Here is a 288,358-nt window from a genome sequence, read left to right as displayed (position 1 = left end):
TAGTGATTGTTGTAAGTATATAATAAACCTATTGTGCTCATATTTGTGAACAATTACTAAAATTTCTCATTTGTTATAAGTTTTTTCAGTTGCCTTTTTCATTTAATTAATTTAATAAATTAATTTAGCAAGAAAATAGTTTTTCTTTTTATATAAATAAATCATACCATTTGAAGATTATTAAAAATTGTGCCTCTCAGCAAATGCAGAGACCCACAGCCAAACATTAGGTGGAGCTTGGGGAACCTTGCTGAAGATGGGGAGGAAGGATTGTAGGAACTGGAGGGGTCCAGGACACCAAGAGAACATGGCCCACAGAATCTAAGCAGGGCTGGTAGGGCCTCATAGGGACAGAAGCGGCCATCATGGAACCTGCGTGGTTCTGCTCTAGGTTCTCTGCCTATATGTTGTGGTTGTTCAGCTTGGGGTTCTTGTGGGACTCCTAACTGGCCTGTCTTGGAAACTTTTTCCTCCTACTGGGTTGCTTCATCCAGCCTTGACATGAGGGTTTGTGCCTAGTCTTTGTAACTTGTTATGGTATGTTCAGTTGACATCCCTGGGAGATCTGCTCTTTTCTGAAGAGAAACAGGAGTGGATCTGGGGAAGAGGAATTGGGGGATGGGAACTAGAAGAAATGGAGGGAGGGAAGGCTATCGTCAGGATGTATTGTATGAGAGAATTAAAAAAAAAACCACATTGTTCCTCTTCTCTTAACATAAGCATGTATTTCAGGAGCTGGAGAGATGGCTCAGTTGATTAAAGAACATAGGATTTTGCAGAGGGCCCAGGTTTGATTCTCAGATGACCCACCTTGGAGAGCTCACAATGCTCTGTAGCTTCAGCTCTTGGGTTATCTGACACCTTTGACCCCCAGGCACTGGTACTAATGTGTACATACCCACATACATATACATAAATAAAATAAAGTAGATGTTAAAAACACAAAAAACCAAGAACACACTTCATTTTACTCAAATTAGATTGTTTGGCACTTCCCAAAATAAGTTAAATAAATAACAATGAATTTCATACTTGTATTATTTATAAATCTAAAACTGTGTTACAGTCTTACACGAAATATGATGACAGCTATTCAAATGGAATGTTTATACTAAAAAACTATTCATCATTGTTTGAATTTGCTTTTCATATGAATGGATACTAATGTTACCAATTACCTTTCAATTGTGTACCAAAATTGTCTATGATTTTATTCCTATGACCTCCAAGGAGAATTAATTCATCTCTAACACTATCATATTCAAGTTCTCCTTTTCAGAGAATGCTCAGATTGTTTGCTATTGCTTTGTTTGGGGATTTGCATCTATCTTCTGAAGATTAATGGTTATTCTTTTTGTCATTATGCTTTTGGTCAGTTTTATTTAGTAGAATATTTTTACTCTTTTATTATTTTTATTAACTGGAAACTATAATTTTGTCTTTCTACAGGATAATTTTAAAGACTGGAATTTATGTTTTCTTGGGTTTCAATTAACTTAACTGTTAAACAGTGGATTATGTGACTTTGGAGAAAAAAATCTTTCATGGGATCTTAAGATTAATGTTTATTTATTTATTCAGTCTTTCTCCTCTTAATTAAATTTCAGTTCTCTAAATTGTGCATGGAAACTATTTTTCTAAATTATTGATATGTAATTTTATATATTATATTCTCCTATAGTTAAAAAGATCTCTTTCTCATAATGCGGGACTGTTCTGTCTCATGTATGTACATGACTATGTGTGAACAGTGTGTGTACATGTATGTATGTGCATGTGTGTGTGAATGTATATGTGTGAATGTTATGTATGTACATGTGAATGTGCACTTCTGTAAATGTGTGTGTGTTTCATCTGATAGCCCCTGTAAGATGTTTTGTGGTTTTGCTTACAACAGATGTGTTTTGTATTCATTTGTTAACTGTGCTCCATATAGTTTCTTTAACTGATTATACATTTTTAGTTCACTTTACTTCTTGTATTTGCACGACAACATTCCCTACAGATATGCTTCTTTGTAGACTAGGACTTGCAGTTGAGATTGCTAGTTGCTTACCCAATACTTAGGCTAAACGTTGTGTCTATAGTAGAATCCTGATATTCAGTTGGGCAGAAACATGCTTTGTTTGGACACTACATTTCTCTGCTATCTTTAAGAATGTCATGATCATGTAAGTGGCACTTTTAAGTGCGTTTTAAGGACATTTATGTAGCAAGCTTTCCTGTTGGACTATCTTTGGGCCACCAGTCCACAAATAATGACCCGGAGACTTATTGCTAATTATGAAAGCTTGCTCTTAGCTTAGGCTTTTTTCCAACTAGCTTTTCTAACTTAATCAACCCTTATTTTTTACATTCTGCCATGTGGTTCAGTTACCTGTTCATAGTACAGCACACCTGTCTTGGTCTGAGTCTACTTGCAAAATCGTGCTCCTAGATTCCTACTCCCAGTTTCTCTCCCTCTGCCTGGAAATCTTGCCTATTCTCTCCTGCCTAGCTATTGGCCATTTAATTCTTTTTTAAACCAATCAGAAGATGCCTTGGGAAAAGATACATCTTTATAGTATAAACAAATATTCTGTAACACTTTTATTTTCTCTAATTCCTTATTTTGGAATATTGATATGATGACCAGAGATCCAGTAGCCACCTAGTGACTTGGAAAATGGAGTTGATGTTAAAAGAATTGTATAGCAAAAGAAACTTGGGCTTCTTATGCCTTATGAGATCTGCACCACAGCCTTTATCTACTTACCTCTAGGCTTCTTTTGATATAAGAGAAAACAAAACAAAACAAAAAAACTTGCCATCATCTCCCTGTTTTCACCTATTCTGTTATAGGCTACAATTATTCTTTCAAAAGGAACATCAAACTAGGAATCTCCTTTGTCTCAGTTATTATTTCTCTTGAATCCAGTGTTATGATCATTGACAGTAACTTTTTTAAAATGTGTTTTATGCCTTTCCAACAATATTTGTCACTTAGTGTTTAGGTCTTTTGGTCATTTTGTTTTAGGTATGGATAACGTATAAACTCGTTAATATGAAATGCAACTTTCAATGTACTATTTAATAATGGCCACTTTCATTTTATACTTATGTTGTGCATTGTGCCAATTATTGACTTTGATTAAGCAGCCACAGCTTTTGTGGCCTGCCATGTGTACTCTCATTCTCATTTTACAGATATAAGAACTGAGGCTAAAAGAGGCAAAGAGCTTTGACCAATATGAAATTTCTGATACACATCAGAGAAAGTTTGATTCTAACTGTCTCCAATCTCCACAAATTGCTCTGTCACCTGAGAGCCACTGGGATGGGCATGGCTGTGTTGTAGAGTGCATCTCCACTAGCATTTGGGATTCTCATAGCAGATGTTAGTGGTGTTCAATCATTGTTTGTTTTTACTTGTCCCATGATGCCTGTAACTTACCCACTGGATGAGCAGGACTTTTGCATTCTAGAACAGAGAGTCTAGTAAAATCACATCATTGCTAAGATATATCCAACTTCATTAGACAAAAGAAAGCTTCGGTAAAATGTGAGCAAAATATGAATGATATTTCTAATTATTGTCTTATTTGTGAACTAGTAATTTAAAGTCAATTTTCACTAGCCGTTTTATTCAAGTCCATGTGCCATAGGTAATGACAGTAATATAACTTCTTGAATTTAGAACTTCAGGAAATGAAGTAGTCCCATACGGACTATGAGTCCTTAACTCAAATACTAAAATGTACATTATAGAAAGTCTTCACTAGCATGCAACATCATGAAAATGTAAGAGGATACAAAAAGAGAAAGAACAGAGCAGACTCTTGGACATGGGATCAAATACTTACTTACTCAGTAGATAAAGCTGATTTTGATTTCTTGCCATGGATGTTATAACAAAAACTGCCTGCTTCATTTGTCTGTGATGTGCTTTAGAGACATGTTCACTTGGAAGGAAATAAACACAGACTATCCTCCTGCATGAATCTACTCATGAATTAACCAAAGGAAAAAAGTTTCAGCAGAACTCAAATACAAATGTGATGCTTCTCAATCTTTGATATCAACCATGCAATTTGCAAAGTATTGCTTACAACTCTGCTTTAAAGATGTTAAACAGGCATTTCCTGCTGTAGACAATTTTGTTAGTGAGGAGGAATCAGATAATAAGGATAAGAAACAGACAGGACAGCATTTTGCAAAGCACTTTGTGTTGAAAACTGTGGCTGGAGAAGATGAGCCAGCAGAATATTTTTAAAAGACTTTACTCACATCTTTCAGTTCAGCTTAGCATGGACGTAATGTTTCAGAAAGGTAAGATCTACATGCAAACACAGCTCACTGGTAATTGTACAAGCTGATCAAGTTAAGCTCAAAACCAATTTGCTATTAAGATTGATGGCACCATTAACTTTCAGCATTCTTTTGGGATTAAATTGACATAGACTCAAATTCGTGACTTCTGGGAAAATAACCTTTCTAGATTTTCTTTATGCTTTCAGTTAAGACAGTTTCAAATTTTGGCAAAAGTAACATTAGGAAGTCATAAGAAAACAGAAGAAAGCCTTTTGTTCATGGATAATGACAAAAACACACTATGAGCTGACTGTATCTTTATTCTCTTATGAGTAGGAAGTAAAGCAAAACTTTTCTTTTGGAAACAACTATCCAAGACCTTAACCGAATAACTTTTGTATTGTTTAATATTAAACAAGCACAAACGTTCCAGATTTGACAGGTAATTTATTTTATACAGGAAGAAAATAATGACTGGTGAAGAGTCACCAATATTGAAGTGAAACATCAGAACATAAGTAACTTTATCCTGGCACTTGGAGCCTAAAAATGTAAATAAGACATGATATTGGTGACCAACTATTCAAGTATATGAGCCTGTAGGGGGCATTCTCATTCAAGCCCTGGCGTTCCACTCCTTGGCCCCCATAAGCTTGCTGCCATACCATAATGCAAAATGCATTAAATCCAGCTTCCAAAGTCCCCATAGTCTTTCAGTCTCAATACTGTTTAAAAGTCCAAAGTCTCTTCTGAGATTCAGGCAATCTCTTCACTATAAGCCCCTGTAAGATTAAAATGCAAATTATATACTTCCAACACACAGTAGCATATAATACATAGTACTATTCAAAAAGGGAGGAATTGACGCCTAGTGAGTAAATACTGGACCAAAGAAAGATTAAAACCCAGCAGTGTAGACTCCAAATCTTTTACCCTGTGTCAGATCTCTAAGGGCTTCCAAAGTTCTTCTCTTTCTCTTTCAGCATTTCTTTTAAATGCCTTTAACTTTTATTGATTCTTTGTGGATTTCATATGATGCATCCCAGTCCCACTTATCTCCTGGTGAGAGAGAGAGAGAGAGAGAGAGAGAGAGAGAGAGAGAGAGAGAGAGAGAGAGAGAGAGAGAGAGAGAGAGAGAGAGAGAGAAGAAGAAGGAGGAGGAGGAGGAGGAGGAGGAGGAGGAGGAGGAAGAGGAGGAGGAGGAGGAGGAGGAGGAAGTATCTCATTGTGGAAGCTGTAGTGTAGCCCAGTAAGTCGCACAGTTCACTCCTTAGTCCAGTCATCTTTATTTGTAAGTGTTCATTGCTATGAGTCATTGGTTTGGTTCGAGGCCTCTGGAGTTCCTTTCAGCTTTGATGCCTGCAGCACACTTCTCTGGCTGGTTACACTTCCTGTATGCATCTCTTCTTGGCAAGTGTCCCACAGTTTAGGCACCTCTAATATCTTTCAATCTTCCACACTATTCAGGTTTCACTGTTAATATTCTGATCCTGCCCCTTGGGACCACCTTGTGTCCTTATGTAAAAGCCTCTTCTTAAGGAAAATCTCTGCCCCTCTTTCTCTCTTCTCCCTCCACTCTCATGAGGTGTGCACCCCTAGACCCCCCTCTCTCCCTTTCTCTCTCTCTTCTTTTCTATCTTTGCTTTGTCCCTCTATTATAATAAACCATTTCTGCATGGATGTAGTATCTGGATTGTGAATGTACACCTGCCACCCTGCTGCCATGCCAGGTTGCCTGCCAGCCTGTGCTGCATCTGCCCAGCATGTCAGCATGTTTCCCTGCATGCGCAGGATACCCTCGTGCCCCCCCCCCATAATAAATCATAACATTCACTTTCACAGCTCCACTCAGTGGCTTCTCTGGGCCTCTACCCAGGATGTTCTATGACATACATTGCCTGGTCTCAGTGGCTCCTGTTAGCTGCAGAGGAAGGAAAGTTCCATTACCCTTTCATGTGTTCTCCAGAACTCAAAAACCAGAACCAACTGGACAACATTGCCAAGTTTTGCTGCCGACTTGGGATGGAGCTTGGCTCCCTTGAGTCACATTTGCAGTAGCTTTTGTATGTTGTTGCCTTTTAGGAGCAGAGAATTCCTCAGCATTTCATTTTCATAAGTTGGAAGCCTCGTTGGTTGGGGGTCTGTCCCAGAGGGTACCCCTCCCTGTATTTCATTGCAGATCAGGCCTCTCCTTAATCTCTTAATCTCTTTCAGGACAAGCCTTGGCTCCCAATTCAATTTCCTGGTGCTCCTTTTCTCTTCCGAGTGCAAAGTTTGCCTTTCTTTGTGCCCCACTTGCTTTTCTCATTGTAGAGTTGTAAAAGAGTGACGACAAACAATTGCGCCACGAGTCAATATGGCTGTCTTGACATCTCTTCCACCAAAGAAACGACTTCACCACTTTTCAATTTAACCTCATGAAAATTCTTAGGATGAGTGCAGAAAGCATCTGCTTTTTTTCCAAACTATCACAAGAATGGTTTCTGCCCCAGTTGCTAATATTGTTCCCCCTAAAACCTCTTTAGGTGAACATCTATAGTCCACATTGCTCTCAGCACTATTATCTTCTAAGTTTCTAATAGAAGGCTCAATAATTTTGCATATAGTGTCCTACTACTATTCTAGTCCAAAGGCCCAAAGTCTTCTCCACATTCCTCTAACGTCCCAGTTGGTCGGATCTGTCACAGTAATGCCCACTGCCTAGTAATGACTTCTGTCTCAGTTACTTTTCTATTATAATGATAAAACACCACAACCAAGAAATTATAAAAGAAAGCATTTCCTTGGGCTTACAGTTTCAGAGGGTTGGAGCCTGGGATGGTAGAGTAAAGGCATGGTGGCGGGAAGAGCTGAGAGCTCACATCATGATCCACAACCAGGAGGAAGAGCTCACTAGGAATAGCACAAGTCTTTGGAAGCCTCAAGCCTGCCTCCTGTTGCACTCCTCCCACAAGACCACACCCCCTGATCCCTCCCAAACAGTTCCAAGTATTCAAATACGTGAACCTATGGGGCCCATTGTCATTCAAATCTCCACAACAATTAAAGGAGAAAAAATTATTCAGATCACGATTTCACCGATTTCAGTCTCTGGTAAGCCAGCTCCATTGCTGTGGCCTCAGGTAAGTTCCAGCATCACAGCAGCGAGAACATGACGGAAAAAAGCAGCTCTCCTAGTGGCAGACAAGAAGAGACTAAGAGATCTAGGGAAAATACGTCCTTTAAAAGCACTGCTTCCCCAACACTGATGACCCACTTCCTACAATGACAACTACAGCCACCAGCATCAGCTCTGAACAAATCCTTCAACAAAGGAGGTTGCGAGCACACTATATATCCCAGCCATGACATCCACTTTCTAGATTGATAGAGAGTCATAAAGTTTTCAGAATAGCAGCACTGAGTATATTTTATTTGACAGTTTGTTGTCTTCATTTATGTTTTAAAATCTGTAGAAAGATGGCCTGCCACCATCTCTTAGTACACTTGGAACGAGCTCTGTTAAGGCTGAGAGAAGGCCTATTTAAATCTTCTATACGGGGCATCTCAAGTGGGGGCAGCTGGAGATGTTGCTCAGGGGCAAGGTATTTTCTTAGCATATGCAAAGCCCTAGGTCAAGACTTCACACAAGGCCTGAGAATAATCAGTGTGGAAGTGATCTGTAGCTATAGTGCCATGGCAGTTACAGAGGTGGTTGGCTGTAGACCAAGTCCAGGTCTGTAAAAAATGGTTTAGGCTTGGAGGAGACAAATGATTCTTAGATGGAGCAATCTGAAATGCAGGGCTGCTGCTTATATGAGCAGTCAGAACAGTAGAACATTGTTTAGGAAGTCAGATGAGAGAGATTCAAATACAAAAGGAATAGAGGAATAATTAATAGCAACATTTTATGGAGAGGTCAAGCTGGCTGAGGATTGAGAAGTGACCAAAACAGTGTAAATGATCTGTTAAACGGCTTTTGCTGTGATATTTTAGGGGAAGTGACAACATCTTAAAGAGAACTTTTGAAGAAATGAGATATAAGAAGTTGGAGTTTTCAAGAAAAGAGCATTCTTCTGAAAAAACATAATTAAGCAAGCAAAAGAAATGGAAGGAAACATTTTTATTACCATAGGAAACAAACAGGTTTGTAGCAGATGCTGTCAAAGCTATAGAAGATTCAAAAAAATGTGCATAACCGACAATAACTGATTAGAGTGTAGGGGAAGCAGCATTGTCCTTACAGTTCAAAATGGGTTCAGAGTCATCCTAGAAAAAAAGAGGCTGATATCATGACAATGTTTGAAAGAGAGTTATAAACTGAGGAAGTCTAAGCTTGGGCGATTTCCATGTACCATGTGGCATCTATGATAGGGTAAGGTTTTAGAAAGATATGGATAGCTTATAAAAAGAATAAAAGTCTCTGGAAGGATAGCTCAGCAGCTAAATGGGCATATTGTGCTTCCAAAGGACCCAAGTTCAATTCCCAGCATCCATATCCCGTAGATTATAACTGCCTATAACTCCAGCTATAGAGAGCTGACATTCTCTTTTGCCAACTCTGGTCACTGCACTAATGTATACACATCTACACACACACACACACACACACACACACACACACACACACACACACACATACACACACACACACACACACACATCAGAAAACAAATCTTTTAAAAAAACATAAAAATTTTGAAAAAAAAGTCACTACAGAACAAAATAGTGAGTGACTCTATTGACTTAATCATAAGAAAACTAAATAAAGGTAAAAAGAAAAGAAAAGAAAAAGAAAAAGAAAAGGCACATACATGTTATTTCTTAGTCATCAAATAAACTAGGTTTGGGCACATCATTCTTCTCTGATTGCCTCATTTAGAAAGGCAAGGCTTCCAAAGGTAAGTAGATTCTAAGGTTTGCCTATGTTTTACATATTCAATCCCCTAATGATTACTTGACCTCATTAGACAAATATAAAAACTATGTTTTGGGGAAATCTCAACCAAGTCAGGCACTGTGTGAACAAATTATTGAAACTTTTCCACTGTTGGGGGTTGAACTGCATATAGAGAGGAATGAAAACCGACTGTTAACTTGGAGATATCAGGAGTAACTGGAACATTCTCTATAAACTCTACATCTCCTAATAGCAGTAGCTAGCTCAGGGGAGCCTTTAAATAGCATGCTCATGCGCTTAATGGAGTTAACCTGACATAGGCAGATGGTGAGTCTTGAGAAAACTCTGTAGTAAAGGGGACACAGTGACAGTGCAGGAATAATTTTTTAAAACGTTTACCAGGCATGGTAAGAAAGTAAGTGTTTAGGGTTTAGTACTCAGAGGAAATAATTCCAGATAACATAACTGCCCAAGTATTGCTCCACTAAAGGGAGAAGAGAGTAGATTGTTCCTTGTGATCCAGGAAATGTGATAATTGAGCATTAGGTGTAGCCTAAGCAATGCTAGATGTAACCTGGTGCACTTTCAACATCATAATTGTGAAGAGAAATTAAAATATCAAATTAAACAAAATGCAAATAATAACAATGGGTTCGGATAAATAAAGGGACAGAAAAAAACCTGATTAAGTTGGGTTCTGCTTCTTAAACATTGTACATCTGGGAAACTAGTTGAATTACTGGAAGGCTGGATCTTCTGCAGAGAGGCAGGTTTTCACTGTGGTAAAGGAAGAGACACTGTAGGCAATATAATGCCCTTTCTCCTAATATTCCATGCTTTAAACCTCATACTTACGAAAATATTACCTTACAAGGCAAAAGAGACATTGCAGATGGGATGAAGTTTAAAGGGCTTAAAGTTGTGAAAATATCCCGGATTATCTCTGTGGGCCCAGTCTAATTCCTCAAGGCCTTAAAAACTGAGACCCTTTTCCAGCTGTGATCAAGAGAGATGGCAGTATGAGACAGAGCTGATACCCTCAAGCTAGGCTTTTAGGATGTAGCCACCAGGTGCAAAGATCAGAGAGAAGCTTCTAGAAGTTAAAGGATCCAGCTGACAGCCTACAAGGAAACAAAGATCTCAGTTCTATTACTCTGTGGTGCTGGATTCTGGTTAGAGCTGTGTGGAGAGGACACACACTCTCCCCAGTGTTGATAGGAGTCCCGGCTGGCAATCCTTGAAAACCTGCAGTGAACTTTTGACCCACAGAACTATGAGAAAGATTTATGTGGCATTAGACCACAGTGTTTACAGTGATTTGTTGCAGCAGCAAGGAAACTCTAATACAGGCACCCTGGAGAGATAATTTGAGCCATTCAAGCAATGTACTAAAAGGGAATTTTAGGGAAAATATTGTAAATATTTAGGGATCGGAGAGTACTGAAAAAAATGCTTTTTTTGCTTTTCAAAAATGCCCAGTGATCTATTTTTAAGAAAACTGTATTTCCATAAGATTACTTGAAAGTGCAAGGTTTTAAATCATGTGTATTGAAATAGAAGCTGTGTGGTGTGTGAAATGTAAGATAACCATTTGACAATTAGTGCAAACCTTATTTCCATAAATTAGTAACCTTGTATAAAGAAAAAAAGCATCACACAAAACCAACATTTTAATAAATAAACACATAGGTTTAGTTGTAACAAAACTGAAGTCCTTTTCCACGGCATGGGAATTCACAAAATGAAAATTGACTAACCTCAATTTAAAAAAAAAAATTAAATAGCAGATTCCAGTCTGCTATGTAAATTTAGAAATCTTCCTAAATCACATAGTCTTAGTCCCAGGTTAGAGTCTTGAAAACTGTTCAAAGCAATGGGGCTGGAGATGATTGAATTTTTAAAAAGGAAAAGAAAACCAACTAAACAAGCAACAGAGGAGAGGCCAGCACAAGTCATCAGAGGCCATCCCTCTGATTTCACAGCAGAGACGCACTGAATCCATCTCATTCCCATTCTTGTCCTACATGCCCACTGGTCTGGGAAAATTGTTCCTGACAGAGAGATGAAAGCAGGGGGACCTTGCCTGCACTTGGCTGATGTTCAGGGGAGATCTTTCCCAGAATTTCCTTTTGGGCAAAAGCAAATATTTCAATTTACATAAAAGTGATTGTGTTTTTCCTTTTACATGCACCCTTTTGATTTACATTCTTCTTTGTTGACTCATTTCTTCCTGGCCTGTTAAAAACCACTCCTTAAATTTGAGGATAGCTGAGTCCTTCTTGGCCCTTCTTAAGTCTGGCTTCTTCATGATAGACTGATCACACTCCTTAAGGGAGCCTGGCTCAAAGGAAGGTGCTGATGATAAATGGTTTCTGCATATGTAGGAGCTCAAAGTTTAGTACTAATATGAGCTCTTGGATGCTATCTTAGTATCAAAAATATCCTAAGATGGTATTTTCCAATGGCAATAAAATATATTTAAAGTGGAAAATTCTAGATAGGAAAGTGTAAATGTTAAGTATGATAAAGACTTCAAAAACTTGTGTGACATAATCTCTGTGTACCAGGCTGTCTTAGCTCCTAGAGTAAGCACCTATGTATACCAGGCTGACTTCAAATGTGCGAACCCCCCTGCCTCAGCCCCTAAAGTGAGCACCACAACATGTGGTTATAAAAATCCTGAAAATACTCTTCTTCAGAGTAAGCTAATGAAGGATATGTTTCATGAGAAGATATCTATGTGTTTGACTCCTTGAATAGTAGCAGTTTTGGTGAAAATATTAGGCTAATAAAAACCTATCAGAAACATCAGCAACATCTATTTGGAACATATATATTGGTTGGAACAACATATATTTGGAAGTGAATATCTCGTACCAGAATTTATTTTTTAAACTTAAAAGAGATAAAGCTACAAAAAGGTTTGGGTTATGGATTTCTTCACATTTGGAAGCCTAGTAACAGAATTTATTATTTGAATTTTGGAATTTAAGAAATGAAATTAACAATAGTGATTTCATTACAATGGGACAATTTTGAGATTATTTATGGTGATGACCTAGGGACTGTTTTATGGAATTATTTGTGGATCTGTTTAAATGAAGAAATTTATTATTTCTACATAGGCTCAAGATGCACATTTTATATGAATATATCCTGGTTGTCCATGAATTGTTTTATGTTAGAAATGGAATTGTTTTATGGAACTGTTTATGTAAAAATGGAACTACTTATGGAATTGGTTTTGTGTTACAAATGGAAGTGTTTAAATGGAAAAGATTGGGTTTTCTAATGAGGCTTGAGATTTTGTTTAAATAAATTATAAAGAAAAGGGAAAAACACATTGAAAAAAATTAAGTTTAGTAAACTTCAGATATTTAAATGACTAGGGAGTAGAGAAGAAAATAAGAACACTGTAGTTTTGGAACTAGATAGAACTATCTTTGATATAAATAGAAAGTCTGAAACTTAATCAGCTCTTTAACTTTGGACTTAAACTCTGTAGGTGTTGAGCTTATTATAATGATTGTCTCATCTACAAAGTGGGAATTGGTGACATTCACATTACACAATAGTTATTATGAGGATCAAAATACATAATACTGAAAATGTATGCTAATACACGCATATACTGTTTGCCATTCATTAGGCTTATTGATGGTGCAAATGATGTCTTTTCACTTTGCTTTTCTCATTCTAAACCCAGAAACCATCTGCTATATATATATATATATATATATATATATATATATATTTTTTTTTTTTTTTTAAGTGCATAAGAGCAGTAGTGTGAACAATCTAGAATAGCAGAAAATTGGGATGAATACATCCCTAGTGGGAGAAATCCACATGTGGCTTTCCATGGAACGAGAGTTAAATGATTCATGGTTAACCAATACTTGCAATTAGGTTACATTCCATTAGAACACCTAGGTTGAGCTGATAGCCACTCAAGACCTTGCTGAACAATTAAGAGGCAATTGGCTATGGACTAACAACCCTTATAAAACTTAATTTTTCTCTCTATTCAGAACACTCTCAAACAAAATGAATGTATCTATGAGGGTGGCTTGGCACATTTTGGGATTTTGATTATGTTCCCATCAAATCCCTGATCTCAAATTCTTGGAGGGAAAATATTTTCAAGTCAAAATAGAGAAAAGGTTAATTAAATTGATGGCTCCAATTTACGCTGTCCAGTTCCAATAATTCAACAATAGGCTATTAACTTATAGTAGTAGGAATATGTTTTCGCAAACATTTATATTTAATTAAATAAAAGTGATGCAAAGAGTGAGAATTAACATTGTTATTAATCAAGATAAGAATTGATATGAAACAGTAGTTGGGGTTATTAGTAATATTATTTTAGTATACTTTTAAAAACCAATATGGCCAGGCGATGGTGGCACATGCCTTTAATCCCAGCACTTGGGAGGCAGAGGCAGGCAGATCTCTGTGAGTTCGAGGCCAGCCTGGTCTACAGAGCGAGATCCAGGACAGGCTCCAAAGCTACACAGAGAGACCCTGTCTTGAAAAACAAAAACAAAACAAACAAACCAACAAAAACCAATATGGCTTTGCTATGAGCTGCGTTCAACTGAAAATGACTCATATATATATTTAAGGCCACATACATTAGGACAGCCAATCCATTTAAATGGCAGGCTTCTTTTTGAAAGGGCATATATAAACTTTCTGCTACAGGGGCTTCTTTTGCCTTAGTATGGCATCATGCATTAGCAAGTCAGTTGTACTGGAGAATGAGTATGGATCGTTCTCTACTTTCTTCATCTATTTATACTGCTACACGTTATCTAAGTCATCAAAATGTTCAGTTTCAAGGGGCCTGCTGTTTTATTGCTCTTTTTTTGGCAATAGTTTTAGAAATTTAGATCATGTATCACTTATGAGTGCCTTCTAAGGGTGAGAAAGAGATTTAAAATTATAATGGCAAATGTTTGCTCCTGACAGCATAGAGTCAATGGTTTTAAACAATTAACAAAAGATTTAGCTTATGTCTTTTGCAGCAATAAATATGGTAAAAAAAAAAAATTAGATTTACCATTTAAAAGAAAATGTAATTAAGTAGCTATAATGAATAGGCCACTAAAGAAAGTGGATAAAGCTTATACGCCCACAAAATTATTCTACTGCATGGCTTTAATCAGAATATGAACCCCAGTACTGTAGATGACAGTATGTTCAGGATCTGGGGCAAAAGAAGCCAAAGAAATGTAGCGGATAGAGAAGATGGGAAAATGTGGAAGTAGATAAGGCCTAAAGGAGACTTAGAACTTAAGGTTGAGCTAGGGTCCACCAACCAACTCCAAAAGCTTGTCAAAACAGGGAAAAGAGATGACAAGAGATTAATAGGTAATATTGAGAGGAACGTTGGATCCACATATATTGGTTCAAATGCCAGCTCCTCTGCTTCCTTGAGTAATATTACAGAGCTGTTTGAGCTTGCTTTCTTACTTGAAAAATGGTGATAATAATGTCTGCCTCTTATGGTTAATGGAACTATTAATTTAGATAACATGCATAAGTCACTTAATATGATATTTAATAAACGGCTGTTTGTCAGATTGATGTAACAACCCACACTTACTTGGTGTGCACACAGGATTAGCCATTTTCCTTTTTCTCCAGGTACTTTCATAGTTCCTGTGTGACTTGATATGTTTACTTATAATGACAGCTGAGTGTGTGATATACACAGGGAAAGGTGAGAGATGAAGCCAGCTATGATAAGTAAGAAGAAATTTCACAGGGGAAACATTTAATATCTACATGTAATTATAATATTACAGATAAGTATCAATCTTAGCCCAGTCAGGGTACTGTAACAATGCACCTTAGACTGGTGTCATAAATAACATGATATAGTCCTTACAGTTCGAATGGCTGGAAGTCCACGAAATATTACAGCCCTTGCTTGGCTGGGCTCTAGTAAAGTTTCTTCCTGGCATACAGATAGCCTTTTTCTCATGTGTTCTCACATGACCTTTTGTCCACAGGTGACAAAAGGGCTTGTAAACAGAAAGAAAGACCCCTTCGTATAAAGCCACCAATGCTACAAAATGAAGATTATACCCTCAAAAGCCCATTTAACCTTAATTATTTTAAAAGCATATTTCTCTAAATGAAGTCATGTTGGAGATTTGGGTTTTACCTTATGAAGTAGAAAGGACTCAGTTCAGTTCACACAGCAGAACCTAGACTCTAGAAGCGAAAGACTTGTAAAGACCTACATACAGATAATGGGTTCAGAAGGCTGCATTAGTTTATTTATTATTATTATTTTTTAATCACTGTGACAAAATACCTAAGGGGGAGATACTCAAAAGGAAGAAAGATGTACACTAGTCCACTGTTTAGAAGGCCTTTGTTGCACAGTCACATGGGACTGTTAGGCTGGGTCAGTTGTGAGACAGGGCAAAGTTTGTCCCAAGTGACTTAGTTCCTCCACCTGGACCCTATCTTTTAGTTTCTATCACCTCGAAATCATACTGTCAAGCTGTGACCGGGCCAGTGAATTCATCCATTGATTAGATCAGAACCTTCATGATCCAATTACCTCTTAATGATTGGATCTGCCAGCTGGAGATTATATGTTCAACCCATAAATTATTTTATGGGACACTTAATATTCAACTCCGAGTGGAGACTGAACAAAACAAAACAGACATTCCTAGTGGTAATCTAGGTCACCTGGAATTATAAACAAGGATTGAAATTGTTCAAAAGAAGGCTTTTTATTTCCAGAAGGGAAAAATTTCCGAATTTCTGATATTTTCATAAGAGGACAGTTTTAAAATATGGTCACCTAGTCTTTCAGTAGACCTCATTGGGGGTATAGAGCTTAAAAGTTACTGATAAGCAAGATGGATATGGAAGGGAAACAGAAGATGACCATTCCATGCATCCTTGAGTGTGTAAAAGGCCTTACCACTATAGATGTTCAAAACATGTCAACTGAACTGATTTCCTAAGAAAACCTAAACATGTAAAAATAAACTTGGGTAATTACCTCCATGTTAATAGAACACATGTTGTTTTCCAAAAAACAAAAATGTTACACTTTCTATCACTAGAATGGTGAAGTATCTGTGAAATGGTCTAAATTATCTATCCAACAGGATCACAGAAACATTCAATACAGTTGAAGAATGGGCATAAGTCTTAGGAAACAGACACAATGTATTTCCATTTTCTCTTTTATATAGACAAGAAGATAGCCTGCCTTACAGTTAGATTGGGCCCACACAACCACACAGTGACCCATGTGATACGGGCAGATGTGATTCAAACTGTCGCTAGGCCTTGACTTAATACAGGTCCTGTACCACACTCATTTTCTCTTTTCTGCTTGGTTGGCTCCTGACATGAATACTGCCATTTCCAGATGGCAAGTGTGTAAGGCAAAGGCTCATCTAACCTACATTGTCCTCTGACAAGTATAAAGGCCATTGTTTTTACATTGATACTGTTAAGCGATCAAGTTGCATGTTTGGTTACCTGTACAACACATCTTCCTTCATCTTTTGCCTCATTGTATCTTTACTTTATCTTTCAAAACCAGTGGTCCAACCTTCTTAAGTGAATTAATTAACCCTAGTGGACTCTGATTGATAGTTTGAAAAACATCCTTATAAAGAATACCAGAGTTCAGATAAGGTAATATGATGCTTATCATTAAAAACAGATGAATTGAATTAGGTTTGCAAAGATCTTGGAGATATGGTTCAGCATAACCAGAATTTGACTATTCTGTTGTCTTCTTAGGTAGCTAAAATATGGCTCAGTGACCTCATTGATTGGCAACAAAAACAACTAATGTCAGAGAATTGTCTTTTCAAGAAGAGACAAATACTACTAACAAAGAATAAATATTAAGTATCTTTCTATACAAAGGATAGATAAAGGAAAAGAAATTGTATGATGATCGTGTTTCTTTTCTCCTTGGTCTGGGATGTCACCAAGTAAAGGCTTGATTCCACTTCAGTTTCACACAGTGTCCTCTTCAGGTTTCCAACTTTTACCCTCATACCACACCTTTCTATAGTTTCTGCCTATGAATCCTGCCTTGTCTACCTATCCAACTACCATTCCTACTGAAAATGAATCTCCTAAGAAAAACCCAGAAAAACTGACCTGTCAACTATCTCAAATACTTAAGCTCTTTCTAAAAGAAGGCTCTGATTAGTTGCTTGTTTTTAAGTAATACCTCACTCAAGCAAGAAGGTCTGGAGACTTGGTGGAACCACAGATCTCTATCACGTCTAGAAAATGTAGGAAATCTGGGTATTATGGTGTATCTTAGTTTTAGATCTATCTTAGCATAGCCTTCCATCTGTGAGTTTCAGATTATTTTAAAGCATTAGGAGACTTTTTGTTTCCTCTGTCTCTACTTGAACTGTCAAGAAGGCTTGATGACATGCAACTAAGAATGCTTTCTGCTGATAAGAACTTTTATTTAATTTTTTTCATCAAAACATTATGATACTTCAACATAACATAGCAGGAGTAAATTTAAAACAGATTCAGGCTCAGCTACTTCACAAGTTACACACCCATGATGTTACTTATATAGGGGAAAAATGATCAGTAACTGTTTCAGTCAATATAGTTTAAAGTGTGTGATGTGATCATGTTCTAATGCGAAGAATCCATATTGTGTGCACTTGCAGAACAGGCACAGGAGAGTTATACCAGCAAGAAAGCACAGAAAGTTTACGAGGTGCTAGATAACATGGAAAGAACACAAAAACACACCTATGCTACTGCCATTTACAAGGTAGAGTCTACCACGAGTTGGATTTATGCTTGTGTCACACAGATAAGGATGGGAAAACAAAGACTATTACAAAATTTCATGCTTGGCATGGTGGCATATGCCTGAAATCTCAGTATTTGACAGGCTAGGACAGGAAAATCATGAGTTCAAGGGTTGCCTGGGCTAGATGCAGTACCATGTATCTACCTACCTATCTGTCTGTCTGTCTATCTATCTTTCTACAAAGCATATCATAATATATTCACAATATATATTTAAATATATACGTGCATATATACAATATTTAGGGGATTTAGTTCTAAATCATCCTAGACTACTACTTTCTGTCTATAGTATGAAGAGTGATTATATATACTGATAATTGACATGAACTAGAAGCAAAGACGTTTAGTTCCCATAGCCATGATCCGTCACACTTATGAAGAGTAGGAAGAATCAGAGTTATAAAGAAGTGAGATGATCTGATAAAGAAAGCCCTGGAAGTCTTGATGTTCTACCATGGAAAGCAAGTAAGGAAATAATCAAAAAGGCTCCTGAAAGGATGCCAAACTCATTGGAGGTTTTTCCGTGAACTAAGTTGGAGACTCTCAAACACACTCAAAGTAGTATAGATAAAGTGTAAATAAAAGATTAATCTAGAGTAGAACAATGAAGACTAGGCCAGAGGAGTGGAAACGGAGAGTAGTGGGATAAATGCTCAGCAAAACTCTGCAGATGGAGAATTAACAAGGGTGGGAGGCTAAATGAAGTAAATGTAAGAGTAAGAGGAGAAGAGAAGCCAGAAATAATTGCAGATTCCTGTTCTCGGACCTTAGATATAATTAAAAGAATGTAGCAAAAACATGGATTTGAGGACAGTATAAATCAGTTATATTTTAATCTGTTGGGTTACACTTTCAAGTAAGAACTAATCTGTAAGGGTCTTTGAAAAACAGGTTAAGTGTTCATCATTGCTAAAGTAAATGAGCAAAAGTTTTGAAGCATAAAATCACCCAGGCAGTGGTGGCACATGCCTTTAATCCCAGCACTCTGGAGGCAGAGCCAGGTGGATCTCTAAGAGTTTGAGGCCAGCCTGGGCTACAGAGTGAGATCCAGGACAAGCACCAAAACAGAGAAATCCTGTCTCGAAAAACCAAAAAAAAAAAAAAAGTTTTGAAGCATAAAATCACAGAATGATAAAAATGGTGATAAAACACAATCTATTGCTTATTAATATATCACTTTTATGAAAAACTAGTTTCAGTGCAATGAGTCTTAAATCACCTAGTGATGGTGACATGGTGATAAAAATACAAAATTTTACAGGTCTCCTAACTTATATGTTGCCATAGTCTCAACAAGAAGGAGTCTTTTGAGATAAGGTGAATGAAAAGGCAATTGGTAGAAAGCATGGCAGGTGGAAGTGATAGAATTTTCTGAAATTATAAAGATAGCCGTAGAGTCCCATCTGGGGCACATTTCTATGTGCAACATTTAATGCGTAGAGCTTGCCCACTCAACCCAGTGACTCAGTTTCCTTTTGCAGTATGAGGCTGTGAGCATCGGTGCTAGGAGGGTGGAAGACCACAGCAAGGATGACAAGACACCAAGTTCAGGAAGACAACCACGTTTTGTAAAAGATTCTCTAGCAGAAAGAAGCTAAGACCTCTCTTTTTCCCCTTGTCTTTATTGTTCTCTTGTATATTACATCCTAACCACAGTTCTCGTCACCCCCCACGCTTCTCTCTTCCCAGCCCCCCTCTCCACACCTCACCTCTACTCCAGATACACTCCTCTACCTTTCCCCCCAGAAAAGGGCAGGCCTCCCAGGGATATCAACCGAATATGGCATATCAAGTTATAGTAAGACTAGGCACAAGTCTTATAGGTTGCAATAAGCCTCATACTAAGGCTGGAGGAGGCAACCCAGTGGGAGTAAAAAGGTCCCCAAAGCAGGCAAAGGAATCAGAGACACCCCCACTTCCACTGTTAGGAGTCCAACAGGAACACCAAGTTACAAAACTGTAACATATATGCAGAGGACCTGGATCAGACCCATACAGGCTCCCTTAATGTCAATTCAGTCTCGGTGGGCCCCTCTTAGCCCTGGTTAGTTGATTCTGTGGGCAGTTTTGTTGTGGTGTCCTTGACACCTCTGGTTCCTACAATCCTTCCTCTCCCTCTCCTGTAGGATTTCCTGAGCTCTGCTTTCTGTTTGGCTGTGGGTCAGGAGCTGAGACTTTCCTAGTGACTTTATGGGGCAGAATTCTGATGACTAGGCAACTATTTTAAAAATACAAGTAAATATTTTAGCTAAATAAAATTGTTTGAAGGTATACTGTTTTTCTGTAGTAAAATAGTGAATCTTCTCATTGCAACCTATAAAATGGATTTTGAGTACCTAATTGGTAAAGACTACACACTCATTCTTCAAAAATATCTTTCAAGGACCAGAGAGATGGTTCAGCAGTTAAGAGCACTGGCTGCTCTTGAAAAGGACTGGGGATTTGATTCTCATCAACCACATGGCAGTTCACAACTGTCTGTAATTCTAGTCCCAGGATGTCTGACATCCTTTTCTGACCTCTTCAGGCCCATGCTACATAGACGTACATGGAGTCAACACACACACACACACACACACACACACACACACACACACACACACACACACACACACAAACACACACACACACACACACACACACACACACACACACACACACACACACACACATATATATATATATAAAAGAAAAGGGAACATTTAAAAATTCCTTTTCAAGCCTGTCATTTTATGCGGAATTGACAAGTAAGTGTTTATGTTCAGAGCCAACTGTGGAATGGAAGAGGCAGGACATGCTCATTTCTGTAAAAAGAATATTGTCTTAAAAATACTTAAGAAAGTAACAGCTTCTTAAAACTTACGACTTCTCATATTTGTGAACCTGTCTAACATTTGTTAAGTTGGTTATTTTTATTATAGGCAAAAAAAGAATAGCTTTAGCTTAAAAATCTTCTTTGAAAATGAAGCATCATAGATAAAATCCTGATAGAACTTTGGCAAGATAATAAGTATGCTTTTCTCAGATTTCTTCATTCAGATGACTTCATAGGTAACATTGCTTTTCTATTTGTAAATTTAATTGCCTTGATTTCATAGCCTTTACATTTAGGACATCATTTTTACTTCACAGCAGATATCTTGAATATGATCTAACTTTTAAAGCAAAATCTGACTTTTAAAGCAAAGGTATAAAGTATGTTTAAACTAAATTTCAATAAATATAACTATTATCAAATTCCTATTTTCATTTACTCTTAAACTGGCAACAAATTTAAGAAAACTAGATTCTGGTTTTGCAAACAATGTAAGTTGATAGAAACCAACTATTGGTTAAATACTTCATTTGTAGTGAATATGAACAGGAAATGGCTAAAAGCAAGGGCCAGGGGAAGGGAAGCTCGGTGTGCAGGTCAGCAGCACACTATGCCCTTTGTCTTTTCAAAGGGAAAGTGGAAGATCTTGAAGATAGAGAGCTTCTTTCATGGTCAGGATGTTGCTGGGGCATCTTGGCACACTTTCTACTTTCCAGCTCAACCCTGATAGGAGATCCCAAACAGGTTCCAACTTATCAGTGCCTAGGAGTTAATGGCTTTAGCAAAATAGAACATTGGGTTGAGCAACTGTGTACAAAAAATACCTACATGATAGCAATTTAATCAGGCTTGGGAGAAACAGAAGAAATTCAACACTGGAAAGATGAGTGATAACACAAACAAATACAGTGAAACTGAAATAACTTATTATTGGAGAATGATCCTGATTTAATTAATGAGATTCCCCCAAATTCACATGTAAAATGCCTAGCATGTGACAGGGAGCTAAGACAAAAAGAAAAAAATACCGTCAAACCAAAACAGTGGTGGTGAGAACAGCAGCAGCAGCCTTGGCTCTCTCTCCCATTACGCCATTATTGTTGGCTTCCTCTAACACTCTAACTACTGAAACAATATTTCAAATCAGATAGTACATACTAAAGACTAGGAATACACATCTTCATGGTACACTAAGTTCATTGAATTTAAGCATCTTTGTTAGTTAATTCAAAGTATTAATTTCACATACAGAATAAAAAAAAATCAAAGTATATTCATGGTTAGGTGCCAGTCTTTCATCGTTTATTGTCCTTTGACCGGAGTGCAATCAGTAATCAGCTGTAACATTCGAAGGGATTACTGTAACATTTATCTATTTCTGTGCAATAAACTGCCACTTTTGAATGAATCTTGCGTGTCAGACTGGAGGGTTATAGACGTTTAGGTATAAGGTAAGCACTCAGTGTGTCAGACTTTTGCATTGTCTGCTAAGAAGTGTTGAAGAAAGCCTCTTCCTCCCCTCTGGCCAGCTTTTACTCCTGAGGTCACCTCATGTCATCATGGTATTACCCAGCAGGAACTTCTGAGAAGACCTCCATCTTCTAATGTTTGTCCCTCCATCACAAACTTCCATGGCAACTTAGCTGGGCTACTAAATGACTACATATTTGCACAGTATTTCCCAAGGCATTTCTGTTTGGGTGTTTTGGATGAAATAAGTGTTTGAATGTCTCAAATAATCTTTAAATAAATCATATTGCCCTTCAGAAAGTAGGTAGCTGATTTCTTCTATTCAGTTGAAGGCCTGAATAGAACAAGAGTGGCCTCCCCCCAGAAAAAGAATTTTTTCCTATCCCTATGTGTGTGTGTGTATGTATGGATGTGTGTGTGTGTGTGTGTGTGTGTGTATGCATACATATCTAGGTCAACAGCTATGAATTCTTTAATTCAGAATGTCATATTGCTTTTCTCATTTGAGTAATCATTGGTTCCATAAAAATGCATGTTCATAAATTACATTATTATTATAATTCACATATCTATGATTTCTAACCAAGTGGAACATATTTTTTTAGTAAACCTATAAAATCCACATTTATTTCCCTTATCTCCATTTTTGTGTAAACAAAACCAATCATGATGGAAACTTTTCCTGTCAAGTCTCTAAGTATCTCAGGGATACATTATTTCTCTTCTAATTATCAATCCTAGCATAGTAATGTAGTATACACACTGGAGGTGTAATCTATAATATCCCATTGGTTCTTTCTCTAGAGAAGTAGGGAGATACAGGCTGGGCAGGTCAGCCAGCACCACACCATTGCACTGTGTCTTTCTCTTTGTATCTTTGTCTTAGTCCCAAAGTGTAGATCCTTTCCCTTCACCTTTGGCCTCAGTCAAAACACCTCAAGGGCTAAATACATTCATTCCTTAAGATTTATGGAATCAATTACGCAGGCACATACCTATAGGAATCCTAGAGTAAATACGCTTATTTTACATAAATCATTGTCCTCATTTCTGATAGCTTTCCTAGGACATATTTTGAGAAGTAATATATTAGACAAAAAGTTACAAGCTACTCAAAGCTTCCTATTCTGGATGCCATTACTGCTTTTCTCAGCTGTATCTATCCCTAGTATTCATATCCAGAGATTCTTGCTGTTCTAATTCACATTTTTTCAAATGCTACCCCTGTAGAACATAGTGCATAAATTTACCATCGACATGTATTTTGTTTAATAGCAAGCATCTTTTCACGTATTTTTCTTATTTTCTTTTAGGAAAAGGATGGAGAGCATCCCTTTATCATTCATGTAATTGGAATTTTTTTTCACATAATGTATTAAAATATTTTTTTTTATGTACCCCAGGCTGTCCTCTAATGTACTATGTAGCCTTGAACATCTGATACTGCTACCTCTACCTCCAGAGGGCTGAGATTATAGGTTATAGGTGTGCATGACCACACTGAGTTGTATGTGTTGCTGATGAGCAAGTCTAAGGCTCTGTGTACTCTTTGAGAACACCTCACCAACTGAGCTACATCCACAGCCCCTCATTTTCATTCCTATGAGGTGTATGTTTTCTGAGATGTATGTATTATAGAAAATTGGGAAAATACAATCACATGGAAAAAAATCTAAATTACGAAAATCTCTAAGGCAGTTATTGCCAATATTTACAATAAATCACTCTAGTCTTTTGTTACTGGCTTACACACACACACACACACACACACACACACACACACACACATGTTTGTGTGTTGTTCTTTTCTAAATGATTCTTTTAACATATCCTATTAGAGTTTTTTATTGTTAACAATTTTTAATATAGTCTATAGATAACATCTTAAATAAATTTATATTAGCAGTATTAAACTATAGAATAACAATTTCTTTTTTAAAAGTAAACTTATGTATTTACTTATTTTATATCACAGCCACAGTTTCCCCTCCTTCCTCTCCTCTTAGTCCCTACCCCCCATCCCCCTCTGTTTTCACCCCCCAATCCAATCCTCCTCTGTTTCTGTTTAGGAAAGGGCAGGTCTCCCATGAGTACCAACAAAAGAAATGAATATTTATTTTTTTAATATTTGTTTGCTTGTTTGTTTTTTCAAAACAGGGTTTCTCCATGTAGTTTTGGTGCCTGTCCTGAATCTCGCTCTGTAGACCAGGCTGGCCTCAAGCTCACAGAGATCTGCCTGGCTCTGCTTTTCGAGTGCTGGGATTAAAGGTGTGTGCCACCGCTACCCGGCTCCAAATGAGTATTTCTTATGGATAGAAATATATTTTAAAATTTCTGATGCACAGATTAATCTTTTCTTAAAAAATTGGTTTATAATACTATGGTAACATAGACTCTAATTTCTCTATAAGTTAAATTTGTTGTTATTAAATAAAAACAGGAGTACAAAAATAATGGCCAATGTTAAAATGAACATTCATTGGTATTTTATTTTCCTTTCTCATTCATTCTTCTGTTTATTCAACAAATGATCACTGAGTACTGCTATGGACCAGGTGCCATGATAAACTCCAAGAAAAGCAGTAGCTATCCTTTCTTCCCCCACCAAGATCATTACCTCCACCCTCCGATCCAAAAGAACTCTTGATAGAAGTGCTTCTTCTTATGCCTCTAGAGTCATTTACAGTGCTTAGCCATTTCAAGCATAATGGAGCACATCTTGCCTATTTGTGAAGCCATACTTACCGAGGATATCCTAGCCCTTTTCTGTTCTAACATTGCCTCTCCTCCAAAGGGCAGTTTTACCTGAGAATTTTTGACTTTCCTTCCTTCCTTTTGATATATTTCTGATTTCTGTTAACATCAGTAAAAGCAGAGGGTATGGGCAAGCCACTTGAACATACGGAATGGAATTGTGCTGTGGTCTGGAATATAAAACACAAGTGAGAAATACCTTAGTTCTCACAATTGCTAGGTGTTATACAAAACATCCAGTGGTCTCTTTTGTGAAGTGTGGCTTTGTAAGACCTCACAGAACAAAAGTTCTAGAAGAGGGTTAGCTTCTGAGTACTGCTAAGGATTTTTGCTTTTTTTTTTTTCTACCCAAAAATGTCTGTTTCTAAAAGATTTTTATGTTTTAAGTATGTGTATATGTGTGAGGATGTGCCAATGCGAGTGCGGGAGCCTACAGAATATAAAACACATGGAATTCTCTGGAGCTGTAGTAGAGGAGGTTGTAAGCTGCCCGAAGTATGTATGTGTGCTGGGAAGCAAACTTGGTTCCTCTGTAAAAGCAGTGCTTGCGCCTAAATGCTGAACCATCTCTCCAGTTCCAAAGGCGTCTGGCAGAAATATGGTTTGCTAGTTCCATTTTGATAGCCTTACATTGTTCCTGCCCCTAGACTTATGAGGATGATCTCAATTGGGATCACTAGCCCAGCTATGTTTTGTCTTGTCCCATGACACTTTGTGCTCATCATGTACTCACAGAAAACCCATTTCTGACCAAACCCTGTTTGCCATGTTGATGATTAGTTTTTTTTTTTTTTTTTTTTTTTTTTTGGTTTTTTTTTTTAAAAAAAAACTGAGTTCCTTCAGGACAGAAAATATACACTGTCCTGTGTCTGTCATTGAATCCTTTCTGCTCACATTGGTGCCACATTATAGAGTCTTAGTTATCTGGTAAATGGCCATTCGTCTGAACTTGGTTATTAAAGGTTCATGCATTAAGTCTTAAGAGGACTTTCCCCCACCTTTTAACCTGAAGGGTCCTACAAGAAAGATTGATTCAAACAACACTGTCTCTGAGTGCGAGCTGCAGGTCCTTCGTGGAATGTCACTGACCTTGATGATCTCTAAGCACCCTGTTCACTCTGACCCCCGTTCTCACCTGTTGCTTCTGGTCTTCCCTTTCCCGCCCCCCTCACCTTCCCCCCAGCTGACCCCCCATTCCCACCTCCTCCAGGGCAAAACCTCCCCCGCGGACTGAGATCAACCTGGTAGACTCAGTCCAGGTAGGATCAGTCCCCTCCTCCCAGGCCGAGCCAAGGTAGAAACCTCATCCAACTACTGAGGGATCTGGATGCAGAGATCCATGGCTGGGCCCCGGGTGGATCTCTGGGAGTCCAATTAGCGAGAAAGAGGAGGGTTTATATGAGCGAGAATTGTTGAGACCAAGGTTGTACAAAGCACAGGGACAAATAGCCAAACGAATGGAAACACATGAACTATGAACCAATGGCTGAGGGGCCCCCAACTGGATCAGGCCCTCTGAATGGGTGAGACAGTTGATTGGCTTGATCTGTTTGGGAGGCATCCAGGCAGTGGGACTGGGTCCTGTGCTCATTGCATGAGTTGGCTGTTTGAAACCTGGGGCCTATGCAGGATCCCTTCAGGTTCTTAATGCCCCATACAATAAGGAGAGCGTACAAAGATGTTTTTGTCTGAATTGAATGGGGAGAGGGGGGAGGCTTAATTGTTGGCATGACTTTAAATTTCAGTTTATTTAAAGGAGAAACCACATTAAAACGAATTCACAGGGCAGTAAGTGAAAAGGGACGTAGGCTATTTTTCGCGCAAAACATAGTTCTCACCTCAAAGGGAACAGGAGGTAAGTTTGTTCTGGAACCAACTTTAGAGACTATGGCCCAGAAACATGGAATTAGGCTACCCTGAATATCATGTTTCAATGTGGAAACAATTTCAAGAAGTTTTTATAGTTACAGAAGATGGAAGTTAAAATCAAGGCACTTTCTACGTATATTGGTGGGAGCACCAGAGAGGCAATTTATAACAAAGTGAGGGAATCTCTGTGTAGCTTTTGAATGCTATATGATGACATTATTAGCTTTAGGGTTGGTGATCGTGTTTATTAGTTATTATATTCTAAAACATTGCACCTGATAATCGTTGGGATTATTAAGCCAGCCTTGAGGTGGGCAATAGTTTTTAAGGAGACTAAAGATAGTTTATGCTAATTCTGCACAGGATCTGTATGTGTCCAACTCTCCACAATAATAATTGTGAAATCTTTAACACAGGTGTGTGCTTTTTCTTCCAGATAGCCAAGTTCACTGTGTAGTGATTGGCAAATAAGGAGCATGAAAAAGTTATTATCTTTTTTTTTAACTCATAATGTTTAAATGGGTGCACAGGACCTACTTTTGCCATCCTTGGATGCTTCTAATTCTTGCCAGGTGCCTGCAAATGGCCCCATCATTAATTATGTTTTGCCTTTATATTCCTTTCCATTGACAACAACAACAAGAAATCTAAGCACCTAGCCAGACTAATGTACGGATGGATATTTCTGCTTGGAAACCTCTGCCTGAGAACTGTGCAGATGAGGCAAGTTTCTGAGCATTGCTCATATAATTTATTTATTTATTTTTCATTTTTCTTTATTAAGAAATTTTCTACTCACTCCACATACCATCCACAGATTCCCCCCTCCTCCCTCCTCCCACTCCCCAGCCCTCTTTCCTAAGCCACCCCGCATCCCCACATCCCCACATGCCACAAATCTGCTGACTCCAAGGGGAGTCAGCAGAGCCCAGCACACTGAGCCTAGGCAGGTTCAAGCCCCTTCCCATTGCACCAAGACTGTGCAAGGCGTCACACCATAGGCACTGGATTCCCAGAAGCCTGCCCATAGACCAGGGACAGATCCTGATCCTCCTGCCCTGGGTGCTTCCCAAACAGTTCAAGTCAAACAACCCTCTTCCGTATCCAGAGGGCCTAGTCCAGTCCACAGCCACCAGTCCACAGTTCATGGGCTTCCTCTAATGTGGCCGATTATCTCTGCATGTCCTCCCATCATGATCTCGAAGTCCCTAGCCTGCAGAATCCCTCCTCTCTCTCATCAATTGGATTCCTGGAGCTCAGCCTGGTCCACTCTGGTGACTGGCCTAGCAAATAACCTAACTGTCATCATAGAGCCTTCGTCCAGTGACTGATGGAGGCAAATGCAGAGATCCACGGCCTGGCTCATATAATTTATTAAAGAAAATGTATGTGGAAGAGTCACGTGGAAGGCAGAGGAATTACAAAACTCCAATTTAGTATTCACGATCTCAAAAATCTACCAGTCCACCCTTGCAAGATCTCATAACTGGTATTTTGAGTAAACTTAATTATCACACCTTGATTCAAAACCTGAGGCCCAGGATTGAGGATCTCTTTTTAAAAGACTGACTTTAATTTCCTTTTGCTTTCAGGAGACAGTCTTTCCCTTTTCAGCACTTTGGAGAAGTGCTCATGTAGCACATACAGATTTGAGTAGATCATCAGTGAGACTCGAGGCTTCTCTCCTCTTCTAATCTCTATGGTTTTTTTTTTTTAAATTCTATTTTGCATTCCTCAGCATTGAAAAAGTGGACAAACTAACTCAAGTTATCTGTAGAAGTCAGGTATCCAGGGCTAATTCCCAGGAATCCATTGTTCACTGGAAGATGGAGATTTATTGAGTTTTCACCAGTCCCATCCCCCAACCACTCTGGAGTTGGAAAGGGTAAAGAAAAATATTATGTAGGAAAAAAAAAGACAGATTTAGAATTGGAAAATTTGTTTCTCTTGGTATTTATGCTAAGATCTAAGCAAAAGGAGCAATTGTGTTTTCAGACATCCAGGAATCTGTTGGTTTTGAATTTTTCAACCATTTTCCACCCATGTGTGGAGTAAACACATGGAAAGAAAGGAAGAATAAGAAACCAATTTCTTGGTCTTTTTCTATTTCATTTATTTATTTATTTATTTATTTATTTATTTATTTATTTATTTATTTATGAAACTACAACCGATGAGATAGCAAGTAATATTCAATCCTATTAAAAAGCCCACACACAGGCCTTCAGCAAACTCCTTACATTCCTTGCATTGGTTTTGAATGATACAGTTCTCTAGCTCAGGGAGCCTGGAAATTACAGAACATCTACAATGAAATTGTTTTCTGTTTTTGTTTTTTTTTTTCTTTTTTGGTGGAAAACTGATGAATCACTTACTGCCAATGACTGGAAGAAAAGGCACTTGTTTATGCCCTTATGTAATGAATTTTTATGAGGCGAAGCTTGCTATTTATAAAAAAATACACTTTAAGCTGTAGTAGATGTAAAATAATAGAATTCAGAATTCAGAGCAATGCATTACTGCAAAGACAGTCACCAGTAGAATATTATCTGCTTACAAAACACCCAAACAGGGCTATTACTTTTATAATGGAATTTAAAAAACAACAAAAAAAAAAACCCTAAATCTCATCTACCCAGTTGTATTCTAGTAGAAAAAGTATTTAAAGAGACATCGCTGAAATTGACAGCTCCAAAGTTACATGTATTTTCAAAGAAAAGTTATTAATTCTCTTATTTAGCCCCTGCCTTCCAGCTGCATTTTCCCTCAAAGCAAGGATGCCAGAGAACATTGCAAATTTAAAAAAATGGCACTCCTCAAACACACAACAGAAACACCACTGGGCTCTCTGCATCCCTCCAGGCATGCCTATGGAAGGCTTCTTGCACCGAAACCATCATCTGTATCACGTTGTAAGGGATCTCACAATGAAACCCCAAACTCTCAACTTCTTCTGACTTTCAGAGAGCATCTTCTACATTGTGCCAGGTGTTGGTGGTATTGTTCTAAAAATGGAATTTCTGTTCCCCCTGACACCGGAGACTGTCTTGTTATTTGACAGACTGACCCAGCAGAAAGTGGGAAGAATTCTACCAGATCTGAGAATGGGCAATAACTGGAACACAGACAATGGTGGGTAGAAGTCTTTGTTCTCAATAACTTATCTACCCTGCACATTTGATATGGAAATGAATGTTTTAAACACAATGTGTCATATTTTTTAGTGTAATATTTTCCATTTTTGTTATTTTGTATTTTTGCTGACTAGAAGGGCACTTTCTCAAGTAGATGCCTGCTGAAGAGTGGAGGCTGGCAATAACGGGTGGCATTTATGAATGCCATGGGTCCCAGGGTACCATTCTGAATCACTCAGAAGCACAGGGGAGACTCCGGATCCATTAGTTCAGGATTGGGATGACAGACATCAAGTCTCAGCTGAACTTCAAGGCTGCATCATCTCTTACTGGCAGCCTAACCATCACATGTAGAAATGTCAGTGTCAATATGTCCACATCTGGAAAGAGTAGAAAATCCCAGATTATACTCCTGATCTTGACTCTTAGTAGAGGATGAACAGGAATTTTGTAGGTCTGGGCAACTGATAACATAAAATGGTTACTTGAAGTGTTCTAACCCAGTGTATTCATTCTAGATATTTTAAAGTAAACAAAACTTTATTTTAAAGTAAAAAAAGAGCACTATTTTATTTTACAATACTTGTATTTATGTGCATACTATACAAGTGCTTTTGGAAAAGGGAATGGGAAATTTTACATTTTGACAATTTATATGTAATTAAGGAGGCACAAAATAGTTCAGATAGTTTTAAAGTTGTAGTTACTATAAAGGCAGACTCAATCTTTATGCAGAAAAATCAGGATTCTAGTAACTTAGAATCTTGTGTCTCTGTGCTGGCTAGTCTTATGTCAACTTGACACACAAACTAGAGGTATCTGAAAGGAGGGAAACTTAATTAAGAAAATGCCTCCATAAGATCCCCTGTAAGGCATTTTCTTAATTAGTTATTAATGAGGTAGGGCCTAGCCCATTGTGGTGCCATCCCTGGGGTGGTGGTCCTGGGTTCTATAAAAAAGCAGGCTGAGCAAGCCAGGGGAAGCAAGCCAGTAAGCAGCACCCCTTCATGGCCTCTGCATCAGCTCCTGCCTCCAGGTTCCTGCCCTGTTTGAGTTCCTGTTCTGACTTTCTTCAATGAACAGCAAGATAAAAGTATAAGTCAAGTAAACCCTTTCCTCCCCAACTTGGTTTTGGGTCCTTGTGTTTTGTCACAGCAATAGAAACCCTAAGACAATCTCCAAAATGCTTACTTCTATAAAAGATGTGCTTACTAGCTGTGAAGATGTTTTGTCTTTAGATCCAACTGACTGCAACAAAGTGACCATAAAATATTTTCAAATGTGTTTATTCCTTTGCAATTACACACACACACACACACACACACACACACACACACACACACACTGAGTACTTTGATTGTGCTCCTATGTCCCATTAGTCTTCTCTTATCCCAGGGAACCATTCTGAATCCCCAAAGCACAGGAGAGGTTCTCTTATCTGTTTCAACTGAAACATTCCTTCTTCCCATCAAGTCCTTTCCACTTTCACATCCTTTTAATTTTTTTCAGTTTGTTGGATGAGACTGGGCCCCATCAACATTCCATCATGGCCAGGGAGGGATTCATAAGGTCCCATCCTTCTCTGAGGAGCTACAGGCAGTTAATGGTTGCTGGGGAAGGACAGTCATATTTCCCAGTGGTATACCCACTAGTAGCTTGCCCTTGGTAAAATGAAAGTGTCCCCTCCCCACTCCTCGTCATACTCAGGAGGGCAACTACAGTGAAATGTAACGGACAGAGAGATCTTTAAGAAATAGATTTCTTGGTATTAATTAAAAAATACCACATGCTAATTGTAGAAACCCTGAGAAATAGAAAAAAATGCAAAGAAAATCAAAACTGAGTCACACTGAGAGGTGTTTAATGTTAATGTTCATTCTTCTCTAGTTGAGACCATATTACACTTAATTGAGTATCTTACCTCTGAAACCTTAACATTACACGGTAAACAGTTTAAAGTGATTCATCCTTATTTTCATAGCGCATTCTTTCCCATGGTATTGATGCAACGTTGTTTTATTTAGTTAAACAGCTTTACTCTTTCATTTAGTTGAGGTTTTGCGTCTTTGTTGTGAACAGTGCTGCACTGAACATATTTTCAATAAATCTATTCCCATTTTCTTCTGATCAATGTTGATTTTGATGGAAAGAAATATGTCCACATCAGCTGGATTTTGAAAGTCAGTATTACTTAACTCAAAAGATTTATGTTTTTTGGCTCTGTGGTTTAGAAAAGGCCTGTTAAACATGTTAAGAAGAACATATTATTCTATGATTAACAAAAAAGAAAGTTAATGAGGAGAAGAATAGAGAATCCTTTCTGGATCTCCTGGCTTTAGGAGTAAGTGGCTCTAACCTTGTTTGACTCATTACAGTTGCCAAAACTATAATAACTCAAGAGAGTCAATGAGGGACATTGTGCAAAATGGTGCTTGCATTTTATTTTATTTTTTAAGTTTAAAACTGTAAGCTTTTGCTTGAAGAAAACAGAAAGTTACCTGGAAACAAGAAGAAAAAAAATCTGTTATTTCACATTTTATATACTCTTCGAAGCATGTGCGCGTGCACACACACACACACAAGACACTTGTTTACTTACTGGTGTTCATGAAGGTAAATGCGCAGTTCATACTGGTTTATATAAACAGAAAGAACTAGGCATGGCTTCAGATAACCAAAGACCATCAGTCTATAGAGAATTTGGCCAACTTGTTTGGTTGAAAAGAACATTTAGAATTGTTCTGTTGCTGAAAATATCCTTTTAAGACATGTCTCTTATTGAGTACTATTAAGAAAAGCAGCTTTTGGTTAAAAAGAGAATGTTTCAAATAAATCAAGTTTTTGCCTTTCAGTGCCAAGTTTGAAGGCTTCTTCAAATATAGCAATACTAATTTCCCTGTCTTCTTAACCAAATTATACAGAACAAAAAGTAGCTGTTATTGATGATCCGAGGCCATTTTTAAACCACAATTGCTATTCACTGTTAGGCCTCAGAGCCGACTCTTCCTACGCTGCTGCTAGATTATAGGCTTTTTTTTTTATAAAGAAAGAATTTTTTCCTTTGATATAAGGCTGCCCACTATTACATGTTTCTGTAAGACCAGTTTTCCTTCTTCCCTTTTCTGTTATTCTCAGTCTGCTGGTGAAAGTTCATTAGAACTCTATTCAAATGACAGTAGACTTTGAATGGGGTCCTGAGGAGCTGTCCCAGGAGTAGACCTTTCTGAATGGATTCTGACAACCTACTGAGCTTTCCCAAGGCTGTGGTATGGGTGATGCCTTTCACAAACGCAAATGAAACAACACACATAGCTCACAATGATTATTGTATGGAATTTCTTGCTGTTAGTCTTACTTCCCCACAAATTATCCAGAGTAATCCCTTAAAAATGCAGACTTGTTCATCTCATTTCTTTGCTTCAAAGCTTCCTATGACTTTCTCGTGCTTCAAATATATCCAGATTTTCACCCATGGCTTCTTTTTTTTATGTTAATTTTATAAAAGGCAGTGGTTGATTTTCTTTTCTTTTTTTTTTTTTTTTTTTTGGTTTTTCAAGACAGGATTTCTCTGTGTAGCTTTGCGCCTTTCCTGGAACTCACTTGGTAGTCCAGGATGGCCTCGAACTCACAGAGATCCGCCTGGCTCTGCCTCCCGAGTGCTGGGATTAAAGGCGTGCGCCACCACCGCCCGGCTTTCTTTTCTTTTTTTAATAAATATTTTTATTTTATAATTAATTCAATTTTACATATCATCCATGGATTCCCCTGTCCTCCCTCCTCCCACCCCCTGGCCTTCCCCCTCAATCCACCTCCATTCCCACCTCCTCCATGGGGATTCAAGGGTCTCCCTGGGGATTCAGCCCAGCCTGGTAGATTCAGTTGAGGCAGGCCCAGTCCCCTCCTCCCTGCACATGATTGGAAAAAGCACAGGGACAAATAGCCACACTAGTGGAAACACATGAACTGTGAACCAATAGCTGAGGAGCCCCCATGGAACTGGACCGGGGCCCTCTGGATAAGTGAGACAGTTGATTAGCTTGAACTGTTTGGGAGGCCCCCAGGCAGTGGGACCAGGACCTGTCCTTGGTGCATCAGCTGGCTTTTTGGAGCCTGGGGCCTATGCTGAGACACTTTACCCATGGCTTCTATAGGTGGCCACAGCCAGGCCTGGCCCAGTACCTCCCCCACCTCATTTCCTACACCCTTTGCTCCTTGGAAGCAGAGCCAATGTAGCAAGCACCCTTGCTGCTTTCTTCAGCAGGTTATTTTCTGCAGTGGACTTCTCACAGCAGGGCCCTCTTCTGCAAGCATCTTCTGCCTAGCACACCTCCAAGAATGTAAAGGCCAGGAGAGCAGGCTTTTGTTTTCTGAGTACTGAAGAATGACTGCAGGGGCTTGTAACCAGTTTTTGAGAAAGTGATTAATTTATTTCCCATTACAAAGAGGTGGATATCAAATGCTTATTTTGCAGGGGAACACATTAAGTGTGAAAGAGGTTAAACACATTTGCTCAAACACACTCACTCACAGTTTCATGCAGAGGAGTTTGGCAAAGTGTAGGGCATACACAGGGCTAGCTCTGACACATCAGTGACTAAGATGCATCATTGGACCCTCACAGGTAACACACAGGAGAGACCCTGACTTGACAACAAGTTGCATGGTAGAGAGAAGAAAATCTGTGTAAAATGTTTTTGACAAAGGGAAATCATTAATAACTGGTAGCTGAGTTCTTAAGGCTAAAGTAGAGATGTATCACATAACAAATATGATCCAGTTTTCCTGAATGTTGAGCTCTGGAGCCACTGGGGAGTAAAAACTGTTGCTTCACATTAAAACAAATCTGGCAGTGCCCAGGGAGACAGGGCCTAATAGAAACCTCTGAGACTGCCATAGAACTTGGCCAGGAGGCCTAGCCATCTACAGCAAGCAGAGCTCCTGGAGCAAGCATTTGAGTGTGTCAGTCACTCATAAATCCATTGATTACCTGCCATGCCATTGGCTTGTTGTAGGTCAAGTATCCCATAAGTGAGAAAAAAACAACTATATTTAAAATGTTAAGATAACACTATATGTTATCTCTATGAAGAAATGCTACCGAGCTACTCTCTCAAGGTCAGTCTTGATGGTGGGACAGACTGCCTCAAGCATCAGCTTCCGCTGGAGGGAACAGCTGTGCTTCCCGCGCCTTCCTCCTCAGAGAAGCGCACATCTAGGACTAGGAAGTTGCAGTACTGCCCTTGGAGTTGGAGTTGCCACTTCTGTCTGTTCCTGCTTTATTGCCCGTACCTTCCACAAGTGTGGACGTTTAATACGTGTACACAGCAGCCTGCAGTGAGTGCCACGGGCTCTGAATCTGGGGATTCAACAGCCTTCGAAAAAGTCACCTCTGTACTGAGCGTGTACAGCTCCGTCCTTGTCATTATTAACAAAGCAATAGTGATTATTTATACAGCACGCCTGCTGTTCCTGGTATTATAAAGAATCTATGCCAATTTCATGTATAGCAGGATGCACGTGGTTACATGTAAATACTAGCCTACCCTCTGTAAGACATACATCTGAACATCAGCAGATTTCAGTATACCCACAGAGAGGCTGCCACCAAACTCTCCAGAATATCAAGAGATGACTGTATGTATTTCTTAGACTTCATCCGCCTTTAACATCTGATGCTAAACAATCTAATCTGTGACACTGTGTTGAGCTAACGGCATTTCCTTGAAGACAGAATAGAAATAAAAGGCTTTTATTGTCTGGTAAAGAACAAACATCAGGATCTCTAACCACTGGGATTGCCATCTAGTAGGTGATAGATGGTAAAACAAACAAAATCTGCAACACACACACACACAAACACACACACACAGACACATATTCACACACAGACACAGACACACACACACACACACACACACACACACACACACACACAAACAGCCAGAACTACTGGATTGGTTAAGGCAAGCAGGAGGATTAGCTGAGTGTCCAGGAGTAATGGACAACAGAGCAAACCTCACAAATAAAAAAATTATGTATTTTACAGTGCTATTATGGTCTACAGAAAAATTACCATGTCCACAGTACTGGCAGCTGTATTTGCTAACATATGTATAAAGTGCTGTTTTCATTATGACAATAAGAGTTGTTTCTTGAAGTTTATACCCAGCATATCAAAACAACAATATAACAAGATGTTAGTGTATGACTCATACTGACTTCTATCTTTTCTATCTTCTATCTTGTATTCTAAGACATCCAGTCACTTTGAATGTTGTCATACCAGAAAGCTGAAAAAATGCTGTTTCTTCCCGCCCAAGGCTCGTCCTCCTCCTAAGAGCATTTTAGTTTCTGGAGTGGCCAGCCTGCTCACTGCACTTCTTTATGTTCACGTGGTACACACGAGGGCCTGTCACCCACATAACTGGGAGTCTACCCCCATCATGACTGGCTTAGGAATGTGCATATACTCCAAAGCTGGACATAACAATGAGCATAACTGTATTTGGCGAGAAGGTGTCAATCCAGTGGGATCAGAAAGCTGACAGAATGTAAACTTCGAACTTCTATAGTGGTCAAGAGTCTCCCTGAGAGAGTCAATTCAGAATACTAACTACAACAGCAATGGACAGAATTCTGACTATCATATCTGCTGGGGTTTGAATCTGCACTGTTTTCTAAAGGCTCATGCGTTAAAGTATGGCTGCCAGCTGGTAGGAAGCAGTTAAAGTATGGATGCCAGCTGGTAGGAAGCAGTTGGATCAGGAGGGCTCTGACCTCATCACTGGATTAATAATTTGATTTCATTATTGGGAGGTGGAAGAAACTGGGTTTGGCCTACTTAGGGTCCTTGGAAGTGCACCCTAGAATAGTTTCTCTTATCTGCCTGTCTGCCATGAGGTGGATATCCTTGTTCCACCATAGGCTTCCATCATGGCGTTCTGCCTTTCCATATACCTAGAAGCAATGGAGCAAATTGATTATGGGACTGAAACCATGCACCCCAGGAATTCCTTTCTCCTTTGTTTTCTAGAACATTTTTTTCGGTGACCAAAAGCTAACTAAGTGGTGTCTTAACCATGTATTTATAACATATCATATAAAGAAGTCTAGTATATATTGCCCTGGGTGTACACACATGATTGGCACAGGCTGGGTTTGAAGCCAAGTTTATGTCCCTTATCCCTCGGCCTATACACACTGCTGATCAGAAAAATGAGAACTCATGGAGTGAGGCTGTTAAACCAAGATTTTTTTTAATATACTTATAGTTCCATGTGTGTGTACACATGTACTGTGGCATGTGTGATGGTAAAAGACAACTCATGAGAGTTTTCTCCTTCAGTCATGTGGATTTTGAAGATGGAATTCAGATCTTCAGGCTTTTTAGTAAGCAAAGAGAGCAACTTTACCCCACCGGGCCATCTCACCGGCCTTCTTTATTTTCATTTTACCAAAATGGATTTGAGTTGGAGATCACACACACACACACACACACACACACACACATACACACACACACACGCGCGCGCATGCACTGCACAGTGCATTCATGGTGCTCAGAGGACATGGTTCTTTCTTTCCATCTTTTAGATTCTGGGGATCAAATTTAGGTTGTCAGAACCAGCAGCAGATGCTTTTACTCATTGGGTCATCTCGGCCAGCTCTGTGGCTTTATCTAGTGGGAACTCAGAGTCCTAAATAACAATTTGTGTCATTTACTTATGTAAGAAAGACAGAACTAGCTGCCTTACAAGGCCGAGGAATGTTGAATAAAAAATGCACATGTAATACAATGAATGAAATATATGTGAATATTGTCATCTATATTTAAAAATTGTGTACTATCCTGAATTTTCAGGTTTTCACAATAAAGTTTTAAAATAAGAAAAATTTAGATACATCCTTCTCAAGCTGTGAAACACCTCACCTAGCTTCCACTCAGTTGAAGCTGCCCTGGCTCAACATTAGGGGAATGGACGTCCTGAGGATACTGCTGTTCCTTGTGCACCGCTGTATCTCCAGCTGCATCAGCATCTTAAGTGTTGAGTGAAATATGAACACAGATGGACAATGGTCTACCACATCATATACTCATGTTTCTAGGTTTGTTCTTTAAAAACCATCTATCAGTATATTCTAATGAAGACCTGAGACTGATCAACACAAGTTAATTTGTTATATTTCCTGAATATAAAAAAAGTGCAGATACTATTTAACGTGTGAACTAATTAGATTGACATATTATGAAGGCACAAAAATTGATACTGTTTAAAAATCAGTGCTATTATTTTGGTGAAGTGATTAAAAACAGTCCCAATATTTTCATATTATTTAACAAAGGGTTCATTTAGTGAAATCTGCAGAGAAAAGAGACTTGATATGAACTGCTCTAGTATTACTATATAGAAGACTTCCAGTATTTCATAAAATTAGCAATATGCTTGGTGAGAACATGGGCTCTGATCCAGGACATAGACTTAGGAAACAGTTTTCTTCAGACTAGCTGTACCATAGTCCCCAGATCTCACTTCTGGCTGCCTGAAGCACTTTTTACATTCTGAATATAAGAATTCAACTCTGAAGGAGTCTGACAGCTATGGACTGAACCTCTTGAAAACTGGCTTCAGGGGAAAGCTTAGTTATGAGCAAGACTATAGAACTTGAGGTTTAACACAACAAGGTCTTATGATGTTCGCTTATGATGTTCTGTCATTTCTGAAAATAAATGCACACTCATCCCAGAGTCTCAAAAATCTTTTATTTTTAGAGTCCGACCTTTTTCTATGAAGAAGCACTCTTAGTCATTCTTAGTATTCATCTGACAAAAATTTTCCATTATTCTTGACATTAAAAATGTAATAGATGATTTAAAAAAAATAACATGAGCATTTATAAGATTCTCTTGTATCATTCAGTTTCCAGTGATTAGAATTTAGTTGTGCTTAGAAAAGAAGAGAACAGTGGCTGAGCAGCACATGCCTTTTCAAAGACACCTACCTATGATATTGAGGATGACTAATACCAAGGACTTGGACACAATACATTTTCCCTCAGAGGAAACAATTTGGTTTCTAAAGAGCATTCACTTCTGACATTTCAATTCCTGATTTCAGTGGCTGCACACTGTGCACTTCTATGCCACACTTAGGACAGGTAAAGTACATGTCAAATAGGAAGCTACTTTTAACACAGTAATAACAGAACACGTGTTCACATCCAATGGTGTGAGGCATTGTGGGCCACTCTCCACAGAGAGCACATTCTCTGCCACTGCGAACCAGGGCACTGTCACTACTGGCACTGCCAGTAAGGGGTATGCACCAGGAAGACAACTTGGCTTTCAACTTCTGGATATTGATGAGTGGTAAAAGAAAAATCAGAAACTCGGCAAAGCCGTGCCAGAGAAGTTCCCTATTCATGTACTCAAAGCCAACCTCACGCATGTTCTGGGGCTTGCAAAATACAGAGTGGATGCCAAGGAGGCGCTCTATCAAAGTGGCAAACTTTCCCTTTTGCAGGAAAATCAGGAAGTTTATCAACTCACCTAATTTTAAAAGTCCAACCACAAAATTCATGCATTGTTTGACTTTCCCGAAAGATGCTAAATGACGATTTCGAAACAAATCATAACATCGTTCTTCTAACCATCTCCCCCCAATGGTGCACACAGCATACCATAGTTTCTGATTTTTACTTGGGGGCTCGTATCTTGGGTTGGAAGAAAAATCATTTTTGTACTGAATATTCAAAACTGACTGCCCCACAGTGGCATTTTTGGAGTAGATGGTGAACCTCCACAGGAAAAGCCACAGGCATGCTTTCACTTCTGGTTCAAATCGAGCCAACAGCCCTGGCTTAAATCCATGAAAGCACTGAGTAAACTGAGACCACACTAGCTGCTCCAGAGCCTTGTTCAGTTCAAGTGCATCCAGCTGACTTATCCTCAGCACTCTGCTTGCACTCTCCGTCTTCCCCTCTCTGCCAGCCATGTCTTCTCCGACGGTGTCTAGGAGAAACACAATTAGGGACCATCAAGCAGCGGCAATCTTCTATTACTGCCTCAGCTGCCTGGACACACAGAAGATGAGCTATTTACAGTGTAAAGACAGCCAACAATCGCTTCTTAATTGGAACCTCTCTTTCTTTTCTTCTTCCTTTCTTTATATCGTGCTTCTTGCCCCCCCCCCCTTATCCAGACCCCTTACCCCCTCTCAGCAAAGGAATCATGGGTAGGAGGTGAAGAGAGAGGGGAGGGCAGCTATTTACTGATTCCAGAAACATACCTCTACAAAATGTTCCCTGGCTGGATATTCTGTCAGACAGACACAAATTTTGAAACTACCAATGAGGCACAATAACACAGCAAATGGAGAAGGATGGATTGCACAGAACACGGTAATAGATGGTTAAATCAAGACCTCACTGTGATTTCCAGTGCTTCCGTGGGATTCAAGGGTATGTTTTTCAAGTAGTCACTTAATCTTTCTCAAATATACTTTACTTACATTTCATTACCGAAATACTAATGTGTATTTTGGATACACATACGATAAAGTATTCAAGAAAAAGCATGAGTAAAGATACATACTATAATAATTTCATAAATACACAAGAAAAGAAATAGATGCTAAAGGAGACTAAAAACAATAAGTAAATCTAAAAAGTTAGTTAATGTTAGCTCAGTACGCATGTCTCATTTAAGATTTCAAAGTACAGCAATGCAATCCCGTCACTGCAGCCGTTGATAGACAGATCAGTGGAGATCGGTTACATTTTACAAATGAACCATCAAACTCAAACCATGACCCACATTCTCTTTAGTTCTAAGTGGGTCCTTTGCTTGATCTACTTTCATAGAGAATCTAAACATGTGCAACTCCAGGAAGCTGAGGGCAAACTTGTGATTACAACGTAATAGATGTAATAGCAAAAATGGGGAGACCTTGTCCGCAAATGCAAATTCTACGTTAGAAGATGAGTAAATTCTGGAGACTATTTGTATACCATGGCTACTATAGTTAGTAAGTCAGCATGCCTGTTTGAAGCTGGCTAACACACATACACACACACACACACACTTGATGAGTTGTAATGGCTGTTTGTTTAATAGGGGTACTTATCTCACAATGTGTATATGTATGTATGTATACACACACATATATGCATATATATGAGGTCATCATGTTATTTATTTCATATATCTAATCCTTTTCAATTACATAACAATAAGACTAAGGGAAAAATAAAAATAGTAAATGAATTTTCAGCACATTAAACTTAAACATGATCTCAAGCCTTTGAGAGGCCCCCAACAGTACCATCCAGAACCCAGGTTCCCACTAAAGGTATGGATCCTGTGGACAACAGCTCCTGCCAGTAGATCATGGGATCGTAAAGGAGGGTTTTCATTTGATCCTCCTTCTGCCTTGGGTATTTCACCATGCAAAACACAAGGCTAGAGACAAAAATGACCCTTCAATTCCTTTCAAATTCTATTATCTTATGAAATTGATTTAAAGGTAGATGTTAAATGTTATCTATTCAATAGTAACAGAACTGAAAACATCCTAAAATGAATTTGTACTTCGTGACATTAGGACTATCTCTGGCAACACAAGACATTTTCAAGAAGTGAATTTTAATGCTGCTTATGTGTCCTAGATTGAATTAGTGGCAGAGACCTTCTGCTTAACAAGTTCAAACACAGGAAACAAAAATGACCCTTGAATAATACAGGTTGCTTGGTGACGTCTTCCACTAAACCAGACATGAGGAATGATTCTCCCATACAAATGCCAATCCCCTTCTGAGGGAGCACTCACCTTTTCCGTGTTCCTGTGATCCCTTCAGGACTCAGCAGCCTATCCACAAGGTGGTGGAGAGCGCTGCTGCAATTTTGCTTCAAGAAATCCTTGCCTCATACTTGCCAGGAGCTGCAGTAAAGAAAAAGGGATTAAAAAGAGAGAAGAGATCCCTTCCCTCAGTCTACTAATCTAATCTAATCTAATCTATGGCCAACTGTCAGCTCTTTTGTCCAAACTACACTGTCCTCATGTGCCCCTCACTCTCTAACTACTAAAAACCATTTCCTAGAGAAGTCTGGCTGCTCTCCCCTCTGCTGGGATTCCTTCTAGTTGCTTTATCTCCCTTCTGGCCCATCAAAAATTGTCCACCCGGTAACCATTCTAGAACACAAGTCTCTCTAATCTGGTGCCTGGTGCCCCCAGTTCCTTCTTAAAGTACCCCTGCCACTTTATAAAGTCTATTTTTTTCTTCATTTGCATGGTGCATGTGTCCCCATTCTTCAACTGAAAAATTAAGTACTGGCTGACGTATCACTTCCTCCTGGCTCTAAAATGTGGCTTGGCTGCCTTTCTGGGGTTCCCTTAGCATCCCATCTTCCTTTTTTGGCCTCTATACTTCGGACATAATGTACTTTTCAATCATTTATTTTCTGTACTACATGATAAGCACCAATGCTAAGTCTACCTGGGTATTATCAGAGTTGAATCAGGGTACCTCTCGTAATTCCTGGTACACAAAGGTATTTTATAATTACTTGATAAATGGATAAATGAGCAGAATGATAGTTTAGGGTAGCAAACACAAATTTGATCCAGTAACCTTTAAAATTATTTCCAAGTACCATACAAATATTGGTTCTTATTTACTTAACCATGTTTGTGGTCTATCTACTACTTACCAGCTGTGCTGGAGACACTGCTATAAAGAATGAAAGACCGTTGTGAGCATGGTAGAGCCTATAGTTTACCTAGGCTAAAAGAGGGGGACTGTAAGAGCATGCTATATAAAACAAACAGGCAAATACAGTGAGATGGAGAAATTTTCAAGGGGAAATTCAGGGCACTATGCCTTCAACCCCATTTAGAGACAGGTACCTGGTGAGGAGCTATCTAAGCAGGCCCTGGGAAGGAGCAGCAGGGTCAATATGATTATGAAACTAAAAACAATTAAGCAGAGGCGATATGAAGAGCCAGAACATAAGGACAAGTAGAAGGAAGACAAGACAAAGGAAAGCAAGAGACAGATCCTACGGGCTCCAGGTTAGAAGCTCAGATGAGGAGGTGGGTTTTCACCAGGAAGGTAACAGGATTCAGTGAACACTCCTAAGAAAAACGCTAATCAGATCCGCTCTGTAGACACTTGCTCTGGCCACTCTTCACAACAGCTTTCTGCTAGCTGTGAGAAGGCTGGACGCACACTGACCATTTAACAGGCTGTTAGGTTGATTTAGTGAGAAGCTAGTGGTGGTGTAAATTATAAACCTATCAATGAGGACAAAGAAAAAAAGAATGTTGAAATCTTAAGTGAGGTGGGAAAGCTAACATTATTTGACAAGAATTAAATAAAAATAACTGACTGGAGTAAATGACTGGATGGAGACCCAGTGTGCCAACATGGGAAAAACATGAATATATGCATACAATTTTCAAAGTCAAGGTTTCTATGAGATGCCTTGGTGGCCAGCCTGTAAACATGGGACTGGGAATTTGGGTACAGATTTTTATAAGTCCAGTCATTTCTGATAAAATTTATATTATCTAGTTAAATATTAAATGAGGAAGACAGTGATCCAAACTTCTGGTGGTCTATATCTCCTCACAATGAATTCAGCTTTCTCTATAACAATAATCTCATTATCATACTTTTCAGTTGATAAACAGTTATAACTAGGTAGAAGAACGATACATATATCTTTGTGTACTCTACACATTCTACCCCTTCACTGTCCCCCTAGTCTAGTGATTTTCAAATCTGAGAGCTTATCAGAATCCCTCCCAGGATGTGTTAGATTGCTGAGCTCCACTCTTAAGAATTCTGATTGATTAGAAACGTGATGGGACCTCAAGTGTTCACGTTTCTCACAAGTGCTCTATGATTTGGAGAACTTTTGGTTTAGTCAGATTCAAAGCAAAATTCATCTTTTTTCCCCCATCCTATCACCCGTACGCCTCAATACCACATGCTCTTCCCGTCACTCATTTCTAGCTGGTTTTCATCACTTCATCTATAAAAGCTGGTATACACCTCACTGACTCAGCATGGCTCTTTCCATTAATTAGTCCTTGTGAAATTCAAGGTCATTGTTGATTCCACAAAAATCCTGATCATTCCTGGATCTTGGATTTCAGAGAAAAAGACGTGTCCTGGCTCTCACATAAGGATATCATATAAGGCCGAAATAGGGAGGCAAGCAAATAAATAGAACCGGATGATATTTTTCCTAATGTAGTAACATTATGTATTAACAGAAGGAAAAACAAACAAATAGAACTAGGTGACATTTTCCTAATGTAGTAACATTATGTATTAACAGAAGGGGGAAAAACACTAAAACATTATTTGATTAGCTAACACATCCTACATGATTACTTGTCCAATTCAAGTCATCAATGTGAGCCCCACATACCTGGTCCCCAGTGCTGAACTAGACAGATAGCATTCCTAGCCAAGGAGCAGATGAGATGTCAGGCTTGCTTTATGCGGTCAATGGTGCTCATTTACGTATCTCTAAATCCTGGGATTATGAAAGTTCCAGATTGGAGTACATAAATATCTTAATCTACAGCTCTAGAATTCACCACAAAGACTGGCTGCTTACAGGAGCTGCTCAGGAATGAACAATTGTGAAGTTGTATGAGATGGGGGTCGGCGGGAGGTGGTAGCCAGTCAATGCACTAGGAGAACACACCTAGCTGGAGAGTTAGGCAAGCTACCTCTGCCTTCAGTTCTTAACTGGGATTTAGTGAGCAGTCAGTGAATAGTTTTTCAGACACATAATCTTTTTCAAAATCCTTCTTTCTAGAGGAATCATACTTGAGACCATGCAGTAAAGAGGAATTTTTAATGACTGCCAGGAAAGGAGACTTAAGACTTAACACAGTCTAACAGATCCAATATTTAACAATACTATAAAAAATTCTTTCTTATTCCTTCTGTTATAGTTTAACATTTTTTTTTTTCTTTGCTTTTTTTCCTCCCTAGGCCTGGCCCAGTGTAGATTAGGAACAGCTGGGCTCCCTCTCCTCCCTCAGTAAGGCTCTTTAGTAGACCAAAAGACTTATTATTAAACCACTCTTCAGCCTTCGCTTCCCCAGATGAATAATTTGTTTCTCTGGGTTTTGTTTTAGGGTGTATTTCCAGACTTTAACAGTTTTGTGACTTGTTTTAGCCGTAAACCTAGAACAAACACTGTCCATTACACACCACAGGTTGTCAGCATGGAGTGCCTCACCTATATTCTACACCACCTTTCAGACAACTGTGACAGACTGAGAAAAGCAAAGTTAAAGTCAACCCTGCCTGGGCTCGAGTTCTAGCTCTGTCTCCTACTTGCTATGTCATCAAAAAATTCATTAGCCTCAGGTTCCTCTTCTAAAAAGAACTAAGAGCTACTTGAATGGGTTGTTGAGATTAAACTAGATAATGCTACAAAAGTGGCTTGGAAACTATAAAGAAGCCTTATTACCACATCGTTATTACCTTGGCTAAGGATGGGCATAAAAGAAAAAAACTACAAGTTGATTTCGGCAAATCTCCTTTGAAAGTCTGCAATCTTCATTATTACCCACAATAATGCCTTAACCTGTGTCAAAAGACTTTGTTTCCAGGAAATATTGACCATGTCATTAAAATGTAATTGTGGCAAAGAAATTGCAAACATGATATCACCATTATATGTGCTTATTTGAGAGCCAGGCAAGAAGGCCTGACATAAGGCTTATCCACATATAGTTTGTATCTTGTCTGAAAGATCACATAAGAGGATTCCTGGAGAACGGGGTTGGCTTCCATCATCACTAATACATTCAGCAATTTAACCCGATCAACATGGTTGGGCCTGTGACTAGGAAATGAAGAAACCCCAGGAACACATGGATACTATCTCCTTCTGGGTTACTTTGTCCCTCAGGGCAGGGCACAGGCAGTCCAAGTATTCAACCCTCGGTTTATCAACCAAATATAATATTCAGTTCTTCCTCTCGCCCAACTCCACTCCACCCCCTATTCTGGCAGGCACAGATCTTTCAGAATACTAGCTCTAGAGAAGGGCAGTGCCCAGGAGAGGAAACCGATGAAATAAATATAATTGGATGTTCAATTAATCTGATTATAGAATCCTCTTCCTTCCACTGAAGCATAATAAGATTTGTCCCGTAATAGGCGTGAAGTACAGAAAAATGCCATAAATGCCTTTAAATCACATAAAATCATTCTCAACATAATGGAAGTAGTCTGTGTTTTAGTGACTTCTAATTCTCTGACAAATACTTACTCAATTTAACTAATATTCATTGGGCATATAAATGCCAAGCAATCTCCTAGGTATCAGGGATTTGATCTAAATATTTTTTATCAGTGAACTTCCTCCCCCGCGCCCCCTACACACACACGTTTAACCCAACAGAGTTTTAGTAAAATCAGAACTGGCCATGGATCTTTGCATCAACAAATGGATCTCAAAATGTGAAAATACTGAAAAGGGCCACAAAACTCCTCAGATGAAAACATAAGTATCTTTCTTACTTAGGACAAAGAGACAGGCTGTGCAAAAGGCCTGTGATGTGAACTGGCTACAGTCTCGCTGGGACTCCTGGAGATCGATTTCAGCAGGAGCTGCTGGAATGTAGCCTTGGTTAGTTAATCAGTGTGTTTTCATATGTCACCTGGCTGCAAAGAGGTAAGTCATCTGCTATGATGAAAGCAGAGAGGCCTTTCAAGAGAGATGGACCGAAGGCCATGCCACACTGGACAAATTAAAACACCTAGCTGTTAGGGATGCTGCACTCATGCTGTAGGCATAATAATCACCAAGAAGAGCCATAACACGGTATATGTTTTAGAAGGTCAGCCTGATAGCAGAATTCACTGAGTGAGTAAGTGCTTTGCAAGAGAACAGTTACAGGACTTCTGCAATCCAAGGGTTGACCAAGATGGGAGCAAAGTTTTGGTGAATATAATTTATTTTCAATAAGAATTTGTAAATAAGAAAGGAGATTTTAGTTATCATATTTTTGGATAAAAAAATTCAACTACTTTTGGTAAGCTAGCACTTTCCTGGCTCTTTTTACAGTGATTGCTAATACCAGTGCTCAACCACCCATCAGTGCATAGGTACTTCACTTTCAAGAACTGAAGTAAGCTTTACAATTTCCATATTTTTTGGTTTTTTTTTTTTTACACTGGTACTTAGTTTCATAAACGTTGGCTCAAACTTGAAGACTTCAGAAAAATACACGTCAACCTGTTAATCTTTTTGCTTTTGTAAACTGAAGTTATTCTGAATTAAAACAATACTACATTAATACTTTTTCAAAGTGCCCAGACAAGTTTCATCCTATTCCACCTTTTAATACCTAACCCTGACACACTTCTCCCTCACTCTCTAAATCATGCTAATCTTAACAAATATTTATTATTCAGGCAAACAGTCACATAAAGTGATTAAAATTATAATCTGTGATATAAGTATTAACATTAAAGACTGATTTTAGTACTTTAAGGATACATGAAAAAGATGCTGAAGGCAAAGTTAAGAGCAGATAAAAAGTATAATACCTACTAGGGTTAAGGTAATTAAACTAAGTTGTCACATAAATATGTTTAAGACCAAATGACCCAGCACTAAGAACTGTTAAAAAGGTCCCCTGCTGACATTTTATCAGGGGATATGCCACACTGCTTTTCTTTCAGATAAAAAAAAAATCCTGAAAATAGGTTTTTGAAGAACAGCAACATATAACCTTATGCCTTAGATGACTCCTGTTTTCTTCCTGATTTTTATTTTCTAAAAAAAAAAAACCTTCATTATCAACATCACATTAAAAAACTATAGCAAGTGATTTTATCTCATTGAGGAAGAAGGAAATTTTCAGGATGTACTTTAGAGCTTTTATTGAGTGTGGTGCAAATTATGAATGAATATATTTTATTTAAAAACACGTTATTGACAGAAATCTATCAATAATAATGTGGGTATTGTCAAGGGCCTGTCAATATTAATGTAATTATGATTAAGAGGATACCATGGATTTTAGCCATAATACCAAGTAACATCTCCTACATTGCTGCTATCAATATACACATTATTATTGACCTGTTCTGGGATTCTCAGGACTAGATGTATTACCATTAAACATATTTGTCAATGCATACTGCCTACAGAAATTCTACATTTAAATTTACAGTCCTGTGAACTTTGTCAGCAGAAACCTCTGAGTTCCGATTAATCTCTACCTTATCTATCACACATGCCCACTCCCTCTGCCAGCTCCTTTTGGAGCTTTACAACAGGGAACTCAGCCTTCGGAGGACTGCTGTACTGTCTGAGGAATTCTACTCTTCCAAATGGATGCAACTGGAACTCGGTTTTCTTTCTTTCTAGGTTTTTATAAGTTTAAGGCTAAAATTTCATTCCTGGAGGTTATGTGAATAATCTGTAAGTACAGATCTTAAGTTTTGAATCTTATGTTCTACTATTTTACCTTCTTTGTGCAGTCAGATTTACTGTCCATTGTACTGAAATCAATACTAGCAAATGGGACATGCATCAGAGAGGGACTTAACTGGATTCCCAGAGCACACACAGGTAAAACATTAAAGCTATGCTGAGATTCATTGTAATACCCTGACCTCTAGCACCCTGAACAGGTCTAAAAACCAACAATTTGTAAGTTCAAATCCCACTTCCCCCAAACTTGTTATATGAATTGCCACTATTCTGTTGTTCCTCCTTCCATCAAAGATAGATTCAGTTTTAATATTTCATAGAGAGACAGTGTGATAAATCACAATAATGCTCATTTGGATAGATCCAAGACACATGAAGTTTTCAAACTGTGGACATTAGGTCTCCAAATTCTTTTTAACTTGAACACAGTTCTTATCAAAATTATAGTAAATATTTTCTTAACTTTTCTAAAATCATATGAAAAATAAAAACAGTACAGAGTTCTCAAAAAGGAATGCAGGGATAAGCTCCTTACCAGAGAGAAAAATGTATTTTATTCCCATTTGGAAATAGGAAGAAACCAAAAGCAAATGGTAGAATTTTCAAGACTAGAATTCATCTTACACACACACACACACACACACACACACACACACACACACACACACACGCACGCGCACACGCGCGCGCGCGCACACACCTGAAGGCCTTGCTTATTTTAGCTACTGGGTATATGTTTCACTATCTAAAGTTAACCAAAACACACTATTTTAAGACCTTAAAACAAAGTTTCCAACACCTTAACCTAGCCTCACCCTTTTTTGTTTTAAAAAGAAAGCATCAAGGTTTGCATATTCTTTTCTTCCAGAAACCTACTAATTTCTGCATCATACAGAGAGCATACTGCAACATTAAAGAGGTGTTTGAGTGCAAACAGGAAAAGACATGCCAAAGAGACTCTGGACAAGTCATTTTACTACACCATATTCTTCATCAACTGGGTAAAGAAACAATTGTAAACAAAAATGGCAATTTGCAGTAAGTGTTTTAGCAAAGCTTGGAAGGAGGAGGAAATCAGGACATGGTAAGAGCAAATACTGACATTGGGAAACACTGAAAAAAGAACAGGATACATGATAAAGAGAGTAATAGAAAAAATGAAAAGTGGGACACAGAAAGATTAGTAACTACCATTAAGTCACAGAGCCATGCTCGGTACTTGTGCCTTCTATGGACAAGGTGATGATGGCCTAGAGGTATAAACACTTTAAGGTGGCACTTTCAGAGGCTAAGCATTAAGTGCAGGGATGCCAACTACAGGAAAATTATAATCCAACCATGGACTAACAGCCAGATGAAATACAGCTTCAAATCAGTCTATAAATTCAGGGATTTGAAGAATTAAACTGCTTAAGAGAAGAATTTCAAATTACTTAAAAATTATTAGAACATAGATTTAATTGCAATTTTTAGGGCAAAATAGAATGGAAAAATACCCCCAAACAAAGACGTATCAATCATGGAACAGCAGAAATTATGTGATACATAATTGTACCATAAACTATTTCCTTTATATTGTGTCCTGGAACGCTTATAATACAGTAGCCGTTATAATCTCTACTTTAAGACAAAAATAATTTAAGGTCAAGGTAACAGTAAATTTCCAGAAATCACTACAAAATTGTAGAACACATAAACTTAGAATGGATGGGGAGCTGGTAAGCTTGAATCAAATGTAATTCCACAAAATGAAAAGCAAGTTTTTGCTCTTCGGGATCATTCAAAAGACCAAATTCATAACCAAGCTCTCAGAACTACAGATGGAGAAAAAAATTAAAGGAATGTGGTAAATCACCCATGCTCTCATCCACATTCCCTTCCCTATACATGCGGTCGGAGAATCAGTCAAAGGGATTGAATGTCAAATCTAAACAAAGAGACTTATATGGGTGAAAACTGCGGCATGATTATTTATTATGAATACAGATTTATATGTATGGTAGATGCTATGCCAACTCATCCACAGAACACAGGGGTTAACCATGATAGAGACAGAATTCCTTTTGAGCTCCTGGCTTTTGTGTTTTAATAAGAAAGAAAAGACAACTTGAATGGCATTTTATCTTACTCAGGAAAGAAATCTGAGCTCTGATAAAAAGGAATACATATTAAATAGAGCAAAAAAAAAAAAAAAATGTAGAAAGGGACTTTTTGACTGTATTGAAGGAAAAAGGCTGGGAAGACAAAAGGGCCATACTGGTAAGGCCAGAGGATGCATAATCCTTGTCCCTATCTCCACTACCACGTATAAAAACCATAGCATTGTGCTTAAAAGGACGGTGCCAGGCTCGCAGTCATGGGGAAAATGGAACAGTGGAGGCTTTTCTTCCAAGGTTTCTCTCATATTCTGAAGGAATGAAAGCGGGACAGCATCCTTAGAAGCTACTTTTACTTCACAGCAAAGAGAGGGACATGTAACCTACATTCTGGTTGTCTGACTGGGGTGAAGGGGGGATCTCAAGTGAATTTTGGTTCAGACATAAAATCTGACATGGCTCACACTATCCCTGTACTGTAGGAACATGAAAATTACTTGATGCCCTGAGGAACACACGGTGCTAGACTCCTAATTTTATTAGAGAAGTGATGACCAGCAAGAGTGCACGTAACTTTAAGGCTCAGCGATAGAATTAGTCAAACAGAAAATTATGGTAAGGACTTTTATGATCATCAATTTAAGGCAAAACTTTAATTACAGTTAAAAAACAAGAATATCCGAAAGGAAGAGAAACTAGGAATTATGACCAATCATAAAGACAGAATTAATCTTGAAACAAGTATTTTATAAAAATTAAAGAGCATAACCATGTTTGTAGCTTTTAGAAACTATGAATACATAATTTTAGAAAGCCAGAATAACCAAATGAATGCATACTGAATACAAATGTTCAATTGTCCTAAGAAAGAGAATTTTCATGCTAAAAAGAAAGGCAGATCATCTGGTCCAAGATATGAATTAAATCTTACCAGGAACACTGTTATGAAAGAACACATAAATAGCTGTGCTTGTTAAAGTACAGCTGACAGTCGGCCTGCTTTGTCTCTCCTCTGCATGGCTCCAGGAAATTTCTACAAAAGTTCTTTTATGGAACAATTTTAAAACCACAGATTGAGTGCTACCTCTAATTACTGAAAAAGAGAATTAGGCCAAAAGGTAAAGTTGGGCAGGGGCAAACTATAATCAGGACTAGAACCTAATTCTTTTCATTTTAGTGGTCTATTATGTTCTGTTGTTTTACTTTTTAAAGAAAAAAAAATGAAGTTCTTTTTTCTAAGTAATTCTACTGACTCCTTTTTCAAATCCCCTGGCTCGTGGTCTTTCAACTGTAATCGTTCTGGATACAAGTAATTGGTAATACAAAAGAGATCAAATCAGTAAAAAGAAAGAAGAAAGAAAAGTCAGCCACTCCAAATTCCTTCTGTTCAGGTTTAACTAAAGGCCACACATTCCTGGAAGGTGTTTTGACTACAAACTGGTGAGGGGGGTTGGAGGTGGGGCTTTTAGTCATCCTATAATTACAAAAAATTGTCAACATGAAAATTTGGTAAAGGGTGCCATAACATATTTGAAGGTGATAGACTGGAAAATTTTCAGTCCGTGACAAGTCTTTTTGCTAAGTATCTGCTGTGTGGAAAATGGTACGAAAATAACTTAGAGCCAACAACTTTTAAAGATCCCCAAAGAAAAGCAGAAATGATTATCACATTCCTTATAACAAACCAATGAATTTCAATGCACTTCACAAGCCATTTCCTAAGAAAACCTTCCGTACCTCTGCCCACAGAGACCAAAACTGAGTTTAAGTGAATGGGCTCTCAAAAAGGTTGCAACTCCAGCACGTTGAAAAACAAAATCTTTTCCACGAACATTCTGATTATGGACCCCGAGAGATTTTTAAATCTGAGTTTAAGAAGTCAATCTACTACGGCGAGGAGGCGATTTCGAGGCTGCCTGAAAAGTCGCATCGGGGACTGCGGTGGCTCGTTCCTGGCAGTGTCGCTCTGCTTGTGTGACAGCACTCTACTAGGGGAAAACTAGGGGTTCGGATTTCTTTTATCGCCTTTCCGGAAACCAAGAGACACACGGGCTCCTTCCAGAAAGACAGGAAGCGCCAGCGGCCCGCAGCCAGGGCGAGCGTCGCACGGCCGTCCTCCGAGACCGCCGGGCCCGCACAGCGGGCCGCGGGGCTCCGCTCCGGGCGGACACTGACCTGCCGGGTCTGCGGAACGCCCAGGCGCCGCGGAGCCTTGCCTCAAACATTCTCCGGAAAGCTGGGCTTTTCCTAGCCGAATCGCGGGGACCCGCGCTTCCGGGATTCGCGGGCTTCCGGGACGACGGAAGACCCGGAAGTGGCTGAAGAAGGGCCACTCGGGAAAGGACAGCCAGCCGAAGGAAGCTTCCCGGGTCTGAGGCAAGCCGGACGCGGCCCAGCCACGGAAAAGGCCGAGGAGCCGAGCAGCCGAAGGGCCGAGTCGCCGGAAAAGGCCGAGGAGCCGAGCAGCCGAAGAAGGGCCGAGCAGCCGAAGGGCCGAGTCGCCGAAGGGGACACTCCGGGCTCTGGGATTGGTCGGCAGAGCTGCCTCTGTTGGGCGGAAGAGTCACGGAGCGGTCAGCGCGGGGTCGGGCCCCGGCGTGAAGAGGCTTCCGAGTCAAGGCCCGGCGGGACGCCTGGGCTCTGCGGGCGGGCTCTGGGCCTGTGGACGCCACTGCGCGCCGCCGGACAAGCGCCGCCGGCCGGTGGCGGGGCGCCTGCGCACCGGCGAGCCGAGGGGTGACCTTGTAAGCAGGGTGCCCTCGCCTCCTGTGGGTGTCCGTGCGACCTCTCCCCAAATGTGAGGTCGTGCTTGGGTCCTCATCAGGTAGCTCCTCTCTACAGAGGCTGCAGGCCGCCGGGCGGGGGCAACCCGGGGACAACGAGTAGAACGGCCTTGACTGGTGGCTGGGTTGTAAGGTTCCTATGGAATCAACTGGCGCCCTACTCAAAAGTCTTAAGGTCCTTTTTAATGCTCACATCCCCGCACGCACCCTACACCAGCTCGACTCGGGCTCATGGGGGTAGTGATACAAGAATATGATCCTATCCTCTAGCCCCAAACCCTCTCCTTGTATTTTATTTCCGGAATTACACTGTACACCAGAGTTCTTTTTCAAAGTATGCAACGTGGACAAGGTAAAGGAGAAAGTACTAAGCAACCCTGGGTACCATCCACCCAGTTCAGTACTGGTTTATTGATAGATTAAAGACACAGTTTGCTATCACTTAACACCTGGTGTAACTACGGTTCATTAAAGGAGATCTTGGGAGCAAAATGGGCTGAAGAAGAAAGAAGGCAGATTTGAAACAAATTCTTGTCTACCAAGTGACCCGACAACATAGATGACACAGTCGGAGCTGCAGGTTGGTAGGGTGTGGAGTTCAGATAGGGACAGGAGGGAGGTATCTAGAGATGTAGCCTATGTACCCCTTGGTGGCCACTAACTTCTTGTGACTTGTTTGAAATACAGTCTGCTCTGTAAGGGATGGACATGATTCTAAGACACAACAGGAAGAGATACAAAAGACTCATCAATTCATTATATTGAAAATGTTCCAAAATTTTTAAACTACATAATATGGTTCCCGTTATATTTATGTTGGACAGTGTTCGAAAAATTAAATTAACTTTGAAGAAGAGCAGGAGGTTGACTTAGTTGTGTAGGAAGATGTCTGTGTTGCCCTTCTCAGGTAGCCTGGGATTCACTTAATTTTTGTTTTCTTTTGAGGCTGTTTTCTCCTGTGTAGCTAGGGTTGGTCTCAACAGCAGTTCTGTCTCAGCTACTATGTGCTGGGATGACAGCTCTATAGTATTTTGCCTGGTTTTGCTTGATTTTTATGAGAATGACAAAGGTGAAAAGAAAAAGGTACTAGGGAGAGGGTTCAGCAATTAAAGGTGCCTTCTGCCAAGCAGCAGGGTCGGACTGGATCCCAGAGACTCACATGGTGGAAAGAGTACCTCTTCTTGAAGCTTTGCACAGTGATGGTCCCATATAAACAGATGCACACACGTAGACACACATACAATAAACAATTACATATAAACATGCACACACATACACACACAATAAACAATTACATATAAACATATGAACACACACAAACAATGACAAAAATGTATAGAGAAGACATTTTCAGAAAGCGACTCCAGTTCAAGGAGTTTTAATAGGTCCATGAACATCACAGTATCTTAATAATAAAGATCCCAACTTCACAGGAAATTTGAATTATGTTAGATGACTCTTAAGAATGCAGGAAGCAAGCATACCATTTAAAATTTCTGCTAAAAATACTTAAAATAATTTCTAGATTTATTCTCAATATAGGTACTTCTTTATTTATTTATTTGTTTTTGAAGTGAGCTAGTAGTACCAGAAACTTTGTTTCCTGTATTTTAAAACTTGCCTTAAAAACATATTCACTCATTTATTGAACAAAAACCTGGGCCAGGAATATTGTTAGACAGTGTTAATGAGAATATACGCCAAAGAGAAGACAGACATGACCTTTGTTTCTAGGAGCTAATAAGGATCAAGTCAATGACTATCTAGATAATAAGCAAGGCATAGTAGTTTTTACTTTTGGAAATTAAACACATTAATATTTTAAGCCTAGAATTTATTCATACAGACGTTCCAAGAAAGAGTCTTGTGAAGACTTGACTGTGGTCTTTTAAAAAATACTGAAAAAAATTAATATAATTCATTTACCATGAAAGTTTAAAGAAGAAAAATTGATTATTCTTTTACCTTTAAGTACAAAGAAAATATTAAATTATAATGGCATCTTATATCCTCCTTTTGCCTTTTAGTGACTTTTAGGTTCTAAAGAATTTAACAATAAAAATGTTAAGAACACATTGATTTGTGCCTCTAACATATTTTAAAATTGCTGACTTTAAGAAGTTAAATTTATATTAGCATATTACATTATGCTTAAATCAATATAATTGGATCTTTTAAGAAAAAGTTGATCTTACAATCTTGTTATTTTACTATTGCTGCTGTAATGAATTACCACAAAGTTAGCACCTCAAAACAATCCTTATTTTCTTATTTTATATTTCAAGATGGGCCTCAATGGGCTCAATTCAAGGTGTACACAGGCCCTGCTTTTCTTCTGATGGCTCATTGGAGGAATCTGGGGCTTTTTGCTCATTAAAGTTTGTTTGATTGGTTGCCAAATTTAGCTTCTTGCTGGTGTCAGGCTCAGGTTTCTTTCCATTATTTTCTTTTTTTCTCCATGACTGTTGTTAGCAGATGACTGTTCACATTGTCTGGAAGCCACTCACAGTCTCCATGTTCTCATTGTCTTCCTCCATCTTCTAATTAGCAACAGGGATGAGACCCTCAACTCCTCTGTTCTTACCTCTATCTCTCTCTTAGCATTGTTTTATGAAAAATCCATTTGATTATGTTGAATCACCTCATGTCAAGTCTGTAACTAATCACATTAGCAAAGTCCCCTTTACCATGATATGGTAATGAGAGGGCCAGGCAAATATCATGACAGCCTACTCTAATAACTCAGTTAAGAACTAGGCCTTGGTCCCAGCTTCTTAGAATGGAGCAGGCAGTTTCTGAGTTAGAGCCATGAGCAAAGTACAATCGATTCCCAACATCCCCAACAGCAAGGACAAGGAGCAAGGACTACACATACCAGGCCTGAGCCAGCCTCCACAGTCAATAAGCTCAAGGTAATAACCAAATAAGGATAAAGCCTGGGACTTGTCCAGGCCTGCTCCCAAATGGAAAAACTGTAGCCTTAACTAGCATCTGAGTAGCCCTAGCCAGTTAGAATGTACTAATATGATTGCCACTTGCTTAAGCCAATCATATCTGAAATGACCTGACTTTTCTAGGAACTCCTCTAGCTGTGCTTAAAAGAAGCCTGCAAGCTTCTCTGGGGGTCATCGACATTTTGCCTTTGTGTAGGATGGATGGCCCCAGCATGCTGGAACAATAAACATTCTTGTTGATTGCATATGTGGATGGTGGTCTTTTGTGGGACTTCTCCAGGACCCTAACAGTAACATATTCCCAGGTTGTAGGGCTTGAGACATACTCTTCAGACTGTAGTTGCCCCTAAGCTAATGCTCAAATTCTTTAGAACAACAGATACCATTCTGATAGTCTCTTGCCTGATATTTAAACAACATTCACTGTAACTTCTCACATTTCTGGTTTGCTGTTAACATTCCTTGAAGGAGGCCTGTTTCTTAAGGGATGGTGAAGGGGTAATGGCACCGTGGGTTCCTGATCATAATGCCTTCTGATACCACTTCTAAAAACTTACTTTCTCATTGACTATTTGCTGTCTTTGCCTTTATTCTTGTCCCCATACTTTCAGATGTGTACTACCAAGTTGATGGCCTTTACCTTCACCACACTTGTTTGCCAGAGTAGTCTTTCCTAAAAAACCTAAAAAAAACCCCTCTTTCTTCAAACCATGTAGTGCTCTCTTTGTCAATTAAGCCTTTCTCTACCTTTTGGCACCAGTTACATACTGGTAGTATAGTGTGTATAATAATACTTGTTATTTTCCTCATAAATCATGAATTCATTTGAGTAGTTTTGCCTGAGTCTATTTTATTTATAATATATTAATGTTTATTCATATTATTTTGTCATACTATAAATTATTTACTCTTTTTGTCTCATCACTAATCTGTGAATCTGTGAACTCTATTTCTCTTTCCCTATGTGCCTATTGGCATGAGAAAAAGTAAGTAATTGGTGAATAAATAAATTGGGAAGAATAATACAGAATTCTTAGCACCATTCACTTGCTTAAGTCTGAAAAGTTTATGAAGTGATTTTTGGAGAAAAATATATAATTATTTTATTATCATAAGTTTTTAGATTGTTGAAGAAATATAACTGGTGGTTTGATGCATAAATTGTGGAACTAGAGTATTTGATTTGAATCCTTCTCCTGTCCCTTACAAATCTGTGTGATCTTAGGCAAGTTCCTTGACCCTGTCACCTTAAAAAAGAATGATAATAATAACTTCCTTTTATGGTTAAATAAGTAAATGAGAGATTTAATAAAATGTTTGAAACTGTATTCCACATAGTGAATGTTCTATTAATATTCATTAATAAAAAAAAGGTATTTTCTATTCCTACTGCTTTTGATGATAAGTAATGATTTTATAGTACAGTCTGTTTTTTTTCAAATGATCCATGATTTACAATTGGATTGTTGAAGTAGAATTTGTTTACGTTTAATGATCTCTAATACATATAATGACCCTCTATACTCTTTAAGTATGTGTGTGTATAATCTTTTTCACTAGGAGTTGACATACTCTCCCTTTGTACTATTTTTATGTTGCTGTTGTAATAAATTGACACAAACATAGTGACTTAAAACATTATCAATTTAATAGCATGTTCTTTAGGTCAGGAGTCCAACACTGATCCCATCAAGTTGTCAACAATCTGAGACTTTGGAGCCTCAAGGCTGCTTTCTACCTTCTAGAAGCTGTCTCAAGTTCATTGACTCACGGTCCCTTTCTTCCTTCTTCCAAGCTTGCAGTGTTGCATCTCTCTAATCATTCTCCTGCCCTTATGCTTCTTTCTCTGACTACAGGTAGGATATTCTTTTTGGTTTTAAGTACTCATTGGAACCTCCTGGATATTCCAGTCCTAGTTTTCTATTTCATGATCCTTAATTACATCTTCTGTGCTTCTTAAACTATGAAATTATTTTTGTTTGTTCTGTTTTTGTTGTTACAAAAATTGTCGCAAGTTCTAAAGGTTGGGATATGGACAACTTTGGGGACCATTATTTTTACATTTACACTGATGAATGGTGTATAATTTGAACTTTTGGAGAGTGGGTGTAATATATAGATTGTGAATAAATGTAATTAGTATCGTTTGAAACTTCAGTGTTTGGTGAGAGCCAAATCTGTTTACTAGAGGACTAACATTCCTGAGGGACCAATGGTCAGTGCGTTCATCTTATTGAACTTTTCGTAAAGTGGAATATGAATTTGTAGTTGTTGATAATAAGTTGCTAGGCAAGATACTCTTAAACTTTTTTTTTTGAGCTGAGGATCGAACCCAGGGCCTTGCACTTGCTAGGCAAGTGCTCTACCACTGAGCTAAATCCCCAACCCCACTCTTAAACTTTTGATACATTAATCCCATTTAATTACTAGAGTAAGCTTATGAGGTTTTGGAGGCATTTAAAGAGAACACTTGATGACCCTCTCACCACAACAGTCACACTCTTGTACAATCTCATTCCTTTAAATGTGCGGTTGACTCTGACTTTTTCAGTTAATGGAAGAAGAGTGATAGATGATCATCCCTGATTAGGTACTAAACACCTATGACTTCCATTTTTCTTTGGCAAAGGAAGCCGCCATGTGATAAACTGTCCTATAAAGAGATCAGCATATCACAATAATAGAAGGTGACCCATGGCAAGCAGCTAGAAAGGAACCAAAGTCCACAGATCAACAGCTTGTAAGAAATAGAAGCCAGCAAAACATGAGATTGAAAGCATATCCTTCCCTCTTTGATCCTTGTCTGTTCTTAGCCATGGGTATGTTAAATGCAGTCTCCCAAGTGATGGGGTGCCATGTGCCATACCCATATTGATAACCGGTTGGAATTATGAAATAAAGTTTTTCAAAGATACTACTTTTGGAGTTTATTTTATATACAACAATAAATAATACCAAGGAAAATACTATTTGTTTCTGACAAAAGGATAGTAACTTGAAAGATAAATCAACTTCCTGTGTCATCTTGCTGAATGGAAGCTCTTTTAACTATAGATAACAATGATGAAATTAGATATTGGCATTAACTTACATTTATTGAGGACTTGCTGGGTTTTCAAAGAAATAGACAAATAGATACATATATATGTAGATATACTGCATATATTAGATAATCTATAACTGCTGGTTAGTTTTGGATAGCTTAATATCATCTAGGATCATCGGGGAAGAGAAACTTCAGGTTGAAGAAGTGATTCCTTAAGATTGGCCTGCATGCAAGTCTTTGGGATCATTTTCTTGATTAATTTAGCTCTGAGCCCACTAGGAGCAGTGTAGCCTCTCTTCTGGGTTGTTAAAAAAAAAAAAAAAAAAAAAAAACCAAGTTCAGCAAGCCATGGAGAACAATCCAGTAGTTAGCATTTCTCTACTGTCTCAACCTCAGTTCCTGCCTCCAGGTTCTTCCTTTGAGCTCCTACTCTGACTCCTCTTCATCGTGAGTATAAACTGTAAGATGAAATAATGACTTTGCTCTTTCAGGTTGCCTTTGGACAATAACTTTAGGTTGTTATAGCAATTCTGGTAGGTATTAAAAACAATGAACTCAGCTAAGAAAGGATAAAAGACAGTGAATTATAGTCAATAGATGGCAGAGAGATTTTGAACTCAGGTTGTATGACTTGAACCCTTACTTAAGAGCATTGTACTGCATTGCTCCCAGAGTTCATATAGTATAAGGCAAAATGTGGTAGGTGTGGTAGAAGCTTAGTATTGGACACTTGGGAGGCATCTGGTCTATCTCTGGAATATGTTATGGAATTCAGTGTAGCCATTAAAAAACAGAGAGGGTTGGGGATGCAGTTTGGTGGTATAGTACTTGCCTAGCATGTGTAAGGCAAAATATGTGTCTATGTGTATAACAAATAGCAGAACCTGGGTGGAAATTGGGGGCCTAAGAAATATGGGAAAGCACTGCAGAGTCTATAGAGGGACAGGATGAAAACAAGTAAGAGATAGACTCAGAAGATAGTTTGGGCTTGGTTATACTTGTCTAAAAATGTATTTTCAGTTATAATTTTATTTAAAAAATTAGAATTCAAGTTATTGGGCTTCTCAACTGCTATTTGAAACAACTACATCTTAGTTTAACTGGTACAGTTGACACTTGTAAAGATAATATTCAGATGAGTTTGAAATACTCAGAGAATCTATTCATATCAATTATTTGAAAATAGGAAATTTAGTTTCTGTGTGGTGTAGAAGAAAAGTGTGAATGCACACAAGACATTTTGTGAGGCTAAACTTGTTAAAGATATAAGTGTGCTGGCTAGTTTTATGTCAACTTGACACAAGCTAAAGTCATGTGAAAGGAGGGAACCTAAGTTAAGAAAGTGCCTCCATAAGATGGGTCTGCCTGCAAGCCTGCTGAGCATTCTAATTAGTGATTTTCTTAGGGTTTTTATTGCTATGAAGAGATACCATGACCATGGTAACTCTTACAAAGAAAACTATTTAATTGGGGCTGACTTACAGTTTCAGAGGCTTAGCCCATTATCATCATGGTAGGAGGCAAGGCAGCATACATGGAGACATGGTGCCTGAAAGGTAGTTGAGAATTCTCCATCTTGATCTTCTGGCAACAGGAAGTGAATTGCTTCACTGGGCATAGCTTGAGGATACTTGCCTCCACAGTGACACACTTTCTCCAACAAGGCCACACAGACTCCAACAAGGCCACACCTTCTAATAGTGACAATTCCCTATGGCTGAGCATTCAAACACATGAGTCTATGGGGGCCATTCCTACGCAAACCACCACAGTGATTGATGGGAGAAATCCTAGCCCATTGTGGGTGGAGTCATCCCTGAGCTGATGGTCCTGGTTTTATAAGAAAGCAGACTGAGCAAGCCAGGAAGCAGCATTCCTCCATGTCCTCTGCTTCAGCTCCTGCCTCCAGATTCCTGCACTGCTTGAAGTTTCTGCCCCAATTTCCATTGATGTTGAGCTATGATGAGGAAACATTGACCAAATAAACTCTTTCTTCCTAAGTTGCTTTGATCATGGTGTTTTATCATCACATATAACCAATCACCTGTAACAACTCTAAGACATTCAGTTTGTGTTTAATTTCAGCAAAGTCTATATAATGCAGTAAATCCCAAACCTTAAGGTATTTTGTGTTTTATGAAAGAGGAGCACCAATATTTACACTCAAAACATTATATATTTCACTATGGTAAAACAATAAAGAAAAACAATTATGAGTGTGTTTTCTGATACCAGAGAGGGAGCTTTAAACATAGAACAAGAACTGCAGATCACAGAAACAGTGATTAAAATATTTGGCTCTTTTTTTTTTCTCCAAAGAATCATTTCAAATTTACTAGATGGAAATTTAGTTTTGTAAGATGTCTGTGCTTTTCAAATTTGTTTATGGTGTGAGCTTTCAATCTAGACAATTTATCATTACTTGGAGAAGAGTTGATTTTCTTTTAAGCTACATTGAGCTGCCTTCCCAGGGAATAGATGAATGCAGGGAAAAGTCTCCACAGCTTCATGTCTAGCCAAAAGAAGGGAGAGCTCACTGAACAAGGACAAAGGAAATGCAGTATTTTTCCTGTTGTCTCTAGTCTTGTTGTCTCTTTACTGTATCTCAAAATTCTGGTCTGTGTAGATGTAAGCCACTTTTGTAACCTTAAATGTAAGGATTGGACTTCTGCTTCACAACAGCACTAAACAGGCAATTGCAGATATGAAATCCATGAAGAGGCCTGACTGACTGTGATTTGACTTTGACAGTTCTGTGACCTTTGAAAGGTCTCTTAACTGTCAGGGGCCTTTGTTTCTTAATCTCTCATCTGTTTGACATGTCCTCTAAGATTCCTTTTTGTTTTAATGGATTAGGATTCTAAAGGCCATTTTTTTTTTTTTTTGTGGCTGCAGTTTCAACCCCAGTCTGTACTTAGACATGTAGGCCTCTTAGCTGTCTGCACTTATTATTTGAAGTCATGTTTTTCATGTCTGCAGGTTTTCCACAGTAACACAATTACAACTATAAGAGATGCTAATAAGTTCTTCATCCTTAGCTCAGCTCCAGTTTGGCTATTGTTGCTAGTTTGGGTCCAATAATTGAGAAGAGGATACTCCTTCCTCATCTCAGGCAGGTAGACTCTGTATTGCCCTAGAAGAATAAGTGTGAAGTAATTTCATCACAAAACATTCCTCTTTCTGCATGCGTCTATTTTTACTGTATATCTTAACTCCCATAACAAAAGAAGTCACTGAAGTAAAGTATATATACATACATATATGTGTGTATATTCATATACATATCTATGGCAATATTTCAACCTGACACCATTAACTTACAGCTTCAGCATCCAGTGCTTAGCTTTGTACCCACCCCTAGAGCCCCTAACTCAGGAAGACTAGAGACTCTCTTAATGGCAGGAAATTTTTTCAAAAGGAAGCCTCTGAAAGACAGCAAAAACCCTGGATGAGACATTCTCAGCAAGGCCTCGTCATCGTTATTTCAGAGCTTCAGGACTGCTGTTAAATCATTGTTCTCATATCCCTCCAAAACTGAGGTTCTGGTTTATTTTTTTGTATTTTGTTTCATTTTGAAAGAGAAAGAGCATAAAGTTGAACAGGTAGGAAGGTGGGGAGAATCTGGGAGGAGTGGGGGGAGGGGAGAAATATGATCAAAATACATTATATAAAAAATAAAAAAATGGGTGAGAAGAATAAAAAACTGTAAAGCTGAATTTCATCTTATTTCTGAAGTAGTCTAAAAGTATCCAGAAGTATGAACTAGACTTGAGTGTCTGGTAAATGTATGTTTCTCCTCATTTTGAAAAATGTAAGGACTAAGAATTGCCTCTCAGTATCTCCAGACGTTATGATTTGTATGTGAAATGCCTTGTGCATATGAAGAGTTGTTACCCAATTGTTGCTGTTTATGGAAGTTGAACCTTTGGATTATGGGGGTCCTGTTGGCAGAAGCAGGTCATTAAGGATGACCTTGAGGGCTGTATCTGTTTACCTCAGATACAGACTAGCTGCCTCTTTTTCCTGGCTGGCTGCCATGTGGTTTACCCCATAATCCTGCCAGTGCAGGCTAAGATGGGCCAATAGTGAGCTTTCTATTCCTGCCATGTTGACAGAAACTTCCCTGAAACTGTCAGGGGGGGGAAAAAAAAAGGGAAAGCTCCCTATCAAATTATTTGTGAGGTGTTTTGTTACAATGAGAAGAATAACACAATAGGTAACATAAATGGCCTAAAGGTCGAAGAAGATAATGCTGTAGATTTGTCAGAGCTGTGCTTCCGTGAAGGAGATGTGACCAATTTTACCCACCATGCAACTTGAAAGGAGAGCCCCTGGACAAAAGTTAGATAGTTTGGGGGTTTCAGTGTCTTCTATGAAAATGAAGAGTATGCGGTGAGTTATGGAGGCATCTCAGTAAGTAAATTCCCACACGTGCCTGGGGACCTGAGTTCAATCCCCAGAATTCGTGACAGACAGCTGTGTGCGCTGGTGTACGCCTCTCATCCCGGTGCCTAGGAGGCAGAGACAAGCAGATTCTTGGGGCTTACTGGGTAGCCAGTTTTGCTTGCTTAGCAAATTCCAGACCAGTGAGAGATGCAAGAAGGAAATCGAGGGAGGACACCCGAGGTTAGCCTCTGAGCTCCATAAATATGCATGCACAACTATGCACATGTATGAACCTTGTGGTGGTGTGGATGAGAGCGGCCTCCATAAGTTCATATGTTTGTATACTTGCTCACCACTTGGTGAAACTGTTTGCAAAGGATTAGGAGGTGGGCTCTTGTATGAGGAGATGTGTCCTGGAGGTGGGTTTTGAGGTTCGAAAGTCCAGACATTCCCAGTTACCTTTCTCTGCCTAGTGTCTCTGGATCAGATATGAACTTGTAGCTGTTGTGCCAGCCCCATGCCTGCCTGCTGCCATGCTCCTTGTCAAGATGGTCTTAGACTGTAACCTTGAACCCGTTGGAATCATGATCCCTCAAATTAAATGCTTTCTTTTGTAAGTTGCCTTGGTCAAGGGGTTTCGTTAGTATAATAAAGAAAGAGTAACTAAGACAAACAGGCACACTGTCTTAGTTAGGGTTTACTATTGCTGTGAAAAGACACTATGACCATGGTAACATTTAATTAATAAAGGAAACATTTAATTGAGGGTGGCTCTATCACAGCTTCAAAGGTTCAGTCCGTTATCATCATGGCCGGGAGCATGGCAGCGTGCAGGCAGGCGTGGTGCTGAAGCTGAGAGTGCTACATCTTGCAGGCAACAGGAAGACAACTGATTGTCACACTGAGGGAAGGTTGAGAAAAAGAGATCTTGAAGCATGCCCCCACAGTGACACCCTTCCTCCAACAAGGCCACACCTCCTAATAGTGCCACTCCCTTTGAGGACCATTTTCTGTCAAACTACCACACACACACACGTGCATTGACACAGAAAGTAGAAAATGAAACGTGGCTGGACATATTGGGAAGCTTTTCCTTCAAGCTTTAATGCTTTTTAGGAGTAAGCTATCAGATGTCTATTGAGGGTTTGGATTGATTAGACACTATGGTGTACGTCAAAGAATAATGCCGTTTTCTAGACTGACTTTATACAAAGTGCTAGAGGTATCTATAGGCTTATAATACTTAGAGTTCCATAACTTCTTAGTTGAAGATTAGTCTTATGTGAAGATTTAATCATTTCTAAGTTTTTGAGTAGAAAAATTATAAAAATCTATGGTTTATCTACTTATAAATCCTACTATATTAAAACCATCAATTTATTGAAAACACCGTAACTAAACTGCTTTAATTCGATGAAAATGAGAGGAGTTTTGAGTTTGTTTGTTTGTTCTGCCCCTAACTACACTGTACCATGTTAGTCACTTGGAGAGGATCCAAACAGAATGAGAAGGTGCTTGTCCTCAGCTCACACAATGAGCGAAAGAAAATGCGAAGAAGAAATAAATAAAGTAAAATAAATGAAAACAAGAGCAAAACAAACAAACAAACACAAGTGTCCAGCACATTTTGGAAAATCAGGGTTACTCTAGAAGAGACCCAATAGTGCAGTGATTTGGGGAATGCTTTCTTAAGACTGTCTTCCTTAAAAAAGGTAGAAATAGTTGTTTCCCACTCACAAAGCCCTCTTTAGAGATAAATTTTGCAGTGCTACTTTTCATTGTGGAAGCTGGACTGTTGCATCTTACATTCAAAACTCATAGGTGATTTGGTGTATAGGGTAGCTTCATAGCTATTCAGAGAAATAAGCAAGGGCTTTATTACTATAGACATTATTACTTCCCAGTTCTACTCAAGTTCAAGCTATATTCTCTGTTGCATTGAAATTTCTAATTATACCAATATAAAGTGTGATTTGTATTTGAATGTCCAAACATAATCTCTAAGATGCATCAGGGCAAGTCTGTTTCAGCTCGCTTTGTTATGAATTATTTTTTATATTATTTATAGATTAGCAAATAAAAAAGGGATTACACTTTTATAACTTTCTCTTGTTCCCCAAGTATTTGTAAGTCAAGCACAAAGCAGCAATAAGGCTTATCTACAGGTGGGCCAGTTACCAGAAGTACTGTCTGGAAATGTTTAGCTGTCGCAGCTAAAAATAATCAGAAAATTAACATTTTATCAAAATCATGATGAAGTCCTACTTATCAAAACCTTTACCTCTGTCTGGACCCGAGCTAGTGGGAGCTCATGGACTCTGGAGTAACAGCTGGGGAACCTGCAGGAGAACTAGGCCCTCTGAATGTGGGCGACAGTTATGTAGCTTGGTCTGTTTGTGGAGCCTCTGGCAGTGGGACCAGGATTTATCCCTGATGCATGAACTGACATTTTGGAGCCTGTTGCCTATGGAGGGATACTTTTACTCAGTCTTGAAGTGTGTGTGGGGGCTTGGGCCCCCTTCAACTTGATATGCCAGACTTTGTTGATTCTCATAGGAGGCCTTACCATCTCTGAGGAGTGGACAGGATGGGATAGGGGGAAAGGTGGGGAGGCGGAAGCAGGAGAAAGGGAGGGAGAACTGTGATTGGTATGTAAAATGAAAAAAAAAAAACCTTTACCCCATCAATCCCTACTTGAATAGTAATTGTTGAATGTAAATATTCCTATTATTATTTATAATTAAAAAATACTTATATATAATAGAATAGTACCAGTAACTCAGAGCTAATTAAAATTATACTATTTCTCTTGTGAAATCACAGTGTTGTATATATTTTATAGTACTAAATATGATATCAATATGCCAGGGACTATTATTGGTATTCTATATTCATCATTACATTGAATTTTAACAACACACCTATGGAAAAATAGTTATTACCTGAATTCTCTTTTCCACATGAAGAAACTCATGCACATATTGATTAAGTAAATTATCCCGATCATGAAGTTAAAAAGGTCACAAATTATTTCCAGCACCCTGAATTTGATATTTATCTTCTCCTTAACTAAGCTATGTGCCCTCTCAAAAAACAGCCTGTGCCATTGTTTCGCCATTTTTGGAGAGGTGGGTCCACAGTCTTAAAATTTTAGATCTGCTGCCTGTGTCTGTATCCCCTTTTAATATTCAGCATTAACGTAATGAGATATTTATGTTTATGTCCACCTATTTGTGTTTCTCTCATCTTTGGTCACAGAATTTTCTTTTGTGGTGAATAATGGTTAAAGCAGAGATTAACAGCTGGCCTCAGTTGTTAGTAATCATGAATGCCCAGTTGTGATTGATTTATGTAGATCAACTTTCTCAATTTAAGGTTTAGAGAACATCATGGAAGATGGATAGGAAGAATTAAGAGATGGAATAAGAGGCGCGCGCGCGTGTGTGTGTGTGTGTGTGTGTGTGTGTGTGTGTGTGTGTGTGTGTGATACTGCCTTCTGGACATGACATATCTGTCTCACTCATAAACCTTCAGCACCACAGCTTATGTTCCTGAAAGCTGCACAGTATCGAGCCAGTCAGAATTTCAACATGAATGAGGAAGAAGCTATTGGCTGTTGGTGGTTTACTGCCCTATTGCAGCATGTACCTGGGAGAGCAGGATCTAAAAATGAGTGAACTAAAGTCTCATACACTAGCCAACTTTATTCGGAGCATCAGGCGATTCATACAGAGTTGGTTAAGAAGAAGGAGTTCAATCACAAGGGCAAGTAAGCCACATGTGGCAAAACAAGTTTTTCCATAGAGGCACCTGAGTAACACCAGCTGAAGTCAACTCACTCCTATCCACTACACCTGGGAGGAACATGAAAACACATTCCAATAACAATTCTTAGTTTTTTGAAGAAACTGAAGTCACAAGAGTCTTGTTGTTTTCTTTGAATTTCTTGACTCTTGTCTTGTTTTCCTGAAGTTTTCTCACAAGCACTTAGAATTCCTCTCATAAGACTTCGCTCTTGGACTGTGCTCTGACAGTTGATGATCACTGAGAGTGAGAGAGTCATTCTCTTTTGAAGACATGGGCTGGTAGGTTGCACATGCCTTAGTGAATGGCCCTACATCTGTGCATATTGGAAATATGAATTGAATTTGAACTTATTAATTACAGAAAAGGTAGAGGACTTGAAGCTGCAAGGGAGGAGAGGTGGGATCACTGGCAGGAATGGAGGAAGGTAATGGTAGAAGGATATGACCTAAATATATATTATAAATTTTTAAAACTTTCCAAGAATAAAATACCCATTTTAAAAATGCAGGAATGAGATGAGATGTCAAGTAGTTAGGCCAATTTTGATATACATGGCATAGCCTGTTTGGATTACTAAGGTATGGACATAACATATTTGCCTTGTTCTTAATTTGAGGATCTGAACTCCTACACACAACATTCACGAGCATCATGAACACTGAATGGCAAATAGGGGACAGGAGAGGTTGGCATGCATTTTGTATGTCTGCCCATGATTATGTTGTGTGGTCCATTGTTTTTATTGGATTTCACTAATGTATCCAAATAGGAAAATATTGAAAATACAAGATGATTTTCACAATTTTTTTGAATATAAGATTGAATGCCTAGGTCCGGTGCCTCTGAATAAGACACTCTTTGGGATCATTAGATGATTTGGAAGTGAGGCACCCTGAAGTCACTCCTTTAGTCATCTTCAAACATTGTTCCAAAGTGCCAGGGATTGGTCATGAGGGTTTAGAAATAGTTGATGGTGACTAGAAATGGCCAAGATGCCTCGACTGTTCACAGAGACAAGCCAAGAGCCCAGGACCACCTTGTCTTTTGTGTGACAAACGACTTTAAAGTAGCTTTACCATCTTGGATGTGAGTTCTAGGCAACAACTTTGCTAAGAACCCATAGATACCATTGGTCTCATGAGGCCCTGGCCAGTCCACACCTTCCACAGTATTACAGTATTTCTTCAGGAAAGCCAGGATTTCTATGGAATTGTTTGTTTCTGCTGGATAAACTGCTGGTGCTGGTTTGGCAGTATTTGATAAACACATTTGCTCAGAAATTAATCAATGAATATACTATCTACCTTAGGAAGTATGCAATATTTTTTCAAGTCATATTTCACACTATGTTACCACATTTGAGTTCACAACTCCATGATACAGGGAAGAAATACTTTCATATTTTATACAACAGAAAGTTTAGGAAGGATACCACTTACTGTTATCTGGTAATTGATATCCTCTGCATGTGTGCTCCTTTATATTTTTACTAGCCATATGTAGCTTAAAGTGTGGCCAAGTGACTGAACAGCTGAAATTTTAAATGATTGACTTTTATTTTTCTTTATTTTTTATTTTATGGACTCTCTCTCTCTCTCTCTCTCTCTCTCTCTCTCTCTCTCTCTCTCTCTCTCTCTCTCTCTGTGTGTGTGTGTGTATGTGTGTAATATCTTTGAGACCACATGTATGTACCCATACATGTAGAGGCCAGAGAACAACTTTTAGGTGTTAGTATCTTTTAGAGTAAGATCTAGAAATTGAGCTCAGATCATCATCAGGGTGCTTTTACCTGTTCCAGATTACTTTTTGGCATAGAGTTCCTATGATTTGTGGCTCTCCCCATGGGCTGCTTGGATCCATCCACTTGTCTTCCCCTATATTGGGGTTAAAGGCACATGAGTGCCAGAAAAATGAGCTCGGGTCCTCTTGCTATCACATTAAGCACACTTACCTATTCTCTCCAGACCAGTGATTAACTTTCAAATTTAAGTAGCCATATATGGCTTCTTAGTTAGGGTTTCTATTACTTTGAATAGACACCATGAAGGAAAACATTTAATTGGGGCTGGCTTACAGTTTTAGAGGTTCAGTCCATTATCATCATGGCTGGAAACATGGTGGTGTACAGGCAGACATGGTGCTGGCAAAGGAGCTGTGAGTTCTACATCTTTTTTTTTTTTTTTTTTTGTTTTTTCGAGACAGGGTTTCTCTGTGTAGCTTTGCGCCTTTTCCTGGAACTCACTCGGTAGTCCAGGCTGGCCTTGAACTCACAGAGATCCGCCTGGCTCTGCCTCCCGAGTGCTGGGATTAAAGGCGTGCGCCACCACCGCCCGGCTGAGTTCTACATCTTAATCCACATGCAACAGGAAAAAAACTGTCCCTACACTGAACATAGCTTGAGCATAGGAGACCTCAAAGCCTACTCCCACAATGACATACTTCCTCCAACAAGGCCACACCTACTCCAAGAAAGCCATACCTCCTAATAGTGCCACTCTCTATGAGCTTATTACATTCAAGCTACCACACATGGTTAGTGGCAGTAGTACCAAACAATGTGTTTTGAGGGCACACATGTGATTGTACTTCTGAACATATTTCCTCACCAGCTTGCCTGAATGAGAGACTGATTTAGAACTCTGTGACCAAGCTCCTAGCTAGACACTTTTGCCATCTGCCTGCCTGCTGCCTCTAGGAAGATTGACAAAGCCAGGTTCTTAAGTAATCCCACAGTGATAACTTACTTCACTGGCTAATACCTTTGTTCTCTTGGATTTGTATTCCAATAACTCAAAAGATCATTTGGATACTTATTTTCTGTGACTCTATGTTATAGGAGTAGGTTAAAACCCATCTTGTGATCCTGGCTTTCTTTATTCTGTGAAGGCCTATTTAACCCTTTATCTGTTTGGAGACAATGCCTACTCTGAGAAATCCTGTCTAATATCATTGGTCACTCTATCACTACACAATGAAGATAAATAAATCTTGGGGATAATATGATCACTTCTGAATCCTGCTATGACTCATATGAATGTCATTATGTTCTTTCAGATGATCTCTTTATTTGTTCATATATTTTTGTGAGACATAAGAACAAGGGGCAGAAGCTTAGTTTCCAGACTGCCTTTACAAACTGTATTGTCTCCAATCAGACTTCTATAAGCTAGATTCAAAGCTTACCATGATCTTTGGTGTTCCTTGTAATGTTTACCATCTACCACTCAGATATTAATCAAATACTAGAAGGGTAGGTATTTACATTCTTATAAAAACCAAAACCACCTCATAGTCACTGTATAATTTACTCAAGATTCCATTTTTTTTCCATCCAAATCACTAGTATCAATTTAACTATCACTAGTTGCTCCAGTCTTCTCCTACTGCCAGTTACCAAGCAATCAGCTAAAATGATGTGTTAGGAGCAAGTCAGGCAAAGCTTGCAAACAGTATTATTATTATTATCATTATTATTTTACTTTCTTAAACCCTTGAGGCCTGTGTATCTCTAAGTCTTTCTTATCTCCTCTACTTCCTCTTATACCAAGCCTGCTTTATTCTCAAAAGCATCATAAGAACTTCTTGACGGGCCTTTCTATACCCATTCCTATTTACTGCAATCCACTGGACACAGCCACCTGACATAGTTTTAAAAAGTAATTATGACAATATCATTTCCCTGACAACCCTTTCTATGCTTTCTCATTCTTAGATTAAATACAAAAAATCCTGCAAGTATTGAAATATCTTTCTTATGCCTTTGCTTCCTTCAATATCAGATATATCCCCTTTCTTTCATCTTTTTTTCCCAAGCACAAAGCCTTTTTACATTCGTATATATAATATTTTAGTAGCACCCAGGGTTAGTAACAAAGAAAGCCATTACCTCAGACAAACAAGAAAAATGTGAGCACAATATTTTGAGTTGTTACAAAAGCCTAATGCTACGGTTAACATTGACTTGTGGAAGGCCTTACTACAGGGAAAATACCAAAAGGGCTTCTCTTTCTCACCAAGAATTGTCACTGTTCCTACTCTTTCTAACTAGGACTCGCCTTCCTTATCATTCTGGTGAATCCTGCTCCTTCCAAATAGAGGTCAAATTTCTTCATCCTTCAAGTGATTCATGTCTTCCTGTTACCTGGGGACAGGAATATATGGAATCCTGACTGACATCCAATTCACCATGAGTACACTTGTTCAAGAACACATCCGATGGCCAGTTAGTTAGTGTTTGATGTATAAATTAGAAATGTTCTACTCCTAGGGAACTTGTTAAATTTCCATCATGGGGTCTTGGAACAATGCTGTAACAGTGGGGGAGGACCAGTGGAATTCCCTGAAATTTACCCTCTTTAAGTCCCAGTACAGGTAGTAAATTGGAATAGTATTTCACTCCATGGAGATGACAGACTTCAGTGCCAATATTAAGGACATGATGTGGAAGGTGAGGTGTGTTGTGTGGGCCCACAGAGGTTTCCTAGTGAGATCTGAGCTTATTTTACCCAGCAGGGCTGCCTTAGGGGATAGTTTGACCACAGTGCATGGTGACCAGGTGTTTCAAAGGGTCTGCAATTGGCTCTGCTGGGGGGAGGTCTTTTGCTCCACCCCTTGGCATTCCTATAAAAAGCCCCTTTGAAGAGACAGAAGGGGCTGGTAGATATTGATCCAGGTCCTCCTGAAGCTATCCTGTGTTTCTGTCTGTCTTCTCCACATTATCTAAATATTTCTTATCCCTCTCTCCTCAAGAGTACTCTGGGAAAAAGTGGGAGTTGGCCTCCCACAGCACGTGCCAAACTAAAAAGCGTTTAAATTCTGATTGGCTTAATTTGACAGCAGCTCTGTCTTTAAATATTTTAAGACAGACTTCTGCCTGTAGACTTGATTGCTGCTAACTTAGATGGACAGTCTTCAATGAGAGAGCCACTCTACATGGTGAGATGTCTCTCACCAAGCCATTTTGATGACTGGGAAGTTTTTACATCACTTTGTTATAGAAAATACACTAACATGTTGATCCTTATTTGGTGTTCTTGTTTAATCAGCTTTGTGCTATAGAATTCTCTAGCCCCTGTGACTTTTTATCATCTTACTTTCAGGAGACCATTTTGTCTAGGTTCAAAATATCAGCGTCCTGTCAGGTGAACATTTGCACTTTTGAGATTGAAAGTCTATTTTTTGTCTCATACATTTTCAACATTACATAAATACAAGTGAAATCTAGGCCAGTGTCAAACTTCCATGTACTTGTTTTGCTAAACCCTGACAGGAACACATTCTCATTTTCCCACATTTGCTATGACATATAGAAAAGAAGAAAAGGATGGCAACTGGGAACTCCCCAGCATGTAAGTATCATCTCCATCATCACCACAAACAAAACTAAATGATGTCAGTAGCCAAGACACTACAGAATCATTCTTCCTTAAAAAGTGGGAGAGGTGGACTTTTTATACCTCTTTTAATACTGTGCACACATCTTACTCTTTAGTTTAGTCAAATTAAAGACCATTTAAAAGCTTGATTACCTTTCACCTCCCTCAGCATCAAGATGAACACCAAGTAGTTTTACCATCTTGTGTTATTATTTTAATTTGTAATATTTTTATTCCTATCAAATCAATTGCCAGCTCAAACTGGAAATTAGAAGCCAGAATTATAGGTCTCTTCCTCCTCCTGCTCCTCCTCCTCTTTCTTCTTCTTCTACCTCTTCCTCCTTCTCCTTCTCTTCTTCTTTTTTTTCTTTGATAGTTGTAAGAAGAATATAGTTAAAGGGTCTTTTGAGTGTTTTACCTATTCTAATGTAACTAGATGATTCAGTGAATGTTCTCAGCAGCAAATCACATATAAAGTATCATCTCTGCAATTCCAGAGCCTCTTGACTCCTAGGTTCTACAAAAGTCTGCCTTACCAAACATCAGCCATTCACATTTATATGTGTATATAATCACAATAGTAAATATATTACACACATACACACACACACACACACACACACACATACACACACACACACACACACACACACACACACACACACACACACACATACACAGTATTTCCCAGATGTCTGAAGCACTAGATAATTTCTTTTATGTTTTAGAGATTTAGGAGGGAAGTTACAGGTCACTTACTATGTTTTAAAGTTGAGGAAAAGAAGAGCAATTTAGAGTTTCAAATTATAGAGCCACAGGGCCAACATTTCATTCATTGCTCTGTGAAGGACTACTTGGACAATGACTTAAGTCCTGAGGTTCAGTATGTCTGATGGCAAAATGCTGACAAGTTCTACATTTGCTTTGTGGATTGTAGAAAGCATTGACTGTTGCTATCTAAATGAACTGCTTTAACTTTCTTTAGCATATACAAATATTTATTAAATAAGTGTTCACTGATGATTCAAAGCATTTACTCTCCCATTCTGTATTGGGGTTTACCACTCGCTTTTGAAATGTCTAGCCATTGCTTATTTGTTCCCTCAAGCCCTAATTTTATTTTGGAATTCCAGTAGTTTGTTTGATCTGATAAAATGTAACTGTTTTTAAATGATCAAATTACTACAGCAGTAGGAGACATTTTATTAGTTTCTATAAATTTCCAATATAAAAACTGGCTAAAAAAGGAAGCACAAATATGAAAATGTACATAGAGTAAGTACACTAAATGACTTCATTTATTTTCTCGTTCAAAATCTACACTTTAAAATAATAGACTAAAAAGAAATCCGTATGAATCTGGTAACCCTAGAACACTTCCTCTGACTGATTATACTTTCTCTTAGGAATTGAAGGAAAGGGGAAGAGGACAGGAAGTTTGATTGCATCAAAAATTTCACAGAATAAAATAACCAAGAGCTCACACATGTCTTCACAGAAGACAACTAATAAATTAAGGGAATGTCCTTAGTTATGTCACAAGTTTCTTCGAAAAACTTATGGCCCAATTCCAATGAACTCACCATTTAGCTACTAACAGACTGCCTTGTTGTTCTGAACTAATGAGGATTATAGCTGTATCTATGTATATAAGGCTGGTAAAACATTTGTAGTTTATTTTGTGCCCAGATCAGCTATTGCCGTCCTGAAAATCTAAAATCATAAATAAATAAAGAAACCCATTGACAGAAGAAAATACTAATTGTTGCAACACCCTACATTAAAAAATAGTCATAGTTGTTTGGGATAGATTTTTTTATGTAAAATTTGGCATTTTCTTTTAACCTATACTCTTAATATGGATTTAAATTTCTAGATTAATTGTAGAAATTAGATTGTAAAATGAATGATATAAGAATTTTAAATTATAAAATAACAAAACAAAACAAATTGCTCCTGAAAAGATACAAAGAGGAGATTCTATTAATTATTTAGGATATGAAATAGAACTACAAAAAATTAGACCCCAAAAGGTGCAAATTAGGAGAGATCGACTACAGACTCTTAATGACTTTCAAATATTATTTGGAGACATTTCTCATCTACGAATTATTGTTGGGGTAAAAAATGATGAACTGAATAATTTGTTCAAAACCTTAGAAGGTGACAAGAACTTAAATAGTCCAAGAGAATTATCACCTGAAGCTGAGAAAGAATAGGCCTTGGTAGAAAAGAAAAAAAAAAAAAAAGAATTTTAACCAAGTCCAAGCCTGCTGACATTATCATGTCTTAATAAAGGAAGAATTAAGATAATAACATTTAAAATGTTGTTGTACTGGTATCTTTATATACTGTATAAACAAGTACTGATATAATTGAAGAACACTATTTCATGAGGATTTTTTTTTTTACTTGAAATGCTAAAATGTCAGTGACTATGTGACGGTTGCTGTGGGTGGATAGAACTTTGTAAGTAATAGAAAACTTGTTAGTCTATAATTAATTGGCAATGTCAGAAAAAATGTTGCAGGGAATAATTATTGTCTCTACTTTAAAGAATCAAATTAATTGTCAATATATTGTAATGTCGCTGTTAGTCCGCCAAACCTGAAAACTCTTTTTTCCATCTCCATGTGTTCTTTGAACCAAAATAGTACTCATTCCTGTTTTCTGGTCACTAATGCCAGGTGACAAGATTTGAGTGCTGTGTTTACCTGGCCTGAAAGGGAATGACAGGACAACACGACTGAAAGGGGAGATTTGTTGTGGAAAAATGACAAGGAAGATACTAATATGATATATATATATATATATATATATATATATATATATATGTTTATGTGTATATATATATATGTTTATGTGTATATATATATATATACACATACCATTCTCCTTCTCTATCTCTACATGTGCACATTAACAGGTTATTCTTAATGAAAACCTGAGACCCTTACCTCCACTGACCACCTTGAGCAATGTTCGTGGAATACATGAGATGAGAAGGAGCAGTGAACTCTTTCCTTCCCAAGTATATACTCAGGGGTCTGAGAGGGCTAAGTGCTGCCTTGCCATGATTCTTCAAGTCAGCTTCTCCTGCTTCTTTCTTCCTATCATCAGGCCTGCCCATTATTGCCCAAGGCCACTAATTGTATACTTACTGTCTGTATCTAGTAATGCATCATAGCATGATGCTATAGTCAGTGACAAAAGCAACAATGGAAGTACCAATGTAAAGTAGTTCTCAATGGTCGAATTCTGGTGGGACAGGTTATATGTTGCTGAATGTATAGTGGGCATCCTATTTATATATATTTTCTTCATCTCTGGTCTCCAAACAATCTAATTGAGGAAAAGGACAGATGGACCAGTGATGTACTTTTTCTGTGGTAGGTACTTGGCTTATATCTGAATCATTTTTCAGTGATCAATGTCCAACATTCTGTGTTCCTGGTTGAGAAATAGAGTTCCAGGACAGTAACTTGTTGAATGAATACCAGACCATCCTTATGAATGAACAGCTTTCTATTCCTTGGCATCTGAGTACAATAAATGGTGGTGTTAATCCAAAGATATATATCATTCATATATATCCAAATATATATCATTCCTCTATATGAATGAGAGCTTTGGATCTATATTTTGTTACCTCTTCTCATTCGCTGCTCATTCTCTTGTTATTCTCTCTGATTTTTTTATCCTGATTTTATCCTGAATTTTATTTAGATTTACCTAATACCAGATTGCAGGATGGTTTGCATCTTTTTTCTGTCTGTTAGTTCCTGCAGACTTCTTGCAGCCATACTGCTTTCCACTGATAATTGCATTCCACCTTCATGAGCTCCCGCTCCACGCTGGGCTCTTCTTACCACTGATTGCCTGATTGCTTAAATTTCCCTATTTGCTCTAAGTCTCTAACATGTCACATGTGCTTTAAGAAACATTCCCTTTGGGATCCATCCCCAGCACTTCCACCTTTTCTATTTGGGGCAGCCTAGTTTTAGTGTAGAATCCTCACCGTGTGCACCAATCCCTTGATTACAAGAATGAGGAAGAACCATGCAGGCAAAGTGACAGGAAACATGAGGGCAACAGGAAGTCTGCACTTCAATTTTAGCTGCTTGGAGCTGTCATGGATAGATTCTTCATTTCGTATTCATTTCTAACTGTACAGCAAAGCAGGTTGGAAGCCTTGATTAACTTGAAACCACTGTGTATGTCAGCTCCCAGGTAGTGATTTTGGCAGCTATTCTGAATTTATCCACATGTCAGTAGCTGTAATTGCAAGCTTCTTTCCTGTTAATTCCTTGAGTTGTATCTCTTCCTCCCTGCTGTGAAATTTTGTCCCTCTCTAAAACAGAATACATTTTTTTCTCCTGATGCGAAAAGCACACTCATTAATTTCTCACTTAGTGATGATTCATTAATCATGGAAGGGCATGTGAGCTGCAGTAAAAGCAACTCCTTTAATTTAATTTAATTTAACAAACATTTATTGAGTGTTTAATGTGCAGAGGAAAGCGCTAAGCGTAAGACCCAAAGAGACCCAGTTTGGGTGATATGCAAATTATTCCTTCATCAGAGTAAGTGTTTAATAAACTTTTCTGAATCAAATCTAATTGGCAAAGAATTTATTATGCTTTCAAGTTCAGATAATAATTCTAACATAAAATATTTAGTAATAGGCATAAAGCAATAAAGCTGGATTATTTCCATAGAGAGTGGGTAACTTCTTTTGTGGGAGGGAGCAATTTATCTACAGTTCCTATTCTGAAAAGCAGTGACAGGTCAAGAATTAAACCCTGAAAAACTATTACCTGTGACCTCCTCTTGTATTCTTTACTTTTGTTCATCCCACTGTGCAGAACTCTGAAAGGTTTTATCGTCAGGGAAATGGATAGCAAAAGTAATGTTGAGTAAAACTTGGTTATAGTGTGAAATACTTATTTAAACTAAGTTACTCATCTCTTAGATCACGAATCCTGTAATGTTAGGGAACACAACGATCTGATGATCAGTCCTATCTTAGCCATTTTATAGATTAAATAGGAGAGCCTGTCCCCAGGGAAGAGCACACCAGTTGCCGTCTAGTCAGCACTGAAAACACACAGAGAAGTAACACGAATTGAGCAGGTAATACTTAGGAATATCTATGTATATACATGTATACATGTTATGACAGTTAGTGAAGGAGAGTGTGGAGGGGCATGTGGGAGGGGTTGGGGAAGGGAAAGGGAAAGAGGAATGTAATTATAATCTTAAAAATAAGCCGGGCGGTGGTGGCGCACGCCTTTAATCCCAGCACTCGGGAGGCAGAGCCAGGCGGATCTCTGTGAGTTCGAGGCCAGCCTGGGCTACCAAATGAGTCCCAGGAAAGGCGCAAAGCTACACAGAGAAACCCTGTCTCGAAAAAATAAATAAATAAAAAATAAAATTGTACAAGGCTCAGAACTAAGGAAAAGATGTGATTTCTGTGAGCTTGTGTGACTAGCTAGAATTATTAAATGGCTTGTGACTTAAATCTGAAGTACTAGCCATGCCTCTTTGAATGGTGAGAAAGAAAAACTCAAATCCAGCTAGCTTTTGGAAAATTGTTGGTCATACCGTTGAGAAGTCATGGCTTGTTCTAAGGGTACAAGTACTTTTAGTTTCATTTAATTTTTTTTCTATCTATCAAGAAGTAGCTTTTCTCTCATAGTCTCATTTCCTGCTAGTAGGAACAGGCTTTTCTCAAGCTGGTGATCAAAATATTCCTAAGAAGTCATGGAGTATTGTGCCTTCAGCTTACAAGCCCAATGTAAAACCTGAACTAAAATTTGTCCTACTTATTTATACATATGGAAGCAGCGTGAAGGCGCCTGTTGGTGTCAGTTGCTAATTCCAAAGTTTAGGAAATCAGATTGGCTGGTATGGATTACATGCTTACTTCGTGTGGCCATTAGAAACCAAAAGGTAAAAATACAAAAAGTAGAAAAGTATTTCGCATAGACAAGAGTGATGGCTCATATCTCACTTCATTAGAAAAAAAGCTAAAAACTTAAAATAAATTATGTCAATAAAATATAAAATTGAAACCTTCTGACATGTCACAAAGCAGGAGATGCTGATTAGGCTACCACTTGCTGTGCTTTACAAGCACTGAGTAATTATAATAAGCATAGTAGATTATTTCCCAATCCTCTCCCTATGACCCAAATATATTCACTAAAAATTGGCAAAACTAACTTTTACACTATGCCTCCATTAATCTCATTAACTATAAAACATGTTCAAGGACACATATTTGTTTGACCTTTTATGTTAATGCTTAATACACTATGCACATTAGTTAGTGAAATAAGTCATTTTCTTTAGAATATTGCTACATATAGAGTGATATGTTTAAAGGTTTTTGAAAGTATATTTTTGAATATAATTACTTCTGTGTCTTTGCATAGTCAATTCAATCATTTCAGTGCAATGTAATTAATACTCATTAATTCTTGAAACATTCCCTGGAATAAGTTAGCCAATAGATGCATACATGCAAAATACATGATGCATATATTTATAAGCCAGCAGACAACATTGAGACAAAATTAAGCAACATTATGTACCTTTACTACTTGTCTTAGTTTGGGAGATTATTGCTGTGATGAAAAACCATGACCAAGAGTAACTTGGAGAGGAAAGCATTTATTACAGCTTGTACTTCCTGGTAACAGTCCATTACAGAGAAGTTGGGGCAGGAAATCAAACAGAGTAGGAACTTAGGGGCAGGAGTTGATGCAGAGGCCATGGAGGGTTATGACTTACTGGCTTACTCATTATGGCTTGCTCAGCCTGCTTTCTTATAGACTCTAGGACCACCAGCTCAGGGATAGCACCACTCACAATGAACTGAGCTCTCCCACATCAATCACTTCTCAAGAAAAGGCCCTAAAGCTGGAACTTATGGAGGCATTTCCTAATGATGTCCCCTCCTTTCAGGTGACTTTAACTTTGTCAAGTTGGTGTAAAACTAGCAAGGACCCTATTAATCTTTAGTTCTTTCTTTTTGAGGTTTTATTCCTATGTAAATAGCTAGTTGGCCAGGCATAATGTCAAGAATAGAGCTTTTCCAAGCAGTATTGACTTCAGTTCTAACACTTTTTGTTTAACCTATGAAATCTCAGTTTCTCCATTAGAAAAGTAGAGATACTTCCAGAATCTAATTATGAGTCTGGCAAATAGTAATGAAGCCCATCTGTCTGACTGCAAACCTTAAGCAGATTTCTTTCATTCATATTTTTGTGTGGCTCAAGATGGAGCATGCTCTCTATTCTCTAACATCTCACATGCACATACACACACATGCAAACAGATGCATCAACACATATGAAAGGCTGTAGCAATTTCTTAAGTAAAAAATCTAAAGAGAAATAAAGCAAATAGCCTTCCCGCCCCCACCATCTTCATTCAAAAGCTTCTGGAGAAGAGTAAATAATTAAACAAGCACAGTTTACAATGTACCCACAGCAAACAGTACAGAGACAGACCCCAGTCCAGTGCCCATTTCACTTTTAAACTCCAGTTCTTGTGAAGAGTGTCCCTGTCAGCTTAAGTTTCCACTGCGGAGCCCCTCCCCTCCTCCCTCTCAGTTGTCTTCATCTGCATCTCCTCATGGACGTCACACTGCAGTGAGAGTCTTTGAATCTAGAAGAATGCTGCATTCCTCCACTTCTGTAAGATGAATTTGTATCACGTCATTGCCGCAACAGTCTCAGCTTCCTCACTCAGCATTAAGTCCATATCTGTCCTCTCCTGTCTTTACCACCTATCACTTCAGCTTTGTCCCCTTGGAGCAGAATCGTCAAGACCCCCTGTTCTCTCATTTTGTTATCTGTTACAGCCTGTGTGCTGTGATCTTTACTCTCAAACCCTATGCTGCAACGGAAATGAAAGCACCAGAAGTCCCCTGAATGTCCCCTGGTGTTCTGTGCGTTTGTTCCACTTCTTGTGCCGCCCTGTGTCTGAAGTACCTGTCATACAGGATAGTCTTCATTTTAAAGCCTTTCTGGAAAAAAAAAAATCTCTGTGAAAACTCTCATGATCGCGGCCTTAGATTAGACATATTTTTCATTCACTTGTGCCTCAGAGTGTCCCATACCCATCACCACCAACGCTTGCTGTGTCCTCTTCCATTTTGGTTTGTGTATCTCCTTTCAATAGCTGCTTAACTCAGCTTCATCGCAGTGCCTAACATATAGTGGTCAGTTTATAAATGCTGACTAGATGAGCTTATTGAATAAATTAAGCAAGGGGAAAACTGTTTCACTGGAAAAAAGTAAAGTTGATTGTTTTTTTAGTAGAAAGATATTAATGTTTGTCCTTTCCTCCCCCATTCTGGATAATATACAGGATAGCATGAAGTATCAGAAAAAAAGTTACTGAATATGTTAACCCACATTGTTGGCATATCTGATGTCTCTCCCTATTTCCCTTTGGCTAGAATTTTAAATTAACTTTAGAAGTACGTGGTTTAAAAGAATGAACAAATTATATTTGCATGCACTGTATAGCTACTTTCTGTCAATTGAAATACTGCTTCTTGAAGGGAGGTGGAAGGCTGATAAGACTCGTAAATCCAAGAAAACATAGAAATTTCAGGAAATTCATGAAATTTACAAGTTTCACAAGCCCCCTCTCCAAGATTATACAAGCAGTAACAATTGCTTTGGAAAGGAGATTCTCAGGCCAGCATAACTGAGTACAAGTTGTAGAGGGAGCTTTAAGGAATGAAGATTTCCTAAGTTATTACCCATGTTAGGATGGACTTTATGTGATATAGCTGCATTGGAATCAATCATGTGACAAGTATCCTCACACAGTCATCTGTAATTAACACTAACAACATAGGTACTGGTTCACTGACTCTGCTGGTTAGCTTTTGTAAACGTAATATAAACCTGGACATATTTTAGAACAGGACTCTCAGTTGGGTTATTGCCACTAGACTGGGGTTGTGAGTGAGTCTCTGGGGGAATTTTCTTGATTAATGAGTGACATTAGTGGTCCCAGAACACTGGACAATGCCATCCCTGGGCAAGTAGTCCTAGGATGTATAAGAAAGCAGACTGAGCAAGCCAAGAGGAACTAGCCAGTAAGCATTGTTCCTCCATGGCCTCTGTTTCAGCTCCATCCTCTAGGTCCTTGCCCTGATTTCCCTCTGTGATGGACTTGAATAAACCCTTTCTCCCAAAAGTTGCTTTTGGTCATGGTGTTCATTAGAGAAATTGAAAACAAACAATGACACCAACCAAGACTTGAATAGAATAATTTCTTTGGTTTATCCTATTTAGGATAAATAGGGTTTTGTTCATGTGTCCCCAGAAAAATGACACAACAGCTTGGGTATATATACATATGTATTTGTGCATAAAGAGGAGAATGACTAAACATTTCACAGGTACTATTTACAAAATAATCTTTTGAGAACTGTAGATGTATCAGATTATTAAAGCTTTCAAGTGTGATATAGAATAAGTGGTTAAGATTGCAATGTCATGTAAAATAAATTTAATTATGTAAGGATTAAATGGTTTTCTTGGCATAATTATTCTTGATGGCTCCTGCAAAGATTTAGTCATATACTTAGCAAATAATTTACAAATGGTGTTATGCTAGATACTGAACTCAAAGTAAATGATCTATATATTTTTGTAGATTTTAGAAGAAATTATTGACATGGACAAGTTTATTGTATTGTATCAAATATAACTGTCTGCAGTATACAGAAAGCACATGCCCAAATGTTGTTAATATAGGTCCCTAATTTAACATTTCATTTTCCTATCAGAGATGGCTAATTGTATAATACACGGGATAATGTTTTGAATTTTATATGTAGAATTAAATAAATCTGTTATAAAATCTTTAATAATTAAGACATAAATTATAATGGGAAACAGACTCTGTGAAAATGTATTTTATATACAATTCATTTAAGGTTTGGATTTTTTAAAACAAATTAATGTATGGTTCATTATTTAATTCCCATTTACTGCAAACATTGCCTCATTGATTATTGAAATTAATATTATTGGTGTGTTTTGGTTGGTTAACAGTAGAATATTGGAAAGTGTTTATTAACCAGATCTCTGAGGAAAAAGATACTGATTTACATCATTTGTTGATGTCCATCATGTAAATTGTCTCCATCACAGACAGCTTCCACTGACGAATGTGGAGTGATTAAACACAGACTTAGCAGAGAAGCATTAGTTGGCTCTTGCAAGTTCTACGGGTCATGTCTAGCAGTCCACTGTCAGATTCTTTTCCTATTGATGTTTGGCAGTATTTGCTGCTTTAATTGTGTTCCATTTTATTAGAGTGGTAAAACAAATCATCAAGTAGAAGACACATTACCTTGAAAGATGTTTTCATTCTCTCTCAATTTTCTCAAGCAATTACAGACAAGAAAGTTCAAGTTTGTTTACTTTGTATCCAGGCCTACAGTTGTTAACAACTTCCAACATGTATAGAGCTTTTCAGAAGAGGCTTCATCCATCCAATGGGTTGCTGCAGTGTAAATTTGGGGCCACTCAAAGGATTCAGAAATGAAGAAATTAGTGACTTCTAAGAGCGCTCTACTGGTGTGCCCGTCTGTCAGCACTATGTAGGTGCTGTTGACATCCACTTTTCTTTCTCTGGATATTTGAAACTTTTCCAGACACATTGTAGGTTTTGGTTTTGAAGATTTCTGAAGGATTTTCATGAAGATTTGCTTAGACAAAGGGTGAAAGCGGCCTTCCCTCCAGTCAACATCTCACCCATGCTTGGTCCAAAGACTAACTCAGACAAAACGAAGAACTGAAAGCAGGAGGGTCTTGTTGAGAAGAGTTCCAGTGGGGGATGAAGATGGGGTGAAGATGAGCAATGTTCATCAGATAAGTCTACAAAATCAGACAAAGAACCAACAAATAAAAGGATGAAAAATTTTAATTGTGAGTTACAATTATATTTTAAACAACAATGATTTTGATTTAATGAAAGTATAACTTAAAATGCTATATGATTAAATAAATAGTACTCTAAGAAGTACTCTTTAGGAAATATAAGAAGCAGTTGCACAAGGCCTATAGTTATTTTGGCTAAAATTCCATGCTTCCTGTTTTGTTTTTTTTTTTTTTTTTAATTTCCACTGATTCTGTCTTTTTACATAGTATCTAAGCTGTGTTTTTTTTTTTCTGTGCCATTCAAGCATAAGTATCAGCAAAAAGTGCTTGAATCAAACAAAGCCAAGAATCTTTTTGAATCTTAAAGTTATGTCCTTTCATTGCATTGTGATGGGCACTTCAGAAAGATTGTTGCTAAGAATATCCTAAAAATGTCCTTAAAAAATAACATTGTTCTTCAAATTTCTTTATATTCTCTGCTCCCCCACAGTGCCTACCAGAGAATATCAGGTTGGTGAAAAGCTCTCTAATAAAAGAAGAGGAGATGTTACATTGTCAAGTATAGAGTGGGCTGTATACACTGGTTCCCTTCACAGAGTTAAAATGCATCCTGGAAATATAAGACAGTTAAATTCTTAAATGTTTGTTTTAAATATTCATGAAATAAAGTTTTTAATATCTTTATATAATCTCCTTAAGTATTAAACGTTTACTTTCAGGATTACTGTTATACAAAGCACAACCACCTTAAAAATTCAGGAATATATTTGTTTATTTTCAAAGAAATTAAAAGTAATCAACATTTACTCAAAAGATTAGGATATCCTAAATAAAATAATGATCTTGGAAATAATTTCTTGTTATTACATTTGGGCCTAACTGTAGCTATTGGAATTTCATGGATGAATATTTTCCAACCTCCAGAGCAGGTAATTCCTTTGTAATTTAAATTGTGTCAAGCAGAGGAAATAGACTCTTTCTAATTATTTTAAGAACATATGACATTGAAACCAAAATCTGACAAAGGCACCACAAGAAAGGCAGTGATAAGCCCTCTTACATATGAATATTAATGCAGCATAGTAAATAAAATGCAGAAAATAAACCTAGCACTTCATTCAAAGAGTAATATTCCATGACCAAGTGGATTTTATTTCAGATTCACAACAATGTCTAACAATATGAGATCTAGCACAATTGAGTGCAGGTCAAAGAACAAAATCCTTTGTAAAGTATGAAAAAACTGACACTACTTTAAGTCAAATTATACGCATATTTCAGATCATTTGCAAACATCATTGTTGATAATGAAACATTCATGAATACTCAGTGTAGTCATATATAAAGCAGGTATTCTGAGTTCCCTATTATTAATATTTTCCTGGAAATATCATAGACATTGAAATTAGCAAAAGGAATACAGTAATGATTATAGCTTTTGGAAAAGAAGAAGAAATGTTACCATTATTTACACATTACATGATTATATGTTTGAAAAATCCAGAATATAATAGGAAAAATACTATGAATAAAATGATCTAATAATATAGCTAGCCACAAATCTATATAAAATGGTCTTGGTAAAACCATAAGAAAAAGTAAAGAGCAGAGCACTTAAACTTGTAGAAAGTATAATAAAATTAAACCTCCAAATATCTCAGATTAAAGCTAGCCAGAAATACAAAGTTTAAAAGTGGAGCACATGGTATAAATAATTGCACGCACACACTTCATTTTGGATAAACAAAATATGTTATTATTGATATTAAAATTTTTGATTGATATTATTCCAGTCTTAGTTAAGATCTGAACATAATAATTTTAAACTCTGTCTAAAATAAAAAAAATATGAGTATATGTGACAGGGTTTATTTTATTTTAAAGACTGATTTGCAATTATGTGTATGTGTGTAGGACGCAGTGTGAGTGTGAGTGCAGGTATGTGTGGAAGCAGAGATATCAGATCCTCCTGGAGTTTGAGTTGCAGGTGGTTGTGTGTGCAGCTCACCAAATGGGTGTTGGAACTAATCTTGGGCCTTGGCAAGAATGGTATATGCTCGTAACCACTTAGCCATCTCTCCAATGAAACATGGTTGAATATCATTTTAATCTCTTCCATGAATATCATAATAGAAAAGGTTAGCCAAGTTCATTAGTTATTTTTCTGTTACTGTGATAAAATATCATGATCAAGGTGACTTATAGAAGGAAGGGCTTATTTGGACTTACAGTTACAGAGCAACTGAATGCATCATGTCAAGGAATCCTGGCAGCAGGTTGCAAACCCTAAGCAGAGAGCAGAGTGAGCACCTGGAATACAGAGGCTTTGAAAACTCAGAGTTGGCCCCTGTTACCATACTTCCTCCAGCAAGGCAACATATCGTAAACATATCCAAACAGCTCCACCAGTTGGGGGCCAGATATTGAAACACCTGTGCCGATGGGGGACAAACTCATTCAAACCACCACACCAGTTTGTATCCGTTACCTGAGTTCATATAATGTACATAGTGTGCATCTCATATCTCATTCATGTAACAGTCAAAAGGCAGCAACTCCAGTTGAATGAATCACCATGACCAATCACAAGTCTAGGATCCTGTGTTTACCTATCTGTAAGCTCTCTGAGTTTTTCTTTTTAGAGTTTCCTCTTAGTCTTGTTTGCCCATTCACTGCCCTGAGACTAGATCTCCAATACAGTCTTACTTAACTGTCAAGCTAGAAAACAAATAGTTTTAAATAGATTGGTTAAAACAAAAATCTGGCAAAATTTGTATGATCAGGAACAGGAAGCAGATCATAAACTATATAATATAAATTATTTATCTGACCACAAATTTTAAAATTAGCAGTATGACTAATGAAATTGAAACAATGCTTTAAAAATATGAATAGATTTTCCTCCCCTAATAGACTGGATATTGCTATTTTGCAAAGAAAAACTGTTTTCAGCTTAATGATGCGTAGAAACTTGTTCTAGCATCCGTGCACAGTTGGGCTGAGTGGAGAAGCTAAGTGCGTGGACTTTCTAGTAGTTCTCAGTGCTTCGTGCTGTTTAATGAATCAAAGTATCATTGAAAGCGTATGGGATTTTGGTGTTTGTTCCTACATCTGGGACATAGAATGAACAAGGCAGATGGAACTTAATATGGCAAGTGTATGGTACTGAAGACATCCTGAGAACAAGGATGTCTTCTAATGATAATCATAGTCTGTGAAACCGATTTTATGTCGTATCAACTATGATATTTGAAAATGATGTTTTCCTCTGTGTGTGTGTGTGTGTGTGTGTGTGTGTGTGTGTGTGTGTGTGTGTAGTACTTGGCATTGAGTCCATTAACTCATTTGGGTTTAGTAAACAGTACATTGAAGTGAAAATCTCAGCCTCTGGACATATTTTCTAAATGTAGTCATTTTATAGAATTTTCCTGAAAATCAATTTTAATGATACATTCAAAATTGCTATTTACTATGTAATACAAAAATAAATATTTATTCTTTCTTCATTGTAAGCCAATCATCTACATCAACCAGACACTTCTTAATGCCCTGCGAATGTGGCATTGAGGACACACTTTCTGCTTTCAAAAAGATTACCTTCTGGTTGCAGACAGATAATGGGTAGGGGGCAGGAATGAACATATAAAGAAGTGAGTAAGGTAATTTGAGACACTGATACAGGCCAGTATGAAATATGATGGGGTAATGAGCTAGAAAGAGGTTGGAAGAAGCAGTTTCTGCCTAGATTATCTAAATAGTCGTCGTCTGAAAGGAAAACCATGAGCTCAGCACATATGTCATGCTGGCTGCGAGGTGAGAAGTATGAATAATATAGACGGACAGTACTCAGGAAATGTTTGTATAATGGATATGATTTTTTTTATTTTGTTTCACCTTTGAATTCATTTGATTCTATGATTCTATGATCTTAAAATTAAAATGATTTCACATAACTCAAAGTCCAAAGACAGAGGATTCCATGTCTTAAGTCACATTGTTTGTTTGGATATTAGGCTGAATAATATTTCAATCTGTCATTACTCCAAAATGCTTCAGATATTTAAATAGAATTGTGTCTTACACATTTTTAATGAAAGTGGTTTTCTCATGTATTTTGATCATGCTTTTTTCTCCTTCAACTATGCTCAAATACTCCCCCCCCCACACCTACCCAACTCTGTTTTTCCCTTCAACCTCCTCCCCCGCCCCCTGCAAAACACTAGAGCAAAATCAAAACAAAGAAGCAGAAGAACAATAAGACAAAAACAGCCCAATAAAAATGAAATAAAACCTCCACAAAAACACCATGGAGTCAATTTTTTTGGGCATTATAATACAGTTACATCATTTCCCCCTTCTCTTTCTTCCCTCCAAACCATCCCATATACCTCTCTATGTTCTCTTTAAAATTTATGACTTCTTTTTTTTCATGAATTGTTGTTCTATACATCTAGTATACGCACATACATATATATTCCTAAATACATGGATGTAACATGCTCTTTCTGTATAATATTATTTGTGTGTATGTTTTCAGGGATGACTATTTGGTATTGGCTATCCAATTGGTATGCTCTTCCCTAGAGAAGACTACTTCCTCTCTCAGCATCTGTTAGTTTTCTGTAGTTCTTTGTATAGTGTTGAGGTTCTTGGGCTTTCTCCTACCCACTTTAGCATGTCTATTGCTGTTGTCCTTGTGCATCTTATGTTAGGCAGTCATGTTGGTGAATCTGTATGGGTGTAGCTTCTTATATTCATAGAATATACAAATTCTCAACTCTTATAATCTTCCTACCCCTGTTCCTTTGTGTTCCCTGAGCCATATGTGAAGAGTTTGTTGTGAAGATGTATCCATTAGGATTGGACTCCTTAACTCTACATTCTGATTTGCTGTGTTTTCTTTGCAAAGGTCTCAGTCTGTTGTAAAGAGAAGTTTTCTTGATGAGGGGTGAGGACTTCACTTATCAGTGGGTATAATGACAAGTATTTAGCATGTAGTTATGAATTGTGCAGATTTATTAAAGCATATAGGTTATCCTCCAAGGTCTAAGCTCTAGGTAGTTGGCTACGTTTTCCAGTACCAGGAATAATTTCCTTCTTGATGAGCAGTTTTGTATTGTCAAATTACTCCTGGCATGGGGCCTGACCTGGAATGTGATTGACACAGCAAGTAATAATCCATTGGAAAAGACTGATTTTCACCTTATCAGCGGCTATCAATTCAAATAACTTCTTGGGTAGGGGTGAGGTCCTGTGTCCATTTCCTCTTCTCAGTGCTAGGACACGGTCTGACATTAACCTGTCTAGGTTTTGTGTGAACTGTCACAGTCTGTGTGAGTTCATATGTGTATTGGTCATGTGTGTGGGCCCATAGAGACTCCATATTGTGGACTTATTCCATCTTGACTCAGGGTCAGAGAGTCTGAGTTTGCTTTGCCCCTCAAAGCTGCATAAAAGGATGTTTTGGCCAAAGATGTGGCTACCAGGTGTTTTGAAAATTCAGGAAGGGTCTACACTTGTTTGTACTTTGTACCTTAACCTTGAAAGGGGGAGGACTTTTGCCTTTCCCCTTGCTGGTGTATAAAAAGCTCATTAGGAATAAACTCGAGGCGACTGTGATATTGACCCAGAGCCCTCCTGAAGCTATACTGCGTCTCTGTCTTTTTCTTTTGCTGTTACCTCTCTCTATTTCCTAGCTGTTACTTCTCAATCCTCACTCCTCCCTCTAAGGACTGTTTGATAGTCGGGTCACCAACAGTCAGGTTACGTCTTGAAGACCCTCTTTCCTTGGTGTCATCTATCATGTCTGGTAGTAACAATCATTCTGCCTTCTTTTCCACATAGATCCCAGCACCTTGCAGAGAGAGAGAGATTTGTTGGAAAGAAATCCCTTGTAGGACTGAGAGCTTCAAAGTCTTTCACTGTATTCACATTATTCAGTGTGGGTCTTTGTGTTAGTTTCCATCCACTGCAAAAAAAAAACCTTTTTCTTTTCCTTTTTGGATTTTTGAGACAGAGTTTCTCTGTGTAACAGCCCCGGCTGTCCTGGAACTCACTCTGTAGACCAGTCTGGCCTCAAACTCACAGAGATTACCTGCCTCTGTCTCCCAAGTGCTGGAATTAAAGGCATGTGCCACCACTGCTGGTGAAAAAAACTTTTTTGATGAGGGTTGAACAAGGTATTTATCTACAAGTGTAGTGGTATGCCACTAGTAGTCATTTTATTATTCTGTTCTTTTAGGAGAATAATAGTATTAGTTTTTCCCCTAGGTCTATGACCTGTCTTATGGAGTGAAGCTCAAATTCAACCAAAAAATGGCTAGTTGGTCCCCTAACATTTGTGCTAGCATTGTACCAGTATATATATATATATATTGCAGGCAAGTCACTGCTGTAGATAATACCTAGGAGTACCTTTCTCCTCTGGTAGTATTCACAGTATCTTCCAGGACTGTGAATGCTAGATAGCAGGAGTAAAGTGTCTACTTAGGCATCAGCTCTACATATTTGACATAAGTTAAGTGTGGCTTCAGTAACAGGGCCAGACTATCAGACTATGGAGAGCAACCAATAGCCTTGGCAACATCCTATGATGTTTGAAGGTTTTCATGAGACCTCTTTGGCAAATGACTCAATGAAATGTAACCCATTCCCGGCACTGGTGTTTTTACTTAGTGGTATAAGGCATAGCTCCCAGAGCTGGCAGAAAACGTACTACTGCCATGTTGGGAAGCTGAGGTGGGTGGAGCCAGCAGCCACAGCTGCTGCAGTTTAAAGCAATAGATTCACAATAAGACAGATTCAGATGTAATAGTTTACAATGTGTGTAAAATATACGTAGGCTTGAAAGAGACAAAAAAGGTGATATATACAGTTATAGAAACAAATACATAGTTTTAAAAAATAAAGTCTTTAAAGAGACAGTAAAATTAATATAAAAAATAAGCCACGTAAAAATGAATATTACACAGAGAATCTGGATTGTGTTGTCTTTGGGATTTTTAACTGCAGAAAAACATTTGATTGTAAAAGCTGTTGAGTTATGCCAAAATGTATATTTTAAAGGTAACTTGACTTCAAAATTTGGATGTAAGGATGTGTTGCTTTGGAAAAGAGTCTCTGCTTTTGTTCCCACAGAAAGCCAGAGGCTATGGATTTGTTCCAGATTAAGATACATCAGGTTTGACCAGCCAAGACCCCCTGAAAGGTCTCCCATGACACCATGGCCGAGATGATCCAACATCCAGAATGGTTTCAAGGCAATACACGTCAATTCAGACGATACACCCTCATGGACTATTCCATAATTCTAAAATTTTCTTTGTGTCCCCATAAGATACAGCGCCCCCCTCCAGCAGGAAGTAGTAAGAGAAGCTATGCCCAAATTCCCAAATTATATGTAATTTTACTTTGTTAAGGTTAAAACCTTCCTTTTTGAAAAAAAAAAAAAAGAAAAGAAAAGGGGAAGTGCTGTGGGATGGTCTGTATGGCAAATGTGTTGCTGATTGGTCAATAAATAAAGCACTGATTGGCCATTGGCTAGGTAGGAAGTATAGGCGGGACAAGGAGGAGAATAAAGCTGGGAAGTGGAAGGCTGAGTCAGAGAGACACTACCAACCGCCATGATGAGAAACAGCATGTGAAGATGCCGGTAAGCCACAAGCCATGTGGCAAGGTATAGATTAATGGAAATGGATTAATTTAAGCTGTAAGAACAGTTAGCAAGAAGCCTGCCATGGCCATATAGTTTGTAACCAATATAAGTCTCTGTGTTTACTTGGTTGGGTCTGAGCGGCTGTGGGACTGGCAGGTGAGAGAGATTTGTCCTGACTGTGGGCTAGGCAGGAAAACTCTAGCTACAAATAGCATTGTCTCCCTTATGATTTGGTGACTTTTTTAGATTCCATTCATATATATATATATATTTTAGCAAGCTTTTACAGTAGTAGTTTTCCATATGGTTTTTCAAATGGCCTTCACTGCTAGTTGTCCTAACGTATATTTCCTCCTTTATCCCTTCTCTCCCATACGTCTCAATATTTAATCATCTTATTCTAGTTTCCACTTTATCTCTCCTAACACTATATTCTATTTTCCCTTCCTTGGAAAATCTTTTCCTCCCTGCTAGTCCCTCACTGTACCTAAACTCTGTGGTTATTTGGATTGTAGCACACATACAGAAAACTTAAAAGCTTACATGCACATATAAAGAGAAAACATAATATTTGTCTGGTTGTGTGTGAATTACCTCACTCAGGATGATTTTTTCTAGCTCCAATAATTTACTTGCAAATTTTATAATTTCATTTTTTTCTTAATATCTAAGCAATATTCCATTGTATAATTGTACCACATATTCATTATTTATTCATCATTTATTCTTATTTCTGGATATGATGAATAGAGAAGAATATTTAAATAAAGATAACATTAAAATTAACCACAGATCTGTGTGTTATGGCTTGTACCTTCTGACTACTCTCCCAGCCTCTGATTGGGGCATGGCCACTCTGCTTTTTTCTTCTCCATTGTTAACTTGGCCATGATTAGTGGACTCCATCCATGCTGCTTACCCATCACTACTAATGATTGATCAACTATGCATGTTGTTTATTATAAATTGAGACCAGTAATTCTTTTCTGTGAGTAAGAAAACTGATAGAAGAATTAGCTGTCATGATTCATGGAAAAATATTATGGTACTATGAAGCAGTATTTGTTGACTATGATTATTTTTCTAGCTTTCTAAAACTATTAAATATAGAGATGCCATATTTTGAAATAAATATCATGTTGACACTCTTCTTTATTTTCTTCATGGGAGAAATTTATACTTCATGTTAATTAAGTATATGAATGTTAAAGAGCATTCCTTTAAAACATAGTTTGTGACAGAACACTGATGTGAATAGACATAAAATGACTGCCCTTCTCTGTGCTCAGAAGCACTCCAGCTACTGTGTCTGTTCTGAGAATACATTAGAAGTCTTAAGAGATTTTCATCTATTTGTGTGAACATAGGTCTTAAGGTTGGAAATAACAGCAGAGCAAATAAAGTGAAAAACAAAATTGTCTCTGACATGAAGCCCATCAAAATGCCCTGAAATATTGCCCTCTGGTCTTTGTGACTTGATTTCTAGAGATAGGGAGCAGAAGAAGCTGAATGGTCAGAATCTTGCTTCCGTCTACAATCCTCTAAGGTCCTGTTGGTCGGTGAGATTTGGTAAGGTAACATGACACTACTTTTGGTCAAGTGATCTGTCTGTAGCAGAGTGGAGGCCTACTTTCTTAGGCAAAACTAGCCAATGTCTCACTTCGTCTCCCTTGTAGAGCAGCACTTGCTGTTACTTCTGATTTCTACTGAAAGTTACTTGAAAAGTCACTTGTGAAAGAGTCTACTAGAGGAAACTCTAACTCAAGGAACCCCATGTCAGACATTTAGATGGACTTTCTTAAGTAGATTTCTCATTTCTTAGGAAGAGAGGCTGTTCTTATTTCCATTCTTTTTAAGTGGGAGTACATTTTGGACCTGTGAGTTTAAATTCAGGCCAATTCCTTGATGTGCTGTCACTAAAGTCCCTAAAATGTGTCAACAGCCCTCTAGAATAGTGGTTCAGTTTCCCCAGAAAAAGCATTCTTTTTAGGGAGAAAATTTATGTTGATGATTTTCAAATTATTGGAACTTCTCAGGCAGTTGTCCAGCTGGCCACCCCTATGCACTGACTCAAGATCAAGTGCCAAGTTCAGGCTTTTGGCAGTCACTAGAGTGACCTGGTCAACTTCAAGAGGCAGCTCAGGGGGAGATTTCAGCATTCACATTTTAACACAATTGCTAGTTTGCTTCTGGATGAAATCCAGCACTTTATTTTTAATATGTGAGGCTCAATATCTCTTTAGAATTACTTTCTCTGTATGGTCTACTTCTAAGAAACTGAAGAGGTTTTTAAATTAGGAAAAATTGAAGACAAAATGTTCTTTGCTATATGAATTCTCAAAACGGAGATCTTGGATTGTCTGGCATGTTTGTTTATCATTGAAAGTTCAAATATCCTTTATTTGGGTGATTGTTTATAGGTCCTGAATGCTAATATTCAATGTTTAGAACATAGAAGACAGCATTATTTTCTTAATGCTTATAAAAATTCGGAGTAAATGTTAAATATCTGATAAATTAAAGTGATACGTTTCTGTTTATTAGATAATCATATTCTATTTTTAGTGGAATAATTTCTGTATTCAAAAAGTGATAATCATGGTCATGTGTAAACACTTGGACTGGCTGTAGACTCTAGTATAAAGGAAGGAAACTATATGTTCCAAAACAAAGTCACTGTGTTTATTTTATATTTAAAGCCTTTGGGCAGCACAATACTTCATTATTAAGAATACAAACACACACCAAATTAATTAAACCTACAAAAATTTCACACTTCATACTAAACTGCAAGACATAGAGGGTGCTTACAGTAACAATAATAGAATGTAAGCTTTAAAAATTCAAAATTGTTGAGGGATAGCTTACTAGTGTCAAAGAAATGGGAGATCTGTCTGCTGCAAGTGTAACTGTGAACAAGTCACCAGACAATCTAAACTTTAGCTTTCTCCCACAAAACAAGCATTGCAAAACCTAAGCCACACGATTATGATTGCATTAGGTAAGCTGTACCTTGTACACAGTAAATGTTTATCAAAGAGTCCATATGAAATTTCTGGGCAAATTGTCCTGGGTTTGAATTCTGACTCTAGAATTTTCTAGTAGTATGTCTATTGGGTAGATTAATGAATTGGGCTTCATTTTCACTTAAGGCTGTTAGATAAGTAAATGAAGCAAAATATAGAAAGTATTTAGTCCAGATGTCTAAACGTTGCTATGATGATTAATAAAACATGACTACTTTGGGGATTCCTAAATGTTAGCATTGAGTGGCACCAGCTGGCTCAGTGACTTTCAATTTGCCTCCTATGGTGCTTGATTGTAGTACAGACATTTCAACTCTGTTTGTTTATGGGGAAGTAAAATATATTATTTTTCCACATGAATTTTCACTTGAAGAAAGAAGTTCATGTTGCTAAGCGAAGTTTGAAAAACATTCACTTGTTCCAACCTCATTAAAGATGCTGCAATTGAAACTCAGGAAAGTTAATAATGAAGCAACTAGGACTGGAATTCAGGTCAGCAGTGCTCTGACTCCAAGCGATCTGATATTTCCACTGTCTCATTGCCAGTTGCATTTCAAGTTTCATTTTAATTAAATGATTTCAGGAAATGAGATAGCATCTGCACATTCTTCTTGTTCTGTGTACCAATAAATGATAGATTTCCCCAAAATTTCCTTTTGAAAAATTACTAAGGAATTGCTAAAAATAAAAAAGGAGTAAAAGGAATCAGTATTACTAAGTAAAACATTTCGTCATGAGTTCCAAGGATCCATTTTAATACAGATTTGCTCATTCGAATAAGTCTGCATTTTTTCATAGTCAGAGAATGTTAACTTTTCACATTTTAAAACAAATTTCTTTCAGGGTGTAATAAGGGTTTCCCCCTAAATATGACAGTCAAAATGAATTTCTGATTTCATTTTCATTGCATCACAATTAATTCTTGAAATAACTTCAGTTTACTCGGGAATCGGCTATTATTAAGTTACACTTAGAATTCTCCTGGTATAGTAATTACTTAATGCTACTTAATCACAGTTCACCTTCTAATTTTAAATGTATTTGCTTAGAGTTTTGGTTATCATTACTTCTTAGGCCATTTCTCAGATGCTTGTTGAGGAGCTGTCCTTAAAATAAGACCAACAGAAAGAGAATCTTCTAGCTGTGTATAAACACTGTGGAGCAAAGGGACCAAATAACCAAAAATGAGATATTTTAGAGTCGACAGGGAAATCACATTACAACAGTTGCATGAAAGGAGACAATGAATAGACTTTTTCTGTGGCGACCCGTATATAGCAAACCTGAACTGAGAATTCATCAGATCATCCATCTACACTCTCCAACACTGTCACTTCATTATATTGTCCCTTGGTAGCGACAAGAGGAAAAAGCAATATTTTCTTTCCTGTATTCTACAATATGTGACACTTTATGTAATTATAAAAACAGTTAGGAAGCATGTCACTTCAATTTTATGTTAATTTTGATAGCAAATATCTATTCTGTGGTTGATAAGTTCTGACACCTATTTATTAAGACATACTGATTTTACAAAAAAAAAAACCTTGAACGTATTTTAGCATTTGTTTTTTCTTTTTAAATATTGGTTTTAGTAACTGTCTAAATATTGGAATTTTTACTCAATTAAAATTATACAGAAGTTATGTATTTCTTCTGTTTGAACAAGTTATCAGTAATTTCCATTCCATTAAATTAGAATTTTTGTTGTTTTGCTCTTGGCTCAAAGTGGAATTAGGTTCATAGAAGCTTTGTGAATATCATAAACTACATTGTGGCAGAAATACTAAGTTAGTTGACAGAACAAATGACATAATTTGGAGACTTTTCATATGGGGACATCAGTATAGGCTTCCACTCTCCATTTCTTTGATTCTTTAACATTGTTAAATGCACTTTCTTTATTGAATATTCTGGATTCTACAGCCTGACATTGTCATCTGGTAATATTGAAAATCTCTGCTATAAACTCTCATGTGAAATACACACAACCAAGGCTAGAGACCATTTCATGAATCTCCCTGCCTGACCAGCAGGGTTTCTCTAGCCATATGGTAGTTGATTCACTAGTTTGTCTGGCACACTCTGTATGAACTTCCCCAGATGTGTGCTTTCCAGCAGGCTCAGCCCTTCTCCTGTTATGTGTTTGCTTGTAGGGATCCAAAAGGAAAAAAAAAAAACCATGCATTTTCCTGGTTTAGCTTACATTATGTCTCTGCTCTCTCCACTGTCTCTTCCTGTTTTTTGAGTCTGGCTTATGCATTCCTTGTTACTATTTTCCCACTACTGTTATGACACTATGGCTCATAACTTCAGCTGTTTCCTTTCAGCCCAAGCCACATTTGCTTCTGTTTTCCTAAGCTTTGGCCCCAAACACGCTGTCAGACGTATTCTGAGCATTTTAGTCTTTCCTCAAATTTACCAGTTTTATTCAATTGTTATTTTGTACCATTGCCAAAGGCAACCATATTATCTATGTCTTTTTAAATGTTCTCTTTTTGGCTCTACATTCAGCTTATTACCAGATTGCTATTTTGATAGTTTTCCCAGAGAGAACATATCTTAAGAGCCATTATTTATTGTGTCTCATTTAGTGGCAGTTATTTTTAATTCACCAACCAATTTACCCATCCTTTCCATGTATTCCAGGTAGATTTGGGCTCCTACATAGGGCTTAATGTACTCTTGTCTGGATCAAAACCACCAGTGATGATCTCTATCCAGTGGCAGTGAGATTAAGGTAATTACTCATCACTTAAAACAACAGATACTCTGGTCCCACGCCATCTTTCTCTTTCTAGTGTATTTCACACCACTACTCTGTCTTGCCCTTTGCACACAGTATTCACAAGGCCTGGGATGCTAGTCTTCATCTCTTGTATTGATCTGAGTGTCACTCTTTCCTAAGTTCATAGATGTCTTCCCTTTTTGCTAAAGTTTTTCTAGCAGTGAGTTTATATTAAATACATAAAAACTTTTCATTCGTTAACACTGTCAGTGTAAAATGTTAGTATAAACTGTATTTTATGAATTTTTTTCTAAAATGTAATGTGTGTTCATTTTCTTTTTATTCAGTGAATCTGACTTTAAACCCCTAGTTGGCACTCTACCCATGAATAGCACATTCTATCCTTCAATTTATATGTCTTCTTTCAGATTCCCTGGAATTGCGGGCCTGCTTCACCACATGTACCAACTGTGGAAGTTTCTTGTATTTTTTTTTAATATCTGCATTGTCTACACTAAGTTACAGGATTGATGCAGAATTCATATTTTGATTTTTTATAATAATAGCTAAATCTATTAGTTTCAGTTAGATTTCAATTTCATCTCACTTCTGTTTCAGAATGTATGCTACATGCCAGTCAGTCCATATTTTTATTTCTCTTTCCTGTGGCATTACACAATATTGTTTGATTTGGTGTTGGTGTGTTATCATTGGAATAATTAAGTCACACTGGTGATATTTCCCAATTCTTTTGTCTTAAAATGTACCAGGCTGGGCAAACTCCCCAGAGGAGACCTTGCCTTGGAGGAGGTGGGAATGGAGGGTGGATTGGGGGGGAAGGCCGAGGGGTGGGAGGAGGAAGGACAGGGGAATCCGTGGCTGATATGTAAAACTACTAGAAAATCTCTTATATAAAATAAAAAAAATAACAACAAGAAAATAAACAAAAAAGTATCTTATTGTTACAGTTTCTAAGCCATGTTTTTCAATTTAAAAGCCCATGTCAAGGCATTTTACTTAACTAAAGACTCAAAAAAGTCAACTTGTATGTCTGTCATCCAAAAGTATAGTATAATTTTTATTGATGTGTTAGAAGCAAAGTATTTAGGTTAATTCTGTCAGGTGAATGTTTCTCTAGTTTCAGCAGCATTTGCTTTACGGACCTTTTGTGGAACACAGAACATGATGGATTGAGAGCTGAGCCCTCGATAGGTTGAAAGAATCAAAACAAGATCTTTGAGAAGTAACGGATATATTATAGCTGGTACTTAGCTCAAAAATGATAATCCACTAGATATGTGGAAGCCATCTTATAGTTCTAACAGGAACAGGGTTTCTTTGGTTTTCAAAAGAAGTAGAAGCAATGAGGATTTTAAAAAGACATTTTAGTCAAGTATTAAAATCATAGCCTATCTATTATACTTACAAAAATATACTCTATCAAAGGGTCTGAAATATGGAATGAGCTGCTTGCTACACTGTGTTTTATTTCTAGGCTATTGAAGTGATTAAAAGGAAATGGTTGATTTTTTAACTTTATTTTGCCACCTTTCCACTTAAGATATTCTTCACTTATGAGACTTATCACTATCCATCTTGCATAATAGTTCAACTAAATAATAAAAGCATGTGTGCATATTTGTGTGTGTGTGTGTTGCCTTGCAGTTATTTCATTGTCTTTTCTAGACAAGTCTCCATATTTTAAGGGATATTTAAACCTTACCAAATTCCCTCCTATTCACATCTATTTTGGGTAAGCTATTAACTTGCGAAAGGATTTCTTTTGGTATTAATAATCCACCAATTCTCATCCATTGCATTGATGTGGGAAGTTTGACAGAACAACTTTAGAAATAAATATTTTTCAGTAAGGGAAAAAGGTAGGATGCCTACCTTTTCCCAAAGACAGCGAAAAGAGGTTCAAATTTCACTTACTCCTCTGAAGGTTAGAGAATTTGTATCTGACTCATGATAGAATCTTGAAGTCAAGAGAATACCCATGGGCATCTGTTTCACTGCAAAGACAAAGGCATAGAAGTCTGATTGCAAGCAAACAATTTTTTCAGTTGGAGCAAGTATGAGAGAGAGCCCAGTATGTCTGTAGGGAAGAGAAAGGCAGGCAGGGAAATCCTTGAGATGGATTTCATTTACAAAGCCCGTCTAGAAAGGTGAAGTCACTGGGAACAGGAGATCAGCAGAGGCTGGAGGAGGAGATTATGGTTTGCATCATGGAAACTGCAATACATTGATCTCTGAAAATTCAACCCACTCAAGGTTCCAATGTGTAGAGTAGTCTTTGAGTGGATGTAATCTAAAGCACATACATGCTATATGAATTTGGTTCCCATCAGCCATACTAGTCTGTGGAGAGTGAGCTGTTTCCCTTCTCTTGGAGTGACTGGATACTGTAATTTAGAAATGGGGAATCTGGATCAGTCTCAATCTGTCATTCCGCAAATTTTCTATGATGAGATTGTACCAAGCCAAATTAGGGGGAAGCCAATAATTCAAACTTTTGAATTTTGAAGATTTCACTATACAGATAATTTTAATAAATAGAATAGCACTGTCACTATGAACAAAATGATGAGAGAACTATTAATTAATAATCCAAGATCAAAAGTTATAAGAATTGTTTGTGTCACATCAGCAGCAAGAACAAAGGACTGGTAGAGTTGTTGACTTATAATCCTGCAATCCATGGGTGGATGAGGCATCCACGAACTCTTTGGGATATGAAAAGATACAATTTCATAATTTAAATTCCCCCACTGAGTTTACAATCTCTTCTATTATTCTATGTCAGAAGTGGGTGTTTGATGTAGAAAAGGACATGGGGAGATACCCTCAGGGTATAGGTCTCACAGTGGCTTTCGCTGCTTAACTTCTTTAAATTGTTAAGTCTGTGACAGGGTAAGATCTATGATTTCATAGAGTTGAATATCACAATTAGCTTTTATGTGTTATTACAATAGTTATTCATTGATTAGATGAAATTAACTTTTTTTTAGCTGAACCTAAGTAAGGAAACTGTGATACTACCCAGAATTCCAACCAAAATAGGTCAGAAAAACTGTTGATATGCATGATTTACTTGTTACAGGTTTTATTGTCAACCTGATGCAAACTAGAGTCACCTGGGGAGAAGGAACTTCACTTTGAGAACTGTCTCCATCACACTGACCTATGGCCATGTCTGTGGGAAACTGTTTTGATAGATAATTGACATGGGAGGGCATAGCACTCTCCCTAAGCAGGTGGACCTGGATTATATACGCAAGCAAGCTGTGAGAGACAGGCAGCAAGTCAGTCACCAGGCTTCCTTCATGACTCCTGCCTCTGTGTTCCAGTCTTGAGCTCCTGCCCCAACTTTTCTCAGTGATGGACCTTAACCTGAAAGTGTAAGATGAAATAAATACCTTACTCCTCAAGTTGCTGTTGGGCGTGTATTTATCACAGCAACACAATGTAAATTAGAATAAATGGAGAGGAATATTTAATAAGCCATGAATAGTATGTATTTCCATGTGTGCTTTTTGCTTTTAAAGGATTATAAACTCATTGATTTCCACAGTAATTTTTTTCTTTTGTTGTTCTAAATTTCTAGTACATAGTAAAAATTAGAGGTGGAAAGTTCTTAATCTTTTGCATGGAGATTAGTAGGTTCAATCTAACTTAATGGGCAATTATGTTAAGCATTATAAATTTTCTCAGTTTATGCTTACAGTTAAAGATAGCAGTTTAACAAATATTCTCTTAATTTTTTTGATAACATCTAGAAATGAACTACTTTAAGGTGTGTGTGTGTGTGTGTGTGTGTGTGTGTGTGGTCATTTCACACGTTCTTGTATTTATGTAGAGAGGATAGCTTTCAGGAGTCACTTCTCTGTTTGTTATTTGAGGCAGGGGCTCTCATATTGTTTGGGTCTCATATGTTCTGCAGCCTACCTGGCCTATGAGATTTCAGGCAATTCTCCTGTCTCTGTTTCCCATCTATCAGGAGGAATGCTGGGATGATGGTGGTACCACACTTTTTACACACTTTCTGGAGATCTGAGCTCAATTTATCAAGTAAGGGCTTTTTTTTAACCTACTGAGCCATTCCCCCAGCCCTGTAATGCATTTTATGATGAAATAGAATGTCATTGTAGGTATTAGTGTAACTCCATGATTTACAATATGTTTTTAGTTTGAACTAACTTTGTGGTTATTGTATGTCAATATATTAATATACAAAATGTGAGAAAGTTTGGTGGCCTATTTTAGTTTCTTGATATCTGTTTATAATAAATCCATTGTCCACACATGGAACAAATGGCTAGTATGTAGAAAAATGGTAGTCTTTCTTACACTTGAGGAAGTATTCCCATTCTTTCCTTATTTGTTTTTCTTTGATGGAATTTAAATTCTACATTATTAACACTTAAACTATACACCAAAATGAAGCCAGTTTGAGCATAGAATTTTGTGCATTTTAGGGAATATAGGGATAATATACATACTGGTGTAACATATGCCAAAGTCAAGATATGTCTCTTCCTAAACCTTTCCTTTCCACACTTCCATGTAATTGCAAGTCCAGTTTTTATGCTTAAAACCAGTGATTTCCCTCAGTAGAAGAGAGATTTCTTTCCAGAACTTCAAATAAATGAAAGCAACATATACACTTTTTTGAAACCAGCTGTTTTGCTGAACATAGACTTTTTGCAGTACACCCATGTTATCTGTTTCAATAGTTTTTTTTTCTTTTAGTGCTTGCTTGGTTTTCCATTGCCTGGACCTCAGGATTCACATGTTTTGATTGTCTGGAGAAGTAAGAGATTTCTCTTATAGCACTGGAGGAGCAGGCAGAAGCTCCAAGGTACTCGAATAACCAAATAAAAAGAACCAAATAAAAAGAATATACTGACCTAGACAGCATGCTTCTTACATGTTCCATTACCTCTTGTAAAAAAATGGCAGAGACCTTATATTTCTTTTGTGCTTTTCTGTTTTTAATATTTTTGTCAGTGCTGTGGGTGGGTATGGACTATTCTCTGTTTTTTAAACATTCAAATAATGACAACTGACTTTTTGTAAACTATCAATTTTTTGTATTTGTAAGGATTTGTATAAACATCATATCTAGAATAATAATTTCTTGATACATATAGTTTTAGGATAGTTCCTAGAACACCCAAGAAAACTTACTATGTAATAATTGGGAATAATTCCAAAATCAATATAAAAATACATTACTTTCCCACATATTTAAAAGCTTTGATATAGGAAAGTATATTAAGCAAATATTCAGGAGCTTAAGTAATATTATGTGCCATACACTCAATGTTTGAATAACTATTTAGAAATGTTTCTGTGGTGGCCTTTGATTTTTTTTTTTTTTTGCACATTCTAAAGCATGGGTGGTTGTGCATGTGTTTGCCATGTTGGAAACTTGCCTCTTGCTTAACAGGGAGGTTTTCTTTCTGAGGACCTTCCTCTCACCTCCAGGGAAGGTGATAATCCTCTATTTTAAAACTATGTCACTTACAAATCTGTTAACTTTAGGGTTGACAAGACTTTTTATTTCTTCTGTACCCACCATATATACTTCATATGCTGGCATTTTAATTAGGTAGCATAGAGCTACACTTTTAAGTAAAGGAGAGCAATTTCCCTTCTCACTGAACATTTTAAAAGATTGATTTAGTTTTAAACTTGACTAATTTTTGGATAGAAATGATTAAATTTACACAGGAGGAATATTGGTAGAAATTTCAGTAGCAAATGTAGTTTTTTTCTTTCTATAAGGAAGTTTTTGCTGATTTTTGGACCAGCTTCTTAGAATAACAATTTTAAATATTAACAAATTCCTCTGTTAAATTAGAGAGATATGAGATATTTTGGAATTAATATTTCTTTACAATTTAAAATACTTAAAAATTGATTCAAGTTAAATATGTGATTAGATTTTTCTGTTGTTTAAAATACCAGTGCTTTTTCACAATACCATCCTCTCAACGAACATTTAGCAATGTGCATACAATCTGCTACTCTCAGCTTGGGCACTCTGTAATACATAAATTCTAGAAATCATCTAAAAGAACAAAGTTCTATAAAATGAATGAGGAATGTTCATTGAAAAGTTACCTGGAGTATAAAAGAATTGGAGCCCACATTCTAATCCCACGAGTGTCAGGGGTAATTTTCTGTTTGTGTTTCTGTGTAGAGAATGGGGCCTGCCACACAGTAGCTTCTCACTATTCATTTAATATGTTAAATATATTCATAAGAATCCTTCTTTCATTTTTGGTTAAATTTTATACATTGTGTTTTGATCATATTCACCCATCTAATTATTCTTAATGCCACTCTTGCTGGAGTTATTCTTGCTTTTATATAGGAATACAATAGTTTTTGTATAACAATTATATATGCTGATTTTGGTTCATTTTGTACTGTTCCAGTAAAAACCTCTTTCTTAATTCCTTTTACTTAGTTCCTCTTTCCCTAAGCGATCTACCATATCTTTTTCAATTATAACTATTTTTAAATAACTATTGACTAAAGTTAAATAGTCTATAAAATAGAAACACTGGCAGCCATATTTACCATCAAGTTTCAATGAATCTCTGTGTGTTTCCCTGTATTCATGTGCATTTAATCACAGAAGAGTGATCTGGATTTTTTGCATATGTGTTGTGTCATCTTTTGGTGTGAAGAAAATAGTTTCATACCATCATTTTTAATGGCTGTCTGATATTTCATGTACTAACATTTACTTTGTTATCACTCATCATTAAATTGTTTAAAACATATAAATTATATAATTATAAAGTAGACTAGGACAACTATCCTAACTTGGAGATAACTATGTGTGGTATCTCTTTAGAAGATAATTTTTAGAAATGTGATTTTCAGTCCAAGAGATGCTCATACATAATAGGACTGTAGGGGTGGGAGTATAGCTCAGTGATAGTGTATACTTAACACAGGAATCCCTAGATTTAGTAATACATAGCCTGGGATGCTACAGAATGTCTACAAAGAATTTAGTTTCTGAATACTACATGAAAATTTCAATTTCTGCATACCTAATTAGTAATACATAGCCTGGGATGCTACAGAATGTCTACAAAGAATTTAGTTTCATGAATACTACATGAAAATTTCAATTTCTGCATACCTAATATCTCCTGAGTTACTGAAGATGTGTATACATTTTTCTTTACTCAAATGAGAAAGGAAAAGATTAGGTAAGTAATGGTAATATATTATCTTTAAATAAGCTAAGAATTAAGAATATTAAGGAGTATGGATGTTTCTTTTCTCACTTCAGCTTCTAAAGAGGAAATATTTTTAACCCTGAGTCACAACTGACATGCATTTGGATGAGTGTACTCATCAACAGAGCACCCATTACTCTCTGGTAAAAAAATAATTAGATATTTTACTTAATTCAAGTATATTTCTTGTGGGTCAAAGTCTACCCACTGGAGATTTTTTTCTACCAAATGAACAAAATTGATTGTTAGCTATTTTAGCTTTATTTCCACTCTCTTCTTCATCTGAGAGTTTTTCTGGTGCGTCTCCCTGTAGAGTCCCTATAGATACCAGAGCGAGACTGGCTCTAGGGATCTCAGGTAAGATACTGACAACTGACTGCTAACAGTTATTAAAACTCACCCAATAACCCCAGGGTGCACCCCCTATCCCAGGCTCTATATTCTGGCCTACAACTTTAGAAGAAGATTTTGACTTTACCAGAAGTCAGGCCAGATATAAGGACCCAAGTCACTCAAAACCCCAGCAGAGATACCATAGTGGACCTGAAGACTCTCTAGTCACTGGAATCCTTGACCATTTAGGCAAAACAAAACAAAAACAAACAAACAAAAAACCAGACAGAAAACACAAACCAAGGAAGAAAACACCCATACAGCAAAGAGAAATGCAGACTTCAACACCTAGAACCATAACCATCCCAAATCAAGATGCCTAAAAGCCAATGTTAGAATACAATATCAATAAAAGAAAGGGAAATATGACATCACCAGAACCCAGAAAGATAGCAACTTTTCGATGCATTATAATAGCAAGACCTGAACATTACAACATAGCTAAAACACACAAAAAAGACCTTAAAAATAATTTTAAGAAGATGATAGAGGTCCTTAAATAGGAAATGGAAAAATCCTTTAAAGAAATCGAGGAAAAGACAAACAAAAATAGGAGAAAATCAATAAATCTCTTACAGAATGCCAAGAAAGCAAAGAGAGTCAAAAAACAAAGAAACAATAAATAAATAAGTAAATAAATAAATAAATAAATAAGAGAAAAAAAAGAAACAGGTGAAGCAAACTATTCAAGACATGAAAATCAAAATAGAAGCAATAAAGAAAACACAAACTTAGAAAATTCTGGAAATGATCTGGGTTAGCAAACAGCAACTACATATGCAAACATCAACAATAGAACATAAGAGATTGAGGAGAGAATCTCAGGCATTGAAGACACTATAGCAGAAATACATTCATCCATCTAAGAAAATGTTAATTCTAAAATATTCCTAACACAAAACATACAGGAAATCTGAGACACTATAAAAAGATAAATCATATAAATAATAGAAATAGAAGAAGGAGAACAATCCCAGCTCAAAGTCCCTGAACAAAATCATAGAAGAGAAATTTCCCAAACTAAAGAAGGATATACCTATAAAGGTACAAGAAGCTTATAGAACACCAAATAGACTGTACCAGAAAAATGTCCCCTTACCACATAATAATCAAAACACTAAATATAAAAACAATGAAAGAATACTAATAGCTACAATGGGGAAAGGTCTAGCAACATAAAAATGATGACCTATTGGAATTACACCTGGTTTCTCAATAGAGACTCTAAAATCTAGAAGCTCCCGGACAGATATATCTTACAGATTCTACGAGATCATGGATGCCATCCTAGATTACTATATCCAGCAAAATTTTCAATAACTTTAGAAGGAGAAAACATGATAATACATGGCAAAGTCAAATTTAAACAATATCTATCTACAAATCCAGCCCTACAGAAGATACTAGAAGGGAAACTCCAACCCAAGGAAGTTAGCTACACCCATGAAAACACGGGCAATAGATAATCTCACACCAGCAAAAACTAAAGAAGGAAAATAAACATATACACACTAACCCCCCCCCCCAAAAAAAAACCCAAAACCCCTGAAATTAACAGTCACTGGTTATTAATATCAACAACATCTATGGACTCAAGTCTCCAATTAAAAACACACAGGATAACAGAATGGATATGAAAACAGAATCCATTCTTTTGCTTTACACAATAAACACACCTCAACATCAAAGATAGACATTACCTCAAAGTAAAGGATTGGAAAGATTTCCCAATCAAATGGACCTAAGAAGCAAGCTGGTGTAGCTGTCTTAATATCTACCAAAATAGACACACTAAAATTAATCAAGAGATAGAGAACATTTCATAGTTATCAAAGGAAAATTCCACCAAGATGGAGTCACAGTTCTGAACATCTATGTCACAAATGCAAGGGCATCCACATTTGTAAGAGAAACATTACTAAAGCTTAAACCCCACACATTAATAGTAGGAGACTTCAACACTCTACTCTCACCACTGGACAGGTCTGCCAGATAGAAACTCAACAGAGAAATAATGGGAATAACAGACATTATGACTCTCATGGGCCTGATAGATATCTAAAGAACATTTCACCCAAACACAAATAATATATCTTCTTCTCAGTAACTCATGGAACTTTCTCCAAAGTTGACCATATACTGAATTACAAAGCAAGTTTCAACAGATACAAGAAAATTGAAATAAGCCCTTGTATCTTATCAGACCACCATGGAATAAAGCCAGATTACAATAATAACAGAAACAACAGAAAGCCTTCAAAACTCTGGGAAAGTGAAGAACTTTCTACTGAATTACCACTGAGTCGAGGAAGAAAGAAAGAAATTAAAGACTTCCTAGAATTCAATGAAAATGAATGCACAACACACCCCAACTTATGAGACACAATGAAAGCAGTGCTAAGATGAATGTTTACAGCACTAAGTGCCTGAAGAAACAAATTCAAGAGATCTAATAGCAGCAATCTAACAGCACATCTGAAAGCTCTAGAACAACAAGAATCAAACACACCCAAGAGGAGTAGAGGGCAGTAAATAATCAAACATAGTTCTGAAATCAATAAAATAGAAACAAAGAGAATACAAAGAATCAATGAAACAAAGAGTTGGTTCTTTGAGAAAATCAACAAGATAGACAGACCCTTATCCAAACTAACTAAAAGGCAGAGAAAGAATATCCAAATTAATAAAATCAGAAATACTTAAACAATGTCTAGTCCATTTGCATTTGACAAATTCAGAGAAAATAATTCCATTATCTATCCTATTTTGGTAAGTCCAAAATGTACCTGATTCACTTTCTATCCTTACTTATATTACTAACAGAACTATCTTATAATGTCTTTCAAATTTATACACTTAAACCTCTTTAGTGAGTTTCTTTTCTGAAGTTCTTAACAAGAAAAACTATAGCTATTGTACTTTTTGTATATAGTTTTTCTTATATTAGTTATAACTTTTTTGCTTTTTTCTTTTTATTAAAATAGAAAAGAAAAAAAAAAGAATGGCCCCTGTAGGCTCATATATTTGAATGTTTAGTCACCAGGAAGTGACACTTCGGAGTTGTGGCCTTATTGAAAGAAGTGTGTCACTGGGGGGTGGGCTTTGAGGTTTCAAAAGGTCATGCTAGGCCCGGTCTGTCTCTGCTTCTCTCTGCCTATGCATCAGGGTGTAGCTCTCAGTTACTGCTCCAGCCCCTGCCTGTCTGCATGCTTCCCACCATGATGATAATGTACTAAACCTCTGAAACTGTGAGCAATCCCCCATTTAAATGCTTTCTTTTATAAGAGTTGCCTTTGTCATGTGTCTCTTCAGAGCAACAGAACACTGACTAATACACCTCTCTACTTCCTAAGGACAGAATGTGGCAAGCTGCCATATGATCCTGCCACCATACTTTCCTTAAACTGTGAGCCAAAATAAATCTTTTCCTTAAAAAATAAAAAATAAATAAATAAATAAATAAATAAAATCAGAAATAAAAGGGAGGGCATAACAACAGACACTTGAAGAAATCCAAACAATTATTAGGTTATACTTTAAAAACCTGTATTACACAAAATTGGAAAATCTAAAAGAAATGGACTATTTTCTCCAAAGATAACACCAAAGTTAATACAATATCAGATAAATTATTTATTTAAATCTATTACCACGAGGGAAATAGAAGCAGTCATTAAAGGTTCACAACTTAAAAAAGAAAAAGCTCAGGGCCAGATGGTTTTAGTGCAGAATTCTACCAAACATTCAAAGAAGAGCTAATACCAATATTCTTTAAATTATTCCACAAAATAGAAACAGAAGAAGGAAAGTCACCAAATTAATTTTATGATTCACAGTCACCCTAATACCCAAACCAGACAAAGACTCAACAAAGAAAGAGAAATATAGACTAATTTCACTCATGAACAATGATGTAAAAATACTCAACAAAATATTTGAAAACTGATTATAATAACATGTCAAAAAGATCATCTACCATGATCAAGTAGGCTTCATCCCACAGGTATGGGAATGGTTCAACAAATGAAAATCAGTCAATGTGACCTACTCTATAAATAAACTGAAGGAAAAAAATACATAGTCCTCTCATTAGATACTGAACAAAACTTTTACAAAAGCCAATACCCCTTCATGATAAAAGTCTTAGAGAGAAAAGAGATAGGAGGGATATACCTAAACATAATAAAACCCATATACAACAAGCCAAAAACAGCATCAAATTAAATCCTGAGAAACTCAAAACAATTTTGTTCCTGTACTAAAATCAGGTACAAGACAAGGCTGTCCACTCTCTTCATATCCATTCAATACAGTACTTGAAGTTCTAGCTAAAGCAATAAGAAAACTAATGGAAATCAAGGGGATACTAATTGGAAAGGAAGAAGTCAAATTATCATTACTTACAAGTGATGTGATAGTAAACATAAGTGACCCCAAAAATTCTTCCAGGAAATTCTTACACCTGATAAACACCTTTAGTGAAGTGACTTGATACAAGATTAATTAAAAAAACTCAGTAGCCCACTTACACAGAAATATTGTAAATATACTGAGAAAGAAATCAGGGAAATAATACCCTTTATAATAACCACACATAATATAAAATATTTTTGGGTAATTCTAATCAAGCAAGTAAAAGACCTGTATGACAAGAACTTCAAGTCTTTGAATAAAGAAATTGGAGAAGGTACACAAGATGGAAAGATTTACCTTGCTCATGGATCCATAGGATTAACCTAGTAAAAATGGCCATCTTACCAAAAAGCAATCTACAGATTTAAAGCCATCTCCATCAAAATTCCAACATAATTCTTTACAAACCTTGAAAGAACAATACTCACCTTCACATGGAGAAACAAACAAACAAAGAAAAAGCACAGGATAGCTAAAACAATCCTGTACAATAAAAGAATTTCAGGAGGTATCACTATCACTGATTTCAACCTCTGTTACAGAGCTGTAGTACTAAAAACTGCATTGTATTGGCATAAAACACACAGGTGAATCAATAGAATAGAATCAAAGACCCAGATATAAATTTACACACCTATGGAAACTTGATTTTAGACAAAGAAGTCAGAAATACACAACGGAAAAAACTGTATCCTGGAAAACGGTGCTGATCTAACTGGATGTCAGCAAGCAGAAGAATGCAAATAGATCCATAACTATCACCTTGCACAAAACTCAAGTTCATGTGGATCAAAAGCCTTAGCATAAAACCAGACACACTGAACCTGATAGGAGAGAGAGTGAGGAATAGCCTTTAATGCATTGGCACAGGAGACAACTTCTGAATATAATACTAGTAGCCCTGGCACTAAGATTGACAATTAATAAACGGGACCTCATGATGCCAAAAAGCTTCTGTAAGGCAAAGGACACCATCAATAGGACAAAATGGCAGCCTACAGAATGGGAAAAGATTTTCACTACCTCCGTGTTTGACAGAGATCTAATATGCAAAATATATATTCAAGAAACTAGACATCAACAAGCCAAATTATCCAATTAAAGATATGGATGCAGATCTGAAAAAAGAATTCTCAACAGAGGCATTTCAAAGGATAGAGAATCACTGAAAGAAATGTTCAACGTTTTTAGCCATCAGTGAAATGTATAATGTATAATGGACACTGAGATTCCATCTTACACCTGTCAGAATGATTAAGATAAAAAACACAAATGACAGCTTATGTTGGAGAGGATGTGGAGCTAGGGGAACATCTCTCCATTGCTGGTGGAAGTGCAAACTTGTACAACCATTTTGGAAATCAATATGGAGTTTTCTCAGAATACTGGAAATAGATCTATCTTAAGACCCAGCTGTACCACTCTTGGGCATATACCCAAAGGTTGCTCAATCATAATACAAGGATACTTGCTCAGCTATGTTCCTGGCAGCTTTATTCATAAAAGCTAGAACAGAGATAAAACCTAGATGTACCTCAACTGAAGAATGGATAAAGAAAATGTGGTACCTTTACACAATGGAGTACTACTCAGCTGTTAAAACCAATGACATTATGAAATTTCCAAGCAAAAGGAATGAACTAGAAAAAATCATCATGATTGAGGTAACCCAGATCCAAATAGTCAAACATGATATATATGCAGTTATAAGTGGATATTAGCTATAAAATAAAGGGTAACTGAGCTATATAATACATAGACTCAGACAGGCTAGGTAACAAGGAGGGCTTAAGGGGGGACCCTAGGATCTCCCTGGGAAGAGGAAATAGAAGAGATCTCCTGAGTGGACTAGGGGCAGGTAGGGATGGGAACATAGGAGGTCAGGTTCAGGGGGTGCATGGGAGGAAGAGTAGTGAGATAGATGACTGGAATGGTGGGGGGCATTTTGGGTCGGGTAGAAATCTGGTTTAAGGGAAACTCTCAAGAATCTACAAGGATGATCCCAGCTAAGACTCCTAGCAATAGTGGATATGTAATGTAGCCTGAAGTGGTTATCTCCTGTGACCAGGTAAGACTTCCAGTGGAGGGGTGGGATACCAACCCAGCCACATATCACCTTTGACCTATAGTCTGTCCTCCTTATGAGATGAGATGTGCTGAGGAAAGGGTGGCACAGATTGTGGGAGTGTCCATCCAATGACTGATCTAGTCTGAGACCCATGCCACAGAGTGAGCCCATTCATGACACCACCTGGAGGGTCAGGACCCAGAGGCTGGATGACCGAGAGATGTATGATAGCATGAAACATGATTGGAGGGAGAAAAAGTCAATGTAATGATGCTTAATGATATTGTGCTATACTCATAGATTGGTGTCTAGCCCGATTGTTATCAGAGAGTTAATTACTGATTCAGTTATTGATGGAAACATATGCAGAAATCCACAGTCAAACATTAGGCTGAGCTCAGGGAATCCTGCTGAAGAGAGGGACAAAGGTTTGGATGAGCCAGAACGGTCAAGGACATCACAAGGAAACCCACACAATCAACTAACCTGGGTTCATAGAAGCTCATAGAGTCTGAATTGACAGCCAGGGAGCCAGCATGAAACTGACCTAGGCCCTCTGCATATATGTGACAGTTGTGTAGCTTGGTCTACTTGCGGGACTCCTCATAGCGGGAGCAGGTTTGTCACTGATGCTTTGGCTGGCTTTTGGGAACCTTTTTCTCACTGCCTTGTCCAGCCTTAGTACATGGGGAGGTGCTTATTCTCACTGCAACTTGATATGCCACTTTTTGTTGATATCCATGGGAGGCCTGCCCCTTTCTGAAGAGAAAAGGAGGAGTGGATTGAGGGGGAGAGGGGAAGTGGAGGAGGAAATGGGAGGAGAAAAGGGAGGGGAAACTGGCCAGAATGTAAAATAAATAAATCAATCTAATTAATAAAACAACAGAAATATTAGTATCCACTTACATAATATAAGAATATTGAAAATTAGAAAAGAATCCTTAACTCTATATTGCCCAAAGCAGATGTTTGGGAGTTGGACAAACCTAGGTTTGAACTTTGATTCAGTCTCTTGTAAGTGATTAATGTATCTAAGTTCTTTGCACATATTAACTAATAACAGATACTGAAATCTCAGTTACAGAGAAATTGTATGAACTGAATGAAATAGAGAGCAGTGTTATGGTGACTGTGCAACAAAGTACAGTTGTTATTCCAGCAAAATTTTGATTAGAATGTGCAATTAATTAATGAAATGTTATGAATTCAGGTAAGTATCAGCCTGGTTAATTTCTTCAAATTATCTTTTCTCTTATAGATCTCTAAGTGTTGGGCTTTATAAAGTATTTGCATCTGGTGAATGAAAATGAAAATAAAAACAGCCTTTGCCCCAGCAATAAATTTAACTTAGCAAATATTATGCAAAACTTTGAGCAATGATTTGATTAATAATAACTTGTAACTGTTTGTAACCACTTCTTAAGTAATTATTTACCCAAAGTAAATAAAAGTTAACATGCAAAACTGACCTGGGTAATCTAGCAAGATACTGTCTCAAGAAGATAAATGAGCAAATATAAAAAGCTGGGGAAATGTATGTATTTGAGGACAATAAGACATTTCCTGCTTCTGCACTGAGCCGAAGGTAGTAAAATCAGTGCAAAGCTACAGTCTCTGCCATGGGACAAAGATTTCAAACTGTTGAAATTATACTGTTTTTTAATTCATGAATCTTAGACATTTTTGTTTATAGTTGTTAAATGAGCACAATGCAAATTAGATACAATAGTGATTTTCCAAAATTCATTATTTTTTACGCAAAAACATTTACTATAAACATAGTGTTTCAGGTAAGTTCATGTGAAGTATTTACTGGTTTCACTTACCACTAATTTTTTGACATTTGAATGGCTATTCAATTAATAGAATGTTTACATTTCAATGAGAAATACTGAATAGTCAATTTCTAGCTTTATTTCAACTATGTTTATCTTTTGGTTTTAAAACAGTCAAAAGAAGTGATGGTCTGAACTCTATAAAACACATAAGTATTTATGAAATCTTAAATGTTTTTTTTTCTGAGTTGTAATACAGATTTAGTCAGAATTGGAACTCTGAGAGCCTGTGTCTTTTGACTGATGCTGTATTACAATTATTGTCTTCTGACAAAGACACAGCTATACCTTATACCTTCACTGAATGCATTTTCCAAGTCTTATCAAGATTTTAAAAAAGTCAATGAATCTCGCACGAGGTAAATATGAATGTCGTCATGCAGCCTGCAGCCTCCCAGCCTTCTTCCTGTTCATTTCCCTGTAAGGATTTGCACCAGGTGCTTCTCTTTCTTTTTTATGTGTGAATGCTGAATATATTTTATACCATTTCACATTTTGACAGTGCTTCTCATTACAATTTTTCTTTTCATATTATGCAGTTGATGGGAAGTCAATTTTTCTGTATATGATAGATTCCATCATTTGCTCAGTAATGTATCTCTTGGCAGTGAATATATTACAGCAGCGCATCCCAGTGGTTTGAACAAAAAGAACTAAAGTTCTAATCTAGACCCTGGTCCTGTGTGCATCTATTTCTCAAAGAGACATTTTACTCATGAAATATTCCCAAATGGTTATATTTCATTCCTCCCCATCTTACAACTTAACAAGATAGTTAAAAAAAAGGACTTTCATCCTCTTCCTCAGCTCTGGGCCTCTTGACTCCACAGTGTTTCCAAAATGTCATTTTCTAACAGGGTGACTTTGGACAAGCTGCAAGTGTACAGGAAGTAGGTCCTGATGAGGGTAGACTGCAATGTTCTTATGAAGAATAATCAGATAACAAATAACCAAAGGATCAAGACTGCTGTCTCAAGCATCAAATTCTGCTTGGACAATGGAGCCAAGTTTGTTGACTTTATGAGTCACTTGGGCCTGTCTGATGGTATTCCCATGCCTGAAAAGTTCTCCTTAGAGACAATTGCAGTGGAACTCAAATCTCTGGTGGACAAGGACACTCTGTTCTTGAAGGACTGTATGGGCCCAGAAGTAGAGAATGCCTGTGCCAATCTAGTAGCTGGGTCTAGCACCCCCCTGGGAAACCTCTGCTTTCATGTAGAGGAAGAAAGGAAAAGAAAGGATGATTCCGGGAACAAGATTAAAGCTGAGCCAGCTAAAATAGATGCTTTCTGAGCTGCATTGCCCAAACTAGGGAATGTCTATGTCAATGATGCTTTGGGGGCAGCACCCCGAGCCCACAACTCCATGGTCGGTGTAAATCTGCCACAGAAAGCTGATAGATTTTTGATGAAGTAGTTGAATTACTTTACTAAGGCTTTAGAAAGTCAAGAGAGATCCTTTATAGCCATCTTGGGAGGAGCTAAATTTGCAGACCACAACTGGCTGATCAAGAAGATACTGGACAAAGTCAATTCAATGATCATTGGTGATGGGATGGCTTTTACATTTTCTAAGGATCTCAACAACATATAGTCTGGCATTTCTTTGCATGATGAAGAAGAGGCCAAGATGGCCAAAGATCTCATGTCCAAACATGAGAATAATGGTGTGAAGATTGCCTTGCCTGCTGACTTTGTCACTACTGACAATTTGAGGAGAATGCCTAAACTGGCCAAGCTGTTGTGGACTTTGGCATACCTGCTGGTTGGATGTACTTGAACTGTGGTACTGAGAGCAGCAAGAAATACACTGAGGCTCTGGCTCAAGCTAAGCATTGGAATGAATCTATTGGAATATATAAATGGGAGGCTTTTGTCAGGAGAGCCAAGTTCCTCATGGAGCAGAGATAAAAGTCACTTCCAGGGGTTGCACCACTGTCAGAGGTGGTGGAGATACTGACACTTGCTGTGCCAAAGGGAACACAAAGGATAAAGTCAGCTATGTGAGCACAGAGGGGTGATGTCAGTCTAAAGCTCCAGGAAGGTAAAGTCCTTCCTGGAGGTGGATGCTTTCAAGAATGTTGAGTGTTTTCCTGCCTTTTTGGTTCCTGTGCACAGCCCTTAAGTCAACTTAGTGTGCTTTTTACATCTCCATTTGGTGTTAGCGCAAGATTCAGCTAGTGGCTGAAATGCAGCATCAGGAACCCTTAAACACTTGCAGAACATCTCAGCTTGTCTTACTGTATCAGGATTTGTCTACCTTCTTCAAGATCCTATTTGAATTCTTCAGTGACTAAAACCATCATGTGTTCTAGAGTGCATCTATTTATAGTCTGTCTATAAAAGAAAGTTATCTGTCAAAGCTAGTTCTCTTTCTGATGTAGCCTCTGGTTAGCTTTGTCACTGTTCATGACTTCATGACTTGGCATTGAAATAAGATAAAATTCCAGTTGTAGGTTAGGAGAAATTGATGCTGTATTAAACAATAATGATGTCCATTGGTGTGTATGTGTGGGAGAACTTTCTTTTAAGAATTCAAAGATGGATGGATTCTTTTTGAGATTTATTTATTTATCCATGTATCTATTTAAATGTATATGTGTGCATATGCATGCGAGAAGGTGTGTATGTTTGTGTGTGTACCCCCCAGCTTTTTTTTTGCAAGAAAGGTGCAAGTATTTGAAGTGGATTGAATAAAATCTGATGTGCATTGACCTGTGTAGCTTGGTGCTAGAAACCTGAGTAGGAGAAGCAAAGAAAAGAACAGACATAGAGAAAATCTGTGGTTGGTGAATTGTGCATGCTCTGGTAGAGCTGCATCAACTATACAGCAACCTGAAACCTCAGAGCCTTTATTATGTAGGCATGGTGGAGAGGATTTAGCTACTCTTGGTAGAAGGTCTCCATAGGTGGGCAGTCTCAGGTATAAATGTCAGGGAGGAGGCTAAGGTTGCTAAAATTTGCACACACTGCCAACATTCTCACATGGACCAGTGGAAGGCTTTGTCATCACTCTGAACTTTGTCATCGCCATGGATCTTAGCCATTTGGTCCTTTACATGGCCATGCAAATGTCAACAATGTACATTCACTCAGGACTTCATCAACTCTTCACACATTGTTTTACATAGATGGGCATTCCAGCTAATGAATTCAATGAAGTCCTCATGTCTGTACTTTTAGTGTCTTTTCTCAGCAGCTTTATAATGAAGTAAGTGATGCATCTCTCTCACCTGCTTGTTTGGCCACAACAAGCAATACTACTGTTCTTGGTGATGATTTTTGATCTCCTCTCTTATAAACTCTTCAGTATGCTTCCATTAGTGAAACTGTAAATGAACATTCAAAATGCTAATGACACAATGTTATTAAATAAAACACCAAGAGCAGATGTTATTCTACTATGCTTTCCTGTCTTATGTGCTGGTTGATTTTATTATGGTTAGTCTTAACTTTCTAGAACATATCAGTGACTCTGCAATAGAGAAATCTATGAGGACTATCAATTGTCTGTTTGATGAACTAGTATAATAGATTATTTAACTTCTTGGTATCTGTTGTCATCACACATTATAAATATTATTTCTAAATCCTTATTCTTTCAGGTAAGTCATTAGACCTTCTGAATCTCCATTCCTTTCACATTTTTGTTAGTCCTGTATGGTCATTTCTTTTTCTGTTATTATTTGGAAGTTTTTTTTATTTCCAACTAACTTCTGAAGAAAGGTACTTTTGACAAAAGTTCACTCTGAATAAGACCCATTTGTTTTGTGTCATAGTTCTTAGGTGGACTTGGCAAAATAATCTCCTACTTTTAGATTTTTGGCAAAATCATTAGACTTTTTGTATTCTAAGTCTCAATATACTGAAACTGTTCATTACCATCTTCTTTAACACTATTAAGTAATTATTTTTAGTCTTTGAATAGACATTCTTTTCAGTTTTCCACTATGTTTTCTTTCATTTCTTCCACCTAATTGAACATATCTATTTTAAAACTGAGAATAGATTTTTTCATACAATAAATTCTGATTACAGTGTCTCTTCCACCAACACCTCACAGATCTTTGCTACTTACCCACCTGCTCAAACCGTACTCTTTCTTTCTCTCTTTCATTAGAATACAAACAGGCACCTAAAATAATAGTAAAATAAGACACAATAAAAAATCTTGAAAGGAGTTCTGCATTATTTTCCATTCTTTCTACATCTCTAATGAAATATGGACTTTCAGCCTTCAATACAATTCAGTTATTTTTAGGTTTTTAGGCTATTGGCAGAAGTGCTAACAACACTAATAATTCCTTTGGGAATATTTTGCCCCCCTGAAAGAAACTTCATTTCCATTAGAAATATTTTCAGCTTATTCTTCTCCTCAAAGTCTCTGGGAAACCACTAACATAGTCTGTTTCTATTGGTTAGACAACATCTATTCAACACATCATGCAAATATGGTCATTCTAAAATAGTATATTTAATTTAGAATAAACTTTCAAAGTTCATGCATATTGTAGCATGCACCAGTACATCATACCTCCGAGTAATATTCTTCAGTACCAGTATACTATATCTATATCAGTATCTACATACCTTATTTTGTCTGTTAATCAGCAATTAAACATTTATATATATTGTCTATTGATTCACAGTTTTTGAAACATTTACCTGAACATTTTTACATGATATATTTTTAGTTTTTTAGTTTATAAACTAAATCTATATAGATAGGCTACCAATTATTACATTAAAGTTGTTTATTTTTCTTTATGGTGAATTACTTTTAAAGGTTTACTCAAATGTGGTGTTGGTATTGAGTGCAGACATGCTGATGTGTTGTCTAACTTGATAACCTCTAAGGTTCAGAATCAAGAAACACTGTCATACTGAAGCAAACAGTTAAAAGATTGTGAACCATTTCTATACAAGAGCAATCCTAGTTCTTTGTGGTCATGATATTTTATAATTATGGAGAATGATTTTCTACAAATTTTTTAGGTAAAATGTCCATGGCTAAGATATATACTCCACAAAAAGATCATGCATGAACATATTTGTAACTTTAAATCTACTCTGGGGATTTCTTTTAGGGGACTGTTGCTATCTTTAACAACACATAATTGATTTTTCTGAATGAAATGCATCACAGAAAAAGTGACTAGTAAATACTTTTAATAACACTTTAAGGAGCTGACTTGGGATCAGCCTTCCTCCAACACTTATTTGCCCTTGAGATTTGGAAGAAATCATATCTCTAGTGCTGATAATTAGGCGCTAATTTAACTTGAGTTCAAGTTAGCTGTGAACACATGGATTAACAAGCACCTTATTAAAATTTTAATTTACATTTCACTTATCACATTTAATAGAATCAACTTTGTTTTTTTTTCAGGGTGAGGAAAGTCATTAATTTCCTGGAATAACTTTGGGTACTATTAATTTCAAGTATTTTTGTTGTTGGTTTTCATACTTAACACAATTTAGCATGCTATGTAACACAAAAATGTAGGATGCATAACAGAAAATTTTACTGCTAACGACCACTTCATTATTTAACAAATTTAAATTATGTATGCTTGTATGGATTATATGTTTTGATACCACAGTGAGAATGCTGAATTAAGATAATTTGAGGTTATTGGCTCTTTTAGACCATTACTTGATAGCTAACATTTTCATGTTGGGTGAAATAGTCTGTATCTCAGCTCATAATATTTTGAACTTTTATTATTCATACCGCCTTATGTCCTTGTATCATACACATTCTCAAAGTTTACCTATGACAATGTCTTGTTCACAGCTCTGTTTGTTTGTTTGTTTGTACTCTTTGAGGCAGGGTCTCAAGGAGCCAATCTTGGAATTGACCTCCCTATGTTAGACAAGGCTGACCTTGAACTTCTGACCCTCCTGCATTCACCTCTCAATCACTGGTATTACAGGTATGTGCTCCCTCACACCCAACCTTCTAATAATACCTTTTATGGATGCATACCTTTATCTTGACACATATTGATACCAAAAATACAATGCCATGAAAAGTATTTTCTATATTACAGATGTATCATAATTACCACAAATAAGTTATAGAGGAAGAAAATGTTACAAATATAAATGTAAGAAAGATAAAATAAACATTTGTAAAATTTATTCTGTATGTTAAAACCCTTTACCCAAAGTCTGATCCTTAAAGTATGTTATTTGATTACTTGAATATGATTAAAAGTATAATCCCCTTTTTTTGATTTGTTCTTAAAAGTGATTTCAAATATAATACCTGAATTCTAGTGAGTTTTATGAAATAGCTGATGACCCATTTTCATACTGCCAATCTAAGCACTTAATGACAGAACTTTAATCACCTTATAGCTTTTGGTACAGGGCAAAAATATGTATATATTTAAAGGTCTGTATTCCATTCTCAGAATTAGTATCCTGTCAAGAAATTTTCCAGATTATATCATTAAAATAGTAAAAAGTAACATTTTCTTAAGATGAGACAAGTGATCTAATTTTAATGACAGCTACTGTTAATGTCAGGAACCCAGATATAGTTTATAATGCTTAGTAATTACAGCAATCTTTCCCCTCTTTTACTAATTATTTCAAGAGAAAGAGGTAAAAGCTTTAAGAATGGGCATAAAAGGCAGCTATATTGAGTCTTTTTTTCTTTTTGCAAAGCAAATAGCTTTCAAATCATTCCATTAGCTGTCATCAGAGTACAAAAAGAATTAATCAAAAATGACATCAATTTCTAGGGCCTGCCAAAACCTCGTGAGAAAAACAATCTCATCATAAAAAGAAAGAAATTAAAGGTACTGTCCCTCATTCCATAAAGGGATTTGACTCTTCTCCCCTGTGTATCCACATTTGTGTTATACAGAGTTATACATGAGATGTATGCTTTGCATTCTGGTACAACTGTACTGACTGACTAATATTCTAGTTGATTAATATTTTGTGCCCATTTTACATTTATCTGAACTCTTTTTTCTTTTCAAACAGCACTTTCATTAGGTTATTTTTATATTTTGTTTATTATTCACTGACATATTTGAATTATTAAAATATTATATTTAAATTGTGTAGAATCACACCAGACAAGCAAAACATGCACTACTTGAAAACAAAAAGGAAGATGAATTTTAATATCATTTATTATGTGGTTGTCTTCGACTTTTTACTAAGTAATGACTAGTTTTGTTGAAAAGAAGTCAAAGATGGTTCATGCTTCTTGAGACACAGGAAGGGGCTGGCTCAAGAAAGAGTACGACTCATTCAATCTTGGAATCAAAGGCATCTTAACACAATGATTTTTCTTAAATGCTTTTGAAGAAATGAATTTGACTTCATATACACAGACTTTCTGAATAGAACACCTATCTCATGCGTAATTGATCTCTAGAAAGCTCAGCATAACTAAGTCTAGACTATCATCAGTTAAAATTGTGTGCTTGCTCTTGATTCTTACACAGTGAAAGTGTAAGCAAGATTATAGAATGATTAATCCTGAAGCCTAATTCAAACCTTTGTAGATATGCTTTTTAATTAATAGAAGCATCAATTATGATAGCTCCCATCTTAAGTACTAATTCTTTGTTAAGTCTCACAAACCCATGCACACACACGCGCACACACACACACAGAGAGAGAGAGAGAAAGAGAGAGAGAGAGAGAGAGAGAGAGAGAGAGAGAGAGAGAGAGAGAGAGAGGTTACTCCCCTTATAAGGATCATCATGAAAGATAGGCTTTATTACCCCTTTTAGAGAACAGAATGTTAGGTTGTAAAGGAACATGCAGATTATTTAAAAATAAGTTTGAAATATCAGAACAGTAGTGGATTTAAACCCCTTCTCTCTTTACATATTATGTTTTCATAACTCCCATCAAACATAACTAAAGTTATCTTTTCATATTGTTACTTGAATGTAACATGATTCTTTTTTTTTTTTAATTTATTTTGCAATACAATTCAGTTCTACATATCAGCCACGGATTCCCTTGTTCTCCCCCCTCCCATCCCCCTCACCTTCCCCCCAACGCCCCCCCCCCCCATTCCCATCTCCTCCAGGGCAAAGCCTTCCCCACAGACTGAGGTCAACCTGGTAGACTCAGTCCAGGTAGGTCTAGTCCCCTCCTCCCAGGCCGAGCCAAACAATCCTGCATAGGCCCCAGGTTTCAAACAGCCAACTCATGCAATGAGCACAAAATCTGGTCCCACTGCCTGGATGCCTCCCAAACAGATCAAGCCAATCAACTGTCTCACCCATTCAGAGGGCCTGATCCAGTGGGGACCCCTCAGCCATTGGTTCATAGTTCATGTGTTTCCATTCATTTGGCTATTTGTCCCTGTGCTTTATCCAACCATGATCTCAACAATTCTCGATCATATAAACCCTCCTCATTCTCGCTAATTGGACTCCCAGAGATCCACCCGGGGCCTAGTCATGGATCTCTGCATCCAGATCCCTCAGTAGTTGGATGAGGTTTCTAGCACAACAATTAGGGTGTTTGGCCATCCCATCACCAGAGTAGGTCAGTTCGGGCTGTCTCTCGACCGTTGCCAGCAGTCTGTTGTGTGGGTATCTTTGTGGATTTCTGTGGGCCTCTCTAGCACTTTGCTTCTTCCTATTCTCATGTGGTCTTCATTTACCATGGTCTCCTATTCCTTGTTCTCCCTCTCTGTTGTTGATCCAGCTGGGATCTCCCGCTCCCCCAAGCTCTCTTTCCCTCAACCCTCGCCTTTCATTACCCCCACTCATGTCCAGGCTGTTCATGTAGATTTCATTCAATTTCTCTGTCATTGGGCGATCCCTGTGTCTTTCTTGGGGTCCTGTTTTCCAGGTAGCCTCCCTGGTGATGTGAGTAGCAGACAAGTCATCCTTGTTTCATGTCTAGTATCCTGCTATGAGTGAGTACATACCATGTTTGTCTTTCTGAGTCTGGGTTACCTCACTCAGGATGATTTTTTCTAGATCCATCCATTTGTCTGCAAACCTCATGATGCCATTGTTTTTCTCTGCTGAGTAGTATTCCATTGTGTATATGTACCACATTTTGTTTATCCATTCTTCAGTTGAAGGGCATCTGGGTTGTTTCCATGTTCTGGCTATTACAAACAATGCTGATATGAACATAGCTGAACAAGTGCTCTTATGGTGTGGTTGAGCATTTCTTGGGTATATGCCCAAGAGTGGTATAGCTGGATCTTGGGGGAGATTGATTCCCAATTTTCTAAGAAAGAGCCATATTGATTTCCAAAGTGGTTGTACAAGCTTGCATTCCCACCAGCAGTGGAGGAGAGTTCCCCTAGCTCCACATCCTCTCCAGCATAAGGTGTCTTCAGTGTTTTTGATCTTAGCCATTCTGACAGGCGTAAGGTGGTATCTCAGAGTTGTTTTGATTTGCATTTCCCTGATGATTAGGGATGTTGAGCAGTTCCTTAAATGTCTTTTGGCCATTTGAGTTTCCTCTGTTGAGAATTCTCTGTTTAGTTCTATAGCCCATTTCTTAATTGGACTGTTGGGCATTTTGATGTCTAATTTCTTGAATTCCTTATATATTCTGGATATCAGTCCTCTGTCAGATGTGGGGTTGGTGAAGATCTTTTCCCATTCTGTAGGCTGTCGCTTTGCCTTGTTGACCGTATGCTTTGCTCTACAAAAGCTTCTCAGTTTCAAGAGGTCCCATTGATTGATTGTTTCTCTCAGAGTCTGTGCTACTGGTGTTCTATTTAGGAAGTAGTCTCCTATGCCAATGCGTTCAAGACTACTTCCTACTTTCTCTTCTAGCAGGTTCAGAGTAGCTGGATTTATGTTGAGGTCCTTGATCCACTTGGACTTAAGTTTTGTGCACGGTGATAGATATGGATCTATTTGCAGCCTTCTACATGTTGATATCCAATTTTGCCAGCACCATTTGTTGAAGAGGCTTTCTTTTTTCCATTGTGCACTTTTGGCTTCTTTGTCAAAAATTATATGTTCATAGGTGTGCGGATTAATGTCAGGGTCTTCAATTCGATTCCATTGGTCCACATGTCGGTTTTTATGCCAGTACCAAGCTGTTTTTATTACTGTAGCTCTATAGTAGAGCTTGAAGTCAGGGATCGTGATGCCTCCAGAAGTTGTGTTATTGTACAGGATTCCTTTGGCTATCCCGTTTTTTTTGTTTTTCCATATGAAGTTGAGTATTATTCTTTCCAGGTCTGTGAAGAATTGTGTTGGTATTTTGATGGGGATTGCATTGAATCTGTAGATTGCTTTTGGTAAGATTGCCATTTTTACTATGTTAGTCCTGCCTTTCCATGAGCATGGGAGAGCTTTCCATTTTCTGACATCTTCTTCAATTTCTTTTTTCAGGGACTTAAAGTTCTTGTCATATAGGTCCTTCACTTGCTTGGTTAGTGTTACCCCAAGGTATTTTATGTCATTTGTGGCTATAGTAAAGGGTGATGTATCTCTGATTTCCTTCTCCGCTTCTTTGTCCATTGTATATAGGAGGGCTACTGATTTTTTTGAGTTGATCTTGTATCCTGCTATGTTGCTGAAGGTGTTTATAAGCTGTATCAGTTCCTTGGTGGAATCTTTGGGGTCGCTCAAGTATAGTATCATGTCATCTGCAAATAGGGAAAGCTTGACTTCTTCCTTTCCAATTTGTATCCCCTTAATCTCCTTATGTTGTCTTATTGCTCTGGCTAGAACTTCAAGTACTATATTGAATAAGTATGGGGAGAGTGGACAGCCTTGCCTCGTTCCTGATTTTAGTGGAATTGCTTTGAGTTTCTCTCCATTTAATTTGATGTTGGCTGTTGGCTTGCTGTAAATTGCCTTTATTATGTTTAGGTATGTTCCCTGTATTCCTGATCGCTCCAATACCTTTATCATGAAGGGGTGTTGGATTTTGTCAAATGCCTTTTCTGCATCCAGTGAGATGATCATATGGTTTTTTTCTTTGAGTTTGTTTATATGGTGTATTACATTGACGGACTTTCGTATGTTGAACCACCCTTGCATCCCTGGAATGAATCCTACTTGATCATGGTGGATAATTGTTTTGATGTGTTCTTGGAGTCTGTTTGCCAGTATTTTATTGAGTATTTTTGCATCAATGTTCATGAGGGAGATCGGTCTGTAGTTCTCTTTCTTTGTTGTATCCTTGTTTGGTTTAGGAATTAGGGTAATTGTAGCCTCGTAGAAGGAGTTTGGTAATATTCCTTCTGTTTCTATTGTGTGGAACAATTTAGAGAGTATTGGTATTAACTCTTCTTTGAAGATCTGGTAGAATTCTGCGCTGAAACCATCTGGTCCTGGGCTTTTTTTGGTTGGGAGACTTTTAATGACTGTTTGTATTTCTTTAGGGGTTATTGGACTATTTAAATAGTTTATCTGGTCTTGATTTAACTTAGGTATGTGGTACCTATCCAGAAAGTTATCCATTTCTTTTAGGTTTTCCAGTTTTGTCGAATAGAGGTTTTTGAAGTATGACCTGATGATTCTCTGGATTTCCTCAATGTCTGTTGTTATGTCCCCCTTTTCATTTCTGATTTTGTTGATTTGGATGCTCTCTCTCTGTCTTTTGGTTAGTTTGGATAAGGGCTTGTCTATCTTGTTGATTTTCTCAAAGAACCAACTCTTTGTTTCATTAATTTTTTGTATTGTTCTCTTTGTTTCTATTTTATTGATTTCAGCTCTCACTTTGATAATTTCCTGGCGTCTATTTTTCCTGGGAGACTGTGCTTCTTCTTGTTCTAGAGCTTTCAGGTATGCTGTTAAGTCTCTAGTGTGAGATTTCTCCAACTTATTTATGTGGGCATTTAGTGCTATGAATTTCCCTCTTAGTACTGCTTTCATAGTGTCCCATAAATTTGGATATGTGGTGTCTTCATTTTCATTGATCTCTAGGAAGTCTTTAATTTCTTTCTTTATTTCTTCCTTAACCCATTGGTGATTCAGTTGGGTATTATTCAGTTTCCATGAGATTGCAGGTTTTCTGTAGTTTTTGTTGTTGTTGAAATCCAACTTTAGACCATGGTGGTCTGATAGAACACAGGAGGTTATTCCAATTGTTTTGTATCTGTTTAGATTTGTTTTGTGGCCAAGTATGTGGTCAATTTTAGAGAAGGTTCCATGGGGTGCTGAGAAGAAGGTATATTCTTTTTTGTTAGGATGGAATGTTCTGTAGATATCGATTAAGTCCATTTGAGTCATGACATCAGTTAAGTCCTTTATTTCTCTGTTAAGTTTCGATTTGGGAGGTCTGTCCAGTGGTGAAAGTGGGGTGTTGAGGTCTCCCACTATTAATGTGTGGGGTTTTATATGTGATTTAAGCTTTAGTAATGTTTCTTTTACATATGTGGGTGCCCTTGTGTTTGGGGCATAAATATTCAGAATTGAGACTTCATCTTGGTGGATCTTTCCTGTGATGAGTATGTAATGCCCTTCTTGATCTCTTTTGATTGATTTTAGTTTGAAGTCTATTTTGCTGGATATCAGGATGGCTACACCCGCTTGTTTCTTAAGACCGTTTGATTGGAAAGTCTTTTCCCAGCCTTTTATTTTTAGGTAGTGTCTATCTTTGAATTTGAGATGTGTTTCTTGTATGCAGCAGAAAGATGGGTCCTGCTTTCGTATCCATTCTGTAAGCATATGTCTTTTTATAGGTGAATTAAGTCCATTGATATTGAGGGAAATTAATGACCAGTGATTGTTCATTCCTGTTATTTTTTGGTGGTGATGTGAGGGTACTTCTATACGTTGGGGTTTCCTGCTGTGGCTTTATCTGTTGCCTGTGTTTTCGAGGGTGTATCTGACTTCCTTAGGTTGGAATTTTCCTTCTAGTGCTTTCTGTAGGGCTGGGTTTGTGGATAAGTATTGTTTAAATCTGGCTTTGTCATGGAATGTCTTGTTCACTCCATCTATGGTGATTGAAAGTTTTGCTGGGTATATTAGTCTAGGCTGACATCCATGGTCTCTTAGTGTCTGCATTACATCTGTCCAGGTTCTTCTGGCTTTCAAAGTCTCCATTGAGAAATCGGGTGTTATTCTGATGGGTTTTCCTTTATATGTCACTTGGCCTTTTTCCTTTGCTGCTCTTAATATTCTTTCTTTATTCTGTACGTTTAGTTGTTTAACTATTATGTGGCGAGGGGACTTTTTTTGGGGGTCTAGTCTGTTTGGTGTTCTATAAGCTTCTTGTATCTTCATAGGCATTTCCTTCTTTAAGTTGGGAAAGTTTTCTTCTATGATCTTGTTGAATATATTTTCTGTGCCCTTGAGTTGGTATTCTTCTCCTTCTTCGACCCCTATTATTCTTAGGTTTGGTCTTTTCATGGTGTCCCAAATTTCTTGGACATTTTGGTTCATGACTTTGTTGGCTTTAGTGTTTTCTTTGACTGATGAATGTATTTCTTCTACTGTATCCTCAACGCTAGAGATCCTCTCTTCCATCTCTTGCATTCTGTTGATTATACTTGCATCTGAAGTTCCCAATCGTTTTCTCAGATTTTCTATTTCCAGCATTCCCTCTGTGTCTTCTTCATTTTTTCCATTTCCCTTTTCAGGTCTTGGACTGTTTCCTTCATTTGTTTCATTGATTTTTCTTGATTTTCTCTCAGTATTTTATTGTTTTCTTCCAGGACTTTATTGATTTCTTCTAATTTGTTTGCCCTTTCCTCTAGTTGTTTACAGCATTCTTCACATTTTTTTGTCTTTTCCTCTACACAAGCCTCTAGCTTCTTCATGATGTCATTCATAAGGCTGTTTTCTTCTGCTTCTTCCAATTTCTGATGTTCAGGTCTAGGTGTTGGAGGAGGGCTAGGGCCTGGTGATGCTGTATTGCTATTCATTTTGTTGTATATGTTTCTGCCTTGCCGTCTGCCCATCTCCTTGTGGTTCCTTCCATCTCCTTGTGGTTCGTTCTTGGCCTTATCCGCACACTTGGTTCAGACAGACCAGTGTTCCAAAAGGGAAGTCAGTGTTCCAAAAGGGAAGTCTGGAGCAAGATGGGAGCTGGGGGCCGGCCTCTAAGTCTCAGGAAGAGGCTTGGGGCTCAGGCGGATGGGCGTGGGGGCAGGGCGTGGAGACTGCAGGGTCTGCCAGGGGTCTTGGAGAAGGGGATCCTTCCCAGTGGGGCTAGCAGGGAACCTGCCCCGTGGCCAGAACCTGGGGCCAAGTTGGGCAGGTCTTCCCTGGAGTGGCTGGTGCCCAGGGATGGGTTCTGGGGCAAGGAATGGTACTCACCAGTGTTCCAAAAGGGAAGTCCGGAGCAAGATGGGAGCTGGGGGCCGGCCTCTCGTAACATGATTCTTAAATGGTCTTATTAATAAAAATTCAGTACCAGCTATTGGGGTAAATTCTGAAAGATCAAAGAGACACAACAAGCTGCAGCCAACCTCACCTTGTCAACTTCTCAGCTGATCTTTTCTCCTTAAAGTGGAAGTCTCTGAGTCCTCATCTGAATGGCTCTCAGCTGACCTGCTGCTAAAAGCCGAAAAGCTCAGGCCTTATATACCTTTCTGTTTTCTGCCATCACTTCCTGGGATTAAAGAAATGGGTCTTTCCCAAGCAAGACATGAGATCTCAAGTGCTGGGATTAAAGGTGTGTGTCACCATGCCTGGCTGTTCTCAGTGTGGCCTTGAACTCACAGAGATCCCGATGAATCATGCCTCCAGAATGCTAGGATTAAAGGCATGTGCTACCACTGCCTAACCTCTATGTTTAATATAGTGACTGTTCTGTTCTCTGATCCCCAGGTGAGTTTATTGTGGTTCATAATATATCAACCACTTTTGAATTCGATATATCTATTGTCCTTACAAAGAAATATACCTGCGTGTGTGTGAGTGTTTTGCTTGTTTGTTTTGTTTTGTTTTTACATCCCCACCAAGGTCTCCCCTTATCTCCTCACAGTCCCTCCCTCACTGCACCTCTCTACCCATTCACTCCTCCTTCTATGTTTCTCTTCAGATATAGGCAGGACTCCCATAGATACCAACCAGCCATGGCATATCAAGTTGCAGTGAGACTAGGCGCCTCCTTTATATCAAGGCTAAACGGGGCTACCCAGAAGTAGGAAAGAGTCCCAAAGCAGGTAACAGAGTCAGAGACAGCCGCTGCTCCCACTGTTAAGAGTCTCACAAGAAGACCTATTTACACAACTGTAGCATGTATGCAGAGGGCTACGTCAGTCCCACGAAGGCTCCCTGGTTAGGGTTCAGTCTCTGTAAGCCTCTATGAGCCTAGGTTTGATGGTTCTGTGGGTCTTCTTGTGGTGCCCTTGACTCCAGTGGGTCCTACATTCCTTCCTTCCCCTGGTATTCAGGATACCATAAACTCCACGTAATGTATGGCTGTGGTCTTTGCATTTGTTTCCATGAGTTTCTGGATAAGTCCTCTCTGATAACAGTTGGGCTAGGCAGCAGTCTATAACAGAATATCATTAGGAATCGTTTCATCGACTTGACTGCTTTTTTGCCGGTTGTGTTTGGCTCTATCTTAGGTCTCTGGGTGTATCCTGCTTCTGGGTCTGGCCCTCAGGGGTGAGCTCCCTCTCTTGGTAAGAGTGTCAAGCTGGGCAGATCATTGCCTTGTCTCTCCCCACAATTTCTGTGCCATCTTTACCTCAGCATATCTTGTAGGCAAGACAAATTATAGGTCAAAGGTTTTATGGCTGGGTTGGTGTCCCAATCCCTCCACTGGAAGACTTGTATGTTATAAGAGATGGCCAGTTCAGGCTCCATATCCCCTATTGCTAGAAGTCTTAGGGAGGGACCTCCTCATTGATTGCACAGTTTCCACTTCGCGAAGTTGTTAGCTCATCCCAGAGTTACCTCAGACTCTAGTTGTCTCTTCCAGTATGCTCTCCCTCCATCTTCCATCTTCCCATCCACCTGATCACTCCTGTTCCTATCCCTATTTCCCCATCAAGAACCTTCTCCACATTCAATGGCAATGTCTATTCTATTTCACCTTCACAGTGAAATTCATGTATCTCTGCCCACCTTGAGCCCTCCTTGTTGCTTAGCTTCTCTCAGTCTGTGGATGGTAGCATGGTTATCCTTTACATCTAAAATCCACTTCTGAGTGAGTACATATCATATTTGTCTTTCTGGGTCTGGGTTACATCACCCAGGATGATTTTTTTTTTAGTTCTACCCATTTGCCTGGAAATTTCACAATGTCATTGTCTTTAACAGCTGAGTAATACTTCATTGTGTAAACTTACCACATTTTCTTTATCCATTCTTCAGTTGAGGGACATCTAGGTTATCTCCAGTTTCTAGCTATTATGAATATTGGTGCTATGAACAGAGTTGAGCAAGTGTCCTTGTAATATGATGGAGCATGCTTTGGGTATATGCCCAGGAGTGGTATAGCTGGATCTTGAAGTATATCAATTCACAATTTTCTGAGGAAGTACCATGTAGATTTCAAAAGTGGCTGCACAATTTTGTACTCCCACCATCATTGGAGGAGTGTTCCCCTTGCTCCACATCCTCCCCAGCCTGAGCTATCACCTGTGTTTTTTATCTTAGCCATTCTGACAGGTATAAGGTGGAATCTCAAAGTAGTTTTGATTTGCATTTCCCTGATGGCTAAAGATGTTGAACATATCTTTAAGTGCATCTCTGTCATTTGAGATTCCTCTGTTGAAAATCTATTTAGACCTATACCCCATTTTTAAATTGAATTATTTGGTTTGTTGATGTCTACTTTCTTGAGTTCTTTATATATTTAGGATATCAGCTGTCTCTCAGATTTGGAGTTGGTGAAATTTTTCCCATTCTGTAGGCTGCTGTTTTGTCCTTTTGACAGTGTCCATTGCCTTACAGAATATTTTCAGTTGCACGAGGTTCCATTTGTCATCTGTCTATCTTAGTTCCTGTGCTAATGGTGTTCTATTCAGGAAGTTTTCTCCTGTGCCAATGCATTCAAAGCTATTCCCCATTTCTGTTCTATCAGGTTCAGTGTATGTGGTTTTATGTTGAGGCCTTTGACCAACTTGGACTTGAGTTTTGTGCAGGTTGATAGATATGGATGATATTTTCATTCTTCTACATGCCAACATCTAATGAGACCAGCACTATTTGTTGAGGATGTGCTGTGGGATGTTCTGTATGGCAAATGTGTTGCTAATTAGTCAATAAATAAAACACTGATTGGCCATTGGCTAGGCAGGAAGTGTAGGCGGGACAAGGAGGAGAATAAAGCTGGGAAGTGGAAGGCTGAGTCAGAGAGACACTGCCAGCCGACATGATGAGAAACAACATGTAAAGATGCCGGTAAGCCACAGCCATGTGGCAAGGTATAGATTTATAGAAATGGATTAATTTAAGCTGTAAGAACAGTTAGCAAGAAGCCTGCCACGGCCATTCAGTTTGTAACCAATATAAGTCTCTGTGTTTACTTGGTCGAGTTTGAGCGGCTGTGGGACTGGCAGGTGAGAGAGATTTTTCCTGACTGTGGGCCAGGCAGGAAAACTCTAGCTACAAATGGCGTCCAATGTGGTGGCAAGAATTTCCACCTAAAAACTGAGAAAAGATTCTAAAACGGAGCTAAAAACAGTTCCTAATTGTCTCTCTCAAATGAGCGGCAGCTGCTGGTTTGAGCTACTGGTAGGTTCCTAGCATGTGCACTGGACCTGCAGTATGGCGGGATTGAGGTCTCTGCAAGTGGCAGATTAAGCTGCATGGTGGATTTAGACTTTGCTAGGACAAAACAAAACAAAAAAAAGAGGTTTCTGGGCTACACACTGCTTGAATAAAAGCATAGACCCACGATAGATCCCAGAGCTGGTGGTAAAGTACCACACCATGTTGGGAAGCTGAGGTGGGTGGAGCCAGCAGCCACAGCTGCTGCAGCTTAAAACAATAGATTCACAATAAGACAGATTCAGATGTAGTAGTTTACAATGTGTGTAAAATATACGTAGGCTTGAAAGAGACAAAAAAGGTGATATATACAGTTATAGAAACAAATACATAGTTTTAAAAAATAAAGTCTTTAAAGAGACAGTAAAATTAATATAAAAATAAGCCACATAAAGATGAATATTACACAGAGAATCTGGATTGTGTTGTCTTTGGGATTTTTAACTGCAGAAAAACATTTGATTGTAAAAACTGTTGAGTTATGCCAAAATGTATATTTTAAAGGTACCTTGACTTCAAAATTTGGATATAAGGATATGTTGCTTTGGAAAAGAGTCTCTGCTTTTGTTCCCACAGAAAGCCAGAGGCTATGGATTTGTTCCAGATTAAGATACATCAGGTTTGACCAGCCAAGACCCCCTGAAAGGTCTCCATTGACACCAAGGCCCAGATGATCCAACATCCAGAATGGTTTGAAGGCAACTGGCTCAGATGATACAGCCTCACGGACTACTCCATGATCCTTAAATTTTCTTTGTGTCCCCATAAGATACAGCGCCCCCCTCCAGCAGGAAGTAGTAAGAGAAACTATGCCCAAATTCCCAAATTATATGTAATTTTACTTTGTTAAGGTTAAAACCTTCCTTTTTGAAAAAAAAAGGGGAAGTGCTGTGGGATGTTCTGTATGGCAAATGTGTTGCTATTTAGTCAATAAATAAAACACTGATTGGCCATTGGCTAGGCAGGAAGTGTAGGCGGGACAAGGAGGAGAATAAAGCTGGGAAGTGGAAGGCTGAGTCAGAGAGACACTGCCAGCTGCCATGATGAGAAACAACATGTAAAGATGCCGGTAAGCCACAGCCATGTGGCAAGGTATAGATTAATGGAAATGGATTAATTTAAGCTGTAAGAACAGTTAGCAAGAAGCCTGCCACGGCCATACAGTTTGTAACCAATATAAGTCTCTGTGTTTACTTGGTCGGGTTTGAGCGGCTGTGGGACTGGCAGGTGAGAGAGATTTTTCCTGACTGTGGGCCAGGCAGGAAAACTCTAGCTACAAGGATGTGCTGTTTTTTTCCTTTGTATATTTCTGGCTTCTTTGTCACAAATCAAGTGTCCATAGATGTGTGGATTTACACCTGGGTCTTCCATTCCATTCCATTGATCCACTTGTCTTCTTTTATGCCAATACAATGTGGTTTTCATTACTGTAATTCTGTAGTAGAGTTTGAAATCAGGGATGGTGATACCTCTCGAAGTTCTTTTATTGTACAGGATTGTTTTAGCTTTCTCAGTTTCTTTTTAATTTCCATATGAAGTTGAGTATTCTTTCAAGTTCTGTAAAGAACTGTGTTGGCCTTTTGATGAGGATTGCACTGAATGTATAGATTGCTTTTGGTAAGATGGCCATTTTTACTATGTAAATTTTACATATCTCTGAGCAAAGGAGATCTTTTCATCTTCTGATAGCTTCTCTAATCTCCTTCTTAAAAGACTGAAGTTCTTGCCATATAGATCTTTCACTTGCTTGGTTAGAGTTCCCCCAAGATATTACATATTATTTGTAGATATTGGAAGAGTATTGTTTCCATGATTTTTTTCTCAACCACTTTATAGTTTGTATATAAGGGGGCTACTAATTTTTTTAGTTAATTTTCTATCCAGCCACTTTGCTGAGTTTGGGTGTTTTTCAGTTGTAGGAGTTCCCTAATAGAATTTTTGGGGTCACTTACTATCATATCATCTGTGAAGAGCGATACTTTGCTTCTTCCTTTCTGATGTGTAACCCTTTGGTCCCCTTTAGTTGTCTTATTGCTGTAGCTAAATCTCCAAGTGCTTTAATGAAGAGATAAGGAGAGAGCAGGCAGCTTTGTCTTGTCCCTGATTGTAGTGGAAGTGCTTTCTCCATTTAATTTTGTTTATCTCCATTTAATTTGGTGTTGGCTGTCAGCTTGCTATATATTGCTTTTATTATGTTTAGGTATGTTCCTAGTATCCCTATATTTCCAACAATTTTATCATGAAGGCATGTTGGATTTTGTCAAAGGCTTTTTAAGCATCTAATGAGATGATCATGTGTTTTTTTTTTCTTTCATTTTGTTTATAAGGTATATTACATTGACAGATTTTCATATGTTGAACCATCTGTGTATCTCTGGGATGAAGCCTACTTGATGTTGGTGGATGATCTTTCTGATGTGTTCTTGGATTCGGTTTGCAAGTATTTTATTGAGTATTTTTGCATCTATGTTCATGAGTGGAATGGGTTTGTAATTCTTTTTCTTTTTGAGTCTTTATGTGGTTTGGGTATCAGGGTGACTGTGGCCTCATAAAAAAATTGGCAATATTCCTTCTATTTCAACTGTGTGAAATAATTTTAGGACTATTGGTATTATTAGCTCTTCTTTGAAAGTCTGGTAGAATTCTGCACTGAAACTGTCTGGCCTGGGCTTTTTTTGGTTGGGAGACTTTTTATGACTGCTTCTATTTCCTTGGTGGTTACAGGTCTATTTTTATTGTTTATCTGATGAATCTTGATTTAACTTTGCTAAGTGGTATCTTTTGAGAAAATCATCTTTTTTTTTTTTTTCCAATTTAGTGGAGTGCAGGTTTTTGAAGCTTGACCTGATGATTCTTTGGATTTCCTCAGTCTGTTATTATGTCCACACTTTCCTTCTGATTTTGTTAATTTGAATATTCACTCTCTTTCTTATAGTTAGCTTGGATAAGCTTGTCCTTCTTGTTGGTTTTCTCAAAGAACCAACTTAGTTTCATTGATTCTTTGTAGCATTCTCTTACAGCACTGAGTTTGATTATTCACTGCCCTCTGCTCCTCTTGGGTGTGTCTGCTTTTTTGTTGTTGTTGTTGTTGTTCTACAGCTTTCAGGTGTGCTGTTAAGTTGAAGGTATGATATCTCTCTAATTTCTTTATGTAGGCACTAGTGCCATGAAGTTTCCTTGTAACACTGCTTTCATTGTGTCCCATAAGTCTGGGTATGCTGTGCATTCATTTTCAGTGAATTCTATGTCACAGTTCATCCTCAGCTTTGGTGATATTTTATTTGTATTAAAATGTTATTTGTATGTTAATAAATAAAGTTGCCCGGGGGTCAGAGCTATTAGCAAGCCATAGGAAAGCAGGGCAGTGGTAGCGTATGCTTGTAATTCCAGCACTTAGTAGGCAGAGCTGGGTAAGTCTCTGTGTGTTCAGGGATACAGCCATTATTGGATACACATGCCTTTAATCTTAATACCAATCATGGAAAACCTGGAGGCCTATACAGACAGGCTGTGAGGAGGCGGTCATGTGGTTGGGTTTACAACCAATGAGAAGGCAGGACAGGAACTCTATATAAAGACTTTAACACAGGGGTAGCTCTGGTTCGGAGAGGTAGGACCACTGCAGGAGGAAGGGTAAGGTTTTGGCTCTTGGCTCTGACCTCTTGGCTTTCTTCTTTGCATTGGTTCTGTGTTTATTGTTTGATGGGAAGGTTGGATACATCTACACAGCTTGGGTTCAAGTCCTGAGGCAGGGAAGAGGCATCAGAGCAAGGAAAACTTCTGACCACCCAGGTGGATTGCACTCAAGTGGCCCTGACTAGTTCGAGCTATCTTTATTTATACTTTAACAGAGTTTTGTTTTTTTGTAATTTTTTTGTTTGTTTGTTTTTTTTTTTAACAAGGGTTACATGAACAGCTTTATTATTGGCTCCCATTTTTGACTTTTAAGAAATACATCATATTTTGAGAAATGCATCATAATCATTATAAAAACCCCCATTGTTCCTCTTTATGCTTCTCCAAATGTACACTCCTACCTCCCACAAAATCTTATTCTAGACATAGAGTTCAGCATTTTTGCAGGCTTAGGTAAATATCGAGCCAGACACATTCCACTCTTGCAGCACTTATGTCAGCCGGCAGCTACTTGCGGTTACAAAGTTAAAAACTACTAGAAGTGGGCACAATGCTTTAAGGACAACAATTTTTAAACCCAAACAATTATTTCATGTTTGCCAGATATGCTTTTATAGAGTTCCCTTTTCTGCAAGAGAATCCTGTGTCTCAATCTCTCTGTAAAAGGCAGACTTTGATGAGACACTCGTTTACCATCTAACTATACCATACTTCTTCCACCAATATAAGCTCCTATGTATGTAAATATGAGTCTGTCCATCCCATATTTTACATTGCATTTTTCCCATTGGAGCATACCAGATACTACCATTGATTCTATATGCTTGGTATCTAAGGAACTTACTTTTAACAGTTGGCACTGTGTGTATTCTTGAGGTCTTCCCCCTTTTCTGTGTATGCATGCCTTACTCTCCAGAACTGTGAGACATGGTTAATATTCCAAGTGTTGTTTTCTCATATGCACCTAGCTGTCTCTATTGAATCAGAAAAGTTCCCAGGATTAGGAACTGTAGTTAGTAATTCCAAGTAAGAGATCTGAGAGGCATTAGCCCCCTGTTGAATCTTAGGGGAAATATTCAAGAAAGAACAGAATTTCCAGGGAAAATTACAGCTGTTGCATGTGTGACCAACAAAGTAAAACTAAAATCCTCCCAAAGAATCAACAATATAATGAGAGAGAGCCTGCAAGCTGCGCAAATTTTGCAAATTCCTACACTGTCCTGTGGATAAGTGGGAGTGTCTTTCCATGGGTGCCTTGCCCCAAGGCCACCCATTGGACAGATAGTCATATAGACAACAATAGGCTCCTAAACAACAAGGCTCCTAAAAATTCTAGTTAGTCTTTAATTTCTTTATTGTTTTTTCTTGACTCTGTGGTAACTCAGTAGAGAGTTGTTCAGTTTCCCAGAGTTTGTAGGCTCTCTGTTGTTTCTGTTGTTGTAGAAATCCAGCTTTAATTCGTGGTGGTCTGATAAGATACAGGGGATTATTTTAATTTTCTTGTATCTGTTGAGACTTGTTTTGTGACTGTGTATGTGGTCAATTTTAGAGAAGGTTCCACCAGGTACTGAGAAGAAGGTATATTTGTGTGTGTGTGTGCGTGTGTGTGTGTGTGTGTGTGTGTGTGTGTGTGTGTGTGTGTGTGTGTGTTTGGGTGAAATGTTCTGTAGATATCTGTTAGATCCATTAGAGTCATACTGTCTGTTAGTTCCATTATTTCTCTGTTTAGCTTCTGTCTGGTTGGCCTGTCTATTGGTGAGAGTGGGGCATTGGAAGTCTCACACTATTAATGCGTGGGAGTCTCTATCCAAGTTGGAAGCTGACCTACTGACATTTAGCTTGACCCTTCATACAGCAGGGGGTTGGGCTTGGGCTTGGGGTTGTCCCTATTCTTCTGACTGGTATGGTCTGCATCTGAGCAGCTGAAGACTGTTCTGATTGGTGTGGACTGTGCCTGAGTGACTGAAGTCTGCTGAGTTTAGGGGAAGGGCCCAGCAGAAAGGCTGGCAATGTGTTGGGATGTCACGGGCTGTGGATAGGGTCTTTGGGAACAGAATTTAGGAAGTAGGGCAGTTCAGGTATCTGGTGAGTCATTCACCTGTTCTGATTTGTGTGGCCTGCACCTGAGTAGCAGAAGTCCACTAGGGTTGGAGGTAGGGCGTGTTCTGACTGGCATGGCCTGCTCCCGCATCTCTTCCTGTCTGTTTTGCAGTACATACTTACAGGGTTAAGATTATCTGATGCAGTGCACCATTTTTCTTGCCTCTTGAGTATGATCAACCAACCTACTTTAGTTAGAACAGAATAAAGGACACAGATTTGTTTGGACCGTATAAAGTTATCGGGCAAAGAGATCATCATCTCTATTAAAATGTAACCCAATACATTTTGGTAGAAATCCAAATTGGTGCATTCACTTTGGAAATCAGAATTGAAATCGCTAAAAATACTAAGAAGTAAATCCACCATATACCACAGCTATACCACTCCTTGATACATACCCAAAGAACTTGACCTCCTTCTCTGCAGGTACTTACTCACCATGTTCATTTTAATCTAGGTCACAGTAGCCAGGAAATGGAAGCAAACTATATGCTCTTCAGCTGACAGTGGGTATTGAAAATGTGGTATGTTGCTAGAGTTTTCCTGCCTGGCCCACAGTCAGGACAAATCTCTCTCACCCGCCAGTCCCACAGCTGTCAGACCCGACCAAGTAAACACAGAGACTTGTATTGGTTTCAAACTGTATGGCCATGGCAGGCTTCTTGCTAACTGTTCTTTCAGCTTAAATTAATCCATTTTTATAAATCTATACCTTGCCACATGGCTCGTGGCTTACCGGCATCTTCACATGCTGTTTCTCATCGTGGCGGCTGGCAGTGTCTCTCTGACTCAGCCTTCCACTTCCCATCTTTATTCTCCTCCTTGTCCCACCTACACTTCCTGCCTAGCCAATGGCCAATCAGTGTTTTATTTATTGACTAATTAGCAACACATTTGCCATACAGAACATCCCACAGCAGTGGTACATTCATGCAATGGAAGACTATTCAGTTGTGAAGAGAATTGAAATCATGAAAACTTCAGGCAAATAGATAAATCTAGAAAAGAACATGGTGAATGATGTAACCTATACCTATAATGACAGACACTATATATTCTCTCTCATCTCTGGTCCCTCACTCAAAATCCTCAGATGTGAGTATACAACATGGAGTAACCACAGAAACCAGAAAGGGTTAAGAGACCATATGTGGGAAGTTGTGGAGAAAATTGCAAGATACAGGTAATTTGAATTTGGAAATGGAGTATCGAAGAGAGTTCTCCAACCTGGTGGAGGGAGGGAAGTAATTACTGAAAGAGGAGGAGGGATGATGGGCAAACATCACTCAGGTTGTTTGATAAATCCTTAAGGAACCATATTACTTTATACTTATCTAAAATTACACACAATGCACAAGTATATATGTAAGTAAATAAATATGTATAAGAAATAAATATATATAATATATATTTATATACATTCTTGAAGGAAGTTATTCCATTTGAGTTGACAGTACTAATACCAGGTACTAGAAATCTCTTTTCAAATGGTTGTTCAGGGTAATCCAAGTGACTTCCCAAACTATGCAGATTATATATGTAGTCCTTGGCTGCCTATTAGGGGTTGAGGGTGGGCCCCTATTGATGAAAACATTGTGCACTTTGTACACAGGACTCAGATGATTTAAGCTAGATCCTACCTGAAAGCCTTTTTCCTGTGATCTAGCTTTCATGGGTCCAAGCTTCCAAGGGAGGGAAACAATTAAACAGTCATTCCCAGTTGTAACACCTATGGACCACAGCATTTACCAGCATGGCAAGATATGCATAAAGGTCCAACCAGCAACATTCCTATGTTAGGGGCAACCAAAACTATGTAATTGGACTTATGGCCTACTCGACAGAAGGGAAATTGTTTCTGGTACCTAAAGCCTAGCTAGCTTTTGGAACTAGTAAAGTAATGGACTTTAGAAAAGAATCTATTCCTGCCACTTTGCTAGGGCAGCACAATTCCTTACTATATTTTAAATCTTATCTTTATACCCATAGACAAATCTAACTACCAACCTTCATCAAATATGCCTCGTTTTACAGCAAATGGAGACCATCACAGAAAACCACAACTGGACACAATTCAGAGATCATCAGATTATGGAGAGCTTGGCCACATCTCTTGTGTCTCTCGCTCAGGGAAGATTTTGAAAGGGAAGTGTGGAGGAAAGTGTGTAAGAAACAGAATACCAGGAAGACTATTCATTCTCTGTTGTGAGAAAACAGAGATGGACCAAAAGTAATTTAGAGGAGGAAAGAGTTGGGTTTTTTTTGTTGTTATTTGTTGTTCTTTTTTTTTTATGCTTCCAAGTGACAGTTGGTTACTGAGGGAAGTAAAGGCAGGGACTCAAGCAGGTTGGGAATCTGAAGTGAGGAACTGAATCAGAGACCATGGAGGAATGATGCTTACTGGCTCCCCCTTCCCCCTACCATCCCTAGGCTTGTGCAACCTGTTTTCTTATTCACCCAGTGCCACCCGCCCAAGTGTGGCACCATCCACAATGTATTGGGCCCTCCCATATCAATTATAAATCTGGAAAGCATTCTCCTCTGATGGAGGCATTTTCTCAATGGAGACATTTTCTCAAAGTCCTTTCTTCCCAGATATTCCAGTGTATGTCAAAAACTAACCTGCACATCTACCTTGCTTCCACACTCCTTTGGGGTAAAGTGAAGAAGAAATTCAGAAAAAGTTAGGAAAAGGAGATTACATACATTGAATAATATTTTCTACAACCCTTTAAAAGACATATTACAGAGGGAAATATTACTATTTTTTTTTCTCTCTCTCTAAAACTTGTTTTGCTTAAAAGAGAACTATTGTATTTTCCAAGGCTGGTCATTCAACAAACAATTTTGAAAAAATATTATGAAAAAAGTGGCAGAGCATGCCTTAGAATAATGGAGAGCAAATGCTCTGCCTCACAAGGCATGAAGGAATGTGAAAAATCCCCAGAGAACTATCTCCCAATATGACTCTAAAAGTTCGTCTTTATTGAACATTTTGCTGGGAGCATTTTCAATTTTAATTGCTTAGAATTTCATGTCTCTTACTCCGCACCCTTTCTAAGATGCACCTATTTCGATCTCAATTTACTGTGGGCATGGTTGTTACATGAATCATAAGTGATGGTATGATGTTATCACCACCTTAACGTTGGGGCCACTCTTTTCTCTTCAATCACATGTAATTACTCTTAGAAAATTGTGTTGAAAGACTAATTTTACATTGGTGTGTCACTTAATTACATATCCCCAGTGACATAGAAATTCAAAATATTCTATAAATGTTTCTCAAAGTGAAAAAAAGAAACATTTCTCACCCCAGTATTACCAAAAGCAAGAGTAGTGGATCAAATACACACACACACACACACACACACACACACACACACACACACACACACACAAACACAAACACACACACATACACACGTATATGGATACTCAGTTTGCTGGGTCTCTAACTTGAGTAACTTCAAGCTTTGTTCCAACTTGCCCTTTCTCTCTGGGGAAAGTTGTGAAACTCTTACGGTTCATTGGTCACTCTGTTACTGGCAAGTTCCTTTGTTTCATTTGGAACTTCTGAGAGCCCTTTCTGCCCTTAAAAGGATCTCTAGGGACTTTTGATACATTATCTCCTCAGTTCCTGCCCTGTTACTTATTCTATCACTTATTCGATTAGAATCCTTCATTACTAATGATTTTGGAAAAGAGAGCAAAGCTTCTGTATTTGAGAATTTTAGTAACACTCACAATGTGGAAACCAACTGTGATTAAGCCAGTCGATTGAAGAAACTGCAAATTGAACAGAGCTCTCCAGCGAAGGTGTCAGTCAGAATCCTCCCAAGGCTGATAGGTCAGAGTTGAGAGCAAACAACTCATTCTACTGGGTAGCCGATCATCTCATCTTCACTTCTCCTGGCCTCTTACCACTTGCTGCCTGTTCCATGTCCTGAAGGTCAAGATTTATCCATTTCTCTCTATGGGGGGCATTTTCCTCTCCTCTGCCTTGATCATACATTTTTTTTCCTTTTTATGGTACACACAGAAGTTACTTTTTAAAATAACATCTCCAAAGAGGTTTTTCTCTGACTATAGGGGCACTCTATGATACACCATGCATTTTTATACAGTGTGGTCTACTCACTTAAAAGTATTGCAATTTGCAGAGCAGTGGTGGTGCACTCCCTTAATCCTAGCACTCGGGAGGCAGAGCAAGGTGGATCTCTGTGAGTTTGAGGCCAGCCTGGTCTCCAAAGTGAGTTCCAGGACAGGCTCCAAAACTACACAGAGAAACCCTGTCTCAAAAATCCAAAATAAATGTAATTTAATAGCATGACTACTAAACTATTAAACTACAGACCAGTTAGGTGAATGAATGAGGAATCTCTCTTTCCAGGATGCTTTCTAGCAGTGTTTGTCTTCAGTCTGCCTTCTAGTCCAAACACTTTATTTTCTTTCTCTTCTCCTCCTTATGCTTTTGTTTCGATCTTCCCTTTCAGAATGGCCAATCCCAATGGAATTTCTCCATTCTCCACTAAACTTTCTCTGACAAATTCCCCATGTTCTCCACAGATGAATGAAAGAATCACTTCAATGAAGGCTGTGTAGACACTTCTATTCCATACTTACATTTTTGCAGCATAGTGATTTTGTTTGTCTCTATTCACTACTTTCTTACAAACCTTTGATGATGAGATAGTTTTATAATTATATTTTGCTTCCTGAGTATCCTAGCATTATGCTTGATATTTGAATGAACTAATTGATTATCCAATAAATGACAACATGTAGGAGACCAGCTCTGACCTGCTGAAGGGTTCTTGGGGGGAGGAGAGAGGAATAAGGAAGTATTAGATAGAAATACAGACAGAGATAATGAGAAAGACAGAGACACAGAATAGCTTTGAAAGGGTCAATATCCAGTCATCTCAAGTTTTATTCTAAAGGGCTTTTTATGTACTACCAAGAGTAGAGGCAAAAGACCTCCCACTTTCAAGATCAAAGCACAACATACAGCCAAGTGTAGACCCTTCAAAAGACCTGGTAATCATGCCCCTGGCGGAACCATCCTATTATGCAGCTCTGCTGGGCAAAGCAAGCTCAGACTTTCTGACCTTGAGTAAGGCCTTACTAGGGAGCCTCTGTGGGCCCCAAGACCTACACACAACATCCAATTTCCCAAATGATTCCTTAATAGGAAGATCATGGGTTCTGCTGTTCATTTTATAATGCTGAAGGTGGCATCTATCAAAACTACACTCCACTTTTGACACTTTACTTCCTGGTCATGGCTGAATAAAACCTAGATAAACATCTCTTTTATTTCAAATAGGAAATTTGGATTTCTCGTGATCTGGGCTACATAGCTCCTGATTACACTGTCTTTTATCACATTAGCAAATTAGTGTCTCTAGCTAGCTTTGTTAACACATTTTGATCTACTGGGCTTAGAATTAAAACTGTTTCTTGATAAGAACATTAGAGGTAGATTTCTTAGAAGTTTGGTAAGAAAAATAGATTCAGTAATAAATATACAAACATTAATTAAATGCCTACTTTTTGCCTACAAGATCCCCAGCAGAAATAAAATATAAAGAGAAAACTAGACTGAGGAAAAGAATATCAGGAATCCTGCTAGAATACTTTCTCATGGCATTCTGGGTTTTCTGACTGCTTAAGGATTTGAAAGAAGAATTTTAATGTATTATATGTTTATTTAAAAGCCATATAATATATCTTGGATATGTTCTGGAAGCAAACATTGCATCAAGTTAATAGGAGATGGAGCCACTGGAGAGATGGCTCAGCAGTTGAAAGAGCTTGCTACTTTTTCTGAGATCCAAGTTTTGTTTCTAGTACCCATGTCAGGTTGCTCAAAATCCTGTAACTTAATCTCCATTGTATTATCCAACACTTTCTTCTGGCCTTTGGGGGCATCTGCAGGTGTGCTATACATTTTCATACATCCTCATACACACACAAATAAAATAAATCTTTAAAAGATGGGTAACATGAGTAAATCACTTATAAAACAAGAGGTCAGAGGATATAAAGCATGCAGAAATCATAATTTAACCAAGTGTCTGGATACAAAGAGATACAACACAATTTTATTTTTGTGAAACATAATTCTGGGTAGTAAGAGGTGTAGAAAATGACCGATATGCTAGGTACACATAAAAACCTACCATTTTCAAGGCAGTTATTTCTTTATGCCTTAGCAGGCCTAATTTAGAGCTGGGATCAAGGCTCTTTTCCTGTAATAAAAGGTGCTACACACTGGTTACAAAGACCTAGTCAGAAGTAGATGCTGCAGGTACTTAGCAGCTCTGGGTTCTCTGGCCACCGGTGGATGTATTTGGGCTGCATGGTTTTCCACAGAATGTTGAGGAAGGCTGTCCTGAGACAAGGGTGTCCCTTCAGGAGTCAGTAAGATCAATCTTAGTAAATAAGTGGTCAACATTGGTTCATAAGAAGAACTGGAGATGCTGAAGAAAAGTATGCTGAAGGGAGAAATACAGAGGATTTTCACCCAGGTAAATCAGCTCTGGCTGGATTATGTACCCTATGAAGCAATGAGCCAGGTCCTTGAGGAGCTCTGTAGCCACTTCTTGTCACTTGGGCATATTCTATAGTTTAGGGTAGGAATATTGCTCAGGTGTTTCCACTCACCTTGCGATCACATTTAATATTTTTGTGAATATTTACATTAAATCACTTGTTTTCTTTCTGCTGTGTTTCCAAACTGTACTTTACCTTTCCTTATGAATCCTGACAGGGACAGATGTCTTACAGAAGTTGCCTCTACTTATTGGCAAGCCAAGTATGTGCCAACACATGGAAGGCAGGGCCACCAAATGTTCTTGGCTTCTTTAACTCGAGGAGACTTGAAAATCAGAGCTGCAAGGTAATCAAGGATACTGGGAAGGGTCTAATTTTAAAGCAAGAGCTGTGGGGTAAGTTCAGCATAACCGTGACAAACTGCAAAGAAAAATGGCAATTTTTTTCAAGTTCTCAGGTGCTCTACATCTTGTTTATCTCTGCATCTGCTGCCGCACACCTGCATTTGAGAGTGTAATTATGCAAAGGACTGTGTTTTAATAAGGACTCTTTTAAGATTAAAAATATCTGAATCTCAAATAAATCTGATAAACAGAACTAATGTGGAGTGGAGCACATGGACATTGCTTAGTTATTGACACAGTTTTAACTTTTGCTAGCAACCAAGATCCAGAACTAACTGAGGTCTTTGTGGACGTTTATACATTTTAAGCAAAGAGGGGTATATTATATAAAATTTCATCAGCATAATAGTTACAGCTGTATTCATATCTACCTCAAGTTACTTTAGTAACATGGTATAGAGCAGGTGTGTGTAATATTTCCTGTTTATCCTTCTAACTAATTCATCTGTAGCATTTCCATTTTGCATTAGCAGATTAAAGTGAGAAAATTGTATTTAGTGAGTAGCAGAGTCAAAAGCAGAGCAAAATCTCTTTACACTCAATTCTTAAATTCTCTTCCTCCCTTAAAGGTAAATGCACAAGAGTCCAATTAGTAAAATAACAATATAAAAGTTAAAAGGGCATATTTGAAGATGCAGCTAAGTGATATATTTCACAATCTGAAAGACTGAGGAACTCTATCAAAAGTCTGGACCACCTACTCTTTTCATCCTATCATTTGAGGTTCTAAGTGGTAGCTGTTGGTAAAGAGAGAAGAAAGAGGTCTCAATGTCTTCAAGAGGCACATATATCAAGCACAGAGGAAGCAATGATCTACTGGGAAGAAACTTCCTTCCAATCTCAAGTGAATATGGCTGACTATATGAATTCCACAAGCCAGGAGATGGCTCTGTCTCTCTAAAAGAGTCTTGAAGCCAATCTCAGATAGAGAAGCAAAGCAAAAAGAATCACGGGAGATCTTTGTAGGAATAGAGATTGTGGGAAATTTGGGCATGAGAGCTAAGGCTTTGGGCTTTGGAAGACAGAGAAGGAACACAGAAGACATGAAGTCAAGGAAAAACACCTTCCATTTTAGGACCACTCTCCTTCTAAGGAGGCACTACAGGCAGCTGGAGACTACACTAGTGCTATCAAAATTAAATTAAATATCTGAGCAGGGCACATGCCTACAACCCTAGAACGTGGAAGGCCGAGGGAGGAGAGTTTAGACGCTGCACGGGCTGTCTAGCTAAACCTTGTCTCCCACAAACACTAGAAATACGCAAATGTATACATTATTTCAAGAGATGCTTTGAAACCTGCGTCATCAGTTCACTACTAATAAAGAGCTTAATGGGCTCTGTGCTGTGTAGCCAAGTGTCAGTAGCTGAATGTGTGTAAACAAAGGTATCACTCCATCATTTATGCATTACACAAGTACTTAATTGACTCTTACACGGTAGCAAGCCCTTGAATAGGTTGTGGGATTTGGGCAGTACAAAAATTACAGATGCCCTGGAGCACTTCGTGTGACACTAGACTGGGTTTCTCCTTTGCTTTGCACTGTTTGAAGCTGCCTCCACAAGCTCCCTTTGCCATGTGACAACTGTCTGCACTCCTTGCATTTGCCCCTCTATGTCTCTACCAGTTGGAGTTTGCAAGAATCTCATTACCTTTTTCTAAATAGTGTTAATTTTAGGTGTGAGAAAAACCATAACATCTTTTGGTCCAGGTGCAGCAGGGTCACAATTTCCTGCTGTATGAAATAAGAGTGTTCATTTTGACTGTCATATTAGGCGGGAAGGCAGGATTGGGTTTTGTACATGTAGGTGTGAAAATCAGAGCAGGAAGCCAGGTTCTTTCTCTCTGTGTATTTACAGGTGCTGAAGACTAACCTTTAAAAGAATCTTAAAGCCTAAAAGCTGGATCATGGGTCTGTTTATAGTTTATAAAAGGAGTTGAGTATGGAAACAGACATATAAGCCAAGGTTACATCACTTCCAAATATTAGATTGGCAATAAACCAGAAGAAAGGCACTCAAGAAAATGTGGGAGGCCAAGTTGAAATAAGTCAATGGGATATGTAGAAACTGAAGACGTACATATGAGAGTAAAGTGCTGAGCTGAGGTCAGTAGCAGCTGCTGGACTGTCTCTCCAAAGGCAAGCAGCACCAATCAGGTTAGTTATTCAGTCCGACTTTGAAAACATTTTATTTGATTTAAAATTACAATCCAGATGTCAATGCAATTTCATTCTAGCTTCTTCATGCCAGTGTATTAGTCTGCTTGGACTACAATCAAAATATTATTGACTAAAAAACAGAATTTTCCCCACGCAGTTCTGGGTGGTAATAAATCTAAGATAAAGGTGTTGGCTGTCTTGACTCTTTGGTAACTAGTTTCTTTATGGACTGTAGATAGCTGTCCTCTACTCATCCTTTGTGTGTGTGTGTGTGTGTGTGTGTGTGTGTGTGTGTGTGTGTGTGTGTGTATGTGTGTGTGTGTGTGTAACAGACACACATACACAGAAAGAGGAGAGAGAGGGGAGAGAGAGAGGGAATGAGAGAGAGAGAGAGAGAATGAGAGAGAGAGAGAGAGAGAGAGAGAGAGAGAGAGAGAGAGAGAGAGAGAGAGAGAGAGAGAGGAGAGAGAGAGAGAAAGAGAAGACACATACAGAAATAACAAGCTTCCTGCTTCTCATAGAGGCATCAATTCCATTTTTGGGGTCCTATCTTCAAGTCCTTATCTCAACCCAGTTACATTCTGCTTTGTCTCTAAATATCATCACATTGCAATGTACTGTCCCATTGTGAACTGTTGAGGGATATTATTTAGTTCACAGTATTTTGTACTCTGGCCTCCCAAAATTCATGTGATTCATGTTTACAAAGTACATTCATGCCATCCCATTAGCCCTCAAAATCTTAATTTGCTCCAAAGTCAAGATTAAAATTCAACTTCTCATCACCTTGACCAGATATGGATAAGGCATGAGGGTCCTATAAGAAGTAGAATTCTTTTATTCTCAGAACCTGAGCAACAGAAGAATCTCTATGTTTGTAAAATACATGGAGCACAGACAGATAGGACCAGCCTCCCCTCTCAGAAAGAGTAATTGTCACAGGATATGTCTTTCTGGAAGGCAAAGAACAGATATTTCAATTCTGAAAAAAAAGAGAAATAGACAAAAAGAATTGTTGCCCAACAAATCCAAAATTAGTGTAAAACCTGTCAGGTGACTTTTACTGAGTCAATTATTTTATTAGATGTTATTAGATATTCAGTCAACTAAGTTCTCTTAGTGAAGAGACAGAGATAGGTGGCTGTTTATTCTGAAATGTGACATCTGTATCACACTGTGTCCCTCTAAGGATCAGGGAATATTGCGTGGCAGGGGGTAGAAAGAATGTTAGAGTCAGAGGACCATGAGTACTGTCACAAAATTTTATTTTCTGGATATGACCAAGACGTTGCTCCCATAAGCTCCCAAGAGCTTTAGTTGTCTTTGGAAGATCATCACAGAATTAAAGCAGACAGTATTCCAGTGCAGATGGAGGAGGGACTCATGAGGCCAGTGGAGCTGAGAAAATACAGTCAACTACTGGTTTCTGGAGAGAGTCAGTTTTATTCATGGACACTTGGCCTAGTAGCAGGCTGTCCATGTTCCTGAGGTCAGGTGTGAACCCATGTGCATGTAGGTACCACTAATTGGACTCAGTAGTGTCGAATAAAAACAAATTAGAAGACTACGTTCAGTCATGAGCAAAATGACAGTAGCCGTAGGGGATAGATGTAGGGAATTAGGGTGGATTATGACCAAAAAGCATCGTGTTGCCATGAAATGTTCCAAGAATAGAAGAAAATGAATAATCCTCCATCTCAGGACCCTATGGGAAAGAAGTCAATAGCAAGCAATAAATTTAGTTTGTCACTAATTTTACTTGATTCCTATGTCCTGTGGAAGTGTAGAGCCCTCTCCAAAAATATTTATAAATTTCCTGTCTAAGGTACTGTCTCCTCCCCCTCCAGACTCACCTTCTGCATGTTTTAGCTCTCTCTATAGACCTTACATCTAAAAACTCATCATTCTTGAAAGTGGCCCAAACAAACCACCCTCACATACAATGTTCACAATTACCTTGAAATTTACTGAAGGGTCTTAGAAGTACCTTAAGAAACACATACATGTATAAAGCCCATAAAAATACTGTATAAAATACTGGTTATTTTGTTCTTAAAATATCCTGTACCCAAGGTCTAGGGAGATGGCTCAGTATCTAAAAGCATGAGGAACTATTTCAGATTCCCAACCCACATTACCATAGTGGGATATTGTCTTAAAAACAAACTTTGTTTTAGGAGTAGGAACCTGTGTCCACTTCTGTCTCTCAGCTCTGGAATCATCCCTAACCAAGAAGATATCAACAATTGACATTATTTGCAAAGGAAAAATTAGTTTTCTCAAGAAGAGTCTCTAGGTATCTTAAACATATTTAAGCGTAGGATCCATACCAACAGTATATGGTCAATACAAAACATATTCAACAGTATTTTTGTAGAACTTTATTTTATATTGCTATGTCTTACTGCTCTCCTACTTGTATATTACAGTTTCTTATTTTGTGTTTTTTTGTGGGTTTTGTTTGTCTGTGTTTACGTTTCTCTCTTTTTTTTTGTATGTGTGTGTTTCTTGTTTGTAAGTTCTGATTTGTTTTATTCTCTTCTTTTTTTTTTTTCTTTTTTGCCTGTTTGCTTTCTAAGCAAGAAAGAAAGGCACGGAGTTGGGGCCGGGGTGGAAAGAATCTGGGAACATTGAAGAAGGGGAAGCCAGGATAAGAATATATTGTGTGAAAAATTTATTCAATAAATATGTATTAAATGGCACACGCCTTTAATCCCAGCACTCAGGAGGCAGAGCCAGGCCGATCTCTGTGAGTTCGAGTTCCAGGAAAGGCACAAAGCTACACAGAAACCCTGTCTTGAAAAACCAAAAAAAAAAAAAAACCCAAAGAAACAAACAAAAAACACAAACCAACAAAGAACAAAAACAATAAAACCCCAAAGGTAAGAAAAAAAAAAACACTCCAAGGAGCTAGAACATTGTCTCAAAACATATTTTTACTTCATTACTTACAATGAGTACTTGATATTAAGAATAAGTACCATCTATTCATTCTTAGTATCACCATACAATTTTGATTCCAAAATTTTGCTAATATAGAGGACACTTTCAAAGACATCCTCTAAATGTGTTGCTTATATGTGAACACCTTGATTCTTACAATAACTCCCAAATATGAGGTTGCTGCATTTGAATAGTGTTGCTAAAGTGTTTCCAGGCACCCAGAGAGGGAGAACCCATCCATGTTTAATGGGGGCATGTCCTCTAATCAGACTGGGGACTCCAAGGGTCTCTGACAGAGTGCATCTGAAACACAACTTATTTACTGTGATCAGAAGAGGTTAGAACCTCAAAGTAAATACTGTTCTCTCATGACAAAGAACAGTAGGGACAAGGACAAGGCTGTTTTTTTCATGCCTGTCTCCTTCTCATTGTATATAAATCCTCAAAGACAAATATCTTGCTATTCCCAGTCTGTTTCAAACTGCATGCTCTCTCTGTCTCTGTCTCTCTGTCTCTGTCTCTGTCTCTCTCTCTCTCTCTGCATGTCTGTCTTCTCTCTCTTTGTCCCCTGTCCCCCCCCCCCTTGTGCATTTCACACTGGACTTCACAGTGCATGCACAAGACGTACTTGTTGCTTCAAGCAGTTTTAAGAGCTCTTTAAGTTTAAGGTTTAATTTTCGTTAAAATACCTTTTGCTTTCTGAAAAATTGTGAAGTGTGCAAATATCACCCATTCTTCCAGTGACAAATTTAAAAGTAAATTAACAACATAGAAATGTGGAGAGGCATTTGTGTGAAGTGGCACTAGACAGTCGTTGTCACACAGCCTCTGTAAGTACCTTCCAGATGAGTAAAATGTTCCCCGTGGTGTCAAGTGCCTTGTAGTTGCATGGCATCCTCCCTCCTATTAAAGGGCCACTTAGTACAATGGGGTGCAATTAAGCAGTGGAGCCTTGGTGCTCTGAAAGGTGGTTCTTTCCCAAAGTGCTTCATTGGCTCCATTGTGGGAATAATGGATGGTTTCTACACATGATGCTACCATTGGTTACTCAGTAGTAAGGAAACACTCAAGTGTAGACTGAGACACGAGTTACATTTCTTCAGTATATCCTCAATGCAAATTTCCTATAATCACAGTCCTTGTTTTTCTTGCTTGTTTCTAAATTATACTTATATGGTATATTCTGACATTTTTTAGGGGAAATGATTTGGCAGAATTTTTCCCAAATGCATTTTATTCTTTATTTTTTATTCTTTTCACCTGCAAAATAATAATAAAGCCTTTCAGTTTAAACCATAAATTCATGCAAAAGCTATTATTTCTACCTTAAACTCAGCCCTAAAAGATTGTCAATGCTGAGATGTATTGATAATGACTATGACAAAGTCATTTATTTGCAAGTTAACACTACCATTTTTTTTCTACCTTAGAAGACATGTCACCTTCCTTGCTATGCTTGTCATTAGATGATTTATGTGTTTTCAAATTTTTAAAACATTTCTTTCTCTTCATAGATTTGGGAATATATTTTTTCTGTACTTACAGATGGAACCTTTTCAACTTTTTCTATGTAAAGACTTATAGGAATTGCATTCCCAGTTGCAGGCCAGCAGGCAAGACTCCTGCAGGCAGGCCTAACTACCACCATCCCCTAACCAGACCCTGTAACCTACAAGCCCCATCCCACCCCTCAAATCAACCCATCATCTGAGACTGAAGCTGTACCCTGAGACACAGACTCTGCCAGCTCCAACTGGACCAAGAAGTGAGTCTTTATTCTCCTAGCCTATCTCCCCAGCCTCTAGGCTTTAGGCCCAGGATCACAAGCTGTGTCCCCATATTACCACCCATTGCTGTTGCAAGCCACCAGGCAGGACTCCTGCAGGCAGGCCTGACTAACACCATCCCGCACTGGACCCTGTAACCTACAAGCCCACTCTACCCCGCAAACCAGCCCACCCTCCGAGTCACAGACTCCACCAGCTTCCATTGGACCAAGAGCTCCAATTGGACCAAGAGTGTCAACTGGACCAAAAGAGGATCTCTCAACACAGACACCATTTGCACTGATCAGAGGAAGAGATGTGTAGACATCAGTGCAAAAATACATTCAACAACATGAAAAGCAATATGGCACAACCAGAACCTAGTGGTTCTACAGCAGCAAGACCTGAATATACCAACACAGAGGAAGCAGAAGAAATTGACCTTAAAAATGACTATAAGAAGATGATAGAGGCCTTTAAAGAGGAAATGAAAATTTATCTTGAAGAAATCGAGGAAAAAACAAACAAAAAATTGGAAGAAATCAATAAATCCCTTAAAAAATTGGAACAACCTCTTGTATTTTGTCAGACCACCATGCCTTAAAGTTATATTTCAACAACAACAAAAATTACAGAAATCCTACAATCTCATGGAAACTGAAAAATGCTCAACTGAATCACCAATGGGTCAAGGAAGAAATAAAGAAATTAAAGATTTCCCAGAATTCCATTGGTGCCATTGAGAAAACAAGGTGTGAATCTTGAAAACCTGTAGGCTAAGCATAATTAAATACCTCAAAATATAGAATCATTTAAAGTTGTTTGCCTTAAAGCTCTGAATGCTAGGGTATAAATGAGTGTTCAGGCTACAGCTACCTTCTTACGGATTTAGTATTCAGCCTTGTAATATGTAAATTTTCATATGTATATTCACTCAAAATGCATATAGTATGCATCCTAACTCATTAAAAAAGATTTTATTTTCTTAACTATGAATTAAGTTGTGAAATTAAAGCAATGTTTTACAATTAAATTACAGCTTTGAAGGTGATCAGCAGTGATTATTTTATTTTACTCTGATTATCTATGATATATTAACCAATTAAAACACCGGCATATGAGAACAGATTTTCACCTCAAAGTATCTAAAACATTTTTCTACAAAAATTTTTATGAAATTAAGTATTCTGATACTAGTGAGAGCACCAAAACCATGCTTTCATTATACACTTAATGGCTTGGTAATTGTTCCTGTAAGCTGCTAACTTATTTTACCTTTTGCTCAGCCTTGAACAACATCTTGATGATCAGCAGTGATGCTTGTTTAGCATTTGACTTCACACAAAACCATGTCAGCTTAGTCTAAACAACAGGATATATAAAGTTCTTTGTCTTCACTATGCATTTTAGGAGCTATAGTTTGACATTGTGCCAACTAGATGTTGTGTTTTTCAATTTTATGACAAATGTATTTGTTATTATATATTAATTTTATTGCTATCTTGTGTCGATTTTCACCCCCTTTGGTTGTTAAAACAATGAGAACTGAGAATATTTTCTTCAACAAAACTAAATTTAAAAATTTAAGAAGAAATCCTTTCCTTTTCTACTATGGTTAGTTATGAAATATGCACTCTTACCAAGCATGTTGTTCTAATTAATGTATCCTTTGGTATTGGGGAATATTCAGAGAGTATTGCAAACAAAAGCATATACTTGTTTTTCCACATACACTTTGACTGTTGGCATTGAATGCTTTCTGATTTGGTATATTTTTCACTTGTTAGAGTCTTGACCTTTATTTTACCTCATCAGAATTCCAGTAAGTTTTCAAGTTTATTTGTAACATTACTTTTTAGATCACTAAACTCATGACTTGATTTTTCTAAAATTGTTTATATTTTATTTTACTCAATTTCCTATGTGTATCTATATAAATCACATTTAAAAATAGTAGAATTTTTTTTAATTAGAGTATTTAAAAATAATTAACAATATCTTTGGGAAGAATGCATTTTTTGCCTTTCTATTTTCATCCTGTCTTTGATTTTTAATTGTTCTCTAGTAGTCAAGGAGCAACAATAGAGATCAAGTTTAGTATTTAATAAGAATCCTGTACTAAAAACTAGCTATATATTTGAGTGAAGTGTTATACACATCTGTGACAAAAAATAAAGAGAGAGACTCTGGAACAAAGCACTGATTTGATAGCCATTAAAGACAATTCAGCTACCGAAACATGTTTCTAAAATAATCCAAACAACATACTCCTGGTAAAGATTATGTAAATTATCAGAAGTTTGTCAGCTACAATGTAAATAATCTTGGCTTTATAATGATCCAAAACTAAATAAAGAATAAAACAATGGAAAAGGAAAAATATCTCACACATCTCTTACACAGGAGACATTGAACTGGAGGATTAAAATGAGTAGACGAACAAAGGAATTGCTGGGAGTAGGCACCGTGAAAGTGAAGTGCATAGGAGAAGTGTTAGAAGTTAAGGTAAACAACAGACAGAATGTGCCCATCCATACCCCAGGCAAAAGTAAGATGTAGACCGTATTCTACATTTGACTGTGTATTAAGGATAGAATAATGGCTAATTTAATCTTAAATTCATACATGTACATTTACAGTAAAGGGGAGATTATAAGGTAAATAGTAATTGACACCCAACTATTGAATTGTAAAAATTATGATTTGTAACAAATAGCAGTGACTATAGTAGGGTAAAATGCAATACAGAAAGTTCCATAATTTTGAATGTGTTTTTAATAAGTTCCTCAAATTGATAGTGTCATTTATTTTAAACCACACAAGGTGACTGAATTGATAATAAACCTTGACTGAATTGATGTTAATTCTTTTGATCATGTTGTAATGAACTACTTTTTACTTTCTACTGCTGATTGAGATTTATTTAGAAAAACATGCTTTGTGTATTTCAAAATTTGTATTTCTTAACATAGTGTTATTGAATTATTTGCTATAATCCTATATAGTAAAACTGGATATATCCTTGTGACCTATTTCAGTAGATATATTTTTAACTGTATCATGGTCATAAATTCTTCTTCTGGTGGTTTCATTCTGTTTGTTCATTAATACTTAATTCCACTGATGCTCCTTTCCCAGGCTGCAGGGAGTAGAGTAGTAATGAGGACCATCGATAGCCTGGTGTCCTCACAAATCTTTCTGTAGAAAAGGTCCATGAGTCTTACCCTAGTAGGCAATGGGACTACATCACTGCATGGTACGGTGACTATAAAATTTATTGTCCAAACTGAGACACTTTTGAAAGTGGAAGGGAGTACTATTAATAATTATACCTGGACAACAGACATAAACTACAACTGTCCTGAGAAGCCAGGATGTATGGTCATCCTATTATATGGTGACAGTTCAATGATGTATGAACAGGATCTTTCAAGCCTATAATGTAATGTTGTTTGAGATTATTTTCTAAGGTAAAGCATCTTACATTGTTCATGTATATGCTCTGCTTCTGTATATCTAGGCTATTATAAAACTTCATGCCAAAATTAATTCTTTATTCTCTATTTTGGAAGAAATAAACGTTCTTTCAACTTCAAAACTATTTATATGTAAAAGGCATGTTAGTAGCTGTCATCCTTTTTAAAAATATTTTAATAAATTGAAAATGTAACTGCATCATTTTTCTCTTTCCTTTCTCCAACCCCACCTACAAAACACTCCCCAGCTCTCTCACAAAGTCATGCCTGTGTCCTCTTTTTCTTTAATTGATGTTACACACACATACACATGCACACACTGGTAAATATATAAATGCAAGCTACTTAGCCCATATGATGTTACTTATATGTATATGATTCTGGGACTCACCAACTGATACTGGACAGACAATTGGGGAACAACATGGCTACATACCTAAATAAGGACACCACCAACAGACATGCTAACTTGGAAGGAAGAACTTTCATAGAGCCCCAAACCTGGACAACAACTACAGGTAAGGAATACTGAGAATATGAGAAAGTAGGTATTACCATTCTTTTCTTTTTTTTTTTTAAAGTCATGTTCTTTTTTTTTTTTTTTTTAAAGATTTATTTATTGTGTATACAATGTTCTGCCTGCATGTATCCCTGCAGGCCAGAAGAGGGCACCAGATCTCATTACAGATGGTTGTGAGCAACCATGTGGTTGCTGGGAATTGAACTCAGGACCTCTAGCAGAGCAGTCAGTGCTCTTAACCTCTGAGCCATCTCTCCAGCCCCGGTATTACCATTCTTAATATCGATAAAAAGACAGGAGATTCTAGAGAGCTGTGCAATAAAAGTAATTGAATCGCTGGAGTCATGAACAAATTATTTATTTGATCATAGTAATTATTTTATTATTTATAAATATATTTAATTTTTATAAGACTTAATTATTATTTAAAACACTGATTAAGTCTGAAGTGTGTCTTCATTAAATATATAAAGAAAATATAAATTTTCTGTTTAGTGGTTATATCTATTTAATCATATATAATAATCAGTTCCTTCTTTTTTTAATATTACATCTTGGCTATTAGAGCTTTCAAATTCTGATGTGTACTATAGTTCACACTACATTTATCTTAGTCAATACTTCATTGCATTTTAACAGCTCTTGTTTTATATCTTTAAATGCCATATAATTGGTATCTAACAGTTTTGTTATTGTGTATGAATGAACTGTATAATGCCATATATCTAGTTTTTTCATTATTATTTTTTCACATTGAATAATGTCACTGTTTATCCTCTCCAATGCTTCTAACAGTATAATCTCATCATATATCAAGTATTTTTTTTAAATTTATACCTGCATACTATCTTACATTGCTCAAATGTTTTATTTACAATCTTTTTAATGTTCCTCTGTTTACATATGTGGAAAAGATATGTTGCACTAACTGGTTAACGGTGACATTTCAAAAGCTTTAGAAAAAAATTCTGACTTGATTTTTGGTACTCACTATATCCTGTTATAGTTCTATTTTCACTTTCAAATTCAATTGCCATCTATCTGTTTCCTCAATAGTCCAGACTGCTTCAGTTTTTGGGTCTGCCATTCTAATAGGAGGTGAAAGGGTCACTGTGGCAGAGGAGAGGAAAGCTGGTGCATATAATTCCTTCCTAAGCCTTTGACTCATGGCCCATCAGCTGGAACTTAACCTGTGGTACATAAAAAAGCTAAAAGGCTAAGAATGTAGTGTGTGTACTCCAAGAGAGACTCAGTTGTAGTAAGTTATTGTAGTATCTGTAACAACAGGTTTCTTGCTAATAAAAGGTACAGCCCCTTAAAACAAACCAACAAACAACATCTGAGTTCTACAATCACTATCCTTTGTGAAATGAGTTTATTCTGTTTACAGGTAGAAAAGTGAATGATAGTCTTGGCTCCCCTAAGCACCTTTGTGAGTCTTCCTTTTTTCTTATATTGTTTATTGATCAAGTTGCTATTTTTATCCTTGCTTTTCATATTACTGTTCTACTTTCTGTTTTTATTCTATTGAACTTTACTTTGTTCCTTCTCTATATAGATGTAATCCAAGGAAAGGCTTTTGCTAATATCCAAAGACAAGATGTTCTTCCAAATTGTGCTTCCAAAAGGTGACACTTGAAGTATTAGCTTGCTAGGATTGCAGTGAAACGATAGACACTTATTTCACAGTTCAGGAAGGAGGCTGGCAGCTTAAAGGTAAGATGTCCACAGTGATGATGCTTTCTAAGGCTGAGCGGCAGGTTCTGCTCATGGCTTTCACCAGCTTCTGTTGCTTTGGGGGCAGTCTTAGGGGCTTCTTGACTTGTAACCACATTATATAGATTCTATCAGTTAAGTTGTGAAAATCCTGTGTCCAATGTACCTCTTCTTCTTAATTATAACTACTCAGAAGTTGTACCCCCAAAGGTAACATTGTTGGAATTAAGGGATTAAATCAACACATGAAATTCGTTTCCTACCTCAGTTCACTTTTTTCCTCTGTTATGCCAGTGAGGTAATCCTATCAAAACACATGACCTTTCCTCTCCTCACTATACCTTGAACAAGCTGTCTTTGCCTGATTGATAGATTGTTGCTTTTAATAGCAGAGATATTGAAGAATGTGATTGCTTAAAATTCATATGATGCATTTTAGTCTATCCATATTTGTTTAAACACTATTTCAAGTAAAATATGCACAGGCACAATTGTGCAAATGATATTCATATAATCAAATGTCTAAGTTCTTGGCCATGCTCTTTATGCTTCATTATTTCCTATATCAGTGTCTCTAAGTAAGTTCATTTGAAAATCATATGGATGCTTTTCCCCTACATTTTGCTTTTAGCCAGTAACTTAGCTAGTAAATGAGTAGGAGATGTATAGTTTGAACTCTTAAATATTCTCAAACATTTTATTTTATCCCAAAGGATAAAGAATACCTTAAATGTTACTTGTAATCTCTTTCTGTTGGAAGTTTCTACAGTTGTACTATATTGACTGGTAGCCTTAAAAGAAGAAAGAGAAGAACATGGAACCATTCAGTTTCAATATGTATATCTTTTGTAACTTTTTGTTTGTTTTTTTGAGTTAGGTGTCATTATATAGTGCAGACATCAGTCTAGGCTGGACTCCTGAGACTCCTGCCTCTCCCTACTGAAGTGTTAGGGTAAAGCCATGCAATGTGTCATGATGTCTTGCTCATATTTTTTCTGGGTAGCCTGTATGATTGTACTTTAGCTCTAGAATTTGGGAAGATTGCTTCTATATGTCAAGAAGATGCTTCACATTCTACCAAGTAAGCCTTAAAATTAGAGATTGAGTGAGTCAATTCAGAATGTGGAATATTTTTAATCTCAGGGATGCTTTCTTTAAAGACTATGGTAGACTGTGGTCTTTACTTCATGTTTTTCTTTATTTTCTGCTGTGGGATGTTCTGTATGGCAAATGTGTTGCTGATTGGTCAATAAATAAATCACTGATTGGCCATTGGCTAGGCAGGAAGTATAGGCGGGACAAGGAGGAGAATAAAGCTGGAAAGTGGAAGACTGAGTGAGAGAGACACTGCCAGCCGCCATGATGAGAAACAGCATGTGAAGATGCCGGTAAGCCACGAGCCACGTGGCAAGGTATAGATTTATAGAAATGGATTAATTTAAGTTGTAAGAACAGTTAGCAAGAAGTCTGCCATGGCCATACAGTTTGTAACCAATATAAGTCTCTGTGTTTACTTGGTTGGGTCTGAGCGCCTGTGGGACTGGCAGGTGAGAGAGATTTGTCCTGACTGTGGGCCAGGCAGGAAAACTCAAGCTACAATTTTCTCCTTCTAAATTTCTACCATTTTAATGCATGGGCTCTCAGGCCACTCCTCCAAGATCTGTACCATTTAGCTTATAATTTTCAACTTTTAAAATTATTCTCTGAACACTAGAAAAATTCAGACTTGGGAATTTTAATACATGATCATGACTTAGTTAAGATTATGACTTGAATTTTTTTTAAAAAAATCATTGATTGTATTATTTATATTCACATTTTCAGCAAATGCCCCATTATTTTTAAAAATTTTTAATAATTCTGTTTTCCCCTCACTTTAGTTGTTAGGCACCCTTAAATGTTCTAATAATTTTATTTTCTAAATGTTAGTGATTATGTTGTTTGAACAGTCATGCTTTCTCAAACTTGTTGATATAACATCTGCCACACATACTGTGTTTCACACAGCCCAATTACATGTCCTTGTCTTTGTCACCTCTCTTTTGTCTCCTGCTTCTCTTATGAGCACCTCGCTGTGGAGAAATCTTCACCTCAGGGATGTGCTTTAAAAGTATAAACCAGCAAATCCAGAGCCTCCACCCTGTCACCCCTTTTAGTCAATCACACTATCTACCTACCTTATTAAAATACACAGGCCAGGTAACTCCCAATGAGGGTTTGCCACTTTGACTAAAGTCTTCTGAAATTAGTCAAACTAGCCCAACCTAAGCATGTTTTCCCAGTTCATTTACATGGAAACTACAACCAAAGCTCTTGTCTACAGTTCTTCCCTCTGCTTTGTGACCAACTCCAGTAATTTCCCAGGTGACTTCCTCTGGTGTACTGTGCTCTTACTTTTGGAATTTCAGGAATAAAGTCTCAAAGATAATCATCTCTAATGTGCTGGCCTTACTATATGACTTTTTTTATTAATAAGGAGTACTTTGAAGAACAGGGCTATGTGTCTAAGCTTACCCTCTGTGCTGACAATCTCATGTATCGATACTGTGACTGACATGAGATGGTCATTCTCCAGTTTCATCCTATTGTCAAAGGAAAGCTCTCATCTGTACATCCTCATAGTTGTCAGCTGGCTTTTGTGATTATGTAAGGGGTCACTCTTCCTTATCCATGGATATACAACTTTTCAAGTTCCAAACTCTGTCTACATACTACCTACTTTCGGAATGATCTCTCTGGTTTTAGCAGCTGTCCTGTATTTTTCTAGGCCACTCCTCAGACATCTGCCCTGAAGTTCTACATGGGCTTTCCCAGAGCTCCCAAGGATCATTATAGTCCTTTGACTTTGATTGAGAAAAGTAATTTAGAATTGTGAGAAGAAAGGACAGTTTTTAGTAGGATTTGAATGTATGTGTCTGTATGAACGAAGATTCATGAGAAGAACTGAAATAACAGAATGAATGCATAGGAAAGTGGCTTTATTATCAGCTTCCATGATTCCATCTGGGTAGTCTGATGATGGTTGTCTTCACTCTGGAGAGACTGAGAACCTACTACCTGCTCAGTCCATGGTTCTGGATGCCTCAGCATTCCTAAACTGATCTTGAAGGCCTGCAGGTCTCCTAGAGAGACACTTGTCTTCAATTGACATTGAAAATAAAAAAAGCTGGATCCAGACACCAGTGAAGAAATGTAGGAGCACAGGCAGCAGCATTGAGACCTGAAATCTGGGGCAATGAAGTAAAAATTGAAATCTATTTCTCTCTGACCAGAATGTGCCACCGATACTCAGGGTGGATCTGTTGACTCCAAATAACTTCACCAAGAAAATCCCTTACAAGTGGGACAGACAGCTTATCTTTTGGTTGACTTGAATCTATATCCAATCAGGTTGAAATGAAGATTAGCCATTACAATGGCTATCTGCCATTTCCCCTGCCACCTCTTGTCCCTGTTCTTATATATTGAACAGGTTTATTTAATTGTTGTTATTATTGTTTGAAAGCAGACCTATAATTTTTAAATGAGCAACAACTCATTTTACAAGACATAGAAAGAAGTAAAATAAAAAACATATAATGGATTAAGGAAATGAGGTTGAATTACTATTTCCCTGGGGACTATGGGAATCCAGATAGCCATTTCCATGATGATCTTTCTACAGTGTGTATTCCTTTTAGTATGATTTTGATAGCGATGCCAGCCACCATTTTACTTAAGTAGGATTATTGCCATATATCTTTGAATTACATTTTATACTGTTAGAATTTTAATCCCTAACACTCTCATTTGTTCTGTGCATCATTATCACATGTACTTTAATATGGTATTAATTGCAAAGTTGTTCTCAATATTTGTATACCCAGCATGCCACCAGGAGCAAATTTCATGTTACTAGTACTAGTTAGAATTCAGTTTCAAAGTACATAATAATTATATTCACATTTAACAAAACAAAGTTACTGTCCTGTTGATGTAGACTCACTGTTTCCAAATGGTGACATTTAACATAACCCTTAGATTGGTGGCATCATGCTTTTTAACTTCTCTTTTCAAAATTTTGTTTGCCAGGAGGAGAAATCAACTTATTCTACGTTAGTGCAAAAAACGTGTAGAGTAGCTGAAGATATATTAGAATTTTGTAAGGTTTCTAACTTTCACTATTAGTATTATCATTGTGGCTATTGTTTTTAAAATTTCAAATTAAAATTGATACTTTAAAAATTATAATATCTTTCATCTTGATGTGTTGGTACACACCATTTTTTCTATGACTTAGAAAGCAGAGACAGATGGATCTCTCTGAGTTTGAGGTTAGCCTGTTCTACAGAGTGATTCCACACTAGCCTTGTCAAAATAGTGAGTCCCAGGCCAGCCAGGAGTACATAGTGAAAGTCTGTCTAAAAAGAAAAAAAAAGTGAAATTAAAATGCATAATGGTAGATCTTGTTTTTCCAATCTGTTAGACTATGTCTTTTTATTGGGGGCCTGTAGTTGGAAATGAAGACACAGAGACTTAATATTATGAATGCTCGGCCTTACCTTGGGCTTGTTCCATTAGCTATTTTAACTTAATTTAACCTGATTCTATTCATCTGCACTTTGCATCGGGGCTTTTTACCTTTCTTTTATTCTGCATGTCCCTCTTTCCTGCTTCCTCCATGTCTGGTTGACTGGCACCTGGCATCTCTTTGTGGTCTCTTTTTATTTCTTCCCAAGCCTCAGTTCCTCCTCCTGCTTACTCTCCCTGCCTTTATCTCTGCTCTCCTTATTGGATGTTTAGCTTTTTATTAGACCAATCAAGTGCTGTAGGCAGGCAAGATAAAACAGCAACACATCTTTACATAATGAAACAAATGCAACACATCTTTACATAGTTAAACAAATATTCCACAATATAAAAACATACAAGACATCTTTGCATAGATAAACAAATATTCTGCAACATTTCCCCCTTTTGTCTAAATAAAAAGAAAAGTTTTAGCTTTAACATAGTAAGTCTATAACAATAAGAACGATTATCAAGTAAGAATTACATTTACAGTAACCAGTCCAGTTGCATTTGACAAATTCAGAGAAACTAATCTATTATGTACACTATCTTGGTGAGTCCAGAGTTGTGTAGCTAATTTACTTTTTATCCTTACTTGTATTACCAACCCAAAGTTATTTTTTTAGACCTCAGAACATTTTCTTAGACAAACAATTTAAGCTTTTATGTTTCTCAACCTTATAAACTTTACATCTTTTACTAAGTTTCTTTTCTGAATTTGTTAACAAGGAAATTTATAACTATAACTATCTAGTCTTCAACTCCATCAACGACCTCAAAAGGATATAATATTATCTGAGTAAACAGGAAGTGCAGAGCAAACACCTTCCAAAACTATAGAAATGACAGAAGCAGCTGACTGCCTGGACAGTCACCCAAAGGTTCCTGTGCACTGTTGTGGCATCCGTCTTTGTCCTACAGGCTGACAGACTTCCTTTGGAAGCAGGAATTTTGAAGTACTGTCCCACCTTGTTTTGATAAAGTTCAGCAGTTGCCTTCTTTTGTGTCCTGTTTGTCCAGTTTTTGCAGTATACTGTCAGCATTCGAAGCAAGGATAGTATCTTTGCCACAGTGGCTTTGCCACAATGAAAATGAACTCATATGGTGTTGGGCCACACAAGGCCCAGGCATGAGGCCCAGTGTAACCGCCCGAGCCTAGCTCGAGTTTGGCGACCTGTCCTGGGACATAGTTTCTGCCTACAAGTGACTCAGCACTACCTGACCTAGAGTGACCTTTGCCTAGTAACTGCTGAGATGGCATCCTCTCATTGGCCTCCTATCCTCACCCCATCCCCTCATCACCCCAACCTATATAAGTTCACTCCTGATACAATAAAGTGAGTTCCTGCTTCGACGAGACTCCTGGCCCAGTGTGTTTCTCTCTGGTGGACAGGGGAGGTCTGGGTCATTCGACACTCATCATCCCGCTCAGCCCCAGGGAGAGACCGGCCGGAATGGTCCTGCCTCTGCCCTACCTGTCAGTCAGACCGACAATATGGAGGTTCTTTGATGCCCACCATACTTTTTAAAAGTAGAATGGTATTGCCAGGAGCAGATGTGTCTCATTGTCATTAAAAACCTTAGGTTATTAAACATCTTAAATACTATATTCTGTAGGTCTCTGAAGCATTTGGAGATCACTTATCTATCTAAAATATATGTTTAACCTTGAAAACATACCTAACATGACTACAAGTTTGATTGCTCTGGATGACTAATGACTAATATGCATTTTTAAATTATCCAAAACTGTTTTTAATAATAGCTTTCAAGGATGAGAACTTTAACTTTCAAAGGGAACATCCATGTCTGCATTAGCACATATATGGACTATGCATTGTTCACAAACACAAAATTAATAAAATGTGTCTTCTACAAAATCCAGCAATATAATATAGTATCTCATACAACCAATTTGTAAAGGGTGAACTATCATCACTGTCAATTAATTATATTTATAATAAGGAGAGTTGAAGATGCAACTCAGGCTATAGCACTTTCCTGCCATGTTCAAGGCCCTGGGTCTTGGGTTGGATATTCAGCATCAAAAAACAATCTCAGAATAAAACCAACCTTTCCCAAACTCCCGAAACAAATTATGAAATAGAGGCAGACAAAGTCCATGTGATGTGACGAAACCTTGTGCAGAAATCAAGTAGCACAACTTGGATTTGAACCTCATTAGGTGTCTCCAGAGTCTAAGCTCCTAATTCCTCTGCCATATGGTCTGTCATAATAAATTGGATTTGCTTACACAAGAAGTCTTTATGAATGTTGCAGGGCATTCCTGTAATCCTAGCATTTAAGACAAAGGGAGTAGGGCTTGTAGGCAAATGTTTCAGGAGTTTAAGGTCACTCCTGGCTACATAGTGTGTTTGTGGCTAGCCAGAGATACATCAGACCTTGTCTGAAAAACCATAATCGGACATTTTTTCTTATTTTTGCAGCCTTAATATTATATCAAATATAGTTCAATATACTTACCATTAAAATGAAAATCAGTTTATGTAAATTCTGTCTGAGAGTTTATAATCTGAGTATGTTACAGTGAAAATTCTTGTTTTTGGAATTTGTCCAGTAACTTCATTTTCTGGGCCGAACATAACTTGGTTTCAATTTTAGATTTTCTGTTTTTTTGTGTGTATGTTTTCTTGTGCTTCTTATTTCTTCTTTCTTTTTTTTAACCTATTTGTTTAAGGAGAGAGAAAAAAGGAGGCATGAAGTTGGATAGGTAGAGATGATCTTGGGAGATATGAGAGAGACAAAAATCATGATCAGAATAAATTGTGTGAAAAAATACGTTTTCAAAAAAAAAAAGAAGAAAAAATACGTTTTCAATTAAAACAAAAGATAACTATGAGGCAAATATGTCAAGAAAAATCCTGGGATCCTAGCATGAGGTTTAAATGAATCACTTGAACATTAAAATTAATGTTTAAAAAAACCTTAAACATTAAGTTTCCTGGGCTGGGGTGGTGGCTCACTACATAAAGCACTTGCCATGCAAATGTGAGGACTGGTGTTTGTATCCTTACAACCTCTGGAAAAGCCAGGCAGGCATGGCAGCTGCCATCCGGAAGGAAGCAGAGACAGAGGGGCCTCAGAACAACTAGTAGCTAGACTAGCAGGGATTGTCCAATTTCGAGTTCAGTGGGAGATCCTGCATTAGTGTGATGAAAGGCAGTCTCTAGAAGGAAAGAAGATACTGGAAGAATTCCTTGAGCACCACATACCTTATGTCTTATCTGTTTTCAGGGACATGTTGGATTCCATATGTGTAGATGATAATAGCATATTTTACTTCAGAACAAAATATCTCCTGATTCTCAAAACCTTGCTTTGCTTAAGGATACTAAGCAAACTACCTTTTATGGCAGTTTTGAATATTTCAGTAAGGTAAAATTACCTGGACTATTATTCATGGTGTATTTTTTTAATTAATTAAAAATTTAAGGTATCTTGTCCTCTTGCCTCCAAATTTCCATTTATTGCACTTTAAAAAATATTCTATGCCAGTTGGGTGCTCATGTGTCTGTCTTCAGTGTCTGCTTTAGGCCTTCATGATTTTATCTGATGTTCTTTGGAGACTGTTTTATTCTTGATGTTGTTTTTGCTTTTGTTTTTGTTTTTCCATTAGCTACTTTTTTTGTATATGCTTCAGAAATTGACCTTCTCCTTTGTTTGTGACCATGCTTCTGCAGTTTTACTCTAGATGGTATGTTACACTGCCACTGAGTTTATTCACACAGGCCCCTTGGAGTTACAAAGCTCCAAATCAACTCTCGTATACAGACCAGTGTCCCCCTTCCTCCATGTCATCTTGGTACACCCTCTGTGCATCCGAAACAGCATTCTTCAGACTGGACTCATTGCCAGCCCAGCACTCTTCCTCAGCTTTCTCTCTTTTCTCTTACTGGCAAAACCACACAGTCATCTAAATTCAAACCTTGGCTTTATCTTTTGTCCCTCTTAGTTCCTTAGACTCCACCTCACAAGTCCTTAATGGTATTCTACTTTCATAACACATGACGAAGACCACAGCCATTTTGGAGGTGACTTCATTGGCTTCAGTCCTTGTCTTCTGTCATCCCACAGAGACAAGGAACTTCCTAAATGATCCTCCAAGAACAGAGATTTTGCCTCTATTCCATCCTAACTCTTGTTTGAGTGCTTTATTTGAAATACATGGTGATTTTTATCATTTCTTTACTCCAAAAGCTTCACAGGTGTCCTCCATAAAGAGACTGTGACCCTAAGAAATGCACAACGCGCATGTTTCTCTGCACTTTGCCTGCTCCATTTTCTCACTTCTGACTTCACATAGTGGATTTGTTGAGTAGCACAGACCCACTGCTTCTTCCCTAACCCGGCTTCAGGATGGGGAGGATTGGTATAAAGGGCTGTGTGCAGGACATGATTTGGCCTTACAATCATGAGCATACAGCAGCTGCCATAAGTAGCAGGAGCCCCCCCCACACACACACACACACATACAGGTGATGAAAAGATATGTACGATGGATGAATAGCTGGGAAGAATAAGGACATCAGCAAGTGTTGGAGGGGATGAAAAATGATATTTGGCGGCGGTGGCGGCAGCGGGGAGTGGGGGTGGGTCGTTACAATATGACCACAATGCATTGTATGTAAGGAAGGAACTTTCAAAAGTAATAAAAACTAAAAAATAGACATTAAAATACATAAAATGCATAAATACATTGTGTTTATTACATATATTTTGGAGATAGTTTCTAATAAACATTTTTAATTAAGTTAGTATTATTTAAATATTAGTTACTTATTAAATGATAAATATATTTCAGTGTCCTGATAAGATGAAAACCTTTTAGATGATAAGGTAGGTGATACATTGTTTTGAATGTTCTACAATAGGTTATATTTATTTGATAAAAACTTTTTTTTGCTTCAAACTTTTTCTCAAATAGATGATCCATATATTTTTTTGGAAACAATCTTGTTTCTGTCCTCTGTATAGTATACAATGATTGCATCATAATAGTTTGAAAGTATTGATGACAGGTTAATTGTTTTCTAAACATAGTTTCTGTTATTAAGACAATTGTTTTCAAAGTTCAAACAACATCCTTAAGGATGTTTGTTAGTTTTCAAATTGTGTTTTAAAATTTTTTTATTTTTACCAATTATCTCTACTTTATTATTGTATCATACAGTAGACACAAATCTCAAACCTCACAATTCCTGTTCTCCCTTTGTATCACAAAAGTTCAGAAATGTAAAATCTAAACTTTGACAGGCAGATAGCTAATTATTTGCAGTTCTGGAAGTCTCTTAATCATGATCCTATTTATAGGTTGTCACATTGTTGAATAATGAGTGCTTGACACCAAATGAACTGGTTCAAAATTAACTCAGTCTTACACTAGTCCTAACTTTTCCAATCCTCAACTTTTTCATTTGCTAAATATACACTGTTTAGAGTTCTTTTTCAGGAATGGGTAACCACATTACTTTGAAATTCAGTCTTTGTCTTTAGGATCCCTGTACCGAGAGTAGTGTTTGGTCCCCAACTAGATTCATTTAATCAAGGAAGAATAAGTTAATGAGGAGGGATAGTTCTAAAACAGAAACAGGTCTTTTGATATAATGTCACAGTTCTGAAGACAAAAAAAATGACTATAGATATTTGTAACAATGCTACAACTTTCAAGATATTCTGACGTATGTTAACAAATTACTTAACCAGGATAACAATTGCACAATGATACTTGAAATTAATTTTCTATTTTCTGAGTTTATTATTACTTATGAATTAACAGCCTAGAAGTTTCTTAATGTCTCTTAAAATAAATACTGTTTAGACCTTATTAGAAAATTCATTTGTTCCTGGTTTATGGGTAAGTCATCCATTGATAACTTCAGAGTTGGTTCTAGGGCTTCTGAAGACACTAAAGCCTCAGTTCCCTTACATAAAATGGAATGCATTTGCATATAACTACATACATGCTCCTTAATTATTTAAATCATCTTAAGCAGTTGATAGACTGAGTTGTTTAGGAAAATAATGAAAAGATCCTTGTTCAGCATAGATGCAATTAAAAGAATGTTTTTGGCTAATGGTTAATTTAACTCCAAAATGCAGAACCAGTGAAGACTAAGGAGCATCTACATATGCAAAACAATAATTTCAAGGTTTATAACATTTATAACTTCTTTTGCAGAAATAACTTGCTTATCTATAGAGCTCCATGAAAAATTATTTTTATAGACTTATTTTTTTTTAGACAAGAACTATGGAAAGTCTAGATTTTATCCTACTTGTAAATTAACAAGCTAACTTGTCACAACTGTTAGAATTCTCACAGAACAGCAAAAATCCCAAGGTTAGATACAAAGCTCTTTATTAACCACTCTAGCAGCAAGAATTCATTTGTGTGAGTTCTCCTTGTCCCCAAGTCTTACACAGGGTACAGATGAATATCAACCTAAGCAAAGGGGTGATACAGAAGAAATATTCTGAGTTTAGGAATTAGGGGGTTAAATAGTGGATGATTTAGATTCCTGCAGTTTGCTTGGGCAGAGAGCCATTGTCTCTATCTCCTAGTGCAGTGTTTTTGAACTTGTGTATCTTGACCCCTTTGCAGGTCACATATCAGATATCCTGCATATTAGACACTTAACAATTCATAACAGTAGCAAAATTACAGTTATGAAGTAGCAATGAAATAAGGATACAGACGATGTCAATACTTTAACCTAAATTCTGTAAGTCCATGAAGCTACTGATGGTCATACTAAGCAGCTGCTGAATAAAGCTAAGGCCAGAGCAGATGATGGGAAAGAAAAATTCAATCCTCTGCCTGCTGGGCCTGGAGACACACAGAGTTCTATTTACAAGTTGGAAGAAATGCTCTAAATGTGTAATAAGCAAAGAAAGAAACCACTCCAATATTCCAAGTTGCCTAATTGTTCTTCATTGTTTGAACGAGTCCCTGCAATATAAATGGGAATGAATGACTCAGGAGAAAGTTTAACAGTTGTGGTTGATTGTATGCTCCCCCTCAAGTATCATGGTGGTAAATTTTGTGTGGCCAGGGTCTAAAGAGATGTTCATGAGGATGTTGCCCACCCATACTGATGCCAGAGTGTACCTGCACTGATTTTAGGTTAGTCATTCAGTGTTGAAAATTCTGCTCTGTCAGGGCTTTTTTTTCTCAGCACACCAGGCATCTGTTCAAATATCTATGTGGGTATGCAATGTTTAGCAGAGTTAGGTCTTGAATGGCAACTAAGTGTGTTTTATTGTAATGTTGTTACATCAGTACTCAAACTCCTGCAAAAAATATTCTCATTAACTGCTATTACCTTCATCAAACATGTAACCTCTCGGCAGGGCTCGAGCTCCCTAGGCAAGCCCATCATCAGCCCCCACACTTCAAACACCAGCTGTCAACATTGCTTTCAATCCAGCTGTCAAGCCAGGTGTGGTAGGCGCACTCTGCTGCTAATTATGGATTAATTAAGGCTGTGTGTGTGTGTGTGTGTGTGTGTGTGTGTGTGTGTGTGTGTGTGTGCTCGAGCACAGGCGTGCAATGGAATGTGAAGAGTTGTTGGTGTATTGCTTTGGCTCGGCTTCCACTGTAGTTCTCATGAACTCCCAGGAGGCTGCCTCTCCACTTGACAACAGATCTGTGTACTCTAGTTCAAAAGCAAACAATCTGCTAATTTGAATTAAAAACAAAGCAGCCTGGGACTAACATACCGAAGCTTGTGGTAGCAGCAGAGAAAGCACAGCGTGCATTTGACAAAAGGAGGCAGAGGTGTTCATGTCTTGGCCTCTGTTGAGTAGACTAGTCTGTAGGTCCAGTGCTTTTTGCTTTGTAAAATAGTAGTGTGCTCTGCTACACTTAACACACAAAATAATGCTTTCATTTTAAATAGTTAAATGCCACTTAATTTGGGAAGAAATAACTGAGTAGTATGACCTTTGACAAACTCGTGGGCAACTCGAACTGTCCCTTCTGTATAAGTCACTGTTGGTTACTCTCTCATACAATGTGTCTCTTGGCTATCGGGTTTTAAATGGCTGCCTCCCTCTCTGTGACCCACTGGAAGCATCTCATCCAGAATCACGTCCCTTTAAGAGTTCTGGGCTGATTATGTGTTTAACTGCTTTGGGTCCAGTGTGTGTTCCATTGCACACTGGTTGTAAAAAAATGGAGACTTAGATTTGCTTAGAAAAAATAAAAACAATGTGAGCTACAATCATTGGAATAACTACTACGCTTCCATTGTCTACTGTGTGCTGGGTACTAATTTAAATTGCACAGAATCTCATGTGTGAGTTCATGCAGACAATTCTTACATTTCAGAATGCAGATTTTAAAGAAGTTCCATAACTTGCCCAGATACCTGTAGCTAATTCCAGGAAATGTGATGCATTTGGGGAAGATGACGATTGAGGAATTATTAGAGGAGTATCTGGGAGAAGGAGGGAGAAGCCAGCAGGATGCAAACCTGGGAAGTGAATTACACAGGAACTAATATTTTCAATATACTTGTCAGGCAACAAGGAGAACCTGGCATGGCTGCCATAAACTTATCTCAAGCAAAGAGGTAAGATCAGTGTCACAGGAGAAGCTTGTCCTTGGCTTTAATCTCTTAAGGAAAAAAAACTTTTAACATTTATTGGAAAATAATATCAATAAAATAATTCTCAAGTTGAGAGGCTCTGCTACAGGAGCATTATTAAGAAACTGTGTCATCGAGGACAGGTAAGATTACTCAGTAGGTAAGGAGCTTGCAGCCAAGTTTGAGGACTTGAGTTTGATCCTCAGGCCTACACGGTAGAAAGAGAGCAAGTTGTCTTCTGTGTCTTCTGGTCTCCACGTGTGTGCCATGGTGTACACACACACATACACACACACACACACACACACACACACACACACACACACACAGACAGACAGAGAGACAGAGAGACAGGGAGGGAGGGAGGAAGGGAGGGAGGGAGGGAGAGAAGGAGAGAAGAATGAAAATTAAAGAAGGAAATCGTATCATGTGACACAACCCACAGCAAGTACAGAAAAGACAAGGGCAGCCAGAGTGCACTCCTTGCTCCACAAGCTGCCCTGGGAAGCTGCTAGGTTAAGAAAGTTTCTGTCAACTGAAAGTACTGCACTTAGCATTGTAAGTCACATGCGCTAGTTACTATGTGAAGGACCAGTGTAAACCAACCATACTGTTCTAAGTGTTTCTTAGATAAACCTACTTGAGCCTCACAACATGACCATGAGGCATGTACAGTGAAGTGGAGACATGAAGATGACAAAGCCACATCACTCTGCCCTCTTTACAACAGTGATATACTTTTTTAGAAACATTTTGTTTAAAAAAATTTTAACTTACATGTTTACTACTCAGTTATACTCACGACACAACTTTAAATTTTATGTACATTGTTGCCCATAACGAGGTATTGCATTTCATTTGGGAACCTTCTTGATAGGTTTGAGAGAATTCCCAAGGCTGCATTTGTGTGTGGAAACTTACCATTTAGGCAATGACCATTAGATCATACTACATCTGGATAAAGAGGAAATATTTTATATACTACTCCACAAGTTCTCACAGAAAAATAAATTCTCAGTGACTTGAATGTGCACTACTGTCAAATGGATTTAGAACAGAGTGAAGGGACCCTAAGCAAAGGGTAATGATAGCAATAATAATGATAAATGGCGAAGCTTTGAGTTAGGAGCAGCATGTGCACTTGGCTGCTCTTATTTAAGATGTCTTGGTAATTTGAAAACTGTGAGAAGCACTAGCAAGTAGGCATGTAGGGTTGTAATCTGAAATCTTTTTGCAGATATCTTGGCCCTTAATTAATGCAATTGTATGTTGTTATTATTTAATTAAAGATAAAAATAATCACCCCAGTTAGCCTGCAGATTATCTCAAGTGTAAGGCTTGTCTTAAGGACCCTCACTGGTTGTTTATTATTATAGAAGCCAGAGCTACTACACTGCCAAAGTTAACTAATTTTTAGTTTTCAAGGTAAAGACAGAGTCTAAATATTACTAAGTTTCAGCCAAGATCTTTAGTGTACTTTGATAATCAAATTACTTTCTGTAGGATTCCTAAAATTGACTCATAAAGAACTGCAACATATTTTAACCAGCTTGAGCACAGCTTTAAGTAGTCTTAATGGACACAGTAGTGAATTTAAGATAAAAATATATTCAAGAGAAGATTGACTATAAAATTAATGTGTATATGCAAATTGTCTTTAGTATGACTACATAATTTGTAATGGTATTCAGCATGACAATGTTTACACTTGTTAATGACTTCCTTTATGAGTGATAATTGATCTACTTCATTATCATATTAAATCCTTGATCATATGCCATTAGGTTTGATGTAATAAATGGTCTGGGTGATTCTTAGTGTAATGAACTAATTAGACTAATTAAAATCAATATGTGTGCCAATATTATACTTTGAATCCAAATGCTCCTTCTCACTGTGCTGGCTTGAAATCAGCGACTCTGTAAAAGGGATCTAATGCTGATTTATGAGCATTTGAGGGACATGAGGCAGAATAAATTGCTTGTGGTAGTAGAGACAGCATTAGTGAAGTATAAGATACTAAGTGCATTGTAGGGTCAACAGTAAGAGTGTACTTACACATGTACTTATACGGCACCTTAAACCTCCTCTTAATATATCAGAACATTCTAGCAAATCTATCTGGTTTAAATGCCAGCTCAAGCCCTCTGTACTTAGTCCATAAGTATCACTGCAAAGATGGAATCATCCCATTTAGGTGATCTGCAACTGTATTTAAATTCACATACTAAGTTGGATAATTAATTCTCTGTAAGAGTAAAAGAAAAATATTCTAAAGCAAAAGTTAAATGAAACGGATTTAATCTGTTGTTCCACACTTTAACTTGTCTATTATTCCTCTTGAGTTCTATAGAAATATGAATGATAATTCTAGAAAACTGATAAGTTCTTCGAAATTAGTTGTCTCTGTCACTTGTTGAAGATGCCTTGTCTGATCTCCAAGAGTGAAAGAGATCCTCACTTAAATACCCTTCAAGATGATGCTTTTATCAAAACTTGAGCTCTGTGATGGATTCTTTAATGATGATTGATTTTCTAGAGGATAAGCTCCACAGAACCACACATGTGATCCTATGGAGAGCCAGTAATTCCTGAACACAGAAGCCAAAATTGTTTTTCTTTTTTTAAAAAAAACTTTTAAAAAATGTATTGTGTCTTTCACATCATGTCTCCACATCATGTCTCCTGATCTCACCCATCTCCCTCCCAAAATAAAGTAAAATTCAAAAGAAAAAAGTGGGGGGGAGGGTTAAAGGAGAATCTCATCATGGAAGCTGCACTGTGATACAGTGAGTCACGTAGTAAATTTTTACATTCAGGCATTCATCCCAAAGAATCTTTGGTCTGGTTTGAGGCCCCTGTCTCTGCTACACCACGGATGCTGGGCCCTCACTGGAACTCTTCCTGGACATTCTGTTGCTGCTCTGTGACATGGAGATCTTGCAGATGAGGAATGGGCACAGCTCTCCCATGCTCACTACGCAGGGCTGGCTCACCCACACCTTTACCATGTTGGCTCTATTGCTCTGAGTATTGCATCTGATGGGGGGGCAGGGACTGCTCTCCTGTTCTTATGGCCTCAGGGCCACCTCTCCTGCCTCAGGCACTATGGGCAAAACTGTTTTTCTTTTCAGATTTTACATAATTTAGCATATATTTATCAGGCAAAATAATGAGTTCACATGACATTTGTACACATGTGTTTAGTGAATTTAGTATTTTCTTCCAGAGGTGGTAGATAACAGTGTTTTCTGGACGTAACAAGGCAGTTCCATGCATGAATGCACAGCAGATGAGGCAGATGCCCCAAACATGGGAAACTTCAATCCAGACAAAAATCCAGCATGAAAATGGGAGGTGGGCATGAAAGCCCCTCCACCAGCTAAGGAGATAACAACAATTGGCAACTTCTGGGAGAGGTAGACTCAATTTTCTTTAAGGGTGGGGTCCATGTTGGCTAGACCATCCTCTAGGAAGAGATATATATTCAAGAATACATGGAATACACAAACTGTAGTTGATGACTTGATGAGTTTATTACTGGACACATGTACACACAAACAAAGCTAACTGGACCAATAGGTTATATCTACTCGTGAACACACACATTATATATATATATATATATATATATATATATATATATATATATATATATATATTTAAAAAATTACTTAGACTCTCTATTAGGCGTCACTTTGTTCATAAAACTCACAAGCAATCATTCCAAGTGTTTGTAACCAATAGAGCAATAATATACATTAATAATTGAGATTGTTGTCATATATATATATAAAATGTGTGTGTGTGCTTATATATAGATATGTGCATATATTTATGTATGACAGTGATAAATAAGAGATCACGAAATTGAGAGAGGGAACACAGGAAGACTTGAAGGGGAAAGGAGGAGCAGGGGTGATATAACTGTAATGCTCAGGTAAGAGGATCTTAAAACAAAACCAAGAATAAAATGTTGGGTGGGTAGGGAAGGAGGATGATCTGGAAAGAGTGGGAGGATGGAGTGAATGTGATAAAATTGTATTGTATGAAATTCTCAAATAACTAATATTCCTTTAAACTAGGACTACAGCTCAGCAATAGTAGAATTGCCTAGCAGATCCAACACCTATGTTTGCTCCTGAGCACTACAAAATAAAGGATAAAGATTGGCTAATTCACTAATATGGTGAACAGTTACATTGTAGGCATAGTGGAAGTGTGGAGACAACAATCTCAATTATTAATGTAGATTATTGCTCTATTGGTTACAAACACTTGGAATGATTGCTTGTGAGTTTTATGAACAAAGTGATACCTAATAGAGAGTCTAAGTAATTTTTTAAATGAAGTAAAAATCTAAGTAAAGGATAACCATGCTACAATCCACATCCCCAGTGAGGCTCGATAACAAGGAGGGCCCAAAGAGGGATGTATGGATTTCCCTGGGAAGGGGAAATAGATGAGATCTCCTGGGTAAACTTTGGGAGGGTGAGGATGAGACCATGAAAGTAATGAAAGAGATGTCTTGATGAGGGTGCATTTCACAGTCAGGTAGAAACCTGGTGCAAAGAAAACTCCCATCAATCTACAAGGATGACCCCAGCTAAGACTCCTAGCAGTAGTGGATAGGTAGCCTGAACTGGCCATCTACTGTAATCAAATTGGTGACTACCCTAATTGTCATCAGAGAGCCTTAGTCCAATAACTGATGGAAGCAGATGCAGAGATCCACAGCTAAGCACTGGACCAAGCTCCTGGAATCTTGTTGAAGAGAAAAAAAGAAGGATTGTATGAGCCAGGGGGGTCAAGGTCATGACAAGGGAACCCACAGAGACAACCAGACTGGAATCATAGGAGCTTACAGACACTGGATCAAACAACTAAGGAGTCCACATGGGACTGACTTAGACCTTCCACACATGTGTGAAAGTTGTATAGCATGGTCTACTAGTGGAACTCTTAGCAGTGGGAGCTGGGCCTGCCCCTGATGCTTTGGCTAACTTTTTGGGAACCTATTCCTCATACTAGGTTGCCTCATCCAGCCTTAATATAAGGGGAGGAGCTTAGTCCTACCTCAACTTGATATGCCATGCTTTGTTGACAACCATGGAAGGCCTGCCATTTCTGAACAAAAACAGAGGAGGGGTGGATAGGGGAGCCGAAGGAAGGTGAGGGTGGAGGGGTTGAGAAGAGAGGAGGGAGGTGAATCTGCTGTTTGGAATATAAAATAAAGGAATAAATTTAATTAAAAAAACAGAAAAAAAGAACTTCTAATAGATAATGAGAACCTGATGGAACACTGATTTCAAGCCATAGACTCCTATAATATTGATCATAGAAGAAAAGTGCCTTTGACTACATTTCTTTGTCAAAAGAAAACAGAGACAAATGGAATCCATACATCCATTGAAAAGAAAACTGCAAGAAACTCTCATGTCCTAGGGAAAAGTCTAGTGTGTAACACGACTATGCATGGACTCCTTGTTGTTGTGGGATGTTCTGTAGGTCAAATGTGTTGCTGATTAGTCAATAATTAAAACACTGATTGGCCATTGGCTAGGCAGGAAGAGTAGGTGGGACAAGGAGGAGAATAAAGCTGGGAAGTGGAAGGCTGAGTCAGAGAGACACTGCCAGCCACCACGATGAGAAACAGCATGTGAAGATGCCGGTAAGCCACGAGCCATGTGGCAAGGTATAGATTTATAAAAATGGATTAATTTAAGCTGAAAGAACAGTTAGCAAAAAGCCTGCCATGGCCATACAGTTTGAAACCAATACAAGTCTCTGTGTTTTCTTGGTCGGGTCTGACGGCTGTGGGACTGGCAGGTGAGAGAGATTTGCCCTGACTGTGGGCCAGGCAGGAAAACTCTAGCAACACCTTGTTTTGTTCTTTACTCCATTTCTTGAAACAGAGCCAGAAGGTTTCTTATTCCCCACCTTGAAGTACAAAGGGAAGTATCATTTAGGGGACCCCACATGGTATTAGAGTGTGTGCATTTGTCTTAGAGCACTGGCTGTCCCAGGGCTGCCCCTCAAAGCACTGTCCATAGGGATGGTTATGATTCTCTTGAGAACAGCAAGAGACTGCAGCCTACTGTTTTGACATTGTTGGGCTTTGTAATCTTCAGCAAACACCTTATAATGTTTTGAAATTTGATGTATTAAGCTAAGTAACACATTTTATCCAGTTATGTCACACTCTTCTATCTACCATTGATACTAATGCTTTAACCCGTTATCCTAGTCAGTGTTCTATTGCTGTGAAGAGACACTAGGACCATGGCAACTCTCATAAAGGAAAGCATTTAATTGGGGGTTTTCTGTAAGTTTCAGACATCTAGTCCATTGTAGTCATGACAGGAAGCATGGTAGAGTATAGGCAGATGTGGTACTGGAGAAGTAGCTGAGAGTTCTACATCCAGATCTGCAGGCAGCAGGAAGAGAGAGATCTGGGCCTGGCTTGGGCTTTTGAAACATCAAAGCCCACTCCCAGTAACGCACTTCCTCCAACAAGGCCACACTTTCTAATTCTTCTCAATAGTGCTACTCCCCGATGACTACGTATTCAAATACATGAGCATATCAGGGTCATTTTTATTCAAACAAGCATGCCCTCCCAGTAAGATGTTAATTATTGAAAACATAATTTCTATCTGTACCACTACTCCCCCCTCACTAATTCCTCACACCTACAACCATAAAAATTAATACTCTAGCAAAGTAAGACAATTTAGATACAGTTCACACTAGTTCAGTACAGAATATTTCTTAGATGCTATGATCTTCCTTCCTTCTTTTGCTTTAATTATCCTCAAGTGTCCCCTTCTTATGCTTGTCAGCATACATTTTCCTTCCCTTGCTTCTTGTCTTCCTCTGCTAGCTCTTGATCTCAGAGATCCTTAGGTTCAAGATGAAGGGAATGCTGGCTAGTTTTCTGTCAACTTGACCTAAGCTGGAGAGGAAGGAGACTCAGTTGAAAAAAATGCCTCCATAAGATTGAGCTGTAGGCAAACCTGTAGGGCATTTTCTGAATTAGTGATTGATGTGTTATGGTCCAGCCCATTGTGGGGCCATCTCTGGGCCGTTGGTTCTGGGTTCTAAAAGAAGACAGGCAGAGCAAACCATAGAGAGCTGCCAGCAGACCGCCATCCTTCCTGTGTATCAGCTCCTGCCTCCAGGTTCCTGTTGAGTTTCAGTTCCTGCACTGACTTCCTTTGGTGATGAACAGTGATACGGAAGTGTAAGCCAAATAAACACTTTCCTCCTAACTTGCTTTTGATAAGTATTTTATCGCAGCAGTGGTAACCTTAACAGGGACAAAGAGTAAGCAAGGTTTATTATTAATGTGCTAATATTGTTCAACTTTTTCAGCTGGCAGTTCTTTTTAATCTAAGTGTGTTCATTCTGGGGAGATTACCATGTGTTTGTACTCAGAAGTGTGTAGGAAACAGAGGATCCATTTATCTCCGTCTAAGTATTTAATGGCCAATAGGGTGGCTCACAACTCTTCACTTTAAAAAATGAATTCCTGATTTATCTTTGATTTTTAATATGGTAGGTGGCAGAAACAGATAACTAGATGCTTTACTTTTCTGAAGGTAGTCTCTATCATTTGAATCCAATAATGGAGAAAAGGGCCAAATTAAAATGATTACAGTAATCCATTCATTCTACTGTGCTTACATACTTCTACATTGATACCTAGGTACAGACATGGGGATTACTTAGAAAGCACATGGACAGAGGTTGCAACCTTAAGTAGACTCTAGCTCTACTCCTTTCCATTGTTTGACTGAGAGCAGTTCACTGAGACATGAGGCTGGTGCCTTCTGTGCTGTAGCATTACGAATACTGTGAAATATGATCTGGGTACAAAATTCCTGAATTTGTGAAGGTGTTATTGTCCATTCTCTAACAACTTGTAAAATTCATTTACATATTCAAATGTGTTTGATAAAATAAAACTTACCTGTGTACAGAACATAGATAATGAAACTAAGAATTGATATCTCTTTAGCAATGATAGGAAAGTAACCAAAGCAGGAAGCTCGGGAGAAGTGGGTTTTAGCTTATGTCTGGTTGAGACTGAATGGCAGGAATGGCAGTTCAATACTGGTGAATTTGAAACTGTCTATTTCTCTAATATCTCATGTTTTAGGCCAAAACAATCTATGACAAAATCATACAGTTTTACATGAAAATTATGCAAATATTTAATTTTCAATAGGTTGGTATTATTTTTATTTTTCACCTAAAAGAAGTGTGCAAGTGCACTTTTGAATTTATTACTAATTTTGATTTAATTCTATCCAATTTACAGCATTGTAAGCTTCTCACACTTCGCTGAACATTTTAAGGGCACCCTAAATGTAGTTGTGATTGAGACATGTTCTACTTGATCCTGTGCTTGGTGTTCAGTATACTACTTAAACTTTCTATGTGATGGTATTGGAGACACTTTATAAGAAAACATGATAAAATCATGAACATTCTATTTCATATAATGTACGTGCATTGCAAGGAATAATTTTAGTTTTGAAAATACTGCATTTATTTTAATTCTTCCATTTTTATTTTTCTTAGACAGTGACTCTCACTGAACCCACAGCTCATCAATTAGGCTAGACAGGCTAGCCAAAGTCACTGAAAATGTGTACTGTAGTGTGTTTCTTAGGGCAGTTGTAAGACTCAAAAAAGACTCCACTTGTAATAAACTAATATGCTACAGAAATTAGTAGTAGTAATCATTACTAATGATATTGGTTTATCCTAGTGAGATTTTCAATCCTCAGAGAAGCCAATTATCACTTTACATAACACCTGATTTATTGGCAATCTCATGTCTTCAACATTCACTCATCTCCTGACTTGTATGTATCTCTGTAATTATAACCAAGTTTGAGTCCAGTCATTCATGGACTCTTTAGTACTGTCTTCAAAGTATGCTGGTCATCTCCCACTTATATATGACCCTCAGACTACACTCATGCTTCTTCTGATAATAGTAACCTAACTATTTGTCACAGTCTTATTGGAATCATAAAGTTATTCTCACATATATAAACTTGAGTATAGCAGCCCCAGCTAGGACAACTGGAATTCATTCCTTGAAGTGATGTGAGCTGATTTACCTCAGTGTCTTAGCCAGGTCCCAATTTCTTAAGCTGCTCTGTCTTTTTCCAAGCCAGTTCTCAAGCTTTTAGAGAAACTTTCTGCAAACCATTCCCTGGCTTCCCAGTGAAATCTTCTCTTCTAGTAATTAATTTTGGTTATATATGATTGAAATTCACTGTGATATCATCCATATATCAGTTAGTATTATATTTTTGGCCTAGATAATGGTTAGTATGTATATGTATATGATTTTTAAACACTCAAAAGACTTTTAGGTTGTACTTTTCCATGTGTGCATATTCATGTAACACCGAATGAATAATTTATCAATACATGATGTCTGATTGGACTAGAAATAGCAGATGCATGAACTTTAAATTTTATGGCATATTTCCTGTGGCATTTAGGCTATAATATCCTCCTGTGGTCACACTGCTAAGCTATGATTCAAAAAGGCATAATTGGAAAGGGATTACCTTCACACTTCTATACTTTCCATGTTTAATTATAATCACACAAAATTGTTTTCACCAGTAAAGAATAAGTAATAGAGGTCTATAGTCCAGTTCATTCAGGTTTAGAAACAGCTTGCTTTTCTGGCTAATTCAAATGAGCTCATTATTTTTGTTTGTTTGCTTAGCCACAAGATTCACAAAACATTCAGGTCAGAATTTTGGAGCTATTTTCTAACCCAAATAGTATTCAGTTGTGACTTCTTTTCTAATAAGATTTTAGCTTTTGACATTTTTCATGAATGATGCTCTGTTATCTTGTTTTAATGACTGTGCATATGTGTATAAGGAGAGAGGGAAACAAATTATCATCTCATAAATTACATTCATAAATTATGGACAATGAAAGACATCAGGAGTAGCAGTCATTTCATCTCTAGGTAGGTATGGTTTCTGAAAACAAAGTGAATAATTTGTCTAAAGATTAGATAGATGGTGTTTTCTGGCTTTTTAATGACCTGGTTTGGGACTGTGAAGAGATTTCTTTTCTCTTTGAAACCACACATTAAAATATGCTGTTCAAGTTATAGAGAGCCCCGTGGAAAAGTTCAGTGATTTTGTTTGCTGCTAGCTGCCTGTATGCTTGTCTGGAATTACAGCCATGTTGTGTTTATTTGTGTTATGATTATTAGCATCATTATTTTAAATTTGTGTCTCTCTGCTCACAGACTTCCCGTTGATTGGTACAGTATGACAACAGGCAATAGATACAGCAGCACTAAAACAGTCATCATCACCGCTGGGATGAGAAACCCCTCCTCTTTGCTTTCTGTAACCTCCCTCAGCTGGACAGTTTTGACATCTGCTGGTTTGGGACATGGCTGAGCAGCTGTCAGCAGTAGGGTAGCGGCGTTCAGCAGCAGTTGGAAGGATGGCAGGATGCCAGCTTGTACCATCTGTGCGCCTGACATTTCATTCTAATTAACAGTAGGGTTAATTGTTCTGGCAGGCTCAAATGTAGTGTCTAACATTACCCAAGGGAAACATGTACAAGTGCAGGAGTGGCAGGGAGTTGGGGACAGCTTCGCTAACAAACCCATTGAGGGAGAGTGGTTAACAGCTACCGAGGATTTTACTAGCTGGCCACTTGCAATAAGGCTGAGGTATTTTTTATTCTGATGAATTATGCCAAGCCTGTAATGATGTAGAAGGAATCAAGCTTAGAAAGGCTGAGACTGCTGCCTTAGGGCAATTGTGAGGGAACAATTTGCATGTTATTACTGCATATTCATACCTAATTGTGTTAGGCTTTGCTAATAGAGCAGAATGACAGTATGAAAAATCGAGCAACTGCTTTAGAGGCAACAAAGCCACTGTTTTTTTCTTCCTACACTATGAGTGCTGAATGATCATTTAGACATTTAGTTGCTCAATATGACAAGTCTACCATTTGTTAGCTTGACATATTATAATTTATAAAGCAGTATTCTAATTTTACTTTTAGTTTATTCTTCTCATTTTATACAATATTCATGATGGCAATTTGAATGGGGATATTCATAGCTATTGTGAGTAGTTGAGATTCAAATAAAACTATATTTTATATGAAGCATTACCATTGTTTTATGATGTATTAATTTTAATGTTTAAATGGATTTTTATGTTAATGCAATGTAAACCAAGAGTTGATGAGAAATTCTTATAATAGTGGTGCTCATTCACATTGCTATAGTTAATGTCTCAACATTTACAGTACATAAAGACCTATTTTAGTGTGACTTGGACAAAGAAATATTCAGGTGGTATGGGACAATAGTCTGCTCTTTTAAAAAGTAACTATGTGTAGATACATGGAAGTTTGTATCTGACTGTGTCCTCTAAGAAGGTAATATTTTTAAGAAATTCAAAGTACAATGGTATATTTTTTCATGTTGGCCCACAATTCATTTAGAAAGCTTTCTAGGGAAGTCCAGAAAAGACAAGGAATTCCAAAAATGTAGCCTTAGAAGTTTACATTTAAAGATCACGAAGATAGATCTTCATTGAAATTTTATTTCTTTTTAACTTGTAAAGCTGTAGTTGTCACTGTAAGGTGCCCTACTTTAGAAAATGCCCAGCCATTCATATCAAGTCATGAGTCAACTCATTTTATAATGTCTGCTCCAAGAACCCCAAATATAGGTTTGATCAATGGATTGGAAAGAGTCTCAGTAGTTTTTCTGGTTAAATCTAAATGTTTAAAGTATGAGTTCTTATGATTTCCTTTGTATCAACATCTAGCCTATTAACTTAATAATCTCTATAAGCTTTTGTTGTGTTTAGTGGTCCAAGTTAAGAGAGTTCATCATAATATTCTTTGTGATTTTTTTCCCCCTTAAAACATACCTCTTTTTCAAATGTGGTTGGTTAAATAACTTGTAGCGTAAAGTCTTTCCTAACCTGGGTTTGCAATTAAAATCATGGTATTGTATAAGTTTTCAGATTAATTATGTAGTAAAACACTCCAGGACTGTAGTTTAAACACAGTATGGCATGTCTCAGTTAATTTGTAAGGCTAAAGTTTTTGCTATTTGCAAATAATTTCATGGTTTGGGGTATAGATACTTAGTTCTCCATATGAGATGTATTCTCCATTTGAACATTTCTGAATTATAGAACAGACAGAAGACTTTGTTGTTTATGTGTGTCATCTCTCTGACAATTACATTTATTTTTTTAACTTTCAATATGGATCTTTAAAAAGTTTTATGCTCTTAAATCTACAGTTTCAACATAATCCCCATCAATATACCAACACAATTCTTTACAGACATTGAAAGAGCAATATTCAACTTTATATGGAAAAGCAAAAACCCAGGGTAACTAGAACAATCTTATATAACAGAAGAAATTTCTGAGGTATCACCATCCCTGATTTCTAGCTTTACTATGGAGCAATGTAATAAAAACTACATGTGATTGGCATAAAAACAGATGGGCTGCTCAAGGGAATCAAATTGAAGATTCAGATGTAAATCCACATACATATGAACACCTGATTTTTGGTAAAGAAGCCAGAAATACACTATGGAAAAAAGAAAGCATCTTCAACAAATGATGCTGGTCTAAATAGATGTTGGCATGTAGAAGACTGCAAATAGATCCATGTATATCACCATGCACAAACTCAAGTCCAAGTAGATCAAAGATTTCAACATATCTGTCAGATACATTGAATCTGACAGAAGAAAAAGTGGGGAATAGCCTTGAACACATTGACACAGGAGTTAACTTCCTGAACAGAACAGTGATAGCACAGGCATTAAGACAGACAATTAATCAATGGGGCCTCATGAAACTGAAAGCTTCTGACAGAAGCAAAGGCAAGGGACACCATCAATAGGACAAAATGGCACCCTGCAGAATGGGAAAAGACCTTCACCAACCCCACATCTGACAGACGACGAATATCCAAAATATATAAAGAACTCAAGACACTAGTATCAACAAACCAAATAATCCAATTAAAAAATGGGATGCAGATCTAAATAGAGAATTCTCAACAGAAGAATCTCAAATGTCTAAGAAAAACTTAAGGAAATGTTCAACATCCTTAGCCATCAGGGAAAACTACTTTGAGATTCTATCTTATACCTGTCAGAATGGTTAAGATCAAAACACAAGTGACAACTCATGATGGCAATGATGAAAAGCAAGGGGAACACTCCTCCACTGCTGGTGGGAGTGCAAACTTGTACAGCCTCTTTAGAAATCTATCAGGCAGTATTTCAGAAAATGGGAAATCAGTCTACCTCAAGATCCAGCTATACTACTCTTGGGTATATACCCAAAGGATACCCCACCCTACTACAAGGACAATTGCTCAACTATGTTCATAACAGATTCATTTAGAATATCTAGAAACTGGAAACAATCTAGATGTCCCCCTCCTAAGAATGGATGAAAAAAAATGTAATATATTTACACACTGGAGTATTATACAGCTCTTAAAAAATGACATCATGAAATTTTCAGTCAAGTGGATGGAACTTCAAAAAATAATCTGGAGGTAACCCAGACCCAGAAAGACAAACATGGTATGTACTCACACATAAGTGAATCTTAGATGTAAAGGATAATCATGGTATAATCCACAGACCCAGAGAGGTCAAGTAAGGAGGACTCAAGGGGACTTATAGATGTTCCTGGGAAGGGGAAATAATAAATTTTGTGGATGGACTTGGGGTTGGTTGGGGATGGGAACAAGAAAGAACAGGTTGTGGGGGGTGGAAGAAGAGAGTACTTGGAAAGATGACTGGCATTGGGGGCCATTGCAGAGACAAGGTAGAAACCTAGTACAATGGAAACTCCTAGGAATCTATAAGGGTGACCCTAGCAAAAACTCCTGGTAATGGGGGATATACAGCCTGAACCAGCCCTCTTCCATAGCAAGGAAAGCTTCCAGTAGAGGTATTGGGATACCAACTCAGCCACAATACCTTTGACTTATAATTTGTACTGCCTGTAAGATGTGCTGGGGTAAATGTGGAGCAGAATTTTTGGGAGTGGCCAATCAATGACTGGTCCAAATTGAGACACATACCACAAGAAAGATCCCATGCCTGACACTATCTCCAGAGTCACCAACCAGAGGTTGAATAACCCAGAGACCTAGGATAGAACCCAACACATCTGATAAAACAACAACAACAAAAACAAAAACAAAACCAACTAACCAAACCAAGCAAACAAACAAACAAAACCCCCAAACAATGCAGAAAACAAAGTCAATGAAATGATTTCTAATGATACTCTGCCATATCTGTAGACAGGAGCCTACCATATTTGTCATCTGAGAGGCATCTTCCAGTAACTGAAGGGAGCAGATACAGAGATCCACAGCCAAATATTAGGTGGAGCTTGGGTAATTTTCAAAAGAAAGAGGATGAAGGATTGTAGGAGCCAGAGAGGTCAAGGATACCACAAGAACATGGGCCCACATAATCAACAAAGCAAGGCTCATAGGAGGAAACAGAGACTAAACTGACGATCAGGTAGCCTATATGGGTCTGAGCTAGGTCTTCTGCATATATGTGAAGGTTGTTCGGTTTGATGTTCCTGTGGAACACCTAATGGTGTGAGTGGGGCTTGTCTTTCACTCTTTTACCTGCTTTTGTGATCTTCTTCCTCTGATTGGCTTCTCTTGTCCAGCTTTAATAAGAGGGTTTGTGCCTAGTCTTATTATAATTTGATAAGCCATATTTGATTGATCTCCCTGGGAGGCCTGCCTGCCCTTTTCAGAAAGGAAATGGACGAGGAGTGCATATGGGGTAGAGGGGTTTTGGGAGAGAGGGACTGGGAGGAGAGGAGGGCAAACAGTGATCAGGATGTAAGATATGAGAAAATAATAATAATGAAAAGAATAAATAAAACTAAAATGCCTTCAATAAATCAATGTAAGTTTTTAATGACCATAGCATTCTAGCATTGGATGTGTATTAAATAAAAATGATTCTTAAAATAAAGTTTTATGCTTTTAGAGAACCATTGAGAGTTAATATCTGATTTTGAAAATGTAGTTTAATGTTACCCAAATTTAAACAAGGCTGTTTTGGTACCATAGAAATCAGTCACTTTTTGATACCATTTATCATATTCTTTCTTACTGATATCATTCAATGGTCTAGGTACACATCACTCAGTAAGTTGGATCATTTTACCTGTCAAAATCTTTGACTATGAGGCTCTAAAATCATGTTTTCTAAAAGAATACAATAAAGCAAAATGAAGACATTGAAGTCAGAATGACTTTGCATTCAAAAAATTATTTCCAAACATCAAATATAACCTACCTACGTTATTTACTTGTGTGTGTGTGTGTGTGTGTGTGTGTGTGTGTGTGTGTGTGTGTGTGTGTGTGGTGGTGGGGAGTTATTCACACCTATGAATGTGTGCAAACCAAAAGTGGATATCATTTGTACTGCTCTATCCGGTCTCACCTCTTTACCTTGAGAAAGAATCTGTAAGGAAGTAGCAGCCATAAAGCTCCTGAGATACTTCCATCTCTGCTTCCCACAGCACTGGAGTTACTCATGCATCTGGAGACACTTGGCTTTTATTTACCCTGGGTATCAAGGATTTGAACTCATTTTTTAGACTGCATAGCAGGGATTCTTGCCTACTGAACAATCTCCCTCTCTGTAATTTTTTTCAGGGAAAGTCCTTTGTTTTAGTGTGCCTTCTAACTGAGTCTTGCAAGCAAGGAACATGAAGCTATCTGATTAAAGGAAGAAAATTTATGTTACAAAGCCAATAATTGTCTCACGAGTTTTGAATCACAATCTTCAGCTAGTCTCTCATGTTTCCTACATTGTTACACTGGGCCTATCACTATTATCAATGGCCAAAAACTTTATTTAATGCTTCCCCCTGACTTTCTTCCTGATGACTACAATATGAGTAACCACTGTCTATCACCTCTCCATGTAGTTGTAGTGGAGTAGGATCACTCATTGGTTATCATGTTCCGAACATGTTTCTAAAATTTTGCATGTTATTTCATTTATCCCTTGTGACAATTCAGTAATATAAATGCTTTTACTTTTCTGATTTTTCAGAGAAAGAAATTCAGTAAGAACGACTCTCAGGACAAGTGATTTTATTTATTTACTTGAATGTACACTGTTTAAATAAACTATTAGGAGAACACATAAGAAAAACATGCTTGAAGGAACACCTTTAAGAAGAAATGCATATGATGTTTCTGAACTGCTAAGAATATGATTTTTAGAATCAATGAAATTTTGGAAGTGTTTGTTGAGAAACTGATACAGAGGATTAGGAATGTAAGCTATGCTTATGTAGTTCAAGATTTGGGAATCCACAAGAGAGATTGGGTATCCTTTCAGGGAAGGCCTAAGCATTGTCTAATGGAATGTCTGTGACTATTTGATTTCAAAGGACTGTGCACATTTGATTATCTTTCTGTTGAAGAAGTTGTTTTACAACTCAGTAGGGGTAGAAGATAGCCTATAGAAAACTAAGAGCAATGAAATGATTTTTGTCCAAAACAAGCCAATTACTTTTTTTTCTGGCAGAGAAACAATAGATTTACTTTCCATAAAAATACAACTTCACATATTACATTTTACAACTCATTGAAATATGTTAATAAGCTTTCTACAGTGAGTAACTCATATCAGTAATTTTAAGAAGTAATAGAGATATGTCTGTTTTGTAAATTCCTTTTCGAGGTAATTTTTCAATTAAATTTGATTTCCTTGCTATGTGATCACAAAATTATTGGGACTATAGAGATAGTTCAGCAGTTGAAAGTGTTGGCTGCTCTCGCAAAGGACCCGATTCTATTCCTATCACCCATATGGCAGCTCACAGCTTTATGTATCTCCAGTTTCAGATGACTAGACACCCTCTTCAGAACATACATATATGCGGGCAAAACACTTACATACATAAAAATAAATAGATATTTTAAAACCCAAATGTATACACTAATGGAGTGTGGCATCAGATGTTTTAATACACATAGCATGAATTGTTAGAAGGTCTTATTAGTGAAAACAAACATGGGAGCCAGATATTGGGGCGAACGCTTGAAAGATCAGAGAAACAGAACAAGCCACATCCAACCTCACCTTGCCAACTTTTCAGCTGATCTTCTTTCCTCAAACTGGAAGCCTTTGAGTCCTCATCCAAATGGATCTCAGCTGAACTGCTGCTAAAAGCCTAAAAGCTTAAAAAGCCTCTAGTTCCTGGTTTTCATACCTTATATACCTTTCTGCTTTCTGCCATCATTTTCTGGGATTAAAGGTATGTATCTTTCCTAAGCAAGACATGAGATCTCAAGTGCTGGGATTAAAGGCATGAGCCACCATGCCTGTCTCTGTTAACAGTGTGTTCTTGAACTCCTGGAGATTTGGATGGATCTCTGCCTCGGGAATGTTAGGATTTAAGGTGTGTGCTAACATTGCTTAACCTCTATGTTTAATATAGTGGTAGTTCTGTTCTCTGACCCCCAAATAAGTTTATTGGGGTAGACAATATATCAACCACAAATACATGTACCTGCTGTATAGTTTTTGTGTGACTATATATATATAATTTTAAGATGATGAGCTTTTGTTTCCTCTGAGTCTAGGATTGGGTACACCCCTTTCATGCATGGATTGTTTTATCCCCTGCCATAACTTTATGCAGTACTTGATAATTTCCTGATTTTATAAATAAGACTGGGCAGGGAATGATTAAATAGGAGCTCCATGGCCTGTGTTCCATCTTATACTGTGGTGTATATAGACCTATCCAATTCTACACCCTTGGTTTCTTCTTAAAATTTTGTACACTAAATCAGATTGTACATGCAATCTACAAGATCCACTCCCTACCCCAAACTTACCCATTCTCCTGTGACCTCAGCAGCTCCCTGAGAAACAGAATCTGACAACTCTGATTAGACCAAGAGGTGAGTGACTCTTCTCCCACCCAGAGAGTCCTGCCTCTAGGACCTAGGCCCTGAGGCTCTGAGCACAACCTGTACTCCCCCCTCCCCACCGATTGATGCTTCAGTTGCAGACCAGCAGGGAAGACTCCTGTGGCAGGCCTATCCACCAACACCCCTCATCGGACCCTGCAATCTACAATACCCTCTCGATACCCCAAATCCACCCATACACCTATGACTTCAGCAGCTCCCTGAGACATAGAAACTACCAGATCTGATTGGACCAAGAGTGCACCTTGAGACATAGAATCTGTCAGCTCCAATTAGACCAAGAGCACCTATTGGACTGAGAGTGGTCCCCTGTGACAGACACAGCAAGCACATAGTGGATCAAGAGCAGTTCTCTCAGACACAGACACTTCCTGCACCTATTGGAGGAAGAGATGGGTAGATGCCAGTACAAGAATACAGACAACATAAAGAACAATATGACACCACCAGAACTGAGCAGTTCTATAACAGCAAGACCTGAACATCACAACATAGAAGAAGCAGAAGAAAGTGATCTTAAAATAACTTTATGAAGATGATAGGGGCCTCTGAAGAGGAAATGAAAATTTCCCTTAAAGAAATTGAGGAAAAGACAAACAAAAAATTGGAGGAAATCACTAAATCCCTTGAAGAAAGCCAAGAAAACCAAGAAAGAACAATTAAACAGGTGAAGGAAACAGTTCAAGACCTGAAAACTGAAATAGAAGCAATGAAGAAGAGACAAACTGAGGGAATGCTGGAAATAGAAATGCTGGAGTAAACCAACAGGAACTACAGATGCAAGCAAAACCAACAGAATACAAGAGATGGACGAGAGAATCTCTAGTGTTGAAGATACAATGGAGGAAATAGATTAGTCAGTCAAAGAAAGCATTAAAGCCAACAAAGTCATATGACAAAAGGTCCAGGAAATCTGAGACACATGAAAAGGCCAAACCTAAGGATAATAGAGATAGAAGAAGGAGAAGAATACAATGCAAAGTCACAGAAAATATATTCAACAAAATCATAGAAGAAAACTTTCCCAACTTAAGGAAGAAAATACCTATGAAGAGGCAAGAAGCTTACAGAACATCAAATAGACTAGACCCACCCCAAAAGTCCCCTCACCAACAAAAGACTGTCCACTCTCCCTATATATATTCAATATAGTACTCGAAGTTCTAGCTAAAGCAATAAGACAACAAAAGCATATCAGGGGATACAAATAAGAAAAGGAAGAAGTGAAACTTTTGCTATTTGCAGACTGTATGATAGTATATATAAGTGAACCCAAAAATTCTACCAGAGACTTTCTACAGCTGATAAACACCTTCAGTAGTGTGGTGCGATACAAGTTAACTAAAAAAAAATCAGTGGCTTTCTTATATACAAATTATAAATGGGCCATAAAGAAATAAGAGAAATATCACACTTTGTAATAGCCACAAATAATATAAAAATACCTTGGAGTAACTCTAAGCAAAGGAAAGACCTGTATGACAAGAAGTTTAAGTTTCTGAAGAAAGAAATTGAAGAAGATATCGGAAAATAGAAAGATCTCCCATACTTATGGATCAGTAGGGTTAAAATAGTAAAAATGGCAATTTTACCAAAAGCAATCTACAGATTCAATACAATCTCCATCAAAATCCCATCATAATTCTTCACAGACCTGGAAAGAATAATACTCAACTTCACATGAAAAAACAAAAGCCCAGGATAGCTAAAACAATTCTGTGCAATAAAGCAACTTTTTGAGGCATCACCATCCCTGACCTCAAGCTCTACTATAGAGCTATAGTATTAAAAACAGCTTGGTATTGGCATAAAGACCAACATGTGGACCAATGGAGTCAAATTAAAGACCCTGACATTAATCCACACACCCATGAACACCTGAATTTTGACAAAGAAGCCAAAACTGTACAATGGAAAAAAGAAAGCATCTTCAGTAAATGGTGCTGGCATAACTGGATATCAACATGTAGAATATTGCGAAGAGATCCATATTTATCACTATGCACAAAACTCAAGTCCAAATGGATCAAAGACCTCAACATAAATCCAGTTACACTGAACCTGATAGAAAAGAAAGTAGGAAGTAGCCTTGAACACCTTGGCACAGGAGACAACTTCCTAAATATAACACCAGCAGCACAGAAGTAACAATTAATAAATGGACCTTCTGAAACTGAAGAGCTTCTGTAAGGCAAAGGACATGGTAAATAAGACAATGACAGACTACAGAATGGGAGAAAATTTTCACCAACCCCACATCTGACAGAAGGTTGATCTCCAAAACATATAAAGAACTCAAGAAACTAGACATGAAAATACCAAGCAATCCAATTAAAAAATGGGCTACAGACCTAAACAAAGAATTCTCAACAGAAAATACTCAAATGGCTGAAAAGCATTTACGAAATTGCTGAACATCCTTTGTCATCAATGAAATGCAAATCAAAATTACTCTGAGATACCATCTTATATAAAGGATACTTCCTATTCCTGATTATATCTTGTAACTTAATAAATAATAAAGTTAATTCTGAGTCATCAGGGATAAATTCTGCAGTCTCAATATGTAAGACCAGCCTTTCTGCATACTGAGAGTCAGTAACTATGTTGAGAGGCTCAGAAAAATCCATTAATACCAACAGAATAGCAAAAATTCCGATTTTTGAACTGAATTATAAGGACTTTGAACCACTTTACATAAATTTTCTGACTTGTACCTGCCTTTCCTTGTTTATTTACATCTGTATAAAATGTACAGGCTCCAGATATGGGTGTTTCCTGAACAATGCAAGGCAGAATCCAATCAGCTTTCTTTATAAGTTCAATTCTATCACTTTTGGGATAAAAAAAAATGACTGCAAGCTCTTTGCTAAGCACTCTCTGCCCATAATTTGTCAATGTCTTCCTTAGTTAAAGGTACGACAATTTCTGCTGGGTCTATTCCTGCTAATTGACAAAGTCTCAATTTTCCTTTTAAAATCAAGTCAGAGATCTTTCCATATAAGTTTTCAATTTTTTACTCTGTTTATTTGGTGGAAATATCCATTCCAATATAATATCTTCCCTCTGCATTAAAATTCCTGTAGAAGAATGCTTAGATGGTAAAGTAACCAAAATGCAATCAAGCTTTGGTTCTATATGATCTACATGTCCTTCCTGTACTTTCTTTTGCGCCAATACCAATTCTCTCTCAGCTTCAGCTGATAATTCTCTTGGACTATTTAAGTCCTTGTCACCTTCTCAGGTTTTGAACAAATTACTCAGTTCATCATTTTTTAACCCAACAACAGTTCGTAGATGGGAAATGTCTCTGAATAATATTTGAAAGTCATTAAGAGTCCATAATTGTTCTCTCCTAATTTGCACCTTTTGGGGTCTAATTTTTTCTAGACCTATTTTATTTCCTAAATAATTAATAGAATCTCCTCTTTGTGTTTTTTCAGGAGCAATTTGTAATCTCCAACAAGGCAAATTATTCTTTACTTCTTCAAACTTTCTTTTTAAGTTATCTGCATTTGAATCAGCTAGTAAAATATCATCCATATAATGATAAATTATAGATTTAGGAAATTGTTTATGTATTACTTCCAATGGCTGTCATACAAAATACTGGCACAGAGTTGGGCTATTTAACATTCCCTGTGGGAGGACCATCCATTGATATCTCTTAATCAGCTGAGAAATATTATAAGTGGGCACCGTGAAGGCAAATTTTTATCCTTTACTTGTAAGGTTATTGAAAACAAACAGTCTTTTAAATTGATAACTATAAGAGGTCATCCTTTAGGTAACAGAGTAAGCAAAGGAATTCCAGATTGTTGAGATTCCCATTGGCTGAATTACTTTGTTAATTGCTCTAAGGTCTGTTACCATTATCCATTTACCAGATTTCTTTTTAATAACAAATACAGGAGAATTCCAAGAGTTGGTTGATTCTTCAGTATGCTGAGCATTTAACTATTCTTCTACCAGCTCTTCTAAAGCCTGGAGTTTCTCTGTTCTTAAAGACCATTGCTGAACCCATCCATACAGGCTTGTCTGTTAACCATTTTAAAAGTAGAGTGGTTAGTGTCTTCGAAAGATCAGCAGTTGTTATGCATTGCTCTTGTACAATCTGGATGTCCAGGAACCGCTATTTATAATAATACCTCCTAATATTTCTCTCAGAAACATGTGTTAGTTAATGGTTTATTTATGAGGTTGGAAGAATGCTAATCTGAGTATTCTGTTGTTGTAATAGATCACAGTCCCATAAATTCATGACTATATTAGCCACATATGGCTTTAATTTTCCTCTCTGTCCTTCTGGGCCATCTTGTGGTCCATTCGAGCCATCTTGTGCTCTGTTTCACTTGAGATAATGTTCCAATCCCTAATAGCCAAACATTTACCTCCTGAAGAGGCCAATTTGGATGCCAAAATCCTGGTGCAATTATTGTAACATCTGCACCTGTGTCTACTAAACCTTCTAAGAGAACATCATTTATATGTATTTTTAATTTTGGTCTTTGTTCATTCATAGAAGTTGGCCAAAAAATTGCTTTATGGTCTCTGGACTTCAAAGTTTATGTCTAAGGATATGTTACTTTGGAGAAGAGGTTCTACTTTTCTTTCCACAGAAGATGAGGACCTATGGATTATTTCCAGGCTAATATGATTTTACTAGCCAAGACACCCTGAAAGGTCTTCAATGACACCATGACCCAGATCATCCAATATCCAAAATCAACTTCAAGGCAACTGGCTCAGAGAATACAACCTCACAGACTACTCTCTAGTCAAGACTTCTTCACTGTAATCCTAAAATTTTATTTGTGTCCCCATAAGAATATAGAACCCTTTATCAGCAGGAAGTAGCCTAGAAAACTATGCCCACATTTCCAAAAAATGGATTATGGATGTTTGTCTTTGTTTAGGTTGTTGGTTGCAAATTGTTATTGGTCATAATCAATATCTTTCTAAAAGAACAAAGGGGGGTATATATAGAAATATAGGCTATTGATATGATAGGATAAAAGGGTGGATTATTGAATCTACTTTTAAAGAACAATTTATTTTAAATTGCTATACATTTTAGTTTATTGATAGAAATTTAAAGTTAATTTTGTTATATTGTATGTATATTTCTACTCTTGTTTAAGGTATTGTGTTTGTGCAGCTCACTTGAAATTGTAATAGATTATTAAGAAATACAGATTAATAAATAGTCTTCTACGATAGTCAAACTTATAGTCATGTTAAGTTTTTTAGGTATACATAGATATAATTCAACTAGGTAGGTAATCTTCAAACACTTCAGAATCTATAGAATATGGCATTTAAAATGTTTTAAGAACTTTGACTTTCTGGACATTGAGACATATCTGCTCCTGGCAACACCAATATACTTCAGAGAAGATAATGGGCATTGAAGAAATTCATTATGGAGTTTGTTTTCTTTGTGGCAAAAGGTAGCCACTGGGCAAAAATTTGCCCTTGAGTTAACTGCTTGATAATATGTTTTATAAACTTCACATGTAGGACCCATAGGAAGGTGACCACTGAACTTTGCAAGGCGAGATGGTCCTTCAGGTTCCTGCTTCACAGAGGAAACTGACAGACATTCTGCAAGACACAGAGAGAAGTGACTGAGAGACTCTAGGCCTATAGGCCAAAAAATGTATGCCCCAACATTACAGAAGGACTTTGGGTGAGCTAAAGAATGACAGGGTGCCAGCTGTCTCTGTCATTCTAGATTTTTTGAAAGTTGCTTACAATGCTCTTCCTGTTTACTTAGATAATATTATATCCTTCTGGGATCTTTGATGAAGTTTAAGACTAGATAGTTATAATTATGGTTTTCCTCGGTTATGATAAAAGAAAAGGTAGATATAAAACTTTAGACTCACATATATAGGATAGATGATAAAATATTTTTTTTTGCCAAATACAAATAGACTAGACATTATAATTGTAATTCTTGCTTGATAACTGTACTGTTATATGTAATTTTATTATGTTGAAGTTAAAACCTTCCTTTTAAAAAGAAAGAAAATGGGAAATGATGGGTGATATTGCTTGTATGCTGTGAATGTGTTGCTCTGACTGGTTGATAAATAAAATACTGATTGGCCAGTAGCCAAGCAGAAAGTATAGGCATGATAAGAGTGTAGATGTATCCAACGGTCTTATTAAATAAGAAACACAGAGCCGATTCAGAGAAGAAAGTCAAGAGGTCAGAGCTAAGAGCCTCACCCTTCCTGATTCAGGGATCCTCTTCAGCCAAGAGAGCTCTCCGAAAAAGGACCTACTTCTTGTGTGTGTATGTCTTTATAGTCTTTCTGTTCTGCCTTCTCATTGGTTGTAAACCCAAACATGTGACTGCCTCGTCACTGCCTGTATGTACCGCCCTCCAGGTCCTTAAAGGCATGCGCCACCGCCGCCATGCACTTGCTATGGCTCCAATAGCTCTGACCCCCAGACAACTTTATTTATTAACATACAATTAAAATCACATTTCAGTACAAGTAAAATACCACCACATAAGAGACAAGGAGAATTCTGGGAAGAGTAAGGATTTGTGTCTGTTGCCAACCAGACACAGAGGAAGCAAGATATGAAGGTAGAACTAAGAAAAGGTACCAAGCCACATGGCTAAAAATAAATAAGAATTATGGGTTGATTTAAGTGTAAGAGCTAGTCAGTAATAATCTTGAGCCAATGGCCATATAGTTCCTAAATAATATAAACCTCTGTGTGTGTTTACTGGGGTCCAAGTGGCTGTGGGACAGGCAGTTGTGAGAGATTTGCCCTGACTGTAGGCCAGGTGGGACACAGAAAAACTTCAACTGCAATCCTACACCTACTAGAATGGCTAAGATAAAAAACACTGATGACAGCTTACGTTGGAAAGAATGTGGATCAAAGGGAACACTCCTCCACTGTTGGTAGCAGTGCAGACTTGTACAATCACTTTGGAAAACAGTATAGGAGTTTTTCAGATAATTGGGAATCAATCTACCTCAAGACCAAATGATACAACTCTTGGGCATATAACCAAGGAATGCTCCATCATACCATAAGAACACTTGCTCAATAATATTCATAGCAATATTATTCATAATAGCCAAAACATGGAAACAACCTAGATGCCCCTCAACCAAAGAATGAATAAAGAAAATGTTGTACAATACACAAGGTTATACTACTCATCTGTAAAAAACAATGACATCATGAAATTTGCAGGCAAATGGATAGAACTAGAAAATATCATCCTGAGTGAGGTAACCCGCACTCAGAAAGACAAACATGGTATGTACTCACTCATAAATGGATACTGGATGTAAAGCAAATGATAACCAGACTATAATCCTTAGCTTCAGAAAAGTTAGCTAACAAGGAAGACCCCAAGAGGGGCACATGAATCACCCTGGGAAGGGGAAATAGATGAGATCTCCATGAGCAAACTGAGAGTGAAGGGTGGTAGTAGAGGGAAGGGTATAGGAGATGAGAACATAAAGGAATAGTAGAGGGAAGGGTATAGGATATGAGAACATAAAGGAATGAGATGGTCAAGCTGGAACAGGGATGGAGTGGGAGAACTTTGAAAGAGATGTCTTGATAGAGGGAGACACCATGGGGAGAGCGAGAAACCTGGTGCTAGGAAAGTTCCCAGGAATCCACAAGGATGACCCCATCTTAGACTACCAGCAGTAATGGAGAGGGTGCTTGAGCTGGCTTACTACAGAAATCAGTTTAGTAAATACCCTGTCATCATAGAATCTTCATCTAATAATTGATTGAAGCAGATGCAGAGATTCAAAGCCAAGCACTAGGCCAAGCTCCAGGAGTCCAGTCAAAGAGAGGGAAGAGAGATTCTATGAGCAAGGGGCATCAAGACCATGATAGGGAAACTTACAGATACAACCAACCAAATAAGTGGGGACTTATGAACTTTAGATAAACAGCTGTGGAGCCTCCACAGGACAGGACTAGGCCTTCTGCATAGTGAGACAGTTATGTAACTTGATCTGCTTAAGGGGCCCCCTTAAGCAGGGATCCTTCCCTGGTGCATGAACTGCCTTTTTGGAGCCCATTATCTATGGTGACACACCTTGCACAGCCTTGATGCAGGGGCTTAAACCTGCCTCAGCTGAGTGTACCAGGCTTTGCTGACTCCCCATGGGAGGTCTTACCTTGTCGGAGGAGGGAATGGGGGATGAGATGAGGGGGGAAGGCTGGAGGGATAGTGCAGGAGGAGGAAAGAGAGGAGGGTTTATGATTGGTATGTAAAATGAATAAAAATTTTCTTAATCAAAAAGAAAGTATTTGAAGATGACTGAACAAATAAAATTAACTTTCATCAGAAAAAATAATCGTATACTATATCTGAGGTTTTAAAAAAAAGTACCAATCTTAAATCAATGATTCTTACAGGATAGCTATCTAGTCCAGCTTAAAAGTAGTCTTACATAGGAAATGGTAAATCACAGACAATATGGCAGACAAATTATTTGACAAGTCTCTGACAATCCTGGTCCTGTACTTGGCAGGGCAGTCTTGGTGAGGAATGAAGGCTCTGAGATGGAAATCCATTCTGTCATTAACTTGAGAGATCAGCATCTGAAGAGTGTCTCTTATTTCACTTTGAGAATATTCCAGATCAGTCTATTTAGAATTATATTCTGCAAGCAATATTTAAATATGTGAAGGAATAGCTTCTTTTAGACAAAAATAATCTGAAATAATAATGAATATATTTTATTAGGATGTGAAGTCCTATGAAACATGTTATTTTCCAATAGATCTGCAGTGCCTTTTCTGCTCCTACACTTACAGCTTGCATCTTGCATCAACATGGAAGTGTTACTTCAACATTGAACTTCAAGCCCCTACTTGAGCTCATACAAAGTTTTATTTGGATATGAGAGACTCTGGACAACAAGGACACACTAATATGATAAATGTATAGAAAACAGCAATAGAGTGTAATTTCATGTATCAGTTTGTAATATCACCAGGCTTAAAAAAAACTTCATTGTGTATTTAATTCTCTTTTCTTTTTTCTAATATTTCAATTTTTTAAACAAAAATACCTTTGAACAAAAAATAAATATCTTTCATGGAATATTAGCAAAATATTTTTAGTTTTGTCAGAAATTACATTTAAGTCAAATAACTCATTTTGTATATGAAAATATAAGACTATGCAATTAAAACAACTGCTTTTTTTAAAATGGGAAGCTATAATATATGCTCTTTCATTTCCAAATAATTCTCAAATTCTACCAATATTTTTATAATGAGCTAATTTAGCTAACAGAATCACATACTAATTAAATATTTACTGCATCTCATTTCAACAAGCTACATAGGAGTCATAGTCACTTTTCTTGTATGATGCTTTCAGTAAGTAATATATACATACAGAAGATTTTTATATGGATATATATTTCCCTGCTACCAATTTTTCCAAAAGTTTGGATCACTTAATTACAGTTAAAAAAAACCCAAGAAATTCTACAGCAAATAAAGAAAAAGAGGCCATAAATTTGCATGAGATCAAGGTGGAGTAGTAGTTTGCAGGGAGGAGAGGGAAGTAGGAAATGATATAATTATAGTATATTCTCAAATTTTTTTCAAAAGTAAAAAAAAATAAAATGAAAAAATTTAAAGAAGCAAAACATTCTCACTGTTGAATAGCCCATTAATTCATATTTGATCAATTGATAGAAAATTTTACCATAGATAATGTTATCATTTGAATGCTCTTTCCCTCCAAACTCATGGCAATGATGTTGGAAAGTGACACATTTAAGATGACTGGGCCATGAGACTTCCACTCATGGGCATCAATGACATTGTTAAGCTGGGTTTTGCTGCTTTTTGCCTTCTTGTCTGTCTGCTTTATTCATGTGATTGTGCAGCAAAATGGCCCTCACTGTGTGTTGATCCCCTGACTTTGGGGTTCTTACCTGCTAGAGACTCATATTCTTTAAGATAATTTTGAAGCCAGGCAGTTTTGAGATAGCATATAATCCCACTTACTTAGGAGGCTGAGACAGGAGGATTGCAATGACAAGGTCTGCTTGGATTATGAAGTTCATGGTCAGTCTAGGGTATTTAGAAAGACCTTATTGGAAGAGGGGGTGGAAAGACTGTAAGAGGCAGAGGTAGTAGACACCTTCAGTGAAACAGTATTCCTCAAAGTGACAGCACCATTGCACACATGAACTTATTGCAACTGTGACTGTATCGATAAGGTCTGGGAGAAAGATCAAGCAGGTCACAATGCCAGCACCAATGGTGGAAAGGCTCATGAAATTGCCCTCTAGTTGAGGAAATATAGTCAACTGATGGCTGCTGGAGGGGGAAGAGTCTGTTTGAGGAATACGATCTCTGAGAAGCTACCTGTGCTGTAGAAGATGATCTAGCATCTATGCACATCCATGTAGCAAAGTGGGTTAAATTTAAACAAACAGCTCTTGAAGACTGGGAAGAAAAGTACGTGGGGACAGTAGGGGAGGAAATGAATGGGAGGGAATGGGGGGTGGATTTGACCAAAACACATTATATGCATGCATTTAATTTTCTAATATTAAAATAATCACTACTATCTATTGGGGCATAGTATGCTTAAGTATATTTATATGATGTCTTCATTACAATTCTCAAAGATTTTTTTCACAGATAGTTTTTTAATATAATGTCAAAATAATCAAAGAACAAAACATCTTTGTATATTAATGTAATTTCATAAGGAAAAATTACTTACCAAGTGATCAATCATTTTTAATTGACAACTTCTTTAGAGAATCTAACACTATAAAAAACAAAATTTGGTAACATTATTGAGGCCAAACAAAAATATTAAAAGAAAAATAAATGCAACAGGCTATTTCATTTATATATTTAGCTTTCATTGCAAATATATTTTAGAATAGCAATAATTTGGTTGTTCCAAAGATAATACATAAAATTTATTAACTATATATAAGTGAAGATTCCTTTTGCTTCACACCAAGCATGTATTTGGTTTATGATTAATTTAAGCATATTAAGTACAAAAGTACAATGTGAGATCACAGACACAGAATTCTATGAGCAAACTAATAATTTGGAAATATGTTAACACATTGTGTTATCTTCTATAATACTTGAAATCTGATGTAGAAGACTTGGAGAAATGTATTATGAATTTTTGTAATTTATATCATACATAGAGGAACATATTAGTTTTTAAAATATTAAAATCTTCATTCATTTTGTCTATTAACAATGAAAGCATTAAATATGCAAATAATCACTCCATTTATGGAATTTTGTAATGATTGTATGTCTTTTAATGTATCCGTGATATATTATGGTCATGGTTTTTGAAGGATTTGAAAGTATATAATTTAATTTCAATAAATCAATTCCATTGGTTTCATCTCATATAATTAATAAAAGTAGTGATTACTAAAGTGAAAAATTAGAATGACTGTGAGATAAAGGTATCCTTGCTGAGGTACTAGAGCACATGGGGTCGTGTCTGAGGAGTCTCAGGTTGACTGCAATCACTTAGGTTTAGAAAGCTTGTTCTAGATATGAAAGCATTAGGGAGACAGCAATGGAGGTAGAGCAGTTTTGTGGAGGACCTTGAACACTAGACAAAGGGCTTTATCATCTGGGCTAGCATGAAGGAAGATTCTTGTTTAAGGAGATATCATGATTGCATCTATATAGTTCAATGACTATGCTGGGGTCATTGACAATTGGGGTGATGATGTAGAAGGCCAGTGTTCTAAGATGTGATAAAAGTGACATCTGCAAAACAGTAGGGACAGCTAAAACTAATGATCACTGAGGGGTTGTATGGAAACCTAATAGAGTAAAGCTTCCTAAAATATATAAATATATGAAGGTGATGTAAATGGAATTAACAAATGAAAGAGGGATGGCACCATCCCTGGATATCGCTCATCATGAATGAAGCTGGCAGTTCTAGGAATGGGTTATATCTAATCAAGTTGTCCATTAAAGTGTCCCCATAGGAACCCCCCAAACAACCTATGTTATTACCAAGGGTATTGACTGAACTCCCAAAACTGATGGTAAGGCCCTATTGACAAATATAACACCTGCCCAATGCATTAAACATGAAGAAGTTAAGCTGGTGCCTGTCTAGAGCCTTCATCCCTACAGACAAATATTTATGGTATAGGAAGTCACTCTGTGTGCTACCAAAAGAGAGGGGTAAAGACCAACCCAGCTACAAACTCTTCAATCTGCAATAGTGACCCATGCAAGATATGTTAGTGCAATAATGGCACAAAGCTTGTGGGACAACTCAACCATTATCTCATTGAATTTAAGGCCCATACCATTTGATGGAATCCATCTCCAACACTACAGGTGGTCAAGAATCCTAGATTAGTCTGGCAAGGGACCTAGGGGAGAAACAAATACTACTGTTCTGTGAAAGGAACATAGTAATAAAACGACTGCTAAAGGCATTCTGCTCTATCCCTAGACCTATGTCTCACTCAGCCACCACTGTCAAAGCTTCCTCCTGCAAGAGAGACAGGAACTAATACAGAGACCGCAACTAGAAAATGAGCAGAGAGTGATAAATCTTGAAAGACTGAGTCCTAAATGAGATGTTTCTGTCAATTCTTTCCCCTCAGGGGTCAGGGAACCCTGCAAAAGTGTTGGCAGAAATATTTTAAGAACCAGAGGGGACACCAAGGAAACAGCTTCAAAATAGAGCAGGGCTGGTGTGCATATGAACTCTCAGAGACTGTGACAGCATGCATAGGGCTTATACAGGTCTGGGCATGATGAGATCCCAGCTCTGAGAGGAAGGTAGACACAAGCCCACGTCCCTAACCCAGAAGCTGTCTCCAGTTGATAATAACCACTCTCAAATGAAAAGTAAGTTTTGTCCACTAGATTCTGTTTACAAACTACTCTTAAGGCCTGGCCCCATGGCCAGCAGCAGACAGCCAATGCAAAATGAACTTAATGACAATTTTGGAGTTTCTTTGTGTATAATGCTTTTTCAGGGCTTTATTTTTCCTTGCAGGTCATTTGCATATATATTATGGTTTCCGGTTTCCTGTTTATATGGGATTTCTTTGTGTGTGAATATGTGTGTCTTTACATCTATGTGTTCCTTGAGCTTTCCGCTTACATATTCTTCTGTTTATTTTGTAATATTCTGGTTTGTTTGTATATTATCTAATTTAATTTATTATTATTATTTTTAAATGTCTATTTGTATCTGAGAGAGAGAGAGAGAGAGAGAGAGAGAGAGAGAGAGAGAGAGAGAGAGAGAGAGAGAGAGAGAGAGAGATCCAGAAAGGGTGTGGATTTGGATGGAGAGAGAAGTGGGGACGGAGTCTAGGAGAAGTTATGGGAGCAGAAATCATAATTAGAATTTATTGTATTAAAATCTATTTTCAATTAAATAAAATAAGAATAGATAGAAAATTATTGTGGAGTTAAATTTGAAAGGCAAATGAGTAGTCTTATATAAGGAGTGCTGTGGGAAAAGGAGACAAGACTGATTGTGAGCCTGTTTGAAAGAAACAAATGATAGAATCAAGATAAAGTAATATCATACAAATAAATAAAAGGAAAAAGTAAAGGTGATAGCTTTCATGTTGAACATGTTCAATTCATGATTCAGAAAAACATTTAGCTTTTACCAAAAGGCTGCTGAGTTCAAAGTTCTTTCTTCTTATCAACACAATGCCAATCCAGTGCTTTCCTTGAAAACCAAAAGAAAATTATGTTCACATCCATATTAGGAGAACTAATCAATATGTAATTTATAAAATTGCATTTTTCAATATCCTTTGAATTTTTCTTTAAATTCTAATGTAATGAACTTCATATATCCAGGAAGTATTTGAGCAAGCTTGATAGATAGTCCTTTGGACTACAGTCTGACTGTCACTGAAGCCCAGTTTCACTCTAAGTCCAGGAGACTATGTAATTCTTGGAGCAATCATGACGCCTAAAATTTGACAAGTGTTCATTTTGGTGTCCTCTGTTTGGCATAGTGTTGGAAGAGAATCTATTGTGAATTTTTATTAAGTGTTTGAAAAAGTTTCTGTGGTTAAATACGTTTAAACCCTTAGTGTTTAATGCACTGGAGATATTTACATTTGATCTAAAGATTTATGAAGGCACAAAATTCTTTTCATTTCCTCATTTATGCAACTGTACAAAGCATAAGAGAACAGTACAAGTTTTTACATTTTTCCTTAGCAAAATATGAACCTGGGATTATTAAAATTAGACATTGTCCAAAAGCAATTGCTCATAGTACCCATGACAATGTATAAACAAGTAACTGTGTAGTTTCCAATGACCATTGGGAAAAATGTTATCGTGAACTTTGTCACTGTATGTGCTAGGTATATTTGTGCCCAAAGACAAGTGATTGCCAGGAGACCATGAGAAAACCTCTATACTCTTTGGGTCACTAGTCTTTCCTTCCTCTTGGTCAATGGGTTCCAATTTATTTGAGCAGGGCAGAACCGCACAATTAATATCTACTTTAATTCCACATTCTCCTATAAATCAAAGAGAAGGGAACTGGAGCAACTCACAAGGTTTGATGCTCTGTCAAGCACTTCCTGGCATTGTTGGGTGTGTTGTGAATTTGCTCCTATCTACCAGGTATGTTGATTTTTCAACTATAAGTATTTCAAAGTACGATTTATTGGGAAAATTTCTCTTTGCATATGTAATTAGTTAAGAAGAGTCTATGAAGATCCCCTATACTTTTTTTTTTTTTCCGAGACAGGGTTTCTCTGTGTAGCTTTGCACCTTTCCTGGATCTCGCTCTGTAGACCAGGCTGGCCTCGAACTCACAAAGATTCGCCTGCCTCTGCCTCTTGAGTGCTGGGATTAAAGGCGTGCACCACCAATGCCCGGCATCCCCAATACACTGTTATTAGTATCCTTACAGGATCTTCTTACAAGATGGAATCATATAAGAACACCATGTCTGATGAAAGCAGAAAGTTGGGTTTTTCAGCTGCAAGACAAGGAGAGTCAAAGATTGCCAGAAATGGTCCAGCAATGAGCAAGAGAGGAAAGATTCCCAGGTAAGATTCAGAGAAAGCATGGTCTTCTTGAGATGTGCTCTCAGTTTTCTATACTCCAGCCATCTGGAACCATACATTTTGATTGCTGTGAGCAATCTAGTTTTGTTACTACACTCCCAGGTATTAGAGAGCATAACATACCACAGGATTAAAACAAACTCTGACGGTCTCCACTTCATTCTCAGCAGCATGTCAGTTTGGTTGGGGTGCCCATAAATAGGCACTTTAAGAAGTTCTTGTAATGGAATAAATAGTAGCAAATAAAAGTCTAGTATCATGTGGTTGGCAAGACTAATCAGCAGGTAAAGGTGCTCTCTGTGAAATCCTGGTGAGATGACTTTGATTCCTAGAACTCTCCTAAATGTGGAACAGGAGATTCCACTCTACACAGTTCTGACTTCTGACCTCCACAATTGGGCAATGATATGCACATCTACATATATATATCTTGTACACATACACATGCATATGCAATATTAATACATTGTAATTTCTAGTATCCTAATATCTTTGACACTTATTTCCAGATATTTTTGTCAGCTCTACCTTCTATTTGTTTTTAAAATATGTAACTACAGTTAAAAAAGACTATGCTTAGTTTTTGTGATTTTTGTGGCCCTCTTAATGCCATTGGAGATGAGGCCCAAGGAGACGAAAATCAAATTCACTTTAGGTTTAAAAGATAATGACAGATTTTGAAAGGAATGCCTGCATAGAGTGTTACAGACTAATGAAAAACCATCATGCATTATGAGAACTGACATATTTATTACTTTTTCAACTCATTAGTTATTATACAAAGTCTTTTGACACGAAAAATCTGGTCATTAATTCTTCCCTTGCTTGAATTTTGAGAAGTATTAATTAATTTTTAGTTCCTTGGGCTATACAAGTTCAGGCAATTATTTTGGGGGGATAATTTTTGTAAGATGATTCTATAAAACATCACAATATCTACTGAACATTTCCTTTATATTAATTTTCTAAATCATGTGAATATGAATCTTAATTTTCCAGATTTCTTGTGAACACAATATTTAATTACAAACAATATGACCTAATTTGTCCTTTTAACACCTTTCAGTGCTTTCTAAATGTTTTATACAAAAGATTTCTGTTTCTCTATAGCTTTTTGTCTCTGCTACTAGCTTTAGAAACAACATAAGTTTTCTTTAACTAAAATGGAAAACTCTTGTACTCCCTTTTCAATGAAAACAGGTACTTGTCTACAGCTAATCCTAGCTAGATATTTAATGCTATTATAGAGAGGATAGGTTTTGAGCTGATTTCTTGATTTCTCTTATTTTGGTAGAGGGAAAATTTAAATAATACAAGATCACATAAAGTTGTAGAAACTATGATATCATATAAGTGTTGAGAACACCGATCAATTTTCTGTATCTACATATGAAAAATTATATTGAATAATAGTTTCTTTCCATACTGTGTATGTGTTTGAGTATGTGATTAACTGATGTGCACAGCTGCTCACTCACACAAAGGTACTGAATGAAATATCCTTTATTTCAGAAAGAAAAGAACCAATGATTTTGATACATTTTGAAGGTCAGTAATGTTCAGCATAGAGCAATATGTGGAGAACAATAGCTCCTTAGAGAGTGGAAAACATGGTACTCTCATTATCCATAATCTCAGCTGGTCACCATAGTAACAGCATTTTATTTTCCAAGATGTAAGCCTTTATAGTTCTGTAGAATTCACTTCCTAGGCCTCTAGACACATCAGCGGCATCTAGTGGCTGAGACCTCAGCTGAAATTCTTGCGCTTTACCGCCTGGTATCTGATGTTGAAAATGATGACAATGTACAAGTGACTAAAAGGTCCTAAATTTCCCACTCATTTTGATAAGTGACTATTATCTTTCAAAGAAGTGTTGTAGATTGTAGTTCAAAAGAATGATAAATATGTATGTACAAGAAAATAATTTTATTAGCCAGGTTATAATTTCAGAAGGGAATTGGAAAGCAGTAAAAGCATTGCATGTTCTGTAAATTTTAGAAGGGAGCTAAAAATGGTAGTCTCGACACATGATAAATTGTCTGCATAGAGACTGTATGGAATCAAGAGGGCAAAGATTTGTTAGAGCCTGGAAAATATCATTAATGAATCATGATAGCACTTGAGTCATGTTTTCTACTTTCATTTTTGTGACACAAATATCTATCATAAATAATTCTTAAAAACTTCAGAAATAGTGCTTATTATATTTTCCAGGTGGTTACCATGTTGGGCACTAATCTTGACAATAGGACCATCTAGGAATTCTGTTTTGTTCCTGGGATGGTAGAATGGGATTTCCAAAAATAGATGAACACTAGATTGAGGTACCTGTATCTGCAGCTTCTGCCATTCCATTGGTGTGGATTGTGAGCCCAATCATAACTCTGGGTAATAATTCTGTTTACATATTAAATAAAAGCTAGTATCTTGATTCTGCTCTGACCTAGCTAAATCAGAATCACTAGGTGAAGTAAAACCAGAGAAAATCTTGAAATAGTCTGAACAAACATACATTAGATTAGAATTTTCTGAGGAGTTTGTAAAACCATAGCTTCAAGATTCAGAGATCCACGGCCGGGCACCAGGACCGGTTCCAGGAGTCCAATCGATGAGAGAGAGGAGGGATTCTATGAGCAAGGGACATCGAGATCATGATGAGAAAATGTACAGAGACAGCCAGCCAAACTAGTGGAAAGGAATGAACTGTGGACCAATAGCTGAGGAGCCTCCATGATACTGAACTAGGCCCTCTGGATAGGTGAGACAATGGTTTAACTTGAACTGTTTAGGGGGTCCCCAGGCAGGGGGACCTGTCTCTGGTGCATGAGCGGGCTTCTTGGAACCCAGTGCCTTTGGTAGGACACTTTGCGCAGCATTGGTGCAAGGAGGAGGGGCTTGAACCTGTCTCAACTGAATGTACCAGGCTCTGCTGACTCCCTGTGGGAGAACTTGACTTGGAGGAGGTGAGAATAGGGGGTGGGTTGGAGGGAAGGCTGGGAGGAGGGAGGAGAGAGGAATCTGTGCTTTGTATGTAAAATGAATAGAAAATCTCTTAAAAATAAAAAGAGAAAAGAAAAAAAAAACATAGCTTCCTTCCACCTCACTCAATGCAATAAGGGCATTGGCTATCAGCAGTCCTTGGGAGTTTGTTAGAAATACATATATAGTTAAAATTCAGAAGAAATAAAAGACTATAGGGTTTCTAGTTTTATTTTAGTAAGTCTGAAGTGTACCTCTAAGTTTGCTGTTTAAAATGTGCATTTCTGTGTGGGTTTAGCCTCCTCTTATACCTGATGCTGTTTCTGGAAGCTAGTGGTAAGATTAAATATACTAAGTGCTTAATGAGATATATGTACCACTTCAGTGTTGTGATTTACTTGTTTATCAAGCCAGCTGTCACTTATTGAATATCAACTATTTTTCATTTGATGAAACAGGGAAATTGGAACGAGTGGATAAGGATGATGCCCAAGAACAACTTCACTGAATATTTAAATATAAATGAATTTCAGGGAAATTTAAGTATAAATGCATTTCAGAAAAAATGAATTTGTTACATTATAACTTATGAATTAAATTCTTGTAATGCACTCAAATTTGTATTGAACTCAGTAGGTGTTTTGAAAAAGTTAAACATAGACCCAACCTATTAAAAACATGCACATGTATATGCATATGCTTGTATGTATATTAGTTGGGTACTTAAAAACATTTATCAAGTGATAAAATAATTGATAATACCAGAATAATATTGGATGTTGAAATAATTATAATATTTTTGGCTAAAATTAAACTTTTGAGAAAATATTGGGTCAGGGTTTTTGAAACTAGGCTGATAAGATTTGTGTGTAGGAAATATATTAGAAATTGTTCAGCAGAAAAACAAACTGAGACTAAGAGGAGCAGAATTGAGCTCATCTGGGAGCCCAAGAGAGGGTGTCATGGCACATTTTCATTGCATGGTTACTTGTTCTTCAGGATCTCATTGGAAGCTCCATTATGTAACCCTACCAAAGTCAGCCATCAGCAGTCAGCCACCTCCAGGACAAGGGGCAGAGCTTTGCCAGAGCAAAGCTTCTTTCGCTGAAGTCAAATTTCAGAGAGATTTAACTAAGGGATTGGTGTATTGCCCACAGAGACTGAGGGTAAATTTTTCGATTCTGAAGGAGGAAACAATCTGTACAGGGACTCACATTTACTACAAAAGCACCCTTCATTCACACAATGCCTTCGATCTAATTTCAGCTCTTTCTCAGTCCTCTTCTCCATTTCAAGATGTAACTTTTCCCACACTTTGAATTTTCTTCTCTGTCTCAACTGACAAGCTACCCAGAACTTATCTCAGATCCAAGACTACGTGGTTGTTTCTGCTTCTTTTTACATTTTTTTTATATTGATTACTTGCCTAAAATTCCCTGTGTTCTTTGGCTTTTGTCCTATTCACTAGGAGAGCAACTGATTTAACTATCAGCCTACCTACAAAAACATCTAAGACAGGAATTCTCAAACTTGAGTCTACATGTAAGTCTCAAGATAGCGACATCTGGTAAATTGAAGGTTTGGCGGCCTCAGGAGGTCTCTGTTAGCGTTTGAGACTCTGCTCTCTTAACAAGGACTGACTACTCCAGTGGTCATTGGTGAAATCTACCTGTCTTCATTTCAGTTGAACTTTTATGTAGCATTCACAATGCATATAATCAATCCTTTTATAGAATATGGAATTCTAATAGGAACTTATCCACTGATTGCAGGGTCTTTGCAATAAAGTCAGTGTATTTGATAATTTTCTGCCTTTCCCACTGTGTTCAGCATAATGCTGGTATGATGTATGACCTCCAACAGGGAGGTGGTAGTGCTCACCTTTAATCCCAGCTCTTGGATGGCAAAGGCAGGATGCCATCTGTGAGTTCAAGACCAGCCTAGTCTACAGAGTGAGTCTTAGGACAGCCAAGGCTACATAGAGAAACCCTGTCTCAAAACAAAACAAAACAAACAAAAAACAAACAAAAAACACTCAGAAATTCCACTGTGGATTAATTTTGTGAAACAGGATTCGTATGGAGCTCACTCTAGCCAAAGAAAGAACATGAGTTTTCAGGGTTTTGCTGTCTCCTGCGTGCTGAATAAGATCTTCTGAGTTATAGATTTTCTGAGTACCCATATGCTCCCACCACACTCAAAGAGAAAAAGGTTTCACATCCTCACTGGGATATTTTAGATACATTTTTGGTTATCTTGTTGAGCTAACCACGTATAATATGAGTTCAAGGAATAGGTGCCTGTCTCTTATGAATGCTCAAGGGCACAGAAAAGAAAACTACTCATAACTAAAGATCCAGGAAAAATAGAACACATTTGTTTTTAATTTCTCTTACTATCGACCTAGCTTCCCCATTTCTCCCAGCTTCGAACAACGAGATGGGACACTCAATGGTGCTTGTCAATGACCCTTCTCTGTTCTTGGGGCTTGAGAAACAAGCTCGTTATTTCTGAAGAGCATCAATTGAAGAACTGTTTCCACCCTATTTCCAGGTAACTCCTGACAGTAGCGTTTGATTGACAGCTGTAAGTAAATGGCTGTTTCAATTTCTGTACTGTGATTAACACAGTCCTCTCATTTTAGTTTCCATTTGCCACCAATAAATTCTTCTTTTCCTACTTTTCTCTTGGTAAAAGTGCAGCCTAGGAAATGTAGCTATCCCTCGACTGATTTCTAAAAAAAAAGAAAAAAAAAACAATCAGAAAAGGCATTTTCATAATCTAGATACCTTATGCATTTGGAATAAACTTCTCATTTGATAATTCCAGGCTCCAAACTTGTCAGGGAAACTGTGTCTCTGTTAGTGACACCATGTCACAACTGATGGACTTGGGCTATTTTCCAGGTGGATGTTTGGCTTTGGGGATCATTATCATTTTATGTTTCAGTATGAAGTTATTGGTATTCAAACTATGAAAGAATTCTAGAGATGCTTTTCAATGTGCTTCAAATTCTTTGGAAAGCTAGGAGAGCGAATACTAAATATTTGATAAAGTACAATCATTTGAAAGAACCCTAATAAGTCCTTTAAGTCAAAGACTACAGAATTGTGATGAGTATTGCTTGTTACTGGCTGACAGCATGTGTATACTCACAAACTGGTTATTTTGTTGGAAACTCAAGCAGCAGGCACAGCTGTGCATATTGATGTTAATATACAAACCAAATATGTTTGAGAAAACTGGCTTAGCAGGGCTTCAATATTAAAAGGCTAGAGTTGGCTTTTTCTCTTGGTCTTAATTTCTGTATCTCTTTATAATTGATTAATGCTCATTGGTATGGTAAGTATGAATAATTAATGATTCACATAGCTGCTGGCTTATTAATTGTTTAATTTCTGAGAAAGTAACTATATATTAAGGAAATTCAAGTTGTCACTCTGAGAAGCCGAGTGAATTATACACTTCGTTACTGCATAGTTCAGATGCAGAGTATATCAAATACTCTGGGTTTCCAATTGTGCTTATAAAGAAAAATATTAATGAAATGCTGGCCTCCTTTTATAAGGATAAAATAGTAACTGCTCTGCGTGGAGAAGGACTGTGTACTCTGCTGTTCCTCCCCCCACTCACCCGCCCCCTTTCACACAACTTCTGCCTCAGTGATTCTATGTAACGTATCAATCATGAAATGAAGTTAATTAAGTGAACCGTGCTTACTCTTTGGAATGAAACAATTAAAATATGGAAAAGAAAGTTATAATTAGGTATATTATAATCTCTTTGGGGGTTTTGCTAACAGTTTAAATTCTGAGAAATTAAACAAACAAAACAGAATATATAATATATTCACTTTCTTGGGCAACATGTGTCAAAAACATTCATGTCTTAAAAAAATCCACATTGTTCTCATCATAATTTGATAATATTATTTTTTTAAACTGAAAACCAAAGGCTGATATGCATAAATATGAATAAATGAATGATAACTTTCTACTATTTGGCAAAATGTTTCAAAAGTTTAAAATACTTTAAAGTTTTTAAATATTAGAGTTTTATCTTCTTGGATCTTAAATTTTAATGTCTCATATTAAAGGAATAGATTTTAAGAGAGGATAGAAAAAAGTGAAGCTTGTCCATCTTCCAAATATTTTAGCTATAGAGGCAAGTCACTTTTACACTGAGGAGTGAAAAGGACGTTTTATTCCCAGGATGAGCTGCATTTGATTACAGGATGAGGAAGGTAGTTTGCACGGGTTGTCTTCCTCCTTAGTTTTAGTTTATACCACCCCACAGCTCCTGACACGTGGCTATGACACCTACTGTGCTAAGCTGTGGAAGGAACCCTGGCTTTAATGTGGATATGTTATAAATATTGTTGCTTTCCCATGTTCCTTCTCTAAAGAAGTAGTGGGAAAAACTCAAAACTGGTAGGACACATGATCTTAGAAAATGAAGTGATAAAAGACATAATCAATATGTCTGTATTGAGAAGAGGATGCAGAACATTGTATTATTGTCTCTGTCACCTTTCCTAGTTGGGCTGTCCTTATAGGAATGGTAACCCACACTTAGTTTAACAATACACAATCTATAATTTTATTTGAAAATGGGTTGCAGATGATATTCTTAGATCTTTGCAATCACCTATAAAATTAATTTCTTTTTTTTTGGCTATTCATTTAGCATTTATTTTCCATGTAAGACTTTCATGGTTACATCTGAGTATCCAAATATTTACATGAAATGTTAACAACAGAGGGTAATGTCATATATATGCTACTTTCTATATTTTAATTAAACATATTAAATATTTCTAAGGCAGACAAATAAAAACATATTTTTAGAGATATATGAAAACGATCAAACAAAACAAAACACAAAAACCTCAAATCAGAATTTGAAGAACACTGTGAGGTTAGGCTGCAGCATAAACTCCACTCTTGTATCCATTGTCTCCTCTCAATCAGATTCAAGGACATGGGACTCCTTTCCAGAGGCTCCAAAGGAATGTCCACATTCTTCATGAAAATATATGGCACAGGTGGTGCTGTTCTTAGTGTTCAGCCACTGCTCTTTTGTAGACACATCTTATGAGGTTGTTGTGAGTCATCCAACGTGAAGGTTGTCAACTTAATTTAGGTCATCTGCAAGAGCATGACAAAAAATGTCCTTTGGACAAGGAAAATGAGCTCCTTTCACACCATGTTGCAGGGCTCCTGAAGTGTCAATTTTGAACATTTCCAGGAATGTCATCAGGAGAATCATCAGGTACATAATGTACACAGATGAGGCCCCTGGATTTCCTGTCATGTAGGTAGACCTCTATGTCTACGAGAGCTGTACCCTACATGGAAGGTTCCCTTGCCACATTGGAGCAGAACAAAGTTAAATCCAATCAAATGAGGTTTGTAAATCCCCTTGTGAGATGGGAAAAATGACGCAAAGAAGTTATATCATAAGATGGTGGGAAACATGGGAGTCCTGGAAGTTAAATCCAGTCAAATGAAGTTTATAAATCCCTTTGGGAGGTAGGAAAAATGATGTAAAGAAGTTCTATCATAAGATGGTGGGAAACATGGGAGCCCTGGAAAAAGGAAGACAGTTCTTTCCAAGAGACAGTCATAAAATGAGGTGGGAAGATAAAGTGATCAAGATGATGATTAGCATGAGGTGGGCATAAAGTTGTTCCTGGTTGCAGAGGCAGCTGTTTTAGACCCCGTGGGCACCGGTCCTAAGAGTACAATGGAAACCGGGGAGGTAGAGCCTCACTGGGGCAATGTGTCTTATGTCCATCTCTGGGTCTAGCAAGTCGTGTTGGGACAGGAGTAAGGTAAAGGAGAAGCGAACTGGCAGCTCAGAACCAATAGCTGGAGGACAGATGCAAGGGCCTGTTGCCCTGGGCTGCAGGGAAACCGCAGTAAGTGGTTCTGTTCTGGCTTCCTCCTGTGGCAGGCACTCCTTACAGGAGTGGAGTTCTACTAGGACATTTCAATTTTCCCACGTGGAGTGGGGAGGCTGCAGGATAGTGCTCTCAGTGCACAGGAAATCCGCTTCCTCATCAGCTTCTAGCACCTGAGTGGCCTGGATCCAGAGGTTACGGGTCAAACCTGGGGTTGGTCCCTGGGTATGTGGATGGCTTATCTGTGAAGGCCATGTTCACAAACTCAGTGGGTCTTCTATCCAAGACTGGCTCATTGGAGAAGAGATCACCAGGCAGACTAGCTACTGAATTCGTGTTGACTGCAGTGTCCCTTGTAGCAGGGTTGATGTAGGCTGTCAGTGAATCTCCTCCTGGGACTGTGATATCTGAAAAGGGCATCATCTCAAGGCTTGTTGATCAGGGTGTAGCTTCCCAATCCCTTGCCTTTTTTCTTCCACACCCTTCTCATGTAAGTGAAAGACTGACTCCCTGGCTCTCTTCTTCAAGGGGAGTAGGAAGCTAAGCGGATCTGCAGAGATCACATTGGCTCAGGGCTTCTCATCCTGCTGATAGGTATCACCACAGCTCAGTTGGTACTTAAGGATGTTTATGGTTGCTGTTATTTGGTTGCCTATGTTTTAGGGGTGACACAATCTCTTCACAGGTATAGCCAATGGTGCACATAGTCTCTATGACCCTGGGAAGGATTTCCTTAGTGGCAGATGGTACATGTTCGTATATGTGGCCCAGCCAAGGTCATTCTACAAGCTGGCATACTGTTAGCCTGTACCAGATGCGGACCATGAGTAATCATGCGATGATGATGTGACAGGGTTTTGACAAATGGTAAGGAATAGGACACATTGTGGTGGTAATGAGCCTGTGCATACCATCAAGGGTAGTTTCTATATATGTAAAGTGCCCTGTTGTTGGGGGGGCCATCCCTCACCCCCACATTTCCCCAGAGTACTCTTGAGTAGAAGCAGCAGGAAATATTATTTAGAAGGATAGAGGGGAAAGAAAAAGATAGGAAATGCAGGATAGCCTAGGGAGGGCCTGGATCCTAATCCATTGGCCCTGTCTCTGCCCTGGGGTATTTAGAGGAATGCCAAGGGGTGGGGCAAAAGACATCCCTCCAGCACAGCCAAGTGCAGACCATCCCAGACACCTGCACTCAGGCCCTTGGTCCAATCATCCTCCTTGTGCAGACCTGTTGGGTAAAGCTACGAGAAAACCTAAAAATGGGCTCCAACACTCTGAGACCAGGACATACAGGATGATGCCCAAACTCCACATATCATCTGCCAGTCCATGGTAAGTTTTCCCTGCCATGATCTCTGGGGTCCAATAGAACAAGGACCCACAGACCTCCTTCAACATCTGCCCCTCGGCAAGCTGAGTTGCCATACCAAAGTCACAAAGCTTGACTTTACCAGCTCCATCAATAAGGATCTTCTCTAATTTGATATGACAATGTGCAATGAGTCTTTGATGGAGAAAGTGTACCACTGACATGACCTGCTGGAATATAGGTCTAGCCTCCTCCTCCTTTAGATAGCCTATCTCCCTGAGGAACATTTCCAAATCTTTTCCTGCGACCTACTCCATGACCACATAAGTTGTTGTCAGAGTGTCAATGACATGGAAAAACTGAACTGTATTTCTGTGTTCCAAAGATTGAAGGATATTTACCTCAGATCTGATGTGAGCCAGAGAACTGTGGTGTTTTTCAAGGATCTTGCCAGCCACCTGTGCATGTGTGGGAAGGTGGTAGGCAAGCATCACCTCTCCAAACGGACCACAACCTAGAGATGATAAGATCCTGAAATCCTTTTCAAGGATGTCCTTTTCCCTGGGGCTGGCCATGATGTTCAACTCAATTTCACCCACTGTATTTTGTGGGTAATTTCAGGGATACACAGTGCAAAAAAGTGTAGTTTTGGGACAGAAGTTTATAGCTATGAATTCTGCATCTTGAAATCTGAGACATCCTAAACAACCCAATGATGTCTTGTAATGCCATAGAAATATAAAAAAATCCATAATATAACTTACATAAACAAACTGAATAATAGTGTAGTGCATATTGAGATTATGGGCAAGAGTCTATATTCAGACACAATGAGCCCTGAACTGTTCTACTATATTGAAAGTCACTAGAACTAGAGATAATATCATACAAAACAAACGAATTCCACAAACAGAAATATGATATTTTCTTCTCCTGTGGATATGAACAAGAGGGCTGAGTATTTATATAAGAAAGAGTATTACTCACTGAATGGAGTGGAGGAAGTGAAATAGAGCAGAAGAGGATGACCAATGTGCTGTAGAGGCATGTATGGGAATATTATGAAATTGCTCTGGGTAGTATACAGTAACACACGTTCTAACAGAAGAAAATTGAAACCAAATAAAAAAAAGTTTAAATAAGTTTGCAAATAGGCAATTAGGTAATAATGAAGAGAAAGATAAGACATTCACAAATCAAACCTAGAATGTACACCCATAATATAAAAATGAAACAGCAAATCTTAATCCCTGAAAACAAAACCAATAAACTGGAAACAAACTCACTCTAGCAAGGGCCAGTTGATTGGAGATTCCTAGTTTATAAGAGCCAAATTTAAGTCCAACTGCTATGTAGGCAACTGACGTCTACTCCAAGATACAAGGACAGAAGCCCAATGCAAGCAGTGCCTAACATGGACTAGTTGCTAACATTCTTCATAATGCCTCCTTGTGATATCGCCACAAGCAACCAACCAATCAATTGCTTGCCAGAACTGACAGTGGTTTTGATCAGGTTCTGTACCACAACCAGTGCCCTGAGTAGTTTTCTCATGTCTGTGACCAAATCTCAGACCAGAATCAACTCTTGGGAGAAAGGGTTTATTTGTGCACAGGCTTTCAAGAGACACTGAAGCCATGGGGGTGGGAGCATTTGTTCCCTATAGAACTGGTAGGTAGGTGGCTTGTGACACTGCATTTGAAGTTCTCTATGCCCCAATGACCCATTTCCACTAGCTAGCTCCACTTCCATGTGGTCCACAAATTCCCAGACTAGAAAGCAAGTGCTCAACACATCTGTCATACATTCAACAAAACCCCTGTGGTACTTTGAATTATAAATGACTAATACAAATTGGGCATTTGAACACATGGGCATACATTGGCAGTCAGTGGTACAGTTTGGGGAAGTTTATATGGTGGAGCCTTGATGGCAGAGGTCAATCACTGAGACTGTCCTTGAGATGAACAATCCTAGTCTTCATTTGCACTCTCAGCTTCCTGCTTGAGTTTGAGGATGTGACACTCGCAGTGTCCTGTTTTTGCCTTCAAGATTCCAGCTAGCATGGGCTCTTGTTCCTCTAAAAATAAGACAGATATGCTCTTTTTAAAGATTCCATGTTTATGAACTTTTATCACAACAGAATAGTGACCGGTAAACATGGGCTTAGCAAAGAGGGTTGCTACCCATCACTACTCTGCTGGTGTCACTTGAAAGTCAAGGCAGATTCATTGTTGTCACATAGTCACACATTGACTGTCTCTCTCACCCACCCCCAACAGAGAAACAATGACTCCTGCAAGTAGCCTCAGTTCCAGATCCTTTCCTCTGTCATGTAGCACAGGTCTCATATTAACCAAGCCAATGTCCTGGTGGTTCAGGACCTCCCCTTCTCTCGGAATCCTTGAAGTCCACAGAGACACACTTTGTTGGGAATGAAACTGTCTGCTTCAGACTCCAACTGAGTGGATTTACTATTTAAAATTCTTTATTTTCAATACTATTTTAGTAACAGATCTCAAGATACTGTGAGAATTAACGTTGAGAAAATCCATATAAGCTAAGCACACAGTGGGAGCTCAGGCAATATTAGCTAATATCATTACTTTAGTATCAACATGTGGCTCAGAGGCAATGTTTTCTCACATTGCATCTGCTCAACAATTTCCTCATCTTCTCAATCACTTTGCAAATAAGATATGAAGGAAAAGCACCCAATATTTTACACTGTGATATTTAAATTCAGTTTATTTCTGAAATTTATAACACACAATGATATGTTCAAATTTGCTAAATTTAGAATTCCTTATTTTTATCATCTTTTTTGTTATAAATAATAATACAATTCCATGTCTAGAGAAATGTTCAGATCAGCCTTACTATCCTAATTTTTATGCAAACTAAGCAAAATATTTAATAGCAAAATATTATATTTAATGCATTCAGTGCTCTTCAGAGGAGTAGAAAATGTTAAATACATACTACCTCCAAATGACAACGTTTGAAACATTATATATAATGTTGAGCATTTTCCATTCCTAAGAAGGTCAATGATTTTAAAATAATATTTCAGGAATGTTACAAAAAGCATAGGATTCGCCGGGCGGTGGTGGCGCACGCCTTTAATCCCAGCACTCGGGAGGCAGAGGCAGGCGGATCTCTGTGAGTTCGAGGCCAGCCTGGTCTACAGCGCGAGATCCAGGAAAGGTGCAAAGCTACACAGAGAAACCCTGTCTCGAAAAAACCAAAAAAAAAAAAAAAAAAAAGCATAGGATTCTCAGACAGGAAGGAAGGTCCTCATTTATACAGTTCTCACATTGTGTTCAATAGAAAAAAAATATGAGATATTAAAGCTCTTATCGTGATGACCTTGTTAGTTACAAAGCTATTGTGTGGAAGCTAGAAGCATTATTCATATTTGCTATGGTCTAGTTCTGTGCTCAGAATGAGGCAGAAGCCAAAATACCTTGGCCAAAGTACAGAGCTGTGTGCAGGTGTCTGGGAAGGTGAATTAAGGAAGTGGGTTTTAGCTCACTCACAAGACTTTGAGTGATAGTAGCAAGTAAAGACTTCAGAGTCTGTTAGACTGCAGTAGGAATTCTTCTCTGCTACTTGCTGGTTATAAGATCTTGAAATAACATTAATTTAAAAAGTGAGTGTAATACTGTGTCTCTCAGTATCCACTCTTGTGGGTACTAAAATACCCAAATCCTCAAATTTCTTATACAAATAACATACTTTTTGAATACAAAAGCACATATCATTTTAAATAGTTTAATTAATTTCTTGGAATTTATAAGACTAAACAGAATGGGTACTATATAAACAACTATTACACGGAATTTTTTTTTACTGTATTGTTAGTTTTCTTCCAATCAATTACTTCTCCATGTTTGGTTGAACCCAAGCATGCTGGATTGAAGCTAGATACTGAAGACCAATGTCTTAATGTAACATGTTGCCATAAATAGTAAAAGAACATGCATATTCACAGTAGTAGGCACAGTGCCCACCATTGGTTAACATGAAACAGGGAACCACTAAATGGCATTGAGAACTGGATACCCAGGACCAGGAATATACCTTGGCTGGTTCAGTTGGAAGCAGTATTTTGATTGGAAGGAGGCAGGGAAGTATTAGAATATGAATTTATAACCTAATGGTCTTATCCAGAGTGGCTTAATTTTCCAAAAGGAAAGAAAGAAAGGAAGGAAGAAAGAAAGAAAAGAAGAAAGGAAGGAAGGAAGGTAGGCAGGCAGGAAGGAAGGAAGGAAGGAAAGAAGGAAGGAGGGAAGAAGGGAGGGAGGGAGGGAAGGATGAAGAAGGAAGGGAAAGAGGGAGGAAGGGAGGGAGAGGGGAGGAAGGGAGGGAAAGAAGGAAGAAAAAATAGTCTTGTGGGTGCACTGTTTTGTGAACCACTCAGGCATTCTTAATAGAAGTTTGGTAAAGATTTTATTTGTTTATTTTTTGGTCATAGACAAGGTTTATTTACTCATATTCCATCAGTGAAATCTACACAAGTATACAATAAATAAATAGAAAGCAACTATAGAGTCTAAGAGTTTATTAAGAAAGTATCTGAGCCCAAAGCTAATGATTATGCCAAAACAAGGCAAGATTGTCTTTATTTTTGTAAATACATTTCTAAATACTTGGTAGCTTTGTAGACAATAAAATTTTTTATTTAATTTTAATTGTGTATGCGTACACATGTGCATGCGTGTGACTCTGTGTGTGTTGTGTTATGAACATGAGTGCAGGTGGCCGCAGAGGCCAGAAGGCATCAGAGACTGTCGTAGGCAGTGGTGAACTGTCTGATGTGTGAGCTCAGGACCAAACTCAGGTCTTCTGCAAGACAGTATGTATGTTCTTAACTGCTAAGCCATCTCTCAGTCTTTAGACTTTTGGTTTTTAATCGGTTTTGTTACTTGAAATTGATTTCCCAGTTTGCTTTGACTGACCATTCTATATTTTTCCTGAGTTTTATAGTCACATCAAATAGACACATATGTTTAGGTACTGTCCAGGAAGAATATATTATGGTTAAGCTAGCTTTTTGTTTTACAAACATGTTGTTTGTTTCTTAAAGTCTGCTTCTACTATTTCCAATGATCACTTCAGGAAGCAGGAGTGTGTTAGAGGTACAAACAGCTATAAATTTTTTTTGTCTGCCTTTCTTACAACTCTAGCAGTGAAAAAGGGTGACTGCCTGGCTGCCATGGGGTTGTTAGAATCCAGGCAGTGCCCACAGAGACTCAAGGTTAGGAACACACAAATCCAAGTCTTCGGTATAGTCCACAGCACCAGCCATCCTGCCTGCTGTATTGTACAGTCTTCCTATTCATTTTAGATCAGTTTCTCAACTCCAGATTCCCACGATTTCATCTGTGTGTGCTTCAAGGCCAAGCTGGAATTACATACTTTTCATTTTAGTTCAATTTAGAGGGAAAATATGTTAATTCATTGAGCTAACATTTAAAGACATTTAACTCCACATTTATATATTTTTTTCTCAGATTATTTCTGTGCTTGTATTTTTCTTTCAACAAACAGTATAAATTAATTTTATAATGAGATGAAAAGGCTAATACATATGTACCTGTATATTACAAAGTTTCATTGTGTGTTTTAATATGCCTAAAATTAATTCAAAACATTAAGACTACTTTAATATTAGAAAATTTCAATATTTCTTAAGAAAAACCAGTTCACAATGTGAGCACTATATTACTATAGCATGTGAGCATTATATTACTATGAAAATGTACACAACATTTTCACTTTCTCTTTACTATTGTTTCCATAAGAAAAAATATGTATAAAGTGATCCATTCTTTCACTGAACCTAAAAAAACTGGAGAAACAGAATAGAATGAAAGTCAGCCCCAAGGACTTAGTAATACAGCTGTTTGAAAGCAAGCTTTAGCGAATCCTGTGACCTTGTCATAGGTCTCAGGATTGACAGGCCCTGGGAGGCCTTCTCCTGAGGCCTCCCAGGACTATTATAATAGAGAAGAAATAGATCTTAACATCATTGTGAAAGAATTATAGGATTTAAAAACTACACTTAGAAAACCACTGATATAAGAGTATTCTAATAGGAGGGGTATATGGAAGTGCTTGGAGGGGAAATAGGAAATGGAGAAATGTAATTATATTATAATTTCAAAAATTGGTAAATAAACAATATATAGTTTATGCACCATCTGTTGTAGTGACAAATAATGATGAATTTCTAAAATAAGTAGGTTTCCCCCATTGTAATTACACCTTAATACCTTATAATAATTACTGTATTTCAAAGCAAACCTGGCATATTTTTAAATTAAAAACTTAGATTACTTTCAAAATAACATTTTATGAATTTTCAAGTAATTGAGTTGTGTTAACTCAATTCTACTAACTGAAACGACATTTGCTAAGTTCCAAGTTGATTTTCATTCATTGAATGTTATTTTTAAATCATCTGCAGTATTTGAGTCCTTATTTGGATATTCAGCTACCTTACTAGGGGATTTTCCTATGAAAAAAATAACTTCCTAAATTTGGCTAATAACATGTTATTAGGGATAATTTTCATGTAAAAGAAAATCTGTAAAAGAAAATATAATTGTCTATAAGACCAAATTTTCTTACTTAATGAGAATCTCCTTATACTTTTGAAAACTTTAAAAAATGATAAAATGAATTAATATTTTTAAAGATCACTCTGAATCTTTGCCCTCACAGTTGTACTACACTGTGAGAAATTAATAGCTTCCTCCACATCATTTTCCGTTGCCATGGGCATCTTCTGTGATTCCTCTCATCAATATTCTCTTAGTGTGGGGGGACAAGGAGATGAGTGACCCTGAGGGGAAGAGGCGACCTGGTGAGCTCTTCAGTCCTTGGAGCACCTGTTATCCATAGATTTCAAAGCACTTAATCCGGTTTGATGGTCCTGTGAGTTAAGAAGTGCTTTACTACTTGGCTGTGAACTTGTCATAGGTCTCTAGTAGATTATTGGAAAATATAACCCCTGGGTTATTTTCCTGACTCCCAGGTCAATGTTCAACTCAAGAGACAACACTTAAGCCTTGGCTGACAGTTGAATTGGGTGCTGATAGCTGACATTGCCGGTAATTGATCTTATTTCATGTTTATATGCACAAACCTTGCCAAATTAAACATCATGCACTGCAGGATCTTTGTGGATGGAGAATTATGATCTTTCATTGAAATCTGAATAATTTAAGGAGCATATGATTGTGTCATGAACAATTGAAGTCAAAGAAAAGAAATAACCCAAAAGCCTTGTGATAAGATGTAATTTAGAGGCGTCGTATTAAGAGGTAGCCACTTGTGAGACATTTATAGACTTTGACTTTGTAAAGGAAGTTTAGAATTGCCCATGTTTATTAGTGAATGAGAATTTATTTTCCCGTGTTGAATGAGCATTTCTTGGCAGGCAAACTGTGCACAGGCTACAGTGAACTTCAATTGGAGGGCTTTTGCATTCCCTTCCCACTGAGTTGAAAGCCTTCTTACAGTCTCTCAAGTGTGTTTCTTTCCCCATGGAGGATGGCTTTGTTGAAAATTGCTTCCTCTACTCTTGATTATTGAATCAGATATTATATTCAGTTCTTCAATACTTTATAAAGTGTTTGTAAAAATAAAATATATTGAGTATGATTCTTCCTTGTTTTTAAAGGCTATCCCGAATCCAGTGCAGCTAAGCCAGGGTTGGAAGGCAGATGTTAAGTAACTGACTTTTCTCTTTCTCTGTAATTTCTCCAGCAATACCATCACCATTGTAATTCTCTTCCTTCCAACATTAACATTGAATCTCAATAGCCAAAGCCATCCCATGTCTTCTTTGAGAACAGGCAGTTTCAGCCTACAGGAGTCATGGAGACCAAAAGTAATAGGCTACAATTCCCAAACAGACCCGTGTAAAATTATAGTGTAAAATTTAAATTCTCTTCTTTTCTTTGTTTAATCATTATTAAAATTAATCTGCCCTTGGACTGTTTCTCGTCTTTTAAGTTGAAGTGTGTGATGCAGATATGAAACCATTACACATCTGCCTTTTCCACATTTCAAATTCAAACTGCCAAGATTATTAAGGGCTGCATCACTTTGAGTGCAGGTCTGCTTTCTTGCTTCAGAAGTATGCTATTCGTTGTGACAGTGTGGACAAAAGACATTATAAATGCATCCTAACACTTTTCTCATCAGGGGCACTCCTAGTGAAATTCTCCATTTTCTCAAAGCAATTAAATGCAGTTATTAGACCATAAATTTAAAACAAAATCTTAAATGTATGTCTGTCAGCTTCTGTGTGACCTCCCTGTTCCTAAGATTTGTCACCTGTAAAATGAAGACAAGATTATTGTCTTAAAGGGTTTGATATATGTTGTGCTTAGCGTAGGTCACACAATAGTTTTGTATTACTATTGTGTATTTATTGTCAAAGATAGGGTGAGTTCTTTACAGATTCTAAGAATTTTGGTAGAGAAAGACATTAATTCAATCATGACTTGACTTAATATAAATCTAGAGCCAGGAATAATAATGCTTTTTAGCAATCCTAGTATTCAGGAGGCAGAGGGAAGAGAAGTAGGAAGATTGTGATTTCAAGGCCAGCCTGGGCTACATTGTATGATGACATTTGAAAATCAAAACAAATATGTATGCATGATATAAAATATCATGATACTGATTAAAACACAAAGAAATATAGTTGATGAAAAACAAGCTGAAAATTGGGCATCTGGTTGGCTTTGGAGTCAATTCCTAATATTTAGTGAGGAAGAAACTTTGATCAGAGATGGAAAGACATAAATTAGTCAGTTTATGAGTGAGGATGGCCAAAAGTGGAGAAAGAGTTCTTGATATTTAGGTGCCTAAGAAAAAGGATCGAAATGGATCTAAGCTGTTAAAAGAAAACATGCACTTAAACTAGAAAATGATAAAAGATTGGAACAAAAGTAGGTTCAGTTTACTGGTTCAATTCTCTCTGTCACCGAAGGGTACTTTTCTCTAACCCTTTGGACCTATAGTGGGATTTGAAGCAATGACTGGGCTTTCTACAGTTTGATAAGAATATAGAAGGCTTGAAATCACTGTGTGGAGAACAGCAAAGTTGCCTGCCCAATGCATGCAGTACACTTGCCAAAGAAGAATAAGCTTACCATGTATATTGGGAAAAGGAGTCAACGTTTGCTCTTGTGTCTGTGTTTATAGCTGTTTCTGCATGTATGTGTGTACAGGTATGGAGGCCTACAGTCAACATCAGTCTTTTCTCCCATTACACCCCACCTTACTTTTTGAGACAGGCTTTCTCTCTAAAGCTGGAGTTCACTAACTTTATTAGACTGCCTGACAAGTGAACTCCAGTGACTCTCCTTTCTCTGTCTCCCCAGGCCTGGGATTACAGGCACATGCCACCACATTTCACTTCTCATGTCAGTTCTAGGGATGGACTTGGGTCCCCATGCTTATATGACAAGCACTTTAGTAACAGAGGCATCTTCCCCTGCCCTTCACCGTTGTGTTTTAACATTTAGGAGGGCCCAGATGCCTGGGACTAGACTGGGCAGAGAAAGACAATAGGGGTCATTCAAAATGTGAGGTTTTTTTTAAAGTAAATAAAATACAAAGGCAGAGAGGAAAGGTATTTATATATTATGAATCCAATGACTGCAATTCTGTCACATAAAAGTGTGCCTGGATAGAGATAGGAGTGTGGTAGTGAAGTTGCTAATTATATAGACAGTAGAAAGGCCAACACACTTGTGTTTTCAATTGTGATCATTTTAAGGTATAATCAGTGTAGTTAAATAATAGTAAAAACAGCAAAAAAAAAAAAAAGATGAGAAGATGTCAGAATCTTTGCAATGACAAAGGCCAACCTGCACAGTTTGGGAGATAACAAATCCTGTGTTTAGGGAAGTGTAAGGTCAAGGAGCAGGGTCTGGGATGGGGTGACAAGAAAGGTCGAGAGGCTAGGGTTTGGGGTGCATAGTACCTGTGGCTTTTAACAATCTCCTAGGGTGACTTCAGAAATTTTTCTGAGGAGAAAAATTGCGATCTAAGTGCCAATTTTCAGCAAATGTAACAGCTGGGGAGCTGGGCTCTTGACAGATGTGATCATGAGAATCAGAGTGGAATGGACCAGGCTTCATGAAAGCAGAGTTTCATTATAAAAGCATACGGGAATGATTGTCTGCAGATATTGACAGGAACAGTTCATAAAGGGAAAAGCAATTTTGTAATTCTTGCTTTTAAAAGAAAGTATGGTTTTCATGAGTTTCTCATAATTTGTCATTAAAATACATTCTTTTGATTTTCACATAATTAAAGGTGGAATGTCAGTTTTGGCTTAAGGCCTAAAATGTCCTTTTAAAACATGCCTGCCTTTGGAAATCTCAGTATTACAGAAAGAGATTTGTTTTATGTATAAATGCACACATATATTTTCTGTAGGTAGAAAAACCATCACATAACATCAAACCATATCAGATATTTGATAGCACACTGAAACCTGTGACTAGTTAAAGATGAAGGAAGCATATTAGGATCTAGCTTGCTAATATACAACTTTGATCCTAGGGCCTCAGAAGCTGAGACAGGAGCATTAAAAGTTTGGGGATTTAGATACATAGAAACTCTCTATCTCCAAAAAAATCTAGAGTAAAATGTGATAATTTGAATGTTTGGAAAATATAAAGATTACAATAAAATAATTGTCCACTTTCCTATATTAGAAAGGTGGGTTGATCACCCATTAAATGAATACTAACTTCTTTGATTGTGAGGCCAAGACCCAACATTTTGATTGTGAAACCAATGGAGAGTTATGTGATAAGACTGAAATGATTTGCTTTATGGAAGGCATTAAGACAAAGGTTTCTATTGTAGTCTGTCTCTTTGTACAGCCAAGGTCAAAACTGAGGGACTTATAAATGGTTAAACTTTGTTTTTGCCTACTATAAAGATTTTTAGTTGTCTTCCTTATTAAATAGTAAAAATGACATTTCCCTATACTGGTTGTAATTATTTAATTTTAAAATATATATTTTATAATTGAATTTGTAATTCTAAATTTGACATCACTTTAAGAAGGTACTGGAGGGACACTGATGTATCTTAGAACCTGAGTTTTAGCTGGGAGCTACAATCATTTCCTGAAAGCATAGGCAGGTGAGGAAATCTCTACACATTTTTAATGTAACTTAAAAAAGATTCAAGATGTAGTATAGTTTTAATTTTAAGAAGAACCATTTTTACTGTAAATCTTATTTTATTCCACTGAGAAGAAGAGAAAAACAGGCAGTGAATACATATAATAAAGTAGTCTTATAAATAATTAATACCTTAAAATATGTCCAAAATTCGAAGGAATTCATATATTGCTTTCTTCAGATATATTTTGCTGATGCGTAAAAGAAGACTGTACTAATAAATGTCTCTTGAATTACACATGGTGTAAGAAAATGAAAGCCTTTGGGTTATGAATCTTGGATTTAAAGAGGCAATCATCAAATATTTAACATGAAAATGCAGTAACACATGCTAGCTGTCATGTGTAAGTTTGGTGAATGTTGTGACAAGGATTTTTAAACATTCATAGTTGGAGTGTTTTTATGAAAATATTCATTAGTTCAAGCAGGCATTCATATCAGGCAAACTGGGATTTTAATCATAGTGTCTGGGTGCCTGAGAAAACTGGCAAAACCATGAAAGAATGAATGAAATGTATAGCAATCATGTTTAAATTATATATTATATGACACATGTTATCTATGTTATTATATTATGAATTGAATTTAATGCATAAATCAGATTTTTATAATTTTGATGTTGCCAAAACTCACAAAATATGACAAACAAGAATAGGTTTGCACAGATTATCATATTCAATAACTCAGCATTTGTTTTATGTAAATTACTTTCTGCTGATAAAACTATACTCATTTACTATAACACTAGCATGTGATAGTTTAAAAATACCTTATATTTTCCCCCAAATCATTAGAAAATGTAAATAATTCATTTTTATAGCTATATAAGCAAGATCTTAATCATCAGATTAGTTTTGAAAATGAAAACATTATTGAATTCTGTAATCATTTTTATAATAGCAGCACACTGCAGTTTTGCAACTGTTAGTTTCATTTTTTTTGTAGAGAACTCTATATTTAGACTTTTTGTTACACCTAGTTATGTGCAATTTGTAGCAAATACACCTTTGGATTAAAAAAAATACTTTGTAAAGAATTTAGAAAAAAAGTTAAATTACTTTTGAATCCAATTATCAATTAAAACCACTTCAAAAGTTAGTTTAATCAACATTGGTATCTAAATTAATTAAGATCAGTTGGAGTCAATTGGAAGTGATTAGACTATACATATGCCAGATATCTAAGTGACCACAAACAGTGTGTAGCAGGCTTTCATGTGGGCCACTAACCAGCTCCCAAATCGTGACACAGTACTCATTTTTCGTTATGAATGTTTGGCCTTAGCTTATGCTTGTCTCACTAGCTCTTATAACTTAAATTAACCTGTTTCTCTTCATCCACATTTTGCCTCAGGGCCTTTTATCTTCCTTTAATTCTGTACATCCTACTCTGTGTCTGTCTGTCTGTCCGTTGCCTGGCTTGCTGGCCCCAGGCATCACCCTCTCTTTCTCCTCTGTTCTATCCTCTCTTGTTCTCTCTCACCTAGATTTTTCCTCCTACTTATTCTTTCTGCCCTCTAGCCCCGCCTATCCCTTTACTCCCTAAATATTGGCCATTCAGCTTTTTATTAGACCAATCAGGTGTCTTAAGCAGGCAAGGTGAAACAGCAACACATCTTTACATAATTAAACAAATGCAGCATAAACAAATGTAACACATCTTTGCCTAGTTAAACAAATACAGCATAAACGAATGCAACACATGTTTGCATAGTAAAAGTAATATTCCACAATACAGTGTCATGAATAATCATTTTAATTGGCAACAAATTTTGAAATAAAGAATGCTCTCTTCAAATTTCTTCAGTAAAATGTGATGTTGCTTGAATGACACTGTGACCGAAGTGTGGTGTCTCTTCATCAATAGTAATGGGGAGGGGCCCATAAGGTTCCATCCCTCCCTGAGAGACTGCTGCTTCTTATGTGTTAGAGGAGGGCTATCATTTCCTTCAGGGATGCAGCCGTAAATTACCTTTGCACCAATAAATAACTGCTGCTCCCATACTTAGGGGAAGGACTCCAATTAAACCCAGTGGGCCATGTGCAGAAAGAAGATATGAAAATAGCAGGGGGGCATCTTGACAAGAAGGGTTCCAGTGTGAGAGGAGAGAATGAGAGGGAAATGGGTGTGCAAAATGACTAAAATTCATTAGCTACATGTATCAAAGTGTCACCTAATAAGCAGTTATAAAGTGATGCCACATTCTCTAAGGGAAGGTATGTCCCTTATTTTTGCTGCACTGTCATAGTCTGTTGCTTCATTCAAGTCATGATGTTTATGCATGAAACTTTCTCATCTGAAAAATGCCTTGGGTTCTCACTGAATCATTTTATTTATTAAAATTATTTATTAAATATTTTAAATTCATTTACATACCAACCACAGATTCCCCTCTCATTCCTCCTCCTGCTCCACCCCTCTGGACCCATCCCTCAGCCCCTCTTTCAAAAGGGTAAGGCCTCCCATGGGGAATCAGCAAAGCCTGGTGCATTCAGTTGAGGAAGGACCAAGCCCCATCCCATCTCATCAAGACTGAGCAAGGTGTCCCACCATAGGTAATATGCTCCAGAAAGCCAGCTCATGAACCACGGGTAGATCCTGATTCCACTGCCAGGGGCCCTCAAACAGATAAGCTACACAACTGTCTCCTGCATGCAGAAGGCCTAGTATGGTACCATGAAGGTTCTACAACTGTGGGTCTAAAGTTTGTGTATTCCTATGAGCTTGGTTCGGATGTCTCTGTAGATTTCCCCATCATGATCTTGGCCCCCCTTGCTCATACAATCCCTCTTCCCCCTCTTCGACTTAACTCCTGGAGCTCAGCCTGGTGCTTGGCTGTGGATCTCTGCATCTGCTTCCATCAGTTACTGGATGAAGGCTCTATGATGACAATTAGGGTATTCACTAGTCTGGTAAACGAGATAGGCCAGATCAAGCACCCTCTCCATAATTGGTAGTAGTCTAATCTGGGATCATCCCTGTGGATTCCTATTGGAGTAATTATTAAGGCAACTCCACGTAGTTAAAAAGGAGGTTTATTTTGGGTTAACTTACAGCCACTGAAGGGGTTGGTTACAGGATCCAGGAGAGGTGAGGTGCAGTCCAGCGGTGTTCTCTGGAGAACTCTGCTTGGTCTACCATCCAGCATGCAGGATTACCAGGAACTAAGAGGGCCAGCACATCTAGATTTTGGGTCTTAAGGGCTCCTGTCTTGACCCCGCCCCAGGGGCACATCACAGGTAGGCACAGCAGTTACCAGAAGCCTCACTAGGGGTAGTACTTCCAGGTCAAAGCTGGAACAGCTACCCACTACAGATTCCTGGAAATTTCCCTAGCACCAGGTTTTTTCCCTTATTCTATAATGTCTCCCTCTACTAAGATATCTCTTTCATTGCCATTCCAACCATCCTGTTCCTTCATGTTCTCATCTCCCATCACCTCCCCTCTATTGCCCCCACTGACCCCAGTTTAATCCTGAAGATCTCATCCATTTCCCCTTCCCAGGGCAATCCATGAATCCCTCTTAGGGTCCTCCTTCTTATCTAGCTTCTCTAGAGCTGTGGGGTTGTAATATGATTACCTTTTTCTCCAGTATCCACTTATGAGTGAGTACATACTATGTTTATCTTTCTGAGTCTGGGTTACTTTACTCAGTACGATATTTTCTAGTTCCACTTGCCAGCAAATATCATGATGTAACTAATTTTTACAGCTGAGTAATACTGCACTATGTATCTATGTATATGTATCGCATTTTCTTTATCCATTCTTTGGTTGAGGAGCATCTAGTTTGTTTCCAGGATTTGGCTATTATGAATAATGCTGCTATGAACATAGTTGAGCATGTGTTCTTGTGGTATGATTGAGCATTTCTTGGGTATATGCCAAAGAGTGGTATCATTGGGTCTTGATGTGGATTGATTCCCAATTTTCTGAAAAACTGCCATACTGATTTCCACAGTGGCTGTACGAGTTTGCATTCTCACCAACAGTGGAGGAGTGTTCCCCTTGCTCTACATCCTCTACAACATAAGCTGTCTTCAGCGTTTTTGAGCTTAGCCATTCTGAAGGGTGTAAGATGGTATCTCAGAGTTGTTTTGATTTGCATTTTCCTGATGGCTAAGGATGTTGAGCAATTTCTTAAATGTCTTTTGGGCATTTGAAATTCTTCTGTTGAGAATTCTCTGTTTAGCTCTGTAGGCCATTTTATTTTAAGTGGATTGTTTGGTATTTTGAGGTCTAGTTTGTTGAGTTCTTTATATATTCTGGAGATCAGCCCTCTGTCAGATGTGGGGATAGTGAAGATCTTTTCCCATTCTGTAGGCTGTCGTTTTGTCTTATTTACAGTGTCCTTTGCCTTACAGAAGTTTCTCAGTTACAGGAGGTCACATTTATTAATTATTGCTCTCAGTGTCTGTGCTACTGGTGTTATATTTAGGAAGTGGTCTCCTGTGCCGATGCATTCAAGGCTACTTCCTACTCTCTTCTATCAAGTTCAGTGTAGCTGGATTTATGTTGAGCTCTTTGATCCACTTGAGTTTTCTGCATGGTGATAGACATGAATCTATTTGCAGTCTTCTACATGTTGACATCCAGTTATGCCAGCATCATTTATTGAAGATGCTTTCTTTTTTTCCATTGTACAGTTTTGGCTACTTTGTCAAAAATCAAGTGTTCATCGGTGTGTGAATTAATGTCAGGGTCTTCAATTCCATTCTATTGGTCCACATGTCTATTTTTAATGCCAAGCTATTTTTATTACTATAGCTCTATAGTAGAGTTTAAAGTCAGGGATGGTGATGTCTCCAGAAACTGCTTTATTGTAAAGAATTGTTTAGCTATCCTAGGTTTTTTTGTTTTTCCATATGAAGGTGAGTATTGTTCTTTTGAGGTCTGTAAGGACTTGTGTTGGGATTTTGATGGGGATTGCATTGAATCTGTAGATAGCTTTTGGTAAGACTGACATTTTTATTATGTTGGTTCTACCTATTCATGAGCATGGGAGATCTTTCCATTTTCTGATATCTTCTCCAATTTCTTTCTTCAAGGACTTGAAAGTTCTTGTCACACAGGTCTTTTACTTGCTTGGTTAGAGTTACCCCAAGGTATTTTATATTATTTTTGGCTATTGTTAAGGGTGATGTTTCTCTGATTTCTTTCTCGGCCTGTTTAACATTTGTATATAGGAGGGCTATTGATTTTATTGAGTTAATCTTGTATTCTGCTATATTCCTGAAGGTGTTTATTAATTGTAGGCTCTCCCTGGTAGAGTTTTTGGGATCACTATTTGCAGTCTTATCATATCATATGCAAATAGTGAAAATTTGACTTCTTCCTTTCCAATTTTTATCCCTTGATCTCCTTTTGTTGTCTTCTTGATCTAGCTAGAACTTCAAGTACTATATTGAATAGCTGTGGAGAGAGTAGACAGCCTTGTCTTATTCCTGATTTTAGTGGAATCACTTTGAGTTTCTCGCCATTTGGTTTGATGTTATATTTAGGTATGTTCCTTGTATCCCTGATCTCTCCAAGACTTTTATAATGAAGGGGTGTTGGATTTTGTCAAAGGCTTTTTCAGCATTTAATGAGATGATCACGTGTTTTTTTTCTTTCAGTTTGTTTATATGGTACATTACATTGACAGATTTTTATATGTTGAACCATCCCTGCATCTCTGGGATGAAGCCTGCTTGATCAAGGTGGATGATTTTTTTTGATGTGTTCTTGGATTTGGTTTGCTAGTCTTTTATTGAAAATTTTTGCATCAGTGTTCATGAGGGAGATTGGTCTGTATTTCTCTTTTCTAGTTGTGCCTTTATGTGGTTTGGGTATCAGGGTAACTGCAGCCTTGGAAAAAGAGTTTGGCAGTGTTCCTTCTGTTCCTATTGTTCTGAACAATTTCAGGAGTATTGGTATTAGCTCTTTGAAATTCTGGTAAAATTCTGGGCTGAAACCTCTGGCCCTGAGGGGTTTTTTTTTTTCTTTTTGTTTTTGTTGAGTTTTTGTTTGGGAGACTTTTGATGACTGCTTCTATTTCCTTGGGGGCTATACGTCTGTTTAAATTGTTCATCTGAAATGATTTAATTTTGGTATGTGGTAACTATTCAAAAAATTGTCCATTTCTTTTACATTTTCCATTTTTGTGGAGTACAGGTTTTTGAAGTATGACCTAATGACTCTCTGGATTTCCTCAGTGCCTGTTATATTCCCATTTTATTTCTGATTTTTTTAATTTGGATATTATTTCTCTGCTTTTTTTTTTTAGTTTGGATAAGGTTTTGTCTATCTTGTTGATTTTCTCAAAGAACCAACACTTGGTTTCATTGATTATTTGTATTATTCTCTTTTATTGATTTCAGCCCTCAATTTAATTATTTCCTGGTGTCTTCTGTGTGAGCTTGCTTCTTTTTATTCTAGAGCTTTCTTATGTGCTGTTAAGTTGTGAGTGTGAGATTTCTCCAACTTGTTTATGTAGGGAGTTAGAGCTATGAACTTTCCTCTTAGTACTGCTTTCATAGTGTCCCATAAGTTTGGGTGTGTTGTACATTTTCTTTTAATTCTAGGAAGTCTTTAATTTCTTTCCTTATTTCTCCCTTGATTCATTTGAGCATTATTCAGTTTCCATGAGTTAGTAGGCTTTCTGTAATTTGTGTTGTTGCTGAAATCTAACTTTAAGCCGTGGTGGTCTGATAAAATACAGGAAGTTATTCCATTTTTTAAATCTGCTTTGATTTGTTTTGTGACCAAGTATGTGGCCAATTTTAGAGAAGGTTCCATGGGCTGCTGAGAAGAAAGCAAATTCTTTTGTGTTTGGATGGAATGTCCTGTAGATGTCTATTCCATTGAGTCATAACATCTCTTAGTTCCCTTATTTCTCTGTTAAGTTTCTGTCTGGCAGACCTGTCCATTGATGAGAGTGGGGTGTTGAAGTCTCCCACTATTAGTGTGTGGGGTTTAATGTGTGATTTAAGCTTCAGTAATGTTTCTTTTACATTTGTGAGAACCTTTGTATTTGGGGCATAAATGTTCAAAATTGAGACTTCATCTTGGTGGATTTTTCCTGTGATGAATATGTAATGTCCTTCTTGATCTGTTTTGAATAAATTTAATTTGAAGTCTATTTTATTAGATATTAGGATAGCTGCAGCTGCTTGCTTCTTAAGTCCATTTGATTGGGAAGTCTTTTCCCAGCCTTTTATTCTGAGGTAGTGCTTGTCTTTGAAGTTGAGGTGTGTTTCTTGTATGCAGCAGAAGGATGGATTCTGTTTTCATATCCATTATATTAACCTGTTTCTTGTTGTAAGCAGATTGAATTTATTGATATTAATGACCATTGACTATTAATTCCTGTTATTTTTTGATGGTAGTGTGTGTGTGTGTGTGTGTGTGTGTGTGTGTGTGTGTGTGTGTGTGTGTATGTGTGTGTATTTCTCTTCTTTGGTATTTGTTGGTGTAGGATTATCTATTGCCTATGTTTTTATGGGTGCATCTAACTTTCTTGGGTTGGATTTTTTTCCTTCTAGTGCTTTCTGTAGGGCTGGATTTCTGAATAGGTATTGTTCAAATCTGTTTTTTTTTTCATGGAAATATTGTTTACTCCATCTATGGAGAGTGTTGCTGGGTATAATAATCTTGGATGGTGTATGTGGTCTCTTAGTGTCTGCATAATATCTGTTCAGAACCTTCTGGCTTTCAGAGTCTCCATTGAGAAGTCAGGTGTTATTCTGATGGGTCTGCCTTAATATGTTACTTTGTCTTTTTTTTGCAACTGTTAATATTCTTTCTTTATTCTGTATGATGCTTAGTGGTTTGATTATTATGTGGTAAGGGGACTTTTTTTGGGGGGTGTCCAGTCTATTTGGTGTTCTGTAAGTTTCTTGTATTTTCATAGGCAGTTCCTTTTTTAGGTTGAGAAAGTTTTCTTCTATCTGTATTATTCTCAAGTTTGGCCTTTTCATGGAGTCCCATATTTCCTGGATATTTTGTGTTATGACTTCGTTGGCTTTATTTTTTTTTTTTGACTGAGGGATCTATTTCCTCTATTGTATCATCAACACCAGAGATTCTTTCTTCCATCTCTTGCATCCTGTTGGTTATGTTTGCATCTGTAGTTCATGTTCTTTTACTCACATTTTCCATTCCAGCGTTGTCTCAGTTTCTGTCTTCTTTATTGCCTCTATTTTAATATCCAAGTCATGAACGCTTTCCTTCCCCTATCTGACTGCTTTTTCTTGGTTCTCTTGACTTTCTTTAAGGGATTTATTGATTTCTCTCATTTTTTGTTTGTCTTTTCTTCAATTTCTTTAAGAGAATTTTTTATTTCCTCTTTAAAGGCTTCTACCATCTTCATAAAGTAATTTTTAAGTTCGTTGTCTTGTGCTTCTTCTTTGTTGGGATGTTCAGGTCTAGCTGTACTAGAACCACTAGGTTTTGGTGGTGTCCTATTTCTCTTTATGTTGTTGAATGTATTATTGCAGTGGCGTCTACCCATCTCTTCCTCCAATCAGTGAAAAGGGTGTCTGTGTCTCAGGGAGCCACTCTTGGTCCAATTGGAGCTAGTGGAGTCTGTGTCTCAGGAAGCAGCTGCAGTCTTGGTGGATGGATAGCTTTGGGGGATGGAGTGGTGCTTGTAGATTACAGGGTTCTAATGAGGGGTGGTCGTGGTCAGGCCTGCCTGCAAGAGTCTTTCTTACCTGCTGGCCTGCAATTGGGCCTGCAATAACTTTCATTGAGTCTTAAAGTAAACCCTTAAAGAAGTGGGTTTTTTTAGATGCTGAAAGATTGTCAGAGGTATTTTTATAAAAATAGCTGATTACAGACTTTTAAGCCTCTTTTATACAAAGGTCACTGAAGACAATGTGTAAGAAAACAAAGTAACCACCAATGAAAACTTTAGGCAACAGATTTAAGAATCATGTTAGAAAGCTGTTGAGTTTTGTCTCAGTTAATGTTACCGGGCATATATTCAATCTTTATGAAGCAGGCCTTAAGTCCAGTAAGAATGTTGTTGGTTGCTCACATAACTTTCGTGCCACTTTTATACTATTTGGTATGTCTTTCCATGCCAGTAGTTATTGTTGCTCACAGAGTTTACCCTTTACAGTATTATTGATTAATTTTCTCCCTTAGCTCTGTGCATAGAACCTTATAGTGGCAGGCAAGGTAGCTGGTACAGATGAAGTTTCCAGTTTAGTACCACCTAGATTTCTCAGAGCCCATGGCTCAATTATATCTTGTCTCTACCAATATGGTTTTACTATCAAGCTCTGCAGGTAAACAAGAAAAATGGCAGTAGCATGTAATACTTATGGATTCTATGGGACCTCAGTGACCAACAGCTATGGTAACACATAGTCAGCATTGGGCTTCTTAATTAACAGCCTATGGTGTCTGGTAGAGGCATTGTCCACCCCCAATTACTGGGTAACTCCACTTAAACTCATTTTATACATATATATGTCTAAATTTTAGAAATCTTCTATAGTGTAGTATTTGCATATGGCTTTTCACAGGTCTTTATTGAAAATTATATCTCTTCATTCTACCTAGCCCTCCTACCTCCTACCTCAGTTAACCTCTCCTATTCTGTTACTCTTTCTTTCTCCTATATACTTTCTATGTTCTATTCCCCTTCCCTTGAAAATTCCCCTTGTGGAGCTGTGCAAATTCCCTGACTGCTATGGTCATCCCAATGCAAACATTCTTATCTAAAGATTTGAGTCTAGCATCTATGTTTGATAGAAAACATGTAGTGTTTGTCTTTCTGAGTCTGGGTTACCTTAGTGAGAATGATTATTTCCAGCTTCATCCATTTACCTGATAATTTGAAATTTCCTTACACTTTAATAGCATTTAATTGTGTAAATACCCCACATTTTCCTTATCCATTTATCAGTTGATGATGATACATTCTGGTTCCATTTTCAGGCTATTGTGAATAGAAAACAATGAACATGTGTGTACAGGTAGGATAAGACATCTTTGGGAAATATTCCCAGGGATCACAGAGCTGCATCTTAAGGTAGAGCTACTTTAAGAATTTTGAGGAAGTTCTACATGGATTTCCATAGTAGATGCACCAGTTTCCACTCCCACCAATGCGAATAAGTGTTCCCTTTTCCCCACATCTACATTAGCATTTGTTGTTATCTTTTGTTATCTTAGCCATTTTCTGACTATAAGACAAAGTCTCAAAGTAGTTTTAATTTGCACTTTCATGATGGATAAGGGTGGTGAATGTTTTAAAAAGTATTTGTGACTCATTGTATTTTATCATCAGAGAACTATCTGTTTACTACCAAGCCTTAGTTTTTAATTGGGTTCTTTGCTTTCTTAGTATTTAGAGTTCTTTACATATTCTAGACACTAATGCTTTTTCAGGTGTATAGCTGAGAGACCATTCCCATTCTGTAGGCTGCCTCTTCACTTGGACAATAGTGTCCTTCAGAAACTTTGTGGTAAGCTATCAACCTTGGAACACTTCTTTTGTGAAAAGGGCAGTGCTTTCTCCACACTTGAATAGATACTTATTTTGGTTATGAATTTGTCTTTCCATCATATAATGCTTCTGTTAAAATTACCATCCACAAACTTATAGAATGCTTTATCCACCATAATTATATTTCACTCAACATTGCTTCTGACTAAGGAACTCATGTCATAGCCAGAGAATTGCAAGAGTAGACCCACAATCATGTAATTCACTGGTTTTTCCATGTCACCCACCAGCCTGAAACAGTTTGCATGATAGAATGTGGAAGGATTTTTGAAGATACAGTTATAGTGCCAGTTAGGCGACGGCAGTATCCTGAAGGGCTGGGGCAGGGTTTTCCAGAACGTTGTGTATGCATTGAATCAGCATCCAATATATGGAATGGTTTCTCCCATAGACAGCATTCATGGGTTCAGGAATCAAGGAATGGAAATGGGAATGACCTCACTCATTATTACCCTAGAGCTCCACTAGGAAAATTTTTCACTTCTTCCCACAACCTTAAGTTCTGATGGTCTAGAAGTTTTGGCTTCAGTTGGGGGAGTACTCGTGTCAGAAGAAAGAACAAAATTCCATTGAACTGGAAGCTCATACATCTCCCTGGCCTCTTTAGGCTTCTGATGCTCTTAAGCCTATGGATTAAGAAAGGAATAACAGTGTTAGAAGTGATTGATCCAGACTATCCAGGGGGAATTGGATTGTTCTTCCACAATGGAGGTAAAAAAATGATTACTTCTGGAGTACGAGAGATACTTTGGGGGATCTCTTGGTGATGCCATACCCTGTCATTAAAGCCGAAGAGAAACTACAACAGCCTGATCCAGGGAGGGTGACAAAATGGCATAGACACCTAAGGAATGAAGGTATGGGTCACGTTTTTAGAAAAAGAATCAGAGACCTGCTGTGATGCTTGCTGAGGATGGAGGAAAAGCAGAATGGGTAGCAGAGGAGGTTCCTCATGATTACCAGCTAAAAGACCTTGTGAGTAGTTGCAGAAACATGGTTTGCAACTGACATGAGTATTTCTTTATTATTTTGTAAAGAACATTTTTTATTCGTACATATACATTCATTAAGCAATTTTTGTGTTTTCCTATATTTCTTTCTTATGTAAAGCAATATCAATTAAGATATTGTGATTATAATATTTAAGTTATGATACACTAAAAGACTGTCCTTAAGGAGTATTGCTACCTATTCTAAAGTACATACTGCATTTTCAGTTATACATGGGATAGTTATATCATGTTAGATGAAATTATGACCTGGTTATTATTTTAATTTGAATATGAATCATGGTCTAAAGAGATATGATTGTATGTCAAGTTAATGAGGGGTGGCATTGTGATGACTAATCTTGGCTGTCCTTTGACTACGTGTGAAATCAAGTAGATCTCAAGTAACTGAACATATCTGTGTAGCATTTGCTTGACTGGATCATTTGAAGTCAGAAAACCCACCCCTAATCTGGCTGTACCTTCTGGTGGAATTCCACAGGAAAGGACATGAAAGACAGAAGCCATTGTTTCTTGCCATCACTCTAACTGGCAAGTTCATCTAACCTGTTCCTGAGACATTGTTTCCATGGTGGGAGAACCTCCTTCTCCAGAATTCCAAAGCAGCCTAAAGAAAGGCAGCTTTCTAGGACTTCCGTAGGACTTTAGCATCAGACTGGAACTGCTGAAACATCTTGTATTGTAGACCGAACAACTACCAGACACCTGACCTTTCTGTTAGGAGACATTCATTGTTGGACTACCCAGACCACCTGTAAGCCACTCTAATAATATATGAATACCCCTTCCATTCTGTTTCTTTAAAAAACCCTGATTAATTTAAGTTTCAAGCCCTAATTTTAAACAGAGTTGTTTGCTTTCTGGTATGTAGTTTTTGAGTCTACTCTGGATAACAGTCCCTTTTCAGAGGTAGAACTGATAATGGTTTTTCCCATTCTGTTGGCTATCTCTTCACTTAAATGAGGGTGTCATTTGCCATACAGAAGCCTTTTACCTTCATGAAGTACCATGTGTCAATTGTGGCCAGCTAGGTCTTAGGCCTCCAATAGTATTATGCTGAGTGGACAAGGTAATTAAATACCTCCTAAATTCTTATTTTTATTACCCATAGATTAGTGTGTCTCAGTCCTCATGAGAGAAGGTTCTTTTTGTGATAGATGGTGATTAATGAGAAGACACACAAGGCTTAATGGGCAGAGAATGAGATAATGTAAAGTATTCATCTCTTGATGATTTGTGTTACACCCATTCCTGCAAAACATAGGCATCCTTGTGAAAGAGGGGCCAAAAACTTTGGGAGACCCCAAAGTAGTAGACATCAGAAGAAAAACAGTGTTTAACAGTCATGACAGGGCCACTGAACACATGAACTCATGGCAAATGTGATTGCATGCCTAAAACCTGAGCAAGATCAAGATTTCCAAAACCCCACATTCTGTAACTCCAGAGCTGGCAGAGATGGGTGATTTAAATCAGAGATGAGAGGGTTCCCTCTGTCTTCAGTGAGACATTATAAAAACTAAGATGTGAGAAAACTACCATTGACCCCCACTGGTTTCCATATACAGGTACATGCACATGGAAGTGTATCTGCAATCATGTATACATATACTCACACCACACACACAAAAGAGTCAAGTTAAAGGAAATTGAATGTGCACTGCTTACGCATCTCTGCTCTATGGTAGAGGTAGATCATATGTAAGATAGTGAAATTTTCACATAATATTGGCAGTAGTTGACCAATATTTTTGACTCATTAGAAGGGCTGTTTTCTACTGTTTTACTAAAAATTGTACGCATATGTCTTCATTATGGTATGTAGCACTTTACATACTTTACTAATACATAGCATACTGCTAATCAATAATTTACTCGAGGACCCATCTTTAGGAAAGTCTTCATAATGTATAAGAAAGGATGCTGCACTAGAAATTTGTCTCCCAGCCCCATGTCTATCACTTCACCACTTGAGTTCCTTTAAGCCTGATTCATAATTTCTCAGATGGCTCCCTTATTTGCATTATGGATGTTTCATGATCAAATTACTTCAGATTGCCAGTAGCTGAATCTTCTCCATGTTGATTCAAATACAAGTGATTACTTACCCCAGAGACACAAATCTGGAAAAGCTAGAAATTGGTTTCAGGTGTCCATTAGTCTTCTTATCACAGAACCTTTCTATCTTTCTTCTCTATGATTTTCTGAACTATGGACACAGGATTTTCTTCTTTTGCCAAAATTCTTGTGGGAGCATCGTTTCCTTACCTACCAATATCCAAAGGATACATACTCACCTGTTTTGTGGGCATATAATGAACCAAAATAAAAATAAATAAATAAGCTTCTTCTAGCAAAACCCTGAGATAATCACCCCAAGTCTTATTTTTCAGAATTTTATCCAATGTTGATGAGTAAACTAATTACACACAATGGGAAAGTATCATCATGTTTTTCCTGAATGGAGGAGAATTCCTTCTTTGAGATCATGTACACAGAATATGAGATGTCTAAAAAAAAAAAAAAAGGCTGGGTGGTGGTGGCACACACCTTTATTCCCAGCACTCGGGGGCAGAGGCAGGTGGATCTCTGTGAGTTCGAGGCCAGCCTGGTCTACTAAGTGAGTTCCAGGAAAGGCACAAAGCTAAACAGAGAAAACCTGTCTTGAAAAACCAAAAAAAAAAAAAAGTTTGCTGGTGAAGAAGAAGGCATATGATGCTGTGAACTCAATTTATAGTCTGTTCTGTGACAACTTGTGCAACAGAGTAGTAATGAAAAGGTGTAAAAAAGACGGAAAGTAATGAAGTTGATTCCAAAATAGCTTCCTTCAGTGTTTCACAGTGTAGTGAAAGAACTGAGTAGGTACATGAAGATGTTATTATGCATAAAGACTTTTTCTGTATTACCAAACATGTGCAATAAAAGTAAAAATACCCCCATCAGTCAAGTAAATAAACAACTAAGCTACATGTGATGACATTTGAGATATGGGAAAACCAAAAGTTCACTTGGAAGTAATATAGAAAAATAGTAATATTTTAAGAACATTTGGTTAATTGACTCTATTTTACAAAATATGAAGCATTACAGAAATTCTTGGACAGAAGTTAAATTAAACATCAGAAAGTTGCCAGGAATGGAATATAAGATGCCTGACGTGCTATCTTTAGAGATTGGAGAAAAGGGAACCCAAGATTGTGGACTATCAACTCTCTGTGCATTCCCCTCCGGATCTTCTGCTTAGCATGCCTCTAGAGGGCCAAGGCAGAAATGCCTACGTGTCCCAAAGTTATGCTTTATGGCATGCACATGTCATGTCCTCCTCCATATAAATACTTCTTGTAATACTAATCTTTTTCTTCCATCTTGATCTCCATGTTCTGTGTTCCTAGATCAATGGTGATTTCTGTGATACAGGAAAGGAGTGAAGTAAATTTCACAGGAAATTATACAGAGATGATCACCCAGGCCGGGGTTAAGGCAGTTATACAGTTCATGGGAAAGAACCTGCAGCCTGGGGAAGCTTTTCAGGCTTGGATAAACTGTACCTAATGTGTGGTCAACTGTAGCACATGGTATGATGTGTATCAACACACTGGACTCAAATTGGCCATGATAAATAATACAGTTTCTGAGGATATTCCAAGGGCATTGTGTAAAACTTGAGACCCTAAAGGGTATTGGCTGAAGACTGTGGATGGAGTAACATATGGATGGGATGACAAACTAAAAGTGTGAGAACTTAGAATAGGAGGAAAATAGTGGCCTCCACAAGAAAGGGAGATGGCAACTTTAATCCAGATATTTTGATTCCTCCTGAAGGAGTGTGGAGACAGTGTGGTAATGGAGTGATTGCTGCACGTTTTATTGGGTTCCTAGATTGAAAAGAGCTGCCAGGAAAGGTGAGCTTCCTTTCATGGAAACTCTGAAAATTGGATCAGTTCTTCCTTGGAATTGTTGGGATATAGAAGGACAGAAGTTACTGACTTGAAGGGACAGATTTCTTGTCTGAGGTCGTTGTGGCCCACCTGTCACGGGGCTTGGTGTTTACAGAGGGATGAGGAGGAACTTGGGCAGCTGCAGGGGTCTTGAGGTCGGAGCAGGCTGTGTGAGAAGGAAATGACTGTTTGGTGCATTGACCACTGTTCTTATTTTTTACCATTTTTGCAAAATTGCATGTTTCTAGCCTTTGGGTCAAGTGCTCAGAAGATTGTATAATCATTAATAATAAAAATAGATTATTCTTGCTTTGATGTTAAGCCCGGGATAGTTTCTGTGTTTAGTAAAAGATGATGAAGAATATATTGGTGATTTTCTAAGAATAACCTTTGGAATCATGTTAAAATTCTACATTGGGTGATTTCCCCTTTTCTTTCTGTTTCCCCTTGCTTATAATAATAAAAGACTGAGGTTACCAGGGCAAAAGCAGAAGCTAAGAGAAGCTAGGGTAGCTAAACAAACTGTAGCAGAGAAGCTACTTAGCAACTGCAGAAGCCCGAGGTGACCTGTCAGCTTGCACAAGCACTATCTCTGAGTCGTTATTATGCCTTCCAGGTATCCCATCCTTCGGACCCCCTAAACTGCTGAGGCTGGTTCCTGGCAGAAAGCAAATCTTGAAAGTCATTAACTTTGGTTATTTTTTCTTTCTTTCTTTCTTTCTTTCTTTCTTTCTTCCTTCCTTCCTTCCTTCCTTCCTTCCTTCCTTCCTTCCTTCCTTCCTTCCTTCCTTCCTTCCTTCTTTCTTTCTTTCTTTCTTTCTTTCTTTCTTTCTTTCTTTCTTTCTTTCTTTCTTTCTTTTTTTCTCGAGATAGGATTTGTAGACCAGACTGGCCTTGAACTCACAGAGATCCTCCTGCTTCTGCCTGCTGAGTGCTGGGATTACAGGAGTCACCACCACCACCTGGTTATTGTCTTTTTCTAGTGGGGTTGGTGATTTCTATGTTATAGTAACTTCTATAGAAATCCAAACTTAAAGTTCAGTAACCACAGCTATCCTGAAGATGATGAAATGAAAACAGTTTAAGTGGACTTTAAATATGAGCTTCCAAGGAGCCTAATACAAGTTTGTCATCAACTCTGGGGAAATGATTTTCTAAATTACCAGAAATACTTGATGCTCAGTAATTCATTACTACAAAAACCAAATTAACCAAAATCAAAACACGAGGAAACAAAATACTAAAAGTATACCAGTATAAGGTTCAAACAGCAGCGTATAATGAACTTACTTTGAAAAATGCAATGTCTTTGTGTTAATACCTTATTTCATAAGAGATTGGATGAAAGGAGTCACATAACAGGCTACAGTTAGTCTTTCTTTAGATTTTGATGTGATAAATAACCAACCAAGAAGCTTTAATAACATGGAATATAATTGTCATTGTAAGGAGACAACTTCCTCTTAGACATGGTTGGCGAACTTCAATAACTATTGAAACGATAAGAATAATATTAAGAAAAAATTGACTTCTGTGGAATTTAGTGTAGTATATTTATATAAAACTTCTTATTTTAAAATAATGCACTGAAATAATTTTATTTTACTTAGGATATGTTTGCCCTAACAGTGAACTTGATTCTTCCATTTTTACTAAGAGAGGAATATGAAATTCCCCAGTCAACATAACCCCTAGATACTTTAGCCAGATATTTTTATATTGGTATGTATGCAAGTGAGTGAATTAAGTTTTGAGGTATGAAATATAGTGGAATAAAGTTAAGATAAAACATACTAGAGTAATTATTGATACTATGAATAGAGAAACAATGAATGTGCATGTATCTCCTAGGTTAGGTATAGATCTTTTAGTTCTAGTCCTAGCAGTCTTATTGCTGACTTGCATGGAACTTCCATTTTTATTTTTTGAGAAACCTCTACACTGACATCCATGGCTTATACTCCCACGAGTAGTGAATAAGTTCTCCTGTTTCCCCATCACTGTTGACATCAATTGTACGAACGTCTACAGGTTGCCTGACCACGGCAAACTTTCTACATTGGTTAATTTATTATATATAAATATATATATAAAACCTCGAATACAAATAACTTCAGTGTCCTCTAGACAATTACCCCTAGTGTGATATGTATTTAAGATGAGCCAGTGAATGCAATGTCAGATTACACAGAGGATAACATGAGCTGATGGTAGAAGAGTGAAGGAATTTAAAATAGATAAATTAATATTCATTACTTGCTATCAAAATGACGACAATTTATTTTATTTACCAAAGAAATAAGTATTAAGTAGTTTATATTGAATTTTCTAGCTAAAACAAGGATGCTAAGTAACTATGTGACCTTTAAAAAGTCACAGTTTTTCTCTATGATGCTAAACATTATGATCTGTGTTGGGCATCTGTAATATTCACTCTAAGTTTTTGAAGGTCTATGAGGCACAGAATTTATATGTTTTGACTTTTGCTTTGAGGAGTGTCTATTTTTTTCATGTATTAACCATGTTCTTCAAATTACATTATTTTAAATCAATGCTTCACAAATTAATGTAAAACTCCAAATGTAACTCACAATATCTGAAGCAGAAGGAATACACATGGTTAACAAATTTGATCAAATGTCTATATCATTTACAAAATAGAGCTCAGGGAAATAATTTCTATCCTATGGAGGGAAAATGTAGAATATTAATACTTCAAACTATTACAATGAAAAGTATTAAATACCACTGCATTTGTGACTAGAAGAACAAAGCCTTCGTTTGATTTGATTATGGAAAGAGAAAATGAGTGTCTATATTCAGACTGTAGAGAGCAATGAACATTGTGTCAGTGTGAAAGAAAAGAAGAAAGATGTTTAACCTTCAAGCTTTTTCTTTTATTTAATATGAAGTAGCCATGGAAGCCTGGTGTTCTGTCCTTTGACAAAGAAAGTCTTGGATTTCAATATTAATGTGGCAGCAACTCTTCTAAGAGCTATAGAAGCTGTGCCCACACTTCAAAATAAACCACTATCTGTGCTTTTGGCAAAGGGATCTAAACAGTTAAAATGTATCACAACCATGCACTTCAATATGTGGGTAGGGTTACTATTACCTCCAAAAATTATTCCAAATATGCATTTGGAAGTTTTATGTATTTGAAGGACAAATATATGTTCTATTTCAAATGCAGATCCTAGCTTCTAATTGTTAATTATGTGTTTATAGGAAATTGTACATATCAATAAAGACCATGAAACATTAAATAGATCTATGAGACAGGAAAAGGTAGGATATTAGAGGAGAATGGGAAGGGTATCAGAACATATGAAGTATTAAAGAGGGAGAGGGATACTGGGGGCGAAAGGCACATCTGCATAGAGTAGGGGAAGTATTTTCAGGAGTAGTTGGAGTAGATGAATCTATCAAAAAGAAGCATGTATGGAAATGCCGTAAAGAAACATGTTACTCTGTAAGCTAATTAGAAAAGGATAACAGTGCACGGCTTTCTTTTTCCAGACTTTCTCTCAGAATGTTATGGATGTCTTCAGAGTGAGGGATTGCTTCTCCAACAGTGGCAGTCCCTGAGTGGCCTTTGGAGACATCTGATGACATTTTTCTCCTCTGTAGGAATCTTTTACTCTTATCATCTTAATGCCTACCTAAGCCATTGGTATTTAACAGTTTATTATGAGATTAAAACATAAAACATCCTGCAGGGAAGCTCCTTAAGAGGGAAGGTAAACTACTCAAAATAACTTCAGGAAGTCCTTGAAAATAGCCAGATTCACTAGGCTCCTCCTTTTCAGAGTTAAAAAAAAACCAGCTGCTGAGAGTCACTCTCAAACAAGCCAAGTCTCAAAGAACCTGTGCTGAGGTGAGATTTAGTGATGAAGTTGTCCTTGAGTCATTTCTGCTCCAGGAACACTTGCCTATATTACAGTAAACCAATAAAACACAATTCATCAATTGGACTTTGGTGTTATCCATACTTTGATCTGTTGTGAGCTTCCTATCTGGGGTGAGTAGACCTCTGTATTGTGTCTCTCCAGGAAAAGTCTTGTCACACAACAGCCTTTATTCTTCACTTCCAAAAGAGAAAGGAAATGCTTAGTTCTAATCTCTAAATTTGTACCCCTCTACTCACATATTAACATGCTTCTCAGACCCCATCAGAGAGGTTTCTCTGTACAGTGGTTAGTAGTTTATACAGTAACTCACAACTGGTCAAAGTACAGATTATTACTATCAGTGGGGTGCTCATCTTCAAATGGGACTTCTATATCACACCTCTCCAAGGGTCAAGGACTATCACAAAAGATGGAATGGAAGGACCAGTTGGAGAGCACTGGAGAGAAACAATGCCTTCTGAACTTGACAGAATTACTGCACTCATGACCTCACAGCAACTACGGTTGCCTGTACAAGACCTATGTGGGATCAAGCCTATCAACATTCTAGCACATGGGGCGAGGGGCTCATGAGTCTCCACCTCTAACTGAGGCATTATAGTACATTATTTTTATTTTTGTCTTATCCACTGTCATTCTATTAGTTTAGCAGACCATTATTCCTTGTTTTATACAATTGCTGCAATGGCCATTGAACACATCTACTAGCTTTGGCTCTTCCTTTTCCTCAGATCTTCTTTGGGTTATTACCTGTGAAAACTCTGTAATAGCTCACTAGTCTGGTCATTCCCACTGCTATCCTTTCTTCTGTGTTTTCTGATTTGTTCAGACTACACACTGTTTAATTCTCAACAACTATTTTGTGTAAGCTGTCGTACCTTTATCTCTTTTCTTTGCTGAAAATATATTCTTTTCTCATATGATATATCCTGATTATAGTTTCAGCTCCCTCACCCCTCCCAGTTCTTCCCCACTTCCCTTCCTCTCCAGATCAGCTCCTTTTCTGTCTCTCATTAGAAAAGAACAGGATTCTATGGAATAACAACCAAACTTGACAAAAGAAAATATAAGATGAACAACTTTCATATTGAAGTTTAACACAACAACCCAAGAGGAGGGAAAGAGTTTCAAGAGCAGGCACAAGTGCCAGAGACCTGCTCTGCTCAAGGTCAGGATTTTTTTTTTTACTTCCAAAATGCTTAATATCACCTCAGCAGTAAAACTATAGCTGACCACTTGACATTATGGTAAGGTTCTGTCAGTATAAACAAATTGATCTTTTAGAAGGCTTTACTTAACATTTGAAAAGTATGCCATGAACAATTGATTATCTACATATTGTTCCTTAAATTCTAAGTTAAAAAAGAGGTTCATTTTTCATTGTAGATGAAGATTTAAAATCATGAAAACCAAGTTGAAAAGAAGCTGTAAAAGTTGGGGGGGTAGAGTGTGTGTATAACATAATAAATGAGCTCAATTGCAGTAAGTCCAAGGTCTCTTTGAATTATTTGTGTTCCATTGAATGCCCATCTGGGTCAAAGTGTAATGAAATAAAAAGTTGCAATAGCCTGCTTAGATGTGCGTGTGTATGCACACGTACACCCAGACACTGAGTATGCATATTATTTCAGCAGTGGGAAAAGAGTGAGCTCAAGTCATATCTAATTAAAAATGAAACTCCCCAAAGAAATCTGCATAGTATTAAATTCTAGTTTTTCATATGTGTAATGAAAATTAAATAACTAAATTAGTATACACACTCTGGAGTTCATCTATCCATCAAAATAATTGTTTTTCTTCCTCTTTATTACTTTACTAATCAGTGTCTCATAATCAACTGACCCACCCTCAGCAGCATGTATGCATGGAGTGTTTCATTTTCCTGCTACAAGCCAAAGGGATCTTATGCTAATTCAGTGCTCATCATCTAGTCAAACCAGGCAATATATTGATATTACAGAGGACTTTGGTAGATTCTGGAACTAGTATCCATTGTGAAGGACACAGGTTTCAGGACAACCTGCGAAATAAATTTCCTCAAGAAGTGCATCGGTTCCCATTTCTCTTTATCCATGTGGTAAGAAGTCTGTTAGCAGAACAATTCTGTTTTAATGCCATGCTGCCTACTTAGCTAATGTGAAGGTTAGGGGCAACAGGTTTATGGTTGTATATTGCATATGTCTAGTTCAGTTTCTGTATCCCACGGCCTAGAGTTTTTTAGCCTCAGAACTGTGGGCATTTTGGAAGACACGCTCCTTTGTTGTGGGCCGTCCTCAGCATTTTTAAATGTTTAACACAGAATCCTTGTCTTTAACCAGTGGATACCAGTAACACCTCCTCACCCCAGTTATGGTGATCAAAATCACCCACAGACATTGATAAATGACTCCTGCAGATGGAAGAGAGATAACATCTTTCCAGTTTAAAAACACTGCCAGGGATAATAGTATCTTCTGACATTACTTCACTCAATGTTATATGTCTGGGCAAAGTTTATATTTGTCAACACTTAAGTATGCATTGCAAGATATATAGTAAATATTGATACTATTGTAATTGATCATATATATATATGTATATATGGAAGGTTACAGACTAGCAGATTAGTCTCTTTGTAATATTTCTGTGTGATGCTTATACTAAGTTGTCAGGGAGCTGTATAGCTTGAGTTCCCAAATGTAAAGAACAATAAAACCAACTGATTGAGTTTCTCTGACTGAAAGACGCTGAGTCCTCAGCCCGTGACAGTTGAGTGGGCTGAATTTCTGCCCCAGCCTGTTGTTTCACCGGCAGGGGCACAGGCAGAGATTACAAGTCAGGGCTGGAGAGATCTGAATTTCCAGGTTTATAAACACTGCACAGGGTAGTTATGGTTTGTGTTTATATCACCTTGGAATTGATCAGCTGCAAAGTCACTGAATTCCCATTAAGTGTGTGTGAAGCAATTAGATTAGCAGAGAAACCACAGGCTTGATTTACAGAAGCTGTGAGCAGATCACCTCTCAAGGACCCCCAGATTGTAGAAGCAGAGCATGCTGGGAAGCAACACATCTCCCTGCAGTGCTGATCACAGTCTAGGTGCCAATAGCCACACAAGAACTTTCACCACCAAGGAGGAATGGGAATTTTGTGGTCCCTATCTAGCAGAACTTAAAAAGCACAATGCCACACCTTATTCTCATATTTTCCAAGGAGGAAAATAAATATCAGCAATGTTTTTTAAATCTTGTTTAACTCTCTATAACGGGCACACAGACTGGAAGGAAGCTTGTATTTTTAATGTGTCATTATCTCATAAATATATGAAGATAGAGATAACAGGTCTTCATATTACACAGTAATCCTGCATTCAGTGTGTACCAACAGGACTGAACTTGGGATTTCATCTCTATAAGAGAGAGCACATACACACAGTGAATACTTCAGAGAACAAAGTGGACAGTTTCCAGTTATCTCCAATTTGGGGCTTTAAATTTTGGAAATGTTAGTCAGCCACTGGACCTTTACAATGGTTGGCTGTGCAGTGAATAACCCTGAGTGAGGATCAGAAGTCACATGTGTGCCTCCTGGGATGTGCTCTCAAAGAAGCTCAAATTGTGTTGCTTTCTCCCTGCTCTCCTCTGGTTGAAAGGCAGAGGAAGCAGGAATCCAGGCTGTGCATGGAATGAGGACAAGCCCCAAAGAGAACAGAGTATGAAGGTAAGGAATCTTGACCTTGGTGACATTGTTGGACAGCTGACTACATTGACTCTGAGTTCATGGAGAGGGAAATCACTTCCCTCTTACATACAACACTGTTAAATTCTTCTGTCATACTCAACTAGACGTTTTTCTTTTTACTATATCTCTGTATTATGCAAGCTTTCTTTATAGTCTTGAGTTTTGCACATCAATTTGTAGTTAAGAAGCAAGGCCCAAAGCTCCAAATGCCATCCCTTTGGATTTAACAGATAAAGTTGCTGCACTTCTGATGATGTGCACAATTTTACCTTGACAGGGTTCTACAGCCTTTTCCTGAAATTTTGGAGTCGGGTCCAATGTAGTAAATATGACCACTAGCATTTGTGGCTTTTCGTGAAAACTGGGCTGCAAGCAGGCTGTCCACCCTCTGTTTTCATTTTTTCACACTCCTTCAGTTTTGCCAGTCCTGGATCTGATCTTATTATTCTTCAATCCACAACCTCTCTTTCTATTTCTTCCTTTTATACTTCCCTTCTTATGATATTTGAAGAATGGAATTGTACATGATGCAGAGATTTGAAGCCATTCAAAGGACCTTCCTGTTTTCGAGAAGCCTAAATATTCAGATTCAGCATATATTCCCCCAAAGAATCTCGGATATCTCTAAAAGGAAACAGACAATAAGAATGCTGGGAAATGTAGTTCAGTCTATCAAGTTGACAGATTACAAATCCATGATGGCAGATCAAAGAAAACTAAGTCTGTTATGTCTTGGGTCCTGGTTAATCTCTGTCATTCTCTGAATCTTTCTCTGATGTGTTTACAAAAACAGAAGGCAGACCTCTACCATTGTGTCACGCAAATTGTTCTGCATTCCAGCTTCTGGTTGGGCTTTGGCCAGGGGAGTCCTGCCATGAGGAATGGTGAGTCAGGCCACAGAAGTTAGTTCACATTGTTTCCCTGCCTGCCTGGGATCTCTGCAGTGACCACATTTCACAATGTCCACAACTGTTATCCAGATGATCTTTGTTCAAGTTTCCAGTTCTACTCAAGCTCTGGAGATCATCCTTTGAGTTATCCTTCAAGTTGAAGATGGTGGAGAACTACTGTTACTGCTACTGGAAGCCCATAAACCCTTGCTGTGCTGAGCTTAGGAGTGCAAATATCCCCTTCAGTAAATTATTCAGGAAAGCTTTTAAAGTGTCAGGATAATCACTGTTTATTTTGTCATGTATTTTTACTTATTCTCTATTTTATTGCAACCTTTAATAGGATAGGTAAATAAATGTATGATCTGGAAATTCGAAAAGCAGCAATAAAATATTTTTGGTAGTTGTATGTTTGAACTTTATCATTCTATTATTCTTTCTGTTATTAGTAGTATGTGAACTTAATCTATCCCCCATTTTTTAAAAAAATAAGTGCTAATGAATTTTACCAATGTGTTTTTCCATTGATTCCAATTTTGAGACAGCCAACAATTTTGTATCCCCATGGAGCTTCAGACTGTAGCTGTTAGCAACTTACCTTCTTTCCCAACTCTCTTAATCAATTTTGGTCCTCAATTGATCATTCTTCCCCACCACACATAAATTTAGCATGCCTACTTTCACGCACATGCATACTTTTTATTGTTAATATTCCCATTTATTTGTTTGTTTGTCTGCTTATTGCCCCAGAAAGCTTTCATTAATTGAAAGGACCTGCCTTACTTTCTGAATCTTGAGAAACTAGATATTTAAACAATGAATAAATTGGACAGAAATCTATTTTTTTAATTAAACTTTAAGATCTTAGGTGTTAGGTTAGCTATGCCTTTTGTTTGTGCTTCCTCAGAATTTAAAAAATTGATTCACATGTTAAGATCTCAAGAAAGTACATTAGGCAAATAAAAAGTCAGAGAACACACAACAGAATTTAAAGGAAATTATAATAATGTCTTGAAATCTTCTGAGACAATCTTTCATTCATTACACATAGCTGTGTTATAGCTGTTCTTTCCTGTATTTCTCTGACTCCCTTTTACCTCGCTTAGAGACAGCCTTTACACTTCTTTTCTGTTAACCTCTACTTGATCATTTCCAAGATAGAATGATTTTGAGTAATTTGGATTTTTCAAAGAAATTTTTTAAGAGTCAAGGACATGAAGACAACTATTTGTAGGTCAAAAAGTTTTTTTCTACTTCACCAAATCAATTGCTGTTAATTCCAAGCATCAGTGAAATAGTTTAATAAAACTAGTAACTGAGTTTGGCTTCATTCACTAAACTAGCAATATTTAAATTACTTTGGATCATGCTTTTTCTCTAATGAATATAACTGGTCTGTGTTAAACTCTATGGAGCAAGATCAGTATATTCTCTAATATTAAAATTTTGATTGTAAGCATCATTTGCTCTCTTTCATTATTATGAAACATTTACTTCCAAATGCAGAGATATTGAACAACATATTTGTCAATAATTATGTATTAGGTAAATACAGACAGAAACTAATTGATGAAAAGAAAAGAAGAAAGAGGATAATGTCAGCAAAATTTAGAGAGTTGGTAAAACATAATATTTGAAAATAGATTTTTCAATAATAAAAGAGAAATAATTTCCAAATACATATGTGCTACTGTTACTAGTCCAAAGTAAATAATATTAGAAAGGAACAATTAAATATTGTAAATGATGGATTTGTAGTAATACCACTTGCTTGCCATATACAATGTCCTAGGTTTTATATTCAACTCCACAAAAGTCTTGCTTCATTTTTGACAGTGTTGGAATTTAGTAGTCATTGAACATGTTTTATTAAAGATAGAGATATAGCGGTTGATTTTAGTGAATTCTGTTTATTGCTTAAGACTCACAATACAAACTTGTGAGTTAAATGATAAAGGGTGCTTTTGATGAGAACAAGAGATACAAACTGTTCAGGAGTTGATTAAGGACCTTGATACTTGTCCTTGTCTAGACATAACTTCAGTTCTCTTCTATCTTGAAGCCAGAAATGAAGGTGGGGTCTCCATTTCCAGCTCTGGATTTTTATTATCTTTCTTCTGTATTCATACAACCTAAATGAGTACTGCTGCTTGATAAGTACATGTAGGAATAAAACCAAAACTGAGAGGTAACTGGGTACGTATGACAGGCCAGCTGGGCTGAGCAGTTCCTCTCCCCATGCCTCTTCCCAGTTTATGTCACAAGTCCTGTGTAAACCTATTCTAGAAATTTGTTGGTACCACATCTCAGATATTCCTATATAGCACCTCTGCCTTTATGTTGTTCTCCTATGCTTCCATCTATAACTCTATAAAGTCTTAGTCAGGGTTACTCTTGCTGTGATGAAACATCATTACCAAAAGCAAGTTGGAGAGGAAAGAGATTTTTTGGATTACACTTTCACGTTATACTCTATCTCTTAAGGAAGTCAGGATATGAACTTAGGCAGGACCAGAACCTGGAGGCAGGAGCTGATACACAGCCATGGAATGGTGCTCCTTATTGGCTTGCTCATCGTGAATTCCTTAGCCTGCTTTCTTTTCTTTCTCTTTTTCCATTTTAATTTATCCTTCTCTCATATATTACATCCTGACCACCATTTCCCCTCTTCCCTCTCCTCCCAGTCTCTTCCCTATACCTCCCCTCTTCCCTAGATCCACTTTTGTTCTATTTCCCTTCAGAAAAGAGCAGGCCTCCCAGGGATATCAACCAAACATGGAATAACAAGTTACAATAAAAAGAGGCACATGCTCTCATATCAAGGCTGGACAAGGCAACCTAGTAGGAGGAAAAGGATCCCAGAAGCAGGCAAAAGAGTCAGGCCCTTTTCCAATTTTTAGGAATCCCATAAAAACATTGTGGTAGTTTGAAAGAAAATGGCCTATAACAAGTCTTTCTTTAGACTGCCAGTTCCCAAATAATGTCATGGAGGCTTTTTTTAATTATGAAAGCTTGGCCTTACCTTAGGCTTGTTCTCAACTAGCTCTTAAAACTTAAATTAACCAATTTATATTAATTGATGTTTTACCATGTGGCTCATTACCTCTCCCCAGTACTGTATGTCCGACTTCCTCCACGTCTGGCTGGCAAATCTCTGGCACCTCAGATTCTTTCAGAGTTCCTATCTCTCCTTAGTAGTCCTGCCTATCTTCTCCTGCCTAGATATTGGCTGCTCAGCTTTTTATTAAACCAATCAGAAGGTGCATTAGGCAGGTAAGGAAGGACAGAGTCACATCTTTACACAGTGTACAATAAGATTATTCCAACATCTCCCACTTTTAATCCAATAAAAAAGCTCTTTCTCTAATATCAATAAATTATATAAAATAATAACAATTATCATATAAGAATTATATTCACAATGTCAAATTTGTATTTGGCAAATTTGGAGAAAGTACTTTATTATCTATCCTATCCTGGTGAGTCCAAACTTTTGTACCTGAATTATTTTCTATCATAACTTGTATTACTTACCTAAAATTACCTTTGTAGACTATAACACATTTTCTTAGATAAACAATTTAAGCTTTTATGTCTCTCAAACTTAATTAACTTTACATCTCTTTTGTGCGTTTCTTTTCTGAATTTGGTAACAAGGAAAACTATAAAACTATAATTATCTAGTCTTCAACCCTATCAGAGACCCAAGAAGGATAAATATTACCCGAGTAAACAGGAAGTACAGAGCAAGCAGCTTTCACAGTTATAGAAATGACTGAGATTTCTGACTGCTCAGTCACTCAAGGTTCCTCTGTAACATTCAGGCATCCATTTTCAGCCTATGGACCCAGAATATCTGACAGACTTTTTCTGAGAAGCAGGAATTTTCAGTTGGCAAAGTTCAGCAGTAGATTTCCTTTGTGTCCTGCTTGTCCAATTTGGACAGCATGCTGTCAGCAGTCAGGGTAAGGGCAGTGTCTTGCTTAGTGGCTAGCTTTGCCACAAGTGAAGCAAACTCCAGATGGAGGTTCTTTGATGCTCATCATCTTCTCTGAAGTAGATTGGTGCTGCCAGGAGCAGACATGTCTCACCATCATGATAAGCCTTATATCATTAAAATATTTTCAGTACCATAATCTGTAGAGCTATGAATTATTTGAAGACCACATATTTATCTAAAATATATGTGTTTAATTTTGAAAACATACCAAACATGAAAACAAGTTTGATTGTTACAGGTGACTAACTACTAACCTGAATTTCTTAATTATCCTAAACAGTTTGTAATTGTAGCTTGTAAGGACTAGAACTTTACATTACATTTTTTTTTTTTTTTTTTTTTTTTTTTTTTGGTTTTTCGAGACAGGGTTTCTCTGTGTAGCTTTGCGCCTTTCCTGGGACTCACTTGGTAGCCCAGGCTGGCCTCGAACTCACAGAGATCCGCCTGGCTCTGCCTCCCAAGTGCTGGGATTAAAGGCGTGCGCCACCACCGCCCGGCCTACATTACATTTTTAAATGAGTTGCATAGGTACAATATCTCAAACAAGGTAGAAGCATATATATATATATAATGTTGTAACCAAAATAATCTTAAATTTGTATCAATACACAAAAATCCATATCAATGTAAAATATTTAGATGAGTAGTTACTTTTCAGTTTAAAAGTAGATTCAATATTCTATCCTTTAATCCTATTATTTCTATATCCCCCCAATTTCTCTTTCATCCACCAGTACTTCCTTTTTACAACATTAGATAGGAGATAAAGAAGGGTAGGTCAAAGAAAAAGAAAGAAAAAAATCCCTTAATCTACCTTCCTTTGTTTAGTTTTCTCCATGACCATAACCGATACAACTTGCAGCCAATTCCCCTAAACAACAACGAACATCTTTAACCCACCAAATGCAAATGTGGGTGTCATGTTCTCAAAATTGCTCCCTCCTTGCTATCTGGGAGTGACAGCATCTTTTGAGGACCCTGACAAAACTGGGATTCAGGTCAAGTCCTGAGAGATTTAACTGTATCATTTATTGTCCAGTCTCTGTGCAATGGAAAAGTACATGACTTGTCTGAAGTCCTGACTGGGGTAGTCTGAGGCTGGGCCATTTTAGCTAGCTGCTTCGAAGTTGTCCTAAGTGCAGATTTTTGAGGAAACTGCAACAGAGAAATTTTATGAGGCTGGATCATCTGGATTACTTGTCTTGTCTTAATTGGTTTTGGTCCTTTTGTTATGAAAACACACAAATATTTAAAAGTTACATACATATCTGCATTTCCACAAGTATTGAATGTATAGTATGCACACGTCAACTAAAGATGATTTTTCTGCTCTATTTTTGAGCAGGTAAGAGGCATCTGTCAACTTTATAAGTCCATTTGGGCTGTATAACCAAACTGTACTATAAATCTCCATCTGTGCAATATGAAAAGATGACATATAAAAATAACTCATGAGGACTTTGTAGCCAATAAGATTCATCGTTTCTCTTCTAGTCCCAGAGCTGCTCCCATGTAGAGGGGTTAGCATATATGTCACCTGTCTTTTGGTTTTTCTTGGTTTATTCCTTCATGTCTGCAGCCAAGATTTTCAGGAGGTTCCCATGGTCAAATTTGATCTTGATTAATTTTGAAGGAATTCATAGCTTTTTGTTTCCTGTGGAAACAAATGCATAACTTCTCCCCCAATGCAACACCTTTCCTGACTTCCATTCTGAAGTTAAGACAACCTTAAAATATACAGAATGATTTAATTCAGCAGTTTTTTCCACAATTAAATGTCTCTCCATAGCTATTGGTTTTTGCTTATTAGCATTTAAAAATTTCAAGTTAATAAAGCACTATGTAATCTATCTTTGTGGGGCCTTTGCTACCTCTTTCTGTTTATTAAGCATCTCTTTTAAAGTGTGACTGGAACTTTCTTTTCTGTTTTTGTTTTTGTTTTGTTTTCATTTTTCCAGACAGGGTTTCTCTGTGTAGTTTTGGCACCTGTCCTGGATCTTGCTCTGTAAACCAGGATGGCCTCGAACTCACAGAGATCTGCCTCGCTCAGCCTTCTGAGTGCTGGGATTAAAGGCATGAGCCACTGCCGCCTGGCATGACTGGAATTTTTTACAACTGCTTGTCCTGTAGGATTGTGTGATATGCCAGTAACATGTTTTATGTTGTAATATGAAAAAAAGTTTCATTTTACTAGAGACGCATGCTGGAACATTGTCAGTCTTAATTTGTATAGGTATCTGACCTGAAATGTCTGACTTAAATTTGATCTTGGGCCCTGCAATAGGCCCCCTTGGGCATTTCCTGACAAGGGGTTACCTTGTTTGTCCCTTTGTTGATCTGTATTCAATAGCCCAATGCCAGCCTTTGGCATACCTTTTGAATACTCCAGAAGACTGGGGCCTTCCTTTGGGGTTATCTCTAGAAAAAAACATTGCTTCTAGGAACATGCCTACAATCCCTTTGAAATGGCCTTGCTTGCCACAGCCAAGACATTTGGCAGTTTGGCTTTCTTAAAACCATTAAAGATTACTTCTGCTATTAAAGTTACATCATAAGTATGAGATCCAATATCAGCCATATTTCTATTCCATTCATCTACTGGTGTAGATCTTGCCTGTAGAGGCCTGATCACCTTTTCACCTTCAGAATTAGCATTGGATACCAAATGTGTCAGGGCAAATGTATCAGATCTTTCTTTGGACTACCAGCTCCCAAATAATGACACAGAGACTTTTTATTAATTATAAAAACTTGGCCTTCGTTTAGGCTTGTTCTCAACTAGCTCTTAAAACTTAAATTAACCCATTTATATTAATCTACATTTTGCCATTTGGCTCCTTACCTCTCCTTAATACCTTATGTCCCACTTCCTCTGAGTCTGGTTGGTGAAACTCCCACACCTCAGATTCATTCCCAGATTTCCTGTCTATCCCTAGAAGCCCCACTTATTCTCTCATGCCTAGCTATTAGCCATTCAGCAATTCATCAAACCAATCAGAAGATGCCTTAGGCTGGTGTAGAAGGACCGAGACACATTATTACACAATGTGCAAATAGGTTATCCCAACAACAGCCCCCATAGGGATTGTCATTATTAGGAAGTATGGCTTTGTTGGAGTAAATGTGACCTTGGTGGAGGAAGTTTGTCACTATGGGGGTCATCACTTAGGTCTCCTTTGCCCAAACTAACATCAGTGTGGCTCACAGTTGTTTGGGCTGCCTGCAGATCAAGATGTAGGACTCTTAGCTTCTTCTCCAGCATCTGACTGGCATGCATCTGACATGTCTGACTGCATGCCACCATGTCTTCCCATGATGATAATGGACTATACCTCTGACATTGTAAGCTAGCCCAAGTTAAATGTTTTCCATTATAAGAGTTGTTATGGTCATGGTATGTCTTCACTGCAATAGAAACCCTAACTAAGATAAACACCAGTCTATGGAACCATAACACATATGCAGAGGACGTCCATCAGACTTATACATGTACAGTCTCTGTGAGTCTCTATGAGCCCCGGTTGTTGATTCTGTGGGGTTTGTTCTTGTGTCTTTGACCCCTCTGGCTCCTACAGTCCCTCTCCCACCTCTTTAGAAGGATTTCCCAAGCTTCACCTAATGTTTGCCTGTGGGTCTGTATATCTGCTCTCATCAGTCGCTGGATGATGCCTCTCTGATGATAATTTCACTAGGTGCTGGTCAACAAGTATAGTACAATATCATTAAGAATTATTTAATTGACTTTTTTTATTGCTGGTCATGTTTGGTTCTATCCCAGGTCTCCTGGCTATCCAGTAGCTGGTTCCTTGCCCTCCAGGTAGTGTCCACCATGGACTCCCTCTTTGTGGCCTTGGTCTAAAGTTGAATCAGTCACTGGTTGGCCACTCCCACAAATTCTGCTCTACCTTTACATCTCCAGTACATCTTGCAGGCAGGACAAATTGTAAGTCCAAGATTTTGTAGTTGGGTTGATGTCCCAATCCCTCTACTGGAAGATTTGCCGAATTACAGGAGATGACTGGTTCTGGCTCCAAATCCCCCATCACTAAGAATCTTTGCTAGGATAACTCTCATAGATTACGGAGAGTTTCTATTTTACTAGCTTTCTACCTCATTCCTGAAATGTCCCCAATTCTAGTTGTCTTTCCCAGGATTCTCTACCTCTATCCCACCCACTACCTGATCCCTTCTTTTCCCATCCCTGTCTGCCACCAGTTCACCCCCCAAAATCTGTTCTACTTCCCTTTCCCAGGGAGACACATGAATCCTCCCTTGAACCTTCCTTGTTTCTTAGCTTCTCCGGGTCTCTGAATTGTAATATGATTACCCGTTACTTTATACCTAATATCCATTCACAAGTAAGTACATACCATGTTTGTCTTTCTGGGTCTGGATTACCTCACTCAGGATGATTTTTTTTCAAGTGCTATCCGTTTGACTATAAATTTCATGATGTCATTTTTTAAACAGCTGAGTAATATTCCATTGTTCAAATGTACCACATTTCCTTTATGCATTCTTTGGTTGTTTCCAGGTTCTGGCCATTGAGAAAAAAATTACTGTGCACACAATTGAGCAAGCATCTTTATAGTATGATGGAGAACCCTTTGGGTATATGCCAAAGAGTGGTATAACTGGGTCTTTTGATAGATTGATTTCCCAATTTTTCTGAGAAATTGCCATATCAATTTCCAAAGTTGCTGTACAAGTTTGGACTCTCATCAGCAATGGAGGAATGTTCTCCTTACTCCACATCCTCTCCAGCATGAGCTGTCATTAGTGTTTTTGAACTTAGTCATTCTAACAGGTATAAAATGGAATCTCAAAGTAGTTTTGATTTGCATTTACTGATGGCTAATGATATTGAACACTTCTTTGTTTCTTTGTTTCTTTCTTTCTTTCTTTCCTTTAAGATTTATTTATTATGTATACAGTGTTCTGCCTGCATGTATGTCTGCAGGTAAGAAGAGGGCACCAGATCTCATTACAGATGGTTGTGAGCCACCATGCGGTTGCTGGGAACTGAACTCAGGACCTCTGGAAGAGCAGTCAGTGCTCTTAATCTCTGAGCCATCTCTCCAGCCCTCTTTCTTTCTTTTTTGTTTTTCAAGAGAGAGCTTCTATGTGTAACAGAGCTTCTGACTGTCCTGGAACTCACTTTGTAGACCAGGCTGACCTCTAACACACTACAACATTTCTTTAAGTGTATCTCAGGCACTTGAGATTCCTCTGTTGAGAACTCTATTTTGATCTGTACTCCATTTTTAAATTGGATTATTTGGTTTGTTGATGTCTACTTTCTTGATATATATATGGTGTTGGTCCTCTGCCAGATGTAGAGTTGGTGAAAATCTTCTCCCATTCTGTAGACTTCATTTTATCCTATTGATAGTCACCTTTGTCTTATAGAAAATTTTCAGTTTCATGAGGTCCCATTTAGTGAATGTAGATCTTAGTTGTAGATGTATCCAACCTTCTTATTAAATAAGAAACACAGAACCAATGCAAAGAAGAAAGCCAAGAGGTCAGAGCTAAGAGCTAAAACCTTACCCTTCCTCCTGCGGTGGTCCTACCTCTCCGAACCAGAGTTACCCCTGTGTTAAAGTCTTTATATAGAGTTCCTGTCCTGCCTTCTCATTGGTTGTAAACCCAACCACATGACCGCCTCCTCACAGCCTGTCTGTATAGGCCTCCAGGTTTTCCATGATTGGTATTAAGATTAAAGGCATGTGTATCCAATAATGGCTGTATCCCTGAACACACAGAGACTTACCCAGCTCTGCCTACCAAGTGCTGGAATTACAAGCATACGCCACCACTGCCCTGCTTTCCTATGGCTTGCTAATAGCTCTGACCCCCGGGCAACTTTATTTATTAACATACAAATAACATTTTAATACAAATAAAATATCACCATACTTAGTGACAGTTATATTGGTGTTAAGTTCAGGGTGATAATATGTTCAAGGCTATTTTCCAGTCTTTTATCAGGTGGTTTGATGTTGCAGTCTTTGATCCACTTGTACTTGAATATTGTGCAGGGTTGTAGATATGGCTATTGACATTCTTCTACATGTCAACATCCAGTTAGACCAGCATTACTTGTTGAAGATGCCTTTTCTTTTCTATTTTATATTTCTGGCATCTTCATCAAAAATCACATATCCACAGGTGTATTGATTTCCACCTGAGTTTTCAATTCAATTCCACTGATCAACCCATTTTTATGTCAATATTATACAGTTTTATTACTATTGCTTTGCTGCATAGCTTGTAATCAGGGATAGTAATACCTCAGGAAGTTCTTTTATTGTACAGGATTGTTTTAGATATACTATTTTTCCCTATATGAAATTGAATATTGTTCTTTCAAAGTCTGTAAAGAATTATGTTGGTATTTTGATGAGGATTGCATTAAATCTGTAGATTGCTTTTGGTGATGGCCATTTTTTACTCTGTTAATCCTACCAATCCATGAGCATGGGAAATCTTTCCATCTTCTTATATTTTCTTTTATTTCTTTCTTCAAAGACTTGAAGTTCTTGTCATACAGGTCTTTCACTTGCTTGGTTCCTGTTACATCAACATATTTTATATTAGTTGTGACTATTGTGGAGGGTGTTGTTTCCCTGAATTCTTTCTCAGCCTAGTTGTCATTTCTACATAGGAGGGCTACTGATGTTTTTGAGTTAATCTTGTATAGAGCCACTTCCCTTAAGTTGTTTATCATCTGTAGGAGTTCCCTGGTAGAATTTTGGGGCCCCTTACATATGCTATCATATCATCTGCAAATATGGATATTTTGACTTCTTCCTTTCCAATTTGTATACCCTTGATCTCCTTTAGTTGTCTTATTGCTCTAGCTAGAAATTTGAATACTATATTAAATAGATATATAGAGAGGAGAAAGCCTTTTCCTCTTCCAGATTTTAGTGGAATTACTTTGAGTTTCTCTCCTTTTAATTTTATGTTGTCTATAAGCTTACTGTAAACTGTCTTTATTATTTTCAGGTTTGTCCCTTGTATCTCCTGTCTTTCCAAGACTTTTATCATGAAGGAGTGTTGGATTTTGTCAAAGGCATTTTCAGCATCTAATGAGATGATTGTGCGGTATTTGTCTTTCAGTTTGTTTGTATGGTGGATTACATTGACAGATTTTTATATGCTAAACCACCCCTGTATCTCTAGGATGAAGCCTACTTTATTATGGTGGATGATCTTTTTAGTGTGTTCATGGATTGAGTTTGCAAGTTCTGCATAGTTTTGTATCCATTTTCAAGAGGGCAAATTGGACTGTAATTCCCTTTCTCTGTTAAGTCTTCATGTGGTTTGAGTATCAGGGTGATTATGGCTTCATAAAATAAATATGGAAATTTTCCTTCTGTCTTTATTTTATGGAATAATTTAAGGAGTATTGGCATTAGCTCTTTGAAAGTCTGATAGTATTATGAGCTAAAACTAACAGGCCCTGGGTATTTTTTGGTTGGGAAATTTAATGATTTCCTCTGTTTCCTTAGGGATTATAGATCTATTTAAATTGTTTATCTGATATGGATTCAGCTTTGGTATGTGGTATCTATGAAGAAAATTGTCCATTTATTTTAGATTTTCCAATTTTGTGTAGTACAAGTTTTTGAAATATGACCTAATGATTCTTTGGAATTCCTTGGTGTCTGCTGTTATGTCCCCCTCTTCGTTTCTGATTTTCTTAATTTGGATATTATCTCTCTGTCTTTTAGTTAGTTTGGATAAGTGTTTGTCTATCTTGTCGATTTTCTCAAAAAAAAAAAAAAAAAAAACAACCAGCAACTATTTGTTTCATTGATTCTTTGTATTATTCTGTTTCATTTTTATTGACTTTAGCCCTGAGTTTTATTATTTCTTGCTGTTCTCTCCTCTTGAGTGTGATTGCTTCTTTTTGTTCTAGAGCTTTCAGATGTGCTGTTAATTTGCTAATATGGAATCTCTGTAATTTCTTTATGTAAGTACTTAGTGCTATAAAGTTTCCTCACATTGCTTTCATTGTGTCCCATAAGTTTGGGTATGTTGTGCAATCATTTTTATTGAATTCTAGGAAGTCTTTTATTCCTTTACTTCTTCCTTGACCCAAAAGGCATTGAGTAGAGAGTTGTTCAGTTTCAATGAGTTTGTAGGCTTTCTGTTGTTTCTGTTGTTGTTGAAATCCAGGTTTAATCCATGGTCCTCTGATAGGATACAGAGAGTTATTTCAATTTTCATGTATCTGTTTAGATTTGTTTTGTGACTGAGTATGTGTTCAGTTTTGCAGAAAGTTCCATGAGGTGCTGAGAAGAAGGTAGTAGTAGTAGTAGTAGTAGTAGTAGTAGTAGTAGTAGTAGTAGTCTGTGTGTGTGTGTGTGTGTGTGTGTGTGTATGTGTGTGTGTGTGTGTGTGTTGGTGAAATGTTCTGTAGATGTCTGTTAGGTTCATTTGGTTCACAATGTCTGTTAGCCCCATTATTTCTTTGTTTAGTTTTGGTGTGGATGATCTGTTCATTGGTGAGAGGGCTGCCTTTCAGTCTCCTCCTATTAATATTTAAGTTTTATTAATGTTTATTTTACAATTGTAAAAGAATTTTTACAATTTACTCTTGCATTTGGAGCATAAATATTAAGAATTGAAATGTAATCTTGGTAGATTTTTTTCCTTTGATGAATATGAAGTGTCTTTCCACACCTATTTTGATTAAGTTTGGCTTGAGTTTATTTTGTTAAGTATTAGCAGGGCTACACCAGCTTGCTTCTTAGGTCCATTTGATTGGAAAATATTTTTTTTCAACCCTTTACTCTCAGGTAATGTCTTTCTTTGATGTTGAGGTGTGTTTCGTGTAAGTAGAAGAAGGATAGATTCTGTTTTCACTTGCATTCTGTTAGCCTGTGTCTTCATGAGTGTAGTTAATTTCCTTGAGTTTTATTTCTAGTACCTTCTATAGTGCTGGATTTGTGGATAGATATTGTTTAAATTTACTTTGCAATGAAATATCTTGTTTTCTTCATCTTTGGTGATTGAAAGTTTTGCTGGGTATAGTAGTATAGGGTGGCATCTGTTGTCTCTTAGAGTCTACAAGACAACTTTCTAGGCCCTTCTGGGTTTTAGAGTCTCTGCTGAGGAGTCAAGTATAATTCTAATAGGTATGCCTTTAAGTGTTACTTACTATTTTCCCCTTGCAGCATTTGATATTCTTTCTTTGTTCTTTATGTTTAGTGCTTGGTTATAATGTTGTAAAGGGAATTTTCTTTTCTGGTTCAATGTATTTGATGTTCTATAAGCTTCTTGTACCTTATAGGCCTGAGATCTTTTACTTCTTTTATTCCTATTCTTTTTAAGTTTGTACTTTACATAGTGTCCCAGATTTCCTGGATGTTTTGCGTCAGGAATTTTTTAGAATAAACATTTTTGATCCATGTGTCCATTTTTTTCTACCATATAATCAATGCCTATGATTCAAGAAAGCTATGAAAAAACAAGCAAATTTTTGCAGAAAATGAGCAAAACCATTCAACATCTGAAAATGGAAATAGAAGCAATAAAGAAAACACAAACCGAGGGAATTCTGGAAATGTAAAAATCTAGGTAAGCAAACATGAACTACAGACACCAGCATCACTAACAGAATACAAGAGATAGACCTGAGACTCTCAGCATGCTTTCTTATAGAACCCAGGAGCACTATCCCAGGGATGGCACTATCCACAACAGACTTGATGACTTCCTCATAAATAATTAAGAAAATCCCCTGCAGCCAGATCTTATGGAGCCATTTTCTCTATTGAAGTTCCCTCCTTTCATATGACTCTTAATTTGTGTCAAGTTGACATACAAATAACAAGCACAATTGATCCCTTGTAAACTTGACTCACAAATATATTACAGTTAAGTCATAACCTTTTATTTCCTAATCATCCCCAAGATCATGAATCAACATTACAATATAAACATTTAAGATTTTAAAATCCCATTGTCTCTAAAAATTCAAACCATGAAAAAAAATCAGTATTTTAAATATAGTCTCTTTAAAATAGCAGTGTTTTTAAAAATTCAAAGTCTTTGTAAATTCCAAAATCTCATTAAAAATTCAGTCTTTCAACTTTGTGCTTCTGTAAAATCAAAAATAAGCTTTCTTACTTGAAGAAGGAATAACCAGGACACTATCACAATAAAATCTAAGCAAAATCCACCACCAACATTTGAATAACTCAATATCCAATGTCTGGGATATACTCACTATCTTTTGGGATCCTCCAAAGTGCTTGGTTAACTTCTTTCACTCCACCATTTGTAGCACATAGTTTGTCTTTTAAGCTTTGGAAATCTCCACTACACCACTGCTGCTGGCCTTAATGCTCATCCCATGGTACTGGCTTTTCCAAAATGCTGTGATCTCTGGTACAACTGGGCTGCTCTTTCACCAATAGCCTCTCCTGGGCTCTTTGAAAAGTGCCATGCCTTTTTTCCCATGACCTCTTCGTTTCTGGGGCCTGAACTGCTACTGAGGCTGTAACTTATTCAATGGCCTATTCTGGCCCCTGACAATGCCAAGCTTTTTTCATGTCACCTTCATGCCTTCATAACCAGTATAACCTGGGTAATTCTTTCACTACCAAGCTTGGCTATGAATGTGAGGTACAACCTTGGCCACCTATGGAATGCTACTTTTGTGTTCTGACTCTGAGAAAAACTTGTAGAAGTTTTCATGTCAATGATGCTGGCCTTTTATAAATCACCACTAATTTCTTAGCTCCAATTGACCAGCACCAAATGTTCCATTAAAACAAAAGTATTACTTTAGTGGTTCTAGTCTCTTGTAATCCATAGCCATTTCTTCAACCTTAACTATCCAGAACCATAAAATCTTATGGAGTCATTTTCTCAACAGAAGATACCTTCTTTCGGAAGACATTAGCTAGTGCCAAGTTGACATAAAACTAGCTAGCACATACAGTAAAGCTCTTTTCTATAACCTTTTGTCTTTGATTTAGTAAGACAAAGGGCTCACCAGCTACTGCCTAGTGGTGGCTCTGATTAGCCTGATTGTCTAGCATCTTAGCTCTGTAAGCTATGCACACCAGGGGTTAGAAAACCTTCATTTCTCTCAAGGTTTTCTTCCTCTATTTCATTTTTATAAAAGAGTAGTATACATACTCTTAACTTTATGTTTTTAATATTAAGTAATGGTGCTTTGGAGTTACTTAAATTTGAAATCATATTTTCAGTTTAATAGATACTAATTTGTATTATGTAAAGTAAAATCACTTAAATTAAAAATATTCAATTTTAAATGGTCAACTAGTAATTATACATAAAGGCTTGATTATATCCTAAAGATATACTATTATATTGTTTTAAAAGAGTTCCCACTTCCTTGGGATTTAAATAGCTGTGTACTTGTCTGTAGATCAAACTCAAGATCTGTTACAATCTGGCAAGTAAAGACTTTTTTTTTCTAATTTCATGCTTGTTGGATAATACGAAAAAGAAATTGGGAGAACAATAAAGACACCTGTAAGTAAATGCCAGATGTGATAAATGCCCTCCAAAAATTCTGGTTATGAGTCATTTATTCCATTACAAAGAGTTTACTAAATTTTGTCTTGAAATTAAGATTACCTGTGTGATTCATTCAAATTGCATATATATATATATATATATATATATATATATATATATATATATATATCACAATATATTTTCCGATAGCATTGTAGGTGAAACTGTTTGATTAAGAAAGTCCATAAGAAATGTGAAGATTTTCATTACTCTTTTAACATATATAATTAAATCATTCTTGTGCCTAAATTATTCACTAAGATCCCAGCTCACAATTAGATGGTGTATATAAATCCTTACCCTTTTGCTGTTTTGCTAATGTTTGACTGTGAGAGAATAATAATGATACCTAAGAAGATTGATTTGGTAAACATTATTGAATGAATAAACAGAAATTTATTCTCTTAATGTGAGGATTGTCTTAAGCTATTTTAAAATCTCATCATGTTTCAGAACGTTCATCTATTCACTTAATATTCTGAGGATTCATTTTTGCATGTGCAACAGGTTAAGTACTGCAACACTTTTCTATTTTAGGCTGAGACTCTGACCGAAACATTAGCAAGAATCCATTGTACAAAAAACTGTATGTATTTAAGTTAATTACAGATACGTAGTTAAAGAACTCCAGGCCTTTGAAAAGATGTTGAACCAGAAAATAGTTGATCAAAGTCTTGCTAAGTCAATCAGTTACCTTGAAGTTATTTTTATCTTGAATTATTTATACATTACATTATTCTATCTTGAACTAGTTCTTCATTGGGGATTATACATTATAAAAGATCAGAAACTTGTTAAGAATAATGTTTTAATTAGGTTATTGTTGCCATGATACAAGACTGGCGGAAAAAAAGCTAAGGAAGCAAAGATTTTAAATGACATAAAGGTTACAGTCCATCACTCAAGGACATCAAGTCAAGACTCAGTATTGCAATCTGGAGGCAGGAATTAAAGCATAACCACAGAGAAATGCTGTTTATTTGTATCACTTACTCATCTTGATTTCTTATACAATTTAGGACCACCTTTCTGGGGTAGCACCTCTCACACTGGGCTAGTCCCTCTCATAATCATTTCTAAAGAAAATGCCCAACAGACATACCCAGAGGTCAACCCGATGGAGCAATTTCTCAGTTGAGGCTCCTTCTTCTCAGGTAGCTCAAGTTTGTGTCAAGTTTACAAAAACTAACCAGCACAGATGGTTAATTTAGGACTTTTCAATGCCATAAGTTTTGCTTAAAACACGTATTTTGAGATTTAGTTAATTAAAATTTTAATTGACTGACATTTATAGAATTACTGTGTTATAAAAATAGCAATTTTGACTCCCCATGGGAGACCTTGATTTGAGGGATGTGGGGATGTGGGGTGGCTTGGGAGAGACGGCTGGGGGGTGGGAGGATGGAGGAGGGGGGGATCTGTGGGTGGCATGTGGAGTGAGTAGAAAATTACTTAATAAAGAAAAATGAAAAAAATATATACCAGGAAAAAATAGCAATTTAAAGAAAATCTATAGGTAAGTGGTATCTATCAATGAAATTATCTATTTCCTTTAGATTTTCCAATTTGATGGAGTATAGGTTTCTAAAGTATTTTTTTATAATTCTCTGGATTTCCTTGGTGCCTGAATGGGTGTCTATTTCCTGTGCCATGTCTTAGAGCTCTTTTAGTTTTGTGTTGCTTGGCTTGTCCAACTTCAATATGGTGGTTTTCGTTTTATCTTATTACATTTTATGTTTAACAAAAAAGACAGAGAATTCCCTGTTTAGATCTATAGCCCATTTTTTAAAATTGGACTATTAGATACTTAAATGTCTAGGTTCTTGAGTTCTTTATATATTCTGGAGATCAGCCCTCTGTCAGATGTGGGGTTGGTGAAGAACTTTTCCTATTCTTTAGGCTGTCATTTTGTCTCATTGACTGTGTCCTTTGCTCTACAAAAGCTTCTCAGTTTCAGGAGGTCCCATTTATTAGTTGTTGCTCTCAGTGTCTGTGCTACTGGTGTTGTATTTAGAAAGTAAATTGCAGTGCCAATGCGTTCAAGACTACTTCCTACTTTCTCTTCTATCAGGTTCAGAGTAACTGGATTTATGTTAAGGTCTATGGTGAGACACATTGCACAGCCTTGGTGCAGGGAGGAGGGGCTTGAACCAGCCTAAACTGAATGTACCAGGCTCTACTGACTCCCCATGTGAGACCTTGCCTTGGAGGAGGTGGGAATGGGGTGTGGGTTGGGAGGGAAGGCTGTGAGGCAGGAGGAGAGAGGACAGGGGAATCTGTAATTGGTATGTAAAATGAATAGAAAAATCTTTTAATAAAAAATTATATAAATAAAATGCAATATACTAGCAAAAAAAAAAAAAAAACAGACAGATAACCTAAAGGTGTTCAAAAAATTTCATCTTCCCGTAAGACCAAATCAGTACAAAAACAGAGAAACATTTAGAAATCATAAAAACAGAATACTCATGAACCATTTTCCCTGATTTCAATGTATGTTCAACTCAAGTAAGTGACATTATATAGCCCAAAATGTAAAAGTCTTCTTTTACTTAGTCATTAAAGGTGGAATATGGCATTTAGTGTAAGTTGTAACTGCCTCTTTGCTTTGTTGAGGTACTCACATTGGTTCTAGGAATGTTTCATAGAGTCATGATAAGCAAAATAGGAACCTCAAAATCAAAGCAGACATCCCACTGTCAGCTATGAGGAACTGAGAAAGAGTGTTGAGCAAAAGAACAGCAGGATACAATTGATGTTTGGGGATGATCAACTCACATAGAGAATTAAAGGTTCATTTTGTAAGTTATAGAGAGTTACAGACAGGGAGAAATTGGTGTTTATATCAGATACATAAAAGGGTTATGAATGAGAGTGATGAAACAGAAAATATTATTGATAGAGAGGTAAGAGAACTTTATTATTAGTTTCGTTTGGAAAGATGGGATCAAAGTAAAAAATAAATTGTTTGAAAGCATGATCATAATTCTCTGAGGGTTTTAACTCACTTTCAGAAGTGATTAAGTGATGACACTGAAGTTAGTAAAAGAAAGTTTACCCTTGAATCAAGATGGTGTTTGTTTAGGTTATCTAAAGAGTGTTGGTTATAAAAATCAGATCAAAAGGGACCCCATCTAGTGACAGGATGTCAAGCACCTGCTTCAGGCTGCTGAGAAGAGGAATTTGACCAGAAATTTCTTATTCTGCTAATATTTAACATATAGCTCAAATGTATAAATACAAACTGTAAAAATTGCTTTAAAACATATCTGATACCTCCTTCAGCTTTGCAAGTTTAAAAATAAAGTCACATTGAATTAAATATCCACAACAAAAACAGAAAAGTGTCTTGTGCTGGTGAGAGAACTCTGTAGGTAGAAGAATTTGCCATTAAGCATAAATACCTTAGTTACTCCCCTAGAATCCAGGTGATGGAAAGGAAGAACTGACTCCCAAAAGTTGTCCTCTGACCTCAATGCACTTCACTGTACCACACATGAACTCTCTCTCTCTCTCTCTCTCTCTCTCTCCCACCCTCCTTTTCCTTCCCCCTACCATACATAAATAAATAGGTAAGTAAATAAATAAATTTAAAATAAAGATTATGAACTGTGTACTAAACATGACTTTTCCCTTCAAATTATATTAGCTGAATCTAGTGTGATTTATCAGCAAAATGTTGTTAGAATGTTACTTTCCTTTCAAATTATAAATGCTCAGCCAATAGCTCAGGCTTATTACTAACTAGCTCTAACACTTTAAGTTAACCCATATTTCTATTTATGCTTTGCCATATGGTGGTACCTTTATTAGCATGGCATGTTCATCTCCTGCTCTGTCTACATCTGGCTGGCGACTCCTGACTCTGCCCTTCTCCTTCTCATCATCCTTAGTTTGGTAACCACACCTATACTTCCTGCCTGGCTACTGGTCAATCAGCATTTTACTTTTCTTAGAAACATGGCTGTTCAAATCTTAAATGTAAAGAATTATTATGAATAAATAGATTATAAGACCATGTAACTGAATTTTCACATAGTATGGCTATCATCTCTTTTTAGCAGTGATGTAAACATTTTTCAAGGCAGAAAAAAAGTCTCACTAAATATTTCTCAATTTGAAGAAATATTTGTTATGCTTTATGATACTATTAAATAATTTGTATAAATAGAAATTTAAAGGTTAAAACATTTATTTTTATTGAATAAAGAAAATATATCTTGATTTAGTAATGACTAACATTTTGACTTATATTGATGATATGAATAGAAGCTTCTATCCCGAGGTCAATCTCACATCAGTGTATAGATCAAAAGTGAAGACAAAAATATGTAATCATTCACATATAACTTTTAACATTGTCATAATGTTTGTAGAAATAGATGCGTGACAGATTTCTAGCCCTTAACTCCAGTTTCAACTCTGTTCCTATCTGTGCTAAAACTAGATGTATAGATGGGCAGGAAAGAAATATAAATTATTGGGTAAGACTTTCCCCTTGGGAGAAGTAAATATAAGCTCCATCCCTTCTGTTCTTAGGAAAAATAATTATACTAAACTCTTTGGTTGATAGTTTTCATAGCATACAACCGAAGGGGCAAAGCTTCTGTGTTACTTGAGAAACAAGCTGAGAACAAAAGATGAATACTTGTAGTTTTTCTATCTCCACTTTAAAACTACACATACCATTTCACTATCATTTGGATTTGTCATATTTTCAGTTTAGAAGCAACACCAGCTTACAGTTAAATATCCAACTGTATTTTGCAATGGATCCTTGTTCATTATATTGTTAATTTACCACATTATATTGGTAATTTATCACCACACATTACAATGGAAACTCTAGCTTCAGAGTTACCCATTGAATCTAATTTGAATAATTTGAATGACTTTATTTGGTGATTGAGCAATAAGCCTTTATAAGCAGTAAAATTGTTACATAATTCCTGTGTTGTTTGTATTATAATAGCTGAATTGTTTTTCACATAAAAATCTCCATGTATATTTTTAGGCATTATTGCCAACAACTTTAGATTTTATGCATGTTCTTAAAGGATCTCTTAACAGAAGACCAAAAAATTAGAGAAGCTTGGGTCACTTGTACATAAGCATTATGAAGCACAACCAAATCCATATATTATAACAGTGCTTATAACATTTCAATTGTTGGCATGCTAATCTAAGTAGAACATGAAAATATGATTATTTTGCTTTGGTACATGGTTAGTGTTTAACCAATTTTCAGAAACAAAGATTTAAAATGCATTTAACCTGAACAAAATAAATTACAATGTTAAAGCAAATCTGTTTGGAATAATTTTTAAACTTACTTGTTGAGTTTAATTGTATCTTGATGCTCCAGTTTTAAATGTTACTTGTTATTGTTTTTCTACAGCATTACTTTTGTTTTAGTTTTATTCTTAAATTCCATGTTTACTTCCTTATTATACCAGTACATTTTTTTTTCTTCATAGGGGTTGTTTCTTGAACATGTTACATCTGCAATTCACTTATCATTTATTTCATAAAATGTTTTTAACAAGTGAGTGAAGTCTCTTTCTCTTTGTGCAAGGCAAGATTCTATGATGAGTTGTAGTCAATGACATTGTATTTTTCACTCAAATATTGAGAAACTGAAGAGAGGTTTGTTACATATCCTAGCTATTATCAGTGGTGCTGAAACAAGAGATGCCTGTTGATATGAGTTCTTTCAACATAGGCATATACTTAATGATGAGAATATGAGATAATAAACTTCTATTTGCAGGTTTTTAAGGAAACTCCAAGCATTTGGCACAATGACAACATTAATTTAGCTAAAGTTCATCCCTGAGTAAATGGTCACAGAAAATTTGGTTTATGCATATAAACAAGACTATCACTCATGGTAACACAGACAGACCTGGATCGCAAGCCATACAAAAAAAAGCACCATGTGTTCTTACCCATGTGTCCTTCCATGTATTTACCTCTAGAAGCTGAAAAGAGAATGACCATGACTAGAGGCTAGGGGCATATGAGAGAAGAGGAGAAGTTGGTCATTGAGTATCTGCTACAGTTAGATGGCACATGGAATGAGCATAGTTAACAACAGAGTATTCACCATAAAGAAGAACTAGCTGGCAGTGGTGGCACATGCCTTTAATCCTTGCACTCAGGAGAAAGAGTTAGGCAGATCTCTGTGAGATCAAGGTCAACCTGGTCTACACAGTGAATTCCAGGACAGCCAAGACTGTTACACAGAGAAAGCCTCTCTCAAAAATAATCCCCCCAAAAATGAGAGAAGAAATAATAAACATTTAAGGTGGCAGACATTTTAATTAGTCTGTTTTGATGATCACACAAAGTATGTGCAAACTGAAATATGTTATTATATTATTAGTAAGTATAATTATTGTGTGTCAAACAAAAAACAACAACAGAAGCTTTAAACAAATCTATGTTTCCCTTTCTTCAAGTCTAAAATCAGTGGAAACTTTTTGTCAAGGTGACTACACCTCATGGTAGGACTGGGGTACCTGAAGCACTTGAATCACACATATAGATCTATTTGCATTAGAAATAAACATTTGAGGTATCAACCCATTCATGTTTAAGGTTTTACCTTTTGTGATTGTCACATCCATATCCCTGGTTTCTGCCTATTTTACAAAAAAAATTCTCAGTTTATTTTTATTATACAATGTAACTCCTTAAATGATGTCAATAATAGTTAATTAAGTTTTGGGAATGTTATTTCAAACCATGATTACAACCAAATGGCATACCTGATGAGTTTTGTGAACTTAGCTCTATAGTTCATTCACTTATTTTATCTATCTATCTATTTATTTATTATTTATTCATGTTTTCCAAATGTTCATTATCAACCAGAAACTGTCTTTGGTCCTTGCAGGCCATGGGATGACTCAGCTTTTATTTTAAGCTGGAGGACTACTGGAAGTTTTCAGGCAGGTTACAGTGTAACATAAATTAGCTTCTATTGAAATAATAATGGGGCTATGTGGAGAGTTGGCTCAAAGATGGTAACACTGATTCGAGGCTTAATTGAAAATCATGATGAAAGATGATGTAACTGAAAACAATTGGGAAAAGAAGGAGAAAGAAGAAATGATAACACTGTGACTATAGTTTGACATCTAAGACCATCAACTTTGTTGTTAGACTAGCTACAGTATTGAGAGTATGACCAGTGAACAATGACAATGAGATTTGTAATTTGAACTACTGGAAGAGTAACCTTACCCTGAAGGAGAATGAGGAGGACTGTAGATGGTGCAGCTTTACTGGAATATCAGGGATCAGTTTTGGATGCATCAAAATCTGAGGTACAGACTCTTGAAAATGTGGGCCTGTAATTCATGGTAAATCAAAGAAGATATAAATTTAGTTGTCGGTACAAACATGTTATGAAGCCATAAACTGAGTGGTGCCATAAATGATTGAACCCTGAAGCATTTCCATATTTAGAGGGCAGAGATTAAATAAACTGCCATATATGTGTTTACATATAAATTCATTATATAGATTGATCAAGTTATATTCAGAATTATGTATGTGTATTCATATAAGTATACAATAACAATTAATAGAAAAAAGAGGCCATGAATTTGAAGAGAAGGGGGATATATATGGCATTATTTGGAGATAGGAAAGAGGAGAGAGAAATGTAATTGTACTATAATCTCAAAACTTTAAAAAAAAATCTAAAAAAAATTAATTGTCAGAAGATTTTGAATAAACTTGAAGAAGAAATTCCAAAAACATATGATGTTTTAGCGACTATATTTCAATTAAGGAAGTGGGAAGATTGGCAAGATGGCTTAATATGTAAAGATACTTTCTACTAGGCCTGATGATTTGAGTTCAAGCTTCAGAAGCTACATGGTGGAAGGAGACAATTTCTGCAAAGTGTCCTCTAGCCTCCACCTATTTGCTGTGGCACATCTACATATCCTTCTCTACTAGATAAAGAAATGTAATAACGTTTCTTGAAGAGGAAGATAAGGAAAAATTTTTTGATGACAGTGGTTAATTGTTCCAATTATTTCTAATTGATGACATAGGATGAGCTCTGAAAAATGACTGTCACGTTTATCGAAATTAATGGCATTGGTGAAGTTGGTAATGTCTTCTCTGAAGTAGTAGAGGCAGCTTTAACTTGGTAGGTTTAAGACAACAGGAAAGAAGAAATGAAGACTACTCAACATAAACTACTCCAAAGAGGCAAGAAATGAGTAAAATTATCTTATTTAAATAATTGCCCTTTTTTGAAGTTTTATCCTGTTGTATACTGATAGAATGATTCAGTAGAAAGGAAAAGTGAGATTCTAGAGAAAAAAAAGCAAATCACTGGAAGCAACTATCTGTGTGTAAGTGGAGGTGATTTCTTGCCTTTGGGCATTGAAGTCCATCTGTAAATGTAGTTAATTCATTTTTATTGGTTCCATTTTCTCATGTAGAAAGCAAAGTTATCAGCTAAGTTGTAAGTATTGAAAATTTGGGGGATAGAGGAGGTCACTGGTGGGAAAATGGGCTGGATGAGTGCAGCATTATTCATAGGTAGGCTGAAGGGTCTAAAGTTTTGATTACAATAAACCAGAAAGCATGGCTTCTCTTTTTCTCTAATCATATTAATCTTCAGAGATACTGAGCTAGAACCAATAGAAAGGTAGCTGAAAGTGTTGTTAAACATATAGGAGAATGTTTACTGCAGTGAGTTGCCATTGCCCCAAACTAGGTGTGCTGTAAAGAGAGAGAGGGATGAACAGTAGCAAACCACTTATAGGATAAATGGATTTAAGGTAAATTGAGATGAAAGAGTGATTATTTCTGAATATGGTAAAATAAAGATGTTTTTAGATGAATGATAAGATCATGGAAAGATAAATTCAATAATTCAAGAAATAAGCATGTTAGATTCTATGGATTCTATGTGGGAAGTGAAATCATCAATAAGTTGAGCAGGTATGGAATTTAATAGTTGCAAAGAAGAAGTTCACCGCTGGGTGTTACGTGACTTCAAATAAATGGGTATTATCAGATAGTATGAAGGAGGACCAAAATGACCATCTACTTATTTCTAGGTCCTGAGGCAGAAGAGGCTCAAGACGAAGAGTATTGCAGAAGTAAATCAATGTCCTTGGAAAATCAAGCTTTAGGTAAGACACAAAGGACATAGAAAGTGGTGAGCATCAACTTACGAAGTTATTTGTTGATGGTCAACCTTGAGGTCTACAGTGCTTCATTTTAGAAGGGGAGGACTGGGAGATTGGGCTAAAAGGGAAGGAAAACAGCTCTAGACAGGGATCAGTCATGGGTTAATTGTAAAGGGACATGGTGCCTTTATTTATGGTGTTCCAAAACAATGATAATGAGGCTCGGACTTTTGGTGAGTTTAAAGAAAAGCATTTTGGAGATGTTATGGGAGAAGAAGAGAAATAGCCACTCTAGACTGCCGCTGATGCATGTTGTTGCCTATTAGGAAAGGCAGGACAAGTTTTCTAACTTTTGCTGATGATATTATGTATAAATAATGTGCTTACGTCCTAGGGTTGCCTATTGACTTGGTTGTAATGAGCCCAGGTCCTTTGATAAACTAATTCAATAGGGTACATTCATGCATCAGAGCTCAGGGCTCAATGCCATTCCTTTCTTGTAAACTGTGTGTCCTAGCAAACTTGTCTGAGCTGCTTACTGGACATCAGAATCCTGAAAACCATATATTTTATATTTAGAGCAAACCCAGGAAGACAAGGCACTCCTTGGAAAATATATTCTGCCGGGTTAGAAGTAGAAAGGATGAAGTGATTTCTAAGCACTACACCTGGTGAAGTAGTGGGTATTGTCCTCTCCACATGCCTCTGTATTTTAATTTGGTGTTATCTTTGCATTTCTTATCTGCAGCAATCTTATTTTCCTTCCTATGTCCTAATTTTTAATGTAGTTCTCCAATAATTTCATTCATTTTCCCTAGTAATTTTCTAACATTATTTTAGTTTTTAGGATATGTCTTCTGTTTAAAAATACACCATTGAACACTAACAATTTTACGTACTCTATTTCTATTTAATCTTTATGTTACATATAGCATGATTCTGTTTGTTTTGATCATTGAGTAGTAACATAAAAACGTCACTGAGATAAATATACAAAAGAATAGTTTTATCATTCTTTAAAAAAAGCAAAACAACAAAAACAAAAAACCCAAAACACCAAAACCTTCCTCAGGCTGCCCTTTACTTTAAATCTCTCGCCACCCTTAACCCCTAGCAACCACTGATCTCCTCTTTGTCCTGATAGCTTTGACTTTTCTAGAATGAAAATCTAATCAGAATCTCATTGGTATTTATTCATGACAAAAATTACATTTGCTCAATTATTCAAGATTGGCATTTGAGAATCATCCTCAACAATTTTTTCTGTGGACAGTACATGTAATCAATTATGTCTTCCTTAATATTTCTAGAGGATCTTCCCATATTTCAGTTAGTAGAAGAAGTAAAAAAAGAAAAAAAAAAGCTACAGGAGTTTTCATTTAGTCAATGTAACTTAGATATTTATGGTCACTATGCCTGAATTTTAATTGAGATATTACCATAGAAACTTTGTATCGATACATTCTGCAGGTTTATGTTGGTGTTAGGACAGAGAACTGTGAAGGCTTGAACATTTAAATGGAAATCACAATATACGAAAGAAATTCTGTACAAGGTAATTACATTTTCTTGAGATGAATAGAGATCTTAAGACGATAGAACTGTTAGAATTGGAAATGAGATAAAGTAATACAATCTATTCAGTTTTTAAACTACAATGCCCTTTTCCATTTCCTCATCACTTGTTTAATGTTGGATTATTACTACAGTATTCAGCATTTCCTTTGCAAACATGCTATTTAATATCGTTTTTTAAAATTTCCCTTTTGAGCACCAAAGTCAAAATTCATTCAGTCAAACTATCTTTACTATGTATTATATTTTATATGAATTATCTTTTCATCTTTAAACTTTATGAACATAAATGAGAAATATGTAAAGATAATTGAATCTGCTTCTGTATCAAGTATTCTGTATCTGTATTCTGTTTAGGATATTTAATAATATCTATATACGATATACTCTATGCATTTTCGTTTTGGAATAATAAGAATCCTTATTAATATAGCCAGGCTTTTTGTTACTGTTCAGACTGATTTAGCCTCCATGTGTTTTATAGAACTTTATACAACATGAATCTTGAAATGAGTAACTTGAGTACCTAAATATTAGACTTTTTAAAATATAATGAATATGTGGTTATCTTGATACTTAAGAGAATAGAAATTTCTCAGGAAAAGGGAACAAAGTAATGAAAACAAAAAACAAGTGACACAAGAAAAAAAGCACACACACACACACACACACACTCACACACACAATCAAATTTTAGTAAACATTGAGATTTCACTCGAAAGTAAATTGCAGGCCTTTGGAATGAAATAATTTTGTCAGATGGATGCTCCAAAAAGCCTGAAGTCGATTGCTATTCTACTATAAACTGAGTCCTTATAAGCTAGGCGGTGACATGTTAGGGTAAAGGTGTTTCTGCAGCTTCTGAGCAGAAGGTCCTAGAGTGCCCACACATTTCCACCTTTCCAAGGACCACGCCTGCTTCTGGTGGTCCTGCACTCAGAGCACTATTTTGGTTAGTTAAAAAACAAAGACAAACAACAAAAAAGACTTTCTATTTCATTTAAGCTTTCCTGGTTTGAGTGTTCCATTCTTTTTCAGTGCCAAGCTGCCTCCAACCTTGCTTCATCTTACCTTGCGTTAGTTAGGTACTGTAATTCACCTGTGTTAATATTTGCTTGACACCTTTGAAAAATTGCTCCTGTTGGGGCTGGAGAGATGGCTCAGCAGTTAAGGAGGAGGGTCTGACTCTACATCTGCATATGCTCCGGGCTGTTGCACACCATCCTGCCAACCCTACTGAGCAGTGACAGCTTGTAGACATCAGCCCTCTCTCTCCTGTCACCTCTATCACAGCCCCAGTTCTGCCACTCCCCATAGTGCACACACCACTCCATTTTTCTACCTATTCTATTTTACGCAAAACTAGGGATCATCCCCTTATACATAACATCAAATCCATGGATGGGATGATGTGGGAGAGAAAACAAAGACAAGGGGAATAAACTGAACAGCATCCCTAGGACATACCAGGGTTTATAGTACAACAAGATACTGACTATAAGCCAGCCTATCAGTGCTGGTGGTGCAAATTTAAAGAGATGAGCAAAGATTTGTGGTACATTCTTTTAATCTCAATAATTGCAAGGCAGGGGCAGGCAGATCTTCGAATTTGAGGCTGACCTGGTCTATATAGTGAGTTCAAGGCCATCCAGGTCTACAAGGAGACCCCTAAAGAAAATAAAAGTCATTCCTTAAAAACAACAACAACAAAAACTTATAGTCATCATCCAGGAAAGTCAAAGCAGGAATTCAAGACAGGCACTTGGAGTCAGGAACTGATGCAGAAACCACAGAGTGTGGTTCATTATGGTCTTGTTACTTAGGAGTTGCTCAGCCTGGTTTCTTACAAGATTCAGGACCACTAGCCCAGGCATGGCACCATCCAGAGTGAGCTGGGCCCTCTCATATCAATAATCAAACAATCAAAAAAAAAAAAAAAAAAAAAAGGCCCACAGGCTTGCCTACAGCCCAGTCTGGTGGAATCATTTTCTTAATCGAGGTTCTGTCTTCCAAAATGATTGTAGCTTTTGTCAAGTTGACATAAAAACTAGTTAGCACACTTGTCTAGTACATTCTTCCATGCAGCTTATGAGCCTCTGAACCCTATGTCTGAGGTATATGGCATTCTCAGCCATAAGGGCTTACTTTCCACCTATGGGGGACAACTAAGAGTGAGAGCAACACCCTCCGCAGTTTGGGAGTCTCTTGGTCAAACCCTGACAACACTCAAAAGAGAGCTTCTCACCACATGAGAATAGGAAGAAGCAAAGTGCTAGAGAGGCCCACAGAAATCCACAAAGATACCCCACAATAGACTACTGGCAACAGTCGAGACACAGCCCGAACTGACCTACTCTGGTGATAAGATGGCCAAACACCCTAATTGTCGTGCTAGAAACCCCATCCAATGACTGAGGGAACTGGGTGCAGAGATCCACAGCTAGACCCCGGGTGGATCTCTGGGAGTCCAATTAGCGAGAATGAGGAGGGTTTATATGAGCAAGAATTGTTGAGATCAAGGTTGGATAAAGCACAGGGACAAATAGCCAAACAAATGGAAACACATGAACTATGAACCAATGGCTGAGGGGCCCCCAACTGGATCAGGCCCTCTGAAAGGGTGAGACAGTTGATTGGCTTGATCTGTTTGGGAGGCATCCAGGCATTTGGGACCGGGTCCTGTGCTCATTGCATGAGTTGGCTGTTTGAAACCTGGGACTTATACAGGATCGTTTGGCTCGGCCTGGGAGGAGGGGACTGGACCTGCCTGGACTGAGTCTACCAGGTTGATCTCAGTCCTCAGGGGAGGCTTTGCCCTGGAGGAGGTGGGAATAGAGGGTAGGCTGTGGGGAAGGAGAGGGGAGCGGGAGGGGGGAGAACAAAGGAATCCGTGGCTGATATGTAGAACTGAATTGTATTGTAAAATAAAATAAAATAACATTTTTTAAAAAAAGAGCTTCTCATGCCTGTGTTGGAGTTTTTGTTAGATGGGTTTTGGTTCTTGGAAGGAGCATTGTCATCCCAGATGGAAAATTTCATTTAAACTGTACATGTATATTTATATACAAACTTACATGTATTATAGGGATTTTTAGGAAATTAATAATATGATTCCTTGTGGAATTTTCAGACATACTGTTATTTTACCCTCTTTCTTATGTGCTGATCTTCCTTCCTCCTCCCTTATTAGAGCCCTCCACTTCCATTTTTCTCATGTCCCCCATTGAATCACTTGAACACTGCACTTCCTCTCTCTATTCCTCCCACATCAGCACTATTCAATAGTCATTTTTCACTTTACTAGTCTTACAGTGACTTCAGGATGTTTACTCACTTCTGAAGACTTGGAGCCTGGAACTCTAAATGAGAAAAAATGTGAGTTTTTTGTCTTTCTGGCTCTGGGTTATCTCAATCAAAACAATCTTTTCACTTCAATCTCCTGGAAAGCGGCATGCAAGCTTCCAAATGAGGGTAGCAGCCAGCAGTCCTACCTAGCTGTGATGCCTATGAACCACAACAACATTCAGCATGGCACAATAACACTTACGATGCAGTAGTGATATGCTTACCTTAGTGGCAACTAACAGCTTTCTAATTGGACTTAAGACTCGCCCATCAAGAGGGGAATCATGTCTGGTGCTAAACCTAGCCAACTGTTCAGTCATAGTAAAGTCAGGATCTTGGAGGAAAACCTACAACTGCCACTTTACTAAACCAGTAAAACCCCCAAATACATTATAAATATTCATTGTTATACCCACAGGTAAGTGTGGTCTGCATTCCTCATCAAAGAAATTGCCCTTTGAAACAGACAGAAAAGCACAGCCAATCAAAATTCAGAGTTGTGGAGCCCAATGCCACGAGATACATCTATAACACATGTCCAACACCCAAGGATCAGGGCTCATTGCAGAGAGGGGACAGAGGAACAAGAAGCTTACTGTAAGATTGTGTCTCCTAGTATTGTTGGAAGTCACATCCATATAGTTTTCCAAACATGTCTGCCTCAGCATGAGTTGAATAAGCTCAATGACAATAGACATGCTAAAGTTGATTAGAGAAAGCTCAAGAGTCCTGAGCCCTGCACAAAGAACTATAGCTTACAAAGGAATGTTGTTATCAGGAGAAATAGTATCACTAGGGAAGAGCTCACCATATGCTTATTCAGTAACAAATGTCAGCCCTAAAATATATATGAAGGTAATATTATAGAGACTTGGTGGTTGCATTAATATACTTAGAATTAATTATCTGTACACACACACACACACACACACACACACACACACACACACACACACACACACGGAAAGTAAAAAGGGACTGTTGCCAGAGTGGTGATATGGACAGCAATAAAGAAAGGAAGAGCAGGGTTCAAGTGATTTGATAGGGGAAATTAAAAAAAAATGGAAGTGGAGGGCTCTAATAATGGATGAGGGAGGAAGATCAATACATAAGAAAGAAGATAAAAGAACAGTAAGGATGTCTGAAAACATCCTTGGATGATTTCATACCCATAAGATATAACGCCTGGTAGTGAATGTTAATTTATGTGAATCTGAATGAGAGAAAGGAGGATTTTATTGGAAGATTTGGAGGAAGGAAAGAGAAGGGGATGTAACTGAATTTCTAAGCTGTCTTATTAAATAAAAAACACGGAGCCAAATACAGGGGTGAAAGCCTTAGAGATCAGGGAAATAGTGAGAGCCACCAACCACCTTACCTCACCAGCTCTTCAGATTCCAAAATGCCACAACTTCCTGTTTATCTAGGCTTTTATTGCCTTGCTGTTTTGCCCTTTCACTGGCTCTTAGCCCAGCTACCTCACTTCCTTGTCACTGCCTGTCTGTACAGACCTCCAGGTCTCTATGGTTGGTACTGGGATTAAAGGCATGTTTCACCATGCTTGGCTCTGTTCCCTAGTATGGCTTTGAACACACAGAGACCCTGCATTCCAAGTGATTGGATTAAGGGAGTGTGTTACTACTGCCTGATTTTGTGTTTCCTTAAAATGGCTTGCTATTTCCTCTGATCTTCAGGCAAACTTTATTTAGTAACATACAAATAAAATATCACATTTCAGCACAAATAAAGTATCACCACATTAGGGGAAGATATTTCAATTACATTATAATCACCCACAAAAAGAAATAATTAAAAAATTCTAATCAATCATTCCTTACTGTCAAATATAGTAAACCAGAGAAAGTATTGCACATGGCAAGTAGAAGACTTTAAAGATAATACTAGTCACAGAAATTCTACTTTTATCTTCAGTTTATTTTTCGTAAGTTACTGGTTGATTTTATCTCTCTGACTTTATTGACTGTTAGGTAAATCAAGTCAGGCTGATTGATGCTAACTTATAGACAGCAACATTTTCTTTTCTATAAAATGAAAATGTGCACTAAAGTAAAAAAGTTAAGTATCCCAGACCTTCTGTAAATTAAAGTGAAGAGGCTTGGGAAATGCACTACCACTTAAAGGAGTCTTCAAAGAATTCATCTGGAAGACTCCAGAATCCATTGTCAGCTCTTCTGAATGGTACATGGTGTTCCATGTACTTCTGACTTCCTATGTGTTCAATTAGATTGAAAGTATGTGGGTATCAAAAAATTTTTTTATAGAAAAGAGATTTTTCTTCATACCATATATTCTGATCTCAGTTTTACCTCCCCTGTCTTTTCCAAGATCTTCCCCACCTCCCCACTCATCCAAATCCAGGCCTTCTTTCTCTCTCTCTCTTTAGAAAACAAACAGGCAAATAAAAGAACAAGTAAAATGGAATAGAAAAAAAACAAATAACAAACAAAAGACCAAAACAATGAAAAAAAAGGAGAAGGACACACCACACACCACACACACACACACACACACACACACACACACACACAAAGAAAACAGAAATCCACAAAATTAGAAGCTATAATATATGAGCAAATGACCAGTAAGGTAAAAAAAAAAAAATACCCAGACAAAGCATTGTAAGATATAAACTCTTAAAAAATAACATTGAGTTCAGTTTGCGTTGGCTGTCTACTGCAGGGCACACTGTCCTTAAGTGTGGTTTGTGTACTGAAATTCCATTGCAAAAAACCAAAAGCGAACTTTTCTTTTGTCAGTGGTTGTCAGTTGGAGACATGTTCTAGGCCATGGCTAAGAGATTATGCTCACTTCCCCCTCTCAGTGCTGGGATACAGTTTGGCTTGAACTTGTGCAGGGCCCGTGCATGCCACCAGCGTCTCTGTAAGTTCATACATGAATCAGTCCTGTTGTGTCTGGAAGGCCTTGTTTCCTTATTGCCTTCCATTGCCACTTGCTCTTACAATCTTTCCATCTCCTCTTCCACAAAGTTTCCTTAGAGCTGCGGGGGGAAGTTTGATGGAGACGTCCCCTTTAGAACTGGGTGTTGCAGGGTTGCTCATTCTCTGTACATTGTCTAGTAATATTTCTCTGTGTTTGTCTTCTGTATTCCATCTATTGCAGATGGAAGCTTCTCTGATGATGGCTGAACAAGACTTGAGTCTATGGGTATAGCAGAATGTTGTTAGGAGTCATTGTATGGCTACATTTATTTAGCAGGAAAATAGTATTTAGTTTTACCTAAGCCCATGGCCTATCTAGGACCAAGTTCTTGCTCACCCGAGCAATGTCAGGCATGGATTCTATCTCACGGAGTGTGCTTGAAATCTAATTAGTGATTGTTTGCTCCTACAACTCTTGTGCCATTATTTCATCACCATATCATGTAGGCAGACAACCATTGTAGATGGATTTATAGGTGGGTTGGTTTAACTTTCTTTTATGGAAGACTGCCTTCCAGCGCCATGACTGGGGATTTCACTTAGACTGTTTTAAGCAGTGGTGTTACAGGGAAATAGGATTAAAAGATCATTTGTGTTTTTTTTCAGCTGAGCTTTGTCTGGGTTACCCTTTACAAAGGGAATTACAACCTGCAAAGCTTTACAGCCTCAGCTGAATCCTTGGTACTCTGACTGTAGTTCCAACCTAAACTCTTTCTTGAGACTTAGAAGAAATGCCTTGGGAAGATGAGAAAAGTAACTGCGGAAGCAGGGAGAGCTTGCACAAGATATACTTGTGAGCGCTGACCTTCAACCATATAGAGCTCTGCACTTCCCGCCTTGGCTACTGGTGAAAAAGGATTTTCTCTTGAGTTTAACAGTTTCCTTTCCTATCAAGTATTAGGGCTACTTGCCTCTGTCCATCTCCTCAGCACTCAGTGAATATCTGCCCTGTGGCAGTCACTGGACTAGGTAGCAGAAACACCAAGATAGATTCCAGACACACTTAAGTTCCTTGAAAAGCTTATTTCAGATGTGGTTTAGAGAAACGGCAGGTGATAGAGCAGAGAAAGTTTAAAAATTAGTACGTGTCATTCATCTCTCTTAAAATATTAGTTTAATATAAAAGGATGAAAAACTCTTGGAAAAAGTGGATATGTAAATGCGTTGACTAAAAGTATATAACTGAGGCATACTGTTTTCTCATCTTTGAGGCTTTATTTTCTGTTCATTTTATAAAAGATTGAGCTTTTCTTCTCAAATCTATTATATTAGGAAAGAAATGAGAGATGAATGTGCTAGATTGGAAGTAAAGAGGAGCTAGCAAGTGTGGATATTAAAGGTTAATGGGAAAGAAGATAGGACATTAAGTTGGAATTGAGAGGAAGTGTTAGTATAGTAGTGAGAAGGAAATTGAATGAAACTAACATATGTTTGTTCAGAAGGGAGAAAAGGAGAGAAAATAAGACAGGAACAACCACAAGAAAAGTAATATAAATATATATTAACAGAATTTTTGAAGATGACTTACTAAATTAATTTTTGTAGCTCATTTAAATTTGAAATTTTCAATCAGATATATGGTTTGTGATACAAGGAAGAAAGTACATTTTGGTCTGGCCTAAAACCAAGGTGACAAAATTTTATATTAGAACGCAGTATAAAAATGATTGTACATAATAAAAATTACTTATGTAAACCTTTTATCATATAATATATGAGAAATACACATATATTTTTGTCAAAAATGTTTCTGCCTTTGGTGATACTACATATTGTAATAGATTTTTGACCCCTAAAAATAAAATCCAACCCTATAAAAAGTTTGATAATAAGCATTATTTCTGGTTTGAGCATATGTAATCTATGTAGACAAAGACAATGAGCCCTATTCTACTAAATATAAAAATTTAAGAATAATCTGAACTTTTAAACATGAGACATAAAATAAGTCTTTTCTCCTTAGAAACACAGATAAGTGGACTGTTTCTTCATTTCAAGTGACAAATTCATACAAAGATGTAGCTAGCAATTGTAATGTATCTGATATCCATGGTAATGGTGCTTCTGTAGGTGAATGTAAAGATTTCTGGTGAAGTAGTCCTCATCAGTCAAAGCCCATCCCAGGCAAAGAGATGCTGTGAGCAGGGAGAACCACTGATCTGGTTCCCAGGAGCCATGGTTCTGTGGCAGCATCAGTAACAAGGTATCAAAATGCATAAAGTGAATAGCCAACATGATTAACTTGCCAAGACTTCAAGTTCATTGCCAAAGATCTTGCTTCATATTATGAGTAAATCTTTCCTCCCCACCCCCAAAACAATGTCTGTATTAATTATTTGGGAATTTCATACAGTGCACCCAGACCACCCTCACTTGCTTCCCATTCCTTCAAGGTCCACTCTTCCATCCTTAAGTCCCACCCATCTATATACAGAAAACCAAACCAAACCAAAAAAAAAAACAAAAAACAAAAAACAAAAAACAAACCACCAAACAAACCAACAAGTCCAATTTGTGTTGCCCATATACTCATTGCAGCATAAACAAACTCCCAGCCTCCAGCCCCTTAAGAAAACTGAGACCTTTTGCCCCACACTACCTCACCCACTAAACCCTACTCTGCCAAAAGCCATCAAGTGTGAAGAGCTACACTTCAGCATCTTTATCATAATTTCTAAGGATTCTCTTTAATAACTCTCTTTCATGGCTCATGTCTGGACTGTTTCTTTTTGGGGGGGGTCGTGTTAGCACAGAATCCTTCAATGTCTCTTATTCTCAGTTATGAGTCTGCAGTCAGGGGTCCCACTGTAAAAGATGCCTACTTGTCCATAGCTGCTGGAGGCAGCATGGATCATGGACATCAACATGGTTTACAGTGGCGTCACAGATCACAGATGTGTTTTAAGGAGACTTAACCCAGAAAATGAAGCATTCTTCACCTCGGATATCTTGTTGCTCAGAGTCGTGGTGGTCGTGTGGGTGGGCAGCATGTAGGGAGCAGACAGTACCTGTGCGAGCTCCAGGCTGCTTCACACCCCCCGGGCTTGGTACTGGTTGCCCTGTTGGAACCTGGGCAGGAGTGGAGTGTTTTCAAAGGTCAGCGCCGTGACCCTGTGTTCTCCTTCCATGACCACGATGAGAAGTAGCACCAGTGGTGGCTTTATGCTGCTGAGCCTGTGGGCCTAGAGGTGGCACCATCCTATCAGGCGGTGATGAGATGAAGAGGGCCTGGCGGTGGCCTGAAGCTCCCGGTGAACAAGGTCCAGCACTACTCGGTCTCTAGTTCAGCTTCTCTCCTTCAAGCTCTGTTCTGCCATCTTTTCTTTCATCTCTTGAGTCCATCTTTTAAAGTCAGTAGCTTTGGTCAAGTTATTTCACTTCCCTTAACCTCAGTGTGCATATCTGTAAAATTAGGAAAATGATAATAACAACTCTAGAATAGCACTTAAAACAATGCTTAGAACTGTGCCATGTAAAAGTGAGCTCAAATTCAAGCCACACAAATACATTTTTCTGATCTTTTGTTTCTTTATCTCAAACACATATTGTGATGTTTGCTTAAAAATATTTGTTGAGCAAATGAACAACTTTATTCCATAGTTCTTTAAATGTTAAAGAATATACAGAACATAGAAAATGGTATGTGGGCCACAGAGTTTTTATCTACATTATTGTGAGTTAACAAAGTAGGGCTCAGTGATAGTCCTTTGGGAGGTTAAGTTACATTACGTTAACCAACTAGGACTTGATCATCTCTGGAAAAATGAGTTTTAAATTTACTGACCTCATTAAGATGGGAAGGTAGTTAGACAGAGACAGTTGGTATGAATACTGACAGACCCTGGAATCTCAGATCCATCATTTCCCACTGAGTGATCTAGGTCATGATCTTCATCTATATTATTTGAAAAGGAGTCATATAATCTGAGCTCTCTTTGGAACAGAGTGAGTTAAAATATATAGTGATTTGCATAGTATGCAGTATACAGTTGTTAAAATGTGCTCCTCATACATGATACTACTTAATTTATTAATACAACACCCCTACCCCCAATACCTGCCACATCAAGCTGCTAACATTTCACTTGCTAGGAATTCTCATTGTGGTAATAAAGGAGGGAAAGTAAAATGGAAATTAACACATGGGGTTCTATAAAAAGGAAACTGGGATTTTAGAAGCTCCCAGAAATAGATGTTAAATACATATTAAGTGGAGATAAAGTCAAGGAAGATTTCATTAAATAAGCTCTATCTAAGCAAGTTTCAAACCAAGAGTAGGTTTTGAGGCAGAGGAAGGAGCTGTATGAGTATAAAGAACGTAGAATAGACAATGCATATATAGCTCATCATCAACTTTTAACATCTTTGCATAATTCTCTAGAAATTAGAGAGTACTGTTATGTTTTTTTTCGTTTCTTGACTCTAATCTCAGATTAATTAGATTAGATAGATTAGATTCTAACCTCAGATTAGATAGAATTCATATCCAAAGTTGAAAAAGAAAACTATTTCCATAGTCCGTGTTTTAGACACTCCATCTAAATTTTAGAGACTGGCTTACCCTTTTGTTTTGAACTAAAAGTTGAGCTGTTTCTTCTTATGTTTAGTTTCTGATGAGTTCTGAGACACTAAAGAGACAAAAATCTGAAAGTAACTGTTACTGAGTAACAGTAATTAGGTAATTATCTACATCTTCCTTAGGTAATAATGATTGATGCTATATAGTTTTACATGTATTATTTTGGTCTTTACTCTGAGACTTCTTGCGATATGTATAGCAGTTCTACTAAATTAGAGGGTTTTTTAAGTTTTCTATTAAAAGTGGACAACAGAAATAGCCATCTGAATTCTGGCTAACAGGTTATTCCATATGTACACTTTTCTGTGTGTGCAAGTGTGTTTCTGTCCACAATGTGGTTGTACATGGGTATGTTGGTGTATCTGCGTGTGTGTGTGTGTGTGTGTGTGTGTGTGTGTGTGTGTGTGTGTGTGTGCATGTAGGGGCCAGAGAACAACTTTATATGCCATTCTTCAGGCACAATCCATTATTTTGGAAGGGGATCATAAGGTTTCTTTGACCTGCAATTCATCAAGTAAACTAAACTGGCAGATCAGTATGCCACCATACTTTATTTTTAATATAGGTTCTTGGCATCAAATTTGGGTTCATAATTGCAGGGCAGTCTTTTCCTGATTAAGCTGTCTTCCCAGCCCCCTCCATATACATTTTTATTGTTAGTTCTTTGAGTATTTTATAGAATGTGTGTTGATTATATCTACCTCCATTCTCCCAACTTCTTTCAATTCATTCCACTTTTCTACCCACCCAATCTCATTTCCTCTTTATTTTTAAACCCATAAAGTTAAATTTATGGTGCGCATACATTCTTGGATGTGTGGCCTTTTACTGGAGCATGGCTGACATTACAGGAGCCTCACTTTTAAGGAAAACTGACTTTCCTTTTCCCAGAAGCTGACAATTTTCAGTAGCTCCTTGGCTATTGTAGAGGTGAGACTTCATGCCTTCTTTTTCTATCCATGCTGAGATCTGGTCTGGCTTGAGATGACACAGATCTTGTATATGCTCTCATAACTGTTGTGAGTTTATCTGTGAAGCTTACCTAATGTGCCTGGAAAACAATCTTTTCTCATTGTCATCTAGAGCCTCTGGCTCTTATGCTTGCTGTGCTCCCTCTTCTACAATGATCCCTGAGCCTTGGGAGGAAGGCATGTGGTATAGACGTTCAGTTAGGATTGAGAATTCAGTTGTCTCTTATTTTCTGCATATTGACAAGGCGTGGGTCTCTGTGTTAACTGAAATCTACTTCATCTATTTCGAGGAAGGTTGAGAGAGGAAGAAATTTAAGAGTTTAATGATAAGTCATGAATAATTTGATAGTACTATGTTCACTTGGCAAAATGATAGTAATAGGTTCTGCTGTAGGGCCTAAGACCTGTCTGGTCACAGGTTCTTGGTCTGCTGATGGTGCCAAGTATGGGCTTGTGAAGCGGTACTTAAATCGAATCAGAAAGTGATTAGTTACTTCAATGATCTTGCCATGATTGAAACAGTGAGTATATCTTGCCAGGCCAGTCGTTATTGTAACTTGCAGGATTCACAGATGAAAAACCCTTGCATAGCATCTCCCAGCATTATGAAAACTAACCAGTAGGGATGAAACTTCCAGCTTAGTACTGCCTTAAGATTTTTGTGCCTTATGACATAAGCATCTACACACATTTGATATCCAAGCAGGAGGATCTGATCTCCAACACTCACATAAAAGTTGGGTATAGCAGCATGCACCTGTAAACCCTTATGCTGGGGATGTGGAGACATTAGGATTCTATGCGCTTATGGGTCAGTCAGTGTAGCCCAGACAGGGAGTTTTAGAGCAGTGACAGACCCTGCCAAAAATGGAGAGAGAGAGAGAGAGAGAGAGAGAGAGAGAGAGAGTGAGAGAGAGAGAGAGAAGTCTGAAAGTGACCTCTGACTTTCACCATCTACACAAATGGCACAGCATGCCTGGGTACACATGTAAATGCATGCATACACCACATACACACAATCATTTCTAACTACATTTGACAGACCCTGCCAAAAATGGAGAGAGAGAGAGAGAGAGAGAGAGAGAGAGAAGTCTGAAAGTGACCTCTGACTTTCACCATCTACACAAATGGCACAGCATGCCTGGGTACACATGTAAATGCATGCATACACCACATACACACAATCATTTCTAACTACATTTGATACATTTACATATAAATATTATGCAATGCTAGTTTAAATGAGTTTTCTTTTGTGTGTGCTATTAATTTTATGTATATTAAGTGAAAAATTAATTAGCTCATTGACCCAGAACAATTACTATAGAACTACTACATACCAGATTCTGTGCCAGGCATATCACAGGTCATATGATCAAATTCTCAGTGACAATGCTCTGTATTATCCTCTTTTTATAAATAAGAGAAAATGATAGATTTTACCAAGGTGACTAACAAATAACAGATATGGAACTTCAAGGCAGAATGCATCAGCTCTGGATTCCAGTTGCTTTTGTGCAGTCTAACTACTCATTAAATTTCTACCTCTGTATTGTGTTCAAAATGTATGCATTTTCCACTTAAATACAGCAAAATTTTCCAGCTGGGAAATTCTTGTCCCTACATCTTGAGTTTTGGCATGACTTTTGGGACGTTGAGCATACTATTTTCTTTCTGCTCATTCCGATTTTACAATTGCATGTATGCCTGTGCAAAGTACTACTGAGTTCATCACTCATCAGAATCCCTTCCGAACACTGATGATTCCAGTGTGGTTTTTTTCTTACCTTTTATCTCCTTTTTTTGTACCTTTACTATATTCATCTTTTCATCTTTTTCTTTTACTTTTGAGTTGTAATATACTTACATCATCTTTCCCTTCCCCTTTATCCCTCCAAGCTTTCCCATATACTCCTCCCTGCACCCTTTCAAATTCATGTCCTTTTTCATTAATTGTTGCTACATGCATATATATATGTGTGTGTGTATATATATATATATATATATATATATATATATATATATATATGTGTGTGTGTGTGTGTGTGTGTGTGTGTGTGTGTGTGTGTGTGTATAAATATAACTCACTTAATCTGTATAATGTCACTCAGATGCATGTTTTCAGGGCTGACCATTTGGTCCTGGATAACCAACGGCGTGCTCTTCCCTGGAGAAGAGTGTCTCTCCCACTCTCAGCGCTCCTTAGTCGCCTGTACTTCCTTGGCTGTGTTGAGTCCTCATGTGCTCCTTCCCCATCCACTTTGGCATGTCCATTGGTGCCATCCTTGCTCAGCAAA

The 288,358-nt window shown here is 37.5% G+C and overlaps 1 protein-coding gene and 1 pseudogene across 1 annotated transcript; one reads left to right on the top strand and one right to left on the bottom strand.

Annotated features, from left to right (window-relative positions):
• Positions 1–38,796: 38,796 nt before the first annotated feature.
• On the bottom strand, positions 38,797–52,787 carry Pex2 (peroxisomal biogenesis factor 2). The gene is made up of 3 exons (XM_052716435.1): positions 52,364–52,787; positions 41,881–41,991; positions 38,797–40,064 (listed from the first exon to the last, which is right to left on the bottom strand). The coding sequence occupies exon 3, from the start codon at positions 40,045–40,047 to the stop codon at positions 39,130–39,132; it is 918 nt and encodes a 305-aa protein (XP_052572395.1). The 5' UTR covers positions 40,048–40,064; positions 41,881–41,991; positions 52,364–52,787; the 3' UTR covers positions 38,797–39,129.
• Positions 52,788–114,115: 61,328 nt separating this feature from the next.
• On the top strand, positions 114,116–283,657 carry LOC128097088 (phosphoglycerate kinase 1-like; annotated as a pseudogene).
• Positions 283,658–288,358: the final 4,701 nt, after the last annotated feature.

Source organism: Peromyscus californicus, unplaced genomic scaffold (genome assembly GCF_007827085.1).
Source record: "Peromyscus californicus insignis strain IS unplaced genomic scaffold, ASM782708v3 Scaffold_5__1_contigs__length_169319896, whole genome shotgun sequence".
Classification (NCBI taxonomy): domain Eukaryota; kingdom Metazoa; phylum Chordata; class Mammalia; order Rodentia; family Cricetidae; genus Peromyscus; species Peromyscus californicus.
The sequence above is the reverse complement of the archived record's forward strand: the minus strand, read 5'-3'. Positions and strand labels throughout refer to the sequence as shown.

Coding starts and splice junctions, on each gene's coding strand:
- Pex2 (XM_052716435.1), bottom strand. CDS start 40,047: ATGGCTGGCAGAGAGGGGAAGACGGAGAGTGCAAGCAGAGTGCTGAGG.